The sequence below is a fragment of the Columba livia genome, chromosome 3 (genome assembly GCF_036013475.1).
Source record: "Columba livia isolate bColLiv1 breed racing homer chromosome 3, bColLiv1.pat.W.v2, whole genome shotgun sequence".
Lineage (NCBI taxonomy): Eukaryota > Metazoa > Chordata > Aves > Columbiformes > Columbidae > Columba > Columba livia.
Genome location: NC_088604.1, coordinates 79,363,815 through 79,652,172, shown reverse-complemented (window position 1 = coordinate 79,652,172; position 288,358 = coordinate 79,363,815). Strand labels below are relative to the sequence as shown.

Here is a 288,358-nt window from a genome sequence, read left to right as displayed (position 1 = left end):
AAGGACTCAGAGTGAATCATGCCACTCTCACTAGAGCAATGGGCATTTTAATTAAGGTATCCAGTGACAATAATTTACACAAATCAGATGAAATAACCATGTGGCAACAAACAATAAGTGAAGGAATAGTAGTTTGGAAACTGGTCTCTGTCATGCTGCTTTGATTTTCTGCTTTAACACTGAGCCTCAGAGGAAACCATGAGAGGCACAGCAGAAAAACAGAGCATATATGTATGTTTGCATGGATGAGAAACTATAATTTAGAACTTACAACCACAACACTCTTGGATGCATCCAGGACATGAATTACAGGTGCGCTATATCGTGGGGCAATTTTAACAGCTGTGTGTGTTCTTCAACAAAAAAGAAAAAGAGTGAGCATTTCACAACTGGAAAAAAAACAAAATTAAAAAAACAAAACCAAAAACAACCAACCAACCAAAAAAAGCCCACACAGACAAAACCCCCAGTGAAATAAATCCTGACTTAATACATAGACCAGAACTTCAAAAGAAGAATGCAATTCATCCGTCTGCTATGCATGGAGGATTAAACACAGATTTTAATAATAGGTACATAAACACTTTTCTTCAAAGAGCATCAGAATGCTTCATAAATAATGTGCCAACTCACATTCCCCCACTGTCTTACCAGCTGACTGAAAATCAGCAACTCACTAGTTTGAGTCTCAGAAAATTTCAGTGAGAATGTTCCAAACTAAGCCTGCCAAGAAATGACAATTTATTTTTTCTTTTCCCCCCCTCATCTTACATCTTTCCCTCCCACATGCTGGTTTCTAGGTCTATAGATTAGCATTAACATATTTCAGTGATGATTACTGCATTTCTACAATGCTCTACTTCAAAACTGGAGGCACAAGCCCTCTATTCACCCGAAGGAGGAATTCTGCCAGTGGTCAATAAACACTACAAACTTACACCTGCCTGGTCAGTCAAGTCATTCACATAAAAAAAAAGTTCCCAAACGATCCAATTATTTAGCATCTACTCATTCCAGTCCTCATTGAAATACTTCAGCCTATAATGAAGGATCACTTCTATATTATAGTACTTTCTTGATCAAATGAAAGTCCTAAACTGTGGCCTAAGCTGTAATGTGAAATGCAGCTGACTACTGCTGTTGCTCAGAGTCCTGGCAAACTGTGCAAGCAAGTGCAGGAGCAAAGACCTTGCAGGTCAAAGCTCAGTTTCCTTATCGAATGCTCAGGTCAAACACCATTTTTAAATTAATTTAAATCAGAGCCCAGGAGGTGATCTTCCACACCAAAGATCAGATTTCATTTTTCTTCGGGTTTTGTCAAATATTGGAACAAAGCACTTGGAGATGGAGGTTACTGATGACTGTGCAACACAACTGTGGAACCAACTGTACAGGATCTTTTAAACTTACTTCTAAGCAATGCACTTTTGATCTTGGCAGCTCTATTTTTCAGAAGAAGATATTAAATCTTCTATTTTGATAGGAATACACAAAATAAACAAACAGGGCATGGTCCTACAATGGCACTGTATCAACTAGTAAATACTAATTCTTATATTTTTAAAAAATAAACATTACCACAACAAAACCATCACTATTATTTCTCAACATCTGAGTTTACCAAAGCAGTAGAGTAAGGATGTAAACATCATTATCATTGTAAGTTATGAAGACACTGTATTATGTAGGTTCTGTATACAAAATCCAGCCTGTCTCTCTTTCAGACTAACCTCACTTTCCATCCTTCCAAGTACTTATGGTCTCCTTATTCCAAATAACAACATCTACTTATTACAGAGAAAAAGTGCACATCATTTTTCATTAGCAACTTCTGACATGTACACAACCTTTGAGAATGCACATGAGGTTGAACTTAGGACTGCAGAAGTAAAATTACATTATCAACCCATTCTTCCATAAAGAATACCTTTACTTGACATATATTTTATATAAACTGTATGTGCCTGGACATATGCATAAATATGTACTTACATACAGTTTACATGAATAAAAATACAATTTATGTATACAAAATTAAACAAGTATTCTTCAATAACTTCCATATTCAAGGATAAAACTAGTGCCACCTTGCTGTTGGCTACATTCATATCTGTGAATAAATTCTACAAAATTGTTTGATGCTGGTTATTTTGACATCAGTTATTAGGCCACAATGCTCTGTGTACAAATACTAAAAAGATCTGAAGAAAGGGCCCTTCTAAGACCTCAACACCGAATAAAACCTTTGTCCCTAAGCCTTTTTGGCAAAAACATCTCCATGTTTATTCTCAGTATCAAAGCCACAGGAAAAGAGACTCACACAGAGGAGGAGAAAAAGGATACTGCTAACCTTGCATTATAACTACAGGACAAATAATGGTAGGTAGTGATCTTACTCTTCACTGTCTGTCAAATTACGGGACCATTTGCTAAGGCAAAAAACACAAAATACAATGATTCACTACAATATGTGCTGCTCTGATAATGAAAGCAACACTGCTAACAGCTTCTAGTTGTGCAAGCAATGGCCTCTGCAGTCTTATGAGCTGTCACCTACTCAAGTATACTGTACATAAACCAGTTAGCAAAGCGGAACCCAACGCCCAAAATATGTTTGTGGAAATGTGAATACTAGGTGTTGGTGAGCTGTCAACACTGGTCTTCAGGACTTCACAGCAGCTGTATTATTTCATTTGAACAGATCTGAGAGAACATGGTCTCAACAGAAAAGCACTGTCAAAAGCAACACGGTAAGTACTTCAAGGCAAGCAGCTAGAATTCATCCCCTATCCGAGTCCTTGAACAGGACTGGGGGCTCAACTCAGCCAGCACAGTGCTGAACAACGATCCAGGAAATACATTCACTTGCTTAAAGAGAACAACTCCCTGATGTCAACACAAACATTTCTAGTTTCAAAATCCTGCATTATCAGAACACTTTGGTGAATTGAAACAGATCATTCGGCCTCTTAGAAGAACAGAACTGTATTTGTACACATATGCACAAGAACTTTCAGAAGGAAATATACTACATCCACACACAACATGCACTTGCAAAATACATAACACTCACAAAAATGAAATGTTTAAGATTTACATTATGTGTTGTGTCCCAATTACATTTTACCTCTATATTCTAGGACTTCTAACATAAGAAATAACATTCAGTCTTAAGTAAATACATATCAGTACAAGTATTGGAAGTAAATGAGGGAAAGGGAGAGAGAAATGGCTATAAATTATTTTTTCCCTGGTTAACACTATTTTCATACTCATTCCCCATCTCCCCAACCAGGATATCTTACTTAGAAGTAGTTGCTCCTCCAATCAGCAAAGGAATCTTTATTGCCAATCTCTCCATTTCCTTGGCGACAAAAATCATTTCATCCAAAGAAGGGGTGATGAGACCAGACAGGCCAATTATATCTATTGCAAATTTACAAACACACATACACAAAAGGTTTAGCAAGTCCACTCTAGAAAGACACAGAAATTATTACAGAAAGCATTTATTTCATGCACCAGACAGAAAATTGTGAGATAAAAAGCAGGGCAGTCAGTAGTCTAGAAGTGAGGTTTGACCTAATTAGAAAGTGAAAGCTTTCCAAGAATGAAAGTGATTACAAATCCCCAGTTTAAGATATTTCTCAAACAGCCTTCACAGCTGCTGAACACCTACTGCTCTACTTTCAGCAATAAATATACAGTACTTCTGATTAGCAAGCTTCAAACCTCAGAAGTTCAGCACTGAGGAGGGAAATGAGACAAAATAATTATAAGCTCCTAGAAAAAGTAAACGCTTTCAAACTTCACCACCTATGTTCCACACAATTCATCTTTTCCAAGATGCAACAGACTGTTTCAAAGCAACTGTATCTTGTTTCAGAAAGTTCGTAATTTATTAGAACGATCCATTTCTGATTTCACACTCACTGATCTGGCAGGCTGAATGCCAAGTTCTTTTACTGATTTAAGACACAACATGAAGTTATTTAACCTTTCCAAGTCTCCATTTACCCATCTGTAAAACAAACACTAAAGCATCTCTTTTGGAGTTGTCCTTTCGATACAGGTTTTCAGTTCCTTGGGCTAAGTTTCACGGAGGTGCCAAATACTAAATAATTGCTATCATTATTGAAGAAGTTCTGATTTATCTGCAGGTAGGCTGATGAATCATATCATGGGAATGCAATGAGCAGCAAAAAAAAAAAAAGTGAGTGGGGTTTAAAATCAAACAATTCAGGAGTACTAATGAAATCTCTCTATACCTGCTTTGTTCTCAACAGCAGCTCTCAATATCTTATCACATGGAGTCATGACTCCTAAATCAATAACTCTGTGAAAAGAAATGAGATGACACAAGATTTTTTTTAAAAACAGGTCAAATTTCTGCTAAAGGGCAAATACATTGCTCTTACTGTAAACAACTGACCTAAAACTGAAGTTAAAATTTAGACTGTTTGTCTGTTTGTTTCTCTTAAGATGTCTGTTGGGAAATCTAATATAAGAAACACCTCCGAGTCTGGCAAATTTTCAATGAATCAGAGTTCCAGATGATACATTTGAATGTTCTTATCTACTCTAAGAGATATTTTTTTAAAATCATTTTTTTGTGGTTGTACGGAGTCTGGCTGAGATGGAGTTCATTTTCTTCATAGCAGCTGGCATGGTGCTGTGTTTTAGATTTGTGACCAAAAAACAACACTGATAACACACTAATATTTTAACTACTGATGAACAGTGTTTGTCCGGTACAAAGGCCTTCTGTGTTCCTCACTCTGAGCCCCCAGGGAATAGACTGGGGAATGCACAAGAGGCTGGGAGTAGAGACAACCAGGGAGATGACCCAAACTAACCAAAGAAATATTGTATGGCATATGATGTTGTGCTCAGCAATAAAAAGGGAGAGGAAGGGGTTTAGCATGTTAGCTATCTTTTGCTCAGGAACTGTCTGGACATCAGTCCACCCATGGGAGGTGGTGAGTGATTGCGTTTGCATCATTTGTTTTGTTTTTTCTTTCTCACTTCTTCTCCTTCACTTGTTAAAATTTTTTATTTTCACCTACAATTTTTCTTGCTTTTATTCTCCCTTCATCTTTCCCCATCCCACTAAGGCTGGCTGGGTGGTACTTAGCTGCCTACTGAGGTTAACCAACAGCAGTGGCATTTTTTAAATTATTTGGGCAATAATGAAGAGGTTTTGTGGACATCGTACCTTATGTCAGGAACATAAGATAATTCATATCAAGGGGTTTTTGTCTTATTAAAGCATATGTTTTATGCTTTTGCATCTTAGCCACTGCCAAACTTTTTATGTATTTTTTTTTCCAAGTAAGCCACGTCAGCCTGCTGGCTTCATTCAGCCTCACTCGTACTCATGGTGACAGAAAACACTGTGCCTTCAGTTCACTAAGTCTAAATAAAGCTCGGCGAGGCCTGAAAACAATCATCAGCATTTCAAGAGATAACAAAACAGACTGCACTGCATATACACAGCACTTCTACTGGCTTCAGCTCTTTATGTGTTAAAATCAAGAGATCGTTTGGGCTCTTTTTAGAGCAAATTACAGAACCAAGTCAAAAACAAAACTAAAGGAATGAACAGTAAGACTGAGTTCAAAGCAGATTCAACTTTGCGCAACATTTGACAGACACTTGACAATGAGCTCTGATGGAAACACGACTGTTCATTCCAACACTGTTGCCAACCCTGCTGCATGTACAGAGACCTTGACAGAGCTAACTTTTCTTGAAGTCCCATCTTTTGAAGCTCAACATTAGGATGAGAATATCTTATTTAACAAAACACACCCCAGCAAGTTTTTAAAACCTCATAGTTAACAAACAGCTTGAAAAACATACTAAAACATTCATTGGAATCTTACAGAACTTCCTTCTTGCCAACACAACACACAACCTACCTGCAGTCTTGTCTACCGCAATTTCGTATCTGTTTTCTTCAGACATTATACTTATATGTTTAAGACATTCTTATTATATTCAACTAATATGAAACTAATACAAAAACTGACACTCTCACCTACGTTTTGGTTGGTGTTAAACTGCATTCACCTCAGACACCAATTTATTAGGAAAAAAATTATTAAAGGAGGAGGCTATATTCCTTCTTGCCTCAATATTGGTAACAGCTGGTATGATCTGTATTCCCAACCACAGAAATGCCCACCCCTATTATCACTACAGCTGCCAGTAGCCTAATATATTAATTAGCTGCCCTTATACGCTTACATTCCCAACTACCTGATATTAGTCTCTTTACCTGAAGTTGTTGCAGCCCAGAACAACTCCCACAATGTTTTTGCCGATATCATGCACATCTCCTTTCACAGTTGCTAGTACTACTGTACCATGATAAGGATCCTGAAAGTCCAACAAAGAACACAAAACTTAAATTACTTAAAAGCCTCAGTATGTTTGCACAGATCCTTCAACAGTGCAATCCTAATCCATGACCAAGACTTCTATTGTACTACAAGTAATCGTCAAGTGCAGTAGAGGAAATACAGTCAATATTAAAAAAATATTTTAAAAGATCCAGGTAATAAGAACTTGCCAAAAATTGTTGAAGATTGCATGGATGTTACTAAAAAATGTTTAAAATAATTTATAGATCTGAATTTTTTCATCTGTAATAGATAGTATTTTTTGCAGTGCAATAGCTGAACTCCTAAGGTAGCTTGGCTCCAAATACAAACCTCACCAATAAAGAGTTTTTATAGACTGAATCTTTAGAACAAAAGGGTACAAACACTCATAATTACATGCCTGTTCATGCATCAAGAGAAATCTTTCAATGTAATGCAGAGAAGAATGAGAGGAATTTAAAAAAACAGAAGAGACTAATTTTTTATGCAACATGAATAGCAAGGGAGACATTTCAGCGTAGTGATCAGGCTACTTCAGAGTAAGCTGAACAAGCAGGCTGGCAGAAGGACCTCCTTGAAGCAGGGGAACCGTACTGTCACAGACTGGTTCTAGGCTAGATGGCATCCAGCCCTGACAAAGGGGCCCTCCCCGCAGGGCAACAGTGAACTTCCTATGGCAATTCCCCACGAGGACACAGGCCTTGGCGATAGATTTTTAGTTGAATAACTGATGGTGTCATTTGGAGCAGCTCCAGGCTATTGCAGTGCCGTGTCTGAGCTGGTGCAGGATCAGATGCCAGTAGCAGATAACTTAAATTGCACAGAATTTAAATAAAGTAGAAACCGGAGCATATTCTGTTTGAGACTACAAAACTTCTTCCGGCCAGTATCTCATCTCATTTGCAGATGGCAGAACTGGAAGATTAGATTCTTCTATGAAGCATGCTATATTTCTGCATAGTACTGAGTAGTTCTCTGCACTTCATGAACCTACATTGCCTTCTGTAGTTGCAACTTTCTGGGGGAAAAAAAATCTTTATATATTACCAAGAGTGACAGCAGAATTGCCCATGGTCCCAACACATTTTTACATTTGTTGAACAAAATCCCTGGATCCCCACCAAAGCAGCTGTTTACTAAGATCTAGTATCTTCCCAGTGGTCCTGTTTTACCAGGAGAAGACAAGGGAACAGATAAGGCAAAATGGAGGTCTGTAAATCAGCCATCTCAGTATATCAATACAAAAAATGAAAACTGGGGAGATTAATCCAGGACCGTGGGAAAGAACAAAAAGCATTGCCCATATGCATCATAGCCAGTAACTACTGATGATTTAACCAGTGACTTATATCCAAGAAAGAAAAATGGATGCACACATAGAAAGTAAAATCTGTGCAGAGCAGCAGACAACATGGGCCAGGGCACATGCTATCTTAAATAAACCCTCTTTAGGGCACACTGTGATTTCAGCTGTCTCAAGGAAGGAGGTCCTCAAGTTCTGGGCACACATCCAAAGGGCTTCTTTTTAAAAATCTTGATAGAGATCCACAGCCACCACTGTTTATGCTCAAGTGTAGCTATCAATGCTCTGCATTTCCAGGCAGTCTGTGACTAAAACTGTCCTGGAGGTTGCAGTAGCCTGGGTAACATCAGCCAGATCAGCCACCAGAGGCTGCAAATTGTTTTCCTTCGAGTCAACATCTAACTTTGGAGATAGATGCAGCTGTTTTTTCCTCTCTCAACAATTCTCTAAACAGTGACTACATTTTTTTAAGAGGAAGGCACTACTTTTTCCCTCCTGCTCTCCTCAGACACACAGAATATCTCACTGTCTCTTCAGAGTGCTTGCCATATTTTTAAGAACTTCTCAAATTCCACTTCACTTCTTTTTAGCCAGAGAATTAAGTGCCAGAGGATTCACAGTAGGTCCTGATCCAGTGCTCATGGAAGCAACGGCATAATGATTTTCACTGACTTTGAATAGCATCAGACCAAATCAGAAGGTGCCAAATACTGGCATTGTCATCTGAATTAAAATAAAAAAGAACAGCATGAGCAGGAGAGGGATGACACATAGAAAGGTGACTCATGACAGCCAGAGAATAGATCTGCTTCAGATACTGGAGAGAAGACACCTTCTTCGTATCCAGAAAAAGCATGGGAAAAGAGACTCAGCATTCTCCTTCTTCCACTAAGATTAGTGAGGTTTGGTTATCAGGTCATTTTTCTTTCTAAATTATTTGCTGCACTCATTACATTTATGCTGGACTATCACAACAGTTCCAAACCAAATGGTAAAACACAGTGTAAGAGTATTTCAAGGGATGAACTAGGAACCATTCAAAAATCCACAGAAGGGAAACCGAAGGAAATACACAAATATCAGAGGTTAGAGAAATTCTGCCTTTTTTTGTGTGTGTGTGTGTGCATGTTAAATACCAGATTCTGATAACAGCTATTGTCTTTCAGAATTCATGAAGACAAGGTAAGGCTCCACAGCACTGAAGAAAAGTAAATGTACATCAAACCTAAATTTGATAGTCAGACAAAGATAAGGGAAGAAAAATATTTAACAACAAAAACCATAAGCACCTATCACATTATAAATAGGAAATGTAGACCTGAGTATTTTAAAAGGAATTTTATCCAACTCATCTGAACTCTCTTTTCTACCGACCAGAATCTCTTATCAGTATGGAGAAACAACAGACATTCCATATCTTAATTTTCCAATGCTCCAATCACATCTTCCATTAACCAAATTTAGAAGAAATTACTTCAAGTATATGCACAGGTAGTTGATAAACCTATTCTCAGGCATCACCAGCTGTTGGCTATGAAACAGGAAATGCTATGAATGAAAGGCCCACAAAGATCTGAAAATGACTGGATATTTTCAATTGTTTATATTTTATGTACTTCATTAAAAGTAGTTTTTAGAAACTGGTAGTAAACCACACATCTGAAAAGACAATTATATTCAGATCCTGTTTTGATAAGCAATTGTCCCCTGCCACTTGGTCATAGCTACAAGTGCAATGAGCGTTCTATTTTATCATAACAAGAGGTCTTAAGCCATGATCTATAAAGAAAAAAGATGGAAGAATTCAGTTTGTTTAGCTGAGAATAGTCAGGGCTAGGGGGAAGGGAAGAGGTGAATACAGAGAAACATGGTAACAGGCTTTGAACATGCAAAAGGGAGGTCCACAGTTCACTGAGAGCAGAAGTAGTAGAAACAAATGGCAAAATTTGCCATAAAGTTAGAAATACCATAAATAAGTAACATTAGAATTAAAAACCTATGCAAATACAAGAGAAAAGTACCGTTGGTATAAAAAGCCTACAAAGGCTTATGGCATCCTTCAGGAAACTTGTGACAACAGCTTAGGCACCCACTAAGCAGAGTTCCACAAAATCTGCACTTTATGAATTTCAGACCCACTTCAAATTATGCCAAGATTGTCAGTTTCCATATGACTACATCAGCTCTCCAGCATGAAAGTTGAATAAACGTTAGGAACAAAAAATAATTTCCATTTTTGTCATGGCATGCTAGGAAGGAGTTACAGGACAAAGGACTGTGTCTTGCCTCTTCCTCTGTGCTGCCTTGTTCAGCTCTCCTTTCCTCTCTTTCTTTTTCCATAAAGGGAATAAGGTGGCCAACTGCTTTCTTCATAACTCGAGCAGACTTTATCACCTGCACAGATAAAGAGAGTCAGGTGATATAAACAATAAAGATCACAGAACCACTGAATGGCTGTGTTTGGAAGGGACCTCTGAATATCATCTAGTCCAACCCACCTGCTAAAGTAGGTTCACTCAGAGCAGACTGCACGGGTGGGTTTTGAATGTCTCCAGAGGAGGAGACTGCCATATAGGCATAGCCTCAGATTTCTCATAGCTTTCTTCTATACCCATTCAAACAATAAACACAATTTCATTGGCAAACCCAGATTCCAGCTTTGCAGAGCATTCTGTGGTAGCAGGCTGCTGGCCCTACTGGACTAGGGGTCTACACATGACACTTGCTTCCACGGTGAAACCTCTTGGACCACTCATAACAGAACTGGAAGCTACAAACAGGCCCGGACTTGGAAGATGCTAAACACAGCCATTTTTATTTGGATCTTTTCTTTCTCTCTTACTCCTTTTCATGGGCCCAGACTTAAAACTCCATTTCGAATAAAACAAAAACACTCAGGAAGAAAGGAAACAAACATGTAAAATAACATAAAGAAAGCAAAACTCCAAAGTAAAGAAAAAAATAGGACTGCTGCTTAGGAAAATACATTAAATTGCCTTATCATTACCTGAGGCAAAAACATCTTTCCAGCACCAAAAAGATCACCAACAATTTTCATGCCATTCATCAAAGGCCCTTCAATTATATTTAGAGGTCTAGGGTATTTTTCCTGATTTAATCTTGCTTCTTCTGTATCTGCAGTGACATACTTCTCAATGCCCTGGGAAAAAAAATGAGCAGCTTTTATCTTGCTAGAAATAAAGCTTTTATTTAGTTGCCTTTCCACTCCCAGAAAAAAATCACAATGAAAGCAAACAGATAGTTTAGATACTGCTAGTCTTCAAGAATACCTCAAATGTGTATTTAAAACTGGTTTTCTCAGGAAACAAAACACTACAGTTCTTAGGGCATATAAGGGTATTCAGAGCAAGAGTCAGTACTAACAGGTTTGTTTATTTCGTTTTCTTGTTTATCATAAGAAAATCCAACATTCAAAGATTACTTCCTCAGCACAAGTGTCACTCAATGCAGTACTGTAAAAGGACCCAAAAAAAACCCTAGAAAGCAGAAGCAATACCTTAGAAATTAAAAGCAGTATGTTACTACCAACACTAATGGAATAAAATAATAATGGTCAAAGCCTTCAACTTGTGAAGTTCAAAGACAAATCACCCCAATTTTGTGATATTAAAATTAAATACCTTAAATATATTATTTATTATTAATTAATAGCTTTCAAAAGAATGGCAGTTGAAGATTTTTTTAAAGCTAAAGGTGTCCCTTAAAATCTGAGCTGAGATCATGTCTCTGAGACCTGATGGGCAGGACAATTTTCTGCACAGACTCACCTTTATGAGAGCATATTCCAGCCTTTCCTCCACAGAGCTTTCCCGCCACTCATCAGACTGTACAACTTTTTTTCCTCCTTGGGCATGATTCTGAAAAGGAAAGATATCCATAGAAGCTTCCAACCATAAAAAGGAGAACTATGAACTTTACTTTTAGAAAAGTGAAGATAATTTCAAGTAGTGACCCATAACAGCATTTTAGGTTATTTAAAACAGGCTTTTCATATACATGCAAATCATACTGCAAACACTTGTGATGTACTACAGACACTTAGGGGGGTCTACATCCAAAAAAGTATATGCCTCAGTGAAGATATAAACAAAACAAAGTGGAGAAAAAAAAAATACAGGGAGCAGTTTAATAATTTTCATGCTCTTAAAATTGATGAAATGACTAATCCTAAGGGTTTTACTTCTGGGAACATAATTTAAATTGATTCCTGGCCCACACACTACACTTAATTTTAAAATTCTAATTAATTTGGCACTTATTCAGTTTCTGACGGAATAGGTTACATTATTCCACATCACAGATGTGTTTTCAACCAGGCGGCCCACGGAACTACTGTTTCTCAAGCACATAGACCATCCCAAACCCTCGCGTATTCTCTTTGCCTCACAGTCACAATCCCCTTTGCTATGCGAAGGCCAAAAGGGCTTCACACAGTGCAAGAAAGCTTGTAAGCGCCCACCCCAGGAAGGCTCCTGAAGAGCACGCTATCCACTGCTTCAACCACCGTACTTGAGCCAAGTAATTTCTTTTCCTCCCTTGGAAGGAATGACTCGCATAGTCTAATACCTTTCAGTTCTTAGGAACCTTTGATACTTCTGAGTGCTTATCAGCAAGTTTTTAAAGACAGAGCCATGGGAAAAGTCATGGAAACAAGATCTCTATTCATGAGAAAAGACAAGGAAACAAGAACTTACTCATGAGAACAGAAATGAAAACAAGTTTTCATTCACATTTATGTGAATGTTAGCTAATTTCACAGCTTCTTGTTGCCAAACGTTACTCTGGTTTGTACAAAGGGAATGAAAGAAGTAGGAAAACGTCACCCAGAGAGGTTGTAGAGTTTCTGACCTTAGTTATATTAAAAAACAAAACTGGACAAGTCCCTGAGCAACCTGCTCTTGCTGACCCTACTCTGAGCAAGGGTGTTCTACTAGATGATCTCCAAAGGTCCCCTCCCACCTCAGCCCTTCTGTGATTTAGTGAAAAGGTACCAAGTGCTCCTCAACCTCTGGCTAGACACTTTAGCAAGGGAACAATTCCAACCAAAAAATTACCAATGAAGCTGTAGGATGGGCATGCAGGGAGCACAGTGGCAAACACTACATATGGATCTTCAGAAACAGGATGAGTACCCTGCATGATGAGGATTAAAAACTATGCCTTTGGAAGCACAGCTCCCATTGCCGTAAGTGGGACAAAGTTTCAGTTTGAGAATGTTTGCAGCTACAAACTTTACCAAAAATGTGGTTTATTTTTTTTAATCTCAAACTTCCAATGAAGACTGATCTCCTAAATCTGCAAGGATCAAGTTCCTCTTTTTTCCCCACAGGTCGAGCATTCAAAGAACTGGCAAGGTACACTGCTACTACCTGAAAGAACTAGGAGGAAACTTCCCTGGCAGCCTATTAGAGGTGCAATACTTGAAATGCAACTGCATATTCTATGTTCTTTGTGCAGAATAAACTGCAGTGATTTGAAATAAAAAGAACATATGCACTTACTGACTAATAAATAGACTTTAGTGTTTTTAAAAAAACCCTGTAGACAAAGGAACTTAGAGCCATTCAATTCCACTATATCAGAGGAAGGTCTGAGTAAGAATTTTAAAATATGACTCAATCGACAAAACCTTATCTAATAATCCTTCTTGTTGGCTTGTGACTCCCTAGTTGGACTCTTACATTTGTCCAGAGCCAAGATGAAACCCAAGTCAGCATGCTTACGTCCAATGAAAACCTGAGAGTGGTAGTATTTTATGTTAAATTTTAATAGAGCTTTTAAAAAAGTTTTGAATCAAGAGTGTCCCTCTTTTTTTTAATTGGGAGCTGTTTTACTCCCACAATAAAACTACCACCATGAATAAGAGCACAGACTGCGACCATGGCTTCCCAAACTTCTAGACCTAGAAGGAGTCATCATCCACTTCCATTTCTAGTTTTCATGCTCCCTTAAAATTGACATTCTGCCTTCTGCAGAAACACTGCCTAAGCAATCCCTTTCTAATTTCTGTTCTTTTTTCCCTCCTCTTTATGCAACCCTGAATACCCTAATGGTAAAACTCAGTTTACACAGACAAGATCACACCCAGGTGAATTGCTTAGACACTAAGAGCACCATGTAAAATAGCCTAAGCACAAGGGATAGGGACAATCTTCCCATACTGGTTTTCAACATGTTGCCATTGTTCCTAAAATGCATGCACCTCCATAGGGCAAACTACAAACCAAATGAAGCTGTGCACCAAAAGAATACCTCCAGGAGCACTCATACTTTTTGTGCGCTTAAATCTCAGAGCCACCTAACCCAGAGAGATTTTGCTGTGTGTTCTGTTCAGAACAGGATTCCACCAGTCATCTCATGGCTGATAATCTGGAAACCCCCAAGTGTGTAACCTTTTGTCTTTAATCACCACAGTCATTACAACATCTCAAAACCACTAAATGGCTGATCCTCACTCCTGATATGAGTTACACGAACTGCAAGCCCTATGGTGCAGCCAGGAACTGCACAGCCAGAAACTGCAAGCAACTATCTCACCTTTTCCATATACTCTAAGCAAAACATCACCACCAGAGAGACACGTTTACTCTTTGTCTCCTACAGTGCAATTGTCAGTTAAGCTCCAGCACCAAGATTTGCTTTGGTTTGCATTGGCCTTTTCTGTTTTTTTGGTTGGTTGTTTTGTTTGTTTGTTTGTTTGTTTGTGAGGGTTTTTTTTGTTTAGGAGGGAGTTTGGTTGGGATTTTTTGCTTATTGGTTTTGGGTTTGTTTTTCTTCAAAGAATGCCTACACAGCTTGCTCTCCAAAAGCACATGAAAAACTCTGGTGCAGGATCTTTCAAGGCACCTATGAAACTGGAGAGGCTCAAACTATCAGAAAGTTCACATTTTATTATCTATTAGTAACTGAACCACTTGTAATATCACTAGCAAGTTCTAACACCCACTGTTAGATTGACAGGTGCAGTTTATAGGCTGTTTTACCTATCATCAACAGGGAGGTGTTAAAGCCCAGGTGCTAAGCTATTCAAAGCTTAAAACTGGAAGTCACCTGAGCATAACGTAGAAGTTTCTCTGTCGCATCAGGGTCTTTGTTCCAGATTAGATTCTCACACAGCTGTAGCAATTCCTTGTGGATATCATCATACACTGGCAGATTCCCAGCATTCACAATTCCCATGTCCATGCCATACTGAAAAAAAGACATACGGAATCCCCCAGCCAGGGATGTCAGACATAGTACTTACTGCACATCTGCCAACGGCAAACATCTGGAAGCGAAAAGCACATCATACCTTAATTGCGTGGTAAAGGAACACCCCATGCATTGCTTCTCGAATGGCATCCATCCCTCGAAAGGAGAAAGACAGATTGGACAGACCTCCACTTATCCTGGCTCCCGGCAGTGTTTCCTATAGGAATTGCACATAGATTTTTTTAGAAAAGTGCTTCCCAAAAAGGAAACCTAAGCAAAGTATTCAGTCTATAAAACAGTCGGCCCCTGAGCTGCAGTGCATTGGCTACATGCCTTTGCTCTCTTCCCTGTTCCAGATCCTTCTAGTTACTCAAATTCATAAAAAGCAATGCAAATCTCTGTAGAAAAAGATACAGGTAAAAAGATGCAGGGATCCAGCCTTGTTATGTGTAAGCAACAACTGTGGTTTCCATAGTCATAGCTGCTTTTCTAAACGTATCAGTCTTCCCACAGCCACATTCCAGATTTTCCCCATGCATGCCTACTTAGGGCTCTCCCACCCCCCACTCTCCTGGAAAAGGAGCAGCCAGCCTGACTGCTTGCATGTCTCAGGAGCAGCCTGTGGCTGAGCAGCTACTGCCAAGGGTGCACCCTCCCTTCCAGAAGCCCTGCAAGATGTTCAGGCCCCAGAATGCTACTGACAGAGCACCTCCAGACCAATCAGGCTGCCTCATGAAACACAACAGTGCAGCTGCCTTGGCCATATTCAGGTGATGCTCTTCACTGCAGTACTTCCTTACACACATTTTGGCTAAATAAAAAGTCAGGTTACTGAACAAATCCCTTCCACAGTAATGGAAATTTCATTAATTTTAAAAGGCAGCTTTCACCAGCCTTCAAAGAGGTCCTTTTAGCTAGAACACAAATGCAATTGCTACCTCATTTAATTAATATACTGTATTTACAGTAGAAATAATGTATTGAAATGTATTTATAGAGTTCTTCCACTGGAAATGCAGCAATATTGTGGAACCGCTATACTTCAGAGGAACACACCCCTTGCTAATTTAAGATGCATATCATTTTGCAGCAGTGTTTTGTTATTATTTGGGGGTGAGGAATGTTTTTCTATTTTGTAGTGGTTTGGGTTTTCAAGTAATCTCAGAAAAACACTTCAAGTTAAAACAAGCTTACTTTTATGGTTTTAGTAGCATTGATAAAATTAATGGCATACAGGTTATGTTCTTCCATTCCAGTTCCTATGGTCAAAATATTAGGGTCAAATATTATATCATTTGGATTGAAGTGCACTTTTTCCACAAGAAGGTGATAAGCTCTGGAACAGATTGCAATCTTGGTTTCTGTTTCTGTGGCCTAGCAGAGAAAAAGAATTCTGACATGAAGTTTACAGACAACATAAAAAATAAACCTGCTGAGAAATCATTTATGGTTCCAGTTACTTAAGACTGAGAATTTGAACATGACAAATAGTAGAAAAGGATTTTATATATAAGAATTTTGTACTAAAAATATCACCACACCTGTATATGGAGTTTTGACTCAACTCATTCAAAACAATTTTGTTCCCCAATGTTTCATCATCCTATGCAAAGTTTAGTATGTCGTTTTTGATGTAACTAGACTAATTCGCAAAGATTCCACTCTCATGCAAAACTCAGTTTCTGAACTAAAAACAAACTTCTATGAAGAAGAGTTCAGCATGACTGAATAGCAAGAGACACGCCCCTGCGCTAGCAGAGCTACACTTAGAGGAGTACATGGGTTCCTCAACCACATGAGCAGCATAAGGGTTACATATCAGGCTCAAAGCTATTGCTTAGACTATACAGACCTCTTTGAATCACCTGTGTCAAGGAAACAAAACAACTTTGTCTTGCACAAGAGTAAGAAATGCTCATACTCCAGAAGGAAAAATACCTCTCCTTTAAAGGAACACTCACCTGCCCCATTTCATCAAAAGCCATGACAACCACAGCTGATCCATACAACTTAATTTTCCTTGCTTTCTCCAAAAAGTCTTCCTCACCTTCCTTCAGACTGATGCTGTTTACAATGCATTTCCCTTGGCAACATTTCAAACCTGCTTCAATCACTGAAAAATTTGAGGAGTCGATGCATAATGGCACCTGCAAATAACAGAGAAGTAAGCCAGGGGAATACATACAAGTTATGAATTAGAGTTCCATGTGCTGCTTGCCCATTTGGACATAAAAATGCACACAACAATAATCAGCATTTATGAATAAAAAGTTTCCAGATGGTATTTGTAGATTCACTTTGCTATAAATGCAAAACTCGTAGCAAATTTAACTCAAGAGCTTCTATGGCAACTCTATCACATATCATATAGAGACTTTTATGTCTCCCTGTATTGTCTTGTGTTTCTGAATTAGATACTCAGATTTATAGAATGCACATTACAGAAGTATCTTTTAAAACCATCCTATATCCAAAGCAATTTTAAGTTTCATGGAAAGCAATACTGTTGTGCACTGCCAATATATAAATCATGGCTTATAACTGCTGCAAAAGAAACCTGCATTCAGCTTTTCTAACCAATGAAAAGCACTGCCATGTATTTAGCTGAAATCAGATACAGAATACTAAAAACCTCTGCTTCACCCAAATGCCTGCTCTATAACAGTACCTCTTCCTCTTGGGGAAGAACTAGGTCTGCTTATTAAGCACCTGAACTGGTTACTAAATAAATCAACATCAAAATTTTCTGAAGGGCAATTTCCAACTCAATAAATCATTCATTGTGCTTTGGAGTGGCTCGATTACAACCTTTGCAATATCAGGTTCTGAAGAAATCAAGTTACAAAATCTGGTCATTGCAGCAGGGCCATCCAGCATCCCATCATCCATATTGATGTCAAGTACCTGGGCCCCCATCTCAACTTGCAATTTGGCTATACCCAGGGCTTCCTAAAGAAGAAAGTCAAAAAAAAACAAAACAACAGTCAGTAGAAAAAAGCCTAGCCATTCTCAGGATAACATTTCACTTCTCCAAAATGAGCATGCAGCCAAAAATTTAAAAATCTATTAAGACATTCCATAAGAGAAAAAAGAAATGGCCATGATCTGTGATGTACAACAACATACTAAAGTTGTTAGTACAGCATAACTGATAACTAATTTGTTCATAGAAACATGTCTCAAGAGACCTAATGTGCCAGTAGTGCCATTGATTTTAGACCACTGGCCATATGCTTAATTGAATGATTTAAAATTTGCAAGGTAACAAGGACTTCCAGCTGCACAAGATCACAGGAAAACCGTCTATTTGATGGTGTGAAATAAAGGGCTTGCATCACAAGTTCTGTTGTTTTATAACGGAGTACTTAATTTCTGAAGGTCATTGGGCATTTTTTTCCAGCTGCAGAATAATCACCAGGAGAAGGAAATACAAAAGTTTTCTGTCTAGCCCACATTAATATCTGAACACCCACATCTGTTTATTTTCTCTTTTTTGTCACTCTGCAGACTGAGGACACCAAAAAAAAAAAAAAAAAGTTTCTAGTTGCTCAGTCCCCAACAAGCTGTGTTTAAAGTTTCATGACTTCTAGGAGCTTAAGAGTCAGACTTCCTAAAAAAAAAAAAAACTAAGGCTTTAATTTTGATTGCATCAACTACAACAGCAGAGCACACTTCGGGGCACAGCCTGAGTTCTGAAGAAATATCACTTTACTATTTGTTTGAATGTTTCAGTAACGATAGCAGTACTGAACAAGCTCTCCAGCCTTTTCATTTCTGCCCTGCAACTGTTTCAAGGCGGTAATTACCTTCTGAGAGACTTTCCCGTAGCAAGTCTCACATAGCATGCTGGAGCCAGTGGTCAAAGCATAATATATAAAGATTGGATGCAACCATAATGCTGACTAGGATTGGAGAAGGGAGGGAGGGCTGCACAGTGGAACAATCTGTCCCAAATCCAATGTACCCCACACGTAGGAAGGAGGGATTACCCCCCGCTTTCCTTCCTCTGTAAGTCCACCCCTAGATACAGCACAGACTAGGACATGTGCTAAACCATCATCATCTCTGCAACTTAATTAAAAATGTAAAGTCATGTTTCCTGTAACACTTGGGGGTGGGGGGGGAGGAAGCTCTTGTAAAACCCTTTTTACAAATTTATTAGGACCTAGTAAGCACAGAAAAAAAGGACAGAGAGAAAGTAAATTCTCCTTGTTTCCCTACTCTTGTAACTGGTGTAGAATAGTGCTTTGTGCCAGCAAAACAAACAACTAATAACACAGTCCAATGAAGCAACGAAAAATCAGAGCATCAGCTATAAACATTATTATTAAAATGTATACTTCATAGTTGCCTGCCATGATGAGTTTAGCAAACTTCCGTGATCCTGCAACATTGCACCGTTCACCGATATTAACAAAGTTGGTATATGGCCCAATCCTGAATGGCTCCAGACCTTAAAAAAAAAAAAAATATATATATATATATATATATATATATTTTTAAACATTTGTAAAAACAGAAAAGAAAAAAAATGCATAAAAATGACAAAAGCCCTTTTCTAAGCTGGGAAATAGAGGTGTCTCTCTCTTTAAGAATAGTGATTCCTCAGCACATCAGGGTGTGCACAAAGCTAATGAGTAACTAGCAAAGAAATGCAATGAAACAACTTCCAACACATATGCCAAAGGTTTCTATCCTTCATCAATTACAGTCAATAATTTACCTGACCCATAAAAAATAACAGTCAATTTAATCAATATAAAATGGCATGTAGCTACAATTGTTTGGGCATCTATGAGTATGCACATAAACACGTACTTCAACTTACAACTACCTTATCACAGAGTCACAGAGTCAACTGGGTTGGAAAAGACCTCAGAGATCATCAAGTCCAACCCTTGGTCCAACTTCAGTCCATTTACTAAATCATGGCACTAAGTGCCATGTGCAATCTCAGTTTAAAAACCTCCAGGGACAGTGAGTCCACCACCTCCCTGGGCAGCCATTCCAATGCCTGACCACTCTCTCTGTAAAGAATTTCTTTCTAATATCCAGCCTAAATTTCCCCTGGCAGAGTTTAAGCCCATGCCCCTTTGTCCTATTGCTAACTGCCTGGGAGAAGAGACCAATCCCCACCTGGCTATATTATCTCATGACTCTACCACCACCTAAGAAGCAGCCGACTGAATTGACTGACAAACGAGATCAGCTCTTAACCATGTACCCAAATTCAGAGAAACAAGCCAACTGGGACCCCTGGGTAGCAGAAAACTTGGAGGAAAACAAACCTTACAGCAGAACAGAATAAGCTAATGCATGAAACCACAGAGCAACCATGATTTATTTAATTTATGGTAAGCTGAATTGACTTAGAGACTAAAATAACAGCCCAAAAAGAAGGCTTTACTTGGATACATGTCCAGAAGACTTAGAAGAAGGCCTGGCTGAGGCATAGACAGATCTAGACTTTGCTAAAACAAAAGACACTCTAGATTTGGATGTATTGCTGAAAAACTGTGCCAGTACAACTGGATCAACAGCTGAGGCAACACAGGGCAACCATCTTGCCCCAGCTCTGCCTCCAGGTGCAGTCAGACTACCTGAACTCTCTGTTGCAAAGTGAGGACAAAGATACCATTACAAAGTGCCTGAGACTTGCAGAATAAAAGGTGCTGGCTTGGTTACATTAAAGAAGATTGTAATAAAACGTTTCATTCATCTTTTGGCCCAAGCAGAAAGATTTAGATGTGGTTACACATCCACAAGCTTGCTGGATTCAGGTAGAACCAGAAACTCATATTGCCATTCTGATCAGCAGAAAATGGCAAATAAATTGTAAAGGAAGGTTGCATGAGTTATAAAGTTCAAACTGTTACACTCCATTTTACCTGACAGCAGCATGTATCCTTGAGAGAGAGCAGGTGGAACACGAGGCTTACAGAATTTCACTGCTTCAGCAATTTTCCTGTGTTACAGAAAGAGGAAAGTGAAGAGTAAAGCTTTTGATTAAAATTAAAGCACTCCAGACAAGACTCAAGCAGAACACACCAGATATATACCTACACCCAATTTAGCCCTGTAGTAGACATGACTTATTAGCTTGTTTCACTTTGTATGGCCGAAGGCAAAAACATACTTCCAGAAGATCCTATCATAACTACTTGCAGGAAATGTACAAAGCTGAAGATTTATCAAATACAGATTGTGAGATACTATGTAAATGGGATACTTGATGAATATGAGAACCAGTCCTCAACCACACTGACTAACTATTCACGAGCAATCGCTGACTGCAGGAAAAAAAAAAAAAGGGGGGGGGGGACAAATACTGTTCTGTGCTGAAACGTGTTTCTCAGATGCCAGAATGACTCGTGGTGTTCATGTTCCTTCTACCATCAAAGGAAACATTAAGTAATTCCGAAACAAATTAAGGTGACAAAATAGCAGAGATATAATCCTTCTTTGAACCATGCCTCTACTCATTCTGCACAATACACATGGCTATGAAAGCTGGGTTATTTCTGCTTCATATATGGCTGCTATTGGCACTCAAGTGATCCATCTTTTCAGGAAATTCTAAAACAAGACATGGAATATTGCTCCACAGAAACAGCACTTAATTTAACCCCAGTGCACCTAAAGTTGTAGCTCATGAGGTACCTGATATGTGCTGGCGTAGTACCACAGCAACCTCCAACTATGTTAACCAAGCCATCCAAAGCAAAATTCTGTAAAAGGAAGGGTAAGAGATTTTGTTTCACATTAAAGGCATCTTATATATATCTTTTATATATATATATAAATTTTCTTCTCTCCATATATTAAGCAGTTCACGGGGATCACAAGAAAATAAAGTAAGAACATCAGTACTATTTTTTTCTCTTTAGGATTTGTTTTGAGATGTGGATTCCCGAGGCTAACCAGCAATTTCAACACCTAATTTTAGGAAACTACGTTTGAAACTGCCCTATTTTTTACTGAAGCCCCAGAGGAAAACTTGGATGAGTATCAAAGATTCGTCATACTGTATTAAAGAAAGGAATTAAGGTGTAGCAGATACTGTTTTCTCGCTGACACACAGCAGCTCCAGCCAAACAGTTCTGTCTTGTACAGATCAAGTGGCATGTGGAAGGACAACCTGCACTGCTACACCAACACCGTTAGTAGTTTCTATACACATAACTCAGTAAAATTCTGCCAATTTGTAAAAATCACTCAGCTTTTTCAACAGTTCCCAAACATAAAAGTAAGAACATGGGAGTGCAAATGAGTAACATCCATAGATCAAGCTGCAAGAAAACTATTTAGTATAGGACACAAAAGTAATTAAGGTTTTCAGAGTTTCGTAAGTAGTTTTTCCTAACCTTGTATCTCAGAAGCACTATCATTTGGCAAATTGTATATAAACTATCCAAGTGATATACAGAACCATCTGAGGAAAAAAATACACACCACAATACTATAACATATACATGTAAAATAGAAGCAAAGGATTCTTGTCTACTAGTATGTCAGATATGACACATTCACAAGAAATATTTCATACCTTTATATGCTTGGCAGTCACCTCTGGAGTTTCATCATAACCACCAAAAGTATTGGGAAGACCTTGAAATGCAATTTTTCTAGTATTACAATTTGTTTGGAGCCCACAAGAACGGAATTAAATTCCATAAAAGACACATTTAAAGTAGCTACACTTGCGTGCAGACTGAAATGCCTCATCACCCTTGCAACCATTACTTAACAGATTATTAATCATGCAAGAGAGCATTCTGGGTTCACTGTTACAGAACTAACAACAGTTACTTTGAGCAACTTAAAATATTCTTAATATCTTTTTAATAGTAAAAATCACCTTTTCAAGCTAATTCAACTCTATTCTTGCTAATGAGGTGGAACAGTATAGTTATACTTTGTCTGCCTGTACGCACAGGAACATGCACCAACACACCTGCGTTGGGGTAACAGATGATGTAGGCTGTTGTACATTTTCCAATTGTTTCAATGAATGGTCGCATTTCAGCTGCCCCTAAAGCACAATTTAGGCCGATACTGGAAAATAAATTTTCAGTCATTATTTTGAGGTAAAAATCACTTTTTACACACAAAACAGATGAATGTTAGTGCTAACTTCCACAATCAGCCACAAGGCCAACCCCATCTTCGATTTCTTTAATCACCACCATCATCAATACAGCAAGACTGGGCAAAAGGAGAACCTGCCAGAGGAAGAAAAGTGCAAGGAGGAGCAGGACTGGACTGAACTGAACTGTGAACAGTAAATCAAGATTTCATTTCAAAATCCAGGAGGAAACTGGCAGCATTTTGACAGCAACTGCAGCAACACAACAGCTCTGTATTGGCTAGGTGAGAGAGAGAACAAGTGGAATGAAAAATGACAGACTGGAAAGGAGATGTGCTACAGAAGTAAGTTTGAAAAAGGCTGAAAGATAAGACTTGCTTCAAGCCACTAACTCATCATTTTCTTTAAAAATTATACATAAACGATGTCCAACTTGGAAAAAAAAACTAGTACCTCCCCAATGATGCCTCATGTCATAACTAAGCTCAGGCAACTGAATCTGCTGTATCTTTGTAACCTAGATGGCACTACAGCAGAAGAATTTTTGCATGAATAAGCTTATAGGACAATTTTACCATTACAGGAAGAAAAATAATGTTTTCTTTCGTTCAGTGACAGATACATAAATGTGACTTGCACTCAAAATGTTTACACAGATATTAAAAATGGAAATTTCTCTTTTGGAAAGTGTAACAGAGATCTTTTACATATGTTTCCTGATCTCTCTGCACCATTCTAGAACCCACTTATGAGCACTGCAAAACTTGAAAGGTGCTCACAGTGCTGCTTCAAGATGAAGATGTAAAAAAGCTTTCTCCTTTCCAGGAATAATGGTCTCAGAGAGGATGCAGGCTAACCCACTGAAACAGGAATGGGTAGCAGCCGCATCTCCCAACTAACTGAGCCACAGAGGCTGCCTCAGGGACAGCTAAGTTAATCAAGTGCACATATGCCCATTTAGTTTCCCAGACATGAAAACCAATAAAGCCCTGCACAGGATTGGGAGCACAAAATGGTTTTTGACTTATTTCCTGTTTTCAAGGAGTGGGCAGAGGCTTGGTAACTGCACAGGTACTAGCAGTAAATGCTTACAGCCCAATTCACTTGTAGGACAGAATCACAAATCCTTGACATCCAAGGGGTTCACAGCAATATCCAAAACCTGGATCATGCAGTCACATACCCACACCAAACAATACACAGACTCCTTCTTCCAATAGCTTAGGTTTGTTTGTCCTTGGTTTTCTAATTTTTTTGTTTGTTTTGGTTGTTGTTGTTGACTTTGCTTTGTTGGGGGGGGGTGGTGTTTGTTGGGTTTTGTTTGTTGTTTTTTTTCTTTTTGGCAGGGGGCATATATTTCTGATTTTTAAAAACAGCCAGCTCTACCTTCAAATTGCTTTTTCTAATAAATATTATATGGGCTATTCTATTTAAACAGGAAAACTTTAAAAGAACCCTTTTATTCTCATTTCCCTATTCATTGTTTACACACATTTAAATCCTTCACACAGATCCCCTGGATACAAATGCACAGTTATAGCAATGAGGTCCTGGAAATTATTTCAAAGTGGGGGCTTACCCCTCAGGAATTTTGAAGCAAAACTGGGTAAGAGCTGTTAACAAATCTGTCCTTGTCAAATGCAGATTAATACATTTACTACCATTGAGTCATTTAATTTACAAGCTTCCAGCACACACTCACCACCCACTCTTTTTAAGCTCTCTCCTGTATTAGGCAGCTTCATCTTGCCCTTCCACATTTAATATCCGTCTCTGGTTCTGAGTACAAACTCACCTGTCATTCTCTTTGCCTCACCTTACCAGAGAGAGTTAGTGCAAAAGCAGCCAGCAAGCTCACCAAACAAGCACTTGGTGTTCTCACTTGACTTACTGGGTACTGGCCCTCCAGACTGCCTGAATGATTACCCACTACAGGGGCTGCTGACAAATATATCTACAAGCATGACACCATCCAGGCGCTACCTTTTGCAACACTGCCAAGTCAAACTAAGCAGAGACATGCATATTCATTCAGAAACAAAAAATACCTTCTGTGGCCAGTATCATGTCCTCATGGCACTCAACAGAATCACGAAAGAAAAAATGCAAGAAAAGCAAACCATTAACCATGCCTTAAAAGCCTTGAACCAGACTGCTGGTATGCTATCACTGCTACCCTAGTGTCATAACCATCACACTCTCATCTTATACATCACCTCCCTCACTCATTTCTTCACAGCAGTCACGCATCAGCTCCTGTGAAAGCTGAGGCTGCAGAGTGCCCTTGGGACCAGAACAAACACCACATGAGGGCCCTAAACTCAGCGCGCATCTTCTTAACACTACCACAGCAGAACCAATCACAGGAGCTGAGATAACATGAAGGGAAACCATGCCACGTATGAGCACCTTTCATGGCAACCAGCTTGCCACGCTTTTCAGCACTTACAAAGCACAGTTCACACGTTTCTCAGCTACCATCTATATCAACCAGACATGAAGCACACACTTTTTAGGGGGCTCCAAACCAAACTGACTTAAGGATAACACATCAGCCTAGACAGGACATAGAAAACCCAATTAGAAACACATGAATATATATTAGATGATCCCTAGGATGCCACTACTAATCAGCTTTTTCACAACCGTAAAGCCACTCTCTACCAACCTGGCAACAGGAACACTGTTAAATGCAATCTGCTCCTGCAAATAAAACCCTTCTGCCACAGTGCTGTATAGTCGCCTTTGCATGAATAGGAAACAGACCCTAAACATTCAGACCCGCAAGATAGCTTTTATGAAACATGGTTTCATAAATTCTTGATTTCTGCTTCAGTGCCCTTCTCTTCAGAGGCACGAGAGTTATGAGCACGATTATCTGAGACAGATTCATGCCAAATATGGATCACTAGGCTGTGACGCTGAGACAAGGAGTCAACGGCCACCCTGTTCCAAGAGGCTCCATATGTTACTTCTGGAGCACCGTCTGGTCAGGGAAAGCAGAGCCTCAAGGGCAGTCAAGAAAGCTGTGAATTCAGTCTTCTGCTTTTGTATCATTGAGATGACAGACTGCGCGTTTTAGCTGTAATTTTGTCGTAAAAACAAACAATGGCTCATCACAATGTGCCTGGCATGCGCTGCTAACAGTGAATTAAATATTTTAAGTTAGAATATTCTAGGAAAAAAATACCTATTTTCAGTGTAAGTTTTTGTGTGAAGAACCAGTAAAGAGGGAAGAAGAGGCAAGAAGGAGGTAGAATGGGTCATACAAAAAACAGAAGAACAGAGAAACAGGGAACAGTATTCAAATCAACATACAAAACCTTGCACAATGACCACCCAAATGATTCTATGATTCTATAATTCATTTTCACAGATCTTAATCTCATACTTATTTGAACTTTTCTGCCTGAACTCAAAAAATACAAGTAAATGGAGGCATCAGGAGCTCTCAAAACAACAGAGCACATCCTTGAGAAAAACACTCGGGGAACATCATAGAAAAATTTTTGTAAAAGTTCAGTAAAAAGAATACTGGAATGAAATCTTATTATTTGCTCTTTCGAGGCAGCCTGAAACATTCTGAGTTGGCACTGCTTCCCTCTAAGCAAGAGATATAAGCTTTGCCCATACCAGGAATTAGCTCCTTGCACAATCTGAGAGCAAGAAATGGCAAACTACAGTTTCAGAATTTTTTTTAACACTTTGACCTAATTGCAATTTCAGCAGCTGTTGCCAACATAAACCACCAGATTATTTAGAGCAATGTTTTAAAAATTCAGAATTCTTTGGAAACATAAGTTCTGCTGAGGGAACGATAGCAGAACACATTAGCAATATATGTGATTAAATATGACCACAGTTAGTATAGCTTCCATTTAGCTGCAAGCAAGGGGTTAAAATATAAAAGAATCACAATCTACAGACAACTTACTAAAAGAAAGATACCTTTCCTTACCAAAGTGCCTTACTGTGGGAAACACTAATAACAAATGCCTCTCCTGTCTGGCCTGAGAGAGTACGTCCACTCTTATCCACAATGGTTCCAGAAACCTAAATATCAATTGAACACAGAGAAAGAATAATAATTGAATTAACAATAAATACAATAATTTAAATGGCTGAACTGCAAAAAAGTCAAAACAGATGGACCTGTGCTCCACTCAAAGTGATACGGCACAACCCAAACAGAAAAATTAAACCCTTTCTTCCCTATAAAGGTTTAAATATTTTAACTAATGGAAAGGCAAACCTTTGACCAGTCTTCTTTCTCTCTCTCTCTCCACCTCCAGAAGATGGAATGAATTTAAAGGACTCCATGAAAAGGTAAATTCATTATTTACACCAAAACGTGCTTTAATATTGATGCTATTTTCCTTCAAATTACTCATTCAAGGGAGGTGACCAGTGGAATTCTAGAGAGAGCTATGCTAAGGGCTGCACTTCTCAACATAACTGAACTAAAAAGGGAGCAGAAAATGAGGCAAGCAAGCTAGCTGACCACGTAATCAGACAATTCTCAGCACTAACTGACTTGAATAATAAAAAAAGTGGAAACTCATTAATGATACAGTACAAAGTCATGAACACGGCAAAAATTTTACATAATGACACCTCCAAATTAGTCTTTACTGCTTGAGAAATTAATCTGAGTAACAGAAGAAAGTTTTATGAATGCAATTTCAAAGCTCACTAGCAGTAAAGTAAAACATCAGAAACTACAAAGGAAGAAATGGACAAGGCAGAAAATATCACTAGGCTGTCATACAAATTCCTGATGTCTGCACTTTGCTGTATGTATTCTAATTCTCCTCTGACTTGAGGAAGTGGAAAACAAAAAGGTGAAAAGAATAACAAATGAACAGTATGGAGTACCTAAACAGACAAGGACTCTTCAGGATGAAAAAAAAAAGATGACTAAAGGAGCCTCTGACAGAGAGCTATAAACACCATGACTACACAGCAAAGGGAATGTGGAACAGCTGCTCACCATCACTTTGAAGAGACAAATGGCAAGACACAAAAGAAGTTATCAGGTAGAATGTCCAAAATCACACAAACTTTCGAACCAGCGCACTTGCAAGCTGCAAAAGCTACTGACAGATTGTTTTGTGGGTGCCTGAGTCCCACACAGATTTGAACATGGATTCAAGAAAGAAGTAAACACATTCAACAAAAGGGTACAAAGAGATAGAAACTGCAGAACAGAAAGCCTGGGCTGCAAACTGCAGAAAAATGGAAGAATACATCAGAACTTTCAAAACAAGCTTATTCTTTTTCTACATTCATTCCTATGCCCTCATAACTGCCTGCTGTAAGAAACAGAAATGTTAGAGAAAGAATATAGGAACAGGTCTTTTCTGACTCAAAAGGGTCACTCATTTGCTACTTGAAAATATGGCAGAATTTGTTAATCTCATCCTTGAAGCACTGGTTCTTATCACCCTTAAGACAGCAAGCCTGAAAAAATATCATGATTAAACCTTTTCCTGTGGAAAGACACAGAATGAATACGCACTGGAATGAGGTCAGTCTTCAGGTTGATAAGCTGGACACAGCTACCTAAGGATGATTTTGTAAAGCTCTTTGCATAAGTTTTCCTTTCAAAGTCATACATGTTTCCAATATACTTATTTCCTTCACTTCAAAGTGCTTTAATCAACTGCCATCTCAGTTAGTTCAAAAATCAGGCTTAAGTAAACTATTAAACAATATATACTTACAAATATGGGCCGGGGAGCATACTCTTCCTCAAACAACGTCTGGAGTGCAAAAATAGCTGCCTATAGGAGAACAAGTTGCAAAATATTCAAGAGTTCTTCACTTTGCTTGGGTTTTTTTTGTTTGTGTGGGTTTGCTTTATCTTCTTTTTTATTTTTTTTTAGTAACTTTTATGGCTGTTTATGCAACTTGTTATGTCATATTGCCTGCAAGAACTTACTACATTCAAGAGGTTTTACCCTTACCCCTAACATCTTCCAGGTTCCAAAACACATTTTGGTAACAAGTAGAAAGGAAGGACTATGAGGTAACCTAAGAAGATCAAGACTATTCTGAAACACACATCACATCAGGTACTTCTCCCTCACACATGCAGCACAAGCCCCATTCCAAACACGGTTGTATGTAGCATTCTCAGCACATATTTACTGCTCTTGAATATGTTTAGAAATGCAGTTTCCAAAGGATTCTAACCACAACAAACTTTAACAGTGAGGACTGCAGTGATCCCTTGGAAAGTCCTGAAAATTTCCTGTCTCCTTAGGGTAAGGAAGTTGCATGTGAACACGAGCTTGACCCAATGTTAAGCCTGTAATCTCTTAGCCAAACCTCCATGATTACTGGTCAAATCTGCAAAGGACAAGCTATGCCACTACACACGTTAACCAGACTGTCACAAAAGCCTAAAGCTGTGTGCATATTCAGCCAGACTTTTCCACATTAAATTGCAAGACAGTTTTAATAGCCCTAACACCTCCACCACCTCCATTGAACAATTATTAGATAAAGAAGGAGGTGTCAAAATCACATGAATTGTGGCGTATTTCAACATTTTATTCCTCCATTTTTACCCTTCTAATCCTCTAACTCCCAATTTTTCTTTTTTAAAGCTGATCAGAGAGTGCCAGAATTCCCATAAAACCCAGATTTTAACAGGACTTCCATGCCTGCAAACAGACACACTGGACATTCCCTCTTTAGCGTATATCACAAGCATACTTCAGACAGACATGGTTATGCTGAAATATACAAACATCAGATGTATGCAGAGATGTTCTGCAATACAGCAGAGTTTCTGGGAATAAAAGGCCAGCTGGCACAGACAGCCAGAAAGATACTAACAGCACGTACTAAAAGGCAAAGGAAAAACTCTGGAAAAGGCTGTTTTATCATTAAAACTCATCTTACACTCTAGCTGTTTACTATCATGTATTTAGTAAACGGTAGCTGATAGCTCTTAAAAGTACTGTGTTGAACTTCCTTCAGTAGTACACCAAAAACTTATATTACCAAGCGTTTTTTTCCAGGAGTCTCACCTTGGCATTGGCTGTATCAAATATGGTTTCCACTAACAAGATATCAACTCCTCCATCCAAAAGTCCTTTGGCTTGTTCCTTATAGGCTTCAACTAGTTCATCAAAAGCTGTAAAACAGGAATGATGTTAATTTTATCTGGATGTATCTCTTTGAAAGCCATCACCTAAGTTCCTAAGTTAAATAACTTGATGTTTATAAAAACTTACTTATATTCCTGTAATCTGGTCTCTCCACAGATGGTGACACAGACAGTGTCCTGTTTGTTGGACCCATGGCTCCAGCAACATACCTCCTAATTCCTAAACCAAGACACAGAAGAGTTAAAAAAAAGAAATTACCACTGCTTTTACAATGACAGTCATGTCAATGTAAGAAACTCCAAGGACATACACACATATCATTCCAGGATGAAGAACCATAAAACAGGAAGCTCCTGTCTGAAATGAAGAGTTTGATCAGCATAAGATTACCCACACAGCTGACTTGTTTTAATACTATCCAAGATGATGTTCAGAGTATACACACAATACAGAAGAACATCTATGAAAAAAGTAATTGGCTCAATTAATTTTTCTCCTAAGTATCATTTGCCTCTTGACACAGGAAGCTTCATTCAATTACTTTAAATGCACAGCATGGAACTGTCCTGGCATTTTTCACTAGGTAATCTGATTTGAATATTCTGACTTGTGTTCATTAAAAAACTCACTTTTTTAAAAAGCATATTTCAAACCTTACATTTTTATTCCATACTATGAATCACATCAGAAAGGTGTTACCTGGACAGCAGCACTGTCAGGTTGAAACATAGCTTGATGTCAGAATACAAGGTGAAATTACTTGTCTTTGAAAGACAACATTGTCTACAGCAGTGGAAATTAGTTATAACTCTCTCACATAAACCCTGAAGACTGAACATTTATAGATGATGGTCACCTACTAAGCACATTCCAGTCAGTAAAATCAAACCAGTAGACTCATACTAGCAGTAACTGGTAATCCACATTTACCTATCATCAGCCATCCTAATCTTGTCATGCAGATTTATGCTGTACAAACCTAAGCAACTTATAACAGACCCTGCTGAATTTATTCTCTCTAAAATATATCTGAAGATGTATATCGCCTGCAGTCTAAAATAGGCAGGCATAGGACAACCATCCTGCAGAACACAGTAAGGGCCAGATCCTGCAAACATACTGAAATTAGTGCGATAGGAATAGAGATGTGAAATTGCTACTGTGCATAAAATGAAGAGTGTGGATGTCTGCAAGTTATGTCCCTGTGATGTAAAGCATCAAGCTATCTTCTAGTTAACAACATTTGAAAGACTTTAGCCAGAGAGTCAAAACCAAAAATGAATATTAAAATAAATGCTGCTTACCTGTCTGAGCAGTTACATCATCTGCTGCTTTTCTGGCCACCTGTGCAGACACTCTGTTTAACCGATACGCCTAGGACAATTACAGAAAATTACCGAGTAACCGTTAGTCCAGTACAGCATAACTCATGCTCAAAGAAGCACAACACTTCCATTCAGTAGCCTGCAATACACTCTGAAGGCTCCATACAAATACACATAAGCACTATACAAAATTTCAAAAGGAACAGCTCTATACATCTCAGCAACTGAGTTACATCCCACATACATCCCAAACTACAGCTGCTTATCATAAAATTTCACTCTGTAAGGTTCTAATTAAATCCTGCTGAAGTCAAGAGAAGCTGAAAAACAGGACTTTGACAACAAAATTAACCTATTTTTAAATTAACTTTTTTTTTTTTCAAGTAGCACATTTCTGAGTATTTTCATTCATTTATTTTTCAAATTCTCAAAACACCACATACCACAGAAGAGGTACGATAACTGCAAGCTTGAAAGGACTTCTACATATACCAGCACAAACAACATCCAACACCCAGGAAAAAAGCAGTTCCATTGTGGCATTTAGGAAGCTGGAAGGACTGAAGCAAACACCCCTGTTCACATAACAGAGACATTCTGGGAATGCTCAGACAAGATCTAGGACAAATTATTATTGCCTCTGCCTCCACTAACAAGCAGCACACTGCAACTGTCACACAAAGCAAGTACAATTCTCTACAGCAGCAGAAATGAGCTACAACGCCATCACACGGCTCTACAGACAGCACACATTCAATAAACGCAATATCAATGAACTCTGGGACTAAACTAATCTTGGCTGCTGAGACAAAAATCTTGATTACCATTTCAACGTGTAAATAGTTTAGCATTCTTACCAAATGCTCAAGGCCATAGTCAGCTTGTGCAACTCTGGTACTGCTGAAAGTGTTCGTTTCAATGATGTCAGCACCTGACAACAAGTATTCCTGCAAGACATGAAAGAAAAAAAAAAATCTCCAAGACCTCCAGAACTGACATGTGGAATGAAAGCAATCCAGCTATTTTGTCTCATTTAGTTGACAAAAGCCACAAATCATCTCCTAATTCAAAGCAGATCAAACTTTAAAGGCCTTACTCAGAGACACAGGGCCAAAGCAATGCAAGTGTTCTACGTAACCGATTTTTAGAGTTTTAGTGCCAGCCACACTTTCTATTAACAAATGACATTTATAGTTACCTCCACCACTGAGTCAAACACCTGAAGCACATTCTAGATTTCTGCACAGGGACATGGTAGGAGGCAGTCCAATTGCCATCAGCAAGGGCTGCTGTGAGCAGACTCAAAAAAGGTACCAGTTGAACAACAACAGATGATTAGAAAATTTAAGCATTCTGAATGGAACTGTATAGCATAAAAGCATACCAAGACAAAATACAAGCTTAGGAGAATTATGCTTTGTGCAGATCACATTTAAAGTTTAACTAATGGTGCAAATTCACAAAACAATTAAGCTACCTGCTCCAATTTAGTTGTTGAATTTCCACTGGAGTAAACCGAAATCAACGCAAACCAAAGTATTTTTGCAGACTCTAGTCTGTTTTGATAACCTCTACCAGTTGTCCTCTTCCCCCACTAACTCCTCTTTTGGATCAGGTTAACCCTTAGGTGACCCCTTCATATTCAAGGAAATTAAGACATTTCGAATGCTAGTAAGTAAAAAATACTGGTGTGGCCATTAAACATAAACCACTCAGATTTTCCTGTAAGAAGCAGATGAGTTCAGTGGATTCAACAGCAGAAAGTCTTGATCCAAATGACAGCAGAAAAGCATTATATTTGCTTTAAAATACGTTTTGCTGCAAACTAATATGCATTTTCTCAACTCCTCCTGGGCACATATGGAAATACCTACAAATAGCTATAGGAAAATATAAAAGTTCTTACAGGCACACTAATCACCAAATAATGAAGTTTCTGAAAAAACATCTAAAGATATTAAAATGTGTACAGCTTTGTAATAGCTTTTACTTAATTCAGATCTGCTAGCAAAACCCCTTCAACTTTACTCCCTGCTACTACAGAAGGAAGTAATATGCTCAAAGCAGAAAGATAATTTTTGTCCTACAATCCTTCTCTTACCACTGAATTTTACTTTGCCAGCCAAGGTACAGCAAGCTTTTCAAGTTACTGATATCTGTGAGACCTGATTCATCAGGCCATTAAGAAACAAACAAAAAAAACCCACAAAATCTCCTATATAGAGTGGACTTATAATTACATTGTAAAAGTATTTTAATGTATTATTTCAAGTTCTGTTCAGTTCTCAAATATGAAGTCACTGCCCATGGCTCACAAAGCACCTGACCCAAAAGTTGTTGCAGGCATGAGGACCACCACAGATTGTGCTTTTCTTAACACTCTTCCTAAAACACCTACAACTGAGCATTGGAGGGAGGGTGGCAGACTGCCATTGCTTTGACTTAATACATTCCTTCTCAAGTCACATCACCTGCAAAATTAAATTGTTAAACCAGTTTACCCAAATAAAACCACAAGCTATTATAAATTCCAAGGTTTGTGGCCACTACAGATCAGTTGACTGAACTCAATCTACAAAGATTTCCTCCTGAAGTTTTTATAGGTCCAATACTCTCGATTCTTTTCAACTAGTCATTCTTAAAATCCAAAGAATGACAGTTAGAATGTAAACATTAAAATACAGATTACATATTAAGTTTAACAAATACAAGCCAGTTATTATTCTAATCAATGAAATACAGACATTTTTAATAATTGGAAAAACACAGAACAGATGTGAGGCTTCAACTGAATACCTACTAGTTTTGATGCTATTCAAATGTTCCAATTATTACAGTAAGACCTACAAATACCTGCAACTCAAGAAATACAAGACTTACTTGTTTTTTAAAGTATAGTTGAAGATAGGAAAATAATAAAATCTGTTTGCAAATTCCTAATGATCAACCCTCGATTGTTTTATTCTCTGGGACACACATTAATATTCTTGAGAAAAACAGAAAATAAATATGGAATCGCATATACTCACTAATAAGCCCATATACTCATTAATAAGGAGAGGCCAGCTTCAGGCTGCCCCATTTAACAGCTCTTTAATACACAATTATAGAAACATGCATCTAAAATTCAGATGTGTCCTACTTAGATGCATTTCAAATGCTGTTGGGGAGGAAAAAAGGAAAGAAACATGAAACAAATCGGAATCTACAATTAATAGAAATGCATCAGGGACATAAGTCAAAAAAGGATTTAAAAACAACACTGCCTGGGTGACATCAGGAACCAAGACAAAAATGCTGTGCTCACATAACCAGAACAGTCAATTCTGCTCATGCTTTTTCACATGGTTACCTAGCACTCTCTTCCCTATCCCCAAAAGACACAGCTGACCCAGTAGTCTGTGGCATGGAAAAGGGGAGCACAGAGGCCAAATTCTCCTTCCTTCTCTTGTCAAGAGACAGAAATCAGAACCACCTACCTTGTGTATGGCACAGATTATATCAGGTTGAGTTATACTGAGAAGATCATTATTGCCTTTCAAAGGCCTGGAATGATCTTTAAATTCATGCCCTCGGAAATCCTCTTCTGACAGGGCATGTTGCTGGATCATGGTACCCATGCCTCCATCCAAAACCATGATCCTCTCCTGCAGAACCGATTCAATTTCATCTTCGATGCTTTTCTGGGGATCTGCTGTAAGAAAATGAAGCCCATATTTAAGCAGCTTTGAAACTCCCTATCTATACACTTGTGTTTACCTGAGCTCTTCCCATTTAAGAAACCGAATAAAATAACTAATCTACTGCTGAAATCAAACAGTAGTTGGTTGTCTTCACCTACAACTCCCATCACATGATGTCAGGTAACAGCTGCATCTATCTAAATAGAATTAGACTCAAGTGGTTCTTCGTCTAAGTACACTCACCTGCAAACAATCAGCTGCATAAAGAAGAATATCAAAAGTTCGGGAGGGCATACACGAAACTCTGTACATAAACTAGTCTCCAACCCTGAAAAGTGTGATTGTTTTCACTACAGCAACATCTGAACTGCAACACAGAGCTGACTCTTGGTACTAGACACTGTACTGTAAGTGGTACACAAGTGCAAACCAGAAACTAGTAAATTCCTTTTAAAATCTACTTGATTCACCTATACCATAGTGACTGAGGAGGAGAAATAAGCTGAGCAAGCGTGAACAATTTTTCTTCTGAGTCCCAAATTCACTTCTTTCTAGGATTAGAAAAGTAAATAACAATTTTGCACTTCTGTTAGCAAGCAAACACCAAGATACATTGACAGATAAGAGCTGGATTTTATTTCTTTTCCTTACACTTCCTTATAACTTACACACAGTAGTACTTAAAAATCAGTAGCAACTGCTAACTGACTTGACTTCTTTCATTTTGCAGCCATGCAATGCAACTTCTGTTTTGACACCCGTACTGTCAAAAAAGAATGTGCTGGAGAAAAGATGAGGTCAAGACTAAAGTATTACAAGATTACATTTATACCAATACTCAGGCAAAACATCTTTAAATCAGATGTAGTTTCAGCAAGAAGAGAAGCCAAAGTAAATTTGCTCTATAACAAGCATGAAGCATTTGAAGTGAGATTAAAACACGCAAAAAAGCAAGCCACCCTAGTTTCAAGTTGGAAATTTTAACAGCATACAGGTAGGCTCAGCAGGTTCTTATATAAAAGGCTTAAACCTACTCACGTTAAACCACCAAATTATTCAGGCAAATAAACTCAGTCCTTGAGCTAAAGGCTTTCAGAAGACCCAAAAAATTACATCTGAAAGTGTAACTGCAATGCAGATTCCCATGTAGCGTAATTCACGTGCTTTGCAAGAGCTACAACCCAACCAGACATCCATATCAGAGCTTTCTTTTGCTTTAATGTAGCCTCTAAGACAACCCCTTGACACCGAGAGCTGTAGCCCAGACAGCTGAGTCTGGCTATCGGAGATCTCCCAGAACCAGTTCTCCTTTCTACAGGCTTCTGTTGCTTCTACCTATGTGCTTCCCTACTATCTTCTCATACACTTTAGGAAGCGAACAAAGATTCACAGTAATCTATTTGGTGTTTAATACTCCACCTCATGTAGTCTGTTTTGCTTTCCCTACAGCTTGTCTTGCTGAACACACACAGTGTACGGTTTTCTGCTCACAGGAGGACAGATTTCTGTCTAATCTTTGCACCCAGCTCTGCAGAGCGCCTTGTTCTGAAGAAGGTTTTCAAATGTGGGCTTCTTCAGCATCATCTCAAAAAGCTGCAGGAAACAGGGTGGGAAACATTAACATGGCCGTCCATGCCATAGGTACACAAACTCTACATGTTACAAATGGATGGCATAGCTCCAAGCCCACCAAAACTTCTTGTTGTCCTTGCTATGGACAACACTTGACTCCTCTTCCATTAGGAGCCTGCACTACTTGAAGCGATGCTCTGGCACACTGACAATGCAATTTTCAAGTTAGAAACAAAGTCTGCAGGCAGGTCACAAAAGACCTCAGAAATCAGAGAGGATCAGTTCATAAAGCTATGCTACAAAGTGCTGAACTCTGCCCTTGGGAGAAAAGCAAGGAAGAGGGTGGGACTCAGCTCTGCTAAATAAGCGCCATCACCTTAATTCAGTATTCTACTCACATAATCCCCCCTCTCCAGAACAGACGGGGCACAAGGGTTTGTTGCAGAAAAAAGTGAAAAAAATGTTTGGAAAAATTCCTAAGCAGAAAAAATTCAGGTCAGCCTTTATTTTTTTTTTTTTTTTCCCATTTACAAAAATTTTAAAAATAAAGATCACTGTGTAGCTTTGGGAACAGATTCCCTCTTCCACTCAGAAGTGTCCAGGAGAAAAAAATGCCTTTATAGCTGTAATAGAAATAGTAGCAAACCAGCAGTGGCAACAGGACCCAGGACCAATACCTTGATTCTACTGAAACTTAAAATATAAACTGTATTACCACAGAGTTCTAGGGCTGGAAATAGTTTAGCAGACCATATGAAGACAGAACAAAAGTGATTTGACATCATTGGATTAAAAAACAATGGGATACAGAATGCAGAACAAAAAAAATCCTAAGAGCCTGCTTCACTTCCCCAAGGTCAACACTCCATCTTGAGACCACATGAAGAAGGGAATTACTTGTCTGGAAAGGAGAAATTAAATCAGCTACAACTTTTACCCCTTGTCGACATTTCCAAGTAAGTTTGCATAGCACACAAGGTGTCCCTTTGATACAGCTGTTCAACCCTATGGTCATTCTACCACTAACAATTATAAGCTTTGCCAAACTGTAACCTACCATTTTCACAATGTGGCAACTAAACAGCCCAGGAGATAAGGCAAGATGATGTTCCTTCATCTCGTTATCCTAACCCAACCCACAGACAGGCCATAAAAGCAGAACTGAAGGGATAAATGCATGTTCTTCACAAGAAACTGGACTTCAAAGTTTGCAGATTGCTTAAAAACACATTTTTCTGATGCCTGCAATGATTCTCAAAAGCTGGTGTTTTTATTATTTATGCACTTCTATTAAAAATTTATTCTTAGTATAAAATAGTCTGGCATACAAGTACTTGGAACAGAGTAAAGGATTACAAGTTGCTTCCAAAGCCTTTGATAAAGGATCAACCGAGCTGTGACAGTATTATGGTATTTTCATCATGTTAATGTGAAAGAACACAAATTGAAGAACTACAGGCACTTATAGGACCCTCTGTTTCCCAGGTTGACCAGGTACTGTACTAACAGGCAAAAGGACCACTCAACATCGCACATCCTCATTCAGCCAACCAGCACTGTCCTGCACCAGCTCCAAGCACAAGCTTCCCCATCATTCAAAGAATTATTGTGCAGCATGCAGAAATTACAATAGTAGATAGAAAGGATGCTCCTTCTACCAGCCTGCCACAGACATCTCATGACAACCTTAGCACTACTATTTAATTAATTAGCATTGCTGTTTAATTACCTAAATCTTCTTCTACTGGATGCCCTGTGGCATCATTAAGAGTTTCATGAACTATAGCAACAGATGGCAGACAGGTCCTCTAGAACAGTGGTCAGCAGCAGCCTATTGCTAAGTTATTTGTTACCCTGCCTATGCAAAGAAAGAAGCATTGGGTCTTAGCACTTCACCTTGGGTACCTATGTGCAGCTTGCTGACATCTTCCGTCCTAGCACTTGTCTTGAGAACCATTCAGGTCTTCCATAAAAGACAGACAGACACTTGTGTAGCCAATGCCTTTACAAAGTTAGCTTGAAAGGCAAACAACTACAAAAGTCACTTAAGTCCCAGAATAATAGAGAACACCTATTAGTTGCGTCTGCTCTCTCTGGCTAAACATGCAAATCCCAGGCTGAGAAAGCTTCCCATGTTACAACCAAAACTGTCCATCTCCCAACATTAAACTGTTCACAACAGATTATAAGATATTCATTACAAGCAGAAACCACAGGAAAACAAACTGGCCCCCAAACCAGCATGATCTCATTTTGTGGCATACCCTGCTGCTGAAAAGGTCTGGAGAAGCACTTAACTTCCTGACAAACTGCTCCCACACACAGGTCCTCTGCACCACTGCCAGACATACACACCATCACCCACTGACTTCTCTCTGTTCAGTAGGGCCCTGCAAGCACCCCTGGCATGCAATTTTTGCTTCCATCTAAGCAGAACTTTTCTCCAGCTGCTACCACTTCTCAAGCTGCTGTTGAAACACTCTCCCACGTTTCCTACTTCAGCCAAAGCCATTTGGTTCTGCAGCAGCTGGGTGGTCACTAGCGATGGCTTGACCCCAAACAGCGCAGGAGAAAGGGCTGGGCGGGTCAACATCATCTGGGTCAGAGGAACCTGGAAATATCTCAGACCACAGAAGCCCATCATGGAGTCGCACTGCACACAGCTCTGCAGTGAGGACTGGCAGCCTGTCCAAAAAGCTGAGGTATGCAAGTCCGGGCTGCAGTGCGGGCTCAGCAGCAGGCATTCCCTCAGACATGCTGGGGATCTTTGCACGTAGCAGCACCACTGAAAGCCGCCACTGACAGAACTGTCCATTTTAAAACACGGACAATGCTAATTAGCAGCTAATTTTACTCCCCCTCCTCTTCCGGCGACTTCTGTTTAACCCCCGAAATAGCACTTTTGGCTTTGAGCCCCGGAGCACACGCATTCCCCACCACCAAGCTACAGCCTCTCACGCAGTTGCGGTTTTTTATTTTTCTGGCCTAACTGCGTCGGACAGGGCGCCGCGGGTACCCAGCTACCTCGGCACCTCCAAGGGCTCCGGCAACAACCGCCCTTACTCCCACCGCCAACAACGCCGCACTCGCGGTCGGCGCGGCCCGTCTGACCGCACGCGGAGCCGCCACACGCGGCGGCTTCCAAAGCAGCCAAACGCTGCGAGTAACCGACGCCGCCGCAGGGGGCGACGGCACCGAGCCGCGAGCAGACGCCAGAGCCTGAGGTGAAGGTGAGCCCGCCGCCTGCTGCAGCAGGACCGCAGCTCCCGCCGCCCCTGCGTAGCCCGGCCGGCTGCTCCCGGGAGGGGGAAACGGCTCCCACGTCCCTCCATCTGGGGGTGGGCGGTAGCGGCCCCTGCCAGTTGCCACCAGCGCGGCACGTGGCACCGAGCCCCGCGCTGCCGCCCGGGGGGGGGCGGGGCACCATCTCCCTCACAGACCCGGTGCGCGCGCGCCCCCGCACCCCAGCGCTCGCGCCCGTTACCCGATGAGTCGGGGTCGCCCGGCCCCGTGGGCGCCATGTTGCCGGGACGTCACAGCCGCTGCGCGCCGCGGAGTCGGGGGGACTCGCGCGCAGCCCGCGAGGCGAGCGGGAGCGGCGGGGCTGCCGCGTCAAGCCCTGATGTGCGAGCTCCGCCCAGCGCGCGGGCAGTGCGCGCATGTTGCGGCCGTTGCTGCCGTTGGCCCGGGGACCGGCGCGGAGGTTGTGCCCCCGCCTCTCACAGCCACACACGCTGCCGAGGCTGCGGGCTCAGGTGGCTGCGCCTCAGCAGTGGGCAGCGCTCGGTTAGGCCCGGCTGGCGGCTGCCCGGGAGCCGGCTGCGCTGGGGTTGGCGCTTCTGGGGCGCGGCCGTGCCCGTTGAAGCCGATGGGAGCGGATCGGCAGCCGCAGTAGCGGGCTGAAAACTCACCTGAGGAGCTGGCTTGGTTTGCTTTCATTTTCGCGGCCTGAAGACGGCAGCTCTTAAGGCTGGATGGGGAAAGCAAAGCCTGTTCTTCTACCTACCTGTCCTGATGTTAAATGCTGATAGCGTTAGGTGCCCCTGTAGTTACTGTGCAAAACTTACGTGGCCAGGCTGGGCTAAAGAGAGTTGTCCCTTCATTGTGCGAAGATGGAGGGGAAAGTAAGTCTTTGAAATGCCAACACTTGTATTGGAATTAAAGACTAACTTATATAAACTGGAAATCAGACTTGCCAGTGATGTCTGTACGCACGTTACTGGCCTGGAAACAAGTTTATACTAAAGGAATCAAGCAAATTAAGGCATAGTTTACTTGACAGCTGAACAAAACCTGTCTTATTCAGACATAAGAGTTTCACCACTTTTCTATAGTCTATCATCATATGTCCTTTCAACTTCTTATCTGAGGGCTCATGTTTTAAAATAAATATATACTTGCCTGTTACAGCTGCAGAGCTGCCTCGCAAACATTACACAGCGAATGTTTGCTTGCCAAGAGTCAGAATAGCTCAGGGGAATAACGTCTACGCTCATTTAAAGTGTTAGTAATTCAAATGCCTGTAATAAACATGAGCAGCATTGTCATTTAAACTAGTTCAGTGTTCAAATATGAAAATAAAAAGCAAGTCTGTAAAATGCATTATTGTCCAGTCTTTCTTGCTTTCCTTGCCTGGTTCAATATCTTAAGCAAACAAAGCAAATACTGCAGGTGAAGATGCAGAGGTTCTATGTTAACAGGAACGAACTGAGTTCGCTTCCTCACTTCAGACCCCTGGGCCTCAGCTACATGCGGCAAAGCTAAAGAAAGCCTTCTATCAGCTAAGAGTATGTGTTGCTACATGTACCGTACATAATAACAGCTCCTGCATTTTTCCCAGAAGAATTTTAGGAGACTTAAAAGGAGTTAAACGCCATTAGTGTTGATGATTGCCGAAGGCTAAATGTTTACTCTTGAATTTTCTTTTGAGACACAAAAACAGTTGGTTACAAACCCTTTGAGTCCAACGCAATCTAGGAACTTTTATGATCAACTGTCACTTCAGTCAATGGTCACACAAGTACATATTAAAAAAGTAGCTTTATATTTAAATAACATATGTCTAATTTGCTTGAAAAGAAATACAGGCAGCTTACAAATCAGCTACATAGTAGTCCAGCCTCAGTTGCAGAGGTCATGCTCCAGTTTTGAATGCCAGGAGACATCCCTAGAGAGCAGACCTTGCCCCTCGGCAAACCACTGCAGTGGTCAGCATAAGCTCCCACTGCAAAAATGTGTCCCAACGTTCCAGTGTAAGATGCAGTGGTCTGAAAACCCATAAACTTTAAAAGCCTAACAACAGAAGTGGAATAAAATAAACAGAAGCAAAAGTCAGATACTCCCAGAGACTGGTTAATTTTATCACTTTTACACAGACTTTACATATATCACTTGACTTTCTACAACCTCCAACCTTTTTGTTATGGCACATAACACACTGAAAATTTGCTCTGGCAGCAATTCAGGTTAAAAAGCTCACTGTCTCCACAGTTGCTTTGTGGCGACAAATCTTTGTACCACAGCTCAGCACGTCCTTGTGTGCGCTGATGCAGTTGTTTGTGTAACTGTGCTGCAAAGTAGGTCAGTGGGGAAAAAAAAAAAAAAGGAAGCTGAAAATTTGAAGGTGCTTTTGAAAAGGATCATTTCACATATCCTATTTACTCTGCAGTTCTATAACCAGTTTGAACCAATTTGACTCTGTGTTGCCCTGAAAAGTCATTCCCAAATTCCAGCCTGTGCCATCCTCGTATTGGCACGCTCTCCCTTGTGTGCGTGCAAGCCCTTGAGCATAATTCTTCCTTAAAGGTCAGTTTTCAGAGAGAACATGTCCCTGGTCCAATTCGCTCGCAGCTGAACGGTCTCCAGAGCTGACGTAGGGGCAGCAGCAGGAAGAGGGGCCAGCAGCTGCCTGGCCTCACACTGTCTTCAGTCTGCTTGAGAAACTGGAGTTGTGCAGACAACGGAATGAGTGCAGCCAAGGCAAGATACACCCCAGAGGGTGAAGGGAAGAGGAATGAGTGGTTAAGGGTAGCAATGATCCAACCTGATCATCCGGAAAAGGAGTATTGACACAGAAATTCATCCTTAATAGATTTTGCAGTGTTAGGAAGTCTCGGGCCGCTTCTCTTGGTTTAGTTTCAGTGATGACAGTACTGCACAGCACTAAGAGTCCTGGTGCATGTCTTTATGCCAAAGCTGCCACACACCTGCAGTTACCAAGAGTTTTCAACTATTTCTTTGAGAAGCTCTAATACATGGTGTGTTTGCAGGAAACCTTCAAGGATTTGCAGTGAGCATGCCCTTAAGCTTGAAAAGTGCTTTTTCTTTGTCTTACGGAGTGTTGATCTTATTTTACTAAATTAGGCTATCGAAATGCTGTTCCCTCTCATACATTTAGAATAACACCAGGAGCAGCTTGGAGTTGCTGGAGCAGTGGAATAAAGGAAGGGAGAATGTAAATATGCTATCCTTCCCCTGTCTGAGAAACCTGACCGTAACGCTGTTGGGAATGAATCCTATTTAAACGTCTGCTGCAGACATAGTATCATTCTTGCAAACATCTATCATTATGCTGAGAATTCTGGTTTCTGAAGGTGGTTATAACTGACACTTCGGGGAAGCTAACATCTTCCTAACTGCAACAGGAATAAACTATAAATCCAAAACAATATTTTTACCAAAAAAAAAAAAAATTCTTAAGTCAGATAGCATTCTGGAATTTCAACTATATTTGAAGGCATTTTTAAGTTACCATTTTCCTCAGCTCCTCCTACAAGTAGCTAAACTCTCACAGACCTTTTAAAACAAGATAGTGTTTGAAGCAAAGAAAGCCACCTCCATATTTTCTTTTTCTTTTTTTTTTCTTTCCCCAGTGCAAGGGATCTGATTCATCAGTTCGTTATTGTATTTGCACACCTGTGCATTCAAATAGTATACTCATCTTATGCGTGTGTGAGATCAAATGCAGGGTTTTAGCATGCTCTTTTAGCTTTTGTGTGTGTGTTTTTGATAACTCCATAATATTCGTTACAAAAATGTTCCTTTCATTCCCATTTTTTCTGCCTTTATTCCTGAGGATGCAGTTTCCAATGGACTATTCACATGAGTAATCCTTATTTAAACAAGAACAGTGGGATTATTCATGTTACTAAAGAACAGCCATATTTCAGAGGGTTATATCCAAGCGAAGTATTCACAAGACCGTACAGAAGCCTGAAAGAGAAAACAGATCGATCTGATTTCAGAGCACAGCTCTTGACTCTCTGTTCTGTAAGGTTACTTACCACTTGTGCTACTTTGCTGCAGCTGGATTCTTGCTCTATTTTGAATAACTTACACTACTTGATTTTTTATTTTCAGAATTTCCTCTGTGCTTAAGAATTACAGTTTCAATTAATTTTCTAGCCTTTAGAGAGTGATTTTTTTTTTATTCAAATACAAATTATTTGTTCTATTTAAGTACAATTATGATGTTAACATTTCTATTCCAGAATTAAAATATTACTAGAAACCAAAAGAAAGCTGATTGTTTCCAGATCGATTCTAAGCACACTCCAAATGCCAAAATATCCTATTAAATGTATGCAACTTAGAGGAATATTAACAAATTTATTCTGCCTACCATAGGTAGTCCATTTTGGACTTCACTACTTTAAAAAAAGCCTGAAGTCTCCATCACAGTGAAATCAAACACACTAAAGTGAAGTGAATATAACTTCTTGCATCTCTTTAGAGAATCTGTGTTGATCACAAGGTATATAAACACCTGGAAGGGCTGAGAGGCAGGCAGGAAGAGACTGGGAATTTAATAAGGGATGTGGTCTTACTGTTTATACATAGTGCTGTGCGGGCGAACTGTGTCAACTGCTTTCAATTTATTACAGGCTTCATATGACTATGACATTTTGCAGCACTTTTAAAACCTTCAGTATGCACCTTTCAAGCATCTATATCAAATCCACAGAAGAGAGAGGAAGAACCCCGGCAGGCTTGCGGGCTGCCCCATGACAGCATGGGAACTGGGGAAGAAGGGCCAGGTCACATGCAGTTAAATGCACCATGAAAAACCTGCCCAACATAGAGCTCGGTGAGTTAGAAAGCCTTTTGCCATGGATGTGCATGATATTCTCAGCTTCTTTCTCTCAATTATCATGTCCTGGTGATATCTGAGCTGCGCTGCCTCTGCCCAGGGCAGGACAGCATCTGCCCTGGATCAGTCTGGACTTGTTATGGAAACAGGTTTCTGAAGGCATCTCCTATTCTCTTACTTCTGGCAGGGCTTCTTGCCATGTAGTCAGATATCCACAAGCTGCAGGGCTAGGGCAAGCCACTTATGAAGCTCTCCATTCAGCAGACAGTGCCTCAAAAATCAGTCAAGGCTGCAAGGCTCACCCAATGACGGAGAACTGGAAGGTCTTGGTGACAGAGTAGGTGTGAGGGTGATGGCAAGGCAGCAGTCCTACAGTACCCAGATAAGAAGAGCTTGTCCAGTGATGCTACCAGCTTCAGCCCACAGTCCATACAATCCATAGCTATGAGACAGGGCCAAGGTCAAGGCAGAAAGCCTTGTAGACATTTTATACATACAACATAAGCTCAAGCAAGGAGTGAGGATGATGGTCATAGTTAAATGCATCTCCATGGCTAATAGGTGGGAGGTGGAGGGATGGAGGTCTGATATGTAGCTGTTGAGGGCAACTAGAGCCTCCTGGTATTCTTAGGGCCTTGCCAGTAGATAGACTAGCTTGGAGATACAAACACCAGAAGTTGAGTGGGACTACCAGAGACAAGCCTTAGGCATATGTTTGCTGTCTGTGCACTATCAATGAGATCACACTCAACCTGGCAAGCATGTCAGTTTGTGTTCAACACAGCTTGAGATGAATGAAAATGTGTCTAATAAGGAGGATTGTAGAAAGGTTTGGCCAACTTGGAAAGGTGGACAACGTGAGAAATAGAGACATAGCCAAGTAAGGCAGCCATCTGCATCGTGGTAGTGCAGATATAGCACACCAGGGCAGAGAAAAGGGACATGCACAGGTCACATGATGTGTGAGTGGCAATCGAGCGATTCAAGCAGTGCTGCCCGCTGTCAGTCATGACTCCATTCCAGGGAGTACATAACCTCATTAATATAACTGTCTTCATTGAACATTGAACCTTTTAAGATTTTCTGCAAGGGCAGAGGGAATCCTGTGTCAAATACCCTGAAATACCCTTTCTCTGACACATACAAAAAATCCTACGTGTTATCAACTGTCTGTTAGAAAAGCATGTTTTATAGGAAATTCTCTCTTTCTGTTAAAGGACTTTGAAACTGCACAGTTCATTCAAGTTGTTTTAAAGTCTAACCTGCTCTGTTTCAACCCTTTGTGAAAACTCCTGATGATCACAGATACAGCCTTTTCTACAGGCAGTCACAAACTCCTCGTTATTCAAAGTGGTTTGAGCAGTGGTGTCCCCTCTTGTGTGTTCAGTTCATTCTAGGTAGGAGAGCAGAAACGGGAGCAGGAAGGATAGGAGCAAGGAGACAAGGGCCAAGGATCTGAGTCCCAGACATGAGCTAGAAAACAAATTTAGGGAACCAGTTCCAGAAATATTAATCCTTCTAGAGAAGTGCTTTTGCTGGAAATACTAACTGTGAATAACAAAAATGTTTTTCAAATCAAAATATGAAATGGAGTAAATATCTAAGTGGTATAATATTATAAACTCAACAGAGAGAAAATAACCTTAGTGCTGAAAGTCTTCTAGATCTTAAGATAGGAAGAAATACTCACAGGTGGTGTTGGTTCTGAATCTTGTCCAAGCTTCAGAAATTAAACTGTGAGAAAGAAGAAGCCTTTTGCATCTGTAAGAAGTAACAGCAGCATGAAGAAGAGACACTGACAGGGAACACTGCTCTAGGGCAGAGCCCTTCTTTTGTTGTCAGTAATATAAATTTACATTAAAACAAACATGCCCAGAGTTTACTTTGTCACCCTAAAGACCTAATATTTCCACCTGTGGTTACTCATACCAGCCAAGTCTTATTCTTTGGCTAGTTTTTAACACGGAAGTGAAAAGTTTCTTCTGTAGCCCATAGTCTACAATCATTCCCTTTGACCTGTGTTTTTCTAGACATCTCTTTTTGTCTTGTCAAAGTGAAAGACTTACTTTTGGTCCTTAACACTTGTAAAGCCTAAAACATGTTGAGCAGTCTAAGACCTCCAGACAAGTCCTCAGAAGTCCCTATTAGCATTACTGCATCCCATCTAGCATTTTTTGAGTACATTTCCCAACTGTTCCTTAGATTAGGAGCGGTCTTTATACATGGCCTTCATCTAATAGTCTCTGTCAGTGGCTTGAGCTCATGGGTCCCATCAGAAGGCTGCAAGAGAAAGTAGATTGGAGAGTGCCCAGAGTCTCCCTGTATATTCTGGCATACAAAAATACTCTGTATTACTCTCCACTTTCCTTCTCTCCTAGCTGCACTTGTACATGCATGCAGGACAGGTACTTTGGAAGCTGGAAAAGCTACCAGGAGGGTATGAAGAGGGCCTGGGCTGGGGGGCAGGTTAATCAGGCCTAGTGCTCCTCTTCTCTCTTTGCTGTGTAGAGCTAAACTCACTTCAGGCACCTGGATTTTTATGCTAGAAAGTGCTGGTCAAATAATCTTCATTTTCCATGTGGTACACAAATGTCTTTCCATATACAGCTGGTGCTGAAGAGGCAGACTATTGTTCCTGTTTATTGAAGGGTCTAATAAGTACTCCAGGAGTAGCAGGTAAAGCTAAAAATAGTAAATAAAAGCAAAGAGAATAATACTTTTTTATTGCCTTAGTACAAATCAAGAATAACTACATTCTGATCAAGTTGAAATAAAGTGTGTCCCGTCAAAATCCAATTCAAGGGAGCCCCGGGATCATTAAATTAGATTTAAGTTAACATCTCCAGTCAGGAGATGTCCCCTTTAGGGACAGCTGTTAGAAGTGGGAAAAGGGCAATCACAGAAAGAGGCTAGTGACAGGGCTTGAAGGGAAAGTCATCTGAGAAGAGACAGTGACACTCGCAGGAAGGGAGATGCTTCCTCAGAAGAGGCAAATGAGTGGCCTCTGCTGAAGGCAATCCTGGCAGCAAATAAATGCTTCAGTTCGGTGCCATAGTTATAAAAAGGGTTAATGCCTCTGAGCTTGGCATTGCTGTAAGGAGCTGTTCCAAAAGGACTTTGGCAGAATATTCATTCCACTGTAGCTCTCCCAGTTGTCCTCTGCAAATAAAGCCAACTTGGCCATCTGGGTTCTTGGTCTGGCTTGAAGAAACAATGAGTCTTACGAAAAATCTTCCCAAGCTCCCAGAAGAGGAAGAGTGGCTGGGAGGTCAGCTGGGGACAATAATAAATTAATGTTTTCCATTCTTATTGCCAAAATAAAATGAAAAATCCAGTTATTCATTTTTGATGGAAGGAAGGGTTTTGTACTAGCATAATCAAAAATATTTAATTTGGAGTGCTATTAGGCCAGTCTTCTTAAGTTTAGGTGGCTGACAGAAATGTATGTATTTTTAAGGAGGAGAATGAAAAGTGTTAAAAAAAGTGTTGTCTTTTTTATATAAAGTTTACACTTGTGTTTTTGCCATAAGCATAATTTCAGCTTCTTACATGTGCATATGCAACTATATTCAAATGAAAAATGGGGAAAAGATGACATATAATACAATGGCTAAAGAATGTAATCATACTTGTACATTTTTGTTTGCGTATCAAAATATGAACATTTCAGCCCCTTCTTCCACAAGTCACTTCAGATAATGACAGTTATTATTTCTGAGTTGTGGAAGCATTTGCTGGACAGTAGAGTTGCTTGCCAACTCGCTGTGGCAAATCAGGCTTTGTCACTTCCACTTAGCAAATAACAAAGCTAAAAGTTAGAACTGTCATGGAGTGTTGTCCCTAGACAATGCACAGAAAACAGCAAGATCGTTATTCAGCATGATGCACAATATTACCCTCTGTGCCTTCGGTTTAATCACAATGTCAGTAGACAGGACCTCAGGGGTGTAGTGTCTGACAGCATCGGATCTGCCGTACGTATTCATCATGCTCACCCAGGCATCCACTAAACATTACCGATTTTCATTTAAATAATCAGGTTTGCTAAAGAGTTTATTAAAGTTATGACTGGGATCTCTGGAGGTTTTATTTCATGGGAGGTAGGATTTCCTTTTCCTTGGCTGGCCTGCATTTTGCAAGCATCCTTCAGAAAGATGGCATCATGGCCATATGAGGAAAACAGGATTATAAATTCTGGCAGGTTAAGTGTAAACAGGTAATAAGGGAAATCAAAAAGTCTTTGAGGAACAGTTTGCAAATGATAAAAGAACAAACAGCAAACCTTTTTTTCAAGCATATCCAATAGCCTGCTGGAGAGAATTTCTAGAAAGAGTAGGTCCCACTGAGAGAAATACAAAAAGCAGTTGGAAAAGATACTACTTTAGCAGAAAAGCATGGTAAGTTTTTGGCATCAGTGCACAGTGTTCCACAAGTTCCTGACCCACAAATTAGTGGTGGCTTGGAGACTCTTCTGGGCATATGTTGCCACATGCTGCCTCACATTTACACTTTTCCACTGTGCCTACTACTGGGAACTGTCAGAGCCAGAATACAGGCCTGAACAAGATGTTTGATGTAGCCACCCTATGTTTTTCTGTGTTTTGTTTGAATTATATTAATTTGGTGCGCCTATATTCACAGTTCAGTCCCAATCGAGGCATGACTTCTTAGAAACTTACACAAACATTTCTTTTCCTTCACTCTGGAGAGCAGACTAGCTAAGCCTGAAACCAGCCACTCTGTGTTTGTGGTCTGCCACTGGAGCTCTTCTGGACCTCAGCTTCTCATACCAGTAGCCATAACGCAGCTGGAAGGCTCCAGCCCAGGAGAGCCCATATGATCACAGCTCCTCCTGAGGAATTTGGGCCAAATAGAACAACCAGTAGTAAGTAGATGAGGGATGGATGCGTGTTAGAAAAGCCTCAGGACATTTATTCCCTCAGGACATGTATCCAGTGTATTTGATTTCCAAGTAATTTAAGCAATATGCTCATAATCAGATTTGTGCAAAGCAGTATCACGAATGCTAATGAAGCTTCCCGAAACCTAGAAAACTGGTAGATGAATTCCTTTGAAACTTGGAATGTGAAATCCTAGTCAAGCTTACATACAAAAAATTCTGGGCTTGTCATTTAATGTAGCACACTTACATTATGAGAGAAATGACTGGTATTGCTAGTACTGGCTCCAGGTTTGTTGCCTACACATAAATGTTCTTTTGTTGAGAACAGTAAAGGATTTCCAGTGAAAGTGCATGGTTGGGTCCCTAATTCCACAGTTACACAGTCACTTGAAGGTAAATACAGGCTGCTGTTAGAAGGGATAATCTATTGTTCTTAGCACCCTGGATACTTATTCCCAGCCAACATGGAAACCAGACAAAGGAACTGTTCTATTTGTATTATAAATTAATGGGATAATGGAAAAAGTGGGAATAAACTTGTCCTTTGTGGTGTCAGCCCGTACCTTGGCTTACAATTAGAAAGGAATTACACATTGAAAAAAAGAGACTAATATAAAATAAAACCCACCTTGGAACAGTCAGTTTTCCTATATAAAAATATTTAGTCTGAAACAAGCAGAATCTCACCTGAACATAAGAACAACTGTAGCGCAGACTTTCCCCCAGTGACACAGCTCCTTAGGGAAAATGCCCTCTGAACACAAGCAGGAGGCAGACTGATGCACAAGCAGGTAAGTGCACAGGTTGTTAACCATAAAACCTGGGGAAAAGGGACATGGGGAACGGACAGGTAGTTCAGTTTTTCTGAAACCTGATCCGTATTTACCAAGAGAAATAAAACAACTTAGTGAGGTGGAAACAACACTAGCAGTGGTCATACTGTATAATTATAGTAGTTGTTGCATATTTGAGCTTTTTTGGCATCTCAGAGGATGTTGGGATGTTTTGTGATTCTGAGAAGAGGTTTCGGGGTGCTTTTTGTGTAATGCACTGAAATGTTCCCCCCTCAACAGCACCATCTCCTCTAGTGCTCTGTCTCCAGAAGTAGGAAAGATTTTTCAGACATAAATCTTAATATAATACAATAATTCAAAGACTGCTGAGAAGTTTTCCCTGGTAAGGTCAGGAATCTGAAGCACAGGCGAATTGTGCTAAACTTTCACTGTGCTAAACTTACAGCTGCTTTAATGTCATTTTCTAGTGTAACACAAGTGGAGAGCCAGATCTAAGAATTTTTACTTTGTTCTCAAGATATGATGCAGCATGCTTTCTTGTTTGACTTAGCTGATCCTTCTTTCTAAGTCATTTTCACACTGATTATTCCCTGTTTTTTTGGTGTATATCAGACTTTCACTGACTTTGTTCATTGTTTCTCTTGAAGAATGACCTCACTCTTGTTCCTCTCTTAAAAGTCTAGAACTCCATATGCCACCAAGAGGCACAGTTCCACTGAAGAAGATGAGGACCAAGGACTTGGATTTGGCAAAATAAAGTGATGAATGTTCTTCAAAGAAGTGTCACCTCTTATCTAAGTATTATTTTCTCATCTAAATATTAGTGAAACTGTTTGTAGAAGCACACCAAAAAATACTGACATGATTACTGATGCATGCTCCTAAGTGCCTGTTCATATATTAGCAACAATCCATTACTTCCTTAACAGAATTACTCTCAACCACAAGCCATTTAAGTCAAAAAAGGAAACTGCTTACCATCCAAATCCAGCTGCTAGCAGGAGCTATTTTCCTCCTTCATTGAGACCACTTGTGTCTGGGATAACCTCTACGGACACTAGGAACAACATGCGTAAAGGCAAGTGGTCCCCTCCAAGAAGTGGGCAAACTGAACAACAGGATGTTCTGATGAAAATACATGCTGCTAGGAGTGGCTCTCGTGCACACCTTTTGTGGCCAGCAGGTGAGAAAAGAATCAGTTCTGGAAACTATATGATGAAAGGAAGTATGAAGGCAGCGCAGAGCTGACAACACTGTTTTCTGCATGCATCAGCACCTTTCTGAAGATCACTGACGGAAAAAATTACTACAACATCAGGATTATCTTGGCAGGAAGTTTTCAAAGAACTGCTGTATCCATGTAAAGTCACAGAAGACATCTGTATTACAGTCATTAAAGCAACTTCAAACCTTATTGTCTTTTTTAATTCTAATTTATTCTATAGCCTTCATTCACATGATCATCAAAATATGGTACCTTCACCTACTGAACCTTGATGGGCATATACATTACCTTGGGCTCAGTTATGGCATGGTTTCTTTTATTGTACTTTGCTGCCAGAATGGTACAGACAGAAAATGCCACTGAAAGCATCAATTCCCAGTGTGAATGGAGTGATTCTACAAAAAATATAGATGCCGGCTGCTAAAAATGGAGCCCTAGAGGAGAAGAAAATCCATCAAACCCATTGACCTGGAGCTTGACCACTGAATATTTTAAAAACCTTGAATTTTACCCACTTCAGGATAAAATAACACTGTTTACTTATTTAATTTAGATTTTGGGTTTGTGTCATGTTTGGAAGCTCAATGGTTTATTCTCCCGGTTTCATTAAATGGTAACAATGAGAGATACACAGATTTATTTTCTAAAAGGATTCAGCCTGCCCAGCAGCCATTTACCTGGAAGTGCCATTGCTTTAAGGCAGAGCTTCCTGACATAGTTTGTACAGGGACTGTCATTGCAAAAATAGACACGGCATTGCACCATGTCAGGATCAGCGGTGGCGGCAGCAGCTGTGTGCAAGGCTGCACATGCGCTGTACATGTGATTCTAGCCCTAGTATTTCTCCAGGTCCTCTGCTGGCCTTTATACACAAGGTGGAGGAGGAAGAGGTACTGGGTCATTGTCTGTCTCCTCTGGGATTGTTTTGAGACTGCTCACCCCCATGCACCTCACCGGCAGGATGTCTGCTTTAGGACTGAAACCACACATGGATTTTTTAATGCTTCCCATTCAGAGACTTCAAAGCAAAGGCCAGTGAAAGCATCACTGCACACCTAACATCTGATTTTTTGCACGAGGAAAAAGAAAGATACAGAAATATTAAGGCCAACATCCCCAAAAGCATTAGTGCCTAAGTCTCAATGAAATTGACATAAGCTATGAGTCTAGTAAGCTATGGACATCTGTGCTCAGGTGACTTAAATGGAAAGTCTGACCAACTCATTCTGAGCTCCATCTCCCTTCATGGGGCTGAACGTGTCCCTACAGCACGTAGCGCCTGTAGCTCATGCAAACATAGTGTATAGAAATGCATGACATACTTGTTTGAACTTTTAGCAGACTGAAACCTTTAATGTTCAGAAATGTTTCCGTTTCTTAAGAGGGAAACACTAGATGATTGCCAATGAAAGAGTCTCGTAAGGTTTTGAAAAGCAGACTTTATTTAATAGGCACATCATTGCTTTAATAGCACTGGGCTGCACAGCTTACTGCACCATTTGTAAATGGCTTTGTTTGATTACATTGCATTTCCTCAGTGTCGGTAGGATTCAAGTAAAAAAGTTACTGCTTTTACTTCTCTATCATTTCTCAAGATGGAAAAGAAAACAGTAAAACAACTAGTGCACAGGAGCATAATAAAGACAGAACTGCCTCTGATCCAGTAGAAGTCAAGACAAACTGAGCACTGAACAGTTAAAGCTGCAAGACAACCACACTACGTTTGCTCAGATGGGTTTTTCCATTGTGCAGGATAGAGATGAATGTTGCCCACTAATACAACAAGGGACTGGCTTTCTTATATGAGAAACAAAGACTGTCCAACACAGACAAGAATGAGGGCTTCAAAACAGCTCCCATGAAATTAGTTTTCTTATTATTTCTAGTTATAAAAGTTGTACTTACTCAGCTGTAAAAGTTAAAGGCTTAAAAGAAAAGTACTGCTTATAGAACTCTAAACCTGCAATTTAATCAGCTTTTCACCTTCCCCCCTATATTACAGTTCTTCATGATAAGAGAAAACTGTCTTTAAGAGACAAAACCACAGCATTTTGGATTATTTTTGTAATCGAGTAGTTTACTTGGTTGATACATTTCTTCCCTGAAAAACTGCATTTTAAAATTTTATTAAATTCCACCAATAAAAGCATACAAAACCAGAAGTCATTAGAGGAAAATAATATTGCTCTACGAAAGAAAAAAGCATGACTTCTAACATAGTTTTATGAACATTGTAAAAGAAGCACATATGGCATTGAAATATTTTGAAAATGGAGAAGTATTTCAGAATTCTTAGGTTTTACACTCTCTTTTCTGTATTGATATTTTTTTATATCTTGCAATTTTCTTAATATATGCTAGCATTGTATAGGACAGACAACCTAAAACCAACAATGCAGAGATCTAGCGTGCTGCACACTTTAATATACACTAGTTACTTTAGTTACTAGCACTTTATGCTGACAGTACCTACTGTATTTGTAAAACTCATTTTTAAATCAGCTTGTCAAAGCTTTTGAGAAGCAATCTGGGCAATGAGGTGGGTATTTTTAGTATCTACCGTGAATACAGCCAATTACAGAATCAGAGGTCACTCTCTCCATACAGTGCTGACGAAAAAGAGGTGTAATCCAGAGCCCCAGGAACAGACCCTGGGCCCGTGTATGGAGGCATTCTCTTGATGCAGTACTCAGCCTGCTCAGGAGGCAGCTCTCGACGTAACTCATCGGCCAGGATATAAGGCTGTGAGGGGGGAAAGGATTAAGAAATTCAGTATGTATTATTCAAAGACAACAAAATATATGTATTTTCTGTAGCTGTGACTAATAAACTCAGATACTCTGCCTATTTTCTTATGACAAAATATTTTCCTCGGTAAATTCCATCCCTAACAATGAGTTGAAGGGGACAATGCCACCAACAAATTCATTAGGTCGAAGTCCAGTCTCAGAATATGTGACTGTGTATGTTAGCTACTGAGCACTGTGCAGCCATGTGTAGACTGTTAGTGATACAGCTCACCTATGGCCAGCGAGACAGTGTCTACAGTGCACTGCTGCCCCTTCTGCAGTGACAGGACAGACACATTTTCAGTTAGATCCTGTTAGTTTCAAGGTCCTAATATATTTGTAATGGAACATGCATTATTGCTTTTAATGGTTTGCATTTATGATATGAAGTATACCGTCTGTTAACAGACTTGATATTATTTAAAATAGCAATGTAATGAAAACCATTTATTCTTGAGACCTGGGCTTTCACCTTCCACATGAATTCCCATTAAAAACATGTCAGGAATTCAAAATGGGCTCCACAGTAAATGAGATCACAAAATCAATACAAACAGCCAGAATGAGAAAATCAATAGAGCGAGCTTGGGCAAATAGACCTGTACTGCTGTGATCTCTCCTTTCTCCATAGCACAGGATTGGTTTCCTGGCAGCACTGTTTATGGCATTGACTCCTCCAGAAATTCTTGAGTTGCTATTATTCTCTTTTTCATCTTTATACAGCACTCACTCGCCAGTGGATCTGGCTATGAGGAGGAAAGGATGCCAAATTGAGGAGCTTCCCCAGGTACCCAGTAACAAGAGGAGGTCTCCTCCTCTTGCTCCTTCTATGATAGGGATACATCACATTGCATTGCCGTGTTGAATGAGCTGTCAGGTCACAACCCAGCTTGCAATTAAGTGTAGACTTGTGCAACTGCCCAGGCCATGTTCCAGAGGGCCAAACTCTGCATTGAAACATCCAGACAACAGCATGAAAGGCAGAATGACTTCCCCTCTAATCAAGGCTGTTGTGTGGAAATAATTTGATGTACAATTTATCCATTATACAGACAAACTGTCTAAGCCTTGTCTAAGATGTCTAATTTTATGTTGGCTCTTTGTGATACTAGGGTAAACAGACCAAGCCTTGAATTCTGCACCCATTTCAGCTAAGAGTTGTGGTTCCAAACAAGAAGAAAATGCAAGTACTTTCTCTGAAGTCTTACAAACTGAAAACAAAGCTTCACTGTTACTACTAAGAGGCTTGTATAAGACTTTCAGCAAAGAAGGGCTAAACAGGAGAGCTACTGAATCCTTACACCCAGCAGCACGATGACTGACCTTATCCGAAGCCAGGATTCTGAAGGAAGCTATCACTTGCTCAGCCGTGTCTGTGTCTGCCGTTTCTCTGGTCATGAAGTCAATGAAGGACTGGAAAGTGACAGTTCCTTGCCCATTGGGGTCAACCAGAGACATGATTCGGGCAAACTCAGCTTCACCCTTTCACAGAATCCGAAACACAAAAAATGGTCACCATAATATCAATCACCAACAGCCTGTGTCTCTCATGAACCAGCAGGACCAGTGTTTAAAAAGTCTTTAAAGCATCTTCCTGACTTCAGAACATAAATGTCAGAGTCCATGAAATCTGGGAACTTAAATGCCCAGCCCCCTTTTGTAGAAAGGACTCAGTGCTTTTGAAAAATGTCCTAAATATATAGTATGTATCTTTCAATTGACTTCCTGCAACTTTCTCCCACTTCCACCCTCCGTCAATGCCTGTTTTACTTGTTTTAACTTAACACTTCATTAGCCACCCCATCCTAAAACCATTGTAATTTAGATACCACACAGGCAGGTGAAACAACAGCCCAAGAAGCAGTGTACTTGTAGACCCACTGAACTAAAAAGGGAAATAATTCTGAAAGTTTCATGCCAAATATAGGACAGTTCAACTAAGACTAATCCTTTTTTCTACAAAAAAGGGTGAATTTGAGGGGTCAGTTCTTTAGAATAAATAAGTGAAGCAAATGCAACCCCCAGGGCTAGTTTATGAGACTTAAACAGCATCAAACTCATGCAGATAAAAAAGGAGAAAGAAAAAACAAATCATTTGATAACTGTTAATTTCAACTTTTAAAATTTCCTTAATTCAAAGAGCAATGCAGCAGACCATAGAATATGTCTTTCAAGTGTTCAGTTTTACTTTTAACTTCCTTTTTAACCATTTGAAAATAGAGAAAAAGCAAAGAAAAAATAAACTAGTATCTCTAGTGCAAATTATATTATTAGTATTCTCTCAATTTAAATAAGCTTTAGTGTTGCTATGGTTAATGTTATAAGCTATAAGCAGAATCATTTGCCATTGTTTCTTAAAATTCATACCAAATCATAACCCATTGAAATTAAGCAAGCTCTGAAATCATCGTGGTCCATCAATCCATTCTTCCTCTATTGACCAAAACAATGTAAGGAATATGGAATGGAAGGTTTGAAGAATCCAAGGTGATTTCCAAGGAGATGACGAGTTTTGACCATATTGGATCCAGTGTATGAACAGTATTCATTGATATTGCCCAAGCGGGTAACCAGAATCATCATCAGTTTTAAAGGAGGAAGAAGTAACTAACATATTACACACACAAAACAGACATTTTCACCATGAAAAGTAAAATCAGGGGAGTGATAAGGGAGAGGAGGAGGTGAAAGAGACAAGAATACAGAGAACACAAACAGAGAAGACAAAGAGAAGGGCAAGGAGAAAACTTTGTTATTGAACCAGTCAAACTCAGGAGATGCACAAGCTCCCTCCCTGATATGAAGTGTCTTTGAAAGGTTCTGCATGGGCTGCTGTAGTGACTTAAAGTATAGTTTAAAATAGTCTGAAAATAGTGTATCACTGACTATTTCAAATATTCCAAGGCTAAGGTATGTACACTGTGAGAGCTGTCTGCTGACATATGGGAAAAAAGTACAGGGCTTTTCCTTCTGACTGCAGGCTGTCAAGACCTGGACTACAGCAGAGAGATGCGCATACTGGCTTAAAGGATGAGACTTGCAAGTCTTAGAAGGAGGTCAGTTGAAGACCTTGTTTAAAAGGCGGTTGCTCATTTTCCAGGCAATAATGTATCTGTGGCATTCCTTGCTCAGAGCTGAGTAAACATTAAATGGCATGATAGTAAAAAGGTAAATAAACTTTTCCTCTGTGTTGTGAGATAATGTAGGGGTTTGGAGAGCATTGTGTCATCCTATATCAGTAGAGAGCTTGTGTTGAGTCCAAGGAAATGAAAATTAGCAAGAGTGCAAGAAGCATAGGGGCTCCCTATAGATATTTAGTCCAAATAAAACTTCTCAAACCATGTAAAAGAAACAACCTGACAAATCTTTGAAAAACGCATATAAAAATATGGTTCCAAGGGATGCTGACAGTCCATCTAATCCAGTTGTCTTCCCAGCGGCAGGATATTTTCAAAGCCTGACCAATACCTTGGAGTGTAAACCCACAGTCTCTTTGGCTATTATTATATTGGTCTATCTGAAAACAGAACAATATCAGTTTCCTCTACCTGCCAGTCATTTCCAACCTGTCCTAGACTGATGAGGCAGGCTTTAAATTCATCAGAGTGTAGATTGTCAGATTCATCCTAGCATCCCATCACACGTCATGCATTTTGGAAGGTGAAAGAAAGAAAAATCAAAGATCAGGTTAGTTAAGAACATTCTACTCTTGTATTAAGAACCATGTTTTTATAGAACTTCATGGAAATGTAATGTCAACATCATATTACAATGAGTTACCTAAAAATGTACAACTTTTGCAGTTTCATGCTTTCGGTTTTTGTAGTGGAAAAAGGTGCTTAACTACAGAGTCAAAACTGTGCTTCCTCTCGAGGTGTTCTTTTAACATTTTTGCTAATAAGGCAGCTTACATTCTGTTGAACTGCCATTTGCTTCCTTCATTTTCTATTGTCATACAGTATATGTGAGATGTAGTAAAAAGATCACTGAACCTGGGCAGAAAGTTTTTCCCCTCTGAATTACTGTTACTTCACTCTTGATCTGATAACATTATTTAACAACAGAATATGCATACCCCAAAAGAGAGGAGAAGCACAAAACAATTTATTTCTCGTCTAGATCCAAAATAAATGTATAACTGACATAACTTGGGTTTCAGTTATGTGTCTTCTTCAATAATCTATACAGCAAGGTTTTGCTTTGAAAACTGATTTTTAAAAAGCCCCAATGAATTCCAGGTTAAATCGCTTCTAGTAACACCATATCAAACTGGATCATTGTTTTGAACCAATATTATTTTCCATTTTGCAGGTCAAGAGATTCATACTAAGTTCTTAACAACAACCTTTTTTCCTGTTCATACTAAATGTGTCCTATCAGAGGTGTCCTTCAGATTGAGTCAACATGTATACAATTAAAGATATGTTCCAAAATGGAAAATTATTACCCATATTGATTTTACAGACTGACACTTTGGAGAAGATCCAAGGTTGTCTATCTGCTACATATTTGCCTGCTGGATGAATAATTTATTTTTTAAATTTTCTAGATAATTATGCATAATTAAAATTACAGGAGTTTTAACAAATGCACTGGGTTTATTTAATATATTAAAAGGATGAAGTGGTGCTTTACTAAGTTCATCACTCCATGCATTTTTGATATTTCAAGCTGTTATTATATTAACTCCCACTGCATCAGCCTCCACCAGTTCCATAAAGGGAAGATGAAAAATAACAGTGAGCAGTCTATGATGAGAGATAAAGCAAAGCTGCAAATCTGGAGCAGCATTTAGTTAAAAGCCATAATCACAGTGAAGTTTTTTCCTTTAGCATCTCTATTTTATAGGATAATTCCTGTTATAAGGCACTAAAAAGTATTTACTTTATTATTCTGAAAATGTTAATCTAAGTCTGGCTTGAAACTCTCCAAAACCACCCTGGAGACAGCATATGGCAGGTCACACCAGGAGTAAAGTCAGCTCATTTTACCGTCTGTCTAAAACCAAAGATATTACTGTGTGACTGCAAACAAAAAGATATAAAAATGGCACCTAAGAGCCAAATCCTGTCCCTCCTCCTCTATCTGGTGTTGGTAGAGGGCTATTAGCTATGTGACCACACCAGGGGCTGTGTGATCAGTATGTGCATGAGCTCCCTAACCACTACACCCGGCAGCGGCAGTCGTGCAACAGGTAGCAAAGGGCAGATGGGAGAAAGACCAGCACATCTACCAAGAAAACATTTTCTTTAGGAGATGAGTGCAATGGGTGTGCTGGAGCTCATCACCATCATCTGGTGAAGTGGGACTCCCCACTGAGGGTCCAAGCAGTTGTGCTATGTGCTATAACAGGTTCTTACATTCTCATAGTGATTTTTTAAAATTTGCATCATATATGGCCTAAAACGGCATCTTTGCAGTATATCAGAGTTCCATGGGACACAATTGTATTTTGCAATTAATGCATGGATCAAGCCCAAGCAAGGGCTTGGGAAATGGTTCTTTGTATTTATTTGTGTTGTTTGCAGACCAACATTAAGCACTGAAATTAGTTTTTTAAAGTATATAAATAACTTTGCCTTGTTAATCTCTTCCTGCCAATACAAAGTAAAACACTGAAATACCTTTCCATGTTTCATTATTAGTCCCCAGAAACCTTTTCCTTTTCCCTCGTGATTCATATGTGGCCTTGTAAAATAAATGAGGTTCTCAGTCAAAGCAATACATTCTTAAAGACGTCCTTGAGTTTCCTGAATGTTAATTGACCTGCACAAGCCTGATCATGTGCTTTCTTTAACAGGGAGCTGTTGTTTTTCTGTTAGTAAAATATAGGTGGTATGATGCTATTGCTCTGCATGCAGAGCTCTTACTTAAAATCTGTAGTTTGCACAAAAATTGATAGCAGAATATATTAACAGCCATTAAGATATTACAGGCAGAGCAGCTGCAAATCTTTTACCACATACTTCACAATCTTATTTAGAATTTACTAAATATACTGAATCTGAAAAAGGAATCCTTGCATAAAAAGACTTCAAAACCAGTGACTGACAACACATTTGTGTTGGTGTCCCAGTTTGTCTGCATACCATAGTTGAGCTATGCACCATTTCAAACAGTTCTAAACTGCTTTTGTGATTCAGACATTGTGTCCCACTTTCTCTTTTATTTTTTTTTCCTTCCCTCTGTGCCATCACATTAAGGAAGGAAATATACCAGCACTGCTAAAGATTTATATTTATACCTACAACTAGACTGTGCCTTCAGGCGCAGCCTCCAGCAAGGAGTAGTGTGCAAGCAGCAGCACCCTCAGGAATAACCTTTGGGGTACCAGTGCGTGTACGTGGCCAGCTGTGCCCCACTTGCCCCGAGGGAGATGCAGCATCTTCACCACACGCCTTGTCACGCTTGCTGTGCTAGCACATCTCTGCTGGTGGATGCACTGAAAGAAACACAACTCTTCCTGCCCTTGTAATTGTTATTTGCATGGTGCCCACTTACTCAGTGCAGTTTGAGAATCAGGAGCATGTGGCCCCTGAAAAAAAACCCTATAAAATACCTAAATAGCTTTCTTTCAAATATTCAGGATGTAGAAGCCATTTAAAACAATTCACCCAATTATTTATCTTTTCATATATTCTTCCTGGGGAAGAAGATAGGGGTTCCTTCCTCAGTTATCACCAAATGAAGTTGTTTTTAGAAGCACTCTATAAAAAAGTTGTTAGGTTTGTGTGTACCAAAATACATTCTTTAAAATGGGGAAGGGACCTATTCTGCCTGTTAGTACTTTGCAGACATCCTCAACACACACAAAGAGTCAAATATTAAAAGATGTCTTAAACTGGAGAAATGCCACAAAAGTCAGAACTATAGCACGCATAAATTATTCTGTTGTACTTACGTATTTAAAGCCCACTCATCAGGGACAGTATTAACTTTTCCAGATCTTTTCTGGCTATTCATCATTGTGAACTGCAATCCATTCTTTCAGTGAATTTTTAAACTGTGTCAGGCATTCAGAAATGTTGCTAAGTGCAATAAAATTATTACTTATACTGCTAATTCCATGTGACGTGGAGAACCCAGTATTTTTTATGTTGGTGGTTATGTTCAGATGATCCAGTTTCATCTTAATTTCTATTTAAAGTGATCAAGACCGTAAAAGAATCCATTACTGCCCTCTCTATCTAAATTCCAGGTTTAGAATCTTCATTATCTCGTGTACCCTGAAGTAACTCTGGAGCACCCTGGATTTCCTTTATTCACCAACACTAAATATTCGAGTGTACAAGGCCATACAAAGTAAATAAAAATGAAAAACAAACCTGTCTCTCTCAAACATGTTTGTTCAGTGTCTCTTTCTAGCCTGTGTAGATTGGGTCACATCTGTCCATTAAATTACAGTGTAATTTAATCAGTAAAAGCTTTTCTTTTATCAGTGTTTCTATTATCTGTCCCCTGTAGAAAGCTTGGCTTGACGGCTGACTAATATTAGATCTTACCTTCTTGCTTTCTTTAACTGTCATTATGCTACTCAGAACATAATTGCTGCACTGTGTCAGTTCAAAATTACTCCTAGGCTGATTTCCCATGTCTCATGTAAAGAGTATACTAAAGGGGGCATACACAAAATGGTCCTTCCCTTAACATGGTCATTCCAGACCTCTTTTTTAAGGCCTTTGGATTACAGAATCACAGAATACCTGCCTGGACACATTCCTGTGCATTCTACTCTAGGTGAACCTGCTTTAGCAGGTGGGTTGAACTAGATGAACTCCAGAGGTCACTTCCAACCCAAACCTTTCTGTGATGATCCTTCCAGACCTCTTTTTCAAGGCCTTTGGATTACATCTGTCATGGCAGAAGATACAGTCTGCAGCTGAACTTGCAGTCCAGTCCCAGGCTGTTGAGGCCATAGAAACTGTCATCATCTATTTCCTTCCACTTCTGACTCAGACACTCAGGCTTCCTGCAATGGAAGCAAGAGCAGAAGGGACACGGCCTGAAGCAAGGAGAAGCCAGGGATAGGAGCTGGGAAGCACTTCTGTGTTGCACATTATTGTCACAGCCTATGTCCAACAGGCCTGCAGTAATGTGACATGAGCGTTCTCTTCCAGGCAATATAGCCTTTTCTAATGCCTTGCTCTATTGTAGCCTTCAGTAACTCCAAGTGTTACTATATCTGTAAAGCCTAAAGATCCGTAACAGTAGGGCTGGTTGGTGTAGGAGTTAGCTTTGCCCTTCAAGACCTTCTGAGGCACCAAGAGATGTCCATAGTATCTCCTCAGCCACTGAACCAGCCTTGCTGAGAGTGTAGCAGAGAACTCATCTATGACCTACAAAGGTATAGGGATGCTAGAAATCGCCATCTAGTGTCAGATAGACTAGGATACAGCTTCCTCATCTTTAGGGAGCTGTCAAATCTTTGTGCAAAGTCTCTGGTTTCCCTTAACAGGGTCTCTCAAATACTGGTGTGTAATTTATCCAGGCCTGGTACTCTGTCTGCTTTTAATAGCTCTAATTGGTCAGTTGTCTGCTCCAGTGCATTGGGAAAGCTGTTTAGTATGCTACATCCTTCCACCGCAGGAAATTTATCTCTGCTTCTGTGATGTTATCTTCTGCTTCCTTAGAAAATACGAAAAGGAACTATGCTGCACTAGAATCACATTAAGATTTTTCATAAAATCTGTTCCTGGTTCCTGCGTAGCTAACGTTTCCTAAGCTTGTGTTTTTCTTCAAAAAGCAGAGGTTTGGCAATTCTGCTTTTCTTTCTAAACAATTCGGGATATTCTAAAGAATATTTAGCAAACTATGACTGTCAGCATCCAATACACATTGAGTATAAGTCCAGGTATGAACAACCGTTTTATGTAGAGTTGGACAAACAAGAGGTCAGTAAGAAGAAAGTGGCATTTTGCTATAGCCTGAAATGATTTGAAGGAGTCGACTCCTGTGGTAACAGGATATAAGTCAGGGGTTAATAGAGTCTGCTAACTACAGGAATCTGTACTGGGAAAAAGACAACAGCCTGGTGCTATATTACAGTAATCTTTTTTCAGTATTTGAAATGTGAATTTGATTTTGAAGGTGGATTCATGTCAGCACAGAGCCAGCAAAGCTAAGTCATGTACAGATGGTTTTCCAACTGGGAATGTCAAATCCCTGTCTGCATGCATTTTGCTATCGTGTCTGTTAATAGCTACCTTTTTAACCCTCTATCCATGAATACTACATAACTCACAGAAGAAGTGAGTTAAGTTTCTTCACAATAGTGTGTTCATTCCTACTTTTTTCTTCATCCATGATTAGATAACTGAAAAAAACCAGCCTCTTATTTCCCACATAGAGCCAGAAAATAAAAATATTTTCCTGGACAGCTATCAGTGCCCCAGCTGTATTCCCTACAAGTCTATTTCTAGGGAAACAAGTTGTGATTCAAAGAAAGAAAAAAAAAAAACAAAACAAAACAAAAAACACCCAACACTGTAATCCAGATTACAGCTAAATTGGAAGCCACTGGCAAATGCACAGAACATGCTGCACTGCCTCAAAATAAAGGGCACATTGTTTTCCAAACACAGATTTATCCAGTTCTCTCTGTTATTTGAACAAAGACTCAATTGTATTAGCAGAACTATAACTTTGCATTACGTTTAAAGAATGCAAATCAATCTTTATCCTATCTGTACAATACTATTTCATAAGGCTATAAATTCTTTGTTAACTGTTGGTTGGGCTTTTTTTCTTATTTAAAAAGAGCCCATTGCTACTGCATTTGCAGTTTTTTAAAAGGTTTACATTTGGAATGGAAAGAAACTTGCTTTTTGCAAACAACAAATATCACTAGTTGAGAAAAAGCAGGAGTACTGTACCCTGTCAAAATGATTGAAGGATGCTCTGAAGTCATTCATTTGTTCCTGGGTGATACCCTTGGCATCTCTTGTGAGGATCTGAGTCTCAACCTCATTGATAGTTCGAGCAATGGTGGTAAGTAGGAGCTCCCATCCAACACGGATGTGCTATGAGAGAGAAAATACTGATTTATTAAAGAATCAAATCTATTTTTCTAAGAGTATAAAAAGTACAAGAAGGAAAAATCAGTTCTAAATATTTATGTGATACCTTTTCCATTCCACTAACGCTATATTGCTACCAAGTACCCTTAAAAATAAAAACCGCCTTCAGAAAAATACACAACTGGTTTCTAAATGGGTGCTTCTTCATTAAATTAAAAATAAGTTAAATAAAACAAGTCCTATGAGATTATTAGGAAGTCTGTCAAAGTCCATCCTATGTTGCACTGTCTGCAGATCAGGGCAGATAATTCCATGGCAGAATAAACTAACAAGTACAAAAGGGAGTAAAAGGCTACCTCCATAGTATAGTTGGTGTGCTTGTTGTCAAACACCAGGGCTTCTTGTATAAGCTGGTGATCTCCTTCCAGTTTGTCAATGTTGTGTTTATAATTAATGATATTGTGCTCATATTGCTTCAGCTGATTCATCTGGTCCTCCAAAGGCCCTGTCATTTCAATAGAGCTGCGGGCAATTTCCTGTCAAAAGAAACAAAGACACACACCCGCCCCGCAGAATTTAATCTTCAGATTTGCTAATTTGACCAACGTTCACATAAATATGTAATATTTTTGTATTAAGAAGCAACAGTAAAGAAACCTCCCTACAGTGGAGATGATAAGTTGTACTGTAGAAAACGTATTTTGAAATAAATGTGGCACATTTATTTCTGGAATCAGTATTGAGATCCTAGTGATTCTGGTATCTTTCCTTTACAGAAAACAGAAGCCAAATAGTGACTGTTTAGTGACTGATTTTTCAAAGCTACATTTCCTGCTCACCATCAAGATACCACTTGTACACACTTCCACAGTTTTAAAAATCATCTTCACAGGTGCTAAATTCTTCAAGATCAAACAGCTGGTGAACTACCATGGAAATTGCTGTTGTTCTGTATATAAAGCACAGATCAAAAACTACAAAACACTTTGTTCATCAGCTTCTGCATGACGGTCTGACACTCACTTCCATCTTGGTCTGGATCCATGGCCCAATGACATTGGCCTGAGCAGCAAACTGGCGACGCAGGCGCTCGTTGGCATGCTGGCGGGCTAGTTCCTCCTGCAAGGATTGATCCCTCTGAGGCACCAGCTGCTTCACCTGTTACAGTGGGAAAGCACTAAGTGTGAGTAGGAACAACTGAATAGTATAAAGGCAAATGGAACAAATAAGTCTACAGTTACTAATTTTTATTACTGATCTGAAGGCTGGTATCAGAAGGAAAGGCCAGAAATATGATCACTATTTTATTTACTGATTCCTTGCTAACATAAGAAATTGCTAACGTGGTCTTGGGCAGCCTGACCAGAGAGACTGACGTGGAGACATAAGAAATTCTCACCTCTGGATTCAAGTTCAAGACAATTATTTAACTTGAACTCTTTTTACAGCAGCTACTTTGATTTTCTTTTGAAACACAGGTGATTTTTCAATCTCTGAGTAATTGTTCTAAGAAGAATCAGTGCAAAACATTTTATTTGAGCACAGCCATAACAATAATATGAGACACATTGAGCCCATCATGTATATCTGAAGGTCTCTAATACATTACAAATGCTTTTTTGGCTTGCCCTGGGAGATTGTAAATTTAGGCCTTATTGCTTGGTTTTTGTAACCCATTGAATATGTGTTCTTGTCTGTGTAAGTTTATGTATTGAGTAAATTCATACATTCTACACAATCATTTACCTTTAGCATACTATCTGGCTTGGTTCCTAATGAAATAAAGTTTGTGTGATTGCTCTAGGAGCCTCTCTTTAATCCCTCCCCAGTATTTTTTTAAGGTAATTGCCAATTTCAGTCTAATTGGACAGAACATTAATGGTCTCAAAGATGCTATTTTTTTTTTACAACGTCTGTGAAAAGCAGCAGCTGGGTAGAAGACACACGTGAACTACTGCTTATACTGAGAGAAAAAATACAATAATTTTCTGATCTTTTGACAGCACCCCCTGGCCTGTCCACTGGGCAGCCACCAGCTCTGCACTAGCCCTAACACGTGCTTCTCCTGCTCTGCCAAAAAGGACATAGTTAATACTGAGAGATGGGATGTTGTGAAGCAAGCCTAGCAAACATAAGGGAGAGATCATAAGATGCTGTAAAATGTTCATTCTGGCATCTGGCGATCTAAACTAATTTACCGATTTACTGTAAAGTTCTTTGAATATTCTCAGTATTCTTAAGCTAGAATACTATGTTACAATGTCTTTTGTGTATTTAGCATACATTACCTTTTCCCACTTGCTACGAATCTCTTCCACAGTAACAGTGCTGTAAGGATTGGTTGCACTTATTCTCATGCTGTAACTCTGAATAACTTTTTCAACTTCATTCTGGATTGACAGTATGGCCTGTCTTTCACCATCTGCCTCTGGCAAAGTAGCTTTAAATTGATCATGTGCAGAGATTAAGCTCTAAAATAGGAAACAGAGAGGGAAAACATGAAAGCTTTAATGTTCCTTTCAACATCTAGAAGATCTGCTGTAAATAAGCACAGCTCTTCTCTCAGCTACCCAAACACCCTATCTACATGTATCTGTAGATACAGGAAATAATACATGTAGATACATGAAGCAGCCCCCATTGACTTTATCACAACCATTGTGTCTTCCATGATCTCTGGAATATACTTTCATACCAATGAAGACCATATTTATAACAGCGAAGACATTGCCTATCACAAAGAAAATGTCAAGACAGTATATGGGTGTTCTACTCTCCAAGAAGGAAAAGCTTCCATTCTTGTCTTCCCTATGACTGTATCCCCAAAAATAGACAAGTTACCTGAATTTCCTCTATGCTATGAACAATAAACATGTCCTGTAGGTCTTCCATAGCACCTTCCATCCAGTTGTTGAAAGGAGCGGCTCTTTTGGCAAACTCCAGGTGAAGCTGATCAATTGTTTCAAGCAATTTCTCCGTTCTCTGTGCAGGTTGGGAAAGATACATTCCTTTGTTACCAGGGTAAGACCTAACTCCAAACACATACCCACCCATGCACAAAGTTATGCTTCATCTTTTCAAAAGCAATTGTTGACAGATTTCACCCTCTGCTTTAAGGATTTTCACTCAAGGCAATTGCAGTAAAGATACTCTTGAATTGAACATTTTAAAAGAGTGTCTGCCTTTGAAGGATAACAGATGAAATGAGTTTTTCACTGCTGATATTTCAAGTATTTTTGTTATTCTATATGCAAATAAATTAAAATCTGCTAATCTTGCTTTAGTAATTTTTTTAGACATAAGTTTTCCACCTTGGCATGCATATGACTTCTTCTTTTCTTAAGGAACAAGGTTTTGGAAAGTATCTCAGTGTTTTTGAATACTCACTACCAAAAAATTAACTCAGTACTGGCCATTATCCTGTACCTCACCTGATTAAGCTCAGACAAGTATGAAAAGGTAAGTGCCTAATGGCTTTTGTTATACTTGCTGGACACCAAATTCCCAAAGAGTGGTGCTATAAACTGTATGCCATTTGTTGCTTCTTTAGAACTGTTCTTGGCAGCTGAGCACTGTCAAGTCTGCCCTGAGCAATTCAATCTGTTTACAAATGAAATGATACCAAAACGAAACGGAGATCTGAGGAAAGGCTTCATTGCTGTTTGGATTCCAAAGCAGATGCCCAATGGCACTGTTTCCAGATCTGAAACAAATGGTTCATTCCCCGATCCATGCCTCAGCTGAGTTGCTGATCATTGTTATATGGCTTACCTCCAGTGCCTCTCTCCTTTTCTGAGTAAGTGTTCCCAGGCTGTCCCATTGGTCACATATCTTTTGGCATCTGTCATTGACACTTGCAGCATCATGGTAGTCCAGTTCACTAAGAAAGAGTGGAGAAAAAGATACTTGTGACTTTCTGAAAGACAGGAGCAGTTGCACTGTCCACACTCTTCCACTGGCCCTCAGTAATTCTTCCACTCTTTTTTGCAATATTTCTCCTCCAGGTAAGTGTTGCAGTATAGACATGTGTGATCTAGACATTCAGCACTTCAAGACGTACAACACAAGAACAAGATCATCCTCCTTTATTGTGAGAAAAAGCAAGTATCTATCTGTGCCATCCAGGTATTAAAGACAATTAAGGTGTCTAACCATCTTTTTCTCAGTATTCCTGTGGCGCAAGTGGTTTGATCTTCAGAAGACCAGAATGCTCCAGTCTGGGACTTTATCAAGTTTCTGAAAATTGGTACAGCTTTAAATTAATGGCCTGAAATGTAAGTTTTGTTTTAAGTAATCCAATGATCCTATACAGCCTCATATGCTCTGAAATTATTTAACTGAGAAACAGACCTCAGGCTGCATTCAAAGCATAATGTCTCTCTCACAGGCCTGCCCAGATTTGGGGCACAGAAAAAAATTTTCATCGTTCTCTCCAGGAACTCCTCACAGCACTACACCCTGTAACTGGCTGTCTCAGAGAACAGGAATCTCCAAACCCGTGTATGCCACCAGCATGAATCGCTGCACTCACAAAGGATGTAGCAGTTAGCATTGCTTTTTTACCTGCTTAATAGACTTATATTATCCTGACAGAAAGCAACTTACTGTTCTGCCTAAGACTGGAAAAACTGTTTAAGGTTCTGTTCTGAGATTCTGCAGTGAGTCTGTCTCAAATAGAATTTTTGACCTCAGCAGCAAGTAATCCCCTTGGTTCTGCTGCAGCCATTGTGATAATAATAAAATACATGTCTTGGGCAGTTTGGAAGCTCCCTTTTATTGGTGTGCCATCATCCACTGAATCTAGCTCTTGGCTGCTCCTCAAAGACACTTTGCCCAATACTAAGCATCGCAGAGTCTGTATGGCAATATGAAGCTAAGATTTACGTTAAGGCTTGAACAAGACATTAAATGTAGATAGAATTTGTTCCTTTCTTTTGAGTATTCTTCTCTAGGCAATTGGCAAAAGGAATGTACAGATCAGTACTCTGCCAGTAACTTAGAGAATCACAGGGGACAAATGAGGACAGAGGTAGCTTTCCTCTGTGAAGCTACACTCTAGGCCAGGAGCAGTATTCACGCTTACTCCTCCAAGCCCAGTCAGAGCAAACTGGTTTTGGAAAAAGTTGAAAAGTATGTGAATGATCCTGATTAAAAAAGGTTTCGGAAGTGCTGCAATGAATCAACAAGTAATAATAAAATGACGTAACAGTTTTAAAAAATAACAAAACCAAGCCCCAATCGTGAAAGTAGAACTGTTACTGTAAGGAGAAAGCTGCCAACAAGTCATACCACACAAGGGCTCCTTAACTTGAAAACTTGCTTCCTCCTTTGGAGCAAGTCTTTTTATGAGCCTTCAAGGGATGCGACAAAAGCCATCTATCTGTTACAAAATTTTAAGTCAGAACCGTGGAGCTTTAGATGAGTTTTTGGCTGGTAATCTTTTTTTTTTTTTTTCATTTTAGCATTTTGAAATTATTAGATGATGTTCCTCTGTGAGCTCCCTAAGTGGATGGGATGTGGAGATATGTATTCTGGTCTCTTTCCGCATAGCAAATCTAACATATCAGAATATGGTCAAGTGCCGGGTCCTGCACTTTGGTCACAACAACCCCAGGCAGCGCTACAGGCTCGGGGAAGAGTGGCTGGGAAGCTGCCTGGCAGAAAAGGATCTAGAGGTGTTGGTCAACAGCCACCTGAATATGAGCCAGCAGTGTGTCCAGGTGGCCAAAAAGGCCAACAGCATCCTGGCTTGTATCAGAAACAGTGTGGCCAGCAGGACTAGGGGAATGATTATCCCCCTGTGTTTGGCACTGGTGAGGCCCCACCTCAAATCCTGTGTTCAGTTTTGGGCCCCTCACTATAGGAAAGACATCGAAATAGTAGAGGGAGTGCAGAGGAGGGTGACGAAGCTGGTGAGGGATCTGGAGCACAAGTCTGATGAGGAGCAGCTGAGGGAGCTGGGGCTGTTTAGCCTGGAGAAAAGGGGGCTGAGGGGAGACCTTACTGCTGTCTACAACTACCTGAAAGGAGGTTGTAGCATGGAGGGTGTTGGCCTCTTTTTCCAAGTAACAAGTGATAGGACAAGAGGAAATGGCCTCAAGTGGTATCAGGGGAAGTTTAGATTGGATATTAGGAAAAATTTATTCATGGAAAGGGCTGTCAGGCTTTGGAACAGGCTGCCCAGGGAAGTGTTTGAGTCACCATGCCTGAAGGTGTTTAAAACACATGTAGGTGTGGTGCTCAGGGACATGGTTTAGTGGTGAACTTTACAGTGTTAGGTTTATGGTTGGACTTGATGATCTTAAAGGTCATTTCCAACCTAAACAATTCTATGACAGAGTATTTTTTGCTTCAATGGATCACTTATCTCCTTTTGTCGACTAGGATAAGGGCAGGTGTCCTTCCATGAAAGTGAGAGACTGATTGTACCAGCTGTGGCCAAAGTCCTGGAAGGTAACGTGCAATGTTCCTCCGCCAGCTATGCCAGGGAGGTTCAGCCATTCCCCATAAGATCTTTGCTATCCTATTTCTTCCAGGGATATGCGCTGTGGACAAATAGGTAGGAGAATAATATTATCAAAACAACTTTTTAAAAGGGCACCTGTGGGTCAAAAGTCATAAGTGAGATTCACAACTGGTATTAAACAGTGTAGCTCCACTGCCTTTCTCGGCCTGCTGTAGTTTACTTCAAGTAAGTGTGTCAAGGAACATTTTTCTGTTCAAACCAGGGGCAGAGGAAGAAATAACTACTGATAGGAAATTATTTACTTGGAAATAAAACACAGGTTTACCTTCCTCGTCCTATTAATTTTTGTATCTCTCTGAACATCGAAGCTGTGAAAAGACTAAAATTCATATTTTGTAAAAAGAAGTTTTGTTTACCATGCATATATAAAGAATTGCTGCATAGGTGTTAGAGATCTTCTAAGAAAACAGACATTTATATTTATTTGATTATTCGAAGTCTACGGCCTTTGGAATTTAAAAATCACTAAGCTACCCCTATTGATCTTACAAGCAATTCAATCTCATCTGTAAAGAATTAAAATTTTATTCAAATTTTGTCCTGATTCAGAGAAGTACTTAAGTAAGAGCTCAGTTTAGGAACAGTGATAGTGTCTCAAAAATAACCTGTTGAGCAACATGCTTTAGCACTGCTTCTGAACCAGGCTCATATTAATCATGCACGTAAGCACAATTTGAGCCCAGGTTTCCAGAAGCAAAAAGACTCTCCAAATCAGTGTTACCAACAGTGGTCTTCTTGGCTGAAAATAAATTGCTACGCTAGAAGTGATGGATATGCAAGGAACTACATTCCAAAAATTTTATCTTCATGATTGAAAACACTGAAATGAGCACACAAGACCATAAATTACTATGGCACTTCATAGTACAGCTCACTAAAGTTCTGTTTAGCACTTGCTATGTCATAAATGGCAAATCCCATTATAGAAATGCCTTTTTCCAGCTTTGTATGTAGCCCTATCCAAGCCTTGTTAGGCCTCACTGCCAAGGAATATCTAAGTCTCTACAGGCTGGAACGTAATAATCTTATAGCAGCATCCTGGGTGGCATCACCTGCTCGCACACACACACTAATCTTTTGTCTAAACAGCACCAATCAACAAGCTTGTAGCAACTGTAGCCTTAGGCACACAGTGGACTGAGGTGTTGCAGCAGAAAACTGTAACTGGTAGAGTTCAAGGTCACACAGCAATTGTTCTCCCTTGAAAAAGCAACATCAGGCAGCCAAGAGATTGTTTAAACCAAAACATGGATGTGTATTGCCTTGGAATTTAGACACAGACAATGATGATTTCTTTAAGGGCCTGATCCAGCGATGAAAAAAAAAAAATAAAACAAGAAAAAATACCCACATTGACTTCAATAGGCTTTGAATCATGTGTCAACACACATTTCTTAGCTCTCGGACATTGGTCAATCCTTCTTTAAAAATATGAAAAGAGAAAGAAATTAGCATTTGCCTCCATAATTTCATTGTGTGAGGAATTATGTACAAATAATTAAAATTAATATTTAAATATAAGTTGCCTGCTTGCAGCTAATAATAACACTTGACCTTTATGACCTTTCATTCAGCATTCTCCAAGGGCATTAAGCATAACTGAGCTACAGAGTCTCAGTGAAAAATAAGGCACTGAGCCACTGATAGCCCATTGTACAGAGAAGCAGAGAAGTCAAATTAGAGCATCTCTAAAAGCAATGGGTTTTCAGCACCTTTGCAGCCCAGGCCACAAATAACTCATTTAACTTCACACAGCAAATTACTGAAACAACTGAGAAGAGACAATCTTAAAATAGACAGGATACAGTGTTCACTGGCCTCACCAGAGGTAAAGGACACAGGGTTCAAAATGCTGGTAAGCAGATGCACTACATTCCCAGATATTCCCATCACTTGTAAAGGTGAAGCTGAATTAACAATCGTTAGGCGTTTCAGAAACTTTCTTTAGTATAAAGAGGAACAAATAACTCCACAACAGAGATCAAGGCACGACAGAATGTGTTTTATAAGCTTATATACTCAGTGAAATCTCCATCCTCTGTGTTTTTCAGACTTCTTTGACACTAACTAAAATCCACTACTTACTCTGCCCACTGTGCTTTACTTTTCCTCCTTTAAATAATCTTGAAAAACAGGATTTTTCTTCTACATCCATTTGAATTATACAATTACTATAAGTCAGGTATGAAATACATTTTTAGACAACTTTCTGTTTTTTAAACTGTTAATGAATGTGGAGCTGTTTATGAGTCACGGTCCTTCACAAAGTAAAAAAGGGCATATTTTTAACACTTGATTTTTGAGTAGTAACTGTTTTGCCTATTCAAAAAGGTGAGAAACTGAAACTTTGAGAGTTGAAGCCAAGGGCAGGAATCTGAGAATTTTGATGTTGGCTCATGTGTCAGCCACTACTGCACATTTGTTCCCGTTGGCTTTACAGATTTATACTGCGGGTGAGCAATTACTTTAAGTATGTGTCAAATTGCGAAGATCAGGAGTAGCACCATTGATTTACAGTACAAAACCACCGCAATTAACTGTGCAAGATTATAAAATCTAATGTGCTTAGCTTGGAGTACACACCGAGATGGATTTACCAGAATAGGGACATCGGTATACAACAGTACAGTCGTGTCAGTGTGGGCAGAGCTTTGCTGACAAAACCGTGCTTTACACAGGACTTCTGCTGCCATGTGTCTGTCAGTCAGGGGCCTTGAATTTTCACATCCCTGACCTATGTAGGTGGTGTCAATGACACAGATGTGGCCTAAATGTGTTGTAGAATTGTCCTGAGCTTTATTTGTGTTTTCTTCTGGCATAGCATGCTAAGTGAGCGTGTTAGTCCTTGTGGCTAAGTTGATGGAAATGTGGATGAAATATCAAGCTCTCCTGTAGGTGCTTGATTGCCTTTGTGACCCTGAGTAAATTAGTTTCCATATGCCCCACTGCCCTTTTTGTAAAACAGAAACAATGGCACTTCCAAATACAATATGAAGAGATTGTGAAAGTAAGTATACTAGAGACAGTCAGTCAGTCAGAACAGTCAGTGCCTGACCCACTACTACAGAGATAATTTAGGGATGTGAAGCCTTTTGAAAGGACAAATATACTTGTGGAAAAAGACTTGATTTTAAGTGAAGATGCTTGATCTGTAATTTGTGTAAGTGAATTTTTTTTCTAAGTTAAACAACTCGTAACCAATACCACTCAGCAGACCATATGAACTGAGAAATAAACTCCTACAGCATTCCCATCAACACACAATGGACTCATCAATAGAGCTAATGCTAAAAGCTTAGTGTTAAGTCAATTTTAAAATGTTTCTTTCCAAATAATTTTGGCCAGTTGTATATCTATATTTGGTTGGGGGTAAGGGGGAGATGAGGGAAAGGTCTCAGTGACCAGCTCAGATAATATACTTATGAAGCTATCTCTGGAATTCTTACGTTGGTACCTATGACACTATCAAATTCATTGGAAAGAGTTTATCGCAAAGTTAAATGTCAGCAGCTGCAAGCCTTTAAATGGAACATACTTCAGCTCCTGGGCAATGGCAGCGATCTGTTCCACCCTGTCCTGGTGAGCAGCCAAATCGCTCTCAAAAGCTTCATGTTTCCTTAACATAGCGCGGACTTCTGTCAGAGTAGCAGATTCATAATCCTTCTGAAGTAAGATCTGCTCTTTGCCTGAAAGAGGAAATTAAAATACTAGTATTTTTTTTACTAATTTATTGGTTAGAACAATTGCAAATTTAGTCAACTTTTTCAACCGACTCATTGTGAAGATCGTATGTATGAGATGAAGTCCCACCCTCACTGAAATCAGTAGCAAAGTGTCAGCACAATAGTCTTAATTAGAAATATATCTTTCTAAAGGTTTATCAGTAATTCCTTGATTCTTGCATAGGCTGTTTATACTGGTCTAAAATAGTTTGAGAAACTGGCTTAAATTGCTTGAGAGATTGCTTGAGAAACTGGCATAAAAATGGTATATCGGCTATAAATGGTAGGAGGCTATAAACTATTGCGGTAATTCTTTTGTAGTGCAAAGTAATGAAACCAGAAATCACACTGCCATGCTCAGCTTCACTCTTAGTGATGATCCGTTATTCTTTTTCATGTTCTGCCTTGAATTCATTATTCATTCCAGCACTTCCAAAATAAATAATAATTTAAAAAAAAAAAAAAGATTGTGGCTGTCTTTTGTATCAAACACTGAATTTTAAGTGGAAAATACCAACCGATTTACAAAGGGCTAGGGAAGCAAAGAAGTCAGAAACTGAAATATTACTCTTCAGTAGCTCCTGTGTTGGACAAGTGAATCTATACAGACAGTCCCTATAACTGCAGCTCACCACATGGCATTAAACAGCTCTGTGAATTTTACAGCCGGAAGGGACTATTGTCTCACTTGCTGTGTACCAGCTTATGTTAAGTTTTTACTGCATAACAGCCATAACGTGTCACCATGAGCAGTTTATGCTGAGAAAATAGGCTCTAAGGGCTGATAAACACTGTAGATTCCCTTCTAGTATCTGCTTGGCAGCCATTTACAGCCTTGTGTGCTTCCAGCGACTGTGTTGTGGGATAGAATCTGCTTTACTTTCACTGTGTGAAAAGAGTCTAGCTGGAAAAAGCCAGAAGCACAGCAGAAGCAGGAAGACTGTTATCAGGGCAAACAATAGGATGATAGAGTAGATCTATGTTTAATGGTCTCCAACAAACTTGTGTGCCAGGGTACAGTCCTACAGCTGTTACAACTATACATAAGGTGAGGTTACCATTAAAAATCACAACTATAAATGAGGTATAATCCAGGGTATGGAGCAAAGCAGAGATGAGTCCATTATCATGTAGTTTATGTGGACTATTCAAAATATCATGTTGGCCAAATGATAATCAACTCAGAATAAGTCTATTAATGATTTCACACTTAACCAGTGGTGTCACTACATTCCTGGTTGGATTGCTGGTATATAGGAATGCATTAGCAGTAATGGCTTCCATTCAACCGCTGAATTTTCCCACTAAGTTTGACCCACTACCTCAAGAGTACAATTTTTACAGTTGCATTTCATTAGCAACATGCCTACAAAAGTTAGGATCAAGACTATAGTCAACAAAGCCTGCAATTTTATCTGTTATTATTTTAGGTTTCTGAAACTGTCCAAACTACTTATGAGCGAGTTTCTGGCTCACAAATATTGAGCACTGACGGTTCAACCTCGAACATTAAAACACTGAAAATGTTAAAGCCATCTCTGCTCACCATATGCCCACTGTTCATGAGTGGAAGCCTTCTGCCTGAACTTCTCCGCCAAGTGTTCAAGTCTTTCCAGTCTTCGTATTTCATTCAGCAGCCACTCTTCATAGCCTTTCTCAGCTTGTTCAAGTCTCTGCCAAGCGCCGGCAATATCCTGTGAAGAGGATACATGGGAGAGAGGGGATGAAAGTATAATCTCTTTTTATCCAAATTTGCAGATTTCTGATTCATTCACAATTTTGCTCCAAAAAGAGAAGGTTTTATGTCCAGTTTTTGTAAAATCACAGAATCATAGAAAATATTGTCAGGCAGTTCAGGAAGTCCTGTAGTCCAGACATTTGCTCCTAATAGTGGTGTATCCTGCTCAGGTGGGCTCATGAAAGGAATCCCTATACAAATGGCTTCCAAGCAAAGCTACACATTTAGGGTCTTCACAATATATTAGAATCATAATTGTTTTGGTTGGAAAAGACCTTTAAGATCATTGAGTCCAACCATTGACATAGCACTGCTAAGTCCTTCTGTGCTTTTACCTCCCATTTTACAATGTGCATGTTCCATTATGATGTAACGATCTTTTACGAAAAAAAATTGCTTTGCTCTTGGAAGTTGACAATAGCAAAATGTATTAGTGTCAAGAGAATTTGGTGTGTTTTATCTGGAATACAAACTCATTTCACTTTCTGTGGTACACAAAGTTTCGTGAGCTTCCTCAGAAACTCAAAGGCAGTAGGAAACTGAAGTGACAAGCCCCTTATTTTCTGCATAGGGGAGTGGACAATGGCCCTCTTCAGATAGTGCAATCATCTGTTTATTAAATCTTAGCAATCAAAAACATAATGAAAGAACAGAGTACCTAAGCAGGTTTGCTGTATTCCACAGGAAATGTTTTGACCCACAGTCAACTCACAATACTTATCAGCAGGTGAGAATTCTTGGTACTGACTATTCTTATCATCACAGACATAAGAAAAAACAAAATTTAATTTTAAAAAGTAGAAAAAAAACCCATAAATATATTTTGAGCAATGTCTGTTTCTGTAAGTCTGATGACCAAAATGTTAGTGAAACCACTGTGAGTTTTGCTTAAATAAACAATATTTGACCTCACTGATAAAGAAGTACTGATAACACTCGCAAAAAAAAAGCTCTGTATCGTTTTATGTCTCAAGACAATTTGCACTTGGGGAAAGCCTTCAAAGAGGCAGAAGCACGCTTAAGAGAAAGCAAGATTCTAAAATGAAAGGAAACGTCTAAAAAGAGTGGTTTGATATTGATAAAGTGCAAGAAACTGAGGTTTCTGAGAATGACTTAATATGGCATTTCAATCCCTCACATTGAAATTTTTGTGAGAATGTTGATAAAAAGGAGAACAGAATATTGATGTCTCCTTTACTTACTGAAACCATTTTTCCCTCTGATGGCATGAAAGCCGGCCGATTGCTGATCCTCAGTTTTGTCTGCAGGGTGTTGAAATTGATCTCCAGTTGACATTTCTCTTGGACTTTGGGAGGTTTGTGTTTGCGGCGGTAGTCCCGGAAATCCTCTAATTTCTTCTGCATAGCCTGCATTGTTTTTTCTGGAGTCCTGTTTTCCAGCCAAGGAATTGTCCGGCGAATCCATTCTAAAAGCTTTCAAACCAACACAAACAATTGAAATAAAAGCAACGGAAAAGCAACCAAAAAAAGATCAGATTGAATGCACATATCCTAATCAAGTTTGTTCCTTTAATATTAATAAATTAAGTTGGTGTCAGTACTTTAATGGCAAGTAAGCACAGGATTTTCAAAGCTGAACAATACTTTTTCACTAATTTGCCCTGATACTCTACATATTTGTAGAAATACTTTGATTTTCAGAAAGACAAAAACATACGTAAGGTGTCTCTAGCTAATTACTCAGATGCCCAGTTACCCAAAATAACTTGCCACTTTCAGAAGTGTTGGTGTTTATGTCTTAAATAGTCATAGTTATGAGATCAAAACAGACAACAGTCAAATAACTCAGGTCATATAAAAGTCTTCACTCAGAAGTCCGTTAGCGCCAATGTAGCGCTGCTGTCTTTGCGTCCATCGTCTTGGTATGTTTCTGCAGGTTAAAGGACATTGGGAGCTCTCACTTGTGCACTATACATCTGTAGTCCTGACTTAACAAATTTGACATTTACCAAGAAAGGACAGGAGGAGCACAATGTGCCCCCTTCATTCATTCATTTGCTGCCTGTGTTCACAGGTGCACTGTAAACACCGTGAGAGACCCTGTCCAGGTGTGCTTCGCAGAACACAAATCCAGTGGGGCTTGGAGTGACAGGATCTTGTATGTTCCACATGTGGTCAAGGATGGCTGTCTTTGGAGATTACAGAGACAGCAAGTCTCGTTTTGGGACAGACTGATGACAGTCCTCAAAACACTCTTTTTGGCACATTAATGAGACTGAGTGGCTTGCTGGAGGTCACACAGGAAGTCTGTGGCAAACGAGTCACCTGAAATCTGACGTCTTGGGCAACTGAGCTTTGTACCCTACCACTGTGAGATTTACCTTCACTTTGCTGTCTTGCAGACATTGCACGAAGCTTTCAGCTTTCCGTATTTCATGAACATAATTATTGCTACATAAAAGATACAGCTGTCTTTACCTCACTTGCTAGTCTCTCATACTCTTCCATCAACCTCTCATTTTCTTGATTCACAGCAAGCACCTTACAGATCCGGTTAGCTGCAGTCTCAGCCTGTAAAAAACAGCACATAAATAGGACATATTCATAAACACATTCTGAGAAAGGTACAGGCTTGGAGAAAGAGACAGAATGTGGCCGTGGCAAACAAAAATCACATTGTTTTACAGTTGTTGATTTGTGCTCCTAGGTTACTTAGATATATATTTACCCTCCTTTTGTAGTCATAGATTCCAATGGCCCGAATAAGGCACAGATCAGCACAGAAGTCACCTTGCTGTACAATGAAGCTTTATTACACAAGAGGACATTCCACACTGCCATTATGGTTGTCTAATAAACCATCTATTTTCAAAGAAGTCTTAGGACATTCTTAAAGTTATCCTATTAGGTTAATTTTTTGAAATCACACCAAAAAAGTATTAGATTTGTTAGCCATACTGGAAAGACACCCATGTGATTCAGGAGTCCCAGACTACTCTATATCTGCACATCATAGATACATATACCCTCAAGAGTATATGCAGCTCAACCACTGACACAAAAGCTTTCCATGCTTCCTGACAAATTTATTTGTGAAGGCACTGTGTAGCTCTGCCATATTTAAAATTTACACTAATAATCTGACATCACAGATGTATACTTTCATACAAATGTGAGTCTGAAGTATATCTAATCAAATAAATACCTGTGCAGACTCCTGTGTTAGAGTATTTGGAATCCCCCTTTTGCATGAAGAGCAAAACCTTCATACCCAGAGACAAGAGGGTGCAACAGCATAGCTGTGCTGTGATAAGGTGTAGGGGTTCTACCAGACAGGACGGGAAATTAAATCCTGAGGATGAAGGAAAAATATCAGCTACTTGAAGGGTTCTTTATTTTTTTTTTTCACATAAGTTGGCTTATGTTCATTTGTAGGCTAGAAATGTATGAAGCAGAACAGTGGGAAATACCACATTTCTAAGTGATAATCCCACCTTTTGTGACCAATCTGTTGCTGATGTTCTTGACTCTTATGTTAGTACTTTGATCCATGAATCATTTCATCGGCTTCAGTGGGAACCAGGCACAAATACTGCATTGGGTGTCTCCTGTGCCTTTCTGCATCTTCATGTATCTTTGAAAATCTAGCCCTAAATTACTACTCAGCATGAGTAAGTCTAGAATAGTCTCAATCTCCAAAAGTCAAACATTGTTTAATGCAGCACACACATAACATGTTGATGTAGCAAAAAACAACTCCATTTCACAGTACCTTCAAATACAGCTTTTCTGAAAGTCTTTATAATAACCAAATAAAGACCGAACATTAGAAACAAGAATGTCCATTGGAGTTAAAGAAGTTCAACTTGCTACACAACATTTCACTAAAACAGGTTCAAGTGTTGGTTAAAAACAAGTATTAGTGCTCAAGTAATACTTGCAATTGTTAAATTAAGATGACAATGTACTAAATTAGTTTTCTTTTAATAAACTAGTGGAAATGTGAAGCAACCAATCAAAACCAAAGCAACCTGAAGGGGCAGTTGAGTAATACCTGCTCTGCTCCAGCAAAAGCATGGTAGAAGCAGGACACATATGTCATGATAGCTCTCTCATCAGGTTTGGGAGTGTTCACAATATCTACAAGAGGGTGGGGAGAAATGAAAACAAAACAAAAAAAGAATCGAGGAGTAGAAAACAGGATGAATTAATAAAAGTACAACATAGAGTCATTCTGATTGTTTTCTTTTCCATAGCTCTGTACTATAGAAACCCTACAAAGCTGTAATAAATTTAGTGTTACATTGGTGGGTGTTGACAGAATAAAATATACACTAGAAATTCAACATAAGCTCTTATAAAGAGGTGGATTATTTTTTTTAATAGGCTTGATCCTGCAGTGTTGTCACAGGGGAAGTGACCTTAATTTTACCAGAACTGTCTGCTCAAGAACTGGCACACATCTCTCTGGTGACTTAGAATGTGGGGGTCTTTTGACTGACATTTTGATCTGGGAGGTGTCCTCTCAAAGTTGCTTGTGGACTAGCATTATAGCATTACATATCAGTATTCTTTATATTTCTAATACCTGATTTTCCTTCTTTTCATTAGGACATGATTCCAGAGCTTTTCTGAGATGCTTGGGTATGTTTCTGTGTCTATTTTGTGTAGCAGCAACATCTTATGTTGCTGTTTGTACTTACCATTAAGCACTTAACATTTTAAGAACAATCCTGAAAGCATAAGAAAAGGGTTTACTTTCTGGGCATCTGTTATGATGATTTTGACATCTCTGTAGCAGGAATAATATCCAGCAGAGACAAAAATGATAGCATTCTGCTACTGAAATTGTTTTTTCACTCTATTTTCATCTGACATTTTTAAAAGTGCTTCAAATGAATGCACACAAGTTCAATTAAAGAGAATAATGTTCTCTATCCCCTTCGGTGACCAGCTGTCGAAAACCTACTGGATATTATTAGCAAATATACAGAAAGATGAGACAGGAAGGCTTACAAATGGATAGACTACTACTGGCTCTACAGAGACAGTGGCTCACAGAGAAAATCAGGCAACAGGAAATGTGCTCAGCTCTAAGATGCTGTCCTAGTAGCTAGTGAGGAAAAGATCAGAAGAGGAAAAACTGCTGAAAGAAACAAGACAGAAGGTGAAGGATGAGATCTGATCCATCTTCTACAATCTCACCTTCTGAGCACCAGCAAATGCATGGTAGTAACAGGAAACATAAGTCATAATGGCTCTTTCATCAGGTCTGGCAGTATTTACTACATCTGTGTAGAGAGAAGAAGGTTAACTGCTCAGAAATTCTCACAAGGTCCTTCCATCAGATTATGCTGATAATGCCACCTCAGTGCTGCAAGTATTCAGAATAAATACAACATTACTCAGATTGCATCTGTTTACTGATATCAGTACAAAGCTACCTAAGCTTTAGGAATCAGTAAATGGAAAAGATATAACTCTCCCTGAAATGCCAAAATATCTGAAGGCTCAGATGGTACAGAAGGATATTGCTGCCTTCTGGTTTGTGGAAACTTCCAAGCAGATGGCATGGCTTGCAGATCTACTGGGCTCAGCTTCACTGTTGCTCCAAACCAACTTCATCTAAATCACTAGAATTATTCCAGAACTAAGCACAGCCACTGACAGTCACAAAATAGGAATGTGTACAGTGTATATTAGCACAGGGTCCCTGTGACTGGCAGCATATTGATATATATAGGAAACCTGTAGGACTCCTGCACTCCTGTGCTAAGAAAAGCTTGGATAGCAACAGCTTTGTAATCCCTGCACCAGTCTGTCGTTTTAGTTAACAGCATAAATTAAAGAAGAATTTGGCTTGGCTGGCTGACAGCTTTGTCCCTATTATGCCAGAAAAGAGTAAAAGTATAGAGAGGGTGCAATCAAGGTATGTCTACATTGGTAAAAATGGACCTTTTCAATACTTAACAGAGAAAGGCAGAAAACTATGGTTTTACACCAATTACGGCTGAGTGATGAATGATGCTAGTGCAAGTTGCAAGGATTCCTGCCAATGTATGGAGTGGGAAGATACTGGTGTGAAAACACCCAGGAATGAGGTGACAATTTCTAATATTAACAGTGAGATTTCTAAGTTCAGGACCAATGTATTTACTGGTTTTTGCATCTACTTCACACAGTTGTGAACAAAACTTAGCAAAGTTTCCACTGAGAACACAGTGGAAATAAAGAGAGTAAAAAGTGATGGTGAATACTTCGATGATGTTAGAAGAAGCACAGTTTCAATTCCCCGCCCCTGCCAAGAAGAAGAATAGTAAGATAAGGGCTAGAATGTGCAGAAAATTGGGTGAGGAAAAATAAAGTTTCTTACATTGTATGTGAAGATAAAAAATGAAGAACAGAGAATGACAGCAGGAGCTGTTCAATGGTAAGGTGGTAGCACTTCTGTTTATTCCTTGCACAGTATTTCAGAGCAAAATGATTAAGTGGTGCTTGAATGAGGAAATGCAAGTTAAAAAAATGAAAAAGAATAGTTTTGAATCATGAAGATGAAACAAAGAAACATCTTCAATGAAGAGGTTACAACCTGGATTTTCCAAATCATCTTGTATTGGCCTCACCTTCCTACCAAAGACTTCAAGGGGAGCAGAAACAGTGAGCTTGAGTGCTCTGGATAATTTCTGTGTTATCACTACTCTACTGACAAGCCACCAGCATAGAGTCTGCATACTTGGAGAAGAATGCTTTCAACCAGTGTAGGCAAATTCTAGTATTTTGGCACCATATTTGCCTGGAGTACAAAAGTTTGGTTATCTTGAAGAAATTTGGGAAACTTTAATATATATTTCCTTGTTATTGTCAACAAACTCTAAAGATTATTGGAGAAACCAAACAAGAAGCTATTTGTTAAAACTGTCACTGCAAAAGGTTTACAATTACAATAATGATAATAATGATGATGATGATGATGATAATAATAATAATAATGCTTCCCTCAACATAGCTCTTTCTCATAGGAGGCATGTTAGTACATTTTGAAAGTTCTGTACTTCTATATCTGGCCCTCTCACTTAAATTTTTAAAGGGTGAATATGCTTTTGCTTTAAGCTGCTAACAGTTGTATTTCCCCTTATTAGACTTCGATTTCGATTTCTTAAAGGCAAGGATTATCTTTTGATCCTGCATTTTACCTCAGTTATCATAGTGGGGCCATATGCTGAGGTTAGGGTTCAAAGTGCTATAATAATATAAATAGTAACAAACAAGAAGGAATGCAACAAAAAGTTAGTTAAATTATCCAATACATTTGCAACAAGAAGGAAAACCCTGAAAACAAAGCAGGTTGCTCTGTTGTGATTCATGGCAAAGTAACATTGAAAATTTGCTACATACAAAACAAGTTTTACTGTCTCCTGCTTGTGAGTAACACAAACTTCAGTAAGATATAACTCACCTTCTGCATCCAACATCTTAGGAATATCCAAATGCTTTTCAGCAATTTCCATGGCAAGGTTGATATTTCCTATGGGGTCATCCTGCATTAAAGAAGAAAATACAACTAGTCAAATATAGAAGTTTTTCCTTGAAACAAGACTACAGTAGGTATACTAGAACTCACTCTGTTTTTCCAAACTCTAAACGGGAGTGACAACTATTGTTCTTCAAAAAGCAGAGTATAGGTTTGTGAAATTTTGGTCTATGTGCTGCTGTACTTTCAAAAGAAAATATGAATAAGCTATTATGTGCCATTATGACTCTGCTGCAAATAAATTCTGGATGGGAACACAGATAATGTACGCAGTGTACACTCATAATTTTGAGCTAATTTGGAATGAAGTACAGCCAAGGCCACTGGTCCAGTAGGCTATGCTAGATCGTTCATGACAAAATTAGTCCTGCATGTTTTTATACCTACTACATGCTATATTACAGTGATATATATTGAGTTCTCTGTTGGTCATATGCATGTGTGAGAAGAAGCAAGAACAGACAGTTCTCTGGAAGGAGCAATACTTCCCAGTTTTGGACAGACAAATCTGTAACACCTCTATAAATTTAATTTTAGAGCTGTGAAAATTTGAGACCTTTCTTTGGTTTTGAGATTTTGTGTTGGTTTCTGAAGGGAAAAGAAAGGAAGCAGTAAACACGGTTCCGATAAACAGCACACATTTTATGTCTTGCACTACAGATAGCTATTGTTGACAATGGAAGAATGTGTCAGATTAGGGTTATTCTTAAAAGCAGCCTTCCTGTATCAGCTTGGAGTGAAACCCAAGCTGATACACCCTATGTGAAAAGGCAGTTCATGCCACTAAGGCTATAATTATTTTCACATATTCACAGACTGCTAAATGATCATAGCCACTCTGAACAATGCCAATGTTTATAGAGAGAGGTTGGGAAAATAGGACACAGAAGAGGGCAAAGTTAGAGATGCTGGTGGGCACTGAAAAAATGTTAACAGGTTTTCTGGAGGGAATTGCCAAGGCTTCCATTTGAATACAGATACTTCCTGTAAAGGGATCTAGTCTCGAATATGCTTCTTTTGTTATTTTGAAATTAATTTAGTAAGATTATTACTATGGAATCACAGCAGTTATTTAAGTTTCACAGAAGTCCTTTCCTCATGCACATACATATGCCAGGTATCATAAGTAGTAATGTCCATGGCACGTCTTTCTGTGAATATATTGTACTAGACAGCCTTTCCTGCTGCATGTTCAATAAAATGTGTTATGAAGAAGAGTTTATATTTTGAAACCTAACAATTCAGGTATAATAGAATACAAAGTCTCTAATCATAAGTTCTCACTCTATCATCATTTAGCAGTTTTGTGCATCACTGACATTCAGAGAAACTTAAAATGTGTACAATATTTAAAACCTATTAACTTATTTTTGCTATTACACTAGACACCATGTGTAATACAACATTTAGTAAATGTGTATAGAAAAACTCTTATTGAAATTAAATAGGACAAAAATACACTAAATCTAAGTGAGACTTATTGACTAGGTTAAAATACTGCATATGGATGAGTGATGAGCATCTCCTATTTGTGTGCCTGGTACTAAGCCCACGAATAAATAGTGCCTCACTGGTAAAGGATTTGTTTAAAATCTCAGCACCTCTGTGAATAACTGGAGGAGATCCCCATCACCCATCCTGTTAAACAAAACTGCAAGGCACAGTAACTAAAAATCTCTGCTACAGCTAAACAAATACCTCATCTAACTTGTCATAGTCAAGAAGATCAGGCCTGTGTCTATGGATAAGGGCGTTGAAAGCAAGGCCGTCTTTCCAGCTACAAGTTCACACAAAACACATCAGTGAAAAAAGGAAAAGACAGCATGCAAGAGATAAGAAACGAGGAAACAAGACACCAGGACAGCTGTTAATGTAACCAAATTGAGCAGTCAGTCAAACACAGCCAGGATAGAAAAGCAAGATCTATTTTAGGATTTTTATGCATGTGCTTTATGTGCCATAGCTCAGCCTCAGTTTGAAACCTGACCTGTTCTTATTTTGGAAACCTCTAAGAGGGAAATAGTAATGCTGAAGCAGATCTGCTTATGTTCTGTCCCTTTTTCTTGGCACTCATATATAGGATGGTTATACTGTGAAGTTTTTTAGTACTGTGTACACTTTTGAAAGCACAAACTCAATGAAATCAACTTCTGCTTGTGCAATGCTTAAGCACATGTACACAGAGACAGTTATCTTAGTCATCCATGAATCTGTTTATCCACAGGAAAGGTTGTATACAGAATTTGAGAACAAGCTCTTTTTGATAGCTAATATTTTTCCCTTTGGTTCACATCTGCAGTTGTCTAAAGAACTGCCTAAATTAAAATCTTATGTGGCGTAAGTTCATTTCATTTTAATCACTGCATACCTTGGGGACCTCATCATAAATTTAACATATATATAAAGTAGTCTGAGTTTCCAAATAATTTCATTTCATCCATTCATTCATTCACTCATCTTTTTTTTGTCAAACACTTTCTGATAACAGCTGATTCCACTAGTAAGATCCATTTGTAATGGAAGGACATAGAATAGGAAATATAGTCTGTGATTCACCATTCTCTCTCATCAATGAAAAGTTGCGCTCAACAAATTAAAACAATGATTAAGTTTTCTGTTTTACTGGTGTTTACGTGAGCCCTCAAGATCCATTCATTCCAGAGAGCAGAAAATGGTACATATGTATTGAGAGCTAATGTGAAATGACAACATTTCACTTTCTTTCTAGATTTTATTCTTCAGTAATGGTACCAAGAAATTCTGACATTAATTACTTGCTCCACATTCTTCCCTCTCAATCCAAAGTGGCTGGTATGTTTTAGAAAACATGCATTTTGCCATGAGTAGCACACTGTAGTAAAATAGGTACTACCTAAGGAAGTTAGGGTATCAGTTTTGTTTCCACTTATCTGGAAGTATAGGCCAAAGTACAATCTAAGAATTGGGGAGTATTTTCTATGTAAGACTAGTAACTTATTGCATACTCCTGATTACCAAGGGTAGTGTTTGTTCTAAGAAATGTCAGGATTAATCATTATCTCATTGTTTACTGCACTGCAATCTACAGCCATTTACACCAGATACAAATCAGGATGGACGGTGTTGAATGGGGAATTCCAATGTAATTTCATTTAACATACATATTGTGCAGGGGGAAAGACCTGATCAACTACCTGGCAGCTGAGGACCAGATTTTTTACAATTAAATGCTGAAGTCATTGTAATGGGAAGAGAAGAAGGATACAGGAGAGTCATGGGGTCCTTTCTTCCATGTCAGTGTTTTTTATGAAGGGACCTTAGAAAACCATTCAAAATTAGTATGCACTCCTCAGCTTGTCTTTTAGAAAACATGCTAAGCAAACCAGAAGTGAGCCAAATCACTGCAGGACAGCATGCTGTACCACCCAGACTGATGACCTTATTTAGCTTGGAGTAGTCAATAAGATCAGGTCGGTGTCTGTGGATAAGTGCACATAATCCAAGGCCATCTTTCCAGCTTTACAACAAAAAAATAGAATGGAAAAACATTAGTTAACAATGTCATGGCATTTTACAGTGTGGTCCTTGCTCAAGACTTAATATCAAGCAGGAACTTTCCTGTCAAATCCTGACATTGGCATTCTGTGCACCCTCATCCTCTGAGCTTTTCTGTGACTTTACTCTTTTTCCTGTAGTACATATCTTACTCTAAAGTCCATACACACTTAAAGAATCCATAATACTTTCTAGGCAGTGTACGTTATGGGCAACAGTCCCTGATTTCAATTGCTCAGTTTGTGCAGTGTTCCAGGATAGTTCAGAGTACACATTCATCAATTAAAGTGCATAATGTCCTATTACACTTACAGCATGTTTGGGGAAAAAAAAAAAAAAAGAAAAAGGCAAGTCTGCATTACTTGAATTTGCTGAAGCAATTGAATTTTTCTGTGTCAGTTATATCAGACAATTTAAATGGCTCAACCATATTGTGCTCATAGAAGTACAAAGTCATAAATCACCTTAGTTTATTCAAAACACTTCACACATATGACAGTTTTGATCTGAGCTTTGACACTTCAGTGTGACTTCAGGCCCACTACCTTTTGAGGCAAAACTAGGCAATGAATGGAGCCACAAATAGCATATATTTGGAAAGATTATGAGAGGTTCCTTTCAGCCAGAAGCAATTATTCTGAAAGCTACTTTATATAAAAATTTTATGCAACCACTGAGGCTGTGAGTTTGAGGTCTTACCCTGTGCAGCAACTATGCGATACTAAACATATTCTGACTATTAGAATCTCTTTCACTGAGATGTCTGGGTAGATCTTTCAAATAACAGAACTATCTCAAATTAAAATGTAATACAATTAATCAGAATATACATACATTGTATAATATAAAATCATCGAGAAGGTAAAACTGAATCAAAATTAGCATCAAACTACAAAAACCTTATTTCCAAAAGGTATAGACTAACGTGGTCAGCTTGCCCATTGTAAAGCAGTTCTGTAAGAGCCAATGGACCCAACCATTAATCAAGGTACTTCCATTCAAGATATTTTCCCCATACCATGTATCAGAGCAGCATATATATGTACAAACACTAAGATTCTCATACTGTAATTTACAGTATACCTTGCATCCATACAAATCTCTACTGAAATATACCTCTATATATCCAAGGACAGTAACAAATTTCAGGTCTCTTAAAGGCACTACAGGGACTGTAAATCAAACAAATAATTTTTATCTGTGGATGCATGTGTGAACTGTATCTTCTCTATCACTACCTGTGGTTTAGGTGCTGTACATTAGGAACTAATTCAAAACACCAAAACGCTGTAATACAGAGCTCTTGTTGTAAGTACTATAAAGACCTCAGGGAAGGCAATATCACATAGTAAAACAGTACAAATGGCAAGTCATGTAATTTAATGAGGTGGGTTACTGACAGATCTGCAGGAACTAGCCCAGTGAAATCCCCAAACCAGGCAGCCTGCATATGGCCTGGAACTCCCTTCATAGCCCTTACTGAAAACACAGAGCCACACAACTGGAGCTTCACTAAATTCCCTGACTTAGGTAATGATGCTGGTTCTGAAAACAACCATGTTTAAAGTGCCACTGCTGTGTACTGAGTCCATTTTTGGCTCCTTATTTATAGTTATGTTACAGAACAATAAAGACTGATTCATCATAATGAGATATTTGCATGCTCAACACATTGGTATTTTCGCCAAGAATAGCCTATACCTGCAGTGGCTCTCATTCGAAAGCAGTCATTTGCCAAGTCAGGACCTCTAATAACGCAACGTGGTCATTCTGTATATAGCAGATTCTTTTAAATAGTAACTGTGGAAGTCACAGTAAATAATGCCAAAGGATAAACAAAATCAGACTCTGAAGACAGAGCATAAGAATCTGAAAAAAGTCTAGTTAACAGTGAAGAGTGAAACCCCCTGTCGAATATATATCAGCACAACTGTGGGAAAAAAAAAATGTCCTAACATATTTTAGATTGATTCTACCTCTCGAAATAATGGAAGTTTACCTAAGGTGGAAGTTCTGAATGTTCACATTTCTGTATGGAGCAGTTTTTCTTTGACACCACAGCAGCAGCCCTTCTTTGGCAGAGGTTTCTGTAAAAGACATCAGGGAGTAAAAAAGAAAAAAAAAAAAAAAGAAAAATGTAAAAAGCACTCAAGTAATTAATTTCTTGTCATCTTAAACGTAGTCAGCCACCTGAAACTGTTTGGCATAAGTCAATGTTTAATCCTATAACACACAAATGGATTAATGGGGCTCCATTAGAACACAGAAGTCAGCTCAACTGGCACAACTCAGACTAGAGTCTCAGCCTGCACAGTAATTCTGTGATACTAGAAGTTTAAGAAATTATATTGGTTGGACAGCAGAATGTAGATTTGAAGAAAAATACCCAATACAAATACAACAGAACTAGGCATAAAAGATTGTGTTGGTGCCTACATGAAATATGCCTGTAGTCTCCGTTCATTTGCTTACAGGGAGGTATAAATGCTGAGGAAATACCTTCATTATCTGAACCCTATGGATATCTGAATGCCTAAGTGAAGGACAGAAAAGAACAAATAGACCATTAAGTCCACATTTAATGTCCCACGAATTATGGGCAGGACAGCATGCAGAGCTTGACTTGATTCTACTTTTGTTGAAAACTGACATTAGTTTCTAGAATTTTAGACTTTCCACACCCCAGACTTGGTTTAAAGAGTATTGTAACTAAACCACACTTTTTGGAGCCAGTGACCAAGTGAAAGTTAAGGAAAAAATTCTGAAGAAGTGGGGAGGAAGGGGTGGTATAAAGAAGAGGGATATAATCAGATAATATTTGCAAAGAATGTGAGAAACGGACAGGACTAAAGAAGTATGTTGGAAATAGAACCACCATACAGGCCACAGCATAGTTTCAGGACACTGAAGCTCAGAAACACAGGCATGTTTCTATCTCTACAACTGAGAGACAGGCCCAGAACTGTATTAGGAAGCTGGCTCAAGGTATTTGTCAGGATAAGGAGAATAATTACTTTTTCCCTCCAGAAATTGATTTTGTCACCAACTAAGGAACTTGTTCCATTTTCTGTGAAAAAATAATTCATTTTTAAAACACTCATCTCACTTGTGCACCATTCATATAACAATATCTTTATAAACAAATTTCCCGATTATTTAAGATAGTTACATTACTGTTACCTTCCACTGAAATATCCTGAATAGCGAAGCGAAGTATAATAGTCCAGATCATACCCAGTGTCATTTTCACATTGCCGTCAACAATTTCTACGGTGAAAAAAGATATAGTAGTAGTATTTAGAATGTGTTTTCCAGTTTATCTTACTTTAGTAATATATTTCTACAAATAATATATTGTACCTAATAAACCTGTTATATTTCTACCATCATTCTTTACACAGAGTTCATCTGGGTTAATTTTTTCAACAAACTCATGTTTGTGCTACACTGGCAATAGGACTTAAGATTACTGAGGTTAAGGTCACTTCAGCCTTTCCATGCTAAAAGGCTTCTCTCCAGGTAGTTGTAACTGTCTCAAATCTTTACATTTTAGCCTGACTTTTTCAGAGAGAGCCTGAAGGGAAATACTTATTTAAAGTTTGAAAAATATCAGCTTTACTGTTTTCAAATGCAAAGGAACTGAAAAAATATGGTCTTACTCCAAATTTTAAGAAACTACAGGACATTAACAATATAATTTTTTAAATAAAAGGGTACTCAGAAATCCTCCTATGCTATTTAGAGCTTTTTGAGACATTTACCTATAGTGCCAGCACAGCCTAGATATGAAGAGCAGCCCAAGAGACACAGTGCCTCCTGAGACTGAGCTAAATAGCTTCCTGCAAAGCAGTTCAGATACATGGCCACAAGGTTGTCATGATCCAACATCTACGCACATTTATGTATCTTTAATACAAAACGGGATTTTTTGCCTCTGGGGTTCCAATTTCTTTCAAGACTGCTTGAGTCTACCAACAATACAGGGCACTAGGAAGGTGCTTGCTCCAACCCTTCTCACACATACATGAGAGCCCCTTTCACAAGCCAAGTCAGAATCCAGTGCTCCTAGACTCCAATGTGAACACTGATACCGCTTAAATTTCTCAACACCAACAAATGTACTGCCAGACCACTTAAGTGTGGTAATAATGTTAAATCAATATGAAAACTGAGAGACTCAGAACACAGTAAGATGGTAAGAAGGGTCTAGCATGGGAAGGGGAGAAGGTGGGACAAAGAGAAGGGAATTGCAGACTGCCTTCCTAGTCACCTTACACCATCAGAGCAGTGGAGCAGGGAAGGCACCAGCTGCTCCCCAGCTTGAAAGTCACCTCCAGCCTTCCTCAAAAAGTGGAGCAGCTGTGGCTGCCTGGGCACCCACTGGTGTTCTGGGGAAGGAGCAGGAGGAATTTCCTCAATTTAACGTTGAATGCCAACGGAAGTGCCAGCAGAAAATACAGTCACCCTGCTACTTAAAAATTGCCTGAATCCAGGGGCAACTTTTACAGAACAAAGCAGCTGCTAGCTCCAAGACTTGAAATACATGTTAAATTGCAGTAGTGTGTAACACAAGGAGTCATTTGAACCTATGGAATTAACAAATGTCATAGGAGATATGTCACCCATCACTAGTCTATACTTTCTTTGCTAGTGTGATAATCCAAGTTCATATAATGGCTACTTTTCCACTTTCTATTTGGGTTCTACACTAATTTTCCAGAATTCTTACCTCTTACCTTTGCCTGCCGTCCATGCACGATTATGTACTATTACTATCTTATTGGCACTGAAATACTTCAAGTCTCTTCAAATCTCAAAGCTAAACTCTTTCAGCCAAAAAAGGCCAAATGGCAATTAGGGAATGCAGCTACTTCTCGTCTGATATGTATATACAGTATAGAAAAATGTATTCAAATGTAAAATAAATTAAACACTCAGAAGGTATTGCTGACTGTCAGGCAATCATTTAATGGGTTTGCATAATCACTACATCATTGTGTTGATTTACATGTCCATATGTACACACAGACAGAATGAAAAAGCAAGAGGGAATTTTCTATGTTGTGCCTCAGGAGAATTTTCAAGCAACTTGCCAGCTTTGGTTTCTCATTATCTACTGCTAACATAAAACAAAAAAAACATGCCTCTAAAATACAAGGAAAAATATCTAAACAGAAGGAAAACAAAGTTGCTAAATGTTGAAAAGTATTGGTGACAAAAAAATTCTGATTCATTCCTATTGTTTTCTGGTATGGGCCAATAGAAGACTTCATTATTTTCTTCACATTACCTGTTTGCTCTGGGAGGAATATAGTTCCTACACCTCACATACACAAAGCTACAGATTTCCAGGGAAAAAGGTCTTGCTGATGCATGAGGACAGGAAAGGAGAGAAGGGAAAGGGAAGAGGCAATAATAAAAACTGTCAGGGAAAAAGTTAAGCAAAGCAGTGTGGCAAGTTCCCAAAGGTTTAGTTTCAGGTTTTTTATTCTGCTTTGGCTTTTTTTTTTTTTCAATTCTAATCCTCTTGTAGCAGATTCACAGATCATTTGGTCCTCAGTATTTCTCCCACTCCTCAGAAAAGCAATACAGAAGTGTTTCCTATTAACAGGATACTTGGTTCTCCATATCTCAGTTCATTTCATTCAGGATGCAATTACCTTGCAAATGCAGTTATTGCATGTCTTTAAAACTTAAGGGAAAACTTCTAACTCCTGGACTGTGAATGTCTTGTAAGGACTACTTTCACAGCTTTTGCTTGAGCTTCTTGACTCTCTCGTCTCACTTCATCACCAATGGAGAGAAAGATTCTTCCACAAGACAGATCCAAGTAGCTAAATTAGGCTTCTGCTCAGCATCAAAGGCATCAGCATCATCTCTATTCCCTTCATAGACAGTCCAAGGAAGTCAGCCTCAGAACAATAATGATGGCTTTAAAGAATATCCCTGGCACCTTCAAAATACTAAATTAAACTTTGTACTGACGTCCCACAGGAATCACAGTTTAATCTTTGTTTTGAGGCCCCATTTTAAATGCCAGTTGGTCCTCTTGGGCTTACATGCTCTTCGCCACTCAGCATGTCAGATAGTAAAACATGATCCTCAGCCTATTTAGATATAAAACTTTCATGCTTTGGAAATTAAAAACTATTCCAAGCATCCATGTAACTCAAAGAATGCCAAAACAGATGGGTGCAGACAAGCCCACATGTCCCGTGCTTACTATATGGGGTAGTTAGTTAAAGAGTTAAGGGCTTTGATAAACACAAGCTTGAGGAGCCTGTGCTCTGCCTCCTTACTGGCATTCATTCCATCTTCATACTGTCATGACTGTTTAGTCAACAATGCTGAAAAATGCAACAAATTAAAAAAAAAAAAGAGGTGAATGTGTGTTAAAAACAGATCAGATTGCTGATCCAGTCTCCAGCATAGCTACAGAAACAGTTGTCAGCCCAAGTGGTAGGGTAGGGCTGTGTAGTGTAGGAGCAAGTATGCAGGACAAGGGGGCACAGCGACTTTTTAAACATGTACTGGTGCCAGAGGTCCCACACTGTGAAACTATACCCAGTCAGATGTGATACTGCATTGCTGCATCAGCACAGCACTCTGGCTTAGACAACAAATTTAGCCGAGGGGATGCAGAAAACTTAACAGGGCACTAAGCATGTCTGGGCCAGAGCTGGCTTTGTGCTCAGCCTGTTTAGAGTAGGAGGGGAAGGCACATGAATAGATCTTCTCCTGCCCACGTGGATACAATCTAATGTGTTAGTAGCCATACTTGACATAGTGCAATGTCTTACAATGACAGGTTGCTCTCTGCATATAAGCTATGACAACACCAGTGGGTTTTTCTCCTGTGCTACCATCCAAGAATTTAAAATGTTTTTTAATGCTAATGAATGAATTTTTGCTTCTAAACCCTCCATTTTACAGATCAAGTATTCCAGAAGCAGGCAATAAAAGCCTGTGGTACAGGTAAAATCACCTTAATCTCCTGGCTTACTACAGCCTGCTGTTACATGCAGGAAGAAATACTGAGTGCATGGACAGATAACACCTTGCAGCAACTGGCTGAGAAGCTGAAGAGGTTATTGCCTCTTGTTCCTGCTTCCCTCCCAGAGGGAATTACATATTATCAGAGTGCCTAAATTCATGGAAGTTGCTGCCATGGAAAACAGCAGGGTTAGTTTAAATGGTTTCAATGGCTGATCTGAGTGATCCCAGATGCTTTGCCTTCAGGTGATACAGAAAGTGCTCAGGCGCTGCTTCCCAGTCTGAGCATCCTGGCAGTAATAACCAGGGCAAGAGCAGGGGGAATGGAGTGCAGAGGGCTGGCCTGCTCCTTGCAGGAGTAGATCTTAGCTGAGGTACCTCACTTAAAATGCTCCAGCCTTGCTTGAAGAACCTAGATGTGAAAATGTTAGTACATTCTGTGAACTGTGATCAAGGAGAGTGACCATTCTGTCCTACAAGATATTCCTTCTGCTATATGCTTGTCTTCTGTCAGGAAGCATTGTAGTCACAATATGACATGACAGAACTACCAGCCATTTACTCCACACTTTGCACTCTCAGTATTTCTGCACCAGCTATCAAACAGGCTTCTGAATCCTTAATTTTTATTTCCACACATAAATTGTCTCTTCAGTACCCTCTGCTGCCCATTAAATGCCACGTCACTCTCAGAATAACCTCAACTGTGGCATATTTTTCCATCCCACTTTATTTAATTGGTCAAAGGGCCCACCTGTCCCTGACTGCTTTTACAACTGACAGAGGCAGCCAGGTACCTCTGAAATGCAGTACAGCTCTTCTGAAATCTGAATTGCCTTTGGGAATTGCCCATCTCTCCCCACTGATTATATATTCCCCCAAAAAAGGCCTCTTGTTATCTACCTAAAGATAGCTGGTATGGATTTGGACTCAGATGTCCCAGCCAGTTCTGTCTCAAAAGAACAAAAGCTGAGTTCAAATAAATGCTTTGACCAGAGAACACATATTTCTTCAGATTTTGGAGTTCTAGATCTAGAAACTGGACACATTTGGTGAACGATACTTTAAGAACTACGTGGGCTAGGTCACACTGTTGTGGAATCACTGAATGCTGATATATTTCTCCATTACTTCTACAGATGTCCCTGTCTCACCTAATGAATAATCCTGCTCCAGCCACAATTACAGTAAGCTCCCTGAGATCAAGGTTTGGAAGCCACAATAAGGACATATATAAGCATGGAGGGATCAGAAGACAGGAAGTGAAGGCTCATAAATCCATCTAAAAAGGCCTAGCAATGTGAATAGAATATATCTAGTGCTTCTCACTATGACATTGAAGGTTACAGCCAGAGTTTTGCTTTAAAGGCATGTTAGAGGCTGCCCCTAGAATGGACAACATCATTGAGGCTATGGAACCAAAAGTAGTTGGATATCATGCTAGCCATATCACTCCTTTGTATGGTAATGGCTATGCAAAGCACTATGCAAATATCTGCATGGAACAGACCTTTGTCCTTAAACAATCATTTGAATCTCACAGGAAGCACAGGTTCACTTGCAGTGAGTCTACCTCCTTTTGCTCAGAGTTTACATCTCTCAGCATTTAGCTAGCTAACAGTATGCTTTTAGTTACCTACCTGAACAAAAGAACAATAACAAACTAATAACTTTGGTAAATAACAGCCCACCCTGCTTTCTTCATATGCTCAGTTTCTCTCCAGTTACTATAATTTCTTTTGATCACTCCCTTAACTCTACATCTGAATTTTAGAAGCACAGCTACCATGCACAGTTGGTCTCATAATAAAATGGGAGCAAGTCCCAGCCACCTGGTAGTGATGTCAGCCTTTGTCTTGCCTGAATAGTATCTCCTAAAGATAAAAGAAGATCCCTGATTGGATAAAGCACACCCTAGAATCCAACCTGATTTCTAAAGGAGTTCCTTATTTTTAAGAAAGAAATTCTACTCTAAACATCCACTGAAACACAATTCAATTCAACCTTGGAGAAAAACTGATCCCATTTATACCCCTATCCCTCTCCAGGTGTCCACAAATTTCTACCTGTCGACCTTTCATACATATAGGTCAGCAAACAATATTAAGGGATTTTTGAGGCCCCCATATAGAGACCAGCCAGCACAATTTGGCGAAGGGTCTCTGTCAGACTTCTTTGCAGTGTGAATGCCTAGGATCCACGCAAGGTACATTGCCAAGCTCCAACACATACCTTCTGCACCAATTGATACAAGTTTCACTCCTTTGCTGGCGATATAATCCAGAGCTTTGTTGACATTAGCAATTTTATGGAAGCGCATCTTCCCTCTGTCTGGTTTTGGTAGTCGTTCCCCTGCAGAATAACAAATTTAATGTGGTTATTGTTACTTAGAGCTGGCTACAGACACCTAAGTGATTAGAATTCAAGAACAAACGTGCCCTGAACACCGTCTAAAAGTTAGCAGTTATTTTAACAGGTATTTTTCTGAAAGAATGTCAAATAGCTTTGAACAAAACCCAGAAGAGAAAATTCAAATGTGAAAACATCTGACTTAGATTTTTCTGATACAGCAGTAAAACAAGAGTAAAAGTTTTATGTTTGCCCTAAACATCTGGAAATTATGTGAATGCTTCCCTCTACTTGAATTTTGGTTCATTGCTACTGTCTGCATTAGAGCAGCTGAATATTAAGGCAGGATGTCCTCAGAGCTCATCACTCCTACCTGCCTGACTGTAAAGAGAAGCTGGACTCTATCCAGCAGATTAGCTATAGCACCCCCCCAAATCTGACTGAGAAGAACAGCTTTTAATAACTTCATCCAGCACAGTAGAGCAGCTAATTTCAGAGCATAGGCTGACATGTTTGAATGAATTTATCTTTTCAAATTATCATGAAGAATAATTTCTGAAAATATGACTCTCCAATGCATGAAGAGTGATCATTTGCAGATCTTTCCCCACTGAAATCTCCAGCAAAAATGTAAACTGCCTTTTCCATAAAGACATTTCCATTTTCTTAAAAATCTTCTTGCCCTTTCTCACCTTTACTGTGTGTCTGTAACTTGAGCTATTCCCTTCCCATTCAGGGGCATTCTGAGTGTACTTTGGGGACTGCCCCTCTGAACACATAAAATGGGTGACATAGTGACTTCAGACCAGTTAGTCAAAAGAAGTTCTTGGATGTTCCACCCTTCTGAAAAATTAGACCTTTTACTTGTGACTAAATATTGATCTAGTTTTACTCCAGGCACTCACTTTTGAAAGCATTGGTCTATCCAGTAAAGTCATTAAAAGCAAAGCAAAACTTTTATACTAAAAGTAGGTTACAAATTCATTTTATCCCAAGCGTAAAGGCTTTTTAATTGTTGGGGGCTAAGACTAGGTCCTCAATGTTTGTGGTTTGTCCAACAACACTGTGATGTCAGAGACACCCTGATACACTGTGATACCCTCAAACACAAGCACAAAACAGAAGATTTTGGAGATAAGGAAAAAGCGGAGCTTTTTTGCCTCCCTTTTGTTTTATGATGCATTTAATCTCTCCCTTTTCAGCTACTTAGTGTTCACTGTTTTGAATTGTTTACAATTTTTGTTCTTTTAAGACTGTTTCAAGTTGGCATGCTGTAAATACATTGCAAACTTTATTTTAACCTACCTGAGATAACTTCCAAGAGGAGCATCAGTTTAAGGCCATTTCTGAAGTCCTCCTCAATGTTCTCAATCTGCGTGCCTGCTTTCCTGAGGTGGGAATTGCACCACGCTGTAAACGTCTGTAATAGTAATTAAAAAAAGTTCTCATCAACAAGGCATTTTCCAAAGCAACTGCTAAGCAGTAAAATGCTGCATCTGAGGTTTTCACTACTGCCTTTGAAATTTGTATGTCCAACTCCCATTCATTTCCTACATGTTGCTGAGTTCAAAATTCTTTGCCCAGATGTTCAAGTAGATGGAAAGAATTGCTTGATTAGAAGCAAGATTGGTCTAGATTCTGCTCATAAATGCTTTCCAAAAAAAAAATCTACATATAAGGGCAAAAATTGTCTAATAGTTATTACTACACTTAACATTTTATGAGCACATAATTTTATGTTGGGACTTATCCATTACACATTCTTCCTGAAAAGAAAGATTGATACGGTATAAAGGAAGCTGTGTGACAGTACAATGTATGCAATAGCAAGCACAGAAGCAAAAACTTCTACTACCTGAATTCATGCCATGAGAAATAGTTCTTATACAGATCATCCATGCCAGAGACAAGTGACATGCATTTCTCATGGGCAGTAAGTTGTGACAACACTCTTCAGGATGAAGTAACTGAAGAGAGACTTCATACAACAAAATCGTATCTGCTCTTACTTGTAACTACAGTGAGAAAAATAATGCCTTTTGAAAACATAGATAATTAGAATGGATTTTGAAAGTTTACAATAACTCAAGCACAGTTACACATTCAGCCCCTGCATTTATGGTCTGAGGGTTTTATTTCTCAACTCTATTATATAATTTTCAGAAAACTACAACAACTTCATGAAACACGTAAATGCAGATACTTAAGTTTGCAGGGCAAATATGGTCATAAAAGCAGCTGTGAGCATTTCTCTCTCCACAGAGAATGACCAAGTCTGCTTTTACTTGCACAGATGAAATCAAAACTAACTCCATTGATCTACAGAGGTCATAGACACATTACCTTCTGTATGAATGAAAACAAAACAAGGGCTACTATAAATTCTAGTATTTAAAATTACTTTGTTTTCAAATATCCATTACTTCTCAGCCTTCTGACAAGTTTTCCTTGATTTCAGTGTCTGTTTAGCTACATAAAGCAATTTTATATTTACTAGGTACTCCACCAGGCATTTAACTCTAGGTATATAAAAAAGCCATGCATTTTGGAAAGTTAGACTTCAGCTACTTAAAATTGTCAGAGATTTGTAATTCCTCTTCTTTTGTTATTTTGAATTACCACAGTTTCAAAAACATTTAATGTAAATAGATAAAAAAAAAAATAAAATATATCCCAAATTGTCAATATGAAGTATCCTTTGACCTTCTTTATTCTTGCCTGCTTTGTTAGAATATTTAACTTCTCTTCTCTCAGAAACAGAATTTGAAAGGGCAGTAGTTGAAGGCAAAAACTTTCCCTGGAACTGAATCATGTAAATTCTGGACAGATTTCACACTTTAAGAAGTTATGTATTGAATTTCCAAATATGGTTTATTCTTAAAAATTCAACTTTCTGTTAAAAAATAACATTTTGATTGTTGTTGGGTTTGACTCCACTTTTGTGAAGAATTTCTGTGCAGCTTGAGCTCCCAGAGTGGCAAGGAGCAGCTTGCTAAACATAAATGTTATCAACTTCTTCTCGACTGAAAAGAAAAAAGAAAGAAAAGCTATGGTTATGCGGCACCTGTGCAGTGAAATCCCTAATTCTAGATACCCATGGAAAGGAGGAGAGAGAAGAGAGTTTTGGAAGTGATTCTGGACAGGGGTCCTGTTGACCTGAAGAGAAAGAATTGCAGGCAGAGGCATAAGAAAGTTGTTCTGTGTACAGCTGAAGCATCTCTGCAAATACAGCTGTTTCAGTAAAGGGATGTTAGCTTCAAAAGCAGTCATTCAGGAAGATAAAACTTCCCTAATTTTAAGGTAAGTAGTTTAACTGACCTCATGGGACCCCTGAAACCAGCACATGTCAAGCATCACAACAGAGATTCTAGGCAACTCTACCCTCAGGGATCAACATGATGGAGTCTTAGGATGGCATCTGGTTTGGATCATTATAGGGTTAGGATCTACTTTATAAGACTAACTTGTCTGCCTCAAGCATTATCCTGTTCTAGTGATATGTATCTAAAAAGGCTTAACACCACATTAAGTCATTTGCAAATACTAAAAATTATAACAAGCATCCTTGGAAGGTACAATATTACGGTAATATAGAAAACACAGCTGAAAGCACTCAAGGGTAAATGCACATGAACCTTGCATGGCCATTTGGCAGTAAATATTAGAAAGCTGAACCGGTAAATGAATGAGCTTTTCATGAATTAAGCTAAAGTGATGGACATGTGCTTATCTGCAGATGCTGTTGTAGTTTGTAGAACTGTTCCAAGTACATGATGCTAAACTCAGAGGGGAATTTGGAGAAAAACCTCAGCCATTTTCATCTCTTCTTTTAGACATTTATGGTCAAAGTTCTAACCTTGTACCACTCAAGTAAAGGAGTGTTCCCCACTTTTCATTTAATTAAGAGTTTAAGGGCAACAACCCCACCAATCAAGAAGGCTAAAGATACAGATCTGATTTCTACTTTGAAGAAAGCTACTTCTCACTTAGTTGCTTAAGAAGAAATGGAACCTAGCACTTCTTAGCTCATATATGCATATACAAATATATATATAAAAGCAAATTAGAATCTGCCAACCTCTTATCTCACTGTGCTCCTCTACAACAGCTGATTCAACTTACTGGATGCCACACTGATAGACACAAAACATAACATTTATCCAAATATCTCAAAGTTTTTAAATAAATTAAATAGTTTCTCTTGAAAACAGACATTTTTATGGCATTGAATTTGCTGAGAGACAAACTGAGGTGCAGAAGATCACTGAAACCAGGCAGAAAAATTAAAAACATATACTGGGTATTCCAACTCTCTGTGGCGTCCTCTAATCACTAAATAACATCTCTTCCCTGCTGATCTGCACACCTTCACATCATCTCTTCTCAATCTTGTTCATTTTATGAAGACACTAAGAAGCCAGCATTGCTCAGATAAAAACCAGGAAAAGATGCTACTACTGCTGAGTCAAGCTGTTTTCAATAAATATTTTTATAACAGTCATTTGCTTTATGGGCTGCCTTTTTATATATGTAGGTTAAGGCTCTTTCCAGTAGTACTGGGGTTTGTCATTGACATTGTAGCATTCTGAAGGATGAACTTGGAATTACCTACAAAGCCTTCATTCATGAGATAAATTAAATTCTGCTGAAGCACTCTATTGTGCATGGATTCTTTATTTAGACTATCTTCTATACCTACAGTAAGAGATTTAGATCTTTTATCTAAGCCACAGTTCCTCAGAGCTTTCTGTTTTACCCATGCACCAGCTCATGAAATGGTGCTATTGCCTTGTGACAGTTGTCTTGTGCCTCATGGTAAGTGTCACTTTCATTACAGCAGACACCAGCATATGGCTTCATAGCTTGGTGACTTCCAAACTGGCTTGTTTTCCTAGAACTAAACAGGGCCATAGGAATGCTACTTAAAGGAGTGTTTACTATTTTCAGTGATTCAATCCTTAAGTGACTGTATTAAAGCTACTGCAAAACTGCAATTGCAAATTTTAAAAGTTTCCACAATCCACATTTAATTTAATGCCCATCCTTCTATTCTTATTGTGATACCACTTGTTCTCACTGCTTTGGCTTTAACTAACAGTTCTATTCATAGTTATTAAGAAACAATTCAAAGCACGTTTAAGTCCTGGAAATCAAGATACTGCCAGCATAGAGTACCCTGCAAATTTGTAATCCAGTGGGATTTAAAAGCTATTAAATGACTTAGACAAAGCAAATTCCTTTTTCTGCTGAGCTGTGCAGCACATTTCAGAGTATCAGATTGCCCAGAAAAACAAGGCAGGACTGAAGGCACCAATCTGAATACCAGGTGGGATACATATAAGTGCCTAGAAAGCTAGACATTTCTTTCTAGAATTTATTTACCATAGGTGGTTAAAAAAAAAAAAAATAATAATAATAATAATAATTAAAAAAATCTCCTTTCCAAAGTTATTACTTCAAAAACTTTACAAGTCCTTGACAAGTAGAACCACAATCAAGGGGCAGAAAAAGGAGGTATCCTTAATTAACTATTAATCAACTGCAGCTAATACGAAAATATAATAAGCTATGCCTGCTCTGTAGTGCAAATATTTTTACACATGCATATTGAAGGACATGCTTTGATGGAAAAGCGATATCTCCAAGAGCTGTACTGTCCTACGCTTCTGAGAAGGCCCTCGTGTCCTTCTTATGTGGGTGAAATGATAACTTACTTTTGACAGTGCTTCAAAGACAGTAAACAAGAAAGATGCTATAATAAAAACTTTTATATGTAAATGTTATAATAGGGATATTGAGAATTTAGAAACCACCAGCTAACCACCTCTCCAATACTGCTACTGTCACTGGGTCACAAGACAACTTGTTGCACATGCTGAAGATACAGGGTAAATTTCTACTTTGGCACTTACAGTAAGGCCAAAATGTGCATCACCAAAACAGCAGCATAACTTGCATGGGGACATGTACAGGGGATACACTCCACAAGTTCAGGAAGGTTTATTCACTTGTACTCAGAATTGAAACCAAGACATGGATCCAGCCCAAGAAGGGACAATTTCCTATTCAGTATGCATACCTCATAACAAATGTTAACACTGCCTTTCACTCTCTCCAGCTCAAATCAGTAATATCTACAAGTTTAATATTTACAAGTATAATATTTACAACTTTTCAAAACTAGTAATGATTTAAAAGGCATGTGTCTGCTTGGCTGTTCCTCCACTAGAAAGGCTAGTGGCCCACGAGTAATTTGTTTCTTGTGTGTTTCTAGCCTTTCTAAAACATTTACAGAATAAGATATATATGTTGCATTAATAGGAAACGGTGTTTTCTGTGTCTGTTAAGTCAAGTAGAAACACAACTCATCTTAATTGAACTTTAAATTCTAATATGCGGAGCAGGAGAACACCCCTGAAGAAAATTAACTTCAAATGTTAACATTTAACACATTTATTGATATACATGTGTTTTATTCCTAATTATCTCAGTCTGATAGGGTTGTTTTTCAAAACTCTGCTTTATAGCCTTTCTTCTCTGCTTGTGCTGGCTTAGGGTCTTCATTACTTCTAGGCTAAATGGGATGCAGTGATTCATTCTGTAGTTATACAGAACATTACTGGGCTCTGAGCACATGGCAAGGGTGTTACAGAAAGAGCTCTGCCAGAACATTCCCCTTAGGCCAGACTGAGGTTTCCCCCTGAAGAATTGCCCATCTGTCTGTTATCCATGTTTTAAAATATAAGTTGTGAACCCGCAACATGATCTCCCAGCTCCTGTGTCCACACAGTGCTCTGATGACTGCAGGATCAGGGCTTTTCTCTGAGTTTGGGATACAGTTTGCATCGGCCCTCGTTCTCTTAACTATTTAATTCCGCTCCCAAAAGAAGAAGCATGAAGGTGCAAAACAGCAGAAAATTGCACAGCCTTTATAAAATAGCTTGCTGTGAACCAATGACTACACAAGACACCTTCTAGATGTTCCTAGAACATCTAGATCAGCTGTACTTTTAGTGTATTAGGTGCATGAGTATATTTTTATTAATTGAAAATAACTAAAATCTTACATCTTACTTGCTGGTTTGAATTATTGACAACTGTCCACTTGCTCTTATTTGCCCTTGCAGTGGAAGCCTAAACACATTGGTACACATTAGTAAAATAACTAGAGCAACTCTAACAGAAGAGGTGGTTCACCAGTACAACTCGATCATGCTAAAACACTTAGTAGACAAAGTGGGATTTTAACACTAAACACGCTAGAATACACCAACAACTCAAATGAAGCACAGTGAAAGCATAGGGAAGTATGTCACGAATTCTAAGGTATGGAAAATGTTTAGCGTGTTCCAAAAGGTCATTAAAAGGAATCCTTCAAATCATAGGCAGTATGACCAAGTCAAATTCCTGGGAACAACAGAAAGGAGAGCATAGAGCCATCTCACAAAGGAAGTTAGTAGAAGCCCCATTACAAGGTCCCCAAATCCAAAGTTGAGGAAAGCCTTCCCTGCTCCAGCACATCCATCCATATAGATGAACAGATGTGTCAGAGATGACATGCTAGCATACTCTGCACTGTCAGCACATCCACTCTAGTAACTTAACAAACTTCACCCCAGTTCCTTAATTTTATCTTTTACAGGAGACGTCATCAAAGGGATGCATTCATCGCACAGGACATAGCACATCTTGATAGTATTCTACATTTTGGAAGAGCCCAGGGAGACCTCAGTCCTTACAAAGCAGGTGGCCTAATCCTGTGCAAGTCTAGGGTTTCCTGTAAAACATGCCACTCCTTCCCAGCACTGAACGATTGCACGTCTGTTTTACAGTGCTCACTATCAACAAAAAAAACACAGAGCATGTAAATATCCCTTCAAGAATAATTGGGCAAGACTGAACCTTGAAAAATGTGAAGAAGATTATTGAGCCTTTTGGTTCAAAGTGGGTAACATTAGTTCTTCCTTTCAGAGGAGACAAAAAAGAAAGGTTATTGTTGTCACAATGGTCTAAAATGGAAGAAAAGCCAGGAAGCAGCAAGATGTATGGGAAATTCAGTATGGATCACTGCAGGCACTGTTCTCAGCTCAGCCATAAGGGAAGAACAGGAAGGAAAGGAAGATAAGAGGTTTCACAAGGACTTTGAATGTGCTAAAACTGTTAAAATATGGCAAGGTTTATTAGGAGCAGGCATATAATATCTTTTTTGGATCAACTGAGATAGCTGGAAAAGACAGAGAAGTTTTCAGGCATATAAGCCCATCTTTACACGTAAGACAGAAACATCAGTCTTAAGCATGAAAATTTAGGTAAGTCTTCAGACACCTCAGGAATTTGTTGGACCATTGGTACAATGCTACAACAGCTCTATTCCCTACAGGAAGCTCCTTCCCTTTTCATTACTGGTGATGACACCCATCTATGACACTTTTACAGCAGCCAGCATCTGCATGATTCAAATGTGACTTTTCAAAATACACACAGTGCCCTAGGGTTGTCCACTTCTGTATTTTTATCACTTTAAAATAATTCTCCCTATTTTAAATATATTTTCAATCAGAAACATTGATATTTCAGAAGTAGGAGCATGTGCAATGGTTACAATCCCCTTTGAAAATAAAAAGTGTTAAAGATCTGTAGGACAAGTCTGGTCTAAATCTACTTTTCATTTTTGGAATTTCAAGAATCACTCAAATAATAGAACTCTGCTCAGAAAAATAATGCAGAAATAGAAGAGGCAAGAATCTAATGAACATCTTTAGTAAAAGCATTGGTGTGGTTTTACCTTGCATTATAAAAATGCAAGATATCTTTACTCATCTTTACAGTATAACTGCAACCTACTTGATTTGTTAAGGTGAAGAAAACTGAAAGAAAAATGAACTCTCAGAAAAAAAAAAAAGCAAAGCCAACAAACAACTACTGCCTACTTCTGGTGTGTTCCTTTAATTCTAAATATATATATATTTTTTTAACACATTCCTATCACTAAGCAGACCACAGTGGTCTGTGGTAAACTTAATAATAAAGGGAGAAACACACTCTTATAGGTGATAAAAGGTTTGGTATACTTTACTTACACAGAAGTAGGAAACTTCGCTAAGCAAGTCGCATCAACTTTTGCAGAATCCAATAACACATTTAAAAAATTTAACTTCCAAGGACAAGCAAGCAAAAACTTAAGTTATGCTACCTTTCTAAGACTGTATTTGGATACACGCATGTCCTCCCCTCATTATTTTGCCTATCTAAACTCTAGCCATTCGTCGTAGTTGCACTAGTTAAGCTAGACTATTTTAAAGGTTCCCCCTACCAGGACTCTACAGAAGCAGCTCTCTTTTATGTCATATACCTAAGCTAGTTGCAACAGCAGAGAGCTATTTATCTAAGAGGAAAACTAAACACAAAACCATATGGTAGGAAAAAAAAAAGTGTTTAGCAAGTCGGAGAGTTTATTCCTACTAATGGTGAGTAACGGCTCACTATTAAGTGGAAGGGCTTATTAAGTATACTTAGTTGGAATCTGCCCTGAACCATTTTCTATGCTACAATTTACTTATTTAGATGACAGAATAGAGTGTATGTTTATAACGTTTGACTATGACAGCAAAATGATGGGTCTGTAAGCATGTTTCATGACAGAGCTACAAATTGAACTAATCTTAACAAATCAGTGAAAAAAGATGGATGCAGATTATCAAGAAGTCTGAAGTACTGCCCTCCTCCAGTAATAAATAACTGCAAAAACACAGGATAGAGAATGACTGGCAGGGCAGTAGCATTGAAGTAGAGACTCTGGGAATAACAGTGGATCACAACTTAACCTTTTTAAAAAATATTGTACTGTTATAAAAGGTAAATACAATATTGGAATGTCTAAGCAGAAGAACGGTGCATCAATACTGTATTTCTTCCAATCTCTTCAGTGTTGGAAAGAGATTAGCTGTAATAATGTCTCCTCTTTTGGGCACAACATTCAAGAAGAATATGGACCAGCTGGAGAGAATCAACAAAACAGCCATGAAAATAATAAAATTCTAGAAAAGTTCATCTATGAAAAACATAGAATCATTGGGTGAGCTTAATCATGAGAAGTTTGAAAAGAGAGTAATACTTGTCTCAACCATTTAAGAAGTCACAACGGAGAAGAGAACAAATCAGTTCTCTGTGTTCACTGAAGATAGAGCTTAAGATAGATAGTCATGATCTTAAAAAACAATGAAGAAGATTTAGATTAATTTTTAACTCTAGATGTAGCGAAGCACTGGAAGAGGTTTGCTGGGTAAATGTGGAATCCCTCTTGGATATCAAGAACAAGATGGATAAATGTGTTGAGAACAGCATGTGTGCATTTGCTTCTGCCCAAAAGCAGGGGAATGGACTAAATGCTTTCCCAGATTCTCCCAGTTGTACTTTCTATGATGTTCATGGAAGATTTCCATCCTAACTGGCATCTACACTGCAGCCTTGAAAAGGGACGATAGGCTCTTTTTCCTTCCAGATTCTGTGGCTGAGAAACCCTAAAACTTAGGTATGTATGTTATCTAAAGACAACAAAATAAGAAGTCATTCAGCAGAAAACAACTCCCTTTTAGGAATCCAAGCACTTGGCATGCAAAAGATAGCTGTACATTTTGCTTTTGTCAGGATATTCTTTCTGTGGCGACCCCCATTTCCCTCTCCTACTTTCATATGATCCCCTAATTTCCCTTAGCAAAAATAAATACAATATTGAAGGAGATTTGTCATGGATTTTAGAGAAAAAAAAAAAAAAAGAAACAAAGCAGAAGAAATCTAACAGGATAGAGGGAAAAAAGATGCAAAGCCAAGAGGCAGAAGAGTGTTCACAGAAAGTTAAACTTAAACCAAATTAAAATGAAAGTGGATTCAATTATCTGTCCAATTGTACATACATTTCCAGAGGTCTGTATTATTATCCTGGAGAAGAGATCCTGACACTTGTGTTTTCTCCCCAACATTGCAGCAGCCTTTAAGGCATTTAAGATAGGAATTTTAAAAATGTTTTAATTGTCCTAAATGCTGAGCATTTTATGACCCATCATTCCTCATATGGGACTACCAGCCTTTAAACAACAATGGGAGCAGATGTTAGCCATAGCTGAGTACCTTTAAGTGTCCCACTTGCGTATTCAAGGATAATGAGAATAATAAACCTTCCATATCCCACAGGACTATTCGGGGGGAAAATTCGCTGTTACTTTTGAGGTGCTCAAACACTACCCTGAAAAAAAAGCCATATAAAGAAATAGCAGCAAGAAAGATTATAAAGTTGACAAAACTATAAATATCTTGTAAATAAAGACCTATAAAATTATTCAAAACCAGAACCTGTTGTGACCAGATGGAAAACAACACATAACAACTACTAACATCTTCAGTATCTGTCCTCAGTCATCCAAAGTTAATTCTACATATAAAATCAAATACAGGTGTTCAGTATAAGCGAGTTACCTACTACTGTAAATCTAGTTGCATGCTAGTTATCCTTTCTTCCTTAAACTCTTAGTGAATTAAGCAATGTGCCAGACACTTATGTATGGAGAAAGAATTTGCTTGGGGAACCGTTAATAGCAATGACTGTGAATAACCCCACAGATGCAATCTGAGAAAGCGCTTTCACATACAGAAATTGTTTTAGCTTTCACCTCTAGGATTAAAAGTCACTGTCCCTACCTCTCACTAATAAGGTCAGTTTTGGGCACCTCCAATGAAGCTGCCATTTCTGGTGGTTTAAGTGATGGGGACACCTGTCCCCCTGAGAGCTAAACTGAGAGTACAACTCACCTCATAGACATTACCAAACAGTCTGCATGTGTTAGCAACCTTGTCACTTGTTCACCTGGCCTGAGTTCAAAGCACTGACCTAAAAGTGAAAGGTTCCCTCCAGCCACGTATTCCCAACCAATAAATTAAAAGTCCATTTCAGTACAAGGTTATCTTTCATCATGAGTTGGGGTGTAGGAGCTATTAGAATATTCCACTCGGAAGGCTTTGCAATACTGAGACTTTTAATTAAGATTGTCATCACCTTGCTAAGCAGTGACAAAGGTCGGGGTTTTGCAAGTCAGCTTTCTCTTGGATGTGAATGACTATTTTTGCAGTATAGTTTGTTCATTCACATCATATGCACAAATTCTTGGAAAAAGATGGCCACAAACAGCATCCAGGCAATGTCTGTCTGTCTTACAGCAGGCGTGGGTAATTTGTTCTAGCTTAGATGGAGTAATGGGGAGCAATGCCTTGTTGTTTGCAATGATGTTACCTCTTTGTCTTCCCTCCTACTTCAATAACAATATGCATGACATCATTTACAGTTATACACTACCTTTCTGATGATTCTACTCTCTTAACTTTTATGTAAAACAACAGATACTTTAATACCTTGCCATAACAGAATTAATACCTCTGAATTTTTTTATTGCATACCAATATTGAATGAATCAAAATGTTCAAGGTACAAGATTAGCACTACACAATGGTAAATAAATGGTGTAATCTGTGAAGTAAACATAAAGTTCTCAAATTACTAACAAATGTCTGAGTTATAATAGCCCCCATATTAAATTGCTTTCTTTAATGAGGGTGAAAAGATAGTGAGTAAGGACTCAACATTTGAGCCCTTCTCATCCACAGCATTTTGTACAACTTCTTTCAAGTACTAAAACCGCTTTATACATTCGTCCAAAATCTTTATCCCACAGTAGAGGTGAAATGTAAATATGCCACGTGGACTGAGAGTTCTAAATGCAGAATTAGGAGGGCTCTGTTCATCTCTAAAATGGAATGATTGTGCAGTATTTTACAGTCTCATGTACATTTTGCAAATTTAAAACGCTGTAGCAAGTGAAAGAAGTTTTATTTCACAAGCCTCAAAAAACAAATATTGGTGAGAAAAGTATCATGTTCAGATTCAGAACAGTTCTTAAATGGGAGTAAAGCTTTAAAACAAAGCAAAAACAAACAAAAGAGGGACTAATGGAACAACATAAATGCAAAATCTTGAATAATCTATTTTGGGTCAATGTCTTTTGTTTTATTTTATTTTCAGATGTTGATTTTGTATTTCCCTTTAAGGAAAAGGTTATGGAAATCATCTCTTTCAATAGGCCATATTGTTTCTAGCATTTAATAATTTAACAATTAACAGAGCATGGTAGGTTTTTTTGGGGTTGGTTTTTGGGGAGGTTGGTGGGGGGGAGGAGGGGTGTTTTGTGTGGGTTTTTTTGTTTTGTTGTGGGGTTTTTTAACATGCAACACTGCCAAATTCTGTCCTTCAAAACATCTCCTACTGAAATCTGCAGAAATAGAGAAGCATCGCCCACATTGGCCTGTGCCTTTCTGATAGAGACACAGTACTCCCACACAGCGGGACTGGGAGTGCACAGCATCCAGACTGAACCTCTGAGGACTGCCAACTACCTGCATGGCACAACAGTATCTTCCTCTAATAGGGTAACCTAACTTTAGAGCATACTAACCAAATATTCTCTGTTCCAATACGCTGCACTGTGCAGAGCTTGAATTTGCACTACAAAAACAAGTAATTCTGACACTGCAACCTGAAGTTGTATGGCTATAACTACTGAAAAACTAAGAAATGCAAGGATAGAAAGAGGCATTTAGTATGTCATGGGACCAAAATATCCAACAAAAAGTCGAACAGTTATAGGGTTAAAATAAATTCACTAATTTCTACATGGCTCAGAAAGAGTTAATCCTGGATCCCCACCTTCCATGTTCAGCATTTCCCCTTCACAAGAGTATCGACAAACTAGAAGGCTTCTTCAGAAAAGGATTCACAGTAAAAATGCCAACAGGTTTGGAGGGAACTGTTTCAGCAACGATAACAGTTTTGAGACCAGCCTTTTTTCTGTTTTTTTTCTCTTGCTCTGTTTACTTTTCCAACTGGCCACCTGTTCACTATTATGGAACAAAAGCAAAATCTCTGTTATCTTTGCCTCTCCCTGTGGAGAGTTAAAAATGAAGTACAGGTAATCCAAACAGGGTCTCAAATACTGTGGTGGATCTGCAAGGGACAAATTTGCAGGTGTACTTTAAAGGTGAAGTTTACGCCCTTTATACTGCCTGGGTTTTTCTCTCATGTATATTAAAACAATAATGTGCAGTACCACCACCCTATCAGTGCCAAATAACCTTTTTATAAAGAGATCGCATCTTCTATTCTCCTTTCCAGTCTCGGGTCCTTCTTGTACAAGCTGTGCCCTAAAGTGCTCTTCCCAGTTTCCCAAGAGCTCCTAAACTATCACAGATAGTCCTGGCTATCTTTTTTTTTTTCAGCAGATACATATCTAAATGACCAAAAACTATTTAGGATGAGATGAAAGAAACATTACACATTACAGTATAGAAGGAACTAAAGGTATGTCCTCTGGAAATAGAAGGATTAATTAAAGTAGGCTAATCTGGGATTTAGTTGACTGGATTTCCAAATGTCTTTCCCTTGCTTTCTCTGTCGATTTTCTTCACCATGCTATCTTTATTCAGTAATTGCATACTACATTGCCAGATGAGTAAGCAAATTCATTATATATATATATTATTTTTCCAATTCCAAACACATATATTTAAGTCTGTCAATAGTCAGACTCCATGATATTTATACAGTACATGTCATCTTTGCACTCTGTTTTTTAGTACCTTTGAAGATCACTAAATCTAGTTCCACTTGTAATCTAAACTAAGGTTTCAGTTGAGATTCTTATAGAGAACGTTCCATGTTTCTTTACTATCATAATTAATGACTGAGAAAAAAAACAATTTTGATTTCATGCTTGTTTTAAGAATGTTTTTTAGAGATTATGGTAACTTCTGCTGTTAAAAATACTAATTAAACATATTGGGTTGATTTTTTTAAGCTCTGATGTTTTTAATGAGGTGTTAGCTGTAGAGTACCATTTTCTAAAACATTTTAAATATCCCATAAGACAGTAGACTTTCAGAAAAATTCCAGAGCTCCTAAATAATTTTTTGTGAGGTTCAGGTTCCTAAATTACCAAGCTTTTCTTAAAAACAGATTAAAAAGCAAAACATTGCTCGGGATCTTTGGATGGATTGATCATATATGCAAATATAATTTAACTAACCTGTTCTCAAAGCACTTGGCTAAGAATAGATGGGTAAATAACAAACAATGATGGCTGTAACTGCTGAAAACACAAGCACGTGTTTTAGACAGTACAGTGTTTGTGATAAGCAAACTGCTTTGTCAATTAAACAAACAGTTCTTTGCTTATAACACATCTCTTCTTAACAGGAGCCATGCTGGGACCTGTGCTCCCTCTTGGAAATGAAGGCCATAGACAAAAGGAAAGCAAGCAAACTTCAGCCTCATGTACAGCATTTTGTTTCTCTTTTAGTATCAATGCCAGATGGATGATAAGTCCATCTTACATAATATGTACCTGTACAGATACAGCTGCTTATCATAGAATAGTTTAGGTTGGGAGGGACCTTCAAAGGTCATCTAGTCCGAGCCCCGGCAATGAGCAGGGGCATCTTCAACTAGATCAGGTCCTCAGAACCCCTTCCAGCCTGGCCTTGAATGTCTCCAGGGATGGGACATCTACCACCTCTCTGGGGAAACCTGGGCCACTTTCACCAACCTGATAGTAAAAAATTTCTTCCTCATGTCTAGCCTGAATTTTTCCTCTTTTAGTTTAAAACCATCACTCCTTGTCCTGTCACAACAGATCCTGCTAAAAAGTCTGTCCTCATCTTTCTTAAAAGCCCTTTTTAAGTACTGGAAGGCTGAAGTAAGGTCTCCCTGGAATCTTCTCCAGGCTAAACAACCTCAACTCTTCCAGCCTGTCCTCACAGCAGAGCTGTTCCAGTCCTCCAACCATTTTTGTTGCTTCCTCTGGCCCCTCTCCAACAGGTCCATGTCTTGCCTGTGCTGAGGCCTCCAGAGCTGGATGCAGAACTCCAGGTGGGGTCTCAGTGCTTGTGGGGCTGCACTGCAAACTGCTTTACTGAAATGACTTGGGATTAAGAAGCAGTGAGAACGGGGAGTATTGCTTCAAATTTCTTCAGTGATCTCGTATACAGCAGATGATCATTGTACCAGCAAATGAAGGGGGCTGGAAGTCTATGAATAAGAGTAGAGTCGAAGGTAATCAGCTGCTCTGCCAAAGAAAATGCATGGTGGAACCACGCTCCAGGGTAGAGCTGTAGACAAATTTGGACTATAGAGGTTTTCCATAGCCTAAGGAAACTCCTCCAGATGAAATAATCCCCCAGAGCTACACACACATAATCATTTATATAATTTTTATTTGTATTTAGTGCAGCTGGGTACCAGTTTTTTTATATTAAAGAGTGCAATGGCTTAAGTCTTGCAGTAGTGAAAAGCTAAACTGATGCCAAGATTAAACATAAAACAGAGTTTAAAAAAAAAAAAAAATCACTTAACACTAGATGGTTAAGCTTTTCTGTAAGTGCCAAAATAGCAGGCTGATTTTGAGAGGTGCAAAACAGACAGAAGTTCCTCCTGACGTCAGTGGAAATGCCTGGGTGTTCAACACCTATAAAAAATACAAGTGTTTCCTTAGATGCTTAAGGAATAATCACAGATGCTAATTTTAAACTAGGGTAGTCACTCTCCGCAGACTCCTGCTATGGTAGTGGGGGTTAGCAAGGCTTTTCTAGGGGGCAGTTCAGAGTAGGAGCCATCTGCTCTAAATAAGGTTCTGCCAGCTATCAAAGTAACGGATGGCTGAACTGAATTTGCGTACAGGATTTTGAAGAGAAATAAGAACAAGCATCAGATTTCAAGTTGAAGGGTTTCTGACAGTTAAGAGCTGTTGGAAGGAAGCATTTGAAGTAAATGGAAAATCTTACTCATACCAAGTACAGTAAACACTTAGCACTTTCGTCTGTAAAGCCAGCACATGGGTATTATAACCACTGTTTTGGAGATGAAGACATGGACAAAGTGATATGGCCTTATAACTCCAAAAGCAGAGAAAACTGGGACAAGACATAGGAGCAGCAGTGCCCATTCTCACACTTAGGACACAAATTCAGGACTAATTGTCTCACCTGTGTGCACACAAGGAAATTTAAGGTGCAAATATAAACACTAACTCAACATTAGCCAGACAACTGTCAGCTTCTGCTTTTCTCTGGACAGGCTTTCTAAAGAATGAAGTGTGTTTCCACAAGCTACCATTTCAAGTGAGACACTTTCCTAAAAGGAGAACATTGCATTTCAAAGTCTTCTCTCTCTCTGCAGATGCTCTGGTTCCTGCAGAGCTGCAACACCTGCCCTGTAATCCTTTCACACCAGTAGTCTGAGGATTACTAGGACCATGCTATCTTGATCTGAGGAGTAACTTCTACTGCCAACAGAAGAGCTGCTACAGAATACGTACAGAAACAGTCACAGAGGGTGATCATAACATTGTGCTTGCTGGTTAAATTATGTGGAAAGAGGAGACTTCTGTCTTTAAATACATGCCAAATTTTATCAGGTAGAAAAAGAGCATTGTATAGCACCTGTATAGTTATGATCAGCTTATATGCATCAAGTCTCTCAACATGAAGCAGATTTAAAACCAACAAATTCAGTGATATTATAAGAAAAAATGTTATTATCACAGCACACCATGAAATTATGTTCTTCAAACAATGAAGACTTGAAAATCACCCCAAACTACTAAAAATGAAATTTAATTTAGGACAAAATAGAGTGCTCAGTATGAACACATTCTCCTTCTGGTATCAGCTGAGAGTAAAGGATGCATAGGCATAAAAGACACATGCACTGAGAGTCAGCAACTTCTCACTGCTCACAGTAGAGGAATATCACATCAGTTACACATTGTTTATCCCGACAATTAAGGCTCAGAAAAAATTATGCTTGGCAGTAAAGCCAGCCAAAAGAACTCAACTTTGCCAACTGTGTAAGCACTTTTATATTTGTTTGCTTGTAAGGATATAAAATAACATACATGATGGGTGTCTTTCGACTTGGAATAAAGCTAAGCAGCACAAATTCCGATCTAATTCTATTTCACTGACACGTTTCTTCCTGCATCGTGTCCACCTGCATTCCAGATGCAAATCGAATGTGTTCTGTAAGCAGGCTCTGCAGTACAGCTTCTAAAATACTACTAATATCTAGATAGCATTTACCATTCATGACTAAAGAAAATCCTAATTCTCAGTCTCACTGAAATTAATTCAGTAGAACTGTATAGTGCAATACAGAAATTACAACCTAAACTAAACATCATTAAATGGATAAGAATTTATGCAACAGTGATTAAATTTTTGTTAGGCATTTGGCATCAAATTTTTCCATCATAATGATGAAACTCCTTTTGCCTTACTTGTAAGAGGATGGAAGAGCTCTGGTGCAAGATTTTGAACTGTGCTACCCCATTGACAAAAAGTAGCCAAAATCCAGCTTAGTCTGTGTTAGTTTGATTTGGAAATGGTGACACAATCATATTTTCTTACCGGGAATCATCAGTTTACAGAATATACCTAAGCCCTGCTTTTGTTTGCACAGGGCTACGAATTGTATGAGCATATGAGCATAGATTCCCTATTTACTGCAGTCTCAGGGCTGAAGACCTTCAGTGTTCTTCCAAGTAAACACCTCCCATGCCGCTCTCTTCAGCTCTCCAGCAACCCAAACACAGATCCACAGAAAGATGCAGACCTCCCAGCCCCAAGAGATTATAGCAAAGTCCACTGCTTAACACACAGCTTTCCTCTAGCTCTTAAGCACCTTGGTTGCAGCTTATGGAAACCCACTTTCTTCCAATCCTTATTGTCTTACTAATTGGATCAGCATATCTGCAGACACTTTACTACACAAATTTCAGGGGAGGCTATGATGTGTATCTGTGAGTGGATTTAACCTTTCTTTCTTATTACAAAATAGTTTTTAAAATTTATTTTCATAACCACACAGTTCTGTTGCTGGCAGATTATTAGGGGTGAGTGGCAATTAACAGCTGAATTGGTACTGTAGGTATTACCCATTTGACAACACTAACAAAAACATACAGAACCTTGAGAGAGCTGTTTGAGTTTAAATAAAAAATATAATATTGAGCAATATATTGATTTCTCACACTTAATATTAATAAGGAAAAACTTCCCATTTGAAAAAAACAAAAACAAACAAACAAACCTAGCTCCATAAACATTTATAGTTAAGTGAATTTCATAATAGCTTTCTTCGAATTTTCCTTAACATATCAGCACCACAGTATTCAGGGCACTCTTTAACTGCACACCTTACTGGCAGCTTCCAAGACAGAATATGAAGCACACTGACAAAATATGATCGTTCCACTATCCTTTCAGCGTGCTCTTCTCAAGCACCATTCCATGCAAGTAACATCAGCAAGAGGAATTTAACATGTTACTATTTTAACAAGCACTAATCTCTAAGAGGCCAATCGTACTGAAGAAGCCATAAACACATCCCATATTTCTACACACAGTCCCTCTGCCCTCATGGAAACTCTTCACAAGACTGGAGAAACTGCAACTCCATGTCTTTCTGTTGTGTCTAATTTTTAGGAGAGTTATAGTATATGCTGAAAAATGAATACATGCTGAGGCAGAAAAAAAATTAAGCCCATCCACTGACTACCAAGTTCTGAGTCAGACCCTATATGGGGCCATATACCACTGAGAAGGTCACTTAAAGAGCATCCAGGATTTAAAAGGAAACAAGAGATTATTTATGTGTGTGTTCTTAATATTAGGCATTTTGGCATGCTCCGATTGAAAATTACTGATCCACCTGAAGGAGAAGCATTTGGTCTTGGAGTGCTGAAACTTCATGTTACTGTAAGGTACACTCTCTACCTATAGTGGCATATATCAAGACATTGTTCTTCTACGGAAGATAGTCACAGTAGTGGATGAATACTAGAAAAAAATAAGTCAAAAAAGGTGAAATTATTTCCTTTTCTAACTATTAGTAGTAATAGAAAATCCTGCATTTCAACCTACAAAATTCCCCAAAACCTATGTCATCCAAATGCTGTGCATAAAAGCTATTGGAGGCAGAGAACCGCAGTGTAGGACTCATTAGACCACATGATTTTTCCACTGATTATTATTCTGCTTGCAACTCTGGGGGATTTTCCTTCTAACAATTAAATCCCCTACTGAAGTTAGTCCTAAAGCTACACAACCCAGAACCCCCATCTTTTTAAGAAATATCCAACTGCTACCAGGTAAGTACTAGGAGTAAGTAATGAGAAGGCTGATGCTCTCTTAGAAAGGAGTGTACCTTTTGCCTCCCTCCCATTCACCAACAGTTTTCATTGAGACCCTATTCTTGTTGCTTGCAGAGGGAAATCTCTGCGTTCTCAACAATCCCACTGGCATTCCACATGGGTTAAAAGTGTTGCTTCATCAAAAACCCTCATGGTTGATTGTTCAAGGAAAGAATTTTGCACTGTCTAAAAGAAAAAAAAAAAAAATAAAAATCACCCCTTTTCCCCCTGAATCCCAACTTTGATTATTTCCAGGTAATCTCAGTAAAAATGCTAGGCATGGGTTGTGATGCCCTGTAGACACTGTTGACACTGCTATATTCTCCAAGACAATTATTTCAATCCACAAGGGATGGTTCTACAGTACTGAATTTTGCTGGTGGCATCCAGCCTCTCCTGCCAATGTTTTTATGCCTAACTTTTCTTTTTCATTCATTCAGGCTTGGTTATTTCTCTCCTTCTCTTCCTAGTCAAAGAATGAAGCTGTTTCCTTCCACTTCATCTGTCTTCTCACTCACCAGTAGACTTCTTCCAGGAAGAGGTTTCTGATAAGATATCAATTTAGATTTCATCCATAGAAGACCACACAAACTTCAGAGTGAATCTGGGACACTGACTGTAACTCTATTTATAGATGCTGAAGTCAGACTCAACACAAGGTCAATTCCTCTTTCAGGCTGCAATGAACCTCTCAAATCTGCTGAACTTATTGAAGTTGCAGCAACACTAGAAAAATAAGGACGATGTCCATAATTCATAGTGCTGGTAGCTTCTTCCAAATAATCTGCCATATGTGTGGCTTCCAAATGCATTTTTATTTGCAAGGACAACAGAATTGTGTTACCAACGAAAGGAGGTAATGCAGATAAATCCATATATGTCACCCTGAAAATGTAATCTGATATGTACTGCTGAAGGCTGGAAAAGACACAGCTTCTTTCCTAAAGAACCTTTTCCAAAGTCCTCACGTATACACAGCATTCAGTGTCATCAAGAAGATTTGCATTCACAAAGAGTGTAATATCCAGGTAAATAAATATTCTGAGTCTTCTTGTTTAGAAATTGCATTGACACCTACATTATAACCCTTTTGCATTAACAAAGCAGTGGCATCAGGGCCATACAGTAAGCTAGAATAAGAACATTCATCGATAATAGTATCAGTAAGGCAAGGAGTATGTTTCCAGTTCTTTCCTTACATATGTTGGTACAGCAGTGTCAGAGACAAGTCTGAATGACTGCAGAAGACACGTACAAATACGTGGAGCCAGTTTAGTGCTTTACGGTACAATACAACTGTTCTGAAGAAGGGATCACACTGGTATCACAACTTCAGATCTTTTCTCTAGCCTGAAGGCTTAAGATTTACTTGAAAAACTAACAAACCACATTTCATGTTAAAGTTTAAAAAAGCACACTCCTATAATAAACTATTTATAGCGAAAGTTACAAATAAGAAAGAGCACTGTTTAACGCACAGCTCGCTAAGTAGTGTTGGCAGTTCAAACTTGATTCAAACAATACATCTGCATCTTGAGTAGCATTGTTGTGCTTGGTTTCCTAAGCTAAGGGACACTGCATTTTCCTATGTTCCTTTTAGTTATATTGAGATACAGGCTACTGAAAACTAAAAGGTTTCCAAAAAAAGTTCAACAAGCTCCGAAAACTTCAGAAATAAGCTTATCATAGAGAGAAGAGATATCATGTTTCAAGTCTTCCACTATGAGCTAGTATGATTTTTATTCCCCTCCAGTCCAGCAGGGTAGGAACTGAAAGCAATCTAATTACTAGTCTGACATACCATAGAACCAACCACTTCCATCTGTTGTTCTAAATATCACTGCTGTCCTCTTTTCACCAGTGGGAAATGGAGATCTGAAGTGAGCTGATCTTACCTAAGGTTACAGAGTAGAGTGTAGAAGAGAATCTCACCCCCTCTGTCCAGACTTTTTGATTTCCAATACTTTTTTATTTCCGTGTAGTACTGAAGAAACAAGGGGCCACTTTCATAGATCTTTCAACTGCTGTTTAAGCACTTGTGGCCAGTGGAAATGTACTGGGTCAAGCAGCAGATTTCAGAAGTTTCCAATCCCATGGTTCCCATCTACATGTTCAAAAGACACCAAGGCTGTAGTTTTCTAATGAGTTCCTACCGAAGACAGCATGCCCATCCATAATACATTTTTTTGTTGTTGTTATTCAGTCTTTCTTTATAGTTTCTGCCTGAAACTTCCAACAATATGATCCTGTTTGAGTTTTTACCAACAGTGCCTAATGTAGAAAATGGTCAAATTGCTGTATTTTCTTGATTTCTTGATTTGACACAGGCTAAATATTACCCTAACCAAAGCATTTAAATTGGTGTTCACATTCAGAGAGAAAGTTGAGGTACTACACAGCCTCCTTTCTTAAAAGTGTACTTCATATTTATTCTGACATTTGCAACCACCAAGGAACCTGGATTACAGCAGTCCATAATACTCTATGAACCATGGTTATAATTAGGCGTCACATCCATTGTAATCCTATGGACGTCATCATGTGTTACCAGCATCTGTTGACAGATCTCATACCAGGCATATCACTAAAATGGCAAGTCTGGAGAGGGCAACCCACAATAGAAACAATGGCATTTATTTTTGGTTTGTTCCAAGACTGCCTAATAGAAAATATATGCTGCCAACTGCCAGGGCTCCACTGAGATCACTTTTCAATATTATATTACCAGTTTGAACAAAGATCTGTACCCATGTATCTGCAATCTTCTCCTAATAAATAAAGAAAGCATTTTCTGCAACTGTCTTAGCATCAATTAGAGAGACAGAAGTCTTGAAATTTTATTAAGTCTGTCATAAGAGTACACATTTTTCTTCTGTAAGTCAACAGATTTAATGCAAACATAAGAAAGCCTACAGAATCCAAATTCTCTTTACTTTTTATCATTTATCTGCACTGTAGAAAAACAGCATTAGACTGCTGACTATGTAGTAATCTGTCCATTATGTCTTTACTTTGAAAACAGCATTCTCTGAAACGCCGGACAATTGAATCCTAATCAGATGTAACCATGACCTGTTATGGCTGAGTACTTTCAAATCACTAAGCACTTAAGCACTAAGACCAATTCCATTCTCATTATAAAACATAAAAGACTAGTTTGCCATCTAAAGAGTGTAAATTAAAACAAATGTCCATGTTCATGAGTATGGTTTACTAATTGGTTAGGAGTTACAGCAGCTGGTGGGTGAAGAAAAGTTAACTTCAACCTAGCTCAGAACTTCTCCCACTATACTCATACAGCAGGATCTGAGCAGGTGTGAATGTAAGAAAATGAATAAAATCAGCTAAAACTCATAGGAAGAAGGAGACAAGTAAAAACTGAGAGTAAAATATTGGCTCTACCGATTTAAATGACAAAGCAAAGCCATTGGCCCCAATGATTCTAACAGCTCCTACTTTTACAGCTATACTTTTATAGTACAGCTTTTACAGAAGCTGTGACTGTAACAGTGGGACAAAATATCATCAGATATAATTTGGAAACTTCTACTTAAGTTCTTGAAGTGAGCTGCTCACCTATAACAAAAAGCATATTCAACTGTATTGTCTAGAGCATCATTTCTCTCTCTCTCCTCCTGCTTTTTTTTTTCATTCTTGTAACCAGCAGATAACCTTTTAATCTCAGATCTGTCAGATATGACTTCAGCATCACCTTTTGCATTAGGAAGTAACAAATCTTTTACAATACTTCATTTCTCTCTTTTCCATATGCTGCTCAAAACTCAGTGTTCTGAAATTAGATATTGCAAATATTACTAAAGTACCAAACCCTTCACAAAACTGCTGATGGGATTATAATCTCTGCCTATATTCAGAATAAGAGCATGGGTAGTACTTGCTGGCACAATGGTTTTCTTACACCTAAAAGGCATGAAGCATTCCCTGGACGATGGTGTATTCCAAGGAGTTTACAGACTTGTTTTTTCCCAGGGAGTGAACTGGCATGTGAGAACCTAATCATGAAATACAGTTTTCCAGATCTAGTCTGGATGTATTTTTAAGCAATATTTTCCTTGTCAGACCATTCAGTCAGAATTAATAATAAATTCTAATGAGAGCTGACTTGGAGGATCACAATTTCAAAGTCTGCTCTCAGAAATATTGTAGACTTTGTCTGCATACCAATTTTGAACCACCTCATTCATCTCCCTGTTTATAATTGCAGTTTACTGTTTTTGAGAACCAATCAGGCACACACATCAACTCAGATTCTGCTTTCCGAAAGGAGGATCCAGGAAGCGAAGTTTAAAATTACTGAAATCTCCGTCAACAACTAATATATAAATATAGAGGTACTGACAGAATCTTTCCAGTGCAATATAAACTCCTGACTCCCATAAATTAGTGCCATCTTACATAGGTTTCACTTAAGAATTCAAAAAGTGAATGCTTTATCCACAAAATATGGCATAGCTAATATACATTATATCTATGCTTTATATGATGTAAAATACATTATCTTACAAAATTAGAACCCATTACTGCACAGCCCTGGCAAATCCAGAGGCAGCACAGCAATATATTAATTAGAGCATCATTCCACACAGAAGCACATATACAGACACACTTTATTTCCAGACCTTCCTTTGCTGTTTCTCCCATGCTGGGTCCAGGAGCAGGTCCCTGTCCCATTCTTCTTCTTGGGTCATGTACTCATCCTCTTCATAGTTGTAGGTGTACTGCATGTTTGTTTCTATCTGGTTCATGCTATTCATGCTACCTGGGGATCAGCTTCAGCTGCTGTGGCTTCTACTAGTTTTAAACGTATGTATACTTTTTAAGCTCAGTTTACTTGCAGATGGGTTGTAGGTAGCAGTGTCTGTTTTCTTTCTTATCTCTCTTGCGAAACGACAGGGAGTGAATATTGATGAGTCTTGCTGAGAGCAGAGGCTGAAACTGTCAGGTAGGTGCTGACCTATGGTGACCTTCCTTCCCTCTCTCTCCTGCCCTCTTCCCTTTCTCTCTCTGCTGCTACTGCTACTGCTGCTGCTGTAGGTCCCTGCGGCTGACCCTCCGGAGAAGCCCAGCGCGGCTCATTGCTGCGGCTTATTATCCCCGCCGGGCTGTCACGTGGCGCTGCGGCGGCTGCGGCCCCGCTCCAGGCGGCGGGGCGCCCTCGGCCGGGCCGGGATCGCCGCCCCTGCGGGCGGGACAGAGCGGGGCTAGGAGCGCGCTGTTTCTGCGCAAGGCAGCGAGAGCGACAGCCTCCGAAAGGGGCAACCCTCCTCCCGTAAGCGCTCTCGCCAAAAATTACCATCTACTCGTCTGTGTCTCCTTCCATTCGATAAAATACCTGACTTTTTTTTTTTCCTACTGACGTGTATTTCTACTTGTCCAGACCCATCTATGATTGCTGATGCAGTATGACATTGTCTATCATTAGTCTGAAGTCTGTGTGGACCCTTGAGTCACTTCCTACTTTCCTTTTTGGATTAAGGATCACAAGAGCTAGTGCAGACAAGGACACCCGAAATGTGAAACAATTTCCAGTGGAGATCAGGATTGGAGTTAAACCAGAAAGTGTGGAAAAGCACAACTTTAAAAAGCAACATATATCTTCTTTGTCCAGGAAACATGCTTAGTACATCCCCAAAGCAAGCACCAAGAAGTACATGCAAAGGTCTTTCTAAATGTGACAAGAACCATTTACCTGTGCTTTCCACAGGGTAAAATCTGAAAAGATGTCACTGAGATCAAGCATCCTGGCAAAGCCTGTCCTGTATCTCCCCTGCCATTTAATTTCAGTTGCCCTGGCAACAACGTTACTTCTGGGAATTGGCAAGTTCACTATGTTCTTCGTGGAGCCTGCCATTCTATCATCCACCAAGGTCATCCTCTATACCAGTGTCCACACTGCATACAATTTGAACTTTACTTACAAAAAGAAAAAGCTCACCAAAACCGAGCTTTTGGAAGCCATAAAAGACGAAGATCTAAGGGAGAACTATGTTCAGTAAAGGCAACCATAGATCTCTAAGCCAATGTGAATGAAGAAACAAAACAACAGCTAAACAGCACGTGTCCTCCACTTCCTGTTGCTAACCAAAACGCTGCTTTTTGTCAAGGCACCTTCTGTCCCATAAGTCTATGCAATTTAGAACATACATACATGCACAGGTAATACCTACCCATTAGCTCAAAAAAACTTGATGAATGCAGCACTAAGGTTGCAAATTGGAATTCAGAAGAGAATTGCAACATGTTCCGTGCAGTCAAAGTAAGCTGACCTTCCAAAGACTGCTGTACATATTGTATGATAAATAGTCTAAAAAAAAAATCAAACTCCAAATCTATGCAGCAAAATTGGAATCACATGCTTTTCACCTGCTGAATGCAAATATTCTCAAGGTTTTTACATTTCCTTCCATATAATGAAGAAAATATTGATGAAAGCTATGCGCAGACTTTTTTGTTCAAATGCAAATAGACATTCTCTTAGGATACTCTCAGGCAGTATCAAATAGCAATTACAAACCAAAATATTTTGTGTACATACACATTATGTGTACACTGGTGTAATTTGAGTCATTTATTTTTATAGGGGGATAGTCATCTGTGGTTTGTGATGCATGTTCAATTTCAATGACCTAAATGACTTTAAGCCTTCAAAGTCAGTAAAATCATTTTTTAATTCACTATACACATCACAGAGTTTCTAGAGGAAAAGCAGGAAGAAGTCAGAAAAGTCCAAGAAGTTAAGCAATAATGCTCTGAACCAGGGCTGTCCCCTGTGCAAAGAGCTCTCCTGTGCTGACAAGACCTGTGACCTTTCATGCACTAGTTCATTAGTGGTGAGCCATTGCAACCAGCTTCACACCTTTTCTCAGCACTGCCATGTCTGGGGATCTACATAGACAAATTCAGGTGGTAGCGTACCACTCCCCTCTGTGCAGTATAGGTGAGCTTTAGCAGTACCAATGGCTTCATACTGGGAGCTAATAGTTAAAAGCCACATTTTATTTGTTGGCCCTCAGCCTGTAACACAGGCCCAGAGTACCTGTGCCATGAAATAAAAATGGAGGCATGATGATGATAAAGAGTATCCAATCACACAATGGATTAAGACTACACTTAAATCCATGCCTAGATTTCTGGAAATCAACAGGAAATCTACCAAGATTGTATAGAATTCTGAAAGAAAGATACCAAGTTTTTCATAAAATAACTGGATTTGCTCAAAACATAGCTAGCCACTGCTGCAAAGGTACTGTTCATTTTTTCATGGTTACTTGGTACAGATGTAAACTTACTACTTTCACAACAAAACAAAGAAAACAAAAATGTCATCATTTTTCCAAGGAACCAATAGCTAAAATAGTATCTCTCAGTCTGACAGATAAAAAAAAAAAAAAAGTCAAGTCAATTCCAAATAGGAATAAACTCACATTTTTATATTAGGAGCAAATATTTCAAAATCCACTTTGGGTAGGTTATATTAGTTCCTTTTGGATGAGACACATATTTCAGAATGAAAAATGTGATTGTTTAATTCTGAAAATGTCAAAATAGGAGGCTTCAACTTCATCAGTGTGCATTTTGAGACAGTTGGGCTTTTAACCTACGAAACAGGAAGCTAAATGAAATATATCCATTTTTTAAAAACTGCTTATCTTTATGGAATATGACCTGTTTTACATTCTCTAAGTAACTGCTTACTGCCCCTTAATCAGACAGCATGAGTAGGCAGGGGAGATATTTATAGATGGAGCTTTAGGAGGAGTATCTGGTATTTTGTTTACTACTTTAATTTAATTTCATAAACGAACAGTGTAGATGGTAATGAGAAGCATATGAATGGAGGTCTGTAGTGGAAAGAGAGCCAAAATGGAGCTCTGATGCCAAACTTGAAGTGGAAAGGGAGCTGCCTCTTTCAGCTTACCTAGAGAAAAGGAAAGCTGTGCCCAGCAGAGTAGTATGAATAAAGCAGTGTGCTTCAATCAGCTTATTCCCACATCAGAGGTAGGTTAGGACTATCCCCACTGAAGCTGGCAGAGTCACACAGCTACAAACTATGTGTGCCTAAGGAGAAAGAAAATCAAAAAATCAAATGAAAACAGAAATAAGCAAGCTGAGCAGGAAAGAAAGGACAGAAGTCCCAAGTAGAGAAAGAGCAAGAAACAAAGTGAATCTCATAGATATGGAATTTTAAGCTGACATGGCAAGATACCCAAGAGTCAGCAGGTAAATTTGAGGAAGAAATGACACAGATTGCTTACAATGTGGTAAGATGAAAAGAATACTTATGATTGCCAAACAGATTAGAAAAAATAAGGTGGAACAGGGAGATCAGAAATGGACATGACAGAGCTGAATTGTCAACTGTTTTTATCTTCTATGTGGCAAAAGGCATGCAGTTTCAGTACATGCCAACATAAATGCTAGGAAGGGCCTACCCAAGAGAATGCCTTTACCACAGGAGAACACTGTGGTAACAAGATATCATTTTCCATGTACAATGAGCACCAAGAAGGCCAGAACTTTCTTACCAGGAGCAGCAGGTCTGTGGGTGAACTCTCTTGAGTATTTCTTAGCAGATTTGCAACTTATGAAGGATCTTTGAATCTAATACCACCTAAGTGAAAACCATCTGGCACACTTTGCATTAAGCTCCTTGAGAATCAAAGAGCTTTTCTAACTAAAGCTCAGTTTTCAGTTTCAGATCTTAAACTGTAACAACAATCAGGGAAAAAAAAATCTCAATATGTAAAGACAATATGAATGAATGTTAAACTTCTTCATATTTCTGAAATGAACAGACATGGAAGGAAGGCAGAAAGAGAGCAAAGAAGAGAAGCATGCATCTGGGAACCAAAATTCTGATTTTTGTCTAAGGAAAAGTACCATGGACACTGAACATATTAGCCCTCACACATCTTGCACTGAGAGACACAAACTGTAATTCTGAAAAATCCCCATGCTACTCATGTGTGGCGATATTAACTGTACAGAAGTATACATTATAACTATTTTTTTAATATTTCAAATGACAGGTTTGGAAATAAAAATGGAGAAAGAGTTAAAAAAATGCATTGCTGGCTTCATAGTAACTGACATTGTCAGAAGATCCTGAAGTATTTCATCAGCTATATATAGAGACGACTTTCTCTGTTCCTGAAATTCAGCCATGGATGAAGTGTAGCAAGAAACATTTATAGGACAGACAAATACTACCAAAGCATAGCTTGGGCTTCAGGACTATGGAGAAAATGTTGACTGCACTGACATCACTGGCTTTTGCCAACCCTTTGTGCGGAGGGGAAATCACGGGGCTGAGACATGGGGTGACCCACACCAGCTTAAGATGCCATATATGACCTTGAGCAAGTAAATTCAGGTAAAATTTCTCCCCCCCAAAAAAGCTAAGTGTTAGCCCATTAGACTGCTCTCACTGGAAGATAAACAAGCTCTAAAACAGTGTCAGCAATGCTTCCTTTGGTCCTTAATGTCTGTCTGGAATAAAAACTCCCTGAAGCAGAGGCTTTTACTGTTTAAAAGGCCTGAGGATCCTACAGAACAATTATGATTACAGTGTGCTTTACCTGCCACACACCCTTCACCTCCATGTTTGTCTCTCAGGTGTGTGTGTAGCCTGCACATGAAAATACCTAGCATTATTCCAGTATGTCAGGTTTGCTCAGTCATTCAGGATCTCTTATACTCTGGAAGGGATGCCCCTGCTGTTTGTAGGGCCACACTTGCAGCCTTATAGCCTGCAGCCAACAGTCCTGATTCCCAGAGAGGCTTTATGGCAGATGTTAGTAGGAAACATTCAACATCTGGTCTCTGCCACAGTATCACTAAGCAGTACTGTGATACTAAATAACAACCACAACCTGCAATGTGAGTGCTGAAAGATGTAATATAGCAGAGGGAAAACCCTCTAGTGATGGCAACTGCCAGGCAGCACTACACAAGATCACAACTGTCATGAATGAGAGGAGCTCTCAGACCTCATATTTGACATATTTCTATTAAAAATTTCAGAAGAAACCATGATACCTGAACTCTTTTACCCCTTGAGCTAGCCTCTGAGGTTGCCTTTTTTGTTTGATAGTTCTTGTCTGGGTAGATGCAACTCAAAAAGACAGATTAGATAATGAACTAAATAATATCAGAGGTTTCAACAGATGCTTTGCACAATTTAGAAATGTAGCATCAAATGAAAAACTGGGAAATGTGTATGGTGATTTATATACTACACTGCAGTCAGTCTGTTAGCTCACTGAAGTGTAGAGCAATATGCAAACAGTTACAATGTAATACACACCGTAACAGGTGGGGAAACTACAAATAGTGCTGGCATAAGATTGGAAAAAATGGCGAGACAGATCCAGGATTTTAAAAATGGTTCAGTTATGAGAATGCAGGGGGCAGGGCTAGTGGTATAGCATGGCCTATTACAAGCCTTCTGAAGAAATCTTCAAACCATCATGTGTTCCCATAGTCCTGGCTGTGTTCCTGTTTTATGTTGGCTTAGCCTTACCACACAAAGATACTAAGCAAGGAAGAAACTGTGTGACTAGGGCAATGCAAAAACCTGCAACTGACCACACAATTTTTGTTTAATACTACCAGTTCAAAAAAAAAAAAAAATCCTTACTAAGACAGGCTGTGACCCATAACTGGATTACCTGAGACTATTTGTCTAAAAAAGTACATTATTCATCAACAGTTTTGGTGACACTGAGAAAAGAGAACAGAGACATGTGCGTGAGGTAAGGAATGCATAGGCAACATGCCTTTATTTATCTAGAAACAAACACCACCAACTAAGTCAGAGTTTCCAGACAATAATTATCTAAGGGGCACAGATGAAACCTGGCAGGTTTTAAATCACTGAGGTATGAGGTAGAGATTACGGGCACAGGATGTGAGCACTAGATATCAGACACTGCTGTGTTCTAAACTCAGCATTTGTACAGATTAACTGAATGATCTTAGACAAATCATAGTCTCAATGCCCTTATTTCTCTTTCCAAATACACCAGTGCAATTTCACTAATATCAATGCAATTAAAGTTACACACTCAAGAAGGCAACCTGGTTGAATAAAGTGCCAGTCTGCAAAAATGAATACTAGCTACTCATTATTCATTCCACAGGAGCGATACAAAGATTAGTAAAAGGGGCAAATACATCCCTGTATAAGGCAGTATTAGGTGCAACCTGAATTACTGCCAAACAGGGATAACATGTTCTTTTTGCAACAGGTATAGTGCAAGTTTTCCTCTTCCAGAACTGTTGTCCTTACACCCTGTCCAACAGAGTTTTACTCTGACACTTGGCTGTATGAAGATTCAGCACCAAGAAAATGAGCAATGTTCCTGCCATGCTTGACATGAAAGCAACAAGGCCTCAATTTTCCAAATCCTGTTCTGAAGGCAATTGTTCGCTGTTCAGCTATGATCTCTCTCACTAACTTTGGCCCTATTCTCATCTCAGGAACAATGCCTATCAGTTTTGCACAACATACTTTCCAGTGTGAGACTGGTTGCTCTCGACATCTACCAGCAATAACCTACTCAGGGTGATGACTCTTGTATATTCTCAGTCCCTCTGAACATGGACAAGTCCTTTGTTTCTTAATTGGCTCATTTCCCTACATGAATCCAGGTTAGCATAAGCAGAGAAGGAGAGGAGGGTATTTGCATGTTTCTTCACTTTTAAACTAGTTTGTCAATAGGATAAATGCAGTGGAGTTGTGCTAATGTGCAGTCTAGATCTCTGTTGTGTCCCATAGTAAAAACTGGAATAGCTGTAATCTTCCAGAATTTCATAATGGAACCTAATCAAGAGCATGTTTGTTGGTTGGTTGGTTGGTTGGTTTGCATTTTGTTTTGTTTTTCCAAGCCAGATGCTGTACTAGGTATTTTTCCAGTTCATATGGACAATAGTTAACTGGAGGTGGAGTCTGCAACTAGGACAAAGGTGAGTGTATCCTTACAGGCTGTAAGGCTCTGCATGTATTTATAGCAAACTCTGGAACTCATTTTTTAGTTGAAATAGTCTGAACACATCTTCCTCTGGCCACTTTTTTGCCATGATAAAAGCATTCAGCAGAAAGCTTATTTTGCAGTCCAAATAGATGGATTCAAATATATCTTGGACTTCTCTAGGGGAGACTATTCAGTTACAAATGCACTTCCAGAACACTAAGACACTTTTTGATTTTTCCCCATGGCTCAGCAATCCCCCTTGCACCTCCTTCATAGGTAACCCTGGCACACAGATGATCTACGGAAAATTAGGCCAATCAGGCCCTAGATTTGTAGGGTCTGATTTTTTACTGTTAAAGTACCAGTGGTAGAAGTCAAACGAGTCATAATCCGTACATTCAGTTGCAGGAGAGAATGCTTAAAACAATACATGATGGAAATACCAGACAAATATAGGATCTTGCTGGGCCTAAGGGTTCAAACCACCAGGCCTACTCAATGGGCAAAAAGATAGTATGTAACTGTAAAGCACTTTAGGGAAAAAAACAAACAAACAAATTCCACAGTATCAGCATTCAGTACCCTAAATCTATCCATAGGATGGGGAAATGGAACTATGAACAGTTTGGGGCATGTGCCTCAGTTTTCTTTCTGTAAACCAGGAATAATACTAACACTGTGAAGTACAAGGAAATATGTGAAAAACAAATACCCAGTAGATTTGGAATATTTGAAAGACAAGTACAACTGTGACGACCAGAGCTGAAAATCATAAAATATGTATTTGGAAATATGCTGCAACTGTGTGCAACAGATCTGCATTGAATAAAAAAAGAGATATCATAATGCTGTAGTGCACTGCTCATGCAATACACTGAACAAAGTGGGATTTCCGGAGAAAAAGTAGTTTGCAACTATCCAATTAAAGTCTGCATTGTGATACATACAAAGCAGCTGAATTAAGATTGCTTGGAAAACTTAACTCTGGCATAGTCCACCAATAACTGACTTGAGATCTTGATGGTCTTGTGAGATATCTGCTCTACAACTAATTATAAATACATTATAAATTAAGTAATCATAAATGAGTTCTGAATTGGAATACAAAATGTTAAGCAAAGCACTAAAGGTTTCAACTGCAGCTTAACAGTTATATAACCACTGTAGCTTCTGCTCAAGAAAGAACATCATGTTTTGCATCTCAGATGTGTCTGTTGTAGATTCACACAAGAGTCTTTAAATGTGTTACAGTGACACAGACAGACTAGGCACATCTTAAGACTCTTAACGCCACGTGCTCCTGTTCACTACACGTTCAAGGCCAGGCTGCCATTCTACCTACCATACTAAATGCCCGTCAAGCCTTCTGCAGGAACAGAACAGCACCCTCCTGTCAGTGTGTGCAAGGAATTGCCTCTGATGTCACTGGGCCTCTTAAGACTCTCTCAAGCAATTTCTCTGCAGAGAATGCTCTAACTCACTGGCATGCACAATACATGCAGAATGACAGAGAGTAAAAAATGCATTGAAGGGAACATTGACATGTACTTTTGTCAGTAGGAGTTATTAGCTGTTATCAAGAACATTTCCAGTTGTCAAGACTATTTTATTAAAGGCTGCACAGAGTCTTTACATCATCTCAAAAACGGCAGGGTCACTACTTCAACTCTGAAAATATGGCACCTCTAGTAAATCAGCAAATCTGGAGATCTAGGCTTACCAGTAAAACTCAGTTGCATGACCTCACCATCTACATCAAACATATTATTTCTTCTAATAAGATTTTTCCCCCAAGAATTCCCAAGATACGTAACATCATAAACAGTTTCCAATGTACAATGAAAGTAAATATAAAAGCCATTTATTTTTAAAACTGCACTGAAATGCAAAGAAAAGTTTGGTTTGATGGTTGCAGGTAGTTTCTATAATTCAGTATCACAGAAATGCACTCTCTGACTTTCTAATACTTTTAAAATACTATAGTATTAATATCTCTCATATATATATGCATATATACGTAGGTTAAAAAATGGTCAGTTGTTCACAGTGCCACTGTGCTAGGCATTACATGAATGCATAACTCATTCCTACCAAAGAAACAAAAAAAGTAAATTAAATGAACTTTAGAAAGTGGATAAATAAAAACATGTAACTGAATATAACTGAACAGCAAAATCAGCAGTTACATTTTCCCCTCTCTGCTACTGAATGTGGATCATACTGTTTTCAGGCATTATCATACAAAGTTGTGAGCTCATTTGAGTTCAAACCATGTATTCACCAGATATGGAAAAGGCCCATGCATTGGCAGTGACTGGAGCAAATGAAGAAATGAAAGCAGCAATGGCTTCAACTGCCAGCCTGAGGAAAGGCTGAAATTTGTGTTTAGTGCATCTGGATAGGAATGACACTATTTCTCCTCCAGGGAAAGAACTGTGATTCACCTCAACATTTCAAAAACAGAAAAAAACCAACCCGGCAAATGGGTGGCTGACAAGCAAATAGAAGTTCGAACAGCTGCAGGTCACAAATGGGTAATTGCAGCATATGAGCCCTACTGCTATTCCAATGCCTGTCAGTTGCTGAAATAACAAGGAATGGAGGGAGATTATAGCAAGGCAGCATACTGCAGTTAGAAAAGCAAGCTGTGTTAAACATGTCCCTTATTATCACTTTTTCCTTCTCCCCATCCTTCAGCTTATTGTCTTTTACTGTTTACAGCCCTGCTAAAAAAGATGAGACATCTAGTACACAACACTCTCCTTTTTGTTTTTACATCCAAGTCCTAATGCTACACTCCAGTTACCAAGTTCTCCCAATGCATTAAACGATGTGACTCACAACTACCACACAGCAGATCCATGATACCTAGTCTCTTAGTAGATTGTCCAGCACAGTTATCTTCTCATAATAATAAACAGCTAACATATACACACTGTATCATATTTCCCAGCCTAATAAATACCAAATTATTAGAAAGGATTATCACAATCACAGCAATCATGAGAGATATTTTCCTATTTTTCATTGCAACAACTATGTAGTCATTATAATCCAACTTTCTAGCTGACTTTTTACACTATAAACAAAAAAATCACAATTCATCAAGGAGCTCCGCACTGAAAGGACTGGGTTTTTTCTTGCACTTTTCACTATCTGCATTTGTCTTCCTTACTCCCCCTGATGCTTTTGCGACAAAGTAGACCTGCCCTAAGTGAATGCAAACGGAGTTACAAAGATAGCCTGCTCTTTTCAAGCTGATGCTTTCTCTGCATGTGCCTAGCTGAAACTAGTTTCTTTATTTGGGGTTTATTTCTCCTTGTCTAGAATGTATATTTAAAAGCTTCTGTTACAACCATTTTAATTCAAAAGCCCTCAGTTTGTATTACCATATTGGAAAGCCTTTAATACAGTATAATCCCCAAAATAGCTTCCCGCCACCCCATCCAGAGGGTTTCTATTTATTATTAGATCTGGAATGCAGCTACACATGAGAATTTATGGCTGGGGAAGCTGCAACAGATTTTCCAAGAAAAGCCAGGGAAATGTGACACCGCCTGCCACAGTGGTCAGTAAGTCGATGACGTGCTTCATACACTGCCTAACAAGGAAGCTTCTTCCAGCCCTTCAGTTCAACTGAAGAATTATTCTCCCTTCAGTCCTGTTCCAGCAATGAGAACTGCAATTCTCTGTCACCTCAGTCACCACTGAACTACACTTGATTGTTTCTGCCTCCAGTTACATCAGCTGCACACTCATACAACTCCACTGACCTCATCAGAATTACTCCTGAGTTTTACTAATGCAAGCATAAAAAGATCAAGCCCTCAGGGCAGGGAGGGTTGATAGGGAAAACAAATCTTAACTCTCTCATTTTACATATTTGCAAATTTACATGATATGACAGCACCAATTTCTTTGCTTCTGACAAAAGCCTAGCCAAGGGAATAATGGCCTCAAGGCCTTATCAATGTATACACTGCAGAAGGGTACTGTCTCATCATTTCACCATGTCAAGAAGTGACTGCTGCATTGTCACAGAGAGCAGAAAGAACTGAAACCAGAGAAAAATACATTATTGCAGCCTTAAAGTACAGAATAAAGCACTGCACTTCCTGATAATTACAGTACATGAACTAAGAACAAAGGGGACAGATTAGCTCAGAGTAGCACAATTTAATTGCACAGCCTCCAAAACTACAAAATACTGGCATGCCTCCTGCAACCAATAGCAAAACAAAATATACCCCATGACAATAAGATTACCTCGGTTTACAAAGTGTTTAATCCACTGTTCCAGAAGACAAAAGGGTTTACAGGTCTTCTGGCATATATATATCCACATTAAACGCACACAGCTGTTAACACCTACTTTTGCTTTAAAAGTTAAGAAACCTCAATTCACTCTAAGGAGGTTACAGTCTCCTTTGTGTATCCTAATAAGGTTTTAATATTACTTAATTACACTGCAATCAGATAATATTTTAGATGTCAGGCACTGTCACATTGTCTATTAGCAACGGCATAAGGAAACGTCAGGGAACACACCAAGATTATTAGCAAGCAATGGTGAAGCACATGAAAGGTGGCTGTCTCCATCTCCTTCAGAACTGTCTTAACAATCCAAAACCATGGTGAATCAGAGGACAGGAGGTGGTGCAAGGAGGAAAAAGATTAAACACCTTAGCAAATGAATTAAGAATCTTTTGAGAGTACGTAAGAATACTTAATACAAATACTCTCTAACTTTGTATGTAAACAGTAAATTGTATAGGTAGTACTCAATTCCTTATCTTCATTTTGATATATATCAATTGCATGATACAAAACTACGTTTTTGTACCAGATGTGATTCCCTTTTCCTCTTTAAATGAAATTCCTCCCTAACTGCTGCCTATATAAGAAATGAAAACAGAAGATGCATTCTGAGAGCACACCTAATGGGAATTTGGTCTACAAGGCAGAACAAAATCTAGTCTGCACAAAACCTCTGAAATTTATACAGTGTGACAAGGGTTCCTCAGCACCACTTCATTCTACAAATTTCCTCCTACTGGGATGCATTACTTACCACAGCAGATAAAGCTCTACACACACACAGCTGGTGAGGTGAGTTGGAAGGAAAAGAATATAATATTATTAGATCTTTATCTAAATAAAGACATCAGTTATATTTGCTCCAGTGGTAGCACAAATTTACCCAGATGTAAAGAACATTAAAAGTTTAATAGTGTTTGCATTTCTCAATCAAATCTTTTAAAAAACACCAGTACTCGGGAGTGAATGGGCTTACAGAAAATGCTTGAAACAGATCGCTTCTTTCCAAAGAGAAATTAGCATATGACAATTTATATTCGAAGACTTCAAGATTTTTAACAGACAATCTAACCTGTCAAACGCCATTTAATAGCAGCCATCAGCAGAGGTGATCTCAGTTGTAGTGTGGCTACAAGAATTCCAGCCACACAGCCTAGCTATGTGATGATGCAGGCACTCAGAAGCTAAAGGGACTGTTTGAAACAGGCTTTGATTTAAGTTCAGAAATGCATCTCTTTGTAGTTCAGCATGGAGCAAATGTCTGTGATATCCAGCTTCACCACTGGGGAATTAGAAATCCAACTAAGCATATTTCCTAGCAGACTTTCTGCTTTTATATTTTTCCCAGGAAACGCTTTTTCAGAATTAAATCAAGAACAAATGTTTTTCCCTCTGTAGGTGTCTCTGTTCCTCCAATTAACCTACAAAGGGAATCTCAGCTTTACTCTGAAACCAAACAAGGATGGAATAGAAAGCACAAAGGTATAAAGCCTCTGTCTTGCAGCTCCCTATGAGAAAGAATAAAGTAGGATAGGAGTACTGGAAAACCTGAACACATTTCAGCATTTACAACTTCTAGTTTACCTTTCTGGCTAGAGTATTCAAATAATGAACCACATTGATTTAAAAAATTACTATATTTCTGTTTAGAAACAGCTTTCTTTCCTTTGCAAAGTCTACACAGAATCACACAGAATCACAGAATTGACTGGGTTGTAAAAGACCTCAGAGATCATCAAGTCAAATATTTCAATGTTTGGTATTTTTAGCCATGGAAATATGCATATTTATGCAGGCTTTAACCATACTAAAAATAGGTCACATGAGGGCTTCATAAAGGAAAAAGATGCACAGAAGCCACAGAGAATGTGAAAAAGTGCAATAAATTGGCCTCTTGTTTTGCAGCTCACTTGCTAGATGATCAGAATCTCAGTGTTAGAACAATCAGAAAATAATAGCAAGCCAGCAATAGCAAATCAGTAATAGTCTCCAAACACCTTGACATTGCTATAACTGCAGTGGTAGCAGCTCTTAACAGCTCCGCAATTGCTGTCATTACATCCAAATAATACCGTGTCAGAAGTAACATGATATAGAGTTAATATGTGGTCTCTGACAAGGCACCAGCAAACATAATCAAGCACAAAGTCAGACACTGAGCTTTATTTCCTCACTCTGCTCTCACTCCTACAAAGGCTTAACTGAATACAAGCAAAGTTTCTTGTTGAAATCAGTGGATATTCCTAATGGATAAAACAAAGCATTTTAAAAATTCTTTGCGACCTTAAACTTTTATCAGCTTTTTATATTTCTACAGCATGCTAAATGAATGCCAAGTAACACTGTTTTACTATGTGAGCAAATTTGTTATTTCTGCCATAGGTATAGAGATTCTCAACAATATAAGGAAATCATTTTCCAGATCTTCGTGCTGGAATTGTTGTCTTTGGCATCATTTTGTCCATGCACTTACATGAACTGAAATCAGGTTTGTTCTGCTGATAATATAGATTATTAAAAAGATGGAGCCAGGCCCTTCTCAGAGGTGTACAATGTAAGGATTGGAAGCAACAGATGCAAGCCAGAACACACAAAATCCCAAGTCAATGTATGGCTTGTCCTTTCCCCAGCACCCCAGGCTTCTCTGTTTGTCACAAGCCAGGTTCCCTTTTTGGCTTTGTGCACCAACTTTCAGGTGCAGATCCTGCAGCCCTGAATGCAAACAGCTGGCAAACATCATGGTGTTTCGTATTAGGAATTTCTTTTTAATCTGAGGGTGACCAAACCATGGCCAAGTGGCTCAGTGAAACTCTAGAATTTCCATCCGTAGAGGTACTCCAAATGCAACTGGATAAAACTCTGAGCAGCTTGCTCTAAGCTGGCCCTGCTCTGGGGACAGATCAGGTGGCTTTTAGAGGACTCTTCCAACCTACACAGTTCTGTAACTGGGATCTAGCCCATACACACAACAGTAGCTTTCAAGACTCTTTGCTCACGGAAGTCCTGCACTTCCCCTAGCACCACTCACTCCAGACATGGAAAATCCTGAGGTGGAACAACTCTGGTTGTGCACACCCTTACTACTAAGACAGGATGCCCTCGTTTAGTGGATCCCCGCCCACAGCTGGGGCTGTTGCTGGGCAGCAGCACACCTTTGCCACAGACACCCTGCTGAGGCTTCTCCCTCCACCCGCCGGCGCTGCGGGCCTTCGCACCTCGAGCTGCTACCTGGACCGACCGCTTCCCCAACACGGGCCGGCCGGTCTCCGCCCGAACGCACCAAACCGCCGATAACGGCGACTCCAACGGCCGCTCGTGCCCAGCGGATCCCGCCACGAGCCAGCACCGCCACGCCCGCAGGTGGCGCGCGCTCGGCGGGGTGGCTCCCTGCCGCTCGGGGGCGGGAGCTTCCCGTGCCGCTGGAGCCGTTCCTTCCGGGTTAGCGACGCGCGCAGCCCACGTGGGGCCCGGCACGGAGCGGCCAGGTGGGTGTTGGGGTCCGGGTTCGGGGGGCCTGTCACCGGCTGCCGCGGCCCCTCTTCTCCCCCGGCTTGTCCGGGCCCGGCGCATCCCCGCGTGTGCGCGTCCCCGAGGGGCATCTGGCAGCCGGGCCTGCAGCGGGGGTCGCGGAGGACGCCGTGTGTCCGTGCAGCTGCTGTAGCCGCCGGCTGGCCGTGGTTCTCTGCCGTTAGGTTTCTTCGGAGGGTCCTTTCCTCGGCACGCCAAGCCATGACGTCCCTGGCGGAGCAGCTGAAGCGGCTGGCGCTTCCCCAGACCGACCCCAGCCTCCTGCAGCGCAGCGAAGCGGCGTCGCTGCTGTTCAGCTGCCGGGAAGCCGCGGCTATCGACAGGGACACGTTCTTTGCCATCGGTGAGTCCGCCTGTCGAGGTGCCCGTGGCTTTACACATCGTGTATCTATCCAGAAACAGCTGGGAAATGATAAATGGGGAAGGCAAGCCCACATACAAAAAAGGTTTAAAGCAGGGGTAATTTTAAGACTGTAGGAGCAGTTACATTTATACAGTCCTAAAATTGCATTTGGCCCTTTGAAGGCAACTGTGAGGCTGATGTGGCCCCTGATGAGAATGAGTTTGACACCCCTGATCTAAAGGATAATTCAAGAAACTATAGGCTAGTCAGCATCACTCCAGTCTGTGGGAAAATCACAGAGAAGGCCCTTTAGGAGCACATTTCTTGTGAGGTAATGGGAAAGACCCGGGGGTGGTCACGGGCAGGAGAATTTGCTCTCTAAGGGGAGACTGGTGGGAAGAACATGTTTGGTCTCATTCAGTCTGGAGGAGAAAAGGGTTTGAGGGGTCTAATACCAGCCTGTTTGTACCTGTGAGGATGCTTCAGGATGGATCAGGCTCTCCAGAGTGAATGAGTGGCTGGAGGACATGAAACAATAGACGTAAGTTGAAAAACTAGAGGTTGAGATTGGATGTAAGGAAAAGCTTTTTCACCATGGAGACAGTCAAGCAGTTGAACAGGTTGTCTGGGGAGGATTGTGCTATCGATCCATTTAAAAACCCCAACCAGATTGTGCCCTGAGCATGCTGGTCTGATCTCAGGGCTAACTCGGCTTTGAGCAGGGCCTTGGACTCAAAATCTCCCAAGGTCTGTTCCAACCTGAACTCTGTGGCTTCCTGAAAACATGCTGACACCCTGCTCTTTGATAGCATTACGGCCATAAATAATTTAAAGTAGCAAAAACCATTGCTGTGTTTGCATGCTTCATATCTTGTGCTTATCTCTTTCCATTTTTGTATAGAACTTTACCCAGGTATGTGATAGTTCTTGAGTAAGAAAGCTGGTTTATAAAACCACAAATGTTGACAGCATATATTGATTTTAAGTAACAAGTTTGTAGATATATATGCCTGTGATACAACTGAGTATTTTTTAATTACTTAAATAGTTACTATAAAAGTCCTGCAAATAATAATTTATTTTTTTCCGTATTTCACCCAGCCACCTGGTTTCTTTATTTCAGAAGAAATGGTTGGCTTTGTGCTTAGCCACTAATATTTACAGGCTTGTGTAAAAGAAATCATTCCAATGGTTTTCCAGTCTGTACATGGCACATTGTATTTTGATTTGTTCAATGAGGTACTTTTACTTGCTTCATCCATATAAAATCATAGAATAATTTTTGCTGGAAGGGACCTCTGGAGCTCATTTGGAACTAGGCCAACTGAGAACAGGGGTAGTTAGCTCAGGTTGCTCAGACCTGTATTTGGCTGAGTTTGAGGATGCAGGTTGCATGATCTCTGATCCAGTACTAGGCCTCTGATCCCATGTTTGAACACCCTAGTGTTTAAAAAAAAAATCAAGCCATACATTGACTTGGGATTTTGTGTGTTCTGGCTTGCATCTGTTGCCTGCAATCCTTACATTGTGCACCTCTGAGAAGGGCCTGGCTCCATCTTTTTGATAATCTATATTATATCTCATTAAGTATTTGCAGGCAGCAGGAAGATTTCCTTTTGACTGTCTCTTCTCCAGGCTGAACAAACCCAGTTCCTCTTTTTCCTTGCATGTTATTGTCCAGTCCCCTGACCATCTTCTCAGTATTCCCCTGCTGGACTTGCACCCATATGTCAATGTTTTTATTTTACTGATGAGCTCAAAATTGTACAGTGCTCCAGATGCAATCTCACAAGTGGAGGGGGCAGTTTCCCTCCCCCAGCCTGTTGGCTGCACTCTCACTAACACAGTCCAGGATGCTGCTGCCTTGCATTGCTGTAAGAGTGCTCTGCTGGTACTCATTAATGTTCTTGTTCTTTGTCAGTTAAGAAATGTGTTATGTGTGGCAAAAGTTTTGGTCTTAGACCTGCTGACTGTTTGATTTTATTTGCTTGGTGAGGATGACATGTGCCTGTATAGAAAAGAAGCTGGATATGCCAGTGAGAATGTTGGTGGATAGGACCAGGGAGATAAAACGGTTGCGCTTAAAGCATTCTTCTGTTTTTTTCCACAGGATGCACTGGCTTAGAAGAGCTGATGGCGATCGATCCTTCCTTTGAAGTGTTCCAGTCCAGTTTGTTTAGTTCCACGTCCAAAGGCCTGGAACGCAGTGTTCAGTCTAAAGCAGTAAATCAGCAGCTGGATGAGAATATTTCATTGTTCCTGATTCACCTGTCCCCTTATTTTATGCTTAAACCAGCCCAGAAGTGCCTTGAGTGGCTGATTCACAGGTAATCCACTGTCCTACATGTCAATAGAAAAGCCTACTAGAAATGCCAGATTTTTTCCCTATAAGAAAAAAAAATGAATAATTTTACTTTAGTTTTCTGAAAATACATGTTAAAATCTTAAAAATATCCATTTGGGCTTAGGCTTTATGAGGCCGTATGTTCTTTGCCAATTAGATTTTCATATTTTGATAAATTTCTGTGAAAATTTTGATCTGTCGTGCTAGTCTATATAAAAGCAATTATTTCCTTGCCTGTCTTTCACCAAATTTGCCCAGTTCTAGCCGTCTTACAGAAGACCTAGAGAGGCATTTATATAATACACTTTTAGAATGGGCTTTATAAAATAGCTAATTCTCAATATTAACTGTGAACCATGAATGGCATGCCCTTATGAGCGAAGTATTCTTATTTCTAGGTTATGTAGGAAGGTGTGAAGGAAAAACAAACCATGTATTTTGTGAACTGATGTATTTATTTATGTAAATTAACCGATCCAGATGTGTCAAGTGTAATATTTCATGCCACGGAAGAGTGAGAGATTTTGTTGATACAACCCTTGAATCACTTTTTTTTTAATGTGTATATTATACTGACATCCGTATTAGATTGTTGTAATGTCAGGCTTAATATTGAAATCTGTGCAGAAGAAACTAAAGTAATCTTCAGTCCCTTAGGGACCTAAAACTATTGAGAATGAGGAGGAAAACTGCTAGCACTCTTTCTTTCCTGTAGCCCATACAGGCTAGTGGCCACCTTGGGATTCTGGACTGTAGGCAGACCATGTATCTGAGTCAGTCTGACAATCATCTCTTCTTGCTTAGAAGCAAGTAAGCCAGGTGTTGTGAGAAGAACATGACTGGGTCTTTATTTTGGACTTGCAGATAATTTTTAACTGTATATATATGTTTTTTCCTTAGATTTCACATCCATCTCTACAATCAAGATAGTTTGATTGGTTGTGTTCTGCCATATCATGAGACTAAACTCTTTGTGAGAGTTATTCAACTGTTAGATATAAAAAGCCCAACTCACAAATGGCATTGGATGGATCCAATAAGGGTAAAGTATTTAACAGATGCAAGTTGGGAGAAACATGAGGGACTGTATTAATAATATCTTGACTCTAGTAAGTTTATGAATATAGTCCACCTGTTCATGTGGTTAGTTGTAGGACTGTACTGAAAGATTTAATTGCAGGGATGAATCCTGAATGCCCACATGTTGCCCCTGCTATTTTTCCTTAAATATAAAGTTAATTATAAAAAGCTTTGATTGTAATTACTCTTTGTTTTGGCAAGGTTGAAGTATGCTTTTAAAATGCAAGTGTTTGCTACTGCTAGGAAGATAAGTCAATTACTGAAATATATGTTTATTTGAATGTAGATCATATGTAATGTTCTTAATTGTCTGTCTTAATGTAGATGCAAAAAATTTCAAAGAGATGTGTGCATGTCCATTACTTATTTCAATTCAAATGGTGTTAACTTATCGGTGGAATTAATTTAGAGATTACGCTGATTTTTACTTCAGGTACTTCACTTTAACCTTGAGTATTCTAATTTTACTTTTTTCATCATGTAAAGAAACCTGGAGTTCCGCTGGCAAGAGGTACTGTCATTACACACTGCTACAAAGACCTGAATTTCATGGATTTCATCTGCAGGCTGGTGGCAAAATCTGTGAAGGTTGTTCATTTATTTTAAAAAATTACTTGTTTGTTGTCACTTGGTTTTCCATGTCTTTGTATTTGTATAGTATTATGCTATTTACTAATATTTTGAATTATATATCAAATTGTAAAAGGATTAATTTATTAGTAAATAATATGAAAATGTATTTTCTTATTATTTGTATAGATGACAGTCTGTCAGAAATTCTTACAATGAAGTGACTGAGAACCAACAAGCCACTACAAGACAATTTGGCGATACTTTATTACTAAAAGATACTATATTTCTTTAAAGTACTTCATTGTCATAATTTATTTATAAAATCATTCCACTGTTAGTTTGTAACTGATTTGAAATCGGGTGTCTCTTTTGGGGCTTGTCATGGGTGTTCTAAATGTACGTCCTCAAATATTAATGGGAACTTCAAATTGAGAATGTTAGAAGCTGAACAGATTTATTTGGGGTTTTTTCAGTTAATGTCAAATAAAGAGCTAGTTTTATAGTCTCAGAAGGGTAAGATGTACAACAGTTCCAATTATTTGGAGAACTAGAATGCATGCACTATCAAATGAAACAAAGCACACTCAGTAACAGGGTTTGTTCACAGGTTTGGTAGGGGCTGTTAAACAGATACCAGTCAGCTTCTTGGCTGTCCAGTTCTCAGTCTTGAGCATTACACCAAAATCACAAGTGATTTAGGTTACTTTATTGTGGTTAACTACAGTAGCTGAGGAATAGCACCTATTTCCTTCTGCTTTGTCTGCAAGGGGGAGCAGTAACTTCTGGTGAGGGTTACTGCTGGGAGGAGTTGATGACTTCACTTGAGCCTGCGGGAGCTGGTAGAGTTCACGTGCTGGAGTTTTGATGTGTTGCTGGTGTAGGGGGAAGCCAGATGTGTGTTTCTGCTTCTCCTGATGTCCGAACAACTAATTTTTCTGTGGTACAGGTCTTTTCAGAGTATCCTGGCAACTCAGCTCAACTGAGAGTTCTCCTTGTGTTTTATGCCTCCACCATTGTATCAGCCCTTGGAGCCGCAGAGAAGATAACAAACTCTATAGTCTCTATGCTACTGCCTTACATCCAAAAGGTACATGAAGCTTTGTTTTCCTTCCTGTGTGATGAAGTGTGCTGTGTCATGCCAACATGCTTTCTGCAGAAAATATTTAAGAGGAACATCCTATGTGACGTGTATCGTGTCACTCTTAATGTGCTTAGAAACATGGGGCAGGTGAAAGTCCACGACTAGTAACACTTTCTCACACCTCAAATGAGGGATGTAAGAACTCTGTTTCCTGTGTAGCATGTGGAATAGAACTGTGAGAAGTGGATACACAGTTTGAATGAACCTGTTTGCCTTAGAGACTTATCATGCTGAACAATGAGGAAATGAAGTCAGGGTGGACAGCCTGCTTTAATATCCTCTTTCCTCCAGGATTGTTGCTCTGTCAACAGAGCAACAGTTAATGAATGTGTCTTCTGCACAACAGCTTTTTCTTCTTGGAAGTTGAATTTATAGTTGCCTTAAAAGTTAACATATGGAGAAGAAGGTAGTGTGATTCCATGGATGTCAGAATGAAAATGGTATTTATGTTAATGCACTTTTTTTTTCATTTCTGTGTGTTAAAAATCCACCTTTATCTCTTTTTATAGGGCTTGAAATCCTCTATACAGGATTACAGAGCTGCAACGTACATGATAATCTCCCAGATGGCAGTGAAAGTGACTGTGGAGACTTCATTGGTGCATTCCTTGATGTTACAGATAAGCAAGACATTATCTAAAGTGCCCTCATTAGTCAGGGAAGGGGTGGCGTGCTTGAACCTACTTCTACAAACGCAGAAAGGAGACAACCTTGGGAAAAAGTAAGTTTTCATGAATTGAAGTTTACCACTTTTTAAGAGCTCAGACTGCACTTTTATAATTTTATTTTTTTTATCCTTCTATTAAACACTTTCCTAACAGAAATTTTGGTAGTTGACATTTCAAAGGGCTCAGAAGTTTCTTTGGTGTACTTTGAAAATTTTTATGCCCATTATAGCTAAGGAGTCTCAGTGGTGCAAGTCTGTCATCTTTTGGTCCCTGTTCTGCTGCTTCCCTCGGTAGAGGATTACTGTCAATATCCAAAACTGAGCCCTTACAGTAAGAGCTTTTCTTGAAAGTGGAAATCCTGGAAGAGAAGTCAACATAGTAATGGTAGTGCAAATTTGAGGTTATTTGAAGAGGTGGAAGGAAAGAAGTTCTGTCCCTGCAGTGGAAGGGCTTTGAGTTCATGTAGTTTAACACTTGCAGTGTAAGTGCTTCTATACCACCACTTCTTTGGTCCCACAAGTCAGGTGTTCTTCCAGAAGTACAAGTGGTACTTCCTTCTCATCGATCTGTCTGCCCTGCCCTGGTACAGTTTGCTAGTAGTGATGATGTGCAGTTGAACATGGTGATGGAACTCCTGCATGCTACAGGGTGTTGCTTGCTGGCAGAGGGGTTAGTGTGAGTATTTCAATAGAGTAAATCTTTGCTGGGATAAGTACAGTGATTATTTTCCAAATACCTCAACACAGCATAGAAGAGGAAAACAGCTTAAAAGCTAGGGTGTGGGAACTAGGGAGAAGCATGCTTGATGCATTATGCAGCATCCAGATGAGAGAAACTCCTTGTTAACAGGAAGGGAAATTGCTTCTCCTCTCTTAGAAGATCTCCTGTCATTGAGCTACAATTTCTCCTCCCTTCCTTTTGCTGCTGCTGGGTGATAGATATGCTCTTTGCAATGTCAGGATAGCTCTTCATGCAATCCATACAACTGTTTTTACTTCTACTACCAACTTGACAAAAACATATGTATGTTCACTGTGCTCAACATGACTGACAGTATTGTGTTTGTTTCTTGGCTGTTCAATGTGCCAATAAACCTCTGGCAATAAGAAAGTGGAACCCTTTAAATCTTTTCAGCATTTGTTTACAATGATGCTGTTACCTGATGCTGCAAATTGAATCTTTAGGAAGCCTGCATGGTTTGAAAGGGTTGGTAACCCAGATGAGTGTGCATACTTGCTTTTTTAATTTCCCTGTTTGATTGTGCAGGCCATTTAATTATCTATGCAAAACCCCAGAACTGGTAACACTTTTGCAAGACCTTTCATCAGGCTACGATATCTCTCCTCTTCTGCGTTACCTCTTGCCTCATCTTGTTTGTACTGTCCTGAAGAGTGATACGGGTAAGTTAGCATACATTTTTACAATTTTGTTGAGTCTTATGGACACATGGCTGTGGTTAACATTGTAGCTCTGTAATTTTAGTTGCTTCTGCCTTTACAACTGTGCCAATACATGTGAAGACCTGATTGTGCTTTTGTGTATGTGTTGCTGATTGTTTTTCCAGGTCCTACAGAGGAGACTATTTTAGGCATTGTTATATCTATATTGCTTTGATTTAGATATTGATTTGCAGTATTTCAGCAGTGACTTAATTTTGACGTATGAAATTCCTGACTGACAATATATCCGAGATGCATTTTAGTACTGCAAAATAATTTTTAGGTAGATCATACGTAGTCCATATGTAGTTTGAGATCCATGGTTACCTGGTGAATTAAACTTGCCTGGGAACAGCCCAGGACAGTGAGGCTGACTGGCCGCGCAGTAGTAGCTGGTGTCTGCACTAGTAAGTCTGTCTGCACTGTGGACTCGTAACTGCCAAATCATGGTTAGGAAAGCTCTTTTGTTGAAAAGGGCCAATTAATGCCAGGGAATGCTGTAGGGAGTAGCTGGCACAGGTTATGGTAGCAGGAGGTCTGGAATGTTCCAAAGCATACTTAAATTTATTGGTAGCAATACAGCCTTTGGCATTTTAATGATGTTGATACAAAGCACTGCTGGCACGTGGAGAGTTAGTGCTAGTAATCAATGAACATTGTGGTCTTCAAGTTGTGTGGTTGGTACAGGATGATGCCTGTACAAACTGTTAGCTTTAATCAGTATGAGGGGGTTATTCTCAAACTGTTCTTCATCTTTTATGATCACACGTTGTCCTTAGAGAAACAGGAAGAATCTGAGGAGACAGAGAATCAGATTTACATCAGACATCTTGAAGCTATTCTTCAGAGTATACCACTGGAAAAGGATTTAGATCACCTGTTGGCTTCGTGAGTTAACTTTGATTGTTTTTCTTCTGCGGTACTACAGTAATTTCTGGTTTAATAACAACTAGTTCCTGGCAATGGCATTAGCATTATATGAGCAGGGGTTTTGGAGTTCATAAATTAATGCCAAACCTGGATTTTTGAAACTGAAACATTGGCTAATCCAGAAGAGCTGTGTTTTTGGCATTTGTGGGACAGAGTGAAACTTGAAGCCAGGAGCAAATCTGTACTTGCAATAAGTAATGCGTATTAATCCTAAGCTGTTCAGCAGTGTGCTTTATAACACTGATGAAAATTGTACCATCCAAAAAATGGTGACTTTCTCTTTTGTTTGTAATTTCAGTAAATTTCTTGAAGAGTTTATCTCCTGTGGTACAGAGGTTGAATCTAATCCCACCAAAATGGCTGCACTCAATCAAAAGGTGCTTCCTCTTATCAGACTTCTCGAGAGAAAGTAAGTTCCATTTTTTTATGACAGACCCACAATCTGTGGCGTGGCGATGTCAGCTATGATATTGGCTTCTTGTGTGTAGTAGGCACAATATTCTTGTCCGAGTTTTATTCTGCTGATCTGTTCTTGTATATTTTGTTGTCATTGTAATACATGGACACAGACCTGCTGGCTTTGTACAGCTGTTTGCTGTGGAGCATGACCTTTTCTGTTCATTATTTATCCTAGTGGGCTGCATATTGTTCATCCGTGTTAACACATAATGGTTGATTGCCTTTGTTACTTAAAATAGCCGGTTCCAATGAGCGCGTGCGCATTCGTCCTCCTTGTATTTCCCTGTATTTGTCTAGTAAATAGGTGTTTCTGTGTAATGCTCTGTGGAAAACATTGGGGCTTTTGTCTGTTGGCAGGTATCCTAAAGCCTTAGATTCTGTATTGGAGAAGCATCTGGAAGATTCCATAGATGAGGCTGGCCAAAATCTTTTTCACCAATTTATTTCTCTCTCATTAAGCTGTGGCAAATACAAGGTAGGTAGAAGCTCAGTTTGTGATCTTAGGTCTTGTTATCCTGTCAGAAAGCTGATGTTTTGGCAAAGTTCTGCTCTTTCTTCCTCTTTTTAAATGAAACCTCTACCAATTCCACCAAAAAATCCCACGCCTTACTTAAATGTGATTTGGGGGAGGCTTGATCAAAATTATGGTAAAACCAAAAGCTATCAGTTCTCTAAAGTTCATGTTTGTCATGAGCAGTCGTAAGCATGAGCTTTTTTTCATGGTTAAAATTTACATATTTCTACCTGCCTTAGTTGCTATCAATATTTTTTTTTCTTTGGGAACATGACCCCTACATACATTGTACTGGTTGATAACAACAACATGGTGGTGCCCAGCAAGGCCTCATCTTACTTAAAGATTTTGTCAGTGTCAAAGGTGTCTGTTTTGGGAAGGGTGGCAAACAACTTGATTGCAGTTGAGAGAAGGTGGCTCAGTCCTTTTTGTTGCATTGATTTTCTGAATGTTTGCAGTCAGTAACATTGAAGAATAGAGTGACTACAGATTTCCTCCTGTGCCATTTTGGAAGAGCATTTGAAACTCAGCCTAACGTAGCATAACAATTAGCGCAACAGACCTGTCCAAGGAATTTATTATTAAGAGATGGTTAGTATTATGACTGTTGTTTGCAATGACTGAACAACTGAAAGCACGTAGGAAAAGATAAGTGGTTGACTTATTTTTGTATTGATTTAACGAAGGCACAGATTCTGTGACTGAAAAACAAGTGGATTGAAAGAAAAAGAAAAACAAGGCATGCAGAACACAGGCATATGACTCTCTTCTAGCCTTCAAGGTTCCTGAGATAACTGCACACAGTTGAACTGGCAGAGATGCCTTTTTAACAGTTTCTATCTGTGCTCTGTCACACTGACACTGTCACTAGAGCTTTCTCAGAATCCTTAGATAAGTGTAGTGCTTTTCTAGGAAAAATGGTATCTGTGGCTTACTGTACTTTTCAAGCTGTATTCAAAAAAACTGTCTGTCAAAGTGAAGATGACCAAATTCGAAACAGTTACACAACATTGTTGTTCTGTAATTCATGCTTTTTTTGTCTAAATTGTATGGATTTTCTTGGGGTCCAAAAATTTGCTGAAATAATTTATCCCGTTGTCTTTCTATATACTTAAAGTATTTTTAATATGCAGTCATTCACCCCGAAATCTGTATTTCAGTTTCTGGAAGACTCCGATACCTCCCTTCTGCTTAGTTTGAATCATCCTCAGCCAGCTGTGCGGGTCCTGGCTCTTCAGCATTTGAAAGATGTTATTGAAACATCAAAGGTTTGTGTCCTGAATCTCCCACTTGCAGAACTGACTTAACATATATCTTCAAAAAGCTGTTTGTCAGACATACCAGTTGAAGACGAGTGATATGTTAAACTATTCGTTTGTCATCCTCACTGTTTTTCCTGGTGTTTTCAGTAGGCTTCTGTCACCATTTCCCCGTTTCCTGGAGTCTGGATGTAGTTCTTGTTTATTAAGCTGCTTGTAGTATAAGATAAAATCTAAGTTAACAGATACTTCTGTTTTTCTTTCTCTCCTTGTTCAAAGTTAGTCTTCCTGTTATTTGCGGTTTAATTTAGATGATATTACCTCTTTTCTTGTACTAGGATTTAGATATTTCATTAAAAGCCTGTAAATTGTGCTACCAACAAATTATTTTTGTCTGTTGACTCTTTTTTACTTTTTTCAGGAAGGCTTTGATCAGTCTTTCATAGAAGAAGCAATTTTTGGTCGGCTCAAGGATGACAACAGAGATGTTGTAATGTCTGCTCTCAGTTCTTTGGAGGTAAGTGTGCATCTTTTGATATGTCAGCTGAGATCTTAACTGGTCTTGAATATGTGTGTCTGGAACATGTTCTTTGTAATTGCCTTTGTTCTTCTCATGTCCTTAGCATACAGCTTTTGTCATCACAAAATTTAGGAGGCTTCTGTTGTTTACCTCCTCACAATTCCCTCCCAAATTTCTGCTTCCTGATCTTTCCCAAAGTCTTTGCAGTTAACCTGAATTTATTTATTTTGGTTAATGTAGCACCTAAAGCATATTTCGGTTTTTGATTATTATTTGAAGTGTCCTTCCTGCTTATTCTGTACATTTTTCTATAAAAATGCAAGTCATATCATCTGCCTATTGGATGGAAAACGATGCAGTGACAAGTCATTATGTTAGTGAGAAGTGCTCAGTTGATTTTTTCCATATGAGAGTCATTTGATCAGTTGATAGTGGCAAAGTGCTAAAGCCCAGCTCAGGTTTATGGCACAGGGCTCTGGAATGCATAGTACTGATTGTTTCCAGCTAGAGTAACAGTCTTACTTTATTGCTCCTGCTAGTAGTAGTGGAGAATATTATTAGCAGTAGTGTAATTGGTCTTGTGTGTTCATTCATCCTCAATCACTAAAAAATAGGAATAGAAGCACGTGAGTGCTTCTTTAAACTTTAGTGTCTTTTGTTAATGTGTCTTATATTTTTGTCATACTATGTAAAGTAAAAGCAGTTCTTATTTAATTATGAAGTGTTTTGCTTATTGTTTACCAAACATTTCTGCATTCGATAAATTCTCAATACTTTAGTGTATCAAGAGGGTTTACTGGGCAGCCTTATAGCTACTGTTTACTCTGATAAAATTTTTATGACCTGATCATCAATAGAAATGCAGTTAGTGACGTTTGATCCATGTTACCACTTGATATAGCACATGGATTTTCTGCTGTGACATGGTAAATTATTTTGTATTTTACTGTATTTGCATTTCTTTTTCTTGATTACTTTTCAGATTTTCAGGGAACAAGTCAATCCAGAAGCAGTAGTATCAGGTCTTTTGAACATCTTCCAGAGAGCTGATCTTTCAAAGGATGGAAAGTGGTATGTTTGTGCCTTTTTTCAGTCTGCATTCTACCAGTATACATTACATTTTTTAAAAGTAAATCTAAAGAATACTTTAAAAACGGTTTTTCCTTCAAATACTTTTTGTCATATCTATGCTGAGTTGCAAGAGCAATGTTCAAATCTTTGCATACCGTTTCCCATTAATTGCTTATGCATTCTCACTGCTATTTGGATTCAGAAAATTGCCATGGAAAATGGAGAAAAAAATCAAAGAAATCTTGCGGGTATGATTGAGCAACAGGTTTTCAACATCACTTGTTCTCTTTTAGGTACAAGGTTCTGGAGCGAGCAATACAAATTTTAGTCAAAGAGGAGATTTTGAAAGAGAAAAAAGAACTACTAGATGAAGCAGTAATGCGATTATTACCTTTTATGGTAATGACGAATGCAAATTCAAAATCTGCAGATTGGAAAATGGCCATTTGTCTGTCAGAATCTGATCTCTGCTCCTTACACCCTTTACTGAAAGGCTGGCCAGAAGGTAAAGCATTAATTGTAACTAATTTGGTAAAAGAAAAATTGTGACAATTTAGGACGTCATGCTTATTGAACCAACACACTTACTGAAGGAGACTGCCTGTCACTGACAAGCTGTCATCCTATGAGTGTGAATAGTTCTTTATAAAGCTCTTTGGAAAGATGAAGAAATTGTCTAGTATGTTTCTGACTGTTTCTAAATATTAAGCCTCCAGTGTTTTAATATGTGATTTATATAGGTAGATTGTCTGATTATTATTTTTTCCTTGGAATAGCTCTTGAAGAGGCAATTAAATCTAGCAAGTCTGCAGAGTTGATTGGAGTGGCCAACAAGAAAATGATTCTGCTGTTTTCTGAAAACATGACTTCAGGAGACCCTTCCTCACTATTGCAAATGGTATGTGTACCATGTTACCCTAACCTTAGGAGTTTTTATTTTACAGGTTGTCACTGTAGTAGAAAAAATGTGATATGGAAGAACTTTGTATGTGTCCTTGTTAGCATTAGTATGCCATCCTCAAGCTCCTAGGCAAAAATGTATGTAACAGATTTCTACGATAACATAAGGAAAAGAAGCAAAGCTATTATCTATTTGGACAAATTACTAGTGCAATTAAATTCCAGGAGTTTTTAGTTTCCTGAGGAAAAATTCTAGGCACTAAAGAAGTATACCTGTGGGTTGTTCATAGAAGCAGATGTTTGTGCATTCTCAGGTGCCAAAGTACCATTATAGCAGGCAGTGATTTGTTATCGATGATAGACAGTAACAAGGATTTAACTGGATATACAAATGAAACATGGTGTAAAGTCATAGTGATATCTCACTGTCTTACAGACTTTTTATTGTTGTTTTTCCTCTACTCCCTTTTTTAAGGTTGATGATCTCATACTCGTTGCTGAAGTGGAATCAGACAGCATGAGACAGAAAGTAACTACTCATATAATCGGTTCGGTGCTTGTTCGGTGCTGCTGCAGTACACAGATGAAGGAAAGTTATTTTTCAGTGGCTATCAGAGTCTTCCGTTTCTTGGATAAAAAAATAAAAAATCTCAGAGCTTGTGATCCTGCAGAGGTAAGACGTAAACAGTTTGGAGAGGGCATTTGCTCTGTAATGGAGAATATTTTTTTATTGGAGGTTCAGAAAGCTTGAGAAGGACTGAAAATCACATCTTCATTTCTTTTCAAAGCAAAACCAGAGTTGGCAGCTGTACTAGAAGCTGTCATTAAGAATTACTCTTATTTTATGATTCCAGTGAATCTGCGTTAAAAAATTCAAGAACTCCAGAGCTTTAGACTAGCATCTTACCTGCTGATCAATGTTTCAGTGTTGTGAGCTTGGCACAAAGTGTGGGGTGTTTCTGTCAGCTACCCTGTGGCACCATGTGGTGTCATTGTTTGCCTTAGGAATATCAAGGCGTTTAGTCATTGAGTAAAGGTTTTGCTGACTTGTTCAATAGGGGAAAGAAAGAAATGCAGCTGAGTTTGAAAAGAGCTTATGCTAAGAGTGGTTCCAGAGGGGAACTACGAAAATGGTCAGAGGGCTGAACACTTTTCCTGTTTAGAAAGGCTGAGTTGGGGTTGTTCAGCCTGGGAAGACCTTATTGCGGCCTTTCAGTACTTACAGGGGCTGTAAGAGGCCCATGTAAGCAGGGCTGTGCTTCTGTGTGTGCACCCCCTCACACACACACACACACACACACACACAGCAATACGTAGTAATTAGTTATTCTGACTCAGATTGTTCCTTTAAAGAGTGTTTGTATATACAGATACCTGAAAGGTGTGGATTATGTTGCTAGAACAGACCTAGATGAAGGGATGAAACTGAATGTCTACCAAATGCTGTAACTCCTAGTGCCTTTGAAGAGATATTTTACAGAGATTGGTATTTTATTCTTCCGTTACCTCCCTTATGTACACTGTTAGTTAACGGTAGTAAAAACTGGCCTAGGTTTTAAAACTGCAGGTGCAGGCTTAAATGTAAAATCAGAAATGTAATTGACTTCAGAAGGATGCCTCTTTGAGGGCTGAAAATCAAATATTGCTGAATTTTAGTGATAATTCTATGTCTTATATTTGATTATATTGTTACAATATACACTGAAATGAATTTTCTTTCACAGGAAACTCCCCTAAATTGGTCTGTTGAAACAACAGAGGAAACTTTGGTGCCTGAGGACTTGTTAACTGCATATATAGAAAAGCTCGACAGTGATCAGACAGCTCATGCAGAGGAGTCAGCTTTGTTCCTGTTCTTATTGAAAAACTTCATTAATGGTCTGAAACCTCCTCTGTCCTTTTCAAAAGGTAGGTGTCAAGGTTTTTACTGTCTTTTATATCAATTAAATGAAGAAGGAAGGTTAACTTTTTTGTCTTCAGAAAACATGCAAATCTTGCTTCGCTAACCTTCTTCATTTGTTGTTGCTGAGATCTGTAAAGATTACTTACTCGTGAACATGAAATCAGCCAAATATATTGTTTGAACTAGAGATGGCCTTCTTCTCGTGTTTTCTGAAGGTGTTTATATGCATCCACTGTGTCGTATTTATAACCTGTATTTTTTTAGAAGGAACTTGGTGGAATCCCGAATCTCTGGATCAAGACAGCCAAGATTACCTGCACCTCTTGTTGGGGCTATTTGACCTCCTTGTCTGTGGAGCTAGTGAGGGAAGCAGTGCGGTTCAGTACAGAGCATTGATGAATCTCTTACTAAAGGTAATATTTTTGCATTTGTTGCTCTGAGTTATTAGTCATCAACTGCATAATTGTAAGGAAAACAGAAAAATGGAGAATGGATCAGGCGACACTGCTTATGGCGTGCAAGTACTGTGAGGAGGTGAAGTTCTAAGCTTGAGCTGGTTAGTTAACCCTTATTAAATGCAGTAATAGAAAACCAAAGTAAAAAAGCCAATAAGTGGACCAGTTGTGGCAAAGGTAAAAACATAATCCTGATTTGCAGGACAAGGTCAAGAGCTTCAAGTTTGAACTAAAAGTTTTGGTCCTATCTGGGAGCAAAGCAAACAGTTGCTCTGTAAAATGTGTTAGTTTTTAAATACAAAAATTGAAATGAAAACTTTTAGAAGATATTGCATGTTTCCCTAAAACATTGTCTCATGTTTTCTCATTCATATTAAGTGATACATTTTTTGAAGACAATAAGGAATTTTGGCAGTCTGGCTTGTAGATGACTTGGAGTCGTAACTGTACGTTCTGAGGAAAAGAGAAGCAAGTTAATTGACACCAAGCCATTGTTACTGGAATTTGATGCTGTTTCATCAAGAACAGCACGTGACAAACACAGAGGTTGGAAAGAATAGCAACATAACTTGTTGCTAATAACAAAACCTTTTTCTGATGTTAATTCTTGGGGTAACTGATAATTAGACAAAGTAATGTACAAGATCTAGGGAAATGGTACTGACACTGAGCTGTTAAAGAACTTTAGGGGGACTTTCGACTGAGCAAGCTGACCATGTAGCAAGCAAGATACTATTAGGAGACGATAGAACAGCTTCACAATTAGAAGCTATCGTCATTAAATGTTGCCAGAAACGTTCTAAAGCAAAATTAAGGTAATTGCATGTAGATATGTGAAAAACTGAACTGAATCTTCTTGGAGCAGCTATTCCTATTGTGGAGGGGTAGAAGGCACTCTGTCCTGTGTCTGCGATGGTCAGTGATACATTTATGATTCAGGATTTGTTTATTTTCATCTATGCTCTATTATTACAAAGCCTATAGAGCCAATCCAGGACAAATTCCAAGAATAAAGTTTAACATGAATACTCAGCACAGAAAGCTGCACTGTACAAGGAAATTGGAGGCCCACCTCTTCTGAGGCACTATAGACTTATGAAAATCATTTTGTACGACTGATTAAAAAGTCAGGGATTAGAAGGAAATAGAAGTTATTTGCTTTGCTTTATTTTGCGTATAGCAATTTTCTTGCGCTGTTGGCATATTTTCATGTGGATGTGGTTTTAGTCTTTTTAGTGTTTTTGTAACTGAAAAGAAATCCCTTGCATTTACATAGCTATAGACTATGAGTAATCTGTTAAACTAAACAAGCCAACTGTTAAGCAACATGTGGACTTGTATAGACATGCAAGTACTGTTTACTGGAAGCATCTACTCAATAACTTTTTTCTTCCCAAATGTTTCTGACTCTAGTTCTCTTTCTGGATACTCCTTTGACTGAGTGGTTTATCAGGTGGTGTGAGTAGTAGTTTGCCAAATAAATTAAGGTTCTTAACCAAGTGCTTGCTTCTTTTTTTTTTTTTTTTTCTGGTTAACTTTAAGGTACATCTAAAAGATTCAGAGATTCTCTTCAAATTCCTTTCAATTTTATGGACCTACAGTTATAACCTTTCAAATCACCTGAACTGTGAAGTCAATGCAATGTTACAGACTCAGGCTCTATATATTGGCTGTGCACTGCTTGAATCACAGACATATCAAAAAAAGAAAGAGCTGCTATCACCCTCATCTCCAGGTAAAGCAAAATAGTACCTATCTCTCATCTTAAGACTTAGTCATAGTATTTTTAAATTTTGTGCAATTTTATTATATTTTATACCATGAAGGGTATCCATAGTTATTTATGTTCAGCTGCAGTAGGCTGAGACAACTCTCTTTCTTGCTCATTACTCACCTGAGCTTAAAAAACTTCTTTATTAATCTTAGAAGTATTAAAGAAACATTCTCCTATGCTGAAGAAGTCAGTTACAGCACCTTACTTTCTGTGCAGTATAAGGATGTGGCAGTCAGTAGCAATATATGAGTTCTCTGAGCTTCGACACAAACGTGCGGACTGTGATGAAGAAATTCAGAGCCACGGATCTGTGAGATTCATGTTGGTTTTGTGTAGTCTAGAGGTTTATAGTGAAAAGAGATCACTTTTTAATTCTGAAGTCCTCTTCAGGGATGGATACAGTAAAATTCTGACCACTCACTGTGTTGTATTGTCTTTTCCTCCTTCCTTCGTTCCTTCTCTTGCTCTTTTTGCAGTGCTGATATCTTTGCTAATTAACTTGGGTAGTCCTGTGAGTGAAGTTCGAAGGGCTGCTCTCAACTGCCTCTGTTCCTTGAGAGGGATAAAGGAGTCTCTGTTGCATCCTGTTCTTCAGCATTTGGAGCAAAAGACAGAAGAGATCATATCTGACCCTACATACATAACACAGGTATTTCTGTTACTAAGGCGTACATTAATACAAGTTTTGTCTGCTGCTGTGAGCTCCTGTCTTTTCTAAAAGAAATCAAGTTAGCTGTGCTATAGTAGACTGATATTTTAATATTTTTAAAGGACTATAAAAACATTCAAGTGATGTATTATATACAGAGAATTGAGAATATCAGTCAAATAAGAGGCATTAACCTGTGGTTTATTTTTAGATAAAGAATTCTGTTTTTTTTCTAGATCGCATTATTGTTATGAAAGAATTAAATATTGTCTTAAGGCATTCTTGTTGCAGAGAAATAACTTAATTTTCACTTTGTTAATGACATAGATTATGGAAACACTATTTGAGGAGCTTGAGACACAACCAAAACAGAAATCCCATAAGAAAAAATTGTTGGAAGCTTTGGAAAGCATAATTGATTGTGTACAGAATCCTATTTTCCCATCATATATTGCAAGAAACTTAATGAAAATTCTTCTTAAAGTCCACGGTGAGGTAAGTGCCACCTTTCCAGTTGTTTTATGGGTTCTGCACTAGATTGAAATTCTGAAGTCAAATTTCATGTAGTAATAATGCTGTTAAATAACTTCATAATGTATTAGACTATTAGGCATTAAGCTGACACCTCTAATAATATGGAGTAATGCTGCAAAGTATGATTTAATGAAACAAAATACTTGCATGCTCTATCCAGGAATGTAAGGGCTGTGGAATTTTGCACTTGTGTTCTTAAGGAAACTCCCTTGATGCTACTGAAAAACACTTTCAGAAGATTGTTCCAGAAGAAGTGTATTACCTTGGTAATACATATCAGTGAATATAGAGCTTTCTGTACACAATTGTAATGTATTAGGTAGTGGTATCAATTGTATGTATTAACTTCCTCTTACCTAGTACATTCAGAATTCTCAAAGTGCTGGAAATACAGGAGTTTATTGTTCAAAAAATAAATGATATTATGAATTTTTATGCTTTGTTCAGTTGTATCTCTTGAAAAGTGTGTGAACCTCATAGAGGATGAGCGTTCTTGCCACACATTTGGGTTTAGTAGAAGACAGCAGTCATAAATCGGTGAAAAAAAATTGCCTTGTTTCTGTACTTTAAAAGTATGAACTACTACTCTGCAAGGGAGAATAGCAAAGTAGCAGATGAACATGTACTCATGGTAATCTCACAGTAAGTCTTTTATTTTTCCTCTTGAATAGCTGTTGCATAAAATAGCGTAAGCAGTGTGTTGGCAGAGAGGGGATGTTGCAGTAAAATGAAGCTGTGCTATTTTCTTAAAATGACAATGAATAAAAACTTCTGTTGTCCTCTGCTTGCAGATGATTCTTTCTCACCTCTTGCCTGCACTCGACCGGTTGCTGGAGAAGGTCTTTAAGAAACCTGAGGCAATGTTGAAAGATGAAGTTGTGCTCCTGCATCTCATCCTTGGAAAGTTTAATGAATATTCAGCAGCCCTCTTGTGCAAGAATCAGCAGAGTCTGGATTTATTTATCAAAAGTCTGCATGCTGCCAATAAAATCTATGAAGAAATCCCACCTTTTCAGATCACAGCACTTGGGCAGGTATGGCTTTATGAAAGACTTTATTTTTATGCTTAAAACAAACAGCAGTGTTTAGGATTGGATTTACAAGGACTCTGTCGGAGAGTCCATAGCTTTTGACTTGCCTTTCTTTTAGTACCAGCTTTCAAGGTCTCCATAGTGTCTTTGAAACAGGCTGCAAAACTTTCTCTCTTAAATTTACCAGGAGAAATTGCTGCTTGCTTCATTTTTGCATTTTGACAAGTACAGCATAGGAATATCGTTGTATTTGCATGCAGATGAATATCTGTATCATTGCCTGCAGATACTGCTGTTGCACTGTCCTTTAAATTTTGTCAATCAGGCAGAAGCTTTACTTCATTTTTCTTCTGAGGAAAAATTGTCAAGAAAACACAGTAAGTGAGAAATAGCATCATTTGAAAGAGGCTACAAATTCAGGCCTTCTATTAGCCATATGTTAGCGTATACTTACCAAAGGCTGGCAACAGCAAGTTTGTTCCCCCCACCAGGCAAGCTGTGTGAAAAATTACAGGGCTTGGTATGTCTGGTGGATATATTTCACAAGTATGTGCTTTGCATCAAAGGATTCCTGGATATATACAAATACATAGTAAATATGCGAATTTTTACAATATTTGTTCATGCTGTCACGTATGTGTGATTGGGTGTGTCATACATAATCTAAAATACCTAAGTTCCAAAACTTGTGATTTTGTTACCCTCTTACAATAAATCTCTCTGCATCCTTTTTTTCTTTTTCCTTTTTGTAGATTACTAAACCGTTCTTTGCAGCTTTGTCAGATGGGATGGTGCAACAGAAGCTTTTAAAAGTACTGTTTGACTTACTGTTAAACTGTAAGAACCCGCTTTGTGCCCAGACAATTAGCAGTGTCTTTAAAGGGGTAAGTGGCAAACTCCAGAACACAGAAGTATGTTCAAACTTGATGTGATGGTTCTATGGTTCTACATTAAGTAACAGTCGCTGTTTATATAATTCATAGCATGAAAGGCATCAGAAACTATTTGTCACATTATATAATTGTGTTAATGGCATGAAAAGTTTGTGAAATGAGTGATTTTAGAAGGTATTTCTTTAAAAGCCATGCATCAGTCATTTACTATACTATATAAATGAATTCAGCAGAAGTCACTTCTTTCAGCTGCATTGATTTTCATTTTCTGGGTGAAAAACTGCTTTTGTACTGTTACTAGGAAACTTGTCCCAAAATTCATTTATTGTAGCTTTCATATAGCAATTTATTATATTACATGGATTTGAAATCACTCCTTCTTTTATTTAATATGAGATCTACAAGTAGGACAGGCATTCAGAGACTGTGGTGATATGACTTGAAAATGTGGAATATATACTCATATGTGCATGAAGGGGGTGTGGTTAAAAAAAAAAGGATGGGGCATAGATGGGTGGTATGACACATCATTGATTGATACTTGCGTCATTGTGCTTTGTTTCAGATTTCAGTGTGTGCTGAGCAGATCGTCACAGAACTGGAACCTCCTGAGAAAACCAAAAGTCTGGCCACTGTTCAGCAAACTAGAAGGCAGAAAATGCAGCAACAGAGGTAAAATAACTAGAAGTCCAAAAATATTATCTGTACAGTTTGGAAATGCCACTTGTTTTACTACATTTCATAGTTTCTATTGAAAGCATAAGCATCCTTTCCCCTGCGCACTAAAATAACTCTGAGCTACTTTTGGTAGGAGGAAACCAATCAATGTTGCTGTTTGAGAATCAATGGAAGCATAATAAAAATTTTTTTAAAAAATCCATTCCCAGTACTTTTAATGTTGGCATTTGCTCTTGTAGAATCTGCCTTGACGCAGTTGAGTCAGATCCATTTTTGTAGGTATTAAACTTGGTTGGTAATAAAGATGTATGGACAAATTATATATGCCTAAGATGAGCCTAAAGATGCTCGTCAAAATATTCTGTTGACTGAAAGGTGGTATTTTCTTTCAGTTAAAATGTTAGTAATTAATTTGTAGATCTCTTCATCTTGTTTCTTCTCTCCATTCTCATAAGGAGAGAGCTATTTTGTCTGCTGTACTTATTCTCTTTTTAAGCATCAGCTCTCAGACGCTGTTGAAACAGGATATTGAGTTGGTTTTCTTTGTTTGACATAGATGTTCTTATATTCTGATTTTCCTTCACTTGACCTTTTTTAACAATCATCACTCATCTGTAAACAGTGTCTGTCAGAGTTATAAGCACAAACGCTTGCACACGCACCCATCACCTGCATAGTCAGTGGCTGGACAACAGGTAGTTGTGAAGATGCAGGTTTCCAAAATGGCAAGCAGAGCAGCATTTGGACAGTTATTTGGTAATAGGTTTGAGTTTTTTTCCACAGAAGTCTGCTGCATTTTGTAGAATTTTGTACACACAGAAGACAAACTATACTGGTTTTGTAACGTTTGGTCTGGATTTTCTGTCGATGGTTTAAAATGTGTTATTGCTTCAATCAAAAGCCCACACATTGCTACCTCTCCCAGGAGGAGCCATAAAGGATATTATTATGTGAAAGAAAGTTTGGGTTTTTTTTACTTATGTGTGTGTTTGTTCCCTGAAATACTGTACTGTTCTCTTTGCAGATGTATATCTTGACTGTTTGTCTTACCTTTTCAGAAAGCCTCAAGATGCAGAACTAGCACCAGAAACAAGCCACTTCAGCTGGCAGAGGGTTATGCTTATTCTGGAATTACTGCAGCATAAGAAGAAGCTTAGACGCCCGCAGGCGTTGGTACCTGCGCTTTTTAACCTGCTGAGCCGGTAATTGTGCTTCCATAACACAGGGGTCCTTGAGCTTTCTCTTCTGCAGCAGACACTGTAAAGCATTAATATATGAGCTACTTTCTCTCTGCTTTGTTGCCATGTTTTGTAGCTTGCTTTTTCACTTCTTTTAGGTAAATCAGATGAAGGGAATTGGAAGAGGTTTTTTTTCCTTATAAATGATGTCATGGGCTTTTTAAGATGGTTACCTGATGCATAGCTTCTTATGTGCTAAAACTGGCACAATTGACAGGACTTGTGTCTTTTGCAGAGCTGTCATAATAATACCCTAAGCTTTAAAATTCCTCCCAAAACATTGTGGAGCAGCCTTCATCCAGTGCAACCTAAGTAAACTATTGCTTTTCCTGCCAGCCCTATCTCCAGGCACTTAGGAAAGTTTATGTATAGATTAGATATTTATCTTTTTTTCTTACAACTTGCCTTTACATAGACTGGCAGTCCTGTTTCAGGTAATCCTCTTATACTCCTGACAGTGCTTTGATAAATGTCTTTTATTAGGCCAGCTGATGTATTTGAAAACCAAAAAGAACAGACACTTATTGGCAAATGCTCTATAGAAGACTCGATGTAGATATTCCATGGAATGAAGATTGCAGTTTCTTATTTGTATCTAAATATGCAGTTTGGTCACTTATTTTTCTGTCTCCTTTTATAATGCCTTTTTTTTTTTTCCCCTGAATGTGTAGGTGTCTGGAACCTATGGCATCAGAAGAGGAAAATATGGAATATACAAAGCAGCTAATCCTCAGCTGCCTGCTAAATATCTGTCAGAAACTGTCTTCAGGTGGTAGCAAAATCCCAGCAGGTAAAAACTGCCAGACCTGTTTCTCAGAACTTCTCCAGTACAGCATTAAAACAATGGCCTCTAACGTTTTCCTTCTCTGAGTCTATGCTGTATTGTTGAGGTGGAATAGGCTCCTTTACAGGGTATACAAATTTGCTTTCTTAATCATTTTTTGTATACCCTTAGGTATAGTCTGCAAATTGAAACTAGCGCTTGAGTGTTCTGTTTTTATTCTTACATCGTTGGCCATTAAAGTGTTACTGAGTGAATATTTTTTACTTGCAGATATCATTGACAAAGAAAAATTCAACGTGGAATTGATAGTTCAGTGCATCAGGATATCTAAAATGCCCCAGACACACCACCATGCACTGCTTCTCCTTGGCGCTGTTGCTGTCATGTTTCCTGTAAGTAGTACGTGGCATTTATGTCTCGGCTCTTTCCTTCAGACTCCAAATACTGGGAAGAGTGAAGAACATACAGAGCTGTTCTATGGGGAGAAACTTTCTGAAAGGCACAAGACAAAACTTACAGCTTCCCTGCTCTTTTAAGGCTTTCTATTCCGTTTCACTTGAAAACAAACCTCTGCCTCAATGCTTTGGTCACTAGTAATTTGTGACTCTCAGTGAAGCCCATAAGAAATGCAAGAAGCTTTCTGACAACAGCCCTGCCTCACCTTCTGGCTGTGGTCAAAGTTCTGGTGCACTCTTTCTTCTTTCCCCTGCTTTTTTATATACAAGAGAGAAAGCATCTAATCTCATAGCACATGGATTCTTACAAGTTCCTATCTTATACAACACTGAGAAATGTAGTTGCAATTGATGACAAAACCAAGTTTCTCTGATTTTAATTGAGAAACAGGTTGTTTCTTCTCTGGATGGAAATGGGACCGTACAATCACTCTTCTAAGTAAGATTTGCTTTGCTTTAAACTGTAAAAGCAGCAAAATATATCTAGATGTATCAAGCTCAGTTTGCAGCTTTATTTTTACTTTCTCCACATATCTGGAAATACGACGTTTTCCCACAAGGCAAAACTGGAAAGTTTTTGACAAACTTGTGGAGGTTTTGGCCTTTGTATCATTGGGGTTATTTTTCTTTGTCGCCATCTTACTGCCATCACTTGCTATAGGACCGAGCTTTTATTCTACACTAATATTGGCTCTCACAAGATTTTCAGGGTCAGAATACAAGGAAATACCTTGTGTGAGTCTCCTTTCTGTTAAATCTAAAACACTCCTTCAGTAAAACTGAATGAAAAATGTATCCATAACTTCTCGTTCTAAGTTCTGGCAAAATCTAGGAAACTAGCTCTTGAGCTAGGTAAGACATCTAAACCAACTCTCTTAAAATCAATTACAGTGATTACGATCTCACCAAAAAAAAAGCCAAAAAGTAAAATGAGCATGATTGCTTTCTATTGTATAACTGTAGATACTGCAGATGTTTTACAAATATAAGAAGTTTGTTTGGGATAGATACTGAAAATCACTGGAATCTGTGTGCCACGGTCATATTTGTGCTTCTGCAAATCTCCATTTAGCTGACTTGACTTGTCGTTCTACCATGGCACTGAGTTGAAGAGTAACAGAATAAGCTCTCAATTCCTACTCTTTAGTTACTTGCTTAGAAGTATATCTTGGTTTCTGTAACAATCAGATAGTAAGTAGTTTAAAGGGACACTATACATCTAAAATTAGTTAGTGGAGATTTTGGAAGATACTAGTGATTCCCGTTTTCTTTTATAGGAATCTGGAGGTATTTGTGGGAAGGAGAAATGCCTTAAAGTATAATATGTAGAGCAACACAGTTCAAAAAGCAAACTAATTTCATCTATCTTCTTTTCCAGGATAAAGTTCTCCACAACATTATGCCCATCTTTACATTCATGGGAGCAAATGTCTTGCGTCTGGATGATACTTACACATTCCAAGTAATTAATAAGACAGTGCAGATGGTTATTCCTGCTCTTATACAGGTAAATTTATCTACTTAAGGAATAGGAAAAAAGTGAACAATATTCTTATTAATTAAGCAGAGCAAATGGTTTAGAGTATCAGTGGTGGAATGAGCTGTAGTCTGTTCTAGGGTTATTTTTAGATAGATGTTAAATTATATGTAAGAACTGTATTAACAGACTACTCTTCATCTGACAACTCTGAGTTCATCACACTACTGGTTCTTTTTAAGTGTATGAGCTGCTGCACTTCATAAACGGTTTAGCCAAAACAATACATAACTGTACCTGAGGATGACCTGAAACATACGTTAACTATTTCATCATAAAAACAGCAGGGAAGTTCAGTAGAGGAACCAGTGGAAATAAGGTTATTAATCCTATAATAATATGTCATGGTCATATCAATAGTAGTCATGGTCTGAAGGAAGTGTAAAGGACAAATGTTTGACAAATGCTTTTATTTTTCCGGCTGGTGTTTGTGGGGTGTTTCTTGTTTTTGTCTGGACATCTTAGGTAAACAATTGTAAACCAAACTGAAAATGCATCATTGTTTTTCAAAGGGGACATTTTTTCTTCAGTCAGGTTTCAGTTGCATGTGACAAATCTTTTTTCTAGAGTCATTCATAGATTTAAACATTAAAAATGCCATATAAATTTATTATGTAAAAATGAATTGGAAAGAAAAAATTGTTCTTCTAACAATGGGCTGAGCGTTTCCTGGTGTATTTTTTAATGATGGGTATACACATTTTGTATCCTCTTGCAGATCTCTGTTAGAGAAATCAAGTTGCTGTCTCTTTTTTTTTATAGTTTATTTTTTTATCTATGAACTTTCATAGCAGCAATTACAAGTTTCTGTGACAATTATTGGCACAAACAATTGTTACGTGTGGGGAGAGTCTAATGTAGCTTACTTGTATTGTTTTTGCTAGGCCTTTGAATCCAAGACCCTAATTATCAGGCTTATAGGCAAAGTTTTCAGGAAGGACGTGGCATTGCTTTCCCTTGGAAACAGCTGCTTGTTTCAGTTGATGCCAAGTAACTTTTATGTTTTCCTTTTTAAAAATTAGTTTTATTTGAAGCGTCTTCCTTAAACACTGAAAAGGAAGAGTGTGATTGAAAATTGTTTATTTTGGAGCACTCATATTTTCCTTTTGGTAATGCTGTTATGAGGCACGTAGTATTTACAAGGAGTACCTAGTACCTGTCTGCGATCGTCTGTTTGAGCTGCTGTCCGTCTTTGTCCGTAGGCTGAGGACAGTGATTTGTCGGAGTCGTCGGGAAGCGTGGAGGAGGTGGTGATAAAGATCATCCGCGTGTTTGTGGATGCCTTGCCCCACGTGCCGGAGCACCGGCGCCTGCCCATCCTGACGCAGCTGATCACCACGGTGGGAGGAGACAAGTTCCTCTGGGTTCTGCTGGTGCTGCTGTTCGAGCAGTATGTGACCAAAACCGTGACTGCGACATCAAGCACAGACAAGGTGGGAAGATAAGCGGGGTCGATGTTTTCCTCAAGAGAGTGATCTCCTCCTTTCTTTCATGGTGCCTTTAAGAAGGTGCAGGATAAGCCTCGTGGTTGTGCTAAAATAAGCGGTGAGCTCTGACCTGATGGTGATGTCTACTACGATTTGTACTGCAGATACAAAAGCGTTTTGTCCCAGGGCCTGAACAATAAATCAGATCATACTGTACAGCAATCCTTGACGGAAGATCTGATAATCTAATCTAAACTTTATGTTTCAATATTTTTTAAATGTGTTATTTATTTATTTATTTATTATACTCCAAAAACACAAACTGTGTTTGTGAAATGTGATACTGATCTTTCTGTACAGACCGAGATAAATCATATTATGTTTTTGTGTAGGCAGGCCTTCGGGTTAGGTGAAAACATTGTTTATGGGGAAAGCTAAAAGAATTATTAAAGGAGCATTGATGAGAAGATACAGTCTTTGCTGTAACAACTTGATCTCTTTCTGTGCCCTCTGGAACTATGTTCTCTTCAAGAAGTTGCTGCTATTACTCTTGATGTTAATCCTGGCAGTATCTAGCCCACCATGGCAGTTTTAGAAACTCCCTGGGGAGCATTTGAGCCTTTTTATCATTATTAGTTATATTTTTTTTTTTAATTCTTAAAATATTTCTTTTTCTTTCTAAACCATAAACAGGATGCTGTTCTGGAAGCAGACACTGAATTTTGGATTTCCATCTGTTGCGAATTTAATGTACGTTCTCAGTTCCAGAGCATGATGAAAATAATCCAGTACTTGACAGAGCTGCCAGAGAACAAAGAAGGTAACCACAAAGCAGAGCCAGCAAACACATGTAAACCTTCTTATTACTCCTCTAGACAGAAGACTAAGTCATACAGAATTACTCTAATAACAACTTGTTTTTTAAAAATATAATTTCTTTCATAAAATGGCTAAGATACCTGATTACTTTTTTTTTCATCCTTTTAATTATAGATTAATTTGAGCACTTAGAATCAAAGGGTAGTCCTCATTTAGAAGGTACAGTACATCATTTAGTTAAAATAAAAAGCTGTTATTCATAGCAAACAAGATGACAGGGCCCACCAGCCATTTTGGGGGTTTTTTTAAGGTTTCATTTCTTTCTACTCCAATATAGTGGAGCAATAATGAAACGACGTTTTAATACTGTTCTTTCAAAGAGCATTGGGGAAGGTGGGTGAGGGTTGTTGTTTGCTTCTGTTTAAGGAAGGACTTGGCATATTTGTTGTTTGAATACATGTTCTCAGCCAGGAAGGATCAGGTAATGGCACTGAAAGTAGTTTTCCCAGATCTGTCACACACAGAAGTCTCTTGTGTTTGTAGCCAGTGTGCCACAGCTTTCCCCCCAAGAAAAAAGAAGGTTCTTCCTGTAAAAATGATCAGATGGAATGGTAGTGAAATGGCACTGCTTCTTTTCAGGCTGTTGAAATGAAAAATTTATCTCCCGTGGTATTTCAGAGGATCTTTTTTGAAACTTTGACATGATGTTGGATGCCGCAGAATGGCTATCCTTGATAGGCACCTGACTGTAATTTTGTGTCTGTAATCAGAAATCAAATGTCTTTTTTCTGTTGGCTGCAAATTTGTTTTGTCAATGTTTTCAACAGATGATTCTGGGCCAAAAATGTCAAGAACACACAAGACAAAGCTAAAAAATCAGGATGGGCAGCTCTTCAATGTGGAGTCGCATTCAGACAAACAACTTCGGCATTTCAAATTCTTGTCAGTCTCTTTCATGTCACAACTTTTATCCTCTCAGAGTTTTGTGAAAAAGGTAATAATAGCAGATTGCTTTTAAACTGATCACATGAAGTAATTGTGCCATACTTTAATAGATGAAGTTTAATTTGCTTTTCAATATGGCTATATGTTCAAAGGGGATTAAAGAATACTCTCTCCACTGTGTCTTGCTGACGCTTCTATTGACACAGTTTCGAAACTTCTCAGTAATGTTAATTATTTTTTAATAAAGCCTTTCCAGATAGACTCAAGTTTGATGAACAAGTAACAAAGTGAAATTCTGGTCCCAGTGGATTCCCACAGGGTTTTTGGAGTCTGGGATTTCACATGTGGTCTGTGTAAGTGCAAGTTAGGGTGGGTTTCATACTATTAGCTCTAGAAAGACAAAATAAATGGTACAAATCTTGGGCTGTAACTCTAGCTGGAAGTAGTTCTCAGTGTTTCAAATGAACATCATACACCAGCATGAAATGTATTTGCTACTGTGACTCTATTACCCAAGCTGCTCAGATTTTCTTGTAGAACGATGGCTTAAGTGCAAATGCAGGGAATTCGTAATTACCATGTTAGTGGGGATTTCATTCAGAACAAACTAATTTGCATATACTGGGATAACTTAATGTGGGGCTGTAATTTTCACACCTAATGTTTTCATTCTTCCTTTTTAAACCAGATAGTTGAATGTGAAGAAACAGAAGAGCTGCAGAAGTTAGAACAGAGGTATGCTTTACATGTGCTCCGCTCCTCCTATTGATCGCTTTTACTGCAGCCTGGGAATATTTTTTAAACGTAGTCATATTAGAACTTTTTTTTCCCCTAAGGACACTTATAACATTGTTGGCAACAAGCAGCAGTATACGAGTTACTTGGGTTTTGGTTTTTTTTGTTGTTGTTTTTTAATACGAGGTGGAGTTCTTTATTTCTGAAAGATCACCCAGTATTCACTGTTCTCTATTTCTGATAGTGGTCACTTACATACTTGGCCATAACTATTATGCTGTTGATGATGGAGCCTCTAAAAGAATTCTAGGTTTTTAGCAAAACATATCACTTCATTCGTAGGAAAAAAAAAATACCATTATTTACAGGTGCTCCTATGTTGGTGTAAGAAAATTACCAGTAATCACAGCTCACAGTCGTAGTCATTGGGCTATAATAGCCAGTGATGCAGAATTGAGGGTTTCTTTTGCAGAGGCTTAACTTTTATGTTTGTTCTAAGTGAAAAAGCGTGTAGGATTTATTCTAAATGCTGTATACCTTAAATGCTCATTTTTAAACATCTATTTGTTCCCAGCTCTTTTTTTGTTTTGAAGGAGAGTTCTTAAGTAGAACTACTGTTGCATGTAGATGCTTATCTGGGGGTACCAGGTAGAGTTCCATAATATGTATATGATTTTCCTTATTGCCATCGCTTTTTGTTAACATGTAGATGTGATCTGGTAGTCTCTCCATTTGGTGTTGCATTTTCCTTTATTGTTGCTGGTTTGTGAAATTTTATGCTTTCCAGTAATAAAGTCAACTTCTTTAATGTCCTTCTTAGTTACTAAAAGATGCTTCTTTTCCATCTAGGCTATTAGAAGATGTTCTTCACTATATAAACACCGTGGCGTCTTCAGTGGAAGGAAATGTGGACAAACCAACAGCCAAATTTTGGAGGGTTCTGCTTAACAAGTCCTATGATATGCTGGATAAAGTATGTCTCGTTAGCCCTCATGTTAGCAGTGGGACATTTCCAGTTTTGCTTGTTAATACGATTATAACCTTTGTAGGATTTCTTGTTGGGCTGGTACTAACCTTTATTGGAGGGTCTGCAACCTGGTGCATCATTGTTTAAATTTATCAAGCAAATTTAATAACTCCAGCTAACAGATTAGACAGAACAACCAGAAAAAAAACATATCAGGAATGTTTATTTCCTCTAGTTAGTATTCTGCTGGCTGGAAGCAGTCGTTTCACTTTCTGTCTGGTGGAGAAGAATGGCTTTTGGCAGCCTTTCTCACTGGTAACTCATAAAATTATTTAACTAAGGCTAATGGAACTTTAGTAAATTTGTACATGGAATTTAAGTGGATAAAAACTCCTCATTCTTTTCTTTCTAATCCTTTTTTCTGATCAGATGTGTATTTGTAGAATTCGACTGGCTTTCTCATTGCACGCTGTTGAGCAGACATGTTTTCACGGCTTGGATTTTTTCTTTTATTTTCCACCATGAAACATATTCCAGTTTTCATGATGTACATGCACAGGGCACTACCAGGACTGTTTTAGGGTAAGGAGGGATTGCTCACCAATGTAGACAAAAGGAATTGCTGAGGAAAGCTCAGAGGTAGTGGATATCGGCTGGTTAGCAGCCAGTGAACGTACTTCAAGTACTGTAACTAGAACCTGCTTTGTTCATTTGCTTAGCTCAGGTACAGTATTGCTAGCCTGTCCTCTCTTCTGTCATCCTGAAACCCATGCTGAGAAGTTGAAGACAAGTTTGTGTGTTGCATTTGGAGGCTACTGTGTCACAGTGCAGGGAAGACCATTTATGGTATTGTCTTGTTTGCGTTTCCTTGTAGGTCAATGCCTTATTGCCAACAGAAACGTTCATCCCTGTAATTAGGGGACTAATGACAAATCAGCTCCCATCGGTGAGACGTAAGGCAATGGATCTTTTAAACAATAAAGTGCAGCAGCGCACCAAGTGGCAGAAGAGCCAGGTGAGGCAAAGTGCTTAAACTTGGTTCCTTTAGCAGAAGTACTGGAGAGAGACTGAAGCAGAAGTGGTTTGCTGTATGTAAAGACATCAGGTACCAGTGCCAGTCTGGCAGGCAGCTCTTGAGCAGTGAGATGTAGGCTGCCTGCCCATAGTTACCTTGCAGGTTCTGAGTTTCTAATTGTATGTCTAACATGTGTGTTCTCTTGTCCTCTTAGATCCTGCAGCTCTTAGAGCTCATTCCTGAGCTCATTGCTATTGTGCAGTGTAAAAGAAAGGAGGAAGAGGAGGAGCAAGCCATCAACAGGCAGACAGCTTTGTTCAGCCTCAAGCTGCTCTGCAAAGGTTTTGGCACAGAAAATCCATTGCTGTTTGTACCTGTTCTGAAAACTGCCATTGATCTAATTTCTTCAGAGAAGGAGGAAAAGAATGTGATGGGAAGTGCTCTGCTGTGTATAGCTGAGGTCACCTGTACACTGAAAGCCCAAGCAATACCTCAGCTTCCAAGGTATTGTTTGGTTCTTTTGAACAGACCCAACTGCAGCAGGAATTAGTTGTACTAAAATGATGACTGAAGGACTGCTGCTGAAGGCCAAGTGGCAGTCTGCCCATGTGTGTGTTTTGTGTCGATAAGAATAAGGGTATTTGTAGCGCTCTTGAAGGTGCTTCTTGGTTGTAGAACTAAAGCTAGTGGGGAAATTGTAGGAGTTTTATAATCAGTAGAGTTCCTTACGGAGAGGCAGTCTTCATGGCTTTGGAAAAGACAGCCCATACTCTGTATGGACAGATTGCATTTGAAAACAGGAGGACCAGTACAGTTGGAAACCTTGCATGTTACATTATTTTATTCTCCCTGTTCATGAAGAATTCAAGCATGTAACTTGTTGCTTTATAGGCTGTTTTATCTCATTACAAATATAAATTCCTTATTGTCATTAAACTAAAGGTGGGGCTCTGAGCAACCTGATCTAGTGAAAGATGTCCCTGCTTATGGCACGGGGGGTTGGACTTGATGATTTTTAACGATCCCTTGTGACCCAAACCAGTCTGTGATTCTAAACCTAGTATCCTTCCTTAGCTTCAAACAAATGAACCACAGCAGAAGAGCCCAGAATCCTGAGTTTTCTCAGATACGTTACAATTCATGTGAAAATTGTCCCTGCAGGCTTAACAGATAGATCTTATGTGATTGGAAATGTGCCTCCAAATTTTCAGTGGTTTCACCTTCCTGTATTTATGGTTGTTTTTTCACAGGCTGATGCCAGCACTGTTGAAGACTTTAAAAAGTAAGAAGGAGCTGGTCTCCAATGAGATTTACTTGTTGAGCGCTATCACTGCTCTGCTGAAGGTTGCAGAAACGTTACCACACTTCCTTAGTCCTTATCTTTTGGATTGCTTGCTGCAGGTGAGCCATCTGACTCCTACAGATACGTCAAGGGAGGCAGGATCTGCCCAGTTACTAGAAGAAGCTACAGAAATTATCTTTCTCTCTCAAACTGAAGGAGAAGTGTCTGGCAACTATGTGGAAGGTCATAATGTATTATTCTTCTGCTCATCTTTATTTGCAGATAGCTAAGATACAGAATGTGTCTCCTGCTCCTCCCTCTGGTAGGCTGTAGTTTGCCTCTTTGGAAAGAGAGATGAATCCTGAAGGATTGTTCTGTAATATCCATGATCCGCTAAAATGTGTAACTAACAGCTCTAGCAGGGTCATTCTGACCCTCTGCTGCTGACATGCGTATTTTTTCAGTGTTTGTCTTTCTGAAGAAAGTGAAGCTCTGCACACATTCATCCTAATGTAAGGTGTTCCGAGTGGTGCAAACAGCAAAATTGCCATCTGACCCTTGCAACAGACAACTGCTGCAAAATATGTTCCTGAGTTGTTTTAAGTATGCCTGACTTTTTTTGGATTTCCTGATAGGTTGTCCGCTTGGAAAAGATTGTGGTCAAGTTTGGTCCTTCTTCCCAGATAAGTTTACGTGTAACATCATTGAAAACTATCCTAGCTACAAGACTTGCTCCTCGAATACTCTTGCCTGCACTTACAAAGTGTTACAGTGAAGTGGCAAATACCCGGAAGGTAAGGATCTTTTTCCTTCTTGTAATTAAATAGGAAGAAAGACAGAAAGAGAAAAAGAGAGAAAGAAAAAGAAACAAGCAGTGTGAAATGCAGTTCAGCTGTCCCAGCTCTGTCCGCTCCCAAGCTCTGGCCCGCCAGCAGCCCATTTGCTGGGGCAGCAGGGTGAGAAACAAAGTCTTAACTCTGTGCAAACACTGTTCAGTAATATCTGAAAGACCAGTGTGTTACCACTGTTGTGTTGGTCACAAATCTAAAACACAGCACCGTATGAACTACTATGAAGAAAACTCTATCCCAGCCAAACCCAGCACAGTCTTCATATATCTCTGTTTTCTTTTTCTACTGCAACGGTGGTTCAGGAAAGTTAGACCTGGGAGAAATGTGCCAGTTTAATGTATTTAGCATGTTGGATGACAAATGCTGGAGAGATCATCCCATTCATAAAGGCCTTGATATATCTGCTAGGAACTTGAGTCATCATTTTCATCTAGGCTTTGCTCCTGTCTCACAGGTGTAAACCTTTCAGACTTAATCTCCAGGAATGGAGAGGAGAGACCAAGCTGTTTTCAGGAATCCTGCTAACTTAAATTCCCAAGAAGTACAGGAAGTAGTTTATTTATTTTATTGACAGTATTTTAATGAGTAAATGTGTGAAATGCGAAAATCCAATTTCCTTGTTATGCTTCTGTCAGTATCACAGTTGCCTTCACATTGCTTTGCTTTTGTTTTGGCAGAACTGCCTGGGTCCCCTTATGAACATTTTGAAGGAGCACATTGTTGGTATGGAGAAGGAGCACCTGATCTCCCATCAGTCTGAGCTGACGGCATTTTTCATGAAAGCCCTGGACTTCCGAGCAGAGCATGCGCAGGTGCCTTTTTTAGGGGGATGAACAGAGGCAGCTCAACATCTACATGTTAATTCTGTTTGCTTTTGAGAAAAGTATTAGTAGTTTCCATTGCATATGTGCTCTGAAATTCTGCGTGTCAAATATTCTGATGTGGAACTGTTTGTGTGGTAGAAAACATTGTGGTTAGGGATTTAGTCTGAAACAGACAAGATTAAAATGTGCTTTGAAAGCTCAAATTCTTACATTTCTGACTTGGAGTTATGTTTTCTATTTCACTAGGATGATTTGGAGGAAGTTGGTAAGACAGAGGCTTACGTTATTGATTGTCTAATAAGTATGGTTATGAAACTTTCTGAGGCTTCTTTCAGACCCCTCTTCTTCAAGGTAGGAAGTTTAAATAAAATTAATTTGCATCACCTTCTTTGTATTTTCCAGTGCACAGACACAGGAAAGAGCTAACCTGCCTTTCACTTTCAGCTCTTTGATTGGTCCAAAACAGAGTCTACCCTAAAAGACAGACTGCTGACATTCCACCGAATAGCAGATTGCATTGCAGACAAGCTCAAGGGGCTCTTCACCCTGTTTGCTGGTCACTTAGTTAAGCCGTTTGCAGAGACGCTGAACCAGGTCAACATTGCTAAAACTGGTAAGTTTTCAGTTACTAGCTGCAGAGGGGCATTGTCAGGCTGACTCTAGTTGCTGAAAGAGGTTAATTATAACTGCAGAAAGCTTAATTTTGTAGGATTTACTTCACAGCACATACCTCTCAATTCTCTCTTCTTTCTCTCATAAATAAGACATCTTTCTTATTCTGATGGAAGTAAAAGTAATTTTTCATCCATTGGCTTTGAGCTGTCAATACAAAGTTGAGACCACATGAAAATTTTCAGTGTCAAGCCCAGTGAGTTCCATGAGAAGGAAGTTGTATGGAAAGAGGGTGGTTTGTTTCCATTTGTCTTTTTTGGTGTTTTGTTTGTTGGTTGTTTTTTTTTTTACCCCTCTGTCATTCATTGACTTCTCTTATGTGCTGCCTGGTATATTCAGACTCCTCTGATTTCTTGGCAAAAAATAAAAAATAGGTATTACTTTTTGTATGGGAAGCTGTTTGCCCATCCCATTTGTAGTGATCTGAAAAAATTCTCCATATCCGCAGGTCTGGCCAAGCACTTTTTCTATAGCCTGTGGCCGTTCTGTTTTATCCCCAGCTGCTTGTGAACAGCAGCGGCAGACCTGCTCGGGCATTAGCTAAGAGCCAGCTAACATACTGCATCTACTTTCTTGTTCCAAGGGATGAGTATGTAATTGCTCTGTAGCACATCCTTTAGCTATATGCATGAAGTAACAATGTTTCTGTCTTGTGGGGAAGTTTTGTATTTTTATTTTTAATGATTTTTTTTTTTTCTCCTTGATTGATGTGTAGATGAAGCTTTTTTTGACTCTGAGAACAGCACAGAAAAGAGCTGCCTGCTGTTGCAGTTCACCCTGGACTGTCTGCACAAGCTCTTCCTGTTTGACACCCAGAAGTTCCTGAGCAAGGAAAGAGCAGAAACCTTGATGATGCCTCTGGTTGATCAGGTATTGACAAACACAAAAAAACAATTCATAGCTGATTTTTTTTAATCCATCTGAAAGATTTTTTTGTAACTATCAGGCCTCTATCCTCTTCCTTAACAAAAAGGGGCTACAGAGTTGTCTTTGAGCTGCAGACAGTATTAACTGCTTTGCGTGAGGCTCTCAATGACTAGATTTTGTCCTCTTTCTAAAAGTGTTCATTCCATACGGTTCGTGCATGTTGCTGAGCTCTTGCAGACCAGCGCGCTGCCACTGATGCTCTTTGACGTAACTCTTGAGTACCTGAAAGCCAAAGCCAAAAGTGCTTTTGGCTGGGTTTACCCAAGCCTGGATCTGTTTGACAAGCTTTTTACTTCCACAGCTAGAAAATGTGCTTGGAGGAGATGAGAAATTCCAGGAAAGAGTGACAGCACACCTGATACCCTGCATAGCTCAGTTTTCAGTAGCAACGGCAGATGATTCTCTTTGGAAACCACTGAACTACCAGATCCTGCTGAAAACAAGACACACATCTCCTAAGGTTGGGAGCTATATCAGAATTTCCACGGGCTTTCTTTGTTGCCTTAGAAAATGGGAACAGTGCTCCAAAAACCACAATTGGATAGCCAGGTCATTGCTAAAATACTAGCCTAAATTAAAATATCAATATTGTACTATGCCAGTCCCAAGTTCTAGAGAGATGTTTACAACATGGCCTTCTGCTTTTACTCTAAGCAGTCAATATTCCACATGTGGATGTCTGCCATGCTGTGTGATTTGGGTTTTTTTAAAGATCTGGTAGCTGTTGGAATAAGTTAGCCTGTTTGTGCATGAAGAAAGGGGCACTTTAGAGGGGGAACTGGAAGACAGTTATTTCTCAATCATCAGACCTCTTTATTATGTGGAGTTTTGTCAAGACTCTCTTATTTGACAGGTTATATTTAGGGGGAGTACTTTGGTTTTCATTGTACTAAGTCTTTCAGATGCAGTGGAACAGAGTGGCATTGGAACAGGAAGTTAAAGACCGTTATATTAAATAACTTCCAGCAACATACCTCCTTCTTGCAACCAATTTTTCCTTTGACATCTTAATCCAGATTTTAAGATTTGAATTAGCTTAAAACTAGTTCCCTTCAGTAGGGAAAGCTAGTTTGCAAACTTATATGGAAGGAAGCAGGAGGGCGGGCAGGGAGAGGAAACAGGGAACTATACTGTAATACTTATTTCCTTACAGAGATTATTGTTTTGGTTTAGGTCCGATTTGCTGCTCTGCTTGCTTTGGTAGAAGTCGCACAAAAACTGAAGGAGAACTACCTGGTGCTGCTACCAGAATCTATTCCATTCTTAGCTGAGCTCATGGAAGGTAATGTTCTAAAGTGGCTTCAGTGCAGGCGGACAGCTGGCCTATGACCAAAAAAGAACAAGGGCTACTTATTTCAAAGATTCAGACAGTATGATTGCTATAATTGCATCAGTCTTATGAATTGGTATATGGCAGCTTAAACTCTGCAGGATGCAAACTGAAATAGATTGTATCCAACACACTTCTAAAGTTCAGTTAAATTACAGTAGTTTCTTTAGCCTGTGCACACGTCCCCAGTTGTATGTTTTAGATCACTGTTACAGTTTAAGTAATTTGCCCAAGTCCTGAGTCAGTGCCAAAATATATTTGAATAATTATCTCATACCTGGTATTTTAATTCAGTTCTAGCCTTGATGGCGATAGCTTTGTAATCACTATTCCACTTAATTCCAGCTTTATTTCTTTTTTCTAGATGAATGTGAAGAAGTTGAACAGCAGTGTCAGAAGACAATTCAAAAACTGGAAGTCATTCTGGGAGAACCACTCCAAAGCTACTTCTAGTTTTATCCCCTTTGTTTTCACATTTTGTCTGAATCATGTTTGTTAGCTTCACACATGCAAGTGTTACAGGCAAACTCTATTGTAATTTTTATCAGAGTTAAGATCTTAACTTTTTAATAAAACCTTGTAAGAATCTGGCTTTATAATTTTTGGGTCGTCTGGGGACTTTTCATATGATTTTTCCTTAACTGCTCTTAACAGTGGGAAACTGGAACAAGCTCTAACCAAATTTTGAGAGCTGGGCGCAAACAGTGTGACATGTGAGACTCACTGAATTCCACTGTGCTTGGGGTATGCAGTTACTGTCCCTGTGGAGGGACACTCACAGTACAACGTAAGCATGCTATTCACTATTCACATGCACTGCAATCCGGAGAAAATGCTTTTCTGTCATTTTTAGGGAAGTAAAAAGTGAACCCACTGAAGATACTGAAAAGGAAGGTACAAGAAGCCAGGATTCATATAGGAACTAAAGCTGTTTTGTAGTCTTTAAAGACTACTATTTATTAGCTTCTTATTCACCCATTGATCAAGAATTAATTGCTTGCTATGTTAATGAATTTACCAAAAACCTTACCCCCTGTTTTGTACCAGAAGCTGGTTCATTACACTACCAGTAAGGCACGCAGACTCTGTTAAGTATGGTTTGCAATACCAACCAGTTAGAGGATAATCTTACATCCTACCAGGCACTGGGAATGGGCCTCTGTTCAGGGTGCAGCGTGCCAAGCGGCTCTCATCTATGGACAGGTTACCCCATCGCGGTCATTCATGCTCTTACAGGAGTTTCTTAAAATAATTAACCATGTCTGCTGTCAAACCAAAAGAATGTTCACATGAGAACCTCCTGCTGAACTCTTAGCTAAAGGCAAGGACACACAAGTGGTGCAATTGCCGTCACTGAGCAGGAGCTGCCTCCTGGCTCCAACGTCACAGTCAGACAGCGAAGTTTATCCTGCAGCCAAGGGACCTGCCATGTACAGCACAATTCTGTTCTGAGGCCGCCCCAGCACAGCCGAGGGCTGGGCCTGCTCTGCTTCACTGCTCCGTGGATCACCAACCCCTCAATGTGGAAATGGACCTCCAGCCAGGATCACTGTGGCACCTTGGAGAGACTGGTATGATAATAAATTAAACAAGACCAAGAAGGGATCGTAGCTACTTAGCTACACTTGGAAAAAGCAGAGTTCACAAATGTTTTTATTTATGCTTTTTATACATTAGATTGGGTAATTTATCTTAAACAGTCTTTTAGGGTACATCTTATTCTTGAAATTGCTTCACTCTTAGCAGCTCTTAAGATAGGAACATCCCTCAGGCATGTATTGACAGCCAGTAGCAACTTATTTTTAAAAGGAGTATAAAAATTAAGACTGACACTTTATGGAAAACTGATTGAATAGGAACAGCTTGTTTCAGATAATAGCATTTTAACCCAAGACTGGAAAAGGACTCATTCTCTCTTTCACTGATGAGTATCCAAGTCTCTTCTCTGCTGAAACCCTGCCTGGAGTACCTGGGTTCACACATATTTAAAAAATGAAAACCACAAACATCTACTTCAGTCCCTGAGCAATCTGAACTCATTTGAGTGCCATTTCAAATCAACCTTTCAAAAGTTCACGCAATTAGAAGCAGCTACATCATTTTCATTTGTTTCACTCTGGAAAACTAAAAGCCTAGAAATGCTGCTGCAGGTTTGATTTAAGCTACTTAAGCAGTGACATAACCACGAGTGTCAGAGAAGGTACTAGTGCAGCAGCAGGCTAAGAAGTAAGATCTAATTCCTTCTTGCCTTTTGCTAGAACTGATGGCTCAACTGTTTGCTTAATCCAGCCTTAGCAAAAAGGTTACAGGTGCAAATAAATATAAACTAAGAAGCAGAAGAGTATATTTCATAACTCTATTTTAAATGAATTATTGATGTCCCTTTTAGGATGGAGAACCATATCTTCAGATCCTATTTTAGTCTTAATTCTGCTTCATAATATTGAATGTACGCTATCAAGGAACACTGAGGAGTAGTTTAACTTATACTGAGTGCAACTGTTAGACACAGTATGATGCAGTGTTTTCATATTGCTAGGTGCATTAATACAGGTTTATCTGCGCAGACAACTTATTTAGCTTGCCAGGATATTGTAAACTAGAGGAGGATTTAATCTCACAGCTGTTCTGGTACACGCCTAACTCAGAGGGGCAGACGCAGAAGCCTAGATTGATAAAGGCAGGCTCAGCACAAGTCAGCACCTGTTTGTACTTGACAAGGAGGCACTGGCGTTAAAAGAGGTTTAATCCTTTTAGTACTGATTGAAAAGAACTACCAGCTCCTCACATCTAACAACTTGACATCTCCCGTGACTTCCACTACATTAATTTTTTCCAGTTGTTTAAAGCGATGCTTGTACTCCAGAGTGTGAACACCATTAACTGCAACTTTGAACTGGTGGGCATCGCAGAAAATAATCAGCTGAAAAGCAAGAAGAGAAACAGTTCTAAGTTTTGAGCTCAGGTTACACAGGGAAAACAACCTGATGATCTAGCCTAGACTTGGGCAAGCCCTGCTTCTGTTACAAAGAAGGCTTCATACAAAAGAAATATTTTACAAAGCGAAACTTCAATAAAATTAATAGAATCTCAGAATAACTCAGGTTGGAACGGACCCATTAGGATCATCAAGTCCAACTCAATTCAAATTCGTTCTGAGCACAGGCTGCATCCTGGCAGCTACTTAAAAACTGTCATTAAAACCAAGTCAACCCAAATCTCTGCTACCTATGGTCCCGTTTAATCCTAAGTATTCTCAAGTATGCAGGAATGGCAGTTTTACTTAAATCTTTATTAGTGACATGACACTTAAGCACTGTTTTGGCAGATTTGACAGTTTGATGCTATGTTTCAGTTAATCTTACCTCAAAATACATGCCTGGACTGAAAGGGAAATTAGCAACTTCCTTTTCTTCTTCTCCCCAGCTGTCATTAAGGTATGAGTTTCTTACAAATATTTTATTTTTCACTCGGGGGTTCAGATGTAACGCAATGTCCTCTGAGTCACTTGGTTTCAGATTTATCGCAAACCTGGAAGATATTTTTTAAAAGTTTACCAAGCATTGGTAAGCATACCAAGCATTTATAAGAATTATGTCCATGAGTCCATGGTATTTATCAAGCCTAGGCCTATACTCAGAACTGCTCTGGAGCCAGGGCTGTGACTGACCTGAAGAACCAACCAGGCAGTTAACAGGCAACTGTTTCCTTCATGCAGAAACCTTTGCTGGAGGCAACAAACGCAGGACATGACCCTGCCAGATCTGCTTCCTCACTCACAGCTTTCTGCTCATGTCTCAGCAAGGAGCTATTGAGCCAAGCAGGCCAAGTGCTGCTCCCCTACAGCACCAGGAAGCAGCATTCTCACAGAAACCTATGGTGCTACTTGCTCCACCATCTCTTTCTCTCAACTCGAGCAGTGGAGAGTGGGGAAGCTTTGTTTTACCTAAAGACATTCTGTTCTTTCTGCCAACAAACCAGTTAGAGGCCCATAAAAAGCTCGAGAATTCTCTCTGTACATTTAAGATTGGGGGGACACCACGCATACGAAGCGTCACTGTGCAGGCAGCGCAGCTCTGCCCAGGCTGAATGAACACTCTGCCGTCTCACACACGTCCACAACGCAGGGCTCCTCAAGGGGAGTTCTGGAGAAGAGTTATCAGATGGAAGAGTTATCCAAATTCAGATGAATGCTTCAACCTAGTGGCATTTGAAGAAGAGATATTCCTCCCCCAGGATTCACTCCAGCTGTCAGGTTATTTCCCTCCTTTGAGAAGCCTGGAATTGCCTAGTCCAGTATGAAATACAGCAACTGCCACACTTCCAAACTGTGATGTCCTCTTTTTTGCTGAGAAAAAGGAACATCTACAACTGTGTGAACTGAAAGACATTAAATAACTTACTTACAAACTCTATAAAAATCTATACGTTTAAAAGCACAATGAGGAGACAACCTGCAATGCTTTAACCAACACCCAAGACCCTCTCCACACTTGTAAATAGTCCATCCAGCACTTGAAATGTGCTAATAAGCTCTTCAAGCCAAAGAAGGAAAACAAATGCTACTATTCAAGTATTAATTATCCCATCCAATTCAAAGTCCATTCAAACTTTGTTGATGAGTTTTCTAGGCCTTGGTTTCCAGTATTAATATAAGCTCTGAGTGCTGTTGAGCTGCAGGGAGGGTCTGTGCTCTGAAGAAGCAGGAGCGCGATGCACACACACAGCGCAAGAAGCATGCTTCTCTTCATTTGCACTAATTACTTTGTTTTTAGGCATGTTTCTGCAGAGCCAAAACCACCCTTCAAGCAAAGGGCATGCCGAAGCACAGGCATTTCCTCAGCTCCATTCTGGCCACGTTGCACTCCACTTTTTTTTTTCCCTATCTTTAAATCATGTTGGGAAAATGTCTTCTTTGCTACCTTTTGTTCCTAATTTGCTATTAAAACTATAGCTCATACTCCCCTACCAGCTTTCATCACTCAGTCGCTGACAGTTAGGGACCTTCCTGCTTCTACAGTCCCCAAGGAGGTTGTCCAAGAAATATTGTAACATGCAGCATCTGAGCACACCAGCAACTCATCCAATGCACCTATTTTCTACCTACTTCTGCCAGTTCCCTTACTCTTGGATCTCTTTAGAATAAATGCTGCCATTGTACGATGTGATTCTGTGACTCTGTGATGTGTGTGCTCACACACCTTGCACAATGGAAACCCTGAACAGACATGCAACCTTGTGAACTAAGCAGATTTAGTAGGTAAAAGACACTCAGGTTTTACCTTCACTTCTCACAAGTCCTCTCTAAAGTGCCGTCTGGCAGGTTCCTGAGAAAACTACCCTGTAGTTTCAGATGATTCCAGATGAAAAGTTGCAAGTGAGTAAGAACATACTGAAGCAATGGAAAAGCCTACTCATTCTCAAGAGTAGTTCAGTTAAAATTGCAGAAAAAAAAAATCAGTAACACTTACATCCTTGGGTTTTTATTCACTTCTCCTTTAATGGCAACTGTGCATCCTGGACGAAGTGCAGTATCAAGTTTCCCAACATAAGGAACTCCCTGGAAGAACAACAATAGTAAATTTTTTTAGTGTGACTTACATTTTTCAATATGCAAGCTGAACTTTACTATAGCAGGAAGAAATTTGGTCTATAATTGCAAATCTGCACTTATAGCTAAAGTTATTCCCACCAACATGTCCTGGGATGCTAATACTATAGTGAGATAAACTTATCAGTGCGTTGGGGTTTTTCTTTAGACTACCACCTTGGGCTCAAAATAAACACTATTTACAACTACTTCTGCCACCACTAATGGTTGAAGAAGGGGAAGAAGAGGGGAAAAAAAAGTAAGCATGAAACTCCCTGCACTAATTTAAATTTGTATCACATAATTATTCAGAGGCAGACATCCCAACCTCTCCTCTTTGAAAGCTTCAGTTATGCTTTAAAGAATAAGATTCATGCTGGGTGTGTACTCCCACAGTTGCTTAAGTACTAGAAGTAAGGTCACGGAATATTCTGTCCTCCTGGCACCAGTTCATAATGACAGACAGTGCGAGTATTCTATTTGCATTTGGGTTGGGGTTTTTCTTGTTGGTGGTTTGTTTTTGTGGCTGGTTGGTTGTTGTTGTGTTATAAGTTATTTTGATCAGGGAAAAGGAGTGAATGGAGAAGTCCTTCTCCTTTATATTCTGCTGAAGTCCACAGTTTGCAAGTGACAATGTTGCATGTTATTTGGTTTTCAAAAGAAGACTGACGAAGGCAGACTGTCAAGGACAAGGCAACTAAAATCATGGCACTCGCTGCCACTTCACCTTCTCCACAAATTCTATTTGTATATATTCCTGGCTTCCAACTCCTTTTCAGCTTGAGTGTGGTCCTTACTCCAGTCTGGATACTGTCCACCTGTACAGCTTTTTGCAGGAAGATGAGCACTCACTCTGTCTGTGTGCTGTGCCGGCTGGGTGTGAGTCCCAACCCTCAGGTAGGATGTTTGCATCCAGCCACCTGATGTGTATACAGGGTGAGCGTGGATCTGTCCGCAAGAGGAAAATGTAGCCAGACAGGTTCTGAGATATGCACATTAATGTAAGGCCATTTGGCGTACTATAACTGTAGTATACTTGTGTTTTGCAGGTACTTCCAAAGGTAGAGAAAACTAAATATGCTTATTTGAAAAAAGTCCTTAATGTAATTTGGTCCTTTAAAACTTCAAGTACGCCGCTTTTTATTTCTCTGTGTATGCTGCATTTATCTTTTGTGGTTTCTATATACTTTAACAAATAGCTTCACTTTTACTAGTAGCACGATTCCTCTCTACAAAACCTCACTGATGATCAGCTCCCAGCGGATTTTCAATTCCCTTTGTTCTGTGCATATTTTTTCATGAATAACTGAGATGTTTTTATTTTCATTTTTTCTACTCTTCACATTTGCCACAAGCGTACACGAGACACTTACAAATTGTGAACCATCTGGCATTTCCCCCTACAAGAGAAAACAAACAATATTAACTATCTAATCAGACAAAAGGGAGATTCATTCAACTTCTTACAGACATACGTACATTTTCTGTGTTTATCTTTGTTACTCCTAGAGATGATGGCTGAGAGCCTTGTAAAGACTGCAGAAAGAGAGACATTTGGATGTCACTGCTAACGTCATAGAACTTTAACATAAAGTTGGTTTAGAACTGTATTAACGATCTGTGCTGCTTGGAAGGCTAAGCTGTTAACATGGAAATCTAGGGCTATGGCAAAGACAGCCAAAGCCCTGCAAACTAAGGAGAAGAACAAGCCAAATACGTATTTCTAAAGACCACCTCACTACAGTTTGAATCTTCATTCAACAGGCAGAGCACTGTTTAACCCCTTAGCATCTGGGGGTACCCACTGAGCTTTCCTCACTGAGGTAGGAATACCAGCAGGGCAGGTCCATGCAGGCGTCCTTAAGAGTCCTATGCATCCCTGTTCATATGCCATGGGAGGGGCATATGAGCAGTATGGCCACGCAGAGATACAGTTCCAGCCTAGCCCTGGCAGATTGTATCTTCAGCTGCTTTATTTCAATACACGCCTCCCTCTTCCTCCTCAGAAGAGTATATTAGAAGCAAAGACAAAAAGGAAAAAATCGCCCTTCTCCATTCCTTCCGTCCCCAAAGGATACAGCATCAGCAACCATAGACTAAAACAATTCTTTTGTTCTGTGCTTGGGACAGAAACCAACCTACAGCACCTGCTTGCCCCCAGGCTCTTCTCAGAGTCAGCCCTCCAAGATCAGGATTCAAACAGCTTTGAAGTAACATTATTCTGGCAACATGCCCAAGACCAAGTGATGAGGCCCACAAAAGTTTGTATATAAGCTTTGCAATGATCAGTGAGTAGACATATATTTAAAGTTCAGACTCAATTTTATTCAGGCCCAAATCTCCACCTTCTATCAACACAGTTATTAGTCTGCTGACCTGAGTTAGACCTGATGTTTAGCAGCAAGAGATCCAAGCTTTGCCCACAATGTAGTGAGGATGGGGCAGAAGAGACCCAGAATATTACACAGGACTAGGTAGGCTGCCTTAGTGAGTGGCAGGAGAAAAGGGAAAAGATATTCACCTTCTCTATCTCCCCCAAATTTCTCACCTGCCATTTCTGCTCTAAAAGTCTCGCCCTTCCAGAGAAGAAACACCCCTCCTTCTGCACAGAGGAGAACACAGCGTTCAACTCCTCCCTGTTGGTTTACTTTCTCTAGCAGAGGTGGCAGCTGAGAGGAATCACAGCACTTCCTGCACTTTAAATTCACTGCAGTTTGGTCCAAGAGCAAGTCAAGCCACGACATCTTCAAGAAAGGACACCTCACTCACCAGAAATAAACATACACTCCTGCTTTTTATTTCATTCAAGAATTCAGTCATTTTAGTAGGAAAAACAGGATTATGTGCAAAAGCAGTTCCAGCTGTGGCTGAACTTGGCATTTGGAAGCCTGGCAACAAGTTACAGCTGTAGCTGAACTTGGCACTTAGAAACACTGAATACTGAAAGTTCATTTTGGAGCTTCTGCAGTATTTGAAAAGTATAATAATAAAAGTATAATATTCCTAGATCCGGTATCCAGTCAATTCTTACACCCTTTGTCCTGTTAACTTTGTAAGCTGCAAACTTTGTCACCCTTTTGCCCCTAACCTCAAGACTAAAATGGGAAGACAAAGATCCTCACATGAGATTCACATGTTGAAATGCAAGGAAAAAAAGTTTTGTTACTGACAATAAACTGTGCAGCTGCTTTTCTTTACTTCCTTTTACTATAAATCCTACTCTGCAGCTTAGTAAGACAGAAAAGAGGAATCAAACAAGTCAGCTGTCAATATAACTTACATTAGAAACAAAGTCTATGCTTTTGATCTGCACTTTGCCATATATTCCAAGTGTATCTATTCTTTCAAGGCTAATTCTGTGGTTGTAGAGCAGCAAGTGCTTCTTGTTTACAGTCACCTGAAGAGACAGGAAACAAAACAGGAAAATTGTATTAAATATACATTACACCAGCCAGGTATCACACTGAATGCATATATCTCTGTTTTACACTGGTTTGGTACAGAAGCAGCGAGCGTCCTAGAAATTTCAGAGCAGCTAAGCTCAGCTGCTCCATGATTCAGTCTCTCCATCACTATGAGAGAGATGTGACTACACCAAAATCTGCATTTCACACCTTTTATTTCTATCACCTGATCATTTACCAGTGTGGTACCAATCTAATAGAATCTGTTATTGCAGTTTAGCAGAGCAAGACAGACCTTGTATTTTATCTCCAAGAGGACTGTCCTACACTAGTCACAAAACAGGTTTATGCTAAGGTCAGCCCTTGCCACATAAGAAGAGAAGGAAGGGTGGAGTAGCCATTAGCCACAGCAGCCGAGTTATTTGCCTACCCATTCAATTTAGAAGGAAGCAATACAAAATTAAAGGTCTGATTTACTTAGCACCTCCCTAAAGAAAAGCTTCTAAACTTTTCTGTACTTAGACTATACCTAGGTAACAGAGAAACCAAAGCTTACAACTATTTATTGTAAATATCATATACAAAATACTGTTTTACTGGCCGGACAACTGGCTATAGAGAAAGCATTGACCCAGACTCACCTGGAATTTATCCTTTAAAATCATGATTATAATCTCAAATGACTTCCCTTTTTGAAAGGGCATCTCATAAGTGATCTCCTCCCAGCCCCATTTTTCCTTCTCCAGTGTGTTGCAGACAATGCAGCCAGACCTTCTGAAGCGGGGGTTGAAATGAAACGCCACATCAGCTCGAGGCTTTATACTGCTGCCACACTGTAAATCCACCTGGAACCTAATCATAAAAATAAACCACATTCAGCTCAGTCTGTCAAGAAATCACCTAGAAGTTCAATACACTTGCGGAGCCTTAGAACAGGCAGATATAATAAGTGCTGTTGGATAAGGAAAACAAACAAACATATATTTGTCCAAGTCCTACACATTTGTGAAAGGTTCTCCCATGATTTATTGCAATGAATTAAAATATTTGTCATATTATGTCATGTAAGCTCCTCACTTAATGCGTTCACTACCTTCCCTCCCATCATCTTCAGTAGAATAAACAAATGAACCTTGGGTAAAATCAGGGAAGAGAACCGCCATAGTGGGCACACACACTGGTTCATGCCTCCTTATCCCAGTTTACGTTAATTCCTTCATGCAACACATTCAGTTGTCAATTCTGTTAGTCTCAGAGAACCTCTTTAGACAAGTAAACACGTGCTATGACAGGGAAAAAAAATTGCCAAAGCAGGCAAAGCAAAAAGAGAGAAGAGAGGATCAGCAGAAAGCAAAAAATCAGTTCATCCTCCACTTCTCATCATAAAGCTTTCCTTGGCCACTTAAGCCTGTTTTCACACTGACGCCACCACAGGGATTTAGATCAAACCTTTGTGTGCCATCAGAAGTAGGACCCCTGGAAACATTTTATCTATCATATTCCTGTTCACGTGGTGACACTGCAAAAAGTGACACTGCAGCCACTACCTGTCTGCATCTTCAGGAACAGCCCCATGTATCACAATCAGCTGTCCAGGAACAAGGCCGCCAAGTATGGTCCCAACATAAGGAATGATCTAGAAGAGGGGAGGAAAAAAAAACACAACACAAAACCACGTTTCAAATAACATTTTGTGAAGGAAGCAAAAAATCCCACAATAGTTTTTAAATAATATTCTAATAATTATGTGATGCTCTAGCACACTAAAAGAAACACAACCAGCATTTCATTTAAAAGAAACAGTAGAAAAGCACTACCCACCACAATGTGAAGGAAAAAACCCCACAGATTTTCATCTATGACAAACAAGTTTCTCAGAGAAAATTAAAATTTCCAGCCTCTGTTCCTAGCTCTCACACGATGAACGGCAATATTTTATTGCCTCGCTTTTCATAGACTATAAAGAAGATTCACTTCAAATTGCCTAGGGCTGACTTTTATCAGCCCTTTGGTGGTAGCAGAAGGCACCTCACGGAACCCTCCTGAGCCCAGAGTCCAGCACCTGCCTCTTTGCTTGTTCTTGCTCCATTTTGGAAAACACTCATGGGAAAAGAAGTGACTATGGCAGAGAACAGTGTCTTCTTAGTAAAAACTACATGACAAACACAACAAAATACCCCTGTTGTAATGAGCTGAGAACTGCAAGGTGCACTGAAATAGCCCTGTCCAGGGGTCTTGGGCTTCACGGTACCTACGGCACACAGCCCAGCTCAAAGCCTGGCCATCTTCGCTTCCTCATTAATAGCTGGAGAAGGTAACACATGCGCATTACACTAAATTGAAACGGCAAAACAGTGGGACTTGTTGGGTCATATGAGGGGACATGTCTGTTAAAATAAAAGCCCCAAACACCCCAGTATGGCTCTCTGACTAAAGCCCCCCACCCCACCTCCAGCAGCTGGTGCACCCAGAACTTCGGGGCAGGAAGGGCAGCACCTTCACGGAAAACTGTGGGAGTCACAGGAGACCGATACGAAAGCAAAGCTAGAAGTCCGCATCTCATCACCTGTGCTTTAGGTTGAAAAATGAAGTGAATAATAGCAAATATAATATTTGATCTGGTTAACAGACAAAAATTTCTGCCAAGGTTGTGTTCTGTATGTTTTCCCCCAAAATCCCTGATCTATGGAAGAGCATATAAGATTTTACAACCTCTTTAAAATGAAACATCAATTGCAAACAGGAGATCCAGTAATTTTACAACAGAAAATGAACAGACTGGAAACTCTGCTCTCAAATGGAATACTGGACCACAAAAGGACATGTTGAAATTTTTATTTTTTAAATATGTGTATCATCACGCAAAACAGGAAGATATAAAAATGGGATGTGTTCGCTGACACCTTTTCTTGTGAATTTGTGAGGAGAGAAGAGGGAATGACAGCAAAAATTCTCAAAATCCAGAGCGTTGATCATTTATGCCAGTATATATAGACATCCTTTTCTGCTCTCTCTCCACTTTCCTTCTCAGCTACCCACACATTGCACAAAACATAATTTGCAGTCATATTCTACATCAGGTAAAACAGACTTAGAGAATTTGCTTCTCAAGCATAAGCTCACAAATGGTCAAGTTGGCTTAAGTTTCATGTGTTTTTATTGTCTTGAGCAGGTACAGTAGAAGCAAATCAAAATGTGAGAATAAGCGTTAAAAGTGAAACAATAAATAGGCCAAAATCCCTTTGCTTACTGGTAGTAGCTTGGTTCCTTAATACACAAGCTGTACACAAGAGGCTCAATTTTATTAAAATAACAACAATACTAATAAATAAGAAAAAACATATATTGATTATTTTAGTTTTAACACACTGCTTCTGAGGGACAGTAGCTCTGAATAATGCAGTAAAGTAATGAATTACTGGTTCAGTCTCCAAAGATGAACCAGGGAAACATACAGACATAGGCCAGGGATGTCAGGACTTAACTACTCTAGTGGATCAAAGTTATTTATCCCTGGAAGAGAAGCTGTGGCAAACAGACTTCTTTACAATCAAAAAAATGCATTTATTTAAGAGAAAAGAAGGTTTGCCCATCAACTCTTCAGAACCTCAAACATAGAATCTTCAAGGCCATAACAGCATTTCCTGGGTGCAATATGTCAGACTTAATAAGGTTTGGTCATCCCAGAATGTGCCTGTAATTACCTCACGTCTCAAGACATTCTTCTACTAATTTTTCATCATTATGAAGAATAATCACATCACATAATCTACCAGCATCCTGGCTCTCTTCTAGACCTCAAAAATTACTTCTGAAGCCACTTGGTCAATGTTAACTGAGTTTGAGAGGTCATGAAGTTTAAGTTCTTTCTAATATTTGCCAGTTTCCACAAAATTAGAGGACAGATGATGGTCTTAAGGAGGAAAGGACTGTGATAACATAGCTTTCATCCAGCTTGCTGGGTAGCAGACAGCTGTCCCATCAGAGGGGGCATGACAACATTTCTTGCCGAATCGGTGGAATAAAGGGCATAAAGAGGAAAGCAGGGTTTTCTGGATGATGCGGAACAGTACAGTAGTGAAGAAATAAGTCTCAGATTCAAACCTGTAAATAAAGTTCTTAAGTTTTGCTTCTTATAGAACAATTCCCTGAAAAACTAAAGTCTTCATAGCCTGCCCTTCTCCATTCCTATTAAGTTCATCTTGTGGTATCACACAGGTGACAGAATCACAGAAGGGCTGAGGCTGGAAGAGGCCTCTGGTGTCAATGCCTTACTCAGAGCAAGGTCAGATAGAGCAGGTTGCTCATGGCCTGTCTGGAGGCTGTCCTGAGGTCACCAGCACAATCATTCCCCCAACTCCACTTCCATATTCCAATCCCAAATACTCACTCTTATTCCTACTTTAGGCCCTTGACCCCTAAGCCCTTGTTTACCCTTTTACATTCTCCAGCCTGGTCTTGTCACCCATCAAACTCACCAGTCCCCTCACAGCCGCCCAATTTTGCTGAATTCTTACTCACTCTCTTACACAGATTATTTGTCCTAAACAACTCCTAACCCTCCTCTTCACACCTCCTCTCCCACCAAAATCCCTATCTACCAACTTTCATGCTCCCTTTCCTTTTGCAGTTCAGTCCTTCTGCCTTCTAGTTAATCTCCACACAGCCTTCCTTACTCTCCCAGCTGGGTTCTTGTGAAGAAGGTTGAAGCTATTCCCCTGTCATCCCCAACTCTATCCACTTCGCAAGCAGTGAACGTACAGTGGGACCAAACAATCAGATTCACTGAGGGCACAGGTGTGTGTCAGTGCAAACTGCAATAGATAAGGAAGTCCTGTGCAGATCTGTGCTGCTGAACACTCCACACAGATACTCTGCAGACTTAAATACTTTTTAAAGAGTTCTAGCATGAAATGTCAAAAAATACTGTTTTGTGCAGGCTCAAAGAAACTACATTTTCAAAGACACAATGAAAATCACAGCTCCAGCCCATCCCTTTAGCTACATGCCCGTGTCAGGCTGCTGTCCCAGATCATGAGAATACTAGACCTCAGAGAACGTCTCCAGACTCTGAGCTAGGCAAACAACACTCTCTGCAATTGCTGAGTTGTGTTAGCTCAAGTCTTCCCTACACTACGGGATTTAAGGTAAGGTAAGATATCAGCTATCAAAAAAAAAATCAAGTTTAATTGTTCAGACTGTGGTTACAAGTACCACAAAAAAAAAAAAAAAAAAAAAAAAAAAGAGGGCTGCCAGGCACCACCCATGTTTACAGAAAATTAGGAGAGAAAACAGTGCAGTGCTTATCATACTTTCACTTTGAATCCAGCACATTCTGGAAAAATGTCAGATATCCACATAAGCTGTGTATGAACAAGGACTACCCTCCAAGGCTGCCAGAATTTCCTTCCTGTTTCAGAAGTCCTGTGTATGAAGCATCCATTTGCTTACAGCAGAATTTCTAAACACCAGCAGCTCCCAATGTCACCTGTGATGTTCTCCTTTGAATACCTGAGCGATGCAAAGAGTTCTCAGTAACGTCCCTCACTGTGCAACACAGCAGGAGTACTAACTATTGACATAAACCAGCAAAGTCTCATTTCCCAAGGGAAAAGTTGTTGACATGAGAGGGGAGTTACCGGGTTACTGATTGTCTTCTGCGGTCCGTCCAAGGACATCATCTTCCCTTCTCTATTTAAGTTCTTCAGTTCTGTGTGACCACTGCTGGAGCACATTTAAAGGACTCACAGGTCAGGCAGCACCAAAGGAGTGATCCCTTCAAAAAAAAAACCCAAAACTTTTAATTAGGAAGAAAAAAGTAACACAAAAGAAATGATGCAAACTTCTTTCCTTTCCAATAAATTTGCTGGGATTTTGAAATTCTTCCGCTTTTACCTTACATAAAGTTCAGAGATACTGGGCAAACAAACAGCAAGGAAGCAAAGAGTGGTTTATGTTTCCTTCTCCAACACATACAATCCCTGAACTCCCCACATAACTACAGAAGTTTGTAAAACTTGCATTAAGTGCACAGCATTAATAAGGAATTAAAAAAACAGCTTGTGAGTATATCAAGCTACATTGTAAAGTCTTTGGCAAATCTTCCAATGATATGACCAATATTCAGGTCCCAAGTGAAACTAATAAGTAGTTATTTCTCGTACATTCTGAAGAAACAAGGTAACATGCAAACTGCATGGTGATGACAGGCAGACAGGGAAAAAGTCAAAGGTGAGGGTTCTAGTACCATTGCTGTGTGACAACTGCCACCAACATTAAAACGAAACAACCACACCAAACCAAACCCCCAAGGTCCACAGGGTCCTGGGGTTAATCTTCTACAATGATTCAACAAGAGTAGCCCATTGCAACATCTGGCTTATCTTGTGGGAGATTTGAGCCAGAAGGGTATTAATTCTCTTACTTAAGACTAGTGTCTAGAATGCAGTTCAGAGCACACAGGGTGCCTGCATGGCATAACTGTGTTGGCCCTTTGATCTTCTCATGAGAGACCATCAATTTACGAAAGGAATGTGTAAAGGCAAGCAAATTTCATTACTTTTATTTTTAAAAGGAGAAAATAAAGCAGACCAGGTGGAATTATGGCAAAGTGTCGGGTTGGGGGTTGTTTTGATCGGTTATTAGGTTGAAAAGCTCATGAGATAATGAGGAAAAGCTGCGATTCAGGCCTGACAAAACAGGAGATGGCCATGCAACTGCAAGGTGCTCCTTTAACCTGTCAGAGGAAGCACTGTCAGTGCGTGTTACACCAAATCTTAACTCCGCAGCACCACCAGGTAAGGTTTTCTTATTACACATTTAGAACTGGAAAATATACACATGCTTTCCTGTTATCTCACACACTGCAAAGCAGCTGAAAACCTCTTCAATAAAAAAAACAGGAAAACAGGCCAAGAAGCAGCTACCAGCCTGTCCCACTGTGACATGCAGAAAATGTCTTTCATGAGGGTAGTTCTGGTTAGACTTTATTATAATCAAAGCTAGGTTTTACATCAAGGCAAACAAAACTCCAGCAAAAAAAGAATAAGTGAGATACTTTCCGGATATTTAAAGCAATTTAAGTACAAAACACCAACGGGGTCCCCCACCCCCGGCTACAAACCCAATACTACAAGGCGCTGGAAGGACACGGAACCAGCTTCACCAGGACACCGGGGCCACTTCAGCCTTGAGGCGCTGCGAGGACGCCCCGGCTGCACCGAGCGCCTCCTTCTGCCGCGCCCCCTCTCCCCCACGCAGCCGGGGCCGGGGTATGCGGACACTCTTACCCTTCGGTTCCCCCCTAACGAGACGCTCCCTGTTCACCTGCACAACGTACCTCCGTGGCTAGCAGCGCCCGCACCGCCGCGGGCTGAGACCGCCCGGCGCTGCCATCGCCCCCCGCCGCCCTCGGCTGCCGCCGCTCCGCGCCCGGTCTGGCCCCGCCCGCCGGCTTCCGGCCGCCCCAACGTCACCGCGCACGGACACGGACACGGACACGGACACTGCCCGGGACCGAACGGGGCGGCAGCCGCGGCGCGGGGGGCGGCCCCTTCCCGAAAGCTGCGGCTGAGGACAGACAGCCACCTCCCGGGGGGCGCTTATCGCAGAGGAGTGGAAAGCAGCGATGTGTTTTAGTGCAGTAAAATAATAATTTGACAGCGTTCAATGAACCGACGGGATTAAACAAAGATAACAGTGGTTTGACAAAGTTCAACGAGTTCTAAGGCAAGGTCCACCTTATTCATTACTGCATGGAAGAAATATACAGAGGAAAATTGAGTTAGCCTTGAGTTAGATTCACAAAGACTGGAGATGCTGTGGGGTCCAGGTCTGATTTTGGGCTCGGCAAGGTTTCGAAATGATCCCGAGAGGGAGATTGAGACACAAATGAGGTCAGATGCCACTGAACAGTCAAGATAGAGAAACAGAGTGATGGGGGAGGAAAATCAGGAGGAAAGTTAAGCAAGCACGGGGGAAGATAAGTAAGAGATAAGCAAGAGATAGTCACCGCCAGGGATCCAAACACCCTCTTCCATTGGGCAGCTCTCAGGGTTCAGGCCCCGGTAGCGCTGGCCATTCGCAGGTCTCAGGTTGTGCTGTTATCAGGGGTCCAGGTGCCAGTATCAGAGTCCGGGTCCCAGTAGTGCTGGCAGCACTCAGGTCTCAGGTCGCCACGGGTGGTGGATGGCCACACTCGCAAGTCAGAACCTGGGCGTTTTAGGGCAGTTGGTGGCGGGCGTTGCCTGAGCGCACTGCAGGCCTGGTCACAGGTGTTGGTGGCTGGTAGAGCTGGAGCTTCACTTGAGCTTACACAAGCTTCAAGCATTCTTTGAATTTTAGCAATTCACAATGATCATGCACTTTCCGCTTTATCTTACTGTAGTTAAGCATTTACAGCAAGCACTTTTCCATCTTGTTTCTTCAGAACAAGCAGGCCTTGAGCATATTATTTCAGCAAGCACACTTTTTAGACAATAATTCACAATATCTCAGCCTTCCACACTTACACCGTGTGTTAAGAACCACTGCCTCTCACACACACACCATGTGCTAAGAGCCACCGCCTCTTACAGATGCAAAGGGTAAGGAATATGAAGGTTATAACAATTAATAGAGTCACTACATGGATTAGTAATGGCTCATTAGTATCAATTCAGCATGCAATCATAGTTACCACGGTGAAATCAACGTTACCATACAATAAGTCGCTTACCAAACATCTGCCATCATTGAAAGGTCTCTCTGCCTGGAGGAGCAACCTTGAGAGGTGTCCCAGCTCAAGGGGAGATCACTGCCACGCAGTCACACTGCCGAGAAAGGACATCTCACCCAGGCTGTCATATTTATGGAATGAAGTGGTTGGCTGAAATCGTATGTATCGGGAAAGGCATACATGAGGCTCCGTGTACCGTTGATAAATGAGTCTTGGAGAAACAACGCGCTATTTATACATCTATTGCATGATCAGTGTTCCAAGCTTGTATGCATTGGTGCTCACTGTGCTACTCTGCTCCTTTGTGGGTGAGCTGGAGGAGCTCATGGCCCAGCTATGGCTCAGGCCTTTGCTTCCTTTGGGGCCTGCACCAAACCACCGCCAGTCTGGTCAAGGGCTCAGCACACCTGTCACAGCAGGGGTGCTCTGCCACCCTGGGAGGGTGCCTGACACTGCAGGTGTGTTTAACGTGTCCCAGGGAAGAAGGCTGTGCAGGGGCTGCATTGTTTCTCAGCCCAGGACTTTCTGGAGAATGCAGCCGGGCCCAGGCCAAGCCATAGGCCCCTGACCCACTCCTCTGGCACGTGCCCTGTGGGCTTGGATTTACAAGCAATAAAGCAACAACTTCGCTATGAAGTTAATTCAGCTCCTTAATGCTACCACAACTTCCCCTGCGAACGCTTCACTTCCTCTATGCTCTGTAGGTCCCTTGTTACAGCCTAACCCCATCTCCTCCTAGCCAGATGCATCTCCTGTGACCAGACCCAAATGCAGTTTTCAAAGCTCCAGCACTGTGGAGTTTCTGAAACCTGGAATTCTCTTACCTACCCAGAATCTTATATCCACAGCCCCAAGGCCGTACATTTATCCTCCCATTCCATCAGAAGTGTCACTAGGTGTGCTTTTGGCTGGTTTGGTCTAGTAGGGAGAGAGGGCAATGAAGTCCCTGAGCAGCATGCTGCTCAGAGAAGCACTGCTTAAAGCTCCCCCTATTCATAGGCTGGATGGAGGAAAGATAAGCACAAAAATAAATGTTGCCATAGAAAAGGCCCACAAAATTAAATCACTGCATCCCATTCAGTTACAGGCATTACAGTACCTCTTTGCCTTGCAGGAAGCAGTGCACTTGTTTATAGAAAAGCTTGTGTATTCAGCCACTCTTGTCACAAAGACCGTTTCAATATCTCAGCTAGAAAATATATAGTCTTCTATTCTACAACTAACCAGGACCAAAAAAACTACACCAAAGTGTATCTATCTGAGTTCTGCTAACAGTTGTAGGATAGCTGCTTTAAGGGGTACATCAGGTTAGCAAATCAGATTTGAAGGATTAATTCACAGAGAAGTATGACAACATTTCTTTTGAGGAGAACTGCAGAAATGAGCTGTTTAGATTAAATCGCAGCAAAACAGATCACTTGAGGAAAGATACCTTGGAGTCATCCACTCTTTGAAGGAGGACTGAGAACTGTTGCTGTAGGTGGGTGATAGCAAAAAGCCTGCTATTCGATTGTTCTACAAAATTCCACGGCACTTTTTAAAAAGAGAAGAAAAGGTCCTAGAGCCTAAACTACAATTGAAGTTTCCTTTGAAGCTATGGCTCCAGGCATTCCAGTTTAAAGAGTAGAACGTTTTGATAAAATCAGACTGACGGAAGTACAGTAAATGCCATAATTTCTCAGTATTAGAAAGCAACCTCAAAGCAGGTTGGAAAGTTCAAGTCAAACAACAGGGACAGAAAAGATGCTGAAGGGCTGGAATAAAAAAGTAGTGATTCTGAAAGGCGATGCTGAAAGGAGGAGCAATAAGTGGAAGTGTTTCTAGAAGGATCACAGAAAACTAAGTTTTACTACTTTACTACTACTTCTAGCTCAGAGAGTCCTGCATCTGGGCAGGAACAACCCCAGGTTCCAGTATAGGTTGGGAAATTACATATTAGAGAGCAGTGTAGGGGAAAGGGACCTGGGGGTCCTGGTGGACAACAGGATGACCATGAGCCAGCACTGTGCCCTTGTGGCCAGGAAGGCCAATGGCATCCTGGGGTGTATTACAAGGGGGGTGGTTAGTAGATCGAGAGATGTTCTCCTTCCCCTCTGCTCTGCCCTGGTGAGACCACATCTAGAATATTGTGTCCAGTTCTGGGCCCCTCAGTTCAAGAAGGACAGGGAACTGCTGGAGAGGGTCCAGCATAGAGCAACAAAGATGATTAAGGGAGTGGAGCACCTCCCTTATGAAGAAAGGCTGAGGGAGCTGGGGCTCTTTAGTTTGGAGAAGAGGAGACTGAGGGGTGACCTTATTAATGTTTATGAATATATAAAAGGTGAGTGCCATGAGGATGGAGCCAGGCTCTTCTCGGTGGCAAACAGTGATAGGACAAGGGGTAATGGGATCAAGCTGGAACACAAGAGGTTCCACTTAAATTTGAGAAAAAACGTCTTCTCAGTGAGGGTGACGGAACACTGGAACAGGCTGCCCAGGGAGGTTGTGGAGTCTCCTTCTCTGGAGACATTCAAAACCCGCCTGGACATGTTCCTGTGCGACCTCACCTAGGCGTTCCTGCTCCAGCGGGGGGATTGGACTAGATGATCTTTTGAGGTCCGTCCCTTCCAATCCCAAACATACTGTGATACTTGTGGGAAGAAACAATCCAAAGGAAATACAGTGATTTAAAGTACACACTAGTTCTCTACTGAAGCAGAACAGCTGTTTGATTAACATTCTGATCACCTCTTTGAAGGCTGAGTCACAGGCAGTTTAAGAAATTTGCAGGAAAATCCCTATTTCAGTTCCCAAACCTAACGCACCATTGACAATGACTCAGTTGGGTTACAGTTTGAGTAGCCTTGCACAACACTGCAGTTGTTTTGTCCATAGACTGTCATTTTCATGCTGATTTCTTGTGACTGCCACTTTTAGCATCATTTGCTAATGGCCGTCATGACAAGGAAGACAGTCTTCCCTTATTTCCACAGTCCAAGTCTCAATTCAGGCTTCTGCTTTTAAAGCTATACTTGCACATGCACACAACCATTGATGGGACTGTGTGCTATCCTGTCAGCACAGTCTGACTTCCCATGGTCCAGCAGAGTTTTGCTTGCTGGGTAAACAGAATTGCTTTCTCAAGACAGAGGCAGACAATTTCAGCTGAAGCAAATTTAGCAGCTATTCTTGGTCAGAAGACAGCATTTGAGGGACAACCCTGTTACCCTTAGGAAATTTTACCTCCCTTTCTGCCCCAGCTACAAGAACTGAGAGAGGAATATTACCAAAGAGACTGGCAGTGCAGGAGGTGCTTCTGCATGTCAGCTGCTGCTGTACCCAACCAGCACTACTGAGTACAGCCTGCTTATTTTCAGTGATAATTAGGTGATCTTCAAATCTTACATATTCCCTCTTGGCTACCAAGAACTGTTTTGGTTCATCTCATTAAAAACTGAAACTTCATCTTTTACAGATTTAGCTTTCCATTTACACTCTATTTCCCCTTTGGAGAAGAGACAGACTTAACACTTAAACAGCAGTATCAGACCACAACTCACTAATTAGGACAGCCTGATGGTATCTAGCACCGTTTTACACAGAGCTTTTGGATCTGTGTGATTGAGTCCAATAGTGACGGTGAACTTTTAGAGAAATGTTGTGCTTGTTGAATGTATTGTCAACAAAACTGGATTTGATACAGTTGAGTACAATCACCTATATAATTGTAGCAGGCTACAGTGTAAGCTTCTAACAGTACCACAGGCCATGCTGATAACAGTTAAAGCCCACTCAGAAATCTGGGAAAATTGAACTAAACTGATGAACTGGTACTTTTTTAACCCCTTCTCACATAGTCAGTCAGGTAGCTTAACAAACACCACTTTATTGGACAGAAGAGTATTACCACAGACTGTTTTGAGCTTTCCTGTAATTTCTTGGTATAGGAACTGCTATGTTTGCTCCTTTCTTTTTGCCGTAAACACCTCATCTTACACCCACACTTCTCCAAAGCAGAGGACAGTGCCTTTCCTGCTGGGCAGTCAGGCTGCATCCAAACTGCACCAGACCCAGCAGCATTACAAGCTGTTCTGCCCTTTGTGACTCACTCCAGCAGTGCTCTGGCTCTGCTACCTGCCTTAGCCATTGGCTGCCGTTCGGCTATCTGCTCCTGCTCTCCAGTTTGTCCCAGTTTTCAGCAGAGTGCCACAAGGTCCATGATTACATGCTATCCTGCTTCCTCAAAGGAGACTTCTTAAGCAGACCTCCTTTCCTTGCTTCCCAGCCTATAACCTCTACCTCTCAGGGCACCGAGTCGTTGCCCAAGGTTATAGTAACAACACACATAGCCATACTGTCACATGGCACCCCAAAACAACTCTAAGCAAATGTAAGCTTAAACCAACTTTAATTCAGAACTCAAACCAAACAACAGACCAAAATCAAACCACAGAAACCAATGCAAGCAGGGGGGTATTCCAAAATCAATCAGCACTCTGGCAACATTTAATAAACTTCAGATTCGGTATACCGATTGGGGATATTATTACCACATGACCACACAAGAATAATGATCCACAGTGTGCATGCACTCATTCAGAAGAGAAGCCTCTCTCAGTCAAAGGTACCCAGAAGAAATAATCATTCACGTGGAGGCAGGGAAGGGAGGCAAGGGCTCACTCAAGGATATATCCAGAAGAAAATAATCACTTACCAAGGAGAAAGTGAAGGCTTTCAATCCTGGGAAACCTCCTTCAACAGCATCCCTGTTTAAGAAGAAGGCTCTGTTCACAGTCCTGCTGCTCTGAGAAGACCACTGAAGGTGGGGTTTTGGCAGCGGCCTGGTTTTACAGTTTGGTCAGATCTGGCTGTGGTCATTATGAGGTCTCTGGCCCTGGGCATCTCCTTGGCTGAGGACCCTGTCCATTGCCTGAGGGTCCTGCCCTTCCTGCTCCCCAAAGTGGAGGTAGGGAGTTGTACCTAAGGAGCCACCATGCCCCACGGGGCAGGGATGTGACAGTGGATACCAACCAAGGTGCCTACCTGTGGACACCCGCAGTGGGGCACAAAAGGTGCTAAAGAGCCATCAACTGTCATATTGAAAGCTCCAGACTTCATCAAGGTGTGTGCAACTGCTACACATACTCACTTGGCCCAATATTTTATACATCATTCCAATTCTAAAATTTCCATCAATTAATGGTGAGCTATTTAAAAAAGAGAAGTCCCTAGACTTGACACAAACACATTTCAAAACCTCTCACGGGTCCCTTTTTGTTCAGCTCTCCTTATCTCCACAATTCAAAACACCATTCTTCCATTTGTGTAAGAGGCCACTTTTCCTTTTTAAGCCTACTCAGCACTTCCTGTAATAGGTTACTTGCAGTTTCTCAGTGATCAGATATGCTTAATTATTTTTCTTCCTAACCTATGTACCAAAGCCCAAAGTCATCCTGACTTTAGACTAGGGGTAGGGTTGGCTGCCCCACTGGCTACATTTCTCCTTTTTCTGATGCATCCAGTACCATAACAGCTTCCTAAGTACTGTTGGTCTTTTGAGGTTGGCACAAGACATCTGTGGTCTAGTAGAGACAAAAGTGGCTGTACCACATCAAGTCAAAGGGTCACATAGCCACCAGCATTATAGATAGCAGCCATCCCAAGCTGCCTTGAGGCGCAGAGTGGGAACTGAGGCAAGTACACAGTACAACACGCTCAGCTTCTACCCAGCAGCCACTTAGGACTTTCTGAGCCAGAGGCTACAACTGCACCATCTTACTGAATAAGCAAACCATGAATTTGCCCCACGAATTTTTAGCTCAATGACACCACTTTGGGGTCTCCACAACAATCCATGGCAGCATGTAGTGTATTTAAATGAATCACTGTCTGATTATCCTGCCAAAAAAATCCTGTCCAGAACAAGAAGCTTATCCTCACTGTACATATCACTTATATGGCAATGTACCACTATGACCATCCAATATTAATAACCTCAATGGCTCTCTGCAGGTCTCTTCAAGAGTACCTTAACAGGCTGGCAACAGATAAAAAATATGGATTTTGATAAGTTTGTTTGTCCTCAGCCAAAGCTGAAGGATACACAGATAATTTAGCTTTGCAGTGAGGCAATCAAGTAGGCTACTGGTTCCCATTAAGAAGCCTGATCAGTGGAAGTTACTTTCAGCTCATCTTTTTTATATTGTGCTGTGATACCAGAATAACTGTAATTTCTTCCCCCAGTTAATACAGGCCACAGGGGTAAAGCCTCTGGCACACTGTACTTACTGTTAAGCAGAAATTTTATGTGTAAGAACTTTCTATGATCTCAAAAGCCTGACATAACTGTTGTCTTCCATAGTCCATAGCTTTAGTCGAGCTGATTGTGCATTACAGCATTTTCTGATGGAAATTATGCCCCTAGCTTCTTTGAAAGGCCTTGGATTCAAAGTGGACATGAGTCATAACTTCTTGGTACACCAACATTAACGTTTCAGTTGACAGCCCAGCTGGTTCAGCTGTTATTTAGTTACAAGTTAATCAGTGGCCTTCCATAACTCTTCCTTGATATGTCAATACTTAGTTCCAGTGATCACTCATATCCTCCAGTTTTCAGTTTAAAGCCTAAATGCACAAATCTTACAAATCACACAGACAAAATGAAAATTGTTGTTTTGTTGCTTTATTTTTTTAATGGGCTTACTCATTCAAAAGATTAAAATGCTACTGCTCTTTCAGAACCTAGTGAGTAGTCTATTTTTTGTTGCAATGCCTGCTTTTTAAAGCAAAATGTTTAAGAGAAGCATAAGAGCAAACAAGAGATAGATTAGATATGAAGGTCAAAGGACAAACGAGTTACGGAGAAGTTACTGGTCCTTTTGAAAACCAATTAAAGGCCATATAATGCTTATAACATACTTGCCCCTTTCGTTTTAAAATCAGTGACATAATGCTCCAAGACTCTGAAAGTAGTCAGGATCACTGCTTCATTTGCACTGCAATAGATACTACAGCAAACCTGTGCCTATGCCTGCCCTGTCTGCTCCAACAAAAGATGATGGTGGCACAGTCTACAGAAACATAGTGCCTCAGCCCCCACCTACCTAGGGAAATAAAACACAGGAAACATCACGCATCTGTGCAAAACAAACAAAAAAAATGTGTGATGTTCTCCAAACTAGAGACTGTGACCAAACCCAAGATGCCCAGGACTACACCTTCACACCTTAGCTACATCATTATCCTCACTGCAGTTGCCTTTGGATCTCCATGGCGGGTCTCTGCACTTGCAGGTGGGCTCACTTGCCCTCAGCCTTGCTGCATTTTCAAGGGAACAAGGTGGGAGGTGTTTTCTGATGGTTAGAGGGAAATAGGCTTTTAACAGACCTTCGAGTTGGCGAATAACTCAGCTGCACAGAGAGACAAAAGTTAGAAAAAAATCTAATTATTTATGGGATTGTGAATGAACTGAAGCTTGAAAGGAGTAGGGGAAGCTCACATATATTGGGCAAAAACATGAAAAAAAAAATCTTCAGCTTAGACTCAAGATATTATTGCTAGTGTAAGGATTTGGGCACTCCTTTCTTATTCACATCCTGGCTCTTCCTGTTAAGAAACTTTTTAGTCGTGTAAATGTGTTTTATGTCATCAACCCCATAAAACTGTGGTTATTTTTGGAGACAAAAAGCATTACGAAACTAAATACTGGGTAGTTTTGAAGCAAACTCATAATAAAAAAAAAAAAAAAATCACTTTCACATGCATATGTAAAGTTGTGTATCCATCTCATGCTGCACACAGATACACAGAGCACATTTATTATCCAAGTAACTGACACATTTGGCCTCGTTTCTGGAATTTTCTCAAAAAATTTTGGAATATGCATCTGTAAATAACTAAGTTTCAGTCAAGGAAACTATTTCTGTACATATATGAGAAGAAAGTTCTGACAGAAGCTACTTCTTTCTCATCTCCAAGTTTAATCCTCATCTTGAGAGCACTGTTAAGGTCAGTAAAAAAAGCCTGAACAAACCCACCACCCCAATATTCTTTGATGTCAGAGTTCAAAAAGGCCAAAGCTAATCTTGCTGCTCCCATCCTAACATGATTTGTACTGCTTTATCTTTCTCACATTTAAGATTCTCACAAGACTCTCATTGCTACAGTAACAAATATACATTTACCCCAATGACCTGCCTTTGAAATTAATAATCACCATTTTACAAAGGTAAAATACAGAGATCAAACCAACTAGTAAGCCTGCCTGGCTGTTTAATTGCGCTGCCCTCGCACCCTCAACAGAGGGTGCACACAAGCCTTTCCCAAGTGTGTCAACTCCTCTTTGCCATTAGTTTCTTGTAAAATGGAGTCAGTCGCAGTCCTTGGCCAAGGTACAGGCAAACAAATACTACAGACTCCACCTTCCCAAATAAATTCTTCTTCATGTATTCAGCCTGTCTGATCAGTAGATCCATCCCTTCCCTACCCAGCTAAGGGTAACGACTGTAGCCATGCAATCAGGACTAGCTGAGCTCAGGAACTAAGAAAACCGCTTTTCTGTCAAAACAGGCAACAAGCCAAACTCCTCATTTAATGGCACTCTGCCCTACTGTCCAAAGCTGACCCAAAACTTGAAACTTACAAGATATATTAAAATTAGCTATGAATAACTAATTGCTTTTCCTTCATGGACAGAAGAACATGATATGCTGCAAAAGTTACAGAAGTAGACTGCTCTTTAAATTATTATAAATGCTATGCACTTTCTTTTACCTTGTTTAAACAATTTTTCTAACAAATAATTTCTAACTATATCTGGCCACAAGTCAACAGTATTACTTTTTTTTTTTCCACTTGCTAACAGCTTGACTTGGAACTGTGGGAGGCAGTCAGAGTTTGAGACAATGAAAATTACAGTCTCTTGCACAAAGCACTGCCCAGATGGAGCTGCAGCTCTCCATTACTCACTATCGATTCAGGACTATCCTATCCTTTATGTGAGGCTTCCAAAGGACATCCCCAAACGCATCTTGCATTCTTCTCCACAGACCAAAGGAAAGTGCATGCAGCCAGGAAGGCAACTGGACGCTGTCACCGGTTTGTTGGGGATGACCCGTAGTTGAACTCACACTAAAACTGGGGGCTCCTGGAGCAAAAGATTGTACCTTTGCTGTTGAAGAACAGTTATTAGGCTCATCACATCTTAGATAAAGCTGCAGAAATGAAAGAATACAGTGGTTTGGGTGGAAAGGGCCACTGATTATCCTGCAGGCACAGAGGTGGCAGTCAAAGAACTGGAAAACCCTGAAGGGAGAGCAGGTCTCATATAGGAATAGCAGAGAGATGCAATGGAACAAAACTGATAAGCTAGTAGAGTTTTTCAATATCAATGTGATTCTCTAACCTTCATTATCAGACTGGTCATTAATTCCAGAAGAGTTCATCCAGTGTAGGTTTCATACCTGTCTATAGTTACTAACTCCTCTGCAAGTTCCTAGTTAAACATCTTTGTTCAACCATCTGATTAAAATTAACTCATTTTTTCATCTGGAAAATATTTTGAAAGTGCATCTTCCTTTCTTGAACAGCAGTATCTGTTGCAAACATAGGTGCTTTATGATGCTATGAATCTTGTATATAAGATGGTTTTTACACAGCACAACTAGCTGAGAGTTCAGTGAGTCCAATGTGACTGGTGAAAAAGAAAACAGCTGTTTTCCTAGCTGTAATAACAACAAACACAATAACGTCAAAAATTGACAATCTGTATTTCTTCTAAAAATAGTACACATTAGAACAGAAGATATAAGAATAAACTGAACATTCAGAACCAATATCTTGTAAACAGATATAAAACTAAAAAAGTGTGTACATCTCAATTCATGCCATACAAAGAAGAAAAAAATATTTCAAGTATACTAATAAGTAATCCAGTGTGTTATTAAGTTTAAGGCTAACATTTTCAACCTTCAGTGCTGAATTTATAAAGAATCCACATATGAACTCTCAGAAGCAGCTTTATTTCCATCAGATATGAATCCTTGCAGCTGACATTGGCTTTTCAAGAACTTCAAGGGATCAGAACTCATTTCCACAAGACAACAGTGTTTCTTCAAAATTTTACAAGTTTTAGCCAGAAAACAAGAAAAGGGGTAAGATTTGAGTTCAACATCTTGATTCAGAAATGCTGCTGTGTCATTTCATGTTTCCATTGTCAGTGTCAGGTGAGGGCTCCAGCTCCTTGCTGTACTGGATCCACCAAAGCAGAGCATACTATAACACTCCACACATACAGCTGTGGTATGTTATGGGGGAGTAAAGCTGTTGGCATACATGACAGCACTCATCACTCTGAAGAACAACAACACACAGGCACACGATCCTTAACCATGCATATAGTAGGCCCAAGGTATGAGGATCATGTTGGACAAGCTACATAATGAGCTATTTGCACATATGCAGTAGATGGCTTTGTAGGAACTGAAAATAGCAGGCAGCCCAGCCACAGCAGTAGTCCTCAAAGATGATTCTAGAGCTCCCAACTAAAAACAGAAGATTACTTGCAAAAGTTAGAATCAGCAAACATCTGTCGGGAAAACCCTGTTCCTAGAAGAGGTACATGAAAACATTTGAACTGCAGCCCAAACAAGATAGAGTAGTAGGATTTCCTCTTTAAAATATGGCTAGAAAACATACTGCTCCAGAGAGTAGCAGCTTTTTTGAGGAACAGTTAAAATAAAGTTATTAAAAATTCCAGTCTTCCACAAGCTTAAAAAAAAATAAAATTAAAAAATCAAACCTCAAATTTAGGTCAGTCTTTTCACCTTGAAACTAGATCGTCAGCTTCTTGAAGTCACTAAAATAAAGCTAATTTTATGTCGCCTCAGAACTAGTGCCTGACATTGAAAATGTTAGTCTCTACTTCTAGCTCCTCTGTAACCAAATCAATCAGTATCTATAGTACAGTATTACTAGAGGTCCATTTTCATTCTCTTACAGTAAGAAACTCAGTATACAGCATTAGACTTCCCTCAGCTTTGCTACTAATTCTTAGTAATTTCTACTTGAGAAAAGTAAATAGTGCATCAACCTGTACCCCATTCTAGTTTTGCCCCACATCTTGACATACTGCTCACCAGTGCTTTGGTATATACACCTATGTACATATTAGTATTGTCTGAGATGCTTTTAGTAAGGGTAACAACTAGAACTATTTTTAGTCACAACATCTTTGTGTGTGACATTATAGCTGTAAGTACTTTATACATTGTACTGTATAACTGATTTTTCCGAATTTTTTAAAAAACATTAGAACACAGAAGAATGGTAGGAAAAAGTCCCATTTCTAAAATATTTTAAATGTAAACAGTGTAATTCAGAGTATCAAAATTCTTTCAGAAACATCAGCCTAAACCACCATAAGTGCTTTAATAAACATCTACCTGGACTGTAGGTGAATTCACTTGTTAATTTTCCATTAGAGTAACTTAATCAATACATAAACTTGTGCTAGTTTCATACAAGTGTGCAACTAGTTTGGCGGGGGGATAGAAAGCAGGTCAATACACAGGTTGGTAAGAAAACAACACAGCCTGTGAAAAGGGAAATTATACTCAATTGTCAGGATATACTGTGGGTGAGGCATTAGCTGTCACCTCACACTGCAAAATGAGAGGCATTTGAGATAAGCAGATAAGTGCATTCAGAGGGTAAATTTTCTTCAAAACTTTGGAAACTAATGTTAAGTATAAAGCATTTAATTCTTTTTTTTTTTTTTGGGGGGGGGGGGGAGGGGGGTTGGATTTTTTTTTTTTTTAGTCCCTAGTGGTTATGGCTGGAAAGTCTCTTTGAACTGCATGATTTCTTCTATAGCAAATATTTGCCCTATGATGTAGAAGTATGCAAATAATTATTTTGTTTAATATCTATTCTTGTTTATAAAAGACATTTAAAGCTTGAAGCCTGAATATGATGTTGAAACATGGAATTAAATGCAAATCCAAACTGCTGCTTGGAACACTAAGGTGTTCCTGTGCCAAAACCAGTGTCATAAAGCTTACTTTTTTTTTTAATTTTTTTTAAGAAGAAAAAAAAATTACACCTCATTTTCTACTAGGTAGAACATATAAAATTGTGGAAGGGCTGCCAGAACAGCCAAGAGACTTGCCTTCTAATTGTGGCTTTCCCAGTAGCAACAGCACACAACTGATGTGGTTCACAATCGCTGCAACAAAACCAGTGGTCTGGCTTTTTCATTCATCTTCTGCTTAGGAAGCCTACAAACAGCAGCAAAGAAATTTAAGGCATTTGTAGACTTAAGAACACAACCTGGATTGTTCCATCCACTTTTGGAAGGTTATCTTTGCAACCCTGAGGGCACAGGACATATGTATGTGTATAAAGTACAGAAAACTTACACAGTATACAAACCGTCAGTACAGGTTCTCTCTCTTGCAAGGGCAAAGTCCCACGTACTAGTGGCAGCTAGTCCCAGCATTTAACATGTATGGACTAACAACTTTCTTTGACCTAGAAGTCATTCTGGTAAGTTCTGTTCCCTCTCTTGGGCCATTCCTCCTCCACCCATTTCAGCAGCACTTTCACAACATCAATTCTCTTATAAAATTTACAGAGATCAATCAGCTGCTCCACAGTTCTGTCACTATTCCGTAGCAAGAACTCCAAAGTGGGACTTTGGGGCTTCTGTTCAAGGAAACACAATTCATCATAAGTCATCCCCCACTTGCTTGCTAAATTTCTCCAGTTTTTCACTGTTGGGTGGCAGGGATCCAGCTTTAGCCTCACTGTGTACAACAAGTCCTCATCATTGAGCATATCACTGATGGTTGGTGCACGGAATAAGCACAAGGAGCAGGTGCCATTTTCCTTGCAGGTTTTCTTGAGATCTGCAGTAAAAATCATTACATGGGAAGAAGTTAGGATCTATTGCTGTGGTTTCACCAGGAACCAAAAGTTAAAAGCACAGAGTTGAAGAGTATTATGTTCTTGTGAATTGTTTCTGAAAAAGTCAGAATAGTGACATGTTAATACCTTTCCTTATGAAGTACTCATGAAATTAACTTTCTAAGAGTTATCTCTTCACAATGCTCAGTGGCTATAATCAAAAGGACACTTGTTTTGAAAGTATCATACTTATACTTTTATAGAAAAGACACGCAATTCAACCCAGTGTGTGAGCTGCGATATTGCCTATTTTGGTTTTGGGAACTACATTGCTTCCTTGAATCTGCCATAACTGCTGCTTGCGTCACCAACAGGATTATGTATACATTATGTGCATCTTGTATACATATATTGTAGAACAAAGGAAAAGTTTTTGCACTTCTGAGCTGCTGCCTCCATAATGACATGAAATATTTGCACCAGGAAAATATCTGCTGACAGCTGCAAACACAACTAATATCTAGTACTTTAACACAATGAAAAAGTGGAATAGTTCCTTTGCTTTGTAAGGGCTCCTAAAATAAAAGCTGTCCCTGTTCTACTAAGCAACCCTATTTTGAATGTACGTTACAGAAAGGAATAAAGTGCATACTCCTCCACGTGTGAACAAAACAAAAATACCAAGTTGCTGGAAGTAGGTAGTGCTAAAAATCTGCATCAAATACTGAAAATTGCCATTTAGAGGTCTCCCACACACAACAGTCAGCATCTTCCCAGCATTGTGAACAGTGTGGTGCTGTCAGATTATATTACATATTAATAGCCCATAAAAGCATGTAGAAACCAGTTCTAGTCATACTTCTAGGCAAATACTAATACCAAGACCTTTAAAATTGCAGTGGTGTAGAGCACTGTTGGAGCATTTTGTCTGCAGGTGTGACTTTAACTCTCCCTGCTCCTTTTTGAAGGCAGGGAGAATTTGGTATGTTCCAAGAGTAGTAGATGATGGATGCAGCCTAGCAGCACTTTCTAAAGCTTTTGCCCTCCAGCCTCATTTTACAGCTTGAAATAGGAAATTAACTGGTCCCGCTTGGGATGAAACTCTTTGAAAAAGGGACACTAAAATAAGAAAAATTATATACATCAAAAGATGGATTAAAAACAACAACAAAAAACAGTGACACAATTTACAAGTGCTGGATCAGTGCTTGTCTATCTCTGGCAAAGGGCAAATCTCATACTCAATGCCACCTACTCATACAGACAACAGCATCTGTTAACGTCTGTTTGTTGTTTTGTTTATATTTGCAATAATTATTGACAGATTGTATGAAAATTCAAGACCAACCATCAAATTGTGATTTTTTAAATTCTGAATGTTAGTGCTGACAAAAGCAACTCAGCTGAATGTAGCTACTGCATGCACGGTTTTTTGTTTTTAAGGGAAGAACAGGCTATTGTTATTTTTGTAACGCCGCTCATCAGCTTGCTTTTTTAGCAGGCCAAAGACAACTTCAGAAGTTTTCAACAAGTTCGGACGTGCAGCAACAACACTGCTGCAGACAAGTAACTTCACACAAATGCTTGGATTCCCTGTTAAGGGGAAACATTCTGGTAACATCTTCGCTCACAGGTATTCCACAGGCCTTGCAGCTGTTATATACAGAAACAGATATATGAACTATTCTGTTCTTCTTGTGTACCCTAAAATCTTGCTGAAGTGAGACAAAATTTGCTTGCTTCACTCATACCAAGATTTAGTTATACAAACGAGACAAAATGAATGTAATCCAATCAAAGTTCTGGCTGAGCTCAAAGGGCAGGAGAGTACCCTATCTGAATTTAATCTTATTTTGCTTTGCAAGGATGCCAGAGTAAGTTTAATCCTCCAACAGAAGAAGGGAGGAAGGGGTAAACAAAACACAGGACACACTTACAGGTAAACAAAACTAAACCAACCTGCTTCTTGTGCTACGCCATGTGCAGACTATCAGAAACATAATAAGGAACGCTGCTTTTCTAAGATGTCCTGTGTCAGATCCTGATGAGCAAATAACGACCTACCCACCTAATTGCATGATCCTAATGCTACATGATAGGAGAAGCTTCTTTACTAACAGGAAATTCTCAGTTGTTCAGTGTTGATTAACAGGGCTGTATTTCATCCACAGATACCCCAGCACCAGGTGAGCTCATAAAATTCTGGGATAAGTCCCTAGAGCCTACTGGCAGCTTCTGCTCTTTCCAGGTAGCTTTTACAGTTTTCTTCCAAAGGTGGACGTTTTGGAAAGCCCAACTGAAACATTTTGCGTGGTCTGCATTATTGATCACCACCCCCTTTAGAAGAAAGGGGAAGCTGTAAATGACACTAGTAATGAATGAACTCCACAAGCATTGATTACCAAGGCAGTTCTTGGTTATGACAAATTACAGTTTTTAATAAAGTACTTTCAAAGGAAATCTAGGAATAAAATAAGTAGAACAATAAAGCTGACATATTACCTGAAAGTGATTCGTCAGTATGGCTTTGCGTGTCTTTGTCTTCTGGCTACAAAGCAGAAAATAAATATAAATCAAACCAACGTATTTGAACACCAGAATAACTATTTGGCTAATTTACAAGTGACAGGAATTACTTGGAAAAATCCCAAGCTACTTGTAAAGTCAGACAGGAAATATATCTGGTTTTGAGAAACCACTGAGAATCTGCAGTATCTTCAGGCAGCATTTTTATGCTTTGGCTCACAAAACTGCCCTGCTGTTTTTAACCACTGAACAATATCATATTAATTAATGACAAGCTATGGGGTTACCTCTTTTGAATAATTTGTTCTTAATCCCTTAACAGCTGTTCAACAATTCGTATGGTTTGATTAAAAACGTTTTTTTTAAATGCTTTGCAATGAAAAAACCATGAATTTTGCCTGTAATATGCAGCAGTAAGGGATTGTTTCATTGATCTTGGAAAGGTGGAGGAACTTTTTTATAGATTTATTTACATAAGTAGAAACCTTTTTAGACAACAGGTGGACTTGAACACTTGTGCTGGCTCACGTCTAACCCTTCTCCTGCTTGAAGTAAACATTCCCTCAGTGGCTTTTTGCCTGCTAATTAAACCTAATGAAATTACTTAGCAGCTTGAGACTGTAACATGTTGTAATATTTCAGTTCTATTATTTAGAGTGCAACATCTGAAAACTGGAAGGACAACACCTCAATCCTAGGACTGCAGGAAACTGCAGCTGCCCTTATTTTAACCATGCGAATGTGGAGCCGGCTGAAATAGCTTTCTTCTGTTGAGGATTTAAAGATGAAAGCAGAATGGGATTTTCCCCTTAGATAGCTGCAACAAAGTATTGTTGATTTTTTTGTATTGCATCATTCTTCCAAAACTGTCACTGTGAGCTTCTTAACATTTTGCAGGCTGTCCATGCAAACACAAGTCAACTGGGTAACAATACAGTATAATAAGATACTATATTCTTACCTACAACACCTTATTTACTAAGAAATCCAGTAAAAATAGAATATAGGCAGTTTCAGTTGGTGTGGTAAACATGCATACATTCACAGTCCTATTATAAAGAAGGTAAACTATCTCTAAAATATTTAAAGGCTTTGTTAGGAAAGGAAAAATTTGCATGCTGTTTTCAGCATGTCTTTATTCCCTGAAAACTGCAAGATCACACATGCAACATCAATTCACCCAACAAAATGTCCGATCCCTGCTCAAGTCAGATCTAACAGTGCACATATCACTTGCAACAAATAATCTTTGCCATTATCTTCTAGTAGTTTAATTTTTGCACTGGCACCACATAACCCTTCCCTGGGCAGCACTTTTTAAACACAAACTTGGTCTTCAAGGCAACATGTAGGCACCCAAAGTTTAAGAAAAATTAAATCTGGAAATCTTGAACATAGTCTTTGTCTCCATTCCCACAAATTCCTTTGAAAGGTAGAACATTATTATTAAGTCCTGAGGAAATCCCAAAGAGCTTAACTACTTGGGAGAATGAGGAGCTGCTCATCACAGCTCAGCCTCCCCAGAGATCTGTTTCAAAATAAACAAATAAGCAAATAAAATTTAAAGAAAATAAAAAAAAAGAAAAGTGGATACTGTTCACTTAGTTTGCAATAGCTAAGTTGCTATCCTGGGTTTCATGAAAGTTCAAACTGTACTGTAAAAGCTAATACCTAAATGTCTTTAAGAAATGTCATTATACTCATGTCTCATGATAAAAATAATAAGAGTGGCTAGTACTGCAAAAAGTACAAAGAAAAATAAGGATACTTCCTTGTGCCATATATCTGTTTTCAAAATTGGTAATTTTACTGATCAGTTATTATCCACTTTTATCAAGTGAGATGAAGTAAGGTTTATTCAAGATAATTTTCTTGTAATGTAATTTCATTAAGACAATCTAATGTATTTTTTGCTCACAACTAAGATCCAGTCAGTCTCTATAAGTCTAATCAAAGCCATAAACCCATGCACAATCTGAACATAAGGAGAAAGTTTGCCAGCTCTGTAGACCCATCAACACCCTAATATGCTAAAATATCTTTCTAGTAATTCTAAGCTGGCAATAAATGCTCTCTTCCTGATGATTGGAGTGAGACAGTTACCTCCATCATCTGTGAAATGCATACCAAACTCATGTTTCTTACTGATGAAATTCAGCTGGGACCCTTTCATCTTGCTGGAAAATGCTCATTAATTTGTCTTCTCCAAGTTTTCTGCTCAACCCAAAGAAAATCTATTTGAAATTCAGCAAATAACATTCACTCGAAAGACAGTAACCATTGAGCATGGAGGTCTTTCACTATCACCCACCCTATGTTAATGTAAGGTTTCACAAACAATGTCCCAAATTCAAAGCAGAACAGTCAAATGCCTCCCTAAGTGCAAAACACAAGGACTCCAAAACCTAGGATTCCTTAATTCCTCGCTTATTCTCTGCCTTGGATCTATTTTCAGCAGTAAAGAGGGAAAGTATGCATGACAAAGCTTTAACACTTGTCAGTTCTTCTTCAGACCATCTACACACTAATCAAAACCTATTTAAACAACAAAGTACGCACTAATGATTAAATAACCTTTATTTTGCTTTTTTCCACAAAAGCTCACTTCATTAAACTCTTGAAAATGAAAGCCTATTTCTGTTCTAATTCCATGCTCTCCAGATACAGTCTGAAAATATATTTACTGGTTAACATACTTATTTAATCAACAGCAATAAGTTAGTTTGCATTCAGATATCGTTTTTCTTACCTGTTGGATAAGGCCAGAATCTGACGTAAGGGTCTTGATGTTCACAGATGCAATTTCCAATGTAACTTGATCTGTTAGGTATTCCTCATCTAAGACAAAGACTGTGAAACGTTGGTCTTTCACCCAAATACAAATTTAGATAGCGAGATTATCAAACATAAATTATAGATGTCTAGCATACAAAATGTAACTCCATATGATGACCAGTCACTGGGAAGTGCTGGATTAAAAACCCCAAATATGAAACTGGCAGAGACTACAACAATCATGCAGAGCATAGCTGTGCAAAGAAAAATAATCCTTGCAGAGATCAGACAATAGTGTGGCAGTTGTTTTTAAACAAATACCACACTATTTTTGAAGCAAGAGTCATGTTCTTCTTTCAGAAAGCTGACTAGAGAATATTAACTGAACTAATACCTCAAACTAGACTAAAGACAACTGTTGCAAGTCAGGATAATCCTTTTTGCTTTAATTTTCTCATCACACTGTAAAAATTGTTGAAATATGTACTACACAAATATTTGCCTTTTATTCTGCCCTTTTGTGAATTAGATTCATTCTGCTTCTCTCTACTACACAGGAGTTTTCTGAAGCACTGAAATAATCCAGTTCAAAGTGTGTTTATCACCTGCCCTGACAGTCCACTGAAAAGCACAACATTCCCCAAACAGCACTAACCCTATTTAACTTTCAAACTTCACTTCAGCCCTAAAAATTCTGTTTGAAAGATGCATAAGCCCCTTGCGAACCTAGTGCCAACAAATTTCACTCTGCAAGATTAATAAGGTCCTCATTAGAAAACCATCTGGATAATTCCCCTGGGTCAGGTGGTGACCAACCATTAACAGGAGCTTAAAAGAGGTTCTGTTGTATACTATCTACACACAAGAACTCTCCATGCTGGTGACTGTTTCTAGTGCTGGTATTATACATTTCCATTTGCTGTTTGTTTAGTGGCAAGATCTCCCTAAAAAACAGCTGTTATCTTTATGAATCATCAGATAACAGAAAGATTACATATTTCCTTATCTCACTCAAGAACTTGACATAAATCAAAGAATTAATCCTTACACTTGCAAGAACAAAAAACCAAATTATTATTTTCCTATTTTTTTCTGGTTGTATAAGACTGTTGAAACTTAAAGCCAAATAGTATTCCAGCCCCAGCAAGATAAATGTTTAATAAGGGTCACCTGTGTTCTTTATGACTGTAGATCCAGAGATTAAAAATAAATAAATTGAAAAAAAAAAAAAAAAAAAAAAAAAAAAGTCTGGCTGAAAATGCAGAGTATAGGCATCAAAATTCTACTTCATCTGTGTGGAAACTTGATGCGTGAAATTTGTTCTATATTTGAGCAGAGGTAGAATTATCATCAAAACATAATGTAAACATTAAGCCTAGTCCTGCAATATGAAAAGTTCCCTCAGTTCACCTTTAATTAATAATTGGTAGATGGTGCTACAAACTTTAATAAGTTATGGCCCCAAAACGGTCCATTAAATAATTGACCTACAAAAGCAACAGAACAGCCTTCACCCCACCCCACCTGCACATCTGTAACACTTTTTAGCTCAGAGATTCCTAAGTCTACATTTTTATAGAAATAGTTATGAAAAGTCATTCTCAGAAAAAAAAAAAAAAATCACAGAAATTAACAGAATATTAACAGCTATTTTTATAATTTTCAACTCAAATGGGGAAATGTTAAGCTATATTGATACTTAAATCTTTTTATGATTAGGAAGAGGAAGCAGAAAATAAAAATAAACCAAGTTAATTTGCTTTCTACAGAAAGTGCTGAAATTTCTACTTCTTCTCAGCTTTCCTTTTAAAATTAAATATATTGAAAACATGTGATCTTATATTTCAAACAATTATGACAAATTTGAAATCTAGGAATTTATCTAATTATTTTTGAGAGGGACCTAACATCACAGGTGAAATAAAAAATAGGACATTGAAAAGAATGTTACAGAGAAATTCTTTTAGTGCTAATAAACAATGCTGAAGGAACAAACCACCTGCTTGCAAATAAACAGAAAGTAGTTCATGATTTCAGATTAGTTTTTATCCCACGTTCTCCTTCCCTACTGGGCAGCAATTCTGAAAAGATGCTCACTTCCTCTGGTTGGCTCTCTCAAGTCCCCAAAATGGTCTCTAACCTTTCCTTAACCCCCATGGTATATTGCTCATGCTCCTCAGCAAAGTCTCCATTGACACTAGCTTCTGCATAGTTTCCTGGGTTTGTCCCCACTGCAGACCTGCTGTGCAATGCAGGATGGAGAACATGCTACTTTGCAGAGCACTCCTCAACTGAGCCCCTGCCAGTGCATTCTCTGGACAAAAGCCAAAGGTGAAGCCTGGGATAACAAAAATCCCACCCTACACGTCAAGGAAAACCATAAAGGAGATATTCACACTGTATAATCCAAGTATTTGACTTTAGTGAAATACAGAACCTGCCCTCCCTCCATTTTCAGGGAGGAAAGGCAGGAACTTGCACAGAGTGGACTCATATTAGGTTCCCAAGTAGATGGTGTTAATATCTGCTGAAGGTAAAAGATGGTGTGAAGATTTAATTGGTTTTAGGGCTTAGAATGCAAGCAGAGGCAAGAGACCTGGAAGGTATTTCTGGATTATGTTTCTAATAATCTGAAAGTACTGGTAATCTCTTCAAAGCCACCTTCTAATATTATCATGTCTACCATCTGCTCTCTGAACACTGTTTTTTGATGGGACCACTGTATTTTCCTTTCAGATTGAGAACCAAAATCTTCTGATGATAGTTTTAGACTGACTTTTAGATCAAAACTGAGTTTTGGAAGGCAATTTCGTAAGTTATATATATATACATATACACGCACCAAACTGACCTTAAGAATATAGAAGATGACGCTACATTTAAAACAAAAAACATATGGGAAAAAGTAGGAGTATTTCAGTCAGTTTTATGACACCAATAGTTTTATTGTATATAACAACACAGATCTGGGACACCTTAATAGACAGAATTCACAGTACTTACCCTTAGGAACTCCTGTGTCTTGGACAGGATACTTTTCAGTCTGTCATAAAAAGGCAAGAGACACAGATGTTTGTTATTTTGAGTGCTGTTGTGCTGGAGAAAGAGTATATAAAACTGCATAATTATAGTTGCATCTCTTAAATTGCTACTAGTTGATCAGTCTACAATCAGACACAGTAACACTCTTCTTATGCTGAAACACTACTGATTAGCACAAGCAAAAGAGATTTCTGCTTTGCTGCAGTATTTTTAAAGGTATTACTTTTTAATGAAAAAGCAGGGATTGAGAAAGAAATTTTGCATTTAAGTAGCAAAATAATCTAGAAAAGGTAATGCCTACCAGGAGGAACAGAGATTACTTCAAAAGCTCTCTTAGCAGATATAAGCTTTTACTAAAATGTCACTGTACTGAAAGAAGCAAATATTTTTCCCTTCTGCTCTAAAAATAAAAAGCTGATTAAGATGCAATAGAAAACTTTTATTACTGAGTTTAAGGGGATAGCTGCTGATTTCCAGGTATGTTATAACTTACTACTATACCTGAAAACTACCTTCTTCCCTATGACCCCTACCCTTATTTAAAAGTAGGTGTGGCTTTTATAGAAGCTCATAACCAAGCAAACAGATTAAAGACATCTTAATTGAAGGGGGTGAGGGGGATAAACAAACTTGCATTTGTCTCATACATAGCAACTTTTCCCCACCTTTTAAAAACTCCCCTTAGCAAAACATAGCATCTCATTTAGTCAGTCCACAAAACCAATCACAAAGTCTGTATCTTTTATTAAAACCTGCTTACACAAATGCACGTACACAGACTGCAATAATGGATCCCAGTAAAAGATCAGCATTTCAAGTACTAGTGAAATTTTCAGTTTCATGCTGACTCTCTGCTGCAAAGCTCCAAAATAGGAAGAAACCATCAAGGCAAAGCAATGGATTGCTTACTTGCCACCCATAAAACAAACGAATGCATTTCAATCTGTTTATGTAACTACATTAGACAACAGAAGACTCTAAGCTACACAGCACTGTAACTTTTTCCCAGAAAAAATAACCCATAGCAACAATAAGAATAAAAACTCTTAAAAGGCTTCACAGAAGTTCTTATTACTTTTTCCTGACATACCCCTTGTCTCAGCATAAGGCTGGCATGTTTAATATCCTAAGAAACAAAAACTTGTCATAAACGGTGCTACTCTGTTTGCCAGCAAGCACTAGAGCGCGCTGTTTGGTCTCTCCCCAGGTTCACCCACGCCTGCTGTAAGGCACTGCTGTTTGGTCTTACCTTTCTATGACTAAGTCACCAAACAAAATAGGTACAGGAAGGAATAATAACTTAGCACAATTGAAATTTTAAGCCTCTGGTGGGTTTGCTTATCCCTGCAACCCACATAGACTGAAGAATGTCAGCACCAATCCTTTTTTATTTTTAAATAAAAAAATAATATTGTCATAGCCTCTAGAGGCTATCCCATGGACAGCTCTGCTCATAATATCCAATTCAGCTTATGTAATTATTGGTATTTTTATTCACACTTCATTGCACAGGGTTAGTAAATTTAAATTTGTTTATACAGTCACATGGATAAGCAAACCCCTATATATATATATATATATGCTCAGTTTAAATTAACATTCTTGAATGTTCTACCTCACTTCTGCACTACATAACTGAAGAGAGGTATAACAATTTTAACTGTGTTAGACCAGACACACATACCATTGTCAAGGAAAGAGTGCTTGGATCTGTATCTTCCACCGGCTCTTTTGCTGCATGATCTGCTGGAAATAAGAAAGCTTTATCACTGCATCATCATAAAAACATTTCTGTCTGGCAATTCATATTTTGCTTCTTTGTCTGACGAAGATAAAGCACAACTATGCAGCCATTACATGGGTTATGTCGAATTACATTTCCACAAGAAAACACGCCAAACTAGAAAATGTCAGAGCTCCTAGCACATGGATGAAAAACTACATGCAACAAGGAAATCCAACTCTAAGTTAACAAAATATAGACTTAAATGAAAACTCTAAATTATTTTTAGTTTTTAAAAAAATCACAAAGCATTTCAGCAATAAAGAGTAAAATCCACCAAATACGCTAAAAAGTACGTTTTGTTCTCCAAGTGACAGCACTCTGCTTTTTCCTCAAAGCAATAATTTAAACAATAAACATACCCACTACAACAAAATTAACCTATAATAAACAGCAGATTGTAGTACAAAACATAATAAAACACATATTTGAGGTAAACTTCTTATTTTGTTGTATAAAAATAATTAAAATTTCAATTATAGTAAGATCAAAAGGATACAAAGTACTTGCAGGTGAATCATTATATGCCAACCCCTCTGCATCAATGGCTAAATTGACAAATAGTAGTGGGGTACTGACCAAAAGTGCACAAAGAATCTGAAACAAATCTCATAAAAAAGTCAGGATTCACAAAACCACTCCTGTTATTTAACATCCTCCTGCCATTTCCTTGAACAATCTCTTTTGTTGATAAGGGTCATGTTTTCAAAAAGTTAAAAGCATTTTAAATTATGTAGTAGGATTTTCACTCCATTCTTGTCATTCTCATTCTAAAAGTGCTTTTACTTACTACAAGTGCACATTAAATGTTTTCAACTGCAACCAGCAAGAGGTGATTGAAATCAGTATTTGGTGATTATCTTCTCCTGAATACAGAAATCAGTGCATTTAGAACACAGTCCCAGAAATTAATCACAAAATGCACCATATAAACACTGAGCCCCAAAATAGCACAGAAGTAACACAGACGTTATTCTTAACTCAAATTTAGCATAACTGTTTATTTTGGGACCTACTCATACAAATCCACTCAATACAATGGAACAACAAGTTAAAGCATAAGACTACGCAAGACGGTAGACTGAAAAAGGTCTGAAAATAAAAAAGGTGGCAGTAGTGAGACAGAGGCAGCCCCAGGGCCCCAGGACAGAGCCATTCTCCCTCCTGCTTCTGTGAGGCAGCCCCAGCAGCAGCAGCTTCTGGGTGTCCGGTGCGGTGCCCAGTTCCTCTCTGCAATGCCAAGTAGACCCTTTCTCAGCACTGTGCTCACAGGAAAACCACACGCATTCCCCAAGCAGGTGGTACACAATCAGAGAGGTCAGATCTACAAGGTTTGAGCACAGCCTTTGCACACGGACACTCTGCATGTTTTAAAAAGGCAAAGGTCTATGAATTTTCAGATGAGCGTGTTCACACTGCAGTACAAAGTTTAGGAAGACATATGTAGAAGAGGAAAAAAAACCCAAACCAAACCTCTCATAGTCTTGTCACATGTGCCTTTTCTGGTAAATATGAAATCTCTGCTCCAGAAACATGGTATTAACAGAAAGCCTGCTCTGATGGCAAGGGCCAGCACAAACCACCGTAAGCTTCCCAAATCAAATGCAGAAGGTAGAGAATCAGACTGGGATATGAGAAAATACAGTAAGCTGTCATAAGACATTGCATGAGAGTAGAGCTAAAAATGGAAGATCCAAGTGGGAACTGCAGGGGAGAGCTGAAAATGAACTGGAAAGAGAGCTGGGGCAAAGAAAGAAGCCCACCCTGTAAAGGAAAGCTGAAAAAGAGGAAGGTAATAGAAGCCAAAGAAAAGCTCAAGGGAAGAAGGCTAGCCCAGGCATGCCTTGTCTCACTCTTTCTCTACTATCAGCAAAGACCGAACAAATCCAGTGGCGAAGCATGCAACTGTCAACTTGTTCTGGAGGCTTTACAGCTCCTCCTTATGGATTCTCAGATGCATTTAAAAAAAAAAAAAAAAAAAACAAACCAAACTTGTGTCCTTGAAATGTAAGAGGAGCCTTGAGGTAGATGAAAACAGACCCCACAAAAGGTCCATACCCTTGTGAACCTTAGTGACTACTGTAGCTATGGTAAAGGCTTCATCCTCCGTCTTCTGTTACATCTCCAAAATATGGCCCAGATACATTGCGATACTGGTAATTTACTTACCACAACCCAGAGGAAAGCACTGAGAAAAAAGAAGAGGCTCCAAGAATACAAGCATCTGAAATAAGAACCTGACAGACCCCAGGGTGACTTTACAAGAGATAGTGGGGTGCAGGGTGGTACCTTTAATTGACTCTTACTTTCTAGGTCTCACACAGGAACACAGTCACTGTGTGAATCCATGACTCCCGCATCTTTCTTGCTTAGTATGCATCCTGAAAGATATTTTAAAAATTTATCTCTTTCCCTATACCTCAACTCCTTCCCTTTTGTTTTTCTAGTTCTTTATGAAGAACAGCAATCTCTGTGTTCTTTAGCTTGTAGAACACTACCAAGTCCCAACTTTTTCTGTAAGTGGCATGTATGTCTATGAATATTTGTACCTAAGAATAAAGGCTCTACATACTGGCTGCAGATGATTCACAATGGTCTTGTCGACCACTGATAGCAGGCAGATAACTTGAAAACCACAGACTTCATATCTAATTGTGAAAAAGGCAATTAAAATGCCATGAGTCCTCTTTCTTTCTCACAGCATTCTGTGGCTCATGTCGTACAGCTGGATGCAGGTGCATAAAACAGCGGACAGAAAAGTTCTTTGCTTATCTCAAATGTAAAACTTCCACAGTTTTGCATGTTGAAAGGCCAACAGGAAATACAGGTGTCCTCTGACTGACTATTCAGTGCAGACTGTCTGATTTCATAGTTACTTTGGCACACAGCTTGATAACAACATTATCTGGGATCCCTCAAAAGATCACTATCACTGTACTCCTTCCTGACTGCATACAGCCACTTGCTTGCATTTACTTCCCCACACTTCAGCCAGGAACCACATGTGAGTTGACTCAGATGGACATAAATCAGCATGTGCAAATTGACTCAGACGCAAGTCAAGTTCAACGGTTGCTCCCAAGGTTCCTTTCTGCCACCCAGCACCTGCACATTGACTGCTCAGCAGCTGCCATGGCCTTTCTGCTTGAGACTGTCCAGTATAACCAGTCCACAAGACTTGTACCCATCACCATTTCTCCCTGTTCAATACTTCTACTCTAACAGGGATGCAATGCTGTGCATTTACCAGTGTGAACAGCTGTCAATTTTATAGATAATTTACACAAAGGTCTATGTATGCGTATACACATGCACATTCAAACTTCTAATCCTACATCTGCTCTTCATCCCTGCATTGGAAGGAAGCTTGAAACGGGGTTTTGGAGACCTCAGCATGTTGACCATTGAGCAGGAGCGGGTTCACAAAGCACAGGGTAGCAGAGGTAGTATTCCCCTATGTTACAGTTTGTCCCTGCAACATAGATGTGACACCACCAGTACAGAGTGAAGCATGTAAGGTCTACTGTAGTTACGTAGTTCTACCATACACATAAGACCTCTTTCATGCCAAGGCAGGGCATACATGTTAATAGTGCAACTTAGCATAATACAACTCTAACAAAGTGATCACCCTAATACTACTGTTGTTCACAGAGCTGAGCACTTTGATTAAACCCAAATCAGCAATGGTGCTTTGACCAGAGACACATGAATTTCAGATTTTAATCAGAGGAGACAATGTAACAAAACAAATTCAAATATTTAGGCTTTTGAAAAATCTAAGTCCATCAGCACTTACTTATGCGTTTTTGTTTACTGTTAACTACTCAAAATTTTGCCCCTGTCTGAGCAGACAGGTAGGGAAAAATTATGATGCTGGCACACCTGAGATGTGGTACTCAAAAGTCATGTACACCATTAACCACATAAGTCAAAGACTGTGGGCCTCCTAAACCCACAGAGCCTGGGATTTTAAGAAAACCTCTTTTAAATGTGCCGTTAAGTAAGTACAAACTAACACCCTGAACACTGGTGCAGGCTCGACAAGCTGCACTAAATCACATCAACATAGCACCTGATAAGTTACTACGATCCTAAATTAGCGTCTGAGGAGGGGAAAGGGAGCAACTAAAAAACCCTTTTCATCTCTGCTGGGGTTGGGCTTCTCACCTGGCTCCCGTGAGCCACCGCCGCAGGTGACCCCAGCCCGGGGCGGGAAGCGGGGTGGCAGGGCGCCGCGGGCCGCACCCCCGCGCTGCGCCTGCCCCGGCCCCGCGGGAGTGGCCCGTGAGCCGCCGCCGCCACCGCCGCCGCCCCTCCTGCCACCCCGCCCGCCCGGTTCCCCGCGGCGGCGTCCTCACCTGTGGGCAGCGGGTCCTGCGGAGCGGCCATGGGGCGGGCAGCGGGGTCCCAGCGCGAGGAACGAGCGGCGCCCGCCGACGTGCCCGGAACCGCCGCCCCGCCGCGCCGCCCCCTTCCTGCTGGAGCCCTGCCGCAGGTAGGGCCGGGCGCGGGGCCCCGCCTCGCCCTCTCCGGAGAGCTCCGTCGCACCCTGGCGCTGCCGGGCGCGGCTCTAGCCGAGGTGAAACGTGCGCCCGCCGGGAACCCGCATTTCCCAGCGGAAAATACCGCTCTCCCGGCGATACGTCGGGTTAACTCCACTGTATGAACACTGCGTGTTTCATTAACAACAAACACACAGGGTGCATATCATGGTTCATCAAGTGATACTAGTTTGGACCTAAAGCAAGTTACTTCAGCAATCCAAAATCAGATGCTCGCTCTCCTCCTTTTACAGGTATTCGCTTAAATAACTATCTTCAGACAGAGAGAGTAGTCTCGATTAGTATTTAAGGTTCACCTGCAGACGGCTCACAGTGCACGGATGGAGTTTAAGAACCCAAGTGCTGCAGAGCAACAATCATAAACTGCACTGTTTTTTCACAAATATTTAAAATTCATCCTCTTATGCTACGGGCACTTCCAATACTACGATGGTGTCAAATCTTGGTATATAATTGCTTTAGGTCCCCATTGTGTTCTCTGGCATATTCTCTCACTTAAGGTTTCATTATACTTAAAGTCATATAGATTTCTTAAGTGGGGTCTGTGCATGAAATCAGTTTCTAAATATGAACAACCATGTATTGCTATTAATTGTACAATACAAACAAAAGAAACCAGCGCAACTGTATTTGCCATTATAAAGACCACATTTCCATATTGGCCACCTTACTAATTTATTAACAAGGTTACTTTACAGCCAAATAGCCAAATTCTTTATTTTCTATCTCACGTGCATGTTACAAAACTTAACAACAATAACAAAAAAAAATGACAAAAATTAAATTGCTCATATTTTCAAAATATAGATTGAATACTGTGTCTTATCTTGCTATTTGGCCTTTCATAAATAATAATATTACTGTTTTCCAATTATTCTGTTACTGAATTTGTGAATTCTTGCAAAAGAGCAGGTCTTCTGAGGAGAGGTCTTACGGTGTACCTTTAAATCATTCTACCACTGAGAGTACTGACATGATATTTAGAAAATTCAGAACATCATTCTTATTTCACCTGACATAAATGGAGGTTTTGCCACTGGGTTGTGAACACACACAAACACATACATGCATATCTATATATCTTTGTCTCCAAGGTAGAGCCAACAGATCACTAATATTTCTGTAATTCATGATGTGTAAAAACCCAAGATGTATTTTTTTAGGCATGTCATTGGAGCCCACCTGTTCAAGGTGTGGGTTGACACTGGTTGCTTCCACATTAATACTGAAACTCATCCCCAAAAAACAGTGGCATTTCTTAGTTTAAAAGGATAACACCAAGTCTAACTAGAAATAAAATTGCTGATTCTGTATGTTTCCCTAGATTTCCTTAGAGGCATGATGTTTCTGGTGATGGATAATCAGGCTGAGAGTTAGAAAGTGGAGAAATTGTATTCTTACCAACACATATCTGTACAAATGCTAGAGTAACAAGTGGAGCCTCTCCTATAACTGTAAAGAATGACAAAGCCACAGTAGAGCTAAGAATTTTCTGGATTTTAAGCCTGCCAAATTTACACCTCAATAAAATGAATGTTGTATCTGCCCTGAGGACCTGCATGTGTGTATTGCCTCTGTGTGCTGTTGGAAGACTATTGGTTTTAGCACCAGAAGTACGTATAGTCAGGGACTACAAAGTTTTTTATGAATACATGTATAAACTATGTAAAAATGTATCCATTACCATCCTTCAAAATATCCCTGGGATGCTGTTGTTACACAGGTGGCTGTAAACTGCAGAAACATACAAAGCATTGGTGCTAGGGGCTAGGCCAGGTTTTACCATCAATGTGGCATTTACTTTTCTGATAACTTACAACCTGCAATCTTCCTACACTAGGATTAAAAAGTTATTTTAGCAAACAATTACAAAATAATTTTAGCAGAACTACACTTGTGCCAGCAGCCAAAAATGGTTAACGATGTTAAAAATCACATATTTTTTAAAGGGTATCTGTAAATTACCTTGGCTTTTCAATTTGAAAGTTTTGTTTTGTCTTGTTTTTAACAAACTACTCATAATGAACTCTTTAAAATAATGGAATTTACTAACGGAAGCCAACAGTCTAGATAAAATTGCTACCTCAAAACTTAGGTTAGTCATAATAACATAACTTTTTCCAAGTACAGAAGGAGGAGCCTGCAATTACATACAAATATCTCTAGAGCACCAACAACAGTACAGATTAATTTGGTTGTTGCATGCCTGTTCTTGTATCGTTCTTTAACAAGTGATATAGAAACCTTTGTTACTTAACTAACTGACCAGTCCAGAAAGCCAGCGATTATTTTGGCAAAACTAAATATAACTGTATCATAAAAACTAAATCCAAAATAAGATAACTTTAAGCAGTGGCATTCTCTAAAACTGTGAATTAACGTTCTCAACAAACTTCTATACTTAAGTACAAACTATGTCTTACCTTGTTTTAACCCTGCGAGCTGCTGAATTCAGTGTAACTAATGATAATGTAAAGAGTTCAGGATTTTGTAAATTTCCACTCAGACACAGAAATAATATTTTCAAATATTTTTTACAAATCAAGGCTGCACTTGCCTCTTCTCACCCCTTTCCTGGCCCCATATTTAATGAGGACAGAGACTTTTCCCAAAGATTCACAAACTATCTGATAATACATAGCCAGTTAGTTTATTGTTTGAAATAGCATTTAACCCACAGTCTCAAGGGGCTTCCTGCCTTCTGAGCACAAGGCTGCAGATGAAACCTTTTTCCTGCCATGGACAATAAATTCCTGTCCAGCAAAATATTATTGCTATCTTCCCACAAAAAGATATAAAACCTTTTTTCTTACTGATCCTCTGCAGCTTTTCCCCATGGAAATAAAGAACTGTTCCAGATCACAAATGCCACTAACAGAGCGGAACATTAATCTTCTCCTCCCTGACAGGGGTTGCTAATAGTCACAGTAACTATGGGCCTGCCAGAATTGCATGGCAACTTTGTTTATTCTTCCTAATTCATTTGCTTTATACATTTCAAACATTTTTATTCAAGGAAGTTCATATTGAGTAAAATACTTCTGTTTCAATATAAGCTCTTCACCTCTAATGTATTTCAGTAGAGTTAGGAAATAACTTCCTGCATTTTTTTCCCCAGATATCCTATAGACAGCTTTCAACTGTCGGCAGCTTCGATGTGTTGCTAGACCAGTTATTTAAAACTCCAAGACTGTTTTGGACTAGGAATAATTAACCAGCAGCCAAAAGTTAAAACTGCTTTCTTTGTCAATAATGATATTGGTCTGTTCTTTTACAGTTGTACAGGAATGTCCCAATTGTGACATTTGACAGAATCAACATTATATGGAGAAATGACACAGAGATAGACTACCTTACATAAGCCTGTGGTTAATTTGTTTGCCTTATAGGGCTGCAAGATATGGGAATGTTCCCAGCACTCCGGGAGCTGTGCTGTGTCCAAGTCAAACATACGCCACAGAAACAGTGAAACCTTGTGCTCTCTAGATTGACATATTGAAACTGAGCCTAACATGACCGGTTTCAGGCTTCAGCTTATCCCCCTGCAGGCGCATTAGCAGGGTCCCCTTGCCTGGTTGCTTTTTTCCAGAAATGTATAATAGTTTAGTTGAGGTCTCTGCCTCATGATTGGATTTATTGACAGATAAGCATATGCACACAAAATGCAAGCACATAAATCTCGGGATTTTTTAAAAGCAAGATTACTTTTGTTGCTCTGCACCTGCTACATTCAGAAGTTTCACAGTTAGTTAGTAGACTCAGTTCTTTGTTAGCGTTCCTTCTTAACAAATTATAGATACTACAGGAATGACAGTAAGACTCCAGAAATTACTTCTATACTCTTGATGCAGACCATGCTGCCATACACTATGCAATGTAGTTATAACACATACACATGAAACACAGGAATGAGGATACAGGTGCACAGCTAAGATTTGTAGTTAATTTTTCACCATCTACAAAAACTTGTTCTCCCTGTACTTTGCTATTCTTTATTTTTTACCGTGTTCTATCTTTCTCCTCATTTTCCTCATATTCATTGTGAATATATTGCTATATGCAATTGTCACATTAAACATTTGCCTTTCTTCCCCAAACTGAATTTGACCTATTGTTTTGCCATTTCCAGGCCACAGTCTCCCAATTTCTCTTGTTTGTCTAGACTTTCAGGGGTACTTTTCGAAAGTTATTTGCAACAGTTGCCTCAGACTTGACCAGATACTATGGTTTTAAGGCAGATACCAGTAGGTGAGAACAGAATGTCAGTGAAACATGACTTGCAAAGAAACATAGTAACTTGTATCAAGCCTAATAGCAGCTTGGTAAAACAGGGGTTTGGGCACACAAGTTCTTGTTGTAATAGGCCTGATGGACCACAAAACCCAAGCACTCCACTACTTCTTTGCTTTTTGTACTTACATCAAGTGTTTCACTAGAAGTTCTTACCCACAGCTTTATCTTGCTGTATTATTAAATCTTCAAAACTAGGCTACCACAAGATGTTCCATTACTCAACAAATACTGCACTCCCACCACTACTGTTTGCCAGACTAAAACAGAAGTTTCCGATGTATTGATTCCTCTGCTTTACTCTCCCAAGTTTAAAAAGGACTCACTCAAATGCTAATTTGGAAAAATAAATAAAGGCAAAAGTTTCAAGGGCACAAAATTTCCAGAAACCCACGTTTCAGATTAGTGAATCTAGTTCATTAACTTGGCAAAGCAGCTAGGATTTACCAAGTTTCTCCTAAAGTGAAATGTGAAGCCATCCTGTTTTGGCTGTTTGTTCACTTAATTTAGTCCATAATAATTTCTAAGATACATTTTTACATGGTTGATGACCACAAATAATTATTTCTGCGTATAACCAGAGAGCATAAGCTTAATTCTGGCAAATAAGAATTACTAAAAAGCACCAGTGGAGCTAATAGAGGAAAACTAGCAGGACTTTACCAGTTTCACTTCCCACTGTGTCCTCTCTGCAAGCTAGAGGCAAGTTTGGTAATTGTGGATTTGTTGGATTCGCTAAAAGACCATCTCTGTTACTCGCTGGTGCACTCAGATCTCTGTCCCCTCTAGAGAACAACCTTGTGATGGGGAAGAGCTGACTCTGGTGGGCGTTATTTAACTGTTATTTACTAATACAGAATAACATTTTTAGTTCCCATGTTCAAGGCTTGCTTTGCTTGCACATAGAAAGAAACGTTAGAGCTTGAAAATAAAACAGTCAACATTTTTAATAGCAATGCATATTATGAAATCACAGAAGGTATTTGTTGTTATGCCAAGCATGTACATTGTACAATGTACATGTACATTGAAAAATTAAATATATTTGCCAGACTCTTTTCATGAGCCCAGGAAGCTGTAAACTATGATAATCCCTCTCTTCAGTAGAGGCTTGTCCTCAGCCCTCGCTAAAATACTGTGACGTCACAGCAAATTTATTTAAAAGAAATAGACTTAGTAGGTACTCCGAGCTCTGTAACATGCTGTTAAGTTTCATTTGCAATTGTAAGATGGTTTCTTCTGCAGCTATTTCCTAAAATTTATTTCACAAAGAAATCCCATATTAGGATTTTTACTTTTATTTAAAAAAAAAAAAAAAAAAATTATACCACTACCAAAGTAGCATTCATAGGTTGAAATCAACACTGAAAGATAAAATAATATTGAAAATACCCTGGAGTTTAGAAAACTGTGTTAAGCTAAATTCAGCTCTGGTAGTGCAGATAATACTTATGTATACAAGGAATTAATTTATCTTCTTTTTTTTTTGCCTCTTAAAATGATTCATTATACATTTCTACAGCAAACTCCTATGCTTCTCACATGGCAGTCAAAAATTGAACTGCTACTGACTTTCGATGCAAGCAGGATAAGACTTTGCCCGAGGTAAATAAATAAAGTCCTTTCTATAATTAAGAAAATGTTCTAAACTGACAACTTATAAAATATTATAGTTTACATCTATTTTGCATGGTCTTTTATGAAGTGCAAATGTGTGACAGTGCAAGTGCTTGATTCTTCCAAGGTTTGGAGGCTTTTTAAAATACTCATGACAGAAAACTTCAAAGCTATAAAATGCAAAAAAAATACAGTTAATTCACCTGAATCTCCTAACAGTAACAGTTCCTTTGTGAGAAGTATAAACCACTTGTGATAAAGTATGGAGCACTGACAGTAAGAGCAAATCATGGCAATGTAAACATTGTTCTGTCATTTCTTCTCAAATATCTAGCAAATGTATTGGCCACTGATGCTGAAAGTAGGAATGGATTCTCATTCAATCCTTTCCAAATGACAGGTCTACTTTCTGTACTCCAGAGAGGAAAGGAAGGAGCAATTACATAATCTCTCTGAGACTAAACTATAAAACTACTGCCTACTTCACTTCATGGTCTCTGTAGTTCATAGCTATCAATCCTTCATTGTTTCAAACAGTTTTCAGCAATGCAAGATCTGTGACATCCTGGCACTTAAGAACAAACATGACAGGAAAGTAATTTGAATTAATTTTTAGGTAAAGAATAATGACCAATCTAAAAACTTTTAAGTTCTCTGAAATAGTTTCCTTGACCTTAAAGCTCATCTCCATATACCATTAAAAGAATATTCTCTTCAAACTGAAAGGGTGTAAGAAGAACCTGGGTTAGCAGATGGATTGAAAATAAAACAATAATTCCAGCAACCCTGCACATAACAACAGTGCTACACTCATGTTTTCCCACAGGAATAAGAATTTTTGCAATTCTGGAAGTGAATTACATATATACATTTAACTGTTGGGACCAAAATATTGTTCCTGAGCTGTTGTGTATGTTGGGTATTTTGTGTGTGTGTGTTTTTGTTCTGGTTTTTGTTTGTTTTTTAAGATTTTGAAAGTAACTGAAAAGAAGCTGCAGTAACAGTCTTAGACCAGTTCCAATAGCTATTGGTAAAGCACAGCTAGACAAAGTCAATTGATGTCATAGCATAACTTTCAGCCTCTCAAGTGCCAACCACTCTCCCTCGTGGGAGGCAGTAAAAAAAATTAATAAAATAAAACTAGGTGTATCTAAACTGACCTAGCAACAAGCAGACACTGGAAGAGATGGTCGTACCTGGATATGTACCTTTGCCTTTTCCCCTGGATCAGGTTGGGTGATGCAGTGAGTCAGTTCAGCTAGCTGCTCTTGCAAAAAAGTATCCCTAAGGAAAAAAAAAATTGCTCAAGTAGCTGAATTGATTTAACATGCAACTTTAGGACTGCTAACTCAGATACATGGGATGAGGAGCCTGGGGAAGGAGGGAGGAGAGGAAGAAATAGAGCTGCCTCTTTGCACACAACTCAGAATTTCATTCTTATCTGTAACGTGAAACCACATCTGAAAACACCTTCTTCCTGTCTTGCAGGCTTCAATTTGCTGCCTGTGCCTCTACGGAAAAAAGTGTGTGTGAGGTTACAACTAAAATAAGAACTGCAAAAAAAAAAAAAAACGGTCCATGGAGAGTCTGTAGCTTTTCCATTAACTTTCAGCCTTGCTCTCAAAGGGACAAAGAGAATCGGACAAGGCAAAGACACCTTTCCGATCTACCTGTACTTCTTGGTGTTAAAAATAATGTGTGCCCATCTTTAAATAAACAGCTCCACATTAAAAAAAAAAATCTGTACTGAAAGAAAGGGGCAGTTTAACCTGAAAGAAAAAAGCCACTACTAAACACTGAACACAATTCATCTCTAGGCCACTTCCCAGCACCTTTCAGCATCAGGAAAAGAAGAAGTCTCCAGAATTACTTTTTATTCTCTGTGAGACAGCCGGCCGAAGGCGGGACTCGGGCGCAGGTGAACACCGAACATTTTAACTTGCCGGCAGCCGCCCCCTTCTGCCCGGGGCCAGGGGGACGGGCGGGGTGCGCCGCTGCCTAACGCAACCAGGCAGCGAAGGGCAGCGCGGCCCCGGCCCGCACCGCCGCCCGTTACCGGCCGCGGCTGCCCCAGTGCCGTTCGGCGCCGCTGCCGCGCTCGTCTCTCCTCACGGGACTCGCGCCTCCCCTCACGCGTCGACGCGCGGGCACAGCCGCCCCCGCCCCGGCCGCGCGCACACGCTCTGCGGCTCCTCCCTCGCCGCTTGTTTTGGAGGAGCGCGTGGTCCTCTCCTATTGGGCCACGCGCCACAGCGGCGGTTGCGCGCGCGCGGGGACTACAGCTCCCGGGATGCCGCGCGGCTGCCCGAGGAGCGGGCGCTGGGGCGGTTGTGCGGGTGGCGGCGGCCGCGCGAGAGGACTGTGTGCGCGCGGCGGTGCTGTGACGGCGGCAGTGCGCGGGCAGGTTGAGGCGGGCGCGGCGCCCCCGCCCGACGGGTCCCGCTGCAGGCAGCAGGAGACGCTGCCACCGCCGCCGACCCTCAGCTCGTCCGGCTCCTTCCTGTGGCGGCGGCGGCTGCTGCGCAGCGGGGCGAGGGCCGCCCTCCCCCGTCAGCCGCGGCGGGCGGAGCGGCGGCGGCGGCGGCAGTAGCAACAGCAGCATGAGCGGCGGCGGTGCCGTCTGGAGCACAGCGGCGAGGGCGCGGTTGGCAGCGCGGCTGCTGGCGGTGCTCGGCTGCGTCCTGACAGCGGAGGCCCAGGTAGGAACCAGTGGCAGATGGGACGATGCGGCAGGGTCCCCTTATGGCGGGCGGGGAGCGTGGCCGGTCAGGGCTGCCCCGCTGGCCGTGGGAAGGGCTGCGAGCCTCCGCCTGAGGGGAGGAAAAGCAGAGGTCCTCCCTGTCGCGGGCTGCAGGACGCGGTGAGGGCTCTTGGGAGGGTCGTGGGGGAGAGGGCAGCTTCGGGCCGTGCGTTGTGCAGCCTCGGGCGAAGTCTGGGGATCCCTCGCTGGAGTCTGTAGCCCGTGTCCTTTTTAGTATCCTGCGGCTGCTGCTTGCTCGGGTGCAGCCGGGGCCGGGCGGTTGGGAGCCTCCGTGCCGTGGGGGCCCCGCTGCTAGTGAGGGGAGAAACAGGTTGACCTGAGAGCCACTGGTAGTATAGTTGAATAGTGGTCCAGGTACACCAAAGAGTTGTTTAATCTAGGTAACACTGCTTGCTGCCTGTGGGGTGTTGTGCTGAGGAACTTTGGTTTGGGTCATATACTTGACTTTAGGCAGAAACTTCGGTGCCCTTATGAAGTTGATGAGAAGCCATATGTTTGAATGATAATTCTAGTGCCCAGGCTTGGCTTGTGTTTAGGTCGTGTGTGTTTGTCCACATTACAGAGAAGGGTGAGAATGCACCTTCTTTCTGTAAAATGCCTTTGCAGTTTCAGAATGACAGGTGTTTGTAGTTGGGAGTTTGCTGTTCATCATCATCAGCATGACTGTGGCTGAAATAATAGCTGCTGTCAAGTAGGGAAGGGTTTCAGCTGGGCCAAAGACATTTGAGTGAGTTTATATGGAAACATGATGTCCATGTGGAGCAAAGTTTGTTTACTGTACCTGATTATTATTATTATTTTTTATTTTCTAAATTTCTGCTTTGTGTAACATGCTGCGTTGTGACCATCCAAGGCAGTGGCTAGAGTATTCTGGCACAGATAGCTTTTATTGCAGTTTTTTTCTATTGTAAGTTTGTCTTCTCAGGTTTAAAAATGCCTTATTTTAGTAGCTGTTTTAGAGTAACTAGATGCTAATTGAATTGAGATTCTTAAAGAAGCTGTTAACAAACTGGTATGCTCTTATGATGCTTGGCAGAGAGGCTGGTCGTCACTGTTTTGTAAAATTGTTAGCATATTGTATTCAGAGTTTAAATACCTAGAGTGTGACTTGTGCAGGGAAAAGATGAGCTAGCCATTAGTTCTTGGACTTGTGTTACTTATAATTTTTCTGTCATTCTGCAGCTATAGCAAAGTAAAACATTAAGGAAGAAAACAAGGTATCCCAAGTGGTCTTCTAATTGTTGAGGCAATTAAAGTACAACCACCTGATAACACTAATAAGGTTGTTTTTATGAGTAGATTGCTTGTTAGTATACCCATTTATTCAGGTTTTTCTTAATGTCGAAGTGCTGAATATGTTTCTTTTTCCAGATTTCATAAGGATAAATTGAGGCAGGTTGAACTTTGACCTTTTCTTCCAAAAAGCTTATTTATCTTGGAGCAGATAAGTTAGAAGTTTAACATCTCCAGTACAGCTCTAATATCTGTACAAGAACTAAACTAGGTTTGGCAATACATGGAAATATTTGATAAACATATGGAAATATAGAAGAAATAGCAGCTATTCAATGTCAAGCAACTTCTTGAACACAAATTATAGTAGGCTGATGCTTTTGAGGTTTATCGTAGAGTTCAAGGTGAAAAGAAAGCTTGATACTTGTCCATTGTAATAAAAGGTGTGATAACTTACATTACAGTTTGGCTCTATATTTGTGAACTAAGTTAACTAGTATAGTTCAATTAAAAAAAGGCAAAGTGCCAATTGTGTGAATAGCAGCATAGGTCCTGCAATACAGAATTTTAACTGTGTAATACACTGTTCTTATTTTGATGTCTCCAGTTTGAGAAATAATCCACTGGAAGATCCAGTGGAACAAAAATGGAACAATTTTCTGCATGTGCTTAGAGTGTTCCATCATTATGCAAGTGAGAGCACTGAAGACTACACCTGGACTAATAAAAAAACCTCTTAACTGGGCTATTTGAAACCTGTGTTGCTATTGTATTAGTTAACGATGAATTGACTCCACTGGTGTGCAATATTGGTGTTTCATATGTGCTGTCAGCCCATTTTTTGAATTGTGGTTTGGTACAGATATAGCATAGTTTAATTTTAGAGCATGACTTCCAAGGAAACATTGATTTTGCTATTTTATGTATACAAGGAGCCAACTGTTCTGGTTTTGAAAAGTTTGTGAGAAAGCAATTTAGAATTTCATTTGCTTGGTCTTGTCACTCTAAATTAATTTTTCTCTTAATAATTTCTTAGACTAGTTCTAATTTTTGGGGAGGGCTTATTTCTGAAGCTTCATAATGTTCTAAATAAACTGTACTGTTCTTTGAAAGATGTTCTTAGAATCGAGTTTTTTATCAGATACATCTGGTAAAGATGTGACCTTCATTAGTTTGCTGTTTTAGTTGAATAAAAAGACTGCAGCTTTTTATTTTCCCATGGGGATTTGACACTGAGTGTAACTACCGCGTGTTTATTTGGAACGTTTTTCCACTGGAAAAGCTTTTTCAGTTTTGCATAGATGGTATAAATATTTTTGTGAGCAGTGGCTATCTTCCTGAGGTGGTAATCAAAATAGTTTCCTCCTCCTCTTTATCTTCTGAGTCCAAAGAAAATTTCTCAGATCTTTCTTATTGCTTTCAGCTTAATAAATGATTGCTCTTCACATAAGGTTTATTCTGTTTGTTCAGTTTAATAGTATTTGAGCAAAATGTTCAGTTATCTTTTTGCCTTTTTATATTATAATGAATTGTACTACTGTTTGTTTTGTGGTATGGTGTTACCTGTTAAGACTGCAAAATTAATTTCTGCCTATGTATGACTGGAGTCATTATAGATTAAAATGCGGGGGGGGGGGGGGGTATTTCTGTAAGTATCAGTAATAAGAAGTTTTGTCTTCTGACTTTGAAGTTGGTAGTCATGTGGGCTGTGAGATTTCTTGGCTTTGTGAAAAACCTGTAATTACAAATAGTCTCTTTCGTAGCTGTTTGCCCAGGTTTAAAGGTAGATAACAAGGCAAGCAGAACAGCGTGGAAGACTTTGGGTAACTTCCCTTAAATGAGTTTTACTTCATTGCCTTATCTACTCTGCAGAATTGTGACTGCCTATTTAGTGCCTTGGGAAAAGTAGGATCTACGTAAGGTGAATTTTCTACTTAAATGCTTTACTTCCATACCCTCACTTCTTTATTCTCGCAGGGGGTTGGGGGAAATCCATTTTCCAGGCCACTTTTATGCTTCATAAAAGAGCGGAAGCCTGCAATTCGGTTTCTAGTGACTCTTTTACATCAAGCTTGGTTATATAAGAGTATCTGTTCTGTGAAGTAGTGGAGTGATTTATCATGCATAAAACAGATTAGATGATTTTGTAATCTCATTTATGTGAAACCTGTGGAGAAAAAAAATGCCATAAAATATTTTTTGTCTCCTTTTGCACATAACCTTCTAATAATTAGAAGTTCTTCTAAGACCATGCAAGATATAAGATGTGTGGGCTTTCCTATTTTATATGCTTTCTAGGCCATCATGTATGTCAATGAATTTTCTGTCTGGCTGAAGACTAGTAGTAGTTAGCAGCAGTGTTGGGTTCCATTCCCTTAGATATGGTCTAAAGCCTTTAAACTTTTTTCCCCTTTCTGCTAAGACACTGTCAGGATCTGAGCAAAGTATTGCTGTAGCTTAGTCTGATAAGTTAGTTGGGCCTGTTCTCTCTGCTACTTGAATGGTCCCACCTTCCTCTCCCTTGCTGGCAGTAGTGCTTCTGCACTTGTCAGCACTCCTTTTTGTAAAAGTGGTCTTAAGATAGTGCGGTACCTTGAACCAGCTCACTGACCTGGCACAAGAAGAGGGATGGGACCTGCAAATTTCACAATAGATCTACAGCCTGACAACAGAAGCGCCTGTTTCTGGTTTTCCTAGTATTTATTTGTAGAATTTAACTTCGAAGTTACTAACTTTTGGGGCAAAAAAGTACCTGTTCCCCTTTCTCGCATGTCTCTAAGGAAACTAGTTGGAGTGTTCTTACACTTTGGGAAGAATTATAAAAATAAAATGAGGGTGTGTTATTGTGGTGTTTTTTTGGCAAATCAACTAATGAGTGTTTGGTGGGAGAATACTTGGTATTCAACTCCGTGCTAATATACCATGTGTTCATAATATGGAAAATCTTACTGATCATTCTGCAGAAAGTTCTATATGCTGAATCTGTCAACAAATTTCAGGGCTGAAAGTGTTAATCTGGCTAACTTTGATTCAGCATTGTAGTTGGAGGTGGACTTAAGCTTGAAAAAAAGTGCTAAGGTCTGTTTTCTAATTCTGAGTGTGTAAAGTATCCTGTAGAGTATTTTATTTATGAGAAATAAATTATTTGCTGTGGAACTGCATTTTATGGTATTTCTTTTGACTGTCATGTTTTCCTGTAGTTAATATTGCATTTTTATTAAAAATTGTATGTATTTTTTTAATAGCTCACAGGAGTCCTAGATGATTGTTTATGTGACATAGAAAGCATCGATGACTTCAATACTTTCAAGATCTTCCCCAAAATACAGAAACTGCAAGAACGTGATTACTTCAGATATTACAAGGTACAATTAGAATGGTGTTTCCCTGAATAATTTAAATAAAATTTTAAAAATATAGGGAGGATTACATATAAAATCAACTTGTCAATATTAAGTTGGCTTTTAGAAGCCCACAGCTCTTTAATTTGGTTGTAGCAGGTTTTCAGTCCCTGACAGTTATGTTGGCAGTATGTCATGTTTGCTATGTTAATCCTGGAGTCAGTGACAGTAAAGCATGACTGCATTCATTCAACTGATAAGTGGTAACTTTAAAGGTAGTATCTTCATACTGCTTCATCTGGAAAAGTATTGTATATTACCAACTTTCTGACAGCATGCAGTACTTGTCTTCTAAGAAATGTGGGTAATTTTAAATTGAAATATTGCGGTGATTTCCTTTTCTTGTAAGTTGCTATCTGAGTTCTCTACCTAGAGAATCGTTATTCCTTTGAAAAATACGTAAAAATACCTTGACTTCAGTAAAGTATTTGACACAGTCTCCTACAGCATCCTTACAGCTAAACTGAGGGAGTGTGGTCTGGACAATTGGGTAGTGAGGTGGACTGTGAACTGGCTGAAGGCAAGAATCCAGAGAGTTGTGGTTAATGGCGCAGAGTCTAGTTGGAGGCCTATATCTAGTCTATATCTAGTTGAGTGCCTCAAGAGTCAGTACTGGGGCTGGTATTATTCAATATATTCATCGATGATTTGGATGAGGGAATAGAGTGTACTATCAGCAAGTTTGCTAGTGACAGCAAACTGGGAGGAGTGGCTGACACGCCAGAAGGCTGTGCTGCTATCCAGCGAGACCTCGACAGGCTGGAGAGTTGGGCGGGGAAAAAATTGAATTAAATATAACAAGGGAAAGTGTAGAGTATTGTATCTTGGTAGGAACAACCCCAGGTTCCAGTGTAGGTTGGGGAATGACCTATTAGAGAGCAGTGTAGGGGAAAGGGACCTGGGTGTCCTGGTGGACAGCAGGATGACCATGAGCCAGCACTGTATCCTTGTGGCCAAAAAGGCCAATGGCATCCTGGGGTGTATTAGAAGGGGGGGTGGTCAGTAGGTCGAGGGAGGTTCTCCTCCCCCTCTACTCTGTCTTGAGTGAGACCACACCTGGAATATTGTGTCCAGTTCTGGGCCTCTCAGTTCAAGGACAGGGAGAGAGTCCAGCGCAGGGCCATGAAGATGATGGAGTGGAGCATCTCTCTTATGAGGAAAGGCTGAGGGAGCTGGGTCTCTTTAGTTTGGAGAAGAGGAGACTGAGGGGTGACCTCATTAATGTTTACAAATATATACAGGGTGAGTGTCATGAGGATGGAGCCAGGCTCTTCTCAGTGACAATCAATGGTAGGACAAGGGGTAATGGGTTCAAATTAGAACACAAGAGGTTCCACTTAAATATGAGAAGAAACTTCTTCTCAGTGAGGGTGACAGAACACTGGACTAGGCTGCCCAGGGAGGTTGTGGAGTCTTCTGCTCTGGAGATGTTCAAAACCCGCCTGGACACATTCTGTGTAGCCTCATCTAAGTGTTCCTGCTCAAGCAGCGGGATTGGACTAGATGATCTTTGGAGGTCCCTTCCAATCCCTAGCATTCTGTGATTCTGTGAATTTTCAAGTAGTATGTAATATCACTTTTTTATTACTTTAAACATTTTTCTTTCTCTGTATTAGAATCTGATGAGTAAAATAAGACATTTGAAGCCTGATACTTCTGGTTTCAGATGTGCTTAACTTGAAAATGAGGTTGCATTCTGAGATAATCAGATGATTGCCTGTCACTGGAAAAAGGAGGTTACACTCCTTAAGAGCAGACTGTCCTGCCCCTTCTGTGTTTTTCTTTCTTGGGCTTGTCTGACTGTGCATTAGGCCAATGCATCTCTTTAACTTGGTAGATTTTTAGTTTGGATATTTGGGTTTGGTTGGTTTGGTTTTGCTTTCCCTAGGATGTAGCAAGTTATCTAGCTGATCTGGAACCAGACAAGTATTAAACACATGCAAGATGGGGTTATGAATGTGAGGAAGGAGAAAAAAAAGTGCTAGAATCTTCCATTTCTAGCCTTAGCAAGCAGTACTGTGTCACTTCATTATGAATTCATCCTGCTACATGATACAGCTCTGACTTCACTTTTCAGGAGAAACAAGGTATGTGCAACTACAGTGATAATACATCACATTGTAGTGGTAATTCAATTCTCCAGAGACAACAGAAAAGTATAAAACAGAGTAGCAACATATATACAGGGTTTTATACAATCCTGTTTTCACCCTGCAGATCTAGAGCTGCTAATCATTTCAACAGCAGTTCTGCAGATTATACTTAAATAGTGTTGCCATCCTACCTCATCTTTCATACTGATCTTCCTAAAGGATGGGCAATTACAAAGGCCAGTGTGCAGTCCACCCATCACCACACATTATCTAATACTTCCAGTTGTGACAGGGAAGAATCTGTGTTGAACAAGAAAACTAAGTCAGAATGTTTTTCACCTTTTCCACTCTGAATATGCAACAGTTTTTTTGATGGCCCTGCAGAGAATCATGGAGTTGCTATTAAGCACATAGATGGATGTGGAGATTATGAGGGTAGGCAATGATCATCTGGGTCAACTACAGTGTAGCTAAATACTGAATAAGCATAGGGGAGTATACTTGTTCTGGGAGTAAAAACACTCCTACTCTGAAGTAATTTAATTTGTAATAGGAATTCAGATCATGAGCTTTTGTAACTACAGTCACAGTATTCCTGTTGTGTTACTAGTTCAATAGCCATAAAATAACTCTAAATGTAGTCTATAATGCTGAACGGACTTATCTAGTTTTTTATTTTAAAATAAAGTTTTCTCTGACTTTTAAAAGCTTGATGAAACTGTGCTAGGTGGTTGCTATATGGTTAATGGAACACTTCTTAGTGAAAGAAATAAGGGAATAAATTATTTTGTCTCTGTGTGGTTTTATATGTCAAAACACACAAACTATGGAAGCCTCATGATAAGGAACCTAACTTTGAAACTGTGACAAGTATTGAATAATGCTTCAAAAGATAATAATGAGATCTAATACTTCACACCCTAAAGAAAGTATAAGGAAGTTCTGTGTAGTCAGCAGATGATTGGTATTGGTTAAAGTACAAGTGCTATACAGCCGCAGTGTCTCTCAGAACTGTGTGCACTGGTTTTCAGTGCTCTTGAGTCATTCTGGAAATAGTAAATCTTGATTTGCAGGTGTTCTTTCTGAATTAATCTGCAGCTTAGACAGCAGTATTCTTTTATTTACAGTGTTCCTCTGTGTCAGAATAGTGACTGCCTAGTTACTTGCATCTCAAGTATGTTAGCGTTTTTTATTGTTACAGTTAACTTTGAAGAAGGTTGTAGTCTGTTAGCTGGTCTTTTTATTGGTAGAAGTTAGTGGTAATAGCATGTTTAATATAATAGGTCTTATTGTGAAGGTCATGTAAAATATAGTACTATTTGTGCTTTACTTAAAGATGAGTGAACAAGTACAAAAAATTATAAAATTTTACTTTTTTTGTTTTTTTTTCTAGGGGTGGTGTTTGTGGATTGAATAGAGGAAACAGGCAGGAAGTGACCTAAAATCTCTACTTTTAATGTATCTATGCTAGCATGGCTTGAACTGCAACTAGAAGATGGTTGTCATCACTCCTAAGAAGTTGTACCATCTGCTTAATGTCTTGTTTTTTGACTGAGGATTCTCTCTAACTTTTTGAAGCTGAATTTATAATCTCCAGTCATGCTAAATAAGTAAATCAGAATTGATACCTGGAAATCAGTCTTTCCTTCAGATGCTATATAGTAGTTAACTTTGTATATGTGTTTTGAAAATACAGAAAGAACTTGCTGAAAGGTTTGGTAGAGCAATTTAGTATAATAAAGGGCAGTTGAGCAAGTCAAACATTAAGTTTTGTTCTTTGGAGATCTTTTGTGGTATTGAGAGAACACTTAAAGAGGCAATTCTTTTTGTTTTGCTTTAATTTGGGTACATAGTGCCTCAGAACAGTTTATCTTTCAAGCATTAAAGGCTGTTTCTTGAATTTTTGTGCATGGTTTTTATTTTTCTTAGCTCTCAAAATTAAGTTAATAGACTGGAGGGAGAGTAAAATCTGGCTACAATTGATCCGAGATTCTTCGTATTGTACCCCATTTGTATCAGAGGCATACTTTTGTCTAGTTTTTCTTTTGGTTAGTGTGTTATGTATAATGCTGGGGAAAAAATGAATTTGATTAATTTATCTATTGTTGAGGTTTTGGTTTGACAATTCAGTGAATGTAGCCATTGGGCTTCTGTTACTATATTACCCCCCAAAACAGGCCACTTAAAGCAAATTACTGGTCCAGTATAAATGTACTCTGGCAGTTAAATGTCTTCGAACCATAAAGGGTTTTTTTTAATGGAATAATTGTTCAAGGCTGCTCAGTGATTTCAGGTTTTCTCCAAATTAAAAGATTGAGTAATCTGTTTCTTCTGTCATAGCAGGAACCCTTCAGGTACCATATGCAGTGGACTCCAAGTTCATGATTTAGAGTTCATTTGCCAATTCTTAGGGGGCTGCTCTATAATTTGAGGCCATTAAAATACTCTTTCTTCCTTGACCAGTTATGATGTGTAGTAAAGATTGCCTGGTTTTATTGCTTGAAACCTGAAATCATCCAAGTGCTTATTTTAGTTAGTAAACTTGTGCACTAGTCTGTCCTCTATCAAATGTATTTTCTTGATCAGTATAGTACAACGGATTGTAAATACAACCATTTTATGGGTGCATATGGCTGATTTGCCTTCTTTCTGATAGCTTATTTACTGCTTTGAAGTGATATTAGTGGTGAGAGATTCGATTTGTGATTTCATATACTATGTGTCCACTGGAGACCATTGTCACTAACCGTTCCTCTCTGGCAACTTTCAGCTTATATGCTCAGAGGTAGAGTAGTTAAAAGAAACCAACCAATAGACCAAAACTGCACACTGCTCCCCACCCCAGTTTAAGTACTAAATTTAATCCTTTTTCCTTGTATCCTCTCCTTTAATTTGAAAGGATTTCTTGGTACTGAGAGCTTTTTCTTTAAAGTTGCCTTATATAAGTGTTGATTGTAAACTTTTGGGTTTGTATGTGTAGGTCAACCTGAAGAGACCGTGCCCGTTTTGGGCTGATGATGGCCACTGTTCTATCAAAGACTGTCATGTGGAGCCTTGTCCTGAGGTATGGATCGAATAATATGAAATATAAAAAGGTCATTTGGTTAAAATGTTTGTGAATTTGCAGTGACTAACAATATTTACTAACGAGAACTTAAATTTAAATAAAGGAGTGACAATTAAATTATTTTCAATTTCAGAAGCGGAAATTCAACCAAAATATTTTAAGGTCTTAGTCATTTTACCAATAAAACGTTAAGAATAAATCTCTTCTAAGCTCTAGCACTGTTTTGGGTATATAATCTTGAGAAGGTAAAGGAGAAAGTTAATTATTTAAAAGCAAGTTTGCTTTGACCTCTGTAAAATTTGATTTGTAGATTTTAATCAGACAATCACTTCTATGAACAGTGTAAAACTGTGATTTATTTTTTGTTTTTAGAGCAAAATACCTGTTGGAATTAAGGCTGGGAGCACTAATAAAGTAAGTATTCATTTATTACACAAGTTCTTTCTGGTTGTGGTGTTTTTCTTTGTTTTTTTAAATCTTAACATTACAGTCGTGGTGTGACTTTTTACAAACCTTCAATCTTGGCGTAGTGATGAAATTGTTAACATAACATTACCATAACTGATCAGTTCCTGTACGTGGCTTTACATTTTCACTCTTACATATAATAGTGTTTCTGACATAGCTGATACTGTCGTGTCATTCATTCTGAGTCTGTTACAGCTTGAGAGCTGGTGCAGACTGCCTCAATGAGTGACCAGTGACAGCAGTATGTGGCCATAGAATGCCTGATGCAAAATATTTTGTTCACTTCTGAGTACAGGCCACCTTCTATAGGGCCTAGGCTAAGATGCATGGGGTAGTGGCTGTGCAGTCTTTTGTAAGAATCATATATAATCACAACTTCTAGTGTTAGAAGAACCTTAACAATTATATGTAGTTTTGCCGTGTCTAATGTTGAGAAGGTTATTAGTCTAAAAACGATTTGGTCTTTAGGCTAAAGTGGTCGGTGCCAGATTAAGTAGTATGTGCTGTTGGCTTTTGCTTGCTTCTCTCGAAGTCATCTTTCCTGAATCACCAAGCGATCTTAGCAAAACCAGAAAAGTAGAGAGGGTATACATGCCCAGAAAAAAGGTCAGAGCAGAAAAAGAAGCAACCCTCCTCTGCCTCCAAATCCCAAACACACTGCCCAAGGATAAGAATTTTTGCAGTTGATGGAGTAATGGTGCCCAAATGAGAGATCTTCCTGTTGAGTGCATTGGCTGTGTTGTAGACCCCTACTTACCGTTGCTTAACTATCATATCTCCATCCTCCCCAGTATTTTCCACCTCACTGGGCAGTCACAGTTGGTGCTTGCCTCACCTGAATGTAGCTCACCATATTGTAAATGGCTATTGGCATTAGGTGTAGACTTTATATCAAGAAAGATCACTGAAAATAGCTGAGAGGAATACTTCATTGTGAATTGATGACTTCTGTGTCCTGCTGTCATGAACAGTGCAGACAAGTCTGCCCAAGCTTTAGCTCAGGAAGAAGTCTTGGCTCCTGTTCATACATACATACTCAAACTGAAGTGTGCCTCTTCATTGAAGGGTTTCTGGGGATCAGAGAAGAAATATCTTTCTCACTGACATGACTTAAATGTCAGTCATTCATTGTTTCAGGACAAGCAACTTTGGTTGTTCTGGGAAAACTTTTGCACTATTTCTAGACAGAAGATCTAGGGTTTTAGATTATCCATAATCTTTAGATTATCCATAACATGTTGCCAGTTCTCTTTTACATTGACTCTGTTCTCTTCCAAGCTTGATTGCAGAGAAACTGACTCCTGGAACACCGTCGTGCCTCCTAAAGAGGCATTCTAAGATGTTAAAGACTGTTTTAGAAACTCTTCTTCTAGTAGGCATTTGAGCTACCTGATTGATTAATCTCGAGAGTCATAAGTAAGATGTTAAGTAGTAGCCAAAAAGTATGCTGTTCTTAAGATATGTCACATGAGCATATTGAATTGGACTTCGGAAGTGAAAAATCAGCCACCTTTTGCTTTCTCCACAATGAAACTGGGATAGCTTATTTGGGAAGCTATCTTTTGCTGGTATGTTTGCTACAGTTGTTTCCTTTGAATTGCCTTGTAGGTTGTTGCAACCAGCTACAGTACTGAAAGTTGGGCAGTTCTGCACCTTTAATCTGTAGCAGAACAAAGGCACTGATATCTGCTGTTTCTTTGTCAGAAAAAGATATTTCTGCAGGAAAATTTTCATCGGGACTGACATAAATCTTACCTACGGTATTTTCTTCTTATGATTCAGTTAAAGATCTTTCTCAGAGCCAATTAAAAATTTACTATCTCACTTAATATCCCTTTTAAGGAAACATCAAACTCATCTTAGTGTGAATGTTTTGTTTCAAGGGCTATTCAAGTACTGTGCTGTTAGCCTGTGATTAGTCCATTTGGGAAAGTTGTGCATTATGGATTATCCTTAAAGTATTGGTTAAAAAAAAAAAAAAAATGGTGCTTTTCCTGTGGGGACATATATGTCCAGTTTCTTTCATCCTGATAGTGTCTGCCTTGGAAAAGTGAAAACAACCCATGACATGTTTTGAATTATGAGATCTATGTTCTCTTCAGTAGATATACTCAGGGTAGAAGTTTTCTGTGGTGTAACTGCTTGGCTTCTGTGCAGCTTCCTATTGCCCTTTTCTCTTAATTTAGATGAGCTTGTAAACTTCTAGTTTTATTTAGGCTTTTGTGGGGGCTTTTTTTTGTTTGTTTGCTGAAGCATAGAGAGAACAGTTCTTCTTTTGAAATCTCATCTAGCCACAAAGACTAGAGTTACACTTGCACAGCTTCCCTACAGAAGTGCAGTTAACAGTAGAGGATCTCTTTTTAATTCTTGACACCAACATAAGGTTTTTGAGATGCTGCTGGAGAGGCACAAAGGAGGGCTAGACATTAGAGAACTGTCATGACAGCTGCTATATTAATCTTTGAAGCAATGGACAGGATGCACTGACTGGAGGTTAAAACATTTAACTTAATATTTTACTTCCAGTCTACCTCTTTTCTGTTTTCTTCCAGAAACTGCTCTTAGGAGATCCTGCTTTGGCAGGAACAGATTCTTTGTCCTGATGTACTCAGTGATCACACAGCACTGGTCTGATAGCTGTTGCTGTTGAACAGTGGAGAACAGTGAAGCCTGGAAACATATTTTGAGGCTTGAATATTCATTCTGTTTGAAACCTTAAATTTAGGACTATATTCTTGGCAGTAAGGCTTTTCACTTCAGGATAGGGAATGGTTTGCAACTCTAGGCATGTGAAGTATTTTCTTCAGCATCTCGGTATGTTATTTCATCAGCAATACCTGATTCATTCTAGGTCAGATATCTTCTTTGTTCAGATTTTTCCCTTTAGCATCCATATAATACTAAATAATGAGCCCCCACACCTGGCAAATCCAAGAAAATTAAGCGTTTCCTTCTAGAGTAAATATGGGGAAGGCCCCTAAAAAGGTTTAAATTACTTGTGTTTTTCAATCTCCTTAATGTCTTCGGTCTTCAGTAGGTTCTGCTATTTTTCTATGTATTTTTTCTGGCAAACATATTTTAAAGCAAGTCATCTTGCTTACTCATTTGAACAGTTTTAATTAAATCCTTTCTTTTTCGAGCAGCGTTGTGATACTTTGCTTTAGCATCTTGGCAACAAGTTTGTCATCAGAAATGAACCATTCTCTTTAAAAATGTATACAACTACTGTTGTTTACTATTGCTGAAGGGTTGACCCAAGCTTATGTTTTTATTTTGAGCTGGTTTTGGATAGTAATCCTTCATGTCAATATGTATGTGCCCTGAAGTGAAGCCAGAAGTTTAGTTTTATATAAGCTACCAGTCACTTAACATAAAATCATTTTCTGTATCTTTTAAGGACTGTGATATGCTAGAAATCTGTAAACCTAAGGCTGAGCCTGCAAAACAAAACACACACAGACAAAAACCCCCTAACCCGAAAAACCCAGAAAAAGGGGAATTTGGGTTTGTTTATCTTTTAAGAGAGCAATGATACTATCTATTATGTTTCAAAACTGTTAGAAGGATTTTTTTTGTTTAGCTTTACGCTCACAGATTTAACGAATTCCCAAATAACCATATTATTGTTGTATAGTGGTATTCAATCTTTAATTCTTTGAATGTTTTCCTTAGTATTACAACAGTAAGTCTATTTTAGTGGATTTCTCTTTTAAAAATACTGTAGAATCAGAGTTCAGCCTAAATACTTCAATATTACCTTTAAAATAGTAAAAATTTTAGTTCAGCTTGAAAAGCCTCTCTTCAGAGCTGTGCACATCTAAGGAGTGCCAATGAAAAGGATTAAATGAAACATGAGGGGAAAATGGCTAATACTGATACATTTTCCTACTGAAATGAACAATGAAACTGGGGGTATGATTATGCTTGCAAAATACAAGGTATGTTATAGGTTTGACACTTTGTGTCTTCCAAGGTCCTTTTACAAGAATGTAAATAAGTATGGGAAACACTTCAGAACTCAACTCAAACAACAACAACAAAAAAATATTCTGTGGTAGTTAAGTCCACAGAGTGAAATTTGCCTGATGAAATTAAGCAAATAGAAATAAGAAGTGGTCCAGAATTACTTACTGCTTCTAGAATCTGAGAACTTTCCTTGATGCTAGTCAACTCAGTGCTAAACCTAGAGATATTTTTCACAGCATCTGTTCTTGGAGAATTTTAGCTAATTCATTTGTATATTAAATATGAATTTTCTTACAGTATTCAAAAGCAGCAAATAATTCCAAAGAATTGGAAGACTGTGAGCAAGCTAACAAACTGGGAGCAGTTAACAGTACCTTAAGGTATGCTGTGATTTACAATAATAGTACAAAAATAGTAACAAAGGAGCTTTTCATTTTTGTCTGTCTTGTTTTTGCAATGTGCTGGTTTTTGTTCTTCATTCTTTCCGTAGCCCATTAGAAAGTAAATGTGAAATGATGCAAGAACATCTGAAGGTAAAGGCATTAAGTGGAAAAAAAAAAAAAAGTGCACTTTGATATTATTTGAAAGAGGTATCTTACAGCATCAGGAGTTGGAGGAAACTTGCACATAAAGCCACCTTTCTTCTACTTTTTGATTATACCAGTCTTTGTTCTTGATGACTGTACTTGGTTAAGGGATTCTCTCATGCTTTGTCCTTCCGTTACACTGATGTGCCTGTTTGTGATTATTCAGTGAACCAGATCAGGGAGTTTGTGAGTTACTTTTGTTGTTGGTAAAGTTATTTTTAGCTTGGATCAATTCCCTGGTCTTGCTTATTGCATGGCACAGTCAGGGTTGAGTGGGAGGAACTCTGTAGTTGCCCCTGAATAGAAAAGTATGTGGAACAGCACTTAAAAAAATCTTGCATTACAAAGAGCAAGTTTTATTTGAGTTACCTCTCTACTGGGGGATCTCCGAAGCCACACCTAAGCTCCCAGCAGAGGTGACTCCAGTGGGGATGCAGGCGCTGGTCAGTTCAGCCCTGCTGGGAGATCACTGGGCCTGCTGAGCTCACCTGTATTTCAAGGCTTCAGGCAGGCGCAGCCTCCTGCTTTTCAACAACAAAGCAGGAATCTCAGACATAGTGATAAGGTGCCTAGAGTTTCTCACAGGCCTGTGTTATCTAACACAGAGGTTCTATTCATCAAGCACACAAGGTCAGTAAAACAATTAGTGTGATGTATGTGCTTTCTCTACAGACAGGTGCAAGTCACTTGAGCGTATTTACATTTAACTAATCTCCTTGCCAAATCTTCCGCTATATCCCCATACAATCATCCTCATGGCTTTGGGTTATTTTTCTTTATCATCTGTATTTCTTGTGATTATCAAATCTTGCCTACTAGTAATTACTGGAGAAGTTCCTTGCCGAATGCCAAATACAAGTGTGATGTGGGAGAAAGTTAAGAACGTATCTTGTTATAGAATTGCCTCTGTTTGTAGAACTGAGCTAGTACTAATTTGATCAAACGGAATAGGTCGTTTTCATTATTTCAAGGTGTTCCACTGCACCATAGCGCGGAGTTCCCAATCTTTGCTTATATTTTGCTGTCAGTAGCGTGGCATCAGAAGTTCTGTGCTGCACCTATGCACAGGGGAAAACATTCAGCTTTTGGCACTGCTTATGTTTCATAGTGTGGGAACTTCAAAGTACTTGTCTCTCTGGTACAGTACACCTTTGAAAATGCTAGGCTGAGTGGAATACCATTATTACTTAAAAGGCTTAAGACAAATCATACTTATTGAGTAATTTAGCTTCGAAGGGGCATTTAGACATCCAGTTTCCCACTAAAAAGCAAGGCTAACTATTGCAGATCTCGTTGAAATTACAGGAAACAAAAATATGATGCATCCTCCCCTCACGCCCAAGTGACAGCTGCTATAGTACTTTGAAAAGTGTTAAAAATGTGTGCTATGACAGTATTTTACCAAGCTGTTACCAAAGGAAGAGAAGTCACTGCCACTGCACAGTTTGTTCAAATTATGACTGTGAAGTCTTTCTTGCTGTCTGACATTAATGACTTTAAAAAGTACTGCAGTTGATGCCTGCTTGAATCTCTGCAGTTAACAAGCAGTAACTCCACATATTCTCGAGTTAGATATTCAGAATTCAGTTCCAAGTTAACTACTATATGTGGATTGTGTTTTTTACTGACATTGTTAATTTAAAAGTTTAAAATTAAATGTATTTTTTTCCCTTCAGTAACCAAAGTAAGGAGGCTTTCATTGACTGGGCAAGATACGATGATTCACAGGATCATTTTTGTGAACTTGATGGTAAAATGTTTAAGCTTTTTCAGAGTTTATTTTCTGTCTCTTAAAAAAAACATAAAGGATTACAGTTTTGTCTGCAAACAACCATTTAAAAAAAGTTTTAATTTTGTGCTAAATGGAGATGTGACAGTTCATATAATCTTACAGGCAAATAATGTATTTTTTTACAAGGAGCATTTGATACTCTACACAGTGCACGTTCACTGTTGCCTTCTGTTAGTATAGTGAACAGGAGACTTTTATGGTTATAAAAAAGAGGGTAAATGGGAGGGGCTTGGCATATGTTTTTTAAAAAGCTTATTCTCACAAAAGAGTTTCATCTAGCACAAATACAAGACAAATTACTTGCAGCTGGTTCAGTTTCTTAGTACTATATTATTTTTGTTGCTATTCTACTGTCTGTGCTTGGACTGAGTTGGTTCCTTGTCCAGCCTTCCTGTGTTTCCAGATGATCTCTGCACTAAATTCACCCTTATTTGTAGGGACTTTCTTATTGTTAAAACATTAGGATACTAGGCTGTGTCTTCCCTCTGCTCCACGTGTGAGTCTTTTTATTTGCTTGTAACATTCAAAGTTCAAATGAATGTTTTTCAGATAAATATGAGAATTGCCAAGTTCAGGAATGACTGCTTAAAGGCCTTTTTAATAAACACCTTAGAAAGCTTTCTGTGCTAGGAAAACTTGGGGCATAATGCAAGATGCTTTAATCTTCCTTTAGGTTAATGTTTGCTGTCACCTGAGAAAGTAGCAGCTGTAGTGGACTTACCAACTGTGGGGTCTCTTTAGCACTTCTGTGTCTTATCTGTCAAAATTTTCTGTATAAGCTGTTTCTGTAATAAATAGTCAGTGAGCATTACTGTAGATCTAAACTGTTATATAAAATAAGCTGCTGTTGTCTCTACTGCCTACTTAATTTTTTTTAAGAGGGCTCAGTTGGGAAAGATATAGTTTAGGAGCATTAATTTTAGGAGTAATACTAACTTAAATAGTTCCTGATTCTGCCTCCGTCTTTCCTTGCATCACACCCTGCTGAAAGAGGATATGCTGCGCCCAGCTGTGTTCTTCCAGTGCTTTTTTTGCATGGGTGTGCATCTTTGTGCATGGTAAACTGATCCAGCTTACTTGACTAGCGGGAAACTAAGTTGACAACCACTTCTCATCTCCCCGATTGTTGTGATGAAGTGGCTTATCAGATGAGTTTGTGAGCTGGAGCAGGGAGAGATGAGAGAATAACTACTGGGATGAGGTAGAAACTCTTGTTTTCTTTCTCTTCTCTCTTCTTGGTGGTGAGAGAGCTCTTCATTCACTCAACTGTAGCACAGAACCATATCACCATTTTAAATTTTTAGTAGCTTTTTGTTTGGCTTAATGATAAACTAGATAAGGGAATTGATCTAGCTGAAAAAAACTTCATAACCCAGGTCGGCTTTCCATCTTTCTGTTGCACTGCCCCACAGACTCAAATGTATGTGGATAATGAGAAGAAAAAGCGGAGACCTGAAGTGACCAGGAAGTGTAGGAACTGCCTAGGTTAGCCATTCTGTCAAAGAAATAACACAAGCTGTAATTTGACTTTGTCTCATCTGGCACTCGCTGTGTTGTTGTGCATTTTGTGTCTGTGTGTTTGTTTCTGTCACTACTGCTGAAGCGATGCTTAACTGCTCATGCAGAGTCATCTCTTCTTTTTAGAGTAGTATTCACTGTAGTTTCTGTGGCTTTTTTTGACATCTGAGGAAATGCTCAGTGGCTCTGCTTGGCCTATTCCTATGAATAAGTCTCTGGACTACTGGCTTGTATGTAGTTTTTTTTAAGCATGACTTGCTCTTGACGTAGAATTTCAAAGAGGAGGGAATTCTTCCTGCTTTTTACTGATTGTAGCTTGAAACTTAAGTTTCTATTCATACAGAGTTTTTAAGCAGAGAGAGTACTGTTTCACAATTCTCTTTGGATATGTTGCCTGAATTTGTAGTCAGCTTTAGAGATGAGGGTATAATTTGTTGAAATGCTGATTAAATAATGTTTCTTGCTGTAACCAAGACAGCGTTCTGCAATATGCTGAAAGTTTGTTAAATTAAGCAATGTGAACCAGACTTTCTGCCAGCATGCAAGGGTATCTGGGAAAAAAAAGGGATTTAGCTAATAAAAATGCAATATGTAGCAACTAAAAGATGCACTTATTTGACCTCGTCTTTATTAAGAAGCCCTTGTAGCAGTATATCCATTTCAGAAAAGCAACCCTGTCAACCAGATACTGCTGGAAAAAAATAAACCCTGAATTTGAAGCCCATTTAAAAGAAAACACTGGTTTTATCTTAGCATATGGTCAGAGAACACATTGCATGACTAGTGTTTATGGTAGAGTTGAAGAAACAACATCGAAGGTGTTCAGACACTGTAGAAATTAAGGTTACATGAGAGATTTTGGAAAAAATTATATACTTTTAGCCTTTTAATTAGTGTGTATATTGTTGTATTTTTATGTAAAAGGCATTCATAATCCAACTAGAAGACAGAATAGTATTATATGAGACCTCTTATTTATATTTAATTCTGTGTGACTGTTTTTTAAAATTAAATCTTTTTTTAACTGATCGGTTAGAATATGTAACAAAAGGTTTCCTATTTAGATGAGAGATCTCCAGATGCACAGTATGTGGATTTGCTGCTGAATCCAGAACGTTACACTGGATACAAGGGGCCTTCTGCTTGGAGAGTGTGGAACAGCATCTACGAAGAAAACTGCTTCAAGTAATTGGGAGGGAGAGGAAGCCTACTTCTTATGCTTGCACTTCAATTTAGCTTAAAGCTGATTTTCTTGTTTTCTATCTTATTTTCTAGGCCTCGATCTGTCTATCGTCCTTTAAATCCACTGGCACCTAGTAGGGGTGGGTCTTGCCTGTTTTATTTTCTAATGCAGTTCTTTTAACATAGTGACTATTGTTGTATAAGTGATACAAATAGTAATCTTCAGTTCGTAGGTATGCTTTCTGCTTTTTTAATTTCCTCTGTAGAGGCAGCCATCCATTTTCAATATTTAGACTAAGGTTTGTGATACTTGATTACGTACATGCTTAATCTTATGCATATGAATATGCTTAATGTCAGGGGAGCTAATGTGAAAGCTTAAGTAAGTCTCAAGCAGCTGTTTAGTAAATGTCACAGTAATTTTCCAGTGTGGATGGGAAGGAGTTAAAGTTCAACTAAAATGTCAGTATTCCTGTATTCTTCCCTAGTGTTTTTTCCTAGAGCACTAATCACTTTAGCTCATAGTCATTCTAGTGTAATGTAGCTGTACATATTCCATCCGTAATGTTTAACGTATTAGAAATGTACAAATACTTGCGTTATATGAAGAAAGAGTGGATACTTAAGACGACTCAGTTATCTGCAGGAATGCTTAGAAAAAAAGGCATGGCAGTGACCTAAATCCCAAGTTTTCAAATTTAAGTTGAAAACTATAACCTGGTGTTCCAAATGAATCTGCTTTCTCCTGTCAGTGTGTCTCATTTCCCTTAAAAATTAACTATTAACCAATAGATTGAGTTAGAAAACATCACCACACGCTAGAAAGTCAAAATAGCTTTTAGTAATTATAAATACTGAAATAATATATTGTTGGTATACTAAAATAAAAATAATTTTAAGAGCAGTTTAATTCAGGGATCAGAATTTCTGAAGGAAATGCTGGTCAGATTATTGAATAATGTGAACTGAAGAAGATGACTTCCTAACCATCTCTCTGAAGTTAAAACATAGCTTTCAAGTGCATGTAAATCAGCTGTGACTAAGATTTCAAATTCTTAGCAACTTTCATTATTGAAAATGTGTTTAGTCTTACGTCATCTTGAGGAAGACGGTGGAAAGTAGCCTTTTTGTAGATTAAATAAGGTTTCTTGGACTTTTTTTCAGTGTTTGTAGTAAAACTACATTTCATTACTACATTGCTGTGGAAATTATCTTTTAAATGCTTATGGAATTTTTTTTTCTTTCCTTCCCTAAGGAGGAGATGATGGTAAGTCATCTTAATTTGCTTGACTTGCAGAAATGAAGTAAGCATTAAAGAGCTTTGGACATCTGATTTATTCACTTTATTGCCATTGCTTTAGAGGGCAGGAGAGTTATGTTTTTATGCAGATGATTGATCAAAAAAATGTTTTTATTGGGGTAATTCTTTCATTTGGAGTAGGGAGGAGGAGTGGATAAGAGCAAAATACAGTTCTGTTGTTCGTTCTTATCCTTGTAACAATGCGTCGTCATGATGTTATTGAGATAACTGAAAATGCATAAATTAAAGGATTCTTGGATCTCCTCCGGAGCCCTGTTGATACTGATGTCAGATCAGAAGGACATTATTTTATGTACTTTCTTGAATGTCCTTGATTTTTGGGAAGGTGAGGAGAGAGTGGTGAGGAAAGGCATTTGGTCTGCCTACAGTGAGACAGACTTTAAGATTTTTTCAGTCAACTGAAAGATCTCGGGCAAAACATCTGAGCCTACAGGAAGCCTTCAGACAGCAGCACTCAAGGCAAAGGCTGTCAGATATAATTACACTCTTCATCACATCTTTCACTGCTAGTGCGTATAATCAGCTTTCACTTCCATATGCTTCTGAATGCCCTGGCCAGTAACTTAGTCATTTTTGTGTTTCTCCTCTTCTGACCTCAACAGATTTAAACCAACCTCAAAGTTCAGCCACTTCTGTGCCAGTTCTCACTTTAATAACTAGATTATTTAGATTTATGTCCAGTTGGCAGCCAAAGTTAGTATGTATAGTAATATAAAGAGACTGTAATGTTAAAAATGAATACTCTTCATTTAACTCTATGCTTTGTATTTACAGGAGAATCTTTCTACACATGGCTGGAAGGTAAAGGCTCTTGGATGGGTTAATATAATGTTCAATTCACTAGAAGAAATGCTGTAGTATTTTTTCCATCTCACCAAATATTTTTCATAGTGTAGTCTTTTTGATAAAGTGCACAGAACTTCTGAGTGCCATTCAAAGAATATTTTTTTTTCTTGAGGGTGTTTGGAAGTCTTCTCATTCACTTAGATGGTATACCCCTTAAACACCCTTCAGCGTTTCATCTTTTATAAAGAGGGAGTTCACTTCAATACCAGTTACCTTTGAATTTTCTGCTCATTTTAGGCATTTAAGGAGGAACATTATTATTACTAACATTGCTAGGCATTTATATTTGAAAACAGCTTTAAAAATATTAAAGTTTGTGGTGGTTCTGTTCCCAGTATAAAACTAACATGAGTATATGTGTGTTCAGAAGGTAATTTGCTTTTTATTAATATTTAAATGGAAAGTATTATTACAGTGGTAGCAATCAAAATCACATTTTGGAGATGTGCAGGAAAGTAAATCAGTTTAATGGTCTTTAATATTAAACTTAGTTTATTCTGCCTTTCATAAGCTTTTACTTGTCTGGTTGGAAATTTCTAGCTGGTGGTGGTGTAGGAAAGCATACAAATTTATGTACTTTTTAAAATGTGATGACTGTAAATGAGGCCATATCTCAGCCTTACAGAGGCTTTACCATCAGCTCTTCCTGCTTCCATTTGTGGAGACTGGAGTGGCTGGGAAAACACCCAAACATGTATCTGAGAAAGAAAAAAGCTCCTAAATTCAAAGTGTAATCTCTTTCTCTGGGTCTATGTGGTATTATAAGTAATTTATGCATTTAAATTATATTTTGTCCACCCAATGCCATTGTTTCTTCTGTTTATGCTGTAGAAGTCTGTATCTGTCAAAGTCATATTTTTCGATGTTTTGCTCTTTGCATTTAAATCTTCAGTGAATTTACAGTAGAGCTGGGAAGATACATTTTTTTTTTTTGCTGGTTTCCAATATCATAAGGTTTTCTGGGGTTTTTGATGTTTTTTCTGTGAGGTCACTACTCTAATTCAGTGGTAGCTTTGATTCTAATTAGGATGGGTCACAGTATAGTTCTGTCTTCCAGACTGCCAAAATTCTAGACTATTTCAAATACATTGCTCAAACAATCTAAGCATCTTATTTTGATGTGGCACTGTACTAACTGACCAGATACTTATTTAACTGTATTTACTGGAACACTGAAATATCAAGTAAGAAATGTCAAACTTCATTCGTAGTATTTCTTTATATTTAAAAAGAAAGTATACTTTTTCTATGATGGATTTAAGGGCTTATCAACAATGCTGATGTATTGTAATTGTAACTTAAAAGTTAAACAATCCCGACTTGCATCACTGAAATGTCAAGGTATATTCATTTTAATATATTATTTCCAGTATTTAGTTTGAGTCTGTTTTTCTCTTATCCTGGACAGGTCTTTGCCTTGAGAAAAGAGTGTTTTATAAACTCATTTCTGGACTTCATGCTAGCATCAACTTGCATCTGTGTGCAAATTATCTTCTTGAAGGTAATTTAAATCTAGGTAAAATTACTGAATTGAGTTCTACAATATCTGTAACATGTACTTGTTTTTTTCTGGAAGTTTTGGATGTGTACTTAGTTGCTTACTTTTTCAAAGTCTGTATGTTTTATTCCCCCTGCCCTTTTTCTTCCTCTGTGTAGAAACCTGGGGGAAGCCTCGCTGGGGACCAAATGTGAAAGAGTTCACTCGCCGCTTTGATCCTATTGAAACAAAAGGAGAAGGACCAAGGAGGCTCAAAAATTTGTATTTCTTATATTTGATAGAGCTGCGTGCTTTGTCAAAGGTTGCACCATACTTTGAGCGTTCAATTGTTGACCTTTACACTGGAAATGGTCATGAAGATGCTGAATCTAAAGCTCTCTTACTAGATATCTTCAGGGATACAAAGTAAGGCATAGGATTTTGGTTTTTTAATCAATAGTTTGAAATTCTTAGGTACATTTGCAAGTGAGAATAGATGACTTCTTGATAGGATAGGACAAGGAGGAGAGTGGAATGGAGAAATAAAATTAAATAATGAGAGAGGACAAGAAGGATTTGCACGTTTGATGAGAAGAGATGAATTGTTTTGAGGTTTGAATATACCAATCTTTAAAAAACAAAAACCACACACGTACAAAACAGAACCAAAAAAAAAAAAAATCCCAAAACAGAAACAAACAAAGAAAGAGAAAAAAACACAACCCCATGCAACACCCTGGGCTACTCCCTATTTGTTGCTTTTTATGATTCTTTAGCATAAGACATACATGATTTATTTTGAAAAGGAAGATAGTACATGTAGTCTTTTAATGATCCAGTGAGTAATCCAGCTTTTATCATAGACTTACCTGCTGGGGTTTTAGCCATCCCTTCTTCCTTCCGTTTACTCTAAGGTTCTTTAGTCTGGTTCCTTTGCTCACCTTCTCACTAACTTTGTGATTGGTAACATGCTGTGTGGCTTCATTGCTGTTCCTAGTCATAATCTTACTACATATTTGAGATGTGATCAAACAACCATCAACTTAAAGGCAAACATTAAGACAATTTCAGTGTGTATTAGAAAAACATCTCGATCAGTGGCAATAGAGTGAAGAAAATTCTTAACAAAACTGTAAGTAACAGATTTCAAGTTACGGGGATTGAACAGTAAAACTGGTACCATTCAGTAATTTTTTTAAGAGCTATTCTGAAAAGACTAGGAACTCTGGAAAGTATTTTACACTGATGACATCAGCTACTCACCAAGCCAATGTTTTTTTGTTTTGTCTTTATTAGGTCCTTCCATATGCACTTCGATGAAAAGTCCATGTTTGCTGGAGATAAAAAAGGAGCGAAGTCATTAAAGGTAAAGCTAGTTTTCTGAACGACATCCAAAATACCACTTTGGAATTAAATCGTGCTATTTCTCCGAAAGTCTCTCTACCTACCAGAAGCATACTGCTGAGAGTAGAAAAGCCGTGGATAAAAACTTAGAGAATTGTATCCAAGGCCTCTTAATCTACTTTACAGTAAATGACTATAAGGTGTTGTCCTGAGCCAAGCAGACTGTAATCTCTGCTTTAGTGCCTTGGGTCTGCCATCAGGACTTTGGTGAAGCAACTGGGTTGAGTTGGCATTCCCAGTAGATGCAGTGGTGTTTTTTAAATATAGTATTTGTTTCACATCTGAAAAAACAAACAAAACAACCAGTGATGTTTACTTACAAAACAGATGCCCTATGTATTAGAATATAATATAATATTTTACTAAACATAGGAAAAACATAATTCCTAGACATAGAACCCAATGTGAATGTTGCTACTACCTAGCAACTTCCAGTGTTAGTGTGCTAGTGTTCAGATTGGTATGGGTTACAATTCCACAGTTGGAGTGTGGCTCAGTAATAAAGGTCTGTTTCAATACTGATTAGCACTTTTAATACTTATTTCAGTAGTAGTATGGAATTTCATCAGCATTGGAAAGAATGCTATTGGAAAGTTGCCAGTAATTTATCAGCCCAGCTAGTGTTTTTTCTGACCTTAAATATTTAATTGAGAACCTCTTAATTAGTTCTGTGCTGTGCTTGCTTCCAGTATGACTGAACCTGCAGAGCAACAATCTACCCACAGCTTTAGACAGGAACTGTCTTTTGCAAATTGTAACTTGTTTTCCTGTTTGTTAAAAAGGGGTAGGTTGATTCAAAGGGATTTGAATAATGCAAGGAAGTTGGCCAGGGACACAGATATGGTACTTATAGCTCAGCAAATTTTGAGAAAGTTGGGAGAAACTCAGTGTATAGAATCCAAGCATAACCCTGCATGTCCTGTATTTTTGTGGGTTTTTTTCGAGGAAATAAGAATCTGTGTTTACATGGACCTTTGTTATGGCCTGACTACGTATGATTGTGGCTTTGTTCAGTTTTAGTAATAAAGAATTGATATTTCAGTGGTACTAGATTAGTTAACCTTCTGTTTTTGTAAAACTAAGGAATTACTTTAAGTTAACCCTTTTTATTTTGTTTTTAACTGATAGGAAGAATTCAGGTTGCATTTCAAGAACATATCCCGCATAATGGATTGTGTTGGCTGTGACAAATGCAGGCTGTGGGGCAAACTGCAGGTAAAGGTTATTTTGTGTGTGTGTTTGCATGGTGGTTGGGCAGGTTAGAAGATAAGAATCTATTTTAGTTTGGCAGGGTGCCTCTTAAGTCATCATTCAGACTTTCTGTACATGGTTGGTCTTTGATATCCTTACCTATATATTAAAAATAGACATATGTTTAGTTCACTGTTAAACAATTTATTTTAAAAATTTTGTTAAAAAAATTTTGTTTGTTCAACAGCTGTTTAGTTCACTAAAAGGTATAGTTTGTATTTTCTGAAAAAAATGTATTTAAAGCAGATGCTTCACAGCAAAGTCTTACTGGCAGTCAACATCTGTATTTGGTGATCAGATGAGCCTTGCAGACTTATCTGTGAGAAGTCTTCATGGAAATACAGCACTTGCTTAATTGTGAGAGAGTCCAGAGTGAGATTTTTGTTTCACAAATTGAGGCATATGAAAAAGAAGCAATTCGTATTTTCACAGTTTATGCAGAATGCAACAACTGGATGCAAAGGTGCACAGTAAAGCTGGAAGCTGAAAAACCATTTTAGTTTCTGGACACTTACTATTTTTATTGTATTGAGAACAAGATTTTTAACCTCAAGATTAATGTTAAGTCCAGACTGAGAGCAGTTGTTACTTTGGGGTGCCTACTGTGCTATACTGCTGTATAACATTAAGCTTATCAGAATTCAGTTTTCAAAGAAATTTTTAACATAAAAAAATTGGTGGTCTCTGCTGAATTTCTGAAGTTCTGCCTACTCTGTCCTAGTTAATGCTTCTGATCTGTTGTTGTTTTTTTTCCTTCTCACACAAAACAAAATAGGGCCAGATTTCCTGACCTATAAAATTCTCTTGCAACCACCCTCAACCACTTCTTGTTAAAACCCAGTGGTTGTTTCTGTAGCCCGATTAAAAGGGTGTCATGGTTTAACCTGAGCTAGCAGTACAAATAAGAATAGCTGCTTCTGTTCTATTTCTATATAGAAAATGGGGGTTGAAACTGAAACTGTGATGTCTGCCACTGGGACTGGAGGTGGAAAAAGCAGAAGAGTTGTGATACCACATAATAAAATCTAGTTTGACTTGGAAGGGGGAGAGGAGAAGCAAAGGGAAGATCTGATCCAGCAGCTCCTGGGGCATCTGTAAGGGAAGGGGCAGGAGGGAGCTGGCAGTGGTATAACAGGTGGGTGTTCATGTGCATCTGATGCGGCTGAGAAGAAAAAAGATGGGAAGGGAAGAGATTAAAAACACAAGGGTGAAGCATGGGTTTACCTGAGGAAACAAATGCTCTGAAATAAGTGACTGAACCTGGTACACAGTCAGTGGCAACCATTTCTATTGGTGTCCTGGTTTGTGGGCAGTTATTTGGGTAAGAGTGTGTCAGTGTAAAAGAACTGGTACTAACGTTTGCTCAGATTAGTAATTTTTAAACTTTTTACAGTTTTCTGAGAGTTCAATGCAGTGATCTTACAGATGTTAAAACACTGGACTTTTCTTGCAGACTCAAGGCTTAGGAACTGCTCTGAAGATCTTGTTCTCTGAGAAAGAAATACAGAGCCTTCCTGAGCATAGCCCATCAAAAGGTTTTCAACTCACACGCCAAGAAATAGTTGCTCTTGTAAATGCCTTTGGAAGGTAAGTTTTTGTCATTTGTATAGTGGAAAAAATATAAAATGTCAGTATCAGCGCTCAGGGTCTGTGGAAAGCTGGTATTGTACATGTAGTTGCAGCTTTTAAAGGCTGAATTATTAGTAGTGATATTGATAAACTTAATGCCATCAAACTGAGTGTGTAGGGTGCTGATTATCAGCCTTGGTTGTTGTCACGGTCCATTTGGTGATGGACTCGTGATGGTTCATTTACCTTGATCTTGAAGCGCAAAATTAAGGTAACCAAAATGCCAAGGGGTTGTAATTGTATATTGGGATCCAATTCACCTATTGATCTCAAAGCTCAAATTCCATCTTGTGAAAGCTGTATTTAAGTCTCAAACAGTCTTAAGCATTAGGCTTTGGGTATGTCTCCTCAGTTTTGGACACTGAGTAGAGCTGTTCTACACTTTTTATTGCTGTTTTAAGTGTGTATACATCAAAAGTAGTGAAAAGGAAGAAAAGTACTTGGAGATTTTTTTACACTGACATTTAGCCCTTAGGCTTTTGTATTTTTGTGTATGATGTGATTATTTTTGTGAAACTTTAATTTTGATTAATTTTTTGAAAACAGCAGAAATTTACCCTGTCGAAGTGATGAAATATAACATTTTAACAGCTTTAAAAGATGTGTAGAACTTGCTTTGTTCATCATGCTAGTTCTTCAGATCTTTAATATAACTATCTGGTCCCATTTAAAAGAATGTAATTAGTGTTTTATTACCTCTGGTTAGAGATTTTTAGATGTTGAATGAAGATGTAAAATATTAAAACATATCTAAACTTTAACCCCTGTAATATATTATGTAAATCGAACTGAGAGTCAGATAGTAAATCTTTAGAGGGAAAGTAGCATCTTAGTTAATCTTCAGAACAGAATCATGTTCAAAAAAACAAATGGAAGCCCCCACGGAAGATGATGATTTGCACTGCACTTTGACACTTGACTTAATAACACTTAAGGGGTTTTTGTTTTACAGGCTTTCCACGAGTATAAGAGAACTGCAGAATTTTAAAGTTTTATTACAACAAACTAGGTAATGAAGGCCTTTGCACAACCCATTGATGAAGACCATTTACATGACTGCATTGAGCAGAGGGAACTGACCCAAATGAACTGATAAAAAGTAAAGTCAAATACCAACTTGAATATTTATGTTTGAACTAGGAACGGTTATTAATTAGAAAATATATTTATGAATGAAATATATGGTTTTAAAATGTGTAAATTATGACGATCTGTTTATTTTTTAAGTTCTCTGCTCACAGTTCTGTTGTAGTGAAACTTCATAAATTTTCTTTTTTCCTTTTTGAGACAGGTTTTTTATGATAAAACATATGCACCTCCACCCTGACTTGGCCTGTCTGTAGAGAGGTGGTTCACCTCTCGATTCTCCCCAGTACTGAGTACATTCTCTATATTCTGAGGACTGGGTATGCCGATTCTGGCTGTCTAAAAGAAAAAACAAACAGAAAAGGAAATAGAGCTCTTGTTGAGTTCTGACTACTTACTGTAATAATGAAACTTACTTAAAAATAGGAATCTTACTGAGCAGAAAATGTTGAGATCCTCTGCATCGTGCTCATATCAAGCTTTTGTTTTCCTTAAGTGCTGCTTTCCAGAATTTCCTTTGTTCTTTAAAATAACCACCTTGTCTGTGGTGCAGCACAGTTGGAAGTGACTCTTCTGCAGCCCCTTGGCTACCTCCATTTGCCTGGGGGTAGGGTAAGGATGGGGCAGATGTTTGTGGAGTGCTGCTTGCCGAAAAGCTTCTGCAATCAAATTCGCATCTAGCCCATTTTGTTTTCTAGATTGTAATCCCAAGTTCAGTTTCCAGAAATTGTCTTTTTAATGTCTAAAATGTTAAAATAGCATACTTCATTCTTTGAGCCATGGAAATAATTTGCTTTTTATGGATTATGTTTTAGTGCTATGTGAAAAGGTCAATGCAAAAATTAAGAACTTGTTTTTGTAGTCACTTTTAAAAAAAGATGCTTTTTAAAATTCGTAATCACACTGACATTTAGTACTGCATACTCTATCTATGCAATCCCTAACTGTATCTTCTTTAAAAGGGTATTCAGCATAATAAAACGGGTAACTTTCATAAAATAAGAAATTACTTGTGTATCATTGTCCACAGCTGTCGATGATAATTTACCATTGTCTAAAACAGAATTCCGAAACAGCACTACTGATTAGTAGCAACCAAATATTGGTTTAAATTTAAAATGAAGTAATATTTCTTTTCAAACCAGCATGTCAAAGCGAAGTTAGGAATGATGAATGTAGGAAGTGCCGGTACAGTGTAGATAACATCTCTTGTTTTTAAAAATAAGTCTTTGCAAAATAAAGTGCTCTTAAACATTTTTCACCCTACCAGATATTTAGTGACCTGTTTATATAATGGATTGTAACAGTATTGGCTTCCATAACATGGTCCTTTACAGCTGAGAATTTCTGAAAGCTGGAATACACTCTGTGTCCTGTTTTTCCAGACTAGCCTCAAATTTCTACCTGACTGGAAATGAGGCTGTGCTGCTGGCACTTGCTATTATTAAAAAATGCTGTTTTGTCAAGAAACAGTGTTGAGTCAAACCAGGATAAGCTAAATGTAAGGGGAAAAAAAAATATTGGGGGGGGGGGGGGGGAAGGATGATCGTCAAAGTTTTGGTGATAGTTGCACAAATTGGCAATGAACTGGTATTCAGTTGGAAGCTCCTGTTTAAGCCAGTAGATAATTTAAAGAGCTGTTCGAGAAAGCTGATGCCAGCCTGGGGATGTGCTGTTCTTACCCAGCAGCCTCTCTTGCCGGTGGGCACCCACGTGTGAGCCAGTCACCACAGGCTTCCTTTTTCTAGTTGATGGAGAAGGGCAGGTGATTTCTCAGTGGGTTCATCTGGCCTGTTCCAAGCTTTGTATGATGTACTCTGCAATGCAGCGATTTGCACCCTGGAGTTTATTTTTCTCCATCAAATTGAAGCAGGAATCCGGGTTCAGATGTGAGCACCTATGTTTGGTAAATGAGCAACAGCCTGAGTACCTAACTCTTCTCAATAATTGTATATATAGAAAGCGTGTGTTTTTTCAGTTGGCCACTAATTCCTTGCCTTTTGGATTGACCTGCAGGGGCTAAAACCCACAGGCTCAATTGCATGACAAACACTGTATAGCTGGGATTTATTTTTATTATATATTATAGTGCCTAAAGCTTTAGGCAGGATTTTCTAGTTGTAAATAAATGGTGTTGGCTGTGCTGCCCCAGGAAAGACCTGAGTCTTGGAATTGTTTCTTCCCTTTTTCCCCTTGCTTTGTGGGGAAAGCCAATTGCTTCCAGCCTTCTTCTGGGGGTACAACTTGCTATTTTTTCTTTCTTTCTTTCCACCCGTGCCTGGCTAGAATCCATGGACACTGGAGCAGCATCACATACCAGCCTCATGCTCTTGCTCATGAGGCACGCAGGAGATTTGGGCCAGCAGATCCTGGACACCTGCTCCTTGCAACCCTCACTGATGCAATGGAGGCAAGGGTAGTACCATGGGGTAAGGAGATGGGAAGCTTTGCTGCTTTTCTGTTGTGTAAGGAAGACACAGGAATGCAACTGAACAGCAAGTGCTGTGGATGGGGAAGTTCTGTTGCATTTGAAGGTACATCTCGCTTGGTGGTCAAATATGGAAGGCATTTCATTTGTCATGGTAGAAATAGGACATAAGATTTTTTTTCTTGTTACAAATGAGGTGAAGTAATTTTCCTGTTACCATGTTTTTTACTGCATCTGATGTACATTCTGTGACTGTGCTGCCTATGAAGTTTTGCCATGTGAGTTGGATGACTTAGTTCTTTATATGTTAAATTAAATTTTAGAAATTTACAGATATGTTTTTATACTAAAGAATAAGGTTGGTGACACTGTTCATGACCTGTAAACAATTTTAAATTCCAGCTCCCTGTTGGAAATCAGCTTCTCAATGTTGTCTGCCGTTTCTTTCAGAGTAGAAGTACATTTCTTTTTAGAAATGACACAATGATTGTAATCCCAGAGGTAGTGAGAAGACAGAGAAGAATAGTTTGTCTTTCACAAGTTGTGAAGACTTAGGCAAAATGGTAAAATTCTTGGTGCAAACTGCACAAGTAACGTGTAAGGCGCTGTTGCTGAACAACTTGCTCTTCAGTGCCTGCAGAGGAAGGTGAAAATATAGATTTAAAACAGCAAAATACAGAGACCTGTGTAAGCTGGAATAACAGAAGTGGTTTTCTACTTCAGCTGATGATTTGTGCTGTATGTCATGATACGTGCATGGAATACACTGTGCCACACTTTCTTGAGTTGTGTTTTGATGGCTGGGTCGCCTTTATCTGACCTTGCTCTGTGCTTTTCTGGAAAATGGCCTGTAATATATTGTAAATAATCTAGATGCTTATGTTTATAAAGTAGCAATCAGCAGTTCATCACTTTACAATTCCTCCATATAGCTAGCCTATTAAAAAGAAATATTTATTAAAATCAAAATAAATGTTGGAACTGTTTACTGAGATCTAAACAATTCTGAATCTTTGCTATGTTTGAATCTATTAAATGCAAATTAAAGTATTTTCTGCTACAACTTCTTTTGTGGATGGAATTTTTGGGTTTTCATTTTAAAATGTTTTTTCTTTTCATTGCATTTACCTTTCAACTGCACTTGGTAGAAAATGTACAACTTAAATTATTTACATGTCAGTCATTTAAGCTTAGGATGATGAGCAGGCTTTCATTTTCACTTTAATTATGCTCACAAGAGGAATGTAACCAGTGTGCCTGTTGCCATTTACAGTACGTTGTAGCCTGTCAGCACATCAGAAATTAATGTGGCAGAATTACAATTTGCTTGTGTATGAATATGACCAAATTACCCACTGTTTAAGTTCAATTGTTTTAAGAGGCAAAACGGCTTATTTTGAAATGAAGTTTGGCCTGTTGTGCTCCTTTCTCAGAATGGCCTATAAAATCAATTTTGTAAATATTTTTTCTGATTGGTTTACCCAGTGGGGCTCTTTTGTGTGAAGTTACTCTCCCTACAGGGTTTCTTCAGTTTTCTGTTTAACTCCATGTATGTATTTTTAACAAATTACCTCACTAAAAATGATACATATATTTCATCCTCAGTTTAGGTGGGTAAATATCTGTTACACAGGAGATAATCATTAGAGCAATCTATTTAGAATTTAATATCTGTACCTTTCACATTGTTGTGTAAATCTCCTGTGTCTGAGAGTGCTTAATTCATTACTGTGATTGGTTGCAGTCACTTTTAATTTCACTTTTTTGCACACATACTGTGGCACAGGGATTAAGCTTGTTTTAGGTACAGAATTCTCGTAATTTTTTTTGCTGTGCAGCTATATCTACTGTGAAGAAAATGTAACTCCTACAGACTTTTCTTGCACTAGGTCTTCGGGCAGTTTTGTACAAACATCATTGTAGAATTCCAAAGTTTAATAAAATTTCTGTTCTTCTTCCAACCTTGTGGCACCATTTTTAATCTCTGGCTGATAGTTTAATTGGCTTATTTTCTTCAGTGAACACTGGAGAAGTGAAGGACCTAATGGAAGCTCTGGAGGGCAAACAAATGGTGGGGTGCTTCTGCCAGAGGCAAGGCTCGTGCTTTGATTTTACCACAAAGGCCCCAAGCATCAAGGACCCTGTGGAAGACTTGGAATGTGAGTGTGGCACCACAACGCTTTTGGCTTCCTTGCAGAGCTGATCAGATCTACTCCCCAACCCTTCTTTTTTTCCTGTATATCCTCTGTGAAAGGTACATAAGATTTCTCTGCTTCTTATGCTTCCTGAGGTTGAATATGAGGAAAACATCAAGCCTGTCCACCTCAAAACGACCTACTTTTATAGAAGTTAAGATTACTCTAAGAAATATTGTTCTCCTAGGCTAATGTGGGTTGTATTACAGTATTTGTTTCACAGGTGGAAGGAGAAAAAGATGCAGGCCATGCAGAATTCTTTCCAGTAGATCACACCAGTCAGTACTTGGCACCATGAAGAAACCTGAAGTAGTGTTAGTAGAGTCTGCTCACCGTAGATTAGTATTCATTATTTATAGGCTTACTATGTGCAAATGTCACCTATTAGAATGGTGTTTATCCATCATTTCCCCCAGAAACCACGAGATCTATCCCTGAATATACAAGGCTGAAGCACAGCTTTGCTGACTTTCTGCAGAATTTATCCTCTACGTGCACTTGAGGATTTTCCTGCTTTATGTATTCCTGGCTCTTGTTTTGTTCCCCAACTGTGGTTCCTAGCTTTTTATTAAATAAATAAGTATTGTTATATGTATCCATCTCCCTGGTAAGCTATTTGAGTTACTCTTCTATGTGATATACCAAGAACTTATTGATGGAGATTATCACAGAAGTTTAATTTTTCAGACTTAAAAATTTCCAGCCTCTTTTGCAGTTCTCTGCTGTTCTGAGATGGTCCCTATAGCCGCTGAGAAGATGCACTTTTCTTGCTTGCTTAGAAGAATGCAGTGTTTTGAGATCATAACTGGAGTAGATGACACTTAGGCCCCAACCATCCTGCCACACTGAGTAAGCAGTGATGATCCAAAGAGTAAGTTGTGCTCTGAGAGTGTAGCAATAACTTGAAAAGACAGTATTTAATTGGGTTGATATTTTTCCCTTACAGACTTTCATGTGCATGTAAGAATCGTTACTGTCATGCAATTGAATAACCCATTCATGTGTTTACAGTATATTCATCATAATCAGGTATTTCTAACCGAATATACAGTGTAAAAATAAAAATACTTAGAAAATAATTAAGCCATTTTACTTCATGAATCTTGCTCTTCTAAAATGAGCATAAAATGATTAAATTATACCCTCTAACAACTCTATTCAAAGCCAAAAATACCATGGCTTAGAACAAGGTATTAATTAGAACAGTCTTCAAAGTTCAAATCATTAGCTTATACTTCTCCTTGAACTATGAAAAGCTCATGGCAAAGACAAGTTCTTCATTTATCTGTGCATAGGAACACTTCTAAAAACCAAAAGGTGAAGAAAAATTGCTAAGCTTTGTTTTGAGAACATTTGGTTTAATATTGGAATGTCCTAGAACGCTGTAGTTGATTGAAGTTATACAGGGCTCGGCCGGTCTGCGTCCAGTGCTGGATCTTGTTGGAGGGATCCTATGTAAGCCATAAAGCTGTTGTTCTGATGGCCCCAGTCATAGTAGTCGTGAGAGAAACTTAAAAAGAAAACAAGAATTAGCGACTGGCAGGTTGCTTCTGCAGGCATCTGTCTAGTGAATATCGGCAAAACCTGATCACGTAGATGTAGTTCTCATGCCAAAGTGCAAACATAATACCCTAACCAGGACGCCAGGCTGCTATTTATTTTTCTGACCTGTCAATTACTTTGGCCCAAGTGTCCTCATCTCGCTAATTCCCAATTCTCTTAGATCACTAAAGACTCTCCCCTTTCTGCTTTGCTAATCTAGAAGGTGTTTGAAAACGCTAGCAGCAGTGCCATGTAAGGGCCCGTCTGACAGACCTGGACCTCCTGTGGCCATGGACAAGTGTTCAACAGCGCAGGTGGTTGGTTGGTGCCTGCATTACCAGTGTGGCTGGTTCCCTTGTGCCTTTGCATGGAAGGGAGGGTGACTCCGGCTTCAGGCTGGGAACCAGGCGGGCGCACAGCACCTCCAGCAACCCCCATGGGTCTAGTTACTATGCAAGAAACTAACACTGGGGTAGGATGACTGATAACTGTAAATAGCAAATATCCAACTTTGCTGAATCATGTTTTGGGCTCAGAGACAGTGGCTATACAATCTCAGCTAAATGAGTGACAAGAACTAGATGTGTGTATGTTAGCTAGGGTTAGCAAGTGAGCTTTTATTGCTAAGATGACTGATTACACCAAACTACTACTAGCATGCTGTAGATACAGGAAGAAGCAAATGAGTAACATGACTGAGCCTCCTCTCAGGGCAGGATGGTGTCCTGGCAGCGCCTTGCCTTCTCCACACTGGGTGCCGTCTTTTGTGCTGTGAACTGCTCCTTCGTGGAAGGGAATCCTTACCTAAAGCTCACAGTTACACAGAGAAAACAGGCTTCTGCACCGCTCCTGGGTTGTGTGGGATTTTGGCAGTTAGGTGGATTCACCTGAGCTTTAAGCAAGTGGGAAAACAAACGTCCCCTTCATTTCAGGTAAGCCTCGAGACATTTAGCCATGTTACGGGGCAACCTAAGCTGAGAGGCTTCTTGCTGCCACTGCTGCAAGTTGCTGCCTGTGCTGTCAAGCTTTTCCCTGCTCTCCCTGAAGATGGGGAGACAGCTGTTTTTCTCGGCTGCCTTGCTCACACACTTAACTAGTAAATGGCACTTCTTAGGCCACTCTTGGAAGAAACAGAGGGTGAAACATGCAACCCAAAGATCTGACCTGACTTTTTCAAAGAGCAGCATACTGTTACAATTCTTAAATAATGCGTTTTCATTCTTGGGTCCTTGCAATCTCTGTGGGGCCCTCAGATCCCTACAGTCACTGGGTGCTGCCTTTCTACTTTAGGTTCTCCCTTTGCTTCCCCTCACCCCCTGGAACTTCTGCAACACTTGGAACCAAACAACTTATTATATATTACTTTTCTGCAGGGTGTGAGAGTTTTTTCTCCTCCAGCTTCTGTTACAGGAAGCAAGCAATTCCCTCTTGTATCTCACCTGCCCTGTGTCCCCTGTGGTGCAATATTCCATGCTAGATCATCGTCACTGTCGTATCTGCGAGGGTTGTCAAAGAAATAAGACCTGGGACTGAAGCCATGGCTTGGGACCATTCCTGCGCTGGCCTGAGGGAAGGGAAACCTCAGTCAGTGCTTGGACAGACAGATAAACTGCTTGGTGTCTGACTTCTAAAAGAAGTCACTGCAGACCTTCCTTCTGGCTTCAAAATAAAACAGGCAATTTCACATTTGCTGTAGACAACAGAAATCTTTTTGCATTTTCTCTTTTTCTCTAGCAGTATAGTGATAGTCCACAGATCTTAACAGCATTTTCTTTTCCTTTCTTCTAGCTAACAGATATGATCCAGTTCTGAAACCACCTCCCAGTATACATTTAACCTGTCTGCTGAGTTCCTGTCCATCCTGGGCACTTTGTGCTTTTAGCCAGCTGACTTAAGTGAGCAGTAGGGAGGCAGCTGAGGATCGGAAGGATATGAAACACCTAAAGACTTTTGTTTTTACCTCCCACATTTGTAACCCTCTTTCCCGGTGCATTATCTCCTCTGTGCCTCAGGAACTGGTCATGCTGAACCTTGGCATCCTGCTTAATGATACCACAGCTGAGAAGCCTCTTGGCCCCTCACTGAGCAATTTCAGTATCTACTCCACAGTTCTGCAAGGGTCAAATCCCAAGGAAAGGTCCTTTCATTAAACAGGGAAAGGGCTGTATATGTAACCACTACATTTACAAAATTACATTTTGCTTTTATTTCCCTATTAATCAAAACAGAAAACATGTGAGATTCAAAAGGTCGGTTTGATTCTGGAAACAGTGCAGAGCGTCACCTAGGACCCAGCTGAGCCTCTTCCACTGGCCCACTGCATCCATCCCAGGGAAGAGGGTTCCTTGCACCTGTGGATAAGCCAGGATGACATCTTGGCCTTAAGCAGGAGAGCAGTTTAATCTCCCCCTATTTTTCAGACATTAAATAACTTTGACAAAGATTAACTAAAAATAGGTCCACCTGACGTCTCCCCACTTCCAACCTTTGCCTGGCTGAAGGTGACGGCAAGGCAAAGGCCCTGGCGCTGCAGTTCCCCACGTCAGCGCTGAAGCAGACAGACAGCTTGTTCCAGGCTATCGTCTGTCAAGTGGAGCTCTGCATGTGAGCCAAGCTGAACGCAGGCTTTGTGAAGTCATTAATGAAACACAAAACCAAAGTGCAACTATTTCTTGGGATTGTTCCTTATTAAAAAGAAAGGACATTTTGGATTTTTGCTGAATCACAGTTGTTGTTTAGATTTTTGAACTAAAAGAAGGTTTATTTTAATTCTAACCCCATGCTTTTTGGCCACATATTTTCAACCACTGGACCATTTGATGCTTCTGTATCAGTTACCCTACTGAACGCTTTAGACTAAAGGCCTGTGGCCCTTGGTCTCCCTCTTGTGGCATACTTGCACTGAAGTTCAGTTTGGCCTTGCTACAGAAGTCTCTATTTTTTGTTTCTTTCTGATGTTGCTTCCAGTTTTCCTCTTGCCACGATACTGTTTAGCATAAATATTTGTGTTGTGTGGGAAAAATCCATATATGACACTGTCTACCCTAAAAAATGTACCCATAAAACTGCTATCTGATTGGCTCTTCTGAACTATATGTTTATGAAATTGGAGATTTAAGGCTTTGTGCAAGTGACAATGCAAAAATATAACGTTACATGTGTTACCACAGTGCTCTTTGACTTATGCGAGAACTGCCTGTTTGACTCCATTTGAGCTCATCTGAGTAGGATTCCACATCTTTATGTGATCAGCTTTTCAAAAGGAGTGATTAGGTCACATCACTTCATTTCATTCGCTTGTGTATCTCTCCCACACTATCCAAACTTGACCACCAGGTCTAGCCTTACTAAACTCACTTTAAATGAAATGAGATTTCTCTGTGGTCACATTTTAGAAGAGCAGCACCATTGAACTGTACTTTAAAACATTTCTTCTTGTTGCAGATGTCCTTGCTAACTTCTAAGCAGAAGTGGGGCTGAGACATTTTTTTAATGATGGACCCTGGGATCCATGTATTTTCTTAACACAATGTCAGGTATCACAGGTGACTAGTAACAGGGCTTTATACAGGTGGGGATTTGTTGCTTCCTTGTTCAGCTTGACTTTCTCATTGTCTCTGAAATCTGCATGTCAGAATAAAACCCACTGCCTTCTCTAAAAAGTTATTCTATTAATTGCTTCTCTTACATGTGAATTTACCATTTACATCCTTCTTGAGGAATATTCACCTTTCCATCCATTAACTACCCAGATATTTACAGGGAATTATCCTTAAAACTCACACCTTAATCTCTGCTCTGCTGAAATAGCAAACAAAATGTCAGCAAGGGCTTACTATAGGTATTGGTCTTTGACGTGGAAACAATTCATTGGGTGCAAGGCTGAAAGAATTCGATCTATTATTTCATACATGCTGCTGAACAGTTAGCACACAACCATTTTCATGGCTGTGTGATGGAAGATCCCAAGTCTGGATAACAAAATTATTTCCCAGTGACTTCAGTTAAGTATCACATTAACCCAAAGGGAAGATGTCATTAAAATTTAAGAAGGTTCCTGTTTTTAACTGCCTGAGAAATACTTTGTCTTCCTTCTGGGTAAATATGATGAACGTCTCTCATGAGGAGTTAGTAAAAAGAAGTGGGAAGTCTACATTGCTTTTATTCTGCCAAGGACACATTCAAAAAGAGAGGTCAAAAAGTAAAGAAGCAAAAGCTGCTTCAGAAGCTGAGCCCTCCAGACCTGCCCGGACGTTACGCTAAAAAAATACATTAACAAATGCCACTTACTAGATCTTTTGTGGGGTTTCGGACACGGAAGAAATACACAACCAAGGAGGTAGGCAAGAGCTCCCAGACGAAAAGGATCACGCCAAACACTATGTAACCTGCATCTCCCAGCTGACATTTCAGATCTGCCTGTCGGAAACGTCGAAGAGAAAAGTATTTAAAAATAAAGATGGCAGCTCATTAAAAGGTGCAGAAGACAACATGACTCCTTACGAAGATTTATATTGAAATGGCTGACAGGCTTGACAACATGGCCAGAAATTCCATCCATATTAACATGTCTAATGATTAAAGGCATACTAAAAAAATCAAAATGCTATCTTGTTGGATACAACTACGCTTTCCTTCTACCCTTCTTCCTCCTTCTCCTCCTGCTATTTTTCCTTTAGCAAAATCAAAGTTTAATGCAGGGGTCTTCCCAGTCTAAGAGCCTGGCGAGCAACCATTTGAGCCAGTGATCAAATCCGGGTAATGAGAAACTAGTTTTCCAGTCCTTTTTCAGCTAGAAATAGTATGTAAAAGGAACAATCAATGCCCAGATATTCAAGAGCATTGTTGGCAAACTGCCTTTTAAAAATTAAGGCTTGGATCCCTTCAAATTGGTGCACATTGTTAGCTTGAATAACCATACTGTTACTCTAGCTGTAGCATTGGACTTCTCTTTAGATTTCCCTCCACCGTTCACCATAGTTGCAGAGGGCAAATCCTGTCCTTTCATGTGTTTTGCATAGAAAAGAAAAGGGTAATGTTTCTGACAGGTGACCTGAGGCAGTAGCACAGTACTAACATCGGGCTGTGTTTCTAAAAGTGACTTTCGATTCCAGTACCAAACTGAATAACCCCTCCCTAGTTCCAGGCCCTTTACATATGGCTCAAATGATTTACCCCCAAATCCAGGCAACTCTAATGTCACAAGTCAGATCAGATGTTCAAAAATCAGCAGTAGTGACCCAGGGCCTACAGCATTCCACTGAGCTCCCCATGAACAACCTCTGCCTCCACAGGGCAAACGAGACCAAATATTCTGTAGGGTCAGCACAAGAAGTGTCCCCTGCAAGGGGGCAGCAGCAGCAGGAACACTCCAGGCCCCAACAATGAGAGGAAAAATGTTTTGATTCAGGAGATTAATCACAACCCAGTGCCCTTCTGCCTAAAACCTGTGTCTCCAAATGACACTGCATGGCACCACCTACCTACACTCCTCCACACACCACAGCACAGTGGGTTCGTGGTCCCTTGACAGACCCTACTCAACTAACTCATATTGAGGTCCCCTGGGCAACCCTACCCTACTGTTTACCTACGTCATGTGTCTGGGATTTTGAGGCCAAACAAAATCTACTCATGGCCCAGAGCCAGGCCTGCCATTTTGCCCAATCTTGACAGAGCTGGAAACTACTGGGCCCTAACCACGTGCTCCAAAGCAGAGAAAGGAGCTGGATGCCCAAACTCCATAATATTCAAGAAAGAATCCCTTGCTGTTTCCTTAAGTGTTTTTATCACTGTTAGTTTTCAATCTGAATTGTCACTTGCAATTAAAGGCTGGAAGGAACCGTAGCCTTATCCTCAAACTACAGAAGGTGTCACACTACCGACAGAATTCAGGTAAATAACTACACAGCCCTGGAAGGCAATGGGAGGTTTCATTATAACTTCAAAACTGAGCATTTCAGTGGAATCAAATACTGTTTTTCTGCTTCTCCAACTACAGTACATTGTTTCTAATGGACAAAACATCTGTCTTTTTTAATAAAAGGAATTTTTTTAAACAATAAAATCAAGGTAAGTAAAAGATTGATTTTTTTTTTTAATTAATTGGCTAGTTATTACTTCTTTCTTTTAGCACTGGGGTTCTTTTCCTCCTTACACTGAGATTACCAGAAATCTGTACTCCTGGAGTGAAACAATCTTAATGCACTGAATAAAAGAAAAAAGTAACAGGATTTTAATATATTAATTCCTCTTGTCATAGCATTATGAAATCAGCCATCATGAACGGAAAGGTTTTTTCTCATTAGCAAATATTTTCATACTTGCCTGATCAGAAACGTTGTACCAATCATAATCAAAAGAATTTACTTTCTTGGTTTGGGAAAATGATAAGATGAACAAGTTGTAACAGGCTCGTGAGGTATAAAGTAGTATAACAGTCACTCCTATACTTGTCACCTGACAGACAGATGAGCCCTGGAAGAGATTTAAACACAGGTTATTATTCATAAGGGCAGCTGACAAGAACATTGCTTTGCATGGGCTTTGAGGGTTGTCATGCTACTCTGCCTACCGTGACTTTTTCTCTTTCCTTTTTTGATCAGTATATCCCATACTATGTATATCCCTGTATTTCACGAGTACAGTGTTTTCCAGGTAATGGTAGCAGTTCCAGCCCTTACCAAGATGGGCTGTGACTAATTCCTACAACTTACTGTATAAGTGCTCTTTTCAGAGCAATGAAAATACATAAGAACCACACTTGGTGTCAGATGGAGCAAAAGAATTCAGCCTCTGGCTGTGCATCAGCTATTGAGCATCCCATATCAGATGCTGGCTAGCCAGCATGATGCAACCTTGCATCTTTTTACAACTGCTTGCTGTGCACCTAAGTATGGAGCAGATCGTAGGAGTCAGCAGCTGAACACAGCACAGACAGGAACAGAACATCCTGCCTTACCCAATGTCAACACAGAGCAGACAAAGTAGAAGCACGGCCTATGGGCAGTGACCACGGCAGGGCAGTCTGAGACCGGGAGCTTGGCAACAAGGGAAGGAATGAGGCTGTGAAGTCTAAAATCAGAACAGTTCCCAAGGCCTAGAGAAAAAAATGGGCAGAGGAGTGGAAAGAGGCTAATCCAGTGTGAGGAAGGCAGAGAGATGTACAAAAATGGGACTGGCTTTGAAAACTCTGTGCAGTTGGCTCTGGAATAGTGCTTTGCACAGCCAAAGGATGGATTAAAGCTCTGTGTGTGTTTTAGGGGAGCAAAATATCTTGCAGACTTTTGCTTCATGAGCCGTGCCCTCTCCCAACAGAGACCCACACCATGGGGATGGGCTCCTCTCATCTGTGTGAGAGAGAGAAGACAGGAGGGAAGCTGCTCCTGCCCTTGCAGGACCTTTTGTACCAGTGCAGGAGACCCGGAGGCCTGCACCCAGCTCCCTGCCCGCACACACTCTGCTTCCAGGGTCGCAGCCCGGGAGCAGAGGTCCAAAGCGCGGTGGCAAGTAAAGCACAGACATAACACAATGGCTGCTGGAGTATCAGGGAGAGTCACCAAGTCACTGTGTCCTGAACCCCTGGCCTTCAGGAGACTACCAGGGCTCCTCTGCTGCTCGCTCACACTAGTGGCTATTGCCTCTGTGGCTCTGCCAGCCAAGCTCCTCTGGCTGGCTGTTCCCTGGTGGGTGTCAGTAAAAAGTTGCTCAGGGAGTAGTCTTGCAGAAAAGCTTGCAGAAAACTGGCTTGCCTGTTTTCCCAGCAAAATGGTGTTGATTCAGGGAACAGTCAGGCTCCTGAGTATTACAAAACCCCCAAGGCAGTCAGCCCCTCTGACCGACTTCCTGCTTAAAACACGCTGGAACTACCACTGCCCAGCGGGCCACAACCTGCGGCCACGTCAGGAGTGAGCCCAGAGCCGGCTGCTGTTCGGGAACTGAAGCCGGCTGTGCCGTAGGCCGTGGTGAAGGCTGCGGCAAGACCAGCAAGCAGGAAATGCCACAAAGAGGAAGTGTGTGCTCGGCACTTCTCTATCCTCAGTCCGCACTAGCAAGTCAGTGACGCTGCCATGGAAACGCAGGGCGAGCCAGCAGAGAGAAGCTGCTGACTGGCACATACTGCATCCCAGCTCAGTGGCACTTACAGACTGGGGACAGCAGAAGTGAAGGGCACAATGGGGTCAGTTATTTCCCCATATAGGTTTCTCTACATTGTTGTCATCCTTCAACAGTTAATAGTTAAATATGCTAGAGATTTAACGAACTGTAATCCCACCAAATATAAAAAACAAGGGAGTGGAAGTGTCCTGGGTTTGCTGCCAGTCAAATATATTTAGTGGCCTGAGAAGGTGGGAGCACAGCAGTAAAAGCAGGGCCAGGGGAATTCTTGTTCAGTCACTGGCCCCTAGAGAAAAGATGTGGAGCCCCGAGTTTGCAGCATGTCCCACCACATGATGCTTTTGGCCAGCACAGAACTGGCCCAGGCGGGCACCTAAGGGCAGGGCTGTGCACCTCCCTGGTGCTGCGGGAGCCTTGGCGCGGGGAACCAGGCCAGCCCCCCACACCGGGCCGTGGAGGTGAACGTGTTTCGCGTGTGGTGAGAAGATCCGTGCCAGCAGACGGGAGATGCAAATGAAAGGCTGCCAGTACCGATGCCAAGCTACATGCACCACAGAGCATGCATTATCTCCAAAGCTACTTGTATCATATCATTGCAGAAAATGGAATTTTCTTCTTTAGCTATTTTTTTTCAGCACAACAGTAGCAGATTAAACCAGGATGTTTTTTCACTGCCAGCTCCAGCCATCTGTATCCCTAAGTATGTGTAGGCAAATCCTACTGGAAGTCCCCAGTGGAACTCTCATTTCAGGTCAGCAGAAAGGAGCGAAGCACTCTTCAGTTCTCATTGCCACATTCAAACTTCCATCAGCCGAGTGTTCTGTCCTTTCTCGTCTGCTGTAATATTAGAGTTTGTTTGGTTTTTGTGAAACAGCTCAAAGTAAAGAAGACCAAGTTTCCTGCAGGAGGAGGAAACGGAACAGTAATCTGCTGAAGCCTCCCTTAGGTTAACGCTGCTTTGTTACACAGATTTACGGTTCTGTGATTTGCAGCAGTAAAAAAACTTTTCTTACTAGTAAAAATAATCCACTGCCCGTGCCCTTTGGTCAGCAAGTGACAGGCTTGAAAGAAACAAAACAAACTAAGCTGTGTTTTCAAATCGTCTGTTCAGCCCTGAACTTTCAGCTGTTGTGCAGTACAGACAGATTTGATTAAACAGGAAAAGAACTGCTTTCATCTGATTAAGTAAATGGAGAGAGGAATTTTATTAGAAGATTTTTCTAAACAGTAGCTGAAACTTACATTTTTGAAAAGTTTGTTGTGGTAATGTGCTTTTGGTTAAATGAATAATTTAAGTTTTAACTATCTACTGCAAAGACCTTTGAAAGCCATGTTTCATTATTGATAAATACAAAACACCTTCACTGATTTTATAATAAACACTGCAGGCTTATGTGATGCTACCCAGCACCTTAACCACTGAAAGTATACAAAGCTGTAAACCTAACAATACGTCTTTAAAGAACATTTTGTAGAGTAATGTGAAAGACTTCTTTCTCCTTCTCCCCACATGGCTGAATTTATAATGTATTAAGTCTTTTAAAACACATTCTCATTATCTAAAAGGCTGTATGCAAATGTATAAAGGGCGATTCATAATTCTGTCTCTGACTTATCTTCAGCATGCTGCTACCTTAAACATTTAACTCAATCAGTCAATAATTGGAGAAGCTGAAGGATTCCAAAGTATAGACCACTTTCACGTAGCAATACTGAAACAAAGTGGTCTTCAGACAGGGATCTGGAGAAAGCAGCATTCACTTGAAAAAAAAGCTGTGAAAACCTCCAGTGAGTAAGTTCTGTACATTCTGCCTCAGAAATACCTGTTCTGGGGTCACTGGTGTGAGCCAAAAGCACCCTTGCTAGCACTTAGAATTGAATTCCTATATTGAGCAGGATGGCCAGCCAAGCACAAGCTGGGAAGTGCGAGGCCTCCAGCTCTCAGGGGATCTAAAGAACTGCGTGGCCTTGCCTCCCACTGCCTTTGTCTCTCAGAAGGTACTTAAAAAGAACTGAAAATGTACCTTACCTTGGACTCCAAGTAAATGTTGGCTAAAGACATCTTGGAAATCTTATACAGGCAGATGGAGAGTGAAACTGCGCACAGCACAAACAACGTGTCATTAATTGCCACCCGGACAGAGACAATGACTTTTCTCTCTGAATTCTGTGTCCTCACCAATACTGCACATGTTAAATTCACCAAGAGGAAGAGGAGACTTATGAAAAGAGAAGCCAGGTAGAGGGGCAACCTGGGAGAGTGAGGAGAAAACAGTTTTAGCAACATTGTTCAGCAAGTGTCAGTCATGAGATGGAAGTTGCACTCTGAGCAATGAGAGCTGCACGTGTTGGGCCAACAGAGTGACCGGCCGCCCGAGCCCAAATCAAACTGCTCCAGATTGCTAGAGAGATTAATTTAGCTTATTTCAAACCTGGTTTTACAGTTACACAACAAACTCTAAGTAAAGAATCTAATGTCGAGTTGCAAAACCTGGAAGAGTGTTTGCAGCAGAAACACAACAGCACAGTTCTTGAAATCTACTTATAATACACAAGTACTTCCCCTGAGCAGGCACTTCATGTACAGCACAAAGCCTCCGAGTGCTCTCTGACAGGAGAAACCTTGCAAAAGGCTGGGTTGTCTGGAACGGTCTGGGCTTGATCCTGATTTTATTATACCACACCACCACTGCCATGAGAAGCACCACTGAGTGCTGATGTTGCTGTCAGATTTCATGTTAAATGAGGGAAGTGTTTAACAGAAGGAAAAATCTCTGCGTTACTGGTTCCCCAGCATCTTTTGCTGTCCCTCCTCCTAAACAATTTGGCCATGGGCAACCTCTTGGAAGAAACATCAAGAAATTTAAATATGCATATTGATTCTGGGTTAGCATTTTGCCATCTACGCCAGGCAAAAGGTTCGTTTGCACACAGGTGCAGAGCTGGAACAGAAATGTGACAGGTTGCTAGACTGGTTTTCTTCATTTGTTCTTTCCCACCTACCCAGCATTGATACCTGCAATACAAGCATACGACATACTCAAGGAAAGCTGCTTCTCATTCCTCTTTCCTCCTACACAGAGCTGTGGAGCTTTTCACTTTAAAAAAAAAGGCATGTTTCCATTTCAGGTGTTTGCTTACTCCATTATCATTGCAGACCAAGGCAGTCACTGATGAGGGTCAACAATTTGCAGTCACCGAACAAAAGGTTTTGGCCAACGCTTTTCATGCCTGCTGGGAATTTTGAATTTGGCTGACAACAATGACCCAGACTGTCCCTGAGGCATCAAATTCTGATTGTTTAAAAATACCCAGTGGTGATCTTTTTCTTTCACACATTCATATCCTTTTGGAATAGCATCAACCCAGCTACAAAGCTGAAGCATAGCCGGCTTATTTTCAGAGGGCAAGAAAGGAAGGGGTATACCTTTGAGACTTTTTAGATGTGTAGCAGGGAGAACTGGAAGCCTAGAAGTGTCTGCTTGTGAATCAGTGCCTTTCTTTCCAGCTTTATCTGGCAGTGAGTGAGGGTGCTGTCTTTTCCTTGCCAGTCACAGAAATTTCCTCTCAGGGGGAAGATTGTGCTCATTCTTAAAGCTTCCAGGACAAGGCTTTGTTTTTAGGATAAGCAGCTGGAGGTACTTCCTTTAAACCTCACAGTATAAAGCTGGAAGCACTGCAGTCCTGAAGCTCCTCTCTCACGTAGCTTCCTCTGAAGAATGCAGTTCCCAGTTGCAGTAGTGGTACGTTTACAGCTTTTATTAATATCTCAATAGTCTTTAAATGACGGTAACGTGTCTTCCTTTCCTTCCCCTCCCAAAGCCTCATGTCTGCTCCTCCACTGTAATGCAGGTAAAATACTCTCATGAGGTTCAGGCTTATGAGGAAAGACAAGCTCTTATGCGCTGCCTGCGTGCAGGACAGTGAGTACGTGCTCTCTTTTCGCTCAGCTTAGGCAAAGGGACCTTCTGCTCCAGTGCAGCCTGCATGCCCTTGATGCTGGCTTGCAACCAGCAAGGCGCAGATGCCTCCGGGCCGGGCTCCTCCTCGATGGACTTTAGCAAAAACCCCCCACTGTCACACTCTCATGCCCACAACCTCCCACAACCGCACAGCCGGGGTGAGCTGTCACGGTCAGTTGGTTGTGCAGCTCTTCACATAATGATCTTCCATCCCTCTTATTAACACAGTGTGGCTGGGGAAACGTCTGCCTCTTTTGACAATAGAAGCCTTGTTGCACGACTTCTGAAGCAGCACTGATGGAGATGCAGGCTGGATCTCTCAGGGCAGTTTTAGGGTCCCCACTGCTGCAGAAAGCATTCCTAACTCAAACGCAGAATGTAGCCTTACAGCTCAACTACAAGGGCACCTAAAAGTCATGCATATGCATATGGGTTTTTTTTTAGAAACAGAGAGGCAGTAGAGGTGCTTCCAGACTGCACCAGTGACTGTTCAAAAGCCTATTGGGTCTAATCCCCATTTTGGGGCTACTGCCTTAAAAGGAGCTGTGTGTAATCTGGTTTAGCTGAGGAACGAACATACCAGGGTGTTCTGTTCTTTCTGTGCCAGACTGGATGTATCTCTAAATTTTTCTTTGAGCTCGAAATCAAACTTCAGATGAATGCAGTGAGTTTTGCCTTGTTTAACAGGAAAATCTATTTGAAACTACTATGTGGTTTCCTCAGAAACCGTACAGTGTCTGAGGCTTGTGTGTAATAAGGCATGCACATACAGCACAGCAAGCCTCATCCAAACCTGACTGTAAGAAATGCCCAAGCCCAGGGAGATGTGCAGAAGGATTGTTTAAGTATGAAGTCGGGCTGGTAACAGGCTTTGCCATGAGCTTTTTTGCCACAGCGACTAGGATCATGAAGGTTGTGTTGAGTAAATTTTCCTTAAGATTCTGGATCTCTCATAGGATTTTATCAATTTTTTCTGTATACGAAATGGTTTTGATTTCTGAGGCCTGTGCCAATACATAGACTGCAGTCCTATGTATCTGTTGCCCTGCTTATATTGCCTTTATCTGTTGCAGAAACACCAATACCACGCAATAAGGTCTGACACTTATTAAAGAAAATGGGTAAAAAAAAAAAAAGGCAAACATTCAGCAATGAAGAAAACTAAAATTCAGTAAGTGCAGACTCCAGTCTCTGTCTGTAGGCCACCCATCTTTCTATCATCCATCATCATCTTTCCATGAGGATTTGAGTGACCTGATTTAATGAAGGATGTCCCTGCCCATGGGACAGGGGTTGGACTAGAAGATCTTTAAAGGTCCCATCCAAACCAAGACACTCTGTGACTCTACGATCTTTCACTAGCCTGCCACAAATAAGATTCAGGACCTCAGCTGTGGGTGTGCACACATTTAAACCTCTTCAATTGCCCCATATAAGACAGGAAATAAGGTCAGCTTTATTTATATGGCTTTTTTACACAGGCTAACCACACTCATGCTAAGGATTCTAGATATTAAAACAAAATACTGCCGAAGTCCTTTACCAACAGAGCTGAATAAGAGAGAAAAGGCTAGACCAGGTCCAAGAGCGATCTGCATTTAGGAACGCAGTAGGCAGGAGTCATGGTGGATATGGAACTGTTGTGGGGAGGGTAGTCTGTGCATGAGTAATTCCAGTCACAATACAGAAATGTTTAGGATCAGACACGCTCCAAGAGCTACAGCAGCAGGGTGCTGATGTTGTCACTTCATAAGCATTGATGAAATATCACAAGCTCCCTTCGCTTTCCCTGAAGAAAGACACTTCCAAGCAGTTTTCAGGAATAAAGCCTTACCACAAACGCCAGTAACAGAGGAGGTTCAAAGCTTCTACCTCTCACCCCTAAAGCCAGCCAGGAACATGCTCACAGACCCGCCCTACAGCACCCTGACCTGCAGCCCAGGCTTTGTGCAAAGCTGTCCTCTTTGTCCCTCTTGCCCATGCGCACTGTCAGGGGCAGGTACGCTTGCCTGGGCGGCTGCCTGGGGACACGGCTGGTGTGTGCTGTGCTTGTCTGCCAGCCCATGTTCCTGGACTTCCTCTCCACAAAAAACAGAGTGCAAAGAGGGGGTGAATGTTTTCATATGCTGCAGTGTTGACCAGGGAGCATCCAGCCCTTGCCCCTCGTGGTTTGGGATGTGGCCACGGTGTGCACACAGACCCACTAACCTGAAAGCATTCCTGAGGCCACTAAAATTGACGCAGCCTCTCTGCTCCCATCTTGACAACTTCTGCATCAGCTGCAGCTCAGCATGAAGCCACGTCCCTCAGCCAGACACACACCGTGTGTGTCCCGTACCCTCCCCAGCCCGAGCACAGCCCACCCCAGGCCTGCTCTCATTGTATCGCCATTCTACCAGATACAGTTTCTGAAGCACCTGTTCCAGAAGATCACCTCTCCAGCTGTATCAAAATCCGACTGGATAACAAACTTTTCCAGCCCAAGGACAATGTTAATATTTGACCTGTTGATACAGTACTGTGTTCTCCTGAACAGTCAGCAAATAACAGATTTCGGTTTCACATTACTCTGCTCTCTTATCCTGATTTCAGATTGTAAATTTTTTCTTCAGAATGGAGACAACCCCCCTCTCTTCCCCTGTCTAAACAATGTCGCCCCTGACTGAGGCCTTTAGGCACTGCCACAATAAACATTTATTTATTGAGCTCTTCCTCAGATTTCTGGACATTACTGCCCTTTGGGGAGCATTCAAGTAATTCCTGACAATCTCTCCTGCCTAACAAGATCCCAAACAAATCTGTCCACCTAAATCCCAAGTTACCCCAACCTCAGCTCTATGGCATCGGCGAAGGTTATCTGTGAGCTCCTGAACACATCAAGTTCCATCCATTCTCTCTACTTCTTTCTCTTCACAACTCTTCTCTGATCTTCCATCTTCCCAACATTTTGAGTCTTCTATTACCACTGACCTAATGGATTAATACACACCCAGTCCCTCCAATTCCTGTCACAATAAATACATCACTCTGCTACCTTTACCAAAGCACTGGATCTGAATTCGCCTAACAATACAACTGTTAAGAACCTATCAACAAATCACCAAGGCAAGTGTTTTCTGCTTGCATTTCAAATATTTGCCTTTGAAATCTGTGAATGTCTAAAAATGGCACTTGTGCTGGGGAACGACAGATTTCTAAATATCATAGGAAGAAGGTGGTTTCAGAACCATCATCATAAAACATCAGTATATAAATATGAATAGCTGTGATATGAGCACCAGATTAGCAAAGACGATGTGTTTCTCAAACAGCACGGCTACTCTTCTTTACACATTGAAAGTCTGCATAGTTCTTACCTGTATTTCAGTAGCTCTGGGGAATATTTTGACTTAGCTTTGAATATCACCTGCAAAACAGAAAAATACTGCATCAAACAGAGGATAAATGTAAGTAAATACAGATGCTGTGATCTGCAGGAATCCTGTCTCACAGGTCACAAGAAATGTAAAGATAGGTTTCATTACATCACAGATTTGCATTTATTGCTGACCTACGGCAGGCAAGTTCTAAGCAAAGTATTAAAACCACTCAGCAGGTAATCACGGTGTACCTGTATACAAATTGCCTACGCCATTATTTTCACTTACTCTGGTTTGTGAATAAGGTCCTTTATACCAGTATTCACAAGAGTAATAATAGAGGCAAGTAATTATTAAGCTCTTACATGACCTAACAGTACCTGCTTCTCAAGTAGACCAGCTCATACTGGCATATTGGGTCAGATACTCTATTCACATGAAGAGCCTGTCATATTACCCTGGCCTGAAATTGGATATGTATGTTTGTATCCATGATACGTTGTCAAAAGGATGCCAAACTCATTCTTGTACTCTGAGGCATATTTGGCTTCTGCTCACTGATTGTCCACTATATAACAATGTGTATTTTTACAGAGAAACGGCTCAGGTCCAGTAGTTACCTTGCTGTAAAGACAAAATCCTGACGTGTTTTCTGCAAGGTGGCTGGGTAATATCAGTCACAGGTGTTTAACCACCATTAGAAATTATGCAAAAATATATTAGCATATTTTATATATTAAAAAAAAATACAGGAAAGCATCACTGCTTTTTCATAAGCTAACATGGTTTACAAGCACGCTCAGCTTACAAATCTTCATTCAAACCAACACTAAAGCACAGTGACTGCTAGTATTACAAAAAAACCACGCTGTATGACTTATTCTGGTTTGTTTCCTAATTGCTTTCTCCTCCAGTTACCCTGCCTTATCCATTTCACTTGGTTTTGCATGCCCTTTAGTATAGCTTGCATAATATTTGCAATGATTATCATGCTTTCCCAAGGAAACAGGACTTACATGATCACTATGTATGTGCAGGCATGTGCCTGCCTGTCAACTTGTTTATCTGTCCCCCTACTAATCTTAAAATACTCCAGTCAGAGAACTGATGGAAAAATCCTTGAAGCACCTTTATCACCTTCCTCAAAATTAGTGGCCCAAGAGAAGTAGGGAAACCTATAAATGCATCTGATAAATGATCTCTGTGAGGAGAACCCTGCACAATGATTCCACACATCACCCAATATGAGAGTCTGCATAGCAAAGTATCATAAGAAATGCCCCAGTTACCGAAACAGCTCAAAGTCAAGCATGAGACACAGATCTGGAGAAAATCAGGCTTCACTTGTTCCATTGCTCCTGGAACAACTTGTCATTTAACTCTTATTCACCATAAACAGCTGCCTTGACATGGAAATTATTTTTGTGACACATCAGCCTGCTTAGCACTGGCTGAACCAGCAGAGAACACTGAGCTTTTCAGCAGGCCCTAGAAAAATAATAGCTGAGAATAAAATTGAAAAGTTGGGGAAAAACATCCCTCAAAATATTCTGCAACCATTGATACTGTTTTCAAATCGTTAACATCACTGGCAGTATCCCTTACAAAAAATTTCTGTGATTCATTCTCCAAATTCCTGGATCACGAATTCTCACAGGAGTTCAAGAATAAGTTTTATGTTGTTTTACTTACTTGGTGCTAAGAGGAGAGGTACAAGAGGCCTGTGAATGTTCTGTTTCCATGGTACACAAAGAGAGGCTGTCAGTTTTTAGAGAAGAGATAGGGTTCAAAATACTTCCTGTACACTTTTTGTACTAGACTTTGCTTATGCTGAAAGACACTCTGGTCAAGCAGGAAGGAACAGATTCCTGACCTCAATAAAACTAAACAAGTAAAACTTGTCTCTAGGGCCATTCCACAATCCTCACCTGTTCTGAGTAGCACTTAATCACACTCATTGTACCGTTAATTTTGACAGCCTTCGGAGCAGCACCGAAAAGAATTACGCAGAGCCTGTGCAAAGGACTACAAAAGATCAGTAATTTGCAGTGGGCAATGAGTTGTGCTGAGTCCACAAAACTGAGAAAATTCACAAGTTCCTGTATACCGTTTCCTGGGGTTCCCCAAGAAGGACCCACTCACTCCTATATTGTCACATAAGCCGGTCCAAGGCTGCCCTACCCAGCAAAAGCTCCATGGATAACTTAGCTAAAACCAAACATGACGTTCCTGCTGCAGATCCAGGAGGATCTCCAGATGAGAAAACGCCAGAACAGCCGTTATCCTGATTCCACATTTGGTCGGCCTCTTCCAGCTGGAAATGAACACTGCACAAAAAACAGATGCTACATAGAATGAAAGTTCCACTATAAAGCACGGACACTCCTAAAAATTCACTGCTAGACAGAAATACAGGCAGCCAAGTTCTGCCACCTTTGCTTAAACACTGATGGGCCCTCAGTTCATGAGTAGCCTTGCTGGAAGCAACGTGATTGTCAGAGAATAAAGGACTTTTCAAGAGGGAGTAAGAATGTCAGAAGCTGATCCCAATGTACCTTATATGCGTGGGTGCTGCCTTCTGCTTTTAACATTTAGCTCAAGAGACTGGTTGCTCAATGGTCCCTCCCCGCAGCAGTGTTGAAAAAGCTTCCAGTCAATATCTGAGTCATCTAAGCAAGTCTTCCAGCAAACCAGGCAATTCCTAAGAATAGACTAAACAGCAAGCAGAAGGCAGACTTTTTTAAAAAGAGCTTTCAGAGACCCACAAGATGAACAGCAACACAGAAAAATCAGTAAAATTCCTTGCTAATTTTCTAATGTCTGAAGTGTTGTTTTATATTCTTAAAAATATTTCCCCTTTTGCTTGTTCTTTAAAGGAGAAATATCTTGTTTTGACTCCTTGTTTCTGCTGAAGGACTGGAAAGATTCTCACTCTCCCTCCTCCACTCCTCTGAGCTCTTTGTCTGGCATATAAACCTGCAGCAGTACAAAAGGACTCCAAAAAGCCCTTCATACAGCCAGGGAAAATTTCTGTTGCAGCAACTGCTATAAACAGCTGCCCATAAAGACATTTTAGCAGGTCCCAGCAGAGGAGCAGTGAGGATGGCATGGGAGTCCACTCACAGCTTGGCTGCAGAGGGTTCTGCAGAGGTGCTGTGCGGCAGAGAAGGCAGACAGGGCCTGGCTGCTGTGGCTTAATAAATCAGGAGCCACTCTGGTCCTGTAAGTATCAATGAAACAGGTGTCAAAGCCAAGTCACCAATTCCCAAAGCAAAAGATAAATAAAATCTCACTGGAGCAACTTTCAGCCCGTGCTCTGATTTAGCTGAACTGACGTGATGGCCACACAAACCTCCAGTGTACCTCGAGTGCTACCTGATCAATTCACTTTTACAGGAGCCACAGCTTAGCTTACCAGAAAGCCTCAGGTATGTGTTAAGTGCTTGCATATGTCTCAAGCTGGCCCCTCTACACAGGAATGAAGTTCAGCTTTATTTACTAGTTCTCATTTCAAAAACTCTGTCAAGAGCATAGCATGTACTTTTCCTTCCCCGTTCCTTTGACCACAGCCCCTCTCTTCCTCCATCACACTCCATGCAAACTTCTCTTTGCACCCTGAAAATAAGCCATAACCACAGGCAGGCCCAGAGCCCCTCACCATCAGCTCATATGCCTTTCCTCTGCTGTGTATCTTCCAGCCCCAGGCCCATCTTTCCCCTTCTCTGTTTCTGTCATGTTCACTCTGTCATTCAGATCATATTCCCCAAAAGGTGCAAATTTTCCCTCTGCTCTCTAAACTCTACGTGGTTTGCAGGGCCTCCAGACATGGGCAACATGTCTCACTACCATACTCAGCCTTGTGCAAATTGGTAAAAATAGTCCTGAAAGAAGAGGGGCCATTGTGGGGCTGGCAGCCACAGCAAACTTGCGTGTGTAGCGTTCCTATCAAATTATTTTCTAAGTCAAAAGAGCTCATTCTTCATGTCAGATGCTGACAGCCAACCAGTCTGCAGTTGCGATTTGTCTCCTATAGAACCAATCGTGAGGGCAACTTTTTACGCCAAACATATTATCTGTAGTTAGACTCCTGTGTATTTCTATGTACATCTAAAACATGCTTTAAATTAACAACAAGCTTTATAAAATATGGTGTATTCATGTACTAAAAAATTAATATTTCTCCTAAATCAAAAGCCCTCTCTGTTCTCCAACTGATGGTATTACTTTCGAAATGCTATCCCCAGTAATTAGAGGATGAGAAATTTTCTTCCCAGAGCTAATACATACCTCAGTCCCACTGGGATACACGTGGCCTCTCTGAAAGCCTCGTGCTGGTTCTGCCCTGCCCTGCCAGGCGCTTCCAGCATGGTGAGCTCCCCTCTGAACTGTCTTATGACGCACAATTTCTCTTCATTTGAAAGTCCCTGATTTTATCAGCCCTGCCTAGAAGGCAGGGTAAGCTTCCCAATCTGGATGCCAGATACAAGGGGAGATGGCTAGCGAGGAGGAAGGAGAGGGAAATCTGCCTATTAGGCCTCTTCGCCCATACAGCCTCACAGTTCTTTAGCTCAGCACCACGTTCCCTAGGTCCTGGAGAAGTTCCCAACCTGAGGATTAAACCTATAGCGCACCAAATGGTTTGTTGTGCCTAGCTATAGGGGAGACCTGGCATTTCCAGCATCCCCCACAGCTCACAGTCTTCAGCCCTGACCTTATTTTTTCAATCTGTAACCCTCCATCCTAACCTCCCTCCTGTTTCATTTGTAGCCTGCTCCCCAGGGAAATGTAAAGTCTGAAGCAAACAGGACAAAGTGAAGCAAGCCCTTCTCTGCCCACCCCTCACACACACACCAAAAAAGGCAACTTCTTATTTTATTTCCCAGAGTCTCTTTACGCTTTTGCCCATGGCACTGACTGTAAAGCCTTAAGACTCATCTCCGTCTCCCCTTGTCAGGCTGGGGGAGATCTGGCCAGGCAGCACATAAATAAGAGTGCCTTTGTCCTGGGATCCTTATGGACTGGAGTCACCTAAAGTGGAGAAAAATGTTATTTGCTGACTTACAGTCTTAGCTTTATTAAGCAGCAAAATAAACTTGTGGGAGCTGCAGGTGTGAGGCAAACATACATATGGGCTTTTTGGTCTCTGCAGGTGAAACACACACTGCAGGTCCCTACCTGATGGATCAGGGAGCTGCTCTGGCTCAGTACAAAGCAGTTATTTGCTGGCGTTTGGCTACTGTTTTATGAAAGTGCCACTGGACGTCATTTTCACTTGAGATGTACTTTAACAATTTCTAAGTAGACAGAGGCTTATCCTGAGAGGGTAGGTCATTTTATTTTATTTATAAGACAATGAACACAGAAACAAGGTATAATAAATTCTAATAAATGTGGTGCACTCATTAGAAATCATATGTATTTTCCACAGTATATGATTTCTGAGACGAGCTAATACTATATAAGCCTCATCTGCAGCAGCCTTATCTTCTATTTTGCCATAAGCAGGGCATCGAACCATAGCAAAGGACCCTGAATTTGGCTCTTAATCCAAAGATCACTCTGGAGTTTTCCTGAGTAAAAACTATTTTGACTGTAACTTCTCTTTCATCCCGTGATCCCTCACTTTAGCAACCTTCCCCAAGGCTTTACAGCTCTTTCTGATGTATCTGCTGATGCTGATGCACAAGTCTGGGAACAACCTCTGCTGTGCTGATGTCATCATGGCTGACTTGTCCTGTTACACATAAAACACAGCCTAAATTTGCATCCCTATTACTTCGGGATATCTATTAAAAAGATAATAGTTGTGGCTAACTTTCTGTCAAGTTCAAAGGCGCTTATTATTCTGAAATAATGCCCTCAGGCACTTGCCAAATGAGTTTTTTTGTTTGGCCAGGAGGATTTGCAATGTTTTTTGAATAACTTTTTCTTCTCACGTCTATGTCTAAAAGTTTTCCTAGCAGTGCCACATGCCTGGGTGCTGTACAGCAGATAATAAACGCCTGCAAATTCAAGAGACCCGTGAGGTCTCTTCCAGCCGTCTGTCCCTATACTGTACATAGATCACTTCTTTACCTCTAGCTAAGCACTAGTTAAATAGCATGTTTTTCATGCAATGACATACTGCTGAGGACCTTTTTTGCCTTCCTTCTAGAGAAAAAACAGTACGAAAAGTTGTTTTTGAACAGGTCTGTGAAGTTATAAGCCATTACTGAAAACAAAATTCTCTCTCCCCACCCCTTTCACACTAGTTGTTGCTTGCCTGCTGTGGAAAGCTAGATGCACGCAGTCTCAAGGAGATGCTGAATTTCAAGCCAAACCACGTATAATGGTTAGAAGTAAAGAATTAATAACGGTGAATTAAAAATATGTGCACTTATTCTCTGTATTACATTATATTCCTACAATGGCTGTGCTTGTATTTCTTAAGGCTTTGTTTTGGCTGGGGAGATATTTGAGGTGAGATTTCACTGGGAGCAACCAGCTCTAAAGCAAACAACAGGACTAATAATACGCCTGTCTACAGTGGCCCACGATCTTTAAAGATGATGACGCACATCACAGGCTCTGAAAGTCCCTTGCAAATACAGTTTCAAAAGCTCACAACAGCTCTTCAAGACAGGTAACTCTTACTCTCATTTAGAGAGGGGCTGAGAGGAAGATCCTGAGGACTCATGGTGACAAAGCAGAAATTGTCTCAAAGGCAGAATCAATAGCCTTAGCATTTTTTTCTGTTTCCAACCACTGACTTGTACTTCCTGAATGATATCAGACAGCAATGCCAAAAATAAGCTGAAAGGACATGTGGGCATTCTCTATGCTCTCTTTTTGGACCTTCCTTAGACAAAAGGACTCGGTTAGCTGCAGCGCTAAGCCCCTGAGTGGTGCCACTCTAATTCACAGGGTGCAGATGGCCGTGACCCCCTGTGCTCATGCCAGCCTCAGCTTCTTGTGGCAAAGGGCCAGGATGGCGCATTCTGCCTCCAGACTTCCACAGAGCCCTGTGTGTGTGTGTCTGAGGGAAGAACCTCACACAGGGCTACGACTTAGTCCCAGCCACTGTGGTGAGGACGGACTGTGTGATGATGGACATTTGCCCCTGCGGAACTGCACCATCATCAAATGACTCTCACAATCGCAGTGGGACAAAGCCTAGGTCACCACATGCCTGAGCTGGATTTGAGTTGCGCGTAGATGAAAGTTTCCTGTAATCCCTTAATATATCTCAAGTCCCAGGGAGTGGAGCAGGGTGAGTTAGCAGGTATTTCAGAAACTGAATCCAGAAAAGTAAACCTAAGCACAAAACTGTGTATGTGGTTCTAAGCATTTAATACTCTCTACAACTCCAGTGATCCTCTTACAGCTGTCATGCTTACCATTGCTGCTTTTTCAGCTCTGGGATGGCAGCTCTCACAAGCAGCCTGATCTCTCCAGCCAGGCTGTTCAGAATTGACAGGCCTGTAATCACTACAGAGCACTGTTAAACATCATAGGCATTACAGAAGCACCCAGACCTAGGCATGGAGCTGGTTCCAAGTGGGGCACGTAGCAACAACCAAAGCATCCTGAGCACTTCCAGGGGTGCTCCAGGGCTGTCCCGTGCTCTCCTGGCCGACTACCCCTGCACTGGGAAAGTGGACTTTGGCAAGTGTCACCCGAGTGCAGGCTGGGCTTCCTGCTCCAGGCACCGCACTGGGATTGAGGAGACGGAGAATCCAGTCCCTGCCACCCCCCGCAAGCCTCCTGTGAGACCTTAGGCAAGCCCAACAGTCTTTCTTTGCCTCGGCATGCCAGTATCCCATCCTGCAGCCCACTGCCAAGATTCCCAAGCTCACCATAAATGCTTCCACGCAACTCTGACTGCAGCAACCTGGAATGCCGTGCAGACTAACTCATCTGGCTTCTTAGCTGTCCGTAGCACAGATGCAATCTCAACCCCTCTTTCTGAAATGGAGATACTATTTCCTCTGCTGCACTATAGAGCTAATTTGCCTTTACATCACAGCATCCCTGAAACCGAGGGTGTACCTCTGTACAGTACTTATCACTTACTGGGGTCTGGAGTCACTTCTGCTTATAATAGAGATCATTATAGGAATTTTGGTCTGCAGTAGGACTTGATAGACAGTTTTGGCTGTGATAAACAGAACGGAAATCTCACTCAGAAACATGTTAGCCAGCTTACGAAAAACTGGGGGGTGCCAGCAAAATTAGAAATTACAATTCCGACTGCATACAGAGATCAGGTCTGCTAAGCCAGGAGGTTTACAAAGTCTAATAACAACAAGAATAATAAAGAATAATAATAGAATGGCATTTTGGGTGTCCAGCTTTCAAGCTCTCCTATACATTTTTCCCCAGCCTCTAAACTAGATGACACCCATTTAACAGACAGTAGATATATTATTTGCCATTCCTGAACTGATCACTTCAGGCTCCAGTTTCATTGCAATGCTGATCACTTGCATATAGACTAAAAGTTAAAATTTCAAACTAAATAACTGAAATTTACTTTTTGCATAGCCAAGGTACATTTTTAAGTTACATTTGCCTCATGATTCTACCAAAATAATGCTTTACCATTCTGTCAGATTCAATCAACCAAGTAACTGTTGCTTACCTGTGTGAAGTACAGATTCATCAGGGTCAGGGTGAAAAACTGGAGGCAGACTGGGAAGCAATAGAGAAGCCAGAAGATGAAGGGGCTGAAAGAATTTGCTGTGACAAAGTCTCTGAAGTAAAATGAAAAGAGCACAGTCCTAAGAGAGGCCCAAAACAAGCACAGAAACAGAAACACAGTCTGGTAGCTGAACCTCTTGTGCCTGTAGTGAAGGACCAGCCAGAGCTGGACGTAGATGAACACAAAAAGCAGTGAATAAAAAACAGTATATACAATGGTCAGGCCCAGCTTCACATACGGAGGGACAGCTGGCGTCAGGGTCGGCGGAAGGGTGTCATTTTTCAGTGGGTCCCACTCAGGGGCCTCCATTTGATATCAGGAATCCTCAGAATTATTTATTAAGTTTGGCTGCCGCTGTTGCCGCCTCCTCCTTCTTCTTTCATCTTCCTACAGCATAGGAATCAAGAAAATGAAAGAAAACAAGCTGCACTTCCTCTTTGGCAGCTCACTGTGGGCTGGTAGCACATGATCACAATTCAGAATGATTCATTAGGACTGCCTTTGTCAGCAATTGGCAGGGAACAGCTCAGAAAGCTGCCCTTTGCTGATGTTTGTGCACAAATCTTAACCATCCTTAAGAAACAAAGAAATCCACCAGCCCCCAAATGGATTACTGATCTTTTTTTTTTTTTTTTCCCTAAGGAAAATTATCTGGATTTTAAATTAGTTAAGTAATGTTCTATTTTCTACAAGAAGCAAGTACCTGACATTTTCCCAGTGGCAGCCACATCGTATCTTTTTAGGACTTTTTGCCTCGTTTCCCATTTAGCAAGTACTTTATTTAGCTGCATTTCATTAGGAATAATTTTAAGGACCTTAAAGTACTCACAAAATTCAAACTACTGTAGTAAGCTGTAACAGTTCAGCTCTGCATTGCAGAAACCTTTGTATTTATAAGGAAATAAACAATTATCACAGCAAACCTGACACATTCAATGTCTTATTTTTCTTCTAACATAAAACGTTTCATTAGAATGGGAGAAAAGGCATATCAAGGCTTGCAAACATAGCATATACAGGAACAAATAAAACCCCCTAAATACCCAAATTCACCAAAGCGTACATGCAGCTACAGGTTCTTTTCTTCTTGGTCGTTGCCTATTTGTGCCATCGCTGTGGCAACAGCTGACCAGACACGCCTTTTCACAAGTGTGCAGATGTGCCCTTGGGATTAAATCTATAAATTAACAGGCGCTATGGCAGGCTGCTGGGTTTGACTCATGGGGGTGAGAAGTGAGAAGAACGAACTGAAACTGAGTGGTTTAGACATCTGTAGTGTGGTGGAAATGCTTCCTATATCTCTAGGTCCTGTATAGTGTCATATACCATCAAATACGAAGGTTTTTAAAAGATAGCTTGGTTATGGCTGGAACGCTGCCGTGTTTTGTTCTATTGATTATAGTAAGCTGATTACAAGAAGTGCTTGTTACCTGGAATAATCCCCAGGGAGGACCCTGCATGTCTGGTGAGCAGTAGAAAAAGATTCCTTTAGTGAAAGAATCCATGTAGTGGACATAAGTGAATTAACTAGTGAACTAACACACTATTCAGGGTATGCAGACACTGATACTGACAATGAGTACTTACTAAAATAGTGATTTCCATTATTAATGTCTCACCCTGAGGAGTTCAAAACTACTATTTTGTTGAAAAAGACAATTATTATAATTGTGCTTATTATTATAAATACAGCATACATAAGTTGGGATAGTTCTTTAAAAAGATCTCCAAGTGAAGCCCGTCTTTCCTTTAAAAAACCACACTGAACAGTTAATGCTATGTTCCAAAATCCATGTCTAGGTACTGAAACATAAGCAGTTTGATTTTAAAGGTGCTAAGCAAACTGAGCTCCC

The 288,358-nt window shown here is 39.6% G+C and overlaps 7 protein-coding genes and 1 long non-coding RNA gene across 32 annotated transcripts in view; 3 read left to right on the top strand and 5 right to left on the bottom strand.

Moving 5' to 3' along the window:
• MTR (5-methyltetrahydrofolate-homocysteine methyltransferase) overlaps positions 1-40,681 on the bottom strand; it is a 51,061-nt gene extending 10,380 nt beyond the window's left edge. For 2 of the 9 annotated variants that reach the window (XR_010471500.1, XM_065057816.1), the window contains exons 1-24: positions 40,173-40,333; positions 34,913-35,127; positions 32,291-32,380; positions 31,413-31,482; positions 30,235-30,327; positions 30,028-30,134; positions 28,714-28,773; positions 26,949-27,043; positions 22,859-22,959; positions 22,451-22,512; positions 21,565-21,632; positions 20,793-20,869; positions 19,245-19,357; positions 17,713-17,853; positions 16,866-17,051; positions 16,099-16,278; positions 15,005-15,121; positions 14,761-14,901; positions 11,478-11,567; positions 10,697-10,849; positions 9,976-10,083; positions 6,281-6,381; positions 4,269-4,336; positions 3,306-3,426 (exon numbers count right to left, since the gene is read on the bottom strand). Coding sequence is in view for 6 of the 9 variants with exons in the window: in XM_065057816.1 (XP_064913888.1) it covers positions 3,306-3,426; positions 4,269-4,336; positions 6,281-6,381; positions 9,976-10,083; positions 10,697-10,849; positions 11,478-11,567; positions 14,761-14,901; positions 15,005-15,121; positions 16,099-16,278; positions 16,866-17,051; positions 17,713-17,853; positions 19,245-19,357; positions 20,793-20,869; positions 21,565-21,632; positions 22,451-22,512; positions 22,859-22,959; positions 26,949-27,043; positions 28,714-28,773; positions 30,028-30,134; positions 30,235-30,327; positions 31,413-31,482; positions 32,291-32,380; positions 34,913-35,127; positions 40,173-40,209 (2,594 nt within the window). In the remaining 3 variants the exon portion in view is untranslated. Of the gene's footprint in view, positions 1-271; positions 354-3,231; positions 3,427-4,268; positions 4,337-6,280; positions 6,382-9,975; positions 10,084-10,696; positions 10,850-11,477; positions 11,568-14,760; positions 14,902-15,004; positions 15,122-16,098; positions 16,279-16,865; positions 17,052-17,712; positions 17,854-19,244; positions 19,358-20,792; positions 20,870-21,564; positions 21,633-22,450; positions 22,513-22,858; positions 22,960-26,948; positions 27,044-28,713; positions 28,774-30,027; positions 30,135-30,234; positions 30,328-31,412; positions 31,483-32,290; positions 32,381-34,912; positions 35,128-40,172; positions 40,399-40,599 lie in introns of those variants that run through there. The other 7 variants (XM_065057814.1, XM_065057813.1, XM_065057812.1 and 4 more) reach the window with 7 other exon arrangements.
• Positions 39,599-51,888, top strand: LOC110363409 (uncharacterized). Its single transcript, XR_010471503.1, has 2 exons — positions 39,599-39,918; positions 51,153-51,888. It is a non-coding gene; the product is annotated as an uncharacterized LOC110363409 (long non-coding RNA).
• Positions 51,889-53,118: 1,230 nt separating this feature from the next.
• On the bottom strand, positions 53,119-122,297 carry ACTN2 (actinin alpha 2). Of its 2 annotated transcripts, XM_065057818.1 has the most exons (22): positions 121,783-122,227; positions 98,163-98,277; positions 96,741-96,860; positions 90,696-90,782; positions 89,515-89,602; positions 87,399-87,477; positions 83,907-83,988; positions 80,505-80,590; positions 78,929-79,021; positions 77,693-77,923; positions 76,299-76,446; positions 74,566-74,716; positions 68,276-68,384; positions 67,346-67,486; positions 66,793-66,975; positions 65,528-65,662; positions 64,861-65,040; positions 64,361-64,507; positions 58,037-58,114; positions 56,856-56,921; positions 55,812-55,970; positions 53,119-54,441 (listed from the first exon to the last, which is right to left on the bottom strand). In XM_065057818.1, exons 1-22 carry the CDS (start codon positions 121,915-121,917, stop codon positions 54,283-54,285), a joined length of 2,772 nt encoding a protein of 923 aa, XP_064913890.1. In that variant the 5' UTR covers positions 121,918-122,227; the 3' UTR covers positions 53,119-54,282. The 2 variants fall into 2 exon arrangements, with proteins under 2 accessions (XP_064913890.1, XP_005508712.1); XM_005508655.4 differs by lacking the exon at positions 58,037-58,114 and having other exon boundaries at positions 121,783-122,297.
• A 14,466-nt stretch (positions 122,298-136,763) lies between these two features.
• HEATR1 (HEAT repeat containing 1) lies at positions 136,764-174,548 on the top strand. 2 transcript variants are annotated; one of them, XM_065057808.1, is made up of 45 exons: positions 136,764-136,940; positions 137,148-137,326; positions 139,437-139,653; positions 140,571-140,712; positions 141,237-141,338; positions 142,270-142,410; positions 142,974-143,185; positions 144,399-144,532; positions 145,351-145,459; positions 145,800-145,910; positions 146,318-146,435; positions 147,635-147,742; positions 148,155-148,250; positions 149,236-149,324; positions 149,618-149,829; positions 150,101-150,222; positions 150,700-150,897; positions 151,949-152,132; positions 152,395-152,540; positions 154,125-154,317; positions 154,833-155,005; positions 155,333-155,500; positions 156,331-156,573; positions 157,323-157,454; positions 158,029-158,135; positions 159,200-159,343; positions 160,051-160,169; positions 160,434-160,555; positions 161,997-162,125; positions 163,358-163,588; positions 164,276-164,402; positions 165,229-165,395; positions 166,035-166,081; positions 166,931-167,054; positions 167,923-168,063; positions 168,278-168,567; positions 169,314-169,464; positions 169,981-170,139; positions 170,874-171,008; positions 171,267-171,371; positions 171,465-171,633; positions 172,408-172,562; positions 172,921-173,079; positions 173,793-173,901; positions 174,314-174,548. In XM_065057808.1, the coding sequence occupies exons 2-45, from the start codon at positions 137,185-137,187 to the stop codon at positions 174,400-174,402; spliced, it is 6,471 nt and encodes a 2,156-aa protein (XP_064913880.1). In that variant the 5' UTR covers positions 136,764-136,940; positions 137,148-137,184; the 3' UTR covers positions 174,403-174,548. The 2 variants fall into 2 exon arrangements, with proteins under 2 accessions (XP_064913880.1, XP_064913879.1); XM_065057807.1 differs by having other exon boundaries at positions 152,392-152,540.
• A 1,036-nt stretch (positions 174,549-175,584) lies between these two features.
• Positions 175,585-190,421, bottom strand: LGALS8 (galectin 8). Of its 2 annotated transcripts, XM_065057810.1 has the most exons (10): positions 190,283-190,421; positions 188,583-188,719; positions 184,491-184,579; positions 183,585-183,795; positions 182,820-182,936; positions 181,019-181,075; positions 180,913-180,939; positions 179,421-179,509; positions 177,315-177,480; positions 175,585-176,872 (listed from the first exon to the last, which is right to left on the bottom strand). In XM_065057810.1, the coding sequence occupies exons 2-10, from the start codon at positions 188,676-188,678 to the stop codon at positions 176,723-176,725; spliced, it is 1,002 nt and encodes a 333-aa protein (XP_064913882.1). In that variant the 5' UTR covers positions 188,679-188,719; positions 190,283-190,421; the 3' UTR covers positions 175,585-176,722. The 2 variants fall into 2 exon arrangements, with proteins under 2 accessions (XP_064913882.1, XP_064913883.1); XM_065057811.1 differs by lacking the exon at positions 181,019-181,075.
• A 10,960-nt stretch (positions 190,422-201,381) lies between these two features.
• EDARADD (EDAR associated via death domain) lies at positions 201,382-227,252 on the bottom strand. Of its 12 annotated transcripts, none has more exons than XM_065057802.1 (7): positions 226,972-227,252; positions 226,336-226,423; positions 214,569-214,630; positions 212,846-212,885; positions 209,817-209,932; positions 207,044-207,089; positions 201,382-204,543 (listed from the first exon to the last, which is right to left on the bottom strand). In XM_065057802.1, exons 3-7 carry the CDS (start codon positions 214,569-214,571, stop codon positions 204,167-204,169), a joined length of 582 nt encoding a protein of 193 aa, XP_064913874.1. In that variant the 5' UTR covers positions 214,572-214,630; positions 226,336-226,423; positions 226,972-227,252; the 3' UTR covers positions 201,382-204,166. The 12 variants fall into 12 exon arrangements, with proteins under 12 accessions (XP_064913874.1, XP_064913873.1, XP_064913876.1 ...); XM_065057801.1 differs by having other exon boundaries at positions 214,569-214,627; XM_065057804.1 differs by having other exon boundaries at positions 209,817-209,917; positions 226,972-227,250.
• A 172-nt stretch (positions 227,253-227,424) lies between these two features.
• ERO1B (endoplasmic reticulum oxidoreductase 1 beta) lies at positions 227,425-260,610 on the top strand. 2 transcript variants are annotated; one of them, XM_065057790.1, is made up of 16 exons: positions 227,425-227,838; positions 232,379-232,498; positions 237,608-237,691; positions 238,067-238,108; positions 242,426-242,508; positions 244,392-244,465; positions 247,090-247,210; positions 247,301-247,347; positions 248,463-248,474; positions 249,303-249,329; positions 250,783-250,875; positions 251,031-251,277; positions 252,148-252,217; positions 253,384-253,470; positions 254,960-255,093; positions 256,088-260,610. In XM_065057790.1, exons 1-16 carry the CDS (start codon positions 227,740-227,742, stop codon positions 256,146-256,148), a joined length of 1,401 nt encoding a protein of 466 aa, XP_064913862.1. In that variant the 5' UTR covers positions 227,425-227,739; the 3' UTR covers positions 256,149-260,610. The 2 variants fall into 2 exon arrangements, with proteins under 2 accessions (XP_064913862.1, XP_064913863.1); XM_065057791.1 differs by lacking the exon at positions 248,463-248,474.
• Positions 260,611-261,742: 1,132 nt separating this feature from the next.
• On the bottom strand, positions 261,743-287,096 carry GPR137B (G protein-coupled receptor 137B). Of its 2 annotated transcripts, XM_065057792.1 has the most exons (7): positions 286,446-287,096; positions 277,823-277,872; positions 272,534-272,756; positions 268,710-268,863; positions 266,677-266,801; positions 263,826-263,950; positions 261,743-262,354 (listed from the first exon to the last, which is right to left on the bottom strand). In XM_065057792.1, exons 1-7 carry the CDS (start codon positions 286,812-286,814, stop codon positions 262,243-262,245), a joined length of 1,158 nt encoding a protein of 385 aa, XP_064913864.1. In that variant the 5' UTR covers positions 286,815-287,096; the 3' UTR covers positions 261,743-262,242. The 2 variants fall into 2 exon arrangements, with proteins under 2 accessions (XP_064913864.1, XP_064913865.1); XM_065057793.1 differs by lacking the exon at positions 263,826-263,950 and having other exon boundaries at positions 286,446-286,957.
• Between the last annotated feature and the right edge of the window lie 1,262 nt (positions 287,097-288,358).

Bases quoted from the DNA above. Each gene is read 5' to 3' on its own strand.
- LGALS8 (XM_065057810.1), bottom strand. From the start codon at position 188,678: ATGTGCTCCAGCAGTGGTCACACAGAACTGAAGAACTTAAATAGAGAA. The intron at 179,510-180,912 runs GTAAGTGTCTCG...TTGTTCTTCCAG, and splicing joins TGCCAGATGGTTCACAATTT to GGAGTTCCTTATGTTGGGAA. The intron at 176,873-177,314 runs GTAAGATTAACT...CTTGCTTTTCAG, and splicing joins GTCCAGGCATGTATTTTGAG to CTGATTATTTTCTGCGATGC.
- EDARADD (XM_065057794.1), bottom strand. From the start codon at position 219,059: ATGGCCGCTCCGCAGGACCCGCTGCCCACAG. The intron at 207,090-209,816 runs GTAAGAAAAACG...TCTGCTTTGTAG, and splicing joins ATTCTGGCCTTATCCAACAG to CCAGAAGACAAAGACACGCA. The intron at 204,544-207,043 runs GTAATATGTCAG...TTTTTACTGCAG, and splicing joins TACTGACGAATCACTTTCAG to ATCTCAAGAAAACCTGCAAG.
- ERO1B (XM_065057790.1), top strand. From the start codon at position 227,740: ATGAGCGGCGGCGGTGCCGTCTGGAGCACAGCGGCGAGGGCGCGGTTG. The intron at 249,330-250,782 runs GTAAAGGCTCTT...TATCCTGGACAG, and splicing joins TTTCTACACATGGCTGGAAG to GTCTTTGCCTTGAGAAAAGA. The intron at 255,094-256,087 runs GTAAGTTTTTGT...TTTGTTTTACAG, and splicing joins CTTGTAAATGCCTTTGGAAG to GCTTTCCACGAGTATAAGAG.
- ACTN2 (XM_065057818.1), bottom strand. From the start codon at position 121,917: ATGAATAGCATGAACCAGATAGAAACAAACATGCAGTACACCTACAAC. The intron at 96,861-98,162 runs GTAGGTTAAAAT...GTTATTCTGCAG, and splicing joins CCTCTTGGAAGTTATCTCAG to GGGAACGACTACCAAAACCA. The intron at 79,022-80,504 runs GTATTACTCAAC...TGTTTTTTACAG, and splicing joins CTTTTGCTGGAGCAGAGCAG to GCTGAGACTGCAGCTAACCG.
- GPR137B (XM_065057792.1), bottom strand. From the start codon at position 286,814: ATGGAGGCCCCTGAGTGGGACCCACTGAAAAATGACACCCTTCCGCCG. The intron at 266,802-268,709 runs GTATGAAAATAT...TCCGACAGGCAG, and splicing joins CAACGTTTCTGATCAGGCAA to ATCTGAAATGTCAGCTGGGA. The intron at 263,951-266,676 runs GTAAGTGGCATT...CCCTTCCCTCAG, and splicing joins GAAACCCCACAAAAGATCTA to GCCAGCGCAGGAATGGTCCC.
- HEATR1 (XM_065057807.1), top strand. From the start codon at position 137,185: ATGACGTCCCTGGCGGAGCAGCTGAAGCGGCTGGCGCTTCCCCAGACC. The intron at 140,713-141,236 runs GTAAAGTATTTA...CATCATGTAAAG, and splicing joins ATTGGATGGATCCAATAAGG to AAACCTGGAGTTCCGCTGGC. The intron at 173,902-174,313 runs GTAATGTTCTAA...TCTTTTTTCTAG, and splicing joins CTTAGCTGAGCTCATGGAAG to ATGAATGTGAAGAAGTTGAA.